The 288,358-nt window shown below is 40.0% G+C and overlaps 2 protein-coding genes, 2 long non-coding RNA genes and 1 pseudogene across 9 annotated transcripts; 1 reads left to right on the top strand and 4 right to left on the bottom strand.

The window, feature by feature from the left end:
- Positions 1–54,478: 54,478 nt before the first annotated feature.
- LOC140531710 (uncharacterized) lies at positions 54,479–57,683 on the bottom strand. Its single transcript, XR_011976407.1, has 2 exons — positions 57,618–57,683; positions 54,479–55,282 (listed from the first exon to the last, which is right to left on the bottom strand). It is a non-coding gene; the product is annotated as an uncharacterized lncRNA (long non-coding RNA).
- A 1,280-nt stretch (positions 57,684–58,963) lies between these two features.
- On the bottom strand, positions 58,964–59,851 carry LOC140532243 (protein RER1 pseudogene; annotated as a pseudogene).
- Positions 59,852–113,700: 53,849 nt separating this feature from the next.
- Positions 113,701–132,436, bottom strand: CLEC19A (C-type lectin domain containing 19A). The gene is made up of 4 exons (XM_072650494.1): positions 132,274–132,436; positions 121,535–121,628; positions 117,815–117,947; positions 113,701–114,932 (listed from the first exon to the last, which is right to left on the bottom strand). The coding sequence occupies exons 1-4, from the start codon at positions 132,426–132,428 to the stop codon at positions 114,853–114,855; spliced, it is 462 nt and encodes a 153-aa protein (XP_072506595.1). The 5' UTR covers positions 132,429–132,436; the 3' UTR covers positions 113,701–114,852.
- A 29,811-nt stretch (positions 132,437–162,247) lies between these two features.
- SYT17 (synaptotagmin 17) lies at positions 162,248–250,544 on the bottom strand. Of its 6 annotated transcripts, XM_072598020.1 has the most exons (9): positions 249,582–250,544; positions 246,205–246,222; positions 245,352–245,500; positions 241,045–241,193; positions 236,974–237,593; positions 207,714–207,834; positions 202,218–202,373; positions 198,930–199,005; positions 163,442–163,603 (listed from the first exon to the last, which is right to left on the bottom strand). In XM_072598020.1, exons 1-9 carry the CDS (start codon positions 249,594–249,596, stop codon positions 163,573–163,575), a joined length of 1,335 nt encoding a protein of 444 aa, XP_072454121.1. In that variant the 5' UTR covers positions 249,597–250,544; the 3' UTR covers positions 163,442–163,572. The 6 variants fall into 6 exon arrangements, with proteins under 6 accessions (XP_072454118.1, XP_072454122.1, XP_072454120.1 ...); XM_072598017.1 differs by lacking the exon at positions 198,930–199,005 and having other exon boundaries at positions 162,248–163,603; positions 249,582–250,534; XM_072598021.1 differs by lacking the exon at positions 198,930–199,005 and having other exon boundaries at positions 162,248–163,603; positions 246,205–246,227; positions 249,582–250,526.
- A 24,512-nt stretch (positions 250,545–275,056) lies between these two features.
- On the top strand, positions 275,057–285,209 carry LOC140531708 (uncharacterized). The gene is made up of 3 exons (XR_011976406.1): positions 275,057–275,310; positions 281,411–281,468; positions 283,263–285,209. It is a non-coding gene; the product is annotated as an uncharacterized lncRNA (long non-coding RNA).
- The last annotated feature ends 3,149 nt before the right edge of the window (positions 285,210–288,358 follow it).

Raw genomic sequence — 288,358 nt, 5'->3', positions numbered from 1 at the left:
ACATTCTGCTACCCCTCAAAGCTGGGAGGAGTTTTAATCCTGTGGAAACAGAATTTCTCCTTTTGTTTCCCATACAGCTAATCATAGTACAGCATGGCTTACTGTGTACACTCTTCTGGTACAGAAGAGACTGTGTTTCACCAAAGTGCTTGCTCAAGCACATATCTATGAAAAAATATCAAATAAATACACAGATCCATTAAAATATTTTAGTGGCAAGAGCATGAAAATTTAAGATTGAGAACTCATGGCTATCACTTAGCTGATCAATTCTTTTTGTGTCTGTGAAATAGTCCTCAGTTTCTCTCATCAGTTCCCAAGGCTTTTCAGATAAAGAGTACCCTGAGTATGCAGCTTCCTGTTCCCATTCCTCAGTTTCTGAGCCCAGGAAGTCCAAGTTGCATTTATATGGTACTTGATAATGTAATATTGGGCAAACCCAATGCTGAATATTCTATAGATACTGAAAAAGCCAGTGAAGTAAGATGCTTCTCTCACTTCACCTGTAGCTTACTAAGAAGTTAAAGCTTCAGAAAATTCAATCTGCTGCCAGAATCCAGCACTCAGCACTATTTCTCAAACCTAATTACTTCAAACTGTTAGCAGCGTTGGTAAGATCTTAATATTCTTCATTATACTGATGAGAACATTTTAAAAGAGATTCCTGCTATACCAAATTCACAGTAAGAACATTATAAATATCTATTGTCACTTCTAAATAAAATTTCAAGTATTTAATGTTCTTTTAGCAATTGAATCTATGAGAATTTAATCTATAACCCAAAAGAATCCTGATCTAAAAAGAATTTACCATTTTTACCAAGAATTCCTAATACAATGACTTATCAAATCAATGTGAGGTATTATCTTTATTCACATTACAGATTGGTAAACTGAGGTAACTTGTTTTAAAATCATATAATTGGTAAAGCTCAGATCCAAGCATTTTACTAACATTTTGCCTAAACACCAAATAAATCTGACTGATCATGACTGTTCCACTTTAAATGAAACCAGAATTAAGTCAATCACATTTGGATCTAAATTCCCAAATGGTATCATCACAAGAGGATTTCCCAAATGAAGGGCACCCTTAAGACCCACGTTTTGATTTAGATTCAGGACATATTTCCACCAAATCAAAACCAGATTTTAATAGCAGCATACAAAATCTCAAAATTTTCTATCAAGGATTTTAAGATTGAGAATGCGTGGTTATCACTTAGCTCCTTCTAAAGACATATGGTGATACTCCCAGATCTCTATAATTTTTCTCTATCTTTGAACTACTCAAAGAAGTTGATCAATTCTTTTTGTGTCTATGAAATAGTCCTCAGGCTCTCTCACCAGTCTCCAAGGCTTTTCAGATAAGGAGTATCCTAAGCATGCAGCTTCTTGTTCCCATCCCCCAGTTTCCAAGCCCAGGAAGTGCAAGTAGCACAACACAAAGAATAACCACATAAAGTTTTCCATCCCCTCAAAAGTCCATTAAGATGTTCTTGGTAATTGCAAAAATCTTTAGGCCATAACTTTTCAAGGCAGGAAGCCTTCAATGGCTGATACTTCTGTTGTACAATTTCTAAGCTCAAAGGCACCATCACTCAAATGTTACTTCTAAATTGATTTCTACCATCAGTTTAGTTTGTAAAACTACAAATTATCCAATTAGATTTTTAAAAATCAAATTCTATTTACATTTGGTTGGTTGTGATTCACACAAACTTTTCTATTTTTCCATGAATTTACACTTAAAACTGCTTGGTGGCCGAGAAGCCAGACAGTGCCTCAGATTCAAATTGAATGTAATCTATAAACCTTAATTTTGAGGTGCAATAAATCTGGATTCATAATTTCTAATATTTAAGATCAACTTCCAATTAAAGTTCTAGTAGAAGAAAAAGAATGATTTCAGCAGGTGAATATGAGAGTGGACAAAGTCCTTGGGATAAGAGAAAACCTGTGCAAATGTACAGAAAATGGATATTATAAGACAAAGAATGAGATGACAAAAAGTCTAGCAGTCTAATTTGGCTAGAACATAGCAGGAATAAAGACAATGAAACAGAAGACCATAAGGGCCAAGTTTTTGTGTTTTCTTCACTGTTGTCAACTAAATATGTTGCATGCTAATTATATATCTGTTATGAGTTGAAGCTCACTCACCTAATTCAGATAACCACCCAAGGGTGGCTGTTACTACTGCCAGCTTCTTATGGTAACTCTGTGTGTATCTATCATTCTAAACAGTAGTTCATCATCACCCACTAATGTGCTTCCCTTTAAAAATCAGTCATTAAATGGTCTAGTTAGTTGTTTGACAAAGGTATTTACTCAGATGTTATAGCAAGGACAGTAGTTACAAAGCACATCCCCCAACATCAAGGGTTACTTTCCTAAAATTATAACTAGAGTCTGGGGCCAGGGGGAATGGGGAAGAGTAGACACAGATTTAAAGTATAATAGTAGTGAGTCAGACATATAGGGGATACGTTCAGCCAAGACGATTCAAAACTCCCAGACTGTGGGACCTGGATGTCCTCTCTTTATCCAGAAAGTCATAATTAAGTTCTTCCTCACAGTGCAAAGTTTTCCAGTGGACCAGTGGCTCAATTAGGCTTTCTCCTTCTAAGGTGCAGTGTCTCGGCTGGACAGACCAATGGGCTTTTGGGTTGGGTCAAGCAGATTGTCCTAACTCATTTCCAGGCTCCACTGCTGCTGAACTGGACCAGGAATCTGCTAGATGGAGTTTGGTTGGTCATAATTATACTTCTACTTCTATTCAGCTGAGTGGGCTGCTCTGCCACCGAACAATGACTGATGGATGGACTAGGCAAGCTGTCCTACTGATGTCTTACCAGGCTGGGGTAGATAGGCTGCTGGGCTCTCCTCAGGATGACTGATCTTTTGGACTTGTTCTTCATTCTTAGTCTTTCTCCTATCTTCAGTCACTGGCTGGGATAGTGATATTGTATTCAGCTAGGTATGAGGCAGCTACATAGTAGCGCACATGGAGTCATGAAGACCTGAGTCCAAATCTAGTCAGACATTTATCAGTTATGTGACCTGGATAAAGGACATAACTTCTGTCTGCATCAGTTTCCTCAGCTATAAAATGGGAATAATAAATAATCCTTACCTTCTAAAATTACTGGGAGAATAAAATGAGACCACATTTATAAAACTCTTTGCAAACTTAACTGCGCTATATAAATGCTAGCTACTATCATTACTATGACCTTTTCAGCTAAATTGATACCAGGGTCTTTCAGCTAGGACAATTACCCTTAGCTGCAGATCAATAGACACTTCTTCCTTTTCACTCCCTCAGAGATCCAATATTGTGTTGTTTGTTGCCTCCAATCAGGAAAGAGGAAGAATGCCTCTCCTGTAGACAAATTCTTACTGTCCCCCAAGTCTCTTCCCACCTGTAAGCTGCTTCATGTTGCCTTAGAACAATTGGTTCTGGTTCAGTCATTTTTACCTCTCATATTTCATTGAGAATCTTAGGTAGATAAGTGACTAGGGACAAAAGTGTGAATGCAGTCTGGGTACTGAAGCCCATCATCTTTCTGACCTCTCCATATGTACCTAAGGTATTCAAGCCTCCCAATCTTTCTAGACTGGAGAATATTTATTTTGTATTTGGAGGCTTCCACCCCTTAACCTTTCAAAGTTTGTCTTTTAGCCTGTGCAGACCTTAAGCTAGTCTCACTGAGTCTTTCCTCCTTACAAATCAAGGAGGGCAGAGGAGGAAAATTAATCTGGAAATTGGGTAGTAAGGAAGAGAGTATTTCATAAACAAATTTGGATATCTGTAAAGGAATATAAGAATGATAAACTACTGACAAAGGATGGAATGCTGGTAGAATATGTTTGCCTAGTGTCTTAAAAATCTAAATAAAAGGGTTCCAAAAGAGGCAGGACAAGGGAGGGAGAAAACTGCCTATGTTTGTCCACAAAATAGATGCCATGGAGAGTAGATACAATGAAATGAAAAGAATAACAGGTGAGATACCTAAAAATATACAGGAGAAAAGAAAATCCAAGAAAAAAACTAGCAGAACCTATGACCTCAGTTTCTACATAAAAATGTTCAAAGTTTAGGTACTAAGCAAAAGGAATTAGATATTATATCCAAAGGAGGTGAATTTGCCCTCATGGACAGGGTCCTATGATCTAAAATCCCATAAGAAAAACCAGAACAAGATGGAACTCTCAAGAATGAAATTACTGAGGGTGAAAAATGGGAGATGTCTGAAGCAACTGCTATGATTATACAAAAAATTCACCCTAGCAGAGCTTGTGAAGATACTCTCTGCCTGCTTTAAGGGGATCTTGTAAAAGTTCTAGGGGGTTGGCTTCAGATTAACCCATGAAAGTTCCCTAACTACTGGCTGACTTAAAAGATGATTCAAGGGACCGGTTAAAAGAAGAGACAGTTTCTAGGTGATATCTCTTGGCTGTGACTCTTTATGACTACACTGAGGGATGGGAGAAGGACGGAGTCTTCCCTCTATTTTCTGATGACATGGTGATCCTGCCCGCTTGTGAGTAAGGCAGATGAAATTAACAAGCAAGCCTGCAGCCAGAGGCTCCTGGCTATTGTTGCTGATGGATATGATCAGGCAGGGACCTTGCAAGTCCCTAAAGGTCTAAAGAACTGGGGAAGGATAAATGTTGCCCTAATTTTCAAAAAAAGGGAGGAGAATATTATTTATATTATATTGATATGTATTTATATTCATACTGTATATATCTTTATATTGTCTTTCCTGTTAGAATGCAAGTTCCTTCATAGTATGGATTAATTCATCCTTTTATTTGTATCTTTAGTGCTTAGGATGGTGCCTGATATACAAGCAGTGCTTTAAAAATGTTTATTGATTGATGGATTGATTGACGTAGGCCAATGAACCTTCTGGAAAAATTGTAGAATGCAGCACTAAAAAGATGGCTAATAAATATCTGGGGGAAAAAACAGTGATTCTAAAAGTCAGCATGACATCATCAAGAATGTCTCACATAATTTCAGAAATCTCATGATGGAAAATGCTTTCCACATCCGGAGAAAGAACTGATGGGAGTCTGAATGCAGATTGAAGCATATGATCTTCACTTTTTCCCTTTTTTTCCTTTTTTTCTGTTTCTTCTTTCGTAACATCATTAATATGGAAATGTGTTTTACATGATTGCACATATATAACTTACATCAAATTGCTTACCATCTTAGGGAGGAGGGAAAGAGAGAGAAAATTTGAAATTCAGAATTTTATATTTAAAAAAGAATGTCATGTGATCTAATTTGTTTTGACAGAATTACTAAACTAGCAGATCAGAGGGCTGTTGGATGTGTACTTTACCTAGACTTTTGAGAAGTGTTTTAGAAATTATCTTATACCATCCTTGTGGAAAAGATGAAAAGATGGAAAGATATGGGTATTCAGAAGTAACAAACATTTGGCCAACACTTCTGAGTGTGACCAGAACTAAATTAAAATATAATTGGAAAATATTTAATAAAATAAATAAAATGCAATAAAACATAGATAACATTACATTTGAAAACTAAGTCAATATGTAGCAGGACTACTTATGTATGGATATTTGTATCTGAGTTTAACATTACTGGGCTAGATGATTATAAAGTTAAATGCATTCAGAACTGTTAGAATGACCAGATTTAAAAAGTAGCCATTAAGGCATCCATTTCAATATGACAAGAGGTCTCCAGTGGAGTGCCCAGGGGTCTTCACTCAGTCTTGTGCTATTTAGTATTTAATCAGTGGCTTGCATAAAGTCATAGATCATATGCTCTTCAGGTTTGCAGATGCCACAAACAGGGAGGGAGAGCTAATACCTTAAATGACAGAGGCAGCATTCAAATTTATCTTGACTGGTTAGTATTGGGATGAAAGCAATGGTATGCTGGTAAGTGTTTAACAAACAAATCTTCAAAAAACATGAAACAGATCTGAACAAAAAGATAGAGGGCTAAACGTTTCCTCTTATCTCTACAACCTATCAAACCCCTCCAAAATAGAAATTATGCACTAAAGTGAAGCATCTTTAGCTGTCTTCGTGGCCTAATGCAAGCATACTGACCCTGAGTTCACTTAGCACCATTCTTTCACTGCCCATGCTACTGACAGTGAGGCTGCACTAGCAGATGAAAGGCTATGATGCAAGTTTACAATAAAGCTATCCTCATATGCTGGTCTTTGCTCCAACCTTTTTCTAGTACCATGGAGACCCAGGCTCCAGGCTGCAGAAATTTGCCCTGGCTACAACCAAGATACAGCTAAGTGGCCACAGCCATTCTGGAACAAAAGCCTTCAGGAGGCCACAATCATGTAGCATCAGGAGAGCTGGTGCTGGGGAAAACAACCCTGTAACAGCAGTGCTAAACAACTCTGAACACTAAGCCTAAGGGAAAGAGCTCAGTATCTAACTGGGTCAGTTCTGACCACTCAAAAGTCACTTGAGGCAGAGACCTAGGCTAGGGAACTGTGAATTGCCCAGTGTGGGAGCAGGTTGAATTACTTTGAGATATAGCTCCAGGCAAACCACAGCCAGGGAGGAGAGATTTAGAAAATGAGCAAAAGGGGAAAATAAAGGGGAAAAAAGACTGAAATTACCAAAGAAGAAAGAAGAAAACTCAACATGAGCAGATAATCAAAAGAAAAAAACAACCAGTAATAATAGAAGGAAATAAGTCTTCCAGATCTAGTAAACCAGTTCAGGCATCTATGGATAAATACCGCAAAACAAAGGAAAATGATCCAACACTTGATAAGACAAAGGACCTTGTGGAATATGAGAACACAACCACGACACTGTTCCTAAATGGTTCAGAAGTACTTTGTTTAATCAGTATTAATAACATTTTCTCCATCACTCCTAGACAAATCAGCAAAACAATAAATCAAAACCTCATTTGTAGCATTTGACAATTTCTGAGGGGTAAACATTCACACTGAAAATGGAACAATTGAGACACTGTATGAGCCGGCTCCAGCACACCCCAGCTGAAAGCAATAAAATGGAATTCAATAAGCGTAGAGTAAAGCCTTATATTTGGATTCAAAATATCAACACCACAGCTTCTAGGTGGGGAGAGACATGATAAGAAAGCAATTTGTCTGAAAAATTTTTTTAGAGTTTGGAGCTACAAGCTCTCTATGAACCAGCAGTGCGATGAGGCAATCCAAAAAGCTAATACGATTTGAGGCTGTGTTCAATTTTAAGGTCATTGATAAGTTGGAGAATGTCCAGAAGAAGATAATGAAGATGGTGAAGGACCTTAATTCTGTATCATTTGAAGATCCGCAGAAGACACTGCAGCTTGGAGAAGAGACTTGGGGAACATGCTGTCTCCCAAATACTTAAAAGATTATCACATGGAAAAGAGATTTTATGGTTCAGTTATTTCCCACTCTTCTTGACCTCATTTGGGTTTGGTTTTTTTGGTAAAGATACTGTAGTGGTTTGTCATTCCCTTCTCCAGCTCATTTTACAGGTGAGGAAATTGAGGTGGCCAGGGATGACTTGTCCAGTGTCACATAGTGGTACTAATACAGTAAGATGGTAACTGTCTGAGGTCAGAGTTGAGTGCATGGAGTCTTCGGGACTCTAGACCTTGAATTTTGTCCACTGCACCACATAGATGCCCCTGAGAAAGGGATTAGGTTGGGCCCCAGGAGAAGATGCAAATTTAGGTCTGATGTCAAGAAAAATGTCCTAGGAAGCTGTTTAAAAGTGAAATGGGCTGCTTCACATAGTGGTTGGTTCCTTTACTGTGAACATCTTTAAGTGAAGACTATATGATCATTTTTCTGGTATGTTATGGTACGGATTCATTTTTGTATATCATTGTACTAAATGGTCACTGAGATCCTTTCCGTCCTAAAATCCATGACTCTTTGATAGGGCTGGAAAAGTAGAATAGGATTTTAGGACAGAAGTCAGATTGTATAAGGTCTTAAATGTTAGTCTGAGTTTGTATTTTATCCCATAGTCAATAAGAACCTAGTTTTTGAGTAGGGGAGTGACATGGTCAGATCTGTACTTTAGGAAGATTTTTTTAAAACAACTGTGGGATTGAAAAAATGGAGGCAGGGAGAGCAGTTAGGAGGTTATTACGATAGTCCACGTGACAGAAAATGATGCATGGTGTAGTGGAAGGAATGATGGATTTGGAGGTAGAAGAGTTCAGGTCAAATCATGAGTGTCGCCTCCCTTACAGACTTGGGCAAGTGACTTAAACCCCTCAAGTTAATTGGGCATTGCCCTCTGAACCATCTATGATAATTAAATCAGGTTAATTGAGCTACTTATACATGGCTCATAACAGCCATGGATAATTCAAAGAATAATTATTACTATAATAATGATAATAGCTAACATTTATATAGAATTTTACTTTGCAAATTACTTTTCACATATTATTTCATCTGATCTTCAGAACAAACACATGCAGTAGGTGCTGGCATTTTTAGCCAGCTGTGATTAGTTAGGTCCCTATTATGACCTTCCCGTGGAGTAGTGCCTGTGATCTCATCAACCTTATCAGTAAGCTTTCCAACAGGTCTCCAGTAAGTCTCCGAATGGCAGATTTCCCTGTTTTTCTGATGATACTCTTTTCTATTTTTGATTTGGATCTATTTTTAGCTCTAGCCTCGGAGTGACTCTCCTCTGGGCTCCAGTTGCCTAGCAGCCACCTCTTGACTTATGTGATTAGTTTAGCAGCAGGTGGTTATTAATATTCTCCTACTGACGTTACCTGGCATTTCCCAAGCAGCAACTGGTCAAAAATAGAACATTTTGCAGATGTGCACAGCAGACTCTCACTGGCAGCCTGCACATCTGGATTGAGTTTCAGATAGCCCATAGCATCTACTGAGATTTTCCCCTGAGTACTGGGGCAGTCATAATGAGTTTTGGGTGTTTTGCTTGGGTTTTTACTGTCTCTCCTTGGAGACAGACACATTTTTTGGGTTCTGATCATTTTTGTCCTGCCTCTGGGTCACTTTGAATTTAGCGAATTGGTATCAATGAACTCAATAAGTCTGACTGGTCCTCTAGGGAAACTGTAGAACTTTCACCAAGGAAGCATTACCCTGCAAATGTGGGAAACACTTTTTACTGGTTCCCTGAAAATGCATTTGGTTTCTTAGAGATTTTCTTCCTGACACATAAAAATATAGCACTTTAGACTCTAGCTGTCAGCTCATTGGAGTCTCAGAGTGGCATTATATTTATTAGAACTCTAGCAATGTTGCTATGAATAACAGGTCATCCAGCCAGTGGGGAGACGATGCTCTAAAACTGAGTCAAAAGCCTGAAACTAAAGCCACAAAAATCATTCTGGTCTCATTTCCAGGAGCCAGATATTTCTGTCGAGACATTATGAAGCATAATAATTTTCCCACATCACTCTGATTTTCAACTAGGAATGTTATAACATTGAGATACAAAGCACGTATATGTACATGCATGTCTGCTCTTGTGCCAAATACCCAAAGTGAGCTGGCTCACATCTGAGTCTTCCAGGGCCTGAGATAAGTACAAAGTGGCTAAGATAAGAGAGTCTCATTTATCTCTTCTGTACTATGGAGTGAATAAAAGCGAACTCTCCTGTTTTGGAGAGAGTGCATTTGGTGACTGCATTTTATTACCTAATCTTCATCATGGCCTTGGTGTTTAACAATGATGCCAAATCTTAGAGCTGGAAAGAAGCTCAGAGGTCATTAGATATCAGAGCAGAAAGGAAAGTAACCAGAACTAAGGATCTCCTTTGTTCTAGGTACTGTGTTAACTGCTTTACAAATATTTTATCCTCATAAGCTCATAGCCTACTAAAATCTCCAGATCTTTTCAGACAAATTGCTATCTTCATCATCTTTATCATCCTGGTATAGGAGAAAGAGCCCTGAGTTTGAATCCCAGTTTATTTTAATATCATTATAAATTATTTTAACTGTAGTATTACAACTTAATAATTACTTTTATTTATAAAGAGCTTTTGAATTTTCAAAGCACTTTCACATTTATTATCTCCTTTCATCTTCTCTACCCACAAATCATTGTGTTACCATAGGCAAGTTACTTTCCTTTTCTATGTCATGGTTTCCTCATCTGTGAAATGGGGGCATTCAAACCCTTACAAACTACAATCTCATTCTTTTTTGAATTCTAGTTGTTTTCTTAGGGGGGAATTTTAATCTGAATCCTCATGCTTTGGAGGGGGAATATTTGTATGGCAACCAGACACATCCCTTGCAAATCCTACCTAAATGCCTCTTTTTGACATGGTTGTGACACTGGGTTCTTGAGGGCTGTATGAAAGAAGCATGAGATCTGGTCATTTCTATCACGCTGGAAAAGCTTCAAGAATTCACCCACCAATAGACTGTATCTGCTTTCTGAGCATGAAGAGACTCATCCCTAGGAGGCTAGCCATTTAGAGATGTATTCTTTGATTATGGAAACTCATAAAACAATAAAACAAACAAATATGGTCTTCAGTCCTGTATGGCTTCTTTCTGCTTCTAAAGTGGTGATGGCAGAGTGGCAAAAAGGAGACAGAGGAAGCAAAGAATGACATCATCTTAAATTTGGAACTAGACCTCATCTAGTCTAGTCTCTTCATTTTACAGATGAGCAAATGAAGGCACAGAGAAATCAAGTTAATTTCCCAAGGTCTTACAAAGAGCAAATTGCTGAGTCAAGATTCTAATTTCACTTTAAAACTTTTGACTCCAAATCCAACATTATTGTACTAGACTCTTTCTCTACTCCATGCACCGAGAGACATGGTAGGGACCACATCTAAATCCTAGGGCCCCATTCTATTCGTACCTTTCTATATCTTTTGGTCCTTAGCAATCTTTGACTATCACTATGCTTCAACTTAACTGTTATTCTAAACATATGATTCTTGTTTAATGATTGAATATACATTCTACTAGAAGAAGTTCACCATATTAATCTTGCCATTCTCTCTACAAGGGAAACCTAGAAAACAAAAGGAAGTTCCAAGTTAAATGGAAGCAGGGCTCCCAGTCTTTCCTTGGAGAAGGAAATAACAGAGCTAGAGTTAGCTTTCTTCTGTTTCCAAAGGCAACAATAAATGTAATATTGTGGAGCAATGGGTCATCTCATATTAAAGTGCTGATGATGAGTATTTACAAAAAATGCTACCATGAAAACAGTTGCAGTTTCTGGACCAACATCTATTACAGAAGATGAAGGGGTAAAGAAATTCTAATGAAGAACTCAATAAACACCTCCAAATTAAATTAATATATGTTATATTGCCATATTATACATATAATTATATTATATATTATAATATATTACATATATTATACAATAATATATTATAATATATATTATATAATAACATATTCTAATATATATAATAAATAATTGATGACTTCAGTACTTAGAAGATGACAAGAAATATGTTGGAAAATGCGGTTTGAGAGTTAAGGAATAAAAAAAATCAAAGCCTTGAGGTTATCCAGAAGACCGGTGCCCACACATCATGAATATCTGAGAAAGGAATCTGAAGACACTTCACACAGCAAAGCACCAAATACCGTCACAAAAATTAAATGTATTCTGTTTTAACAAGGTTTTAACAGACTAGAAATGACTCATTATTGATGTGGGAGTCATTCTTGAATCATCTTTATGTGTAGTCAGACCATTAGCTTGTTAGAGCAAATATCAAAATGAATACAGAATTAGAAGAATAAAAATAAAAAGATATGGTATGTAATTAAAATAGCTCCAACTTGAAGCATTTAAAGTAATTATTTATACCACGGAATGGGATATGGATGATGGGAAGGACATCACAACTGATTATAATAAATGAACACATGCTTAACAGACCATGACAAGGAGGTCAAGAGTCTAAAACTAGTCAGTAAACACTTACGGTAAGAGCCAAGCAGAGAGATTTGGCAGCCAAGGACAGCCCCAGTTTAGAATATACAATTCTTTGTGAAACCTCATGGGAAAGGAAAGCAGAAAATTATGAGGGGCATGAATTTCTTAAGACAGTGAGATGGTGGAAGAAAATCTCACTTTAAAGAAGAATGGTTAGAGATTCAATCAAGCAGTCATCCTGAGGGCATTTAAGATGAAACTCTAAAATGACAAAGAAAAAATGGAAAGGATTTCAAAAGGTCATATGACAAACTCTTTTCAATATCAGTAATAGTGAAGAACTTGAACATTATAGTTCAGGATGAACTTCTAGAGAAAATGAAAAGGATACAAAAGAAAACAAAACTGGAAGCAGCAGCTGAACTAGCTAGATCAAATATGGAAAGAGGAGGTCTGTGCTGCAGGTGATATAATTTTTGAGGATGTTGAAGAATCAGTTCTCAAGGTATCTGAAAAAGGGGAAGATAAGGCAAAGAAAAATATCAGCTCTTCTTATAAAAAAAAGATGCCAAAAAAATCAATAATCACCAGCCTATATGGTTACTTTCCCATTGATATCATATTTTATGAAAATAATCTACATCTGCATAGAAGTATTATCATTGATGAGTCCATGAGAAGAAAACAGACTTTCATAAGTAATATTCCACAGTGGGCTAAATCTTCACTATCACGCAATTGATTAAAAGATGTAGCTACCTTAACACCCTCACAGTGTTCATTGTTTGATAACTACTAAAATTTTTTTGATTCAGTAGAACAAAATTCCTGCTTAAAGACATCCTTCAACGAGGCATCTCCTATGTATGTGTCAAAAGACTCTTCAGAATATATTACAGAGATAACCTTGTGTGATGATTCCTGTGATTATTAATATCAAATGAGGCATAAAGACATGCTACCAACACCACTGTTATGGAGGGATGTCCAGTACAGAATCTCAATTAAAGAGGGATTTCTTATAGCTGATGAGGTTCTCTAGATGCTCCTATTTATACATAACATAGTGCTAATTGTAAATACTGTTTTTAAGAACCATAACTACCCAAAAGAGTTTGGCTTAATTATTCACAAAGGAAAAAAGTGAGTGAAGAATATGAAGGAAAAAGGTTCATACCTTTTTTTTTAGAGTTGAATTAATTTTATTTAAATAAGGATAAGACTACTTAAAAAAGTCTTTACATATAAAAAATGTACATTACAATATTAAACATTTTTGTACTGAAGTACAAAACTTACATAAGGGTTTAGTAACAGAGCATATTTTTTTTAAAGAAAGAATATTTTGACCATTTTACAGCATCTAAAAATCCACAATAGTGAAGAAGAGAAGCAAATACTTATTTATGATAACCCATTGGTATTTTTACTTACTGTAAACTTTAAAAAAGATTATTGCTACTTCATGAACTTTCAGATCACTTTTAGGACTCTCTTCCACAGCTAAAGTCAAGGAAAATAAAATTCCAAGAAGTACATTGTAAAGAGCTTCAATAAATACATATAGACTGTGGCCATAGTAATAGTTGAGTCAACTTCTTCTAGTAACTTTCTAAATTTTAATAAGAGATTTTTAAATGGTACATTACTTTTTAGACAAGTGATGCTATTTAGTATATCTGTGTAATACTATCTGTAATTAACAGGAGCCTTGTGGCTCAAAAGTGAAAGACACACCCAGGGCTTAGAGAGAAAACAAGAGCAAGTAATCCCTCCTGCCCTCAACGTCATCAATAAGCCAAATGCCCAGGGGTGCCATTGGCAAGACTCAAGCGTAAGCAGTGGAGAAGAGGGGAAAATGGATAAAAATAAAGGAAACTCAAGAGAAAGGAAAAAGGAATAACAAAATTAAAGAAAAAGGTATATATGGTGGGAGAAGTGACACAATGGCAGTAAAATTTCATCAGGCCACATAGTGACACCAATACCACCTTGCCTATCCCTATGTAAAAAGTGTCTGGCTCTTGTGGATAGTAGAATTAAAAATTACAACTTAGACTTGAAAAATGTTAGTGAACAAATGAAGATCCAGAAAGAAATTCTTCTAAATTCAAACGAAGTTCTTCCAAAGCCCTTAAAACTATCATAAAAAGAGAGACTTAAATGAACCACCCAAAAATTTAGAACATTGAGCTTCCAACACTTTTACTCCCCAACACCTGTCCTTCAACATGCATTATTATGCGGAGAAAGATTTCTCTTGGATTAAGAGAAAATACATCTATAATTTGAGAAGATGCTCATATTCCACACTTATGTGGCATAGTGTTCTTCTATTGTGACTTTTCCACAGTTGTTTCAAACAGAAGAAAATAGCATGATAATGTGCTGCCATGTGTGCATTTACTCTGCAGTTAGCTTTTCTACCTTCTTTTCCATTCGGCCAATTTTACTTTTTAGGGATTTATTTTCTGCAGTTTTGTACCTACTTAACCATTTGGTCAATTGTACTTTTTAAGGAATTGTTTTCTTTGGAGAAATTTTGTTTTCCGTTTTGTCAATTGCATTTTTAAAAGAATTGTTCAATTTTTCTCCTACTTCTCTAATTTGACTTTTAAAATTCTTCTTGAGCTCTTCCAAGAATGCTTTTTGGACTTGAGACAAGTTCATACTCCAGTCTGGAGTTTCAGATGTGGGTATGGTGTCTATGCTGTCCTCTTCTAAATTCGTATTTTGATCTTCCCTGTCCCCATAGTAAAAATCTGTGATCTTTGCTTTTCTAATTTGCTTTTTGTACATTGTTATTGCTTTTTTTCCTGGCTTTTAAAGTGGACCTTTGCTTCTGGGGTATAGGGGGCTGTGTTCCATGCTTCTTGTGCTGGGGGCTGAAGCCTGAGGTATGAAATGTGGGGGAGGGGTGATCTGGCTTCTGGACATCTTCTCCCCTCCCCCCTCCCCTGCCCTGGCTGTGGTAGAGCATCAGCCTGTTCTCCTGGTGTCTGCTGATTTCCCTGGCAGTGTGAAGGTATGCCTGGGGTCTTAGTGTTGGTACTTGCTGACTCCACCATCCTGGGGCTCAGGATCTTATGCTGGTCTGCTGAGGTGCAGCTTGTTACTGGATTACTGGAATGCCTCCCATCATGTGCTGGTTCCCTTCAGCCACACCAAGAGGTTAATACCCCTACCCCCAAGCTAAAAGACTGCCATGCCCTGTTGGCTATCTCTATATATTTTTCCTGGGGCAATATTCTCTGGGTTTTTCAAGCTCAACAAGGGGAATTGAGAGCACTCACAGTTTGCTCCACCATCTTGGTTCCCAGAAGTTTAAGTAGGTGACTTTCAAATATTTGGTCTGTGGGCTGATAGCCCTAGGAGTAGCTGCTGCCACTGCTGTAGGCCTCTTGCAGGACTGTGCCCCTCTCTCACCCACTTGCTATAGACCCCCATCCTTTGCTGAGAGGTCTGGGAATAGTCACTGCCCCAGTGATTCAATAACCTCGGGTCTGCTCTGACTCTGTGCTCCTGTCCCAGCCTGGTGTAACAGATCCTTCCTGTTGATCTCCCAGGTTGTGTTGGGCTGGAAATCTGCCACTCTCTGTCTCTGTGGATTCTGCCACTCCAAAATACACTCACATCCCCCCTTAGAGATATCTGAAGGGATTTGTGGGAGAACTCAGGTGAGTTTCTGCTTTCACTCTGCCATCTTGGCACTGCCCCCCACCCCTGGGCATTTACTCTGAATGACCATAATATAAACTTCAATTTGAAACAATGGTTTTACACAGTTCAGTTGTTATTACCAACTTAACCTGTATGTCAAACACACAAATAAGAAATTAATTTCATTGAGTAATAAAATCAATTACAATGTTTCATTGACTAAACATTGTCAGTAGGATAATTTTCACTCAGCTGAGAAATGGAAATGAAAGCTAAGTGTGACTACAGAATACAAAATATAATCTATCATACTGCTACAAATTTACAATTGTGTAAGTACTCAAACATATACATTTATAACTGTAGATTTCCTCCAAGACCACATAAATCAACCCACATATACAAAAATCCTCAACTCCTAGGCATTATATATTTTACTATATACATGATAGAGGTTATACAGTCTGAGCTAAAGACATATGATGTTTCAAAAAAAGAAAATGGGTTAGAATTTTAAAAAGCATTATCCACAAAGCTAAATTACTGTTTTCAGCCTAGTCAAGAACTAAACTCAAGTAAGTAAGCTCAGCATCAAAAAGTAAAGGTACTACTCTATAAAATGTTGGAAAAATCCTACTCTAAGTTGAAAGTCAACCATATAAGTACTTTACATAAGCAATGTTTTAAGAAAAGTTAGATATAAAGCATATTAATGTAAAGTGAATCCTTCTTTACTACTGGCTTCTACTGCAAAATCAGAGCTGCATGCCCACTGAAGCAAATTATTCAATAAATTAAATTGTTTTGGTAATTAAAGAGTTAAGACAATGGCCATTCTCATGGTAAGTCATTAAAATATACCAATGGTGCTAGTTAAGAGTTCAATCAGGCAGTTCATATTTCCTTGGTAGCAAATTTCTAGCTCTGGAATCTTTTCATCTGCCCGTGCCAGACCATTTCTCCTTGTGTCTATTCGTACAACTACTAAATTCTCTTTCTTACCTAGGAGTACTGACAGTATCTCATAGGGTTGCCTATAGTAGCACACACTGTCAACAGCTACTACTATTTTAATAGGCTTTTATGTTAAATATGACTTGATCCTTTCTATATGTTCAAAATTTCTTTAACCTCAAATTCACTTGCAGTGAGTGATATCTATATTCTCAAATGCAAGATCATAATAGATCAAAGAGTGACATGTAGATTCCCACGTGTAGGTAAGTTTTAAATTAAGCATAATTATACACAATAAATTCATAAGTAAACCAGTCTGTCATTATTACTAGCTCCATCAATGAGAGTAGTGGTAGCTGCTTCTTTTTGTTACCTGTGGCTGGAGGAAACCATAAAAGCAGTAGTAGCTTACTGGCAAATTTTGATTATGTTTAAAAGCCATGTTATGAATTCACTTTACTTGGTGATCTCTTAAAATTAGTTCAGTAATACATTTGCTGATATATCTATATGACAATATTCTTCCACTGAACACATATTAATGGAGGAAACTCCCTAAACTGGCTATAACAAAGAATGTGAGATGAACAAAAATTTAGAAAATTGTCACATACTATGAAGTTGTTTGGTGAAAAATATTTCTGTGCTGAATTAGAAAGTTTATTATCAAACTTGCAAACAGCCATTTGGCCAAGGTGATTGATATGCCTATAGACACATCAGTTTTTTAATACACTGGTAGAATTCCATCTAACAACTAGTTACTAACAAAACCTATATGCAGTAATGGGCTATATTCAGTTACCTGTTTTCCAACTGGTATGTATATGCAGATAAACCAAATCAGCAAATTACAAGGCGTAGAGAGCAAAGAAGTATGATTGTTTTCAAAGAACCTACAACACAGATGAGGAGTGGAGGGATATAAATACACAAGAAGTTAAATAATAATGCAAGAAGTTATTGGGGGAGGGTGAATTAGAGACTATAATGAGGAGTTTCCAAGATCATGGGGCTGAGAGATGGAGATGCCCTGCCTGCTTCCTGCTGTTCTTACATGTCTGCTGAAGGACTTGGTCACTTTGGGACGATGAGGCAATCTTCTTATTGGTCATTTGGTCCTAGGATGACAGCAAGAGGTGTCTGTATTAAGAGATTTGGCCATTGGGCCAGGAAGAGGAACCTGTTCACTAGACTTAAAAGGGGAGATACCTTCCCCTCAACTCCTTTCCATCTGCTGAGCATGTAATGACTTTCTAAATTTCTTTCTTTCCCTCTTGCAATCTGGAGGAAATGTCAAACTGCTCATAAATGGAAACTGCAGCAGGTGGCAAGCCTGGGTGAGCTTGTGTGTAATTCTCAAAGCCCTAAATGCTTCTCCTTGTTGTATGTGTTGTAGTTGTGTTTGTCTTTGTTGTCAAAGAAGACCATGCCATCAGAGAAATGATGACATGACCTGCAGTTGACTTTGTTTTGTGTGTGTGATATGAGCATAGATATCCAAATGTTGAGTCTGAGATAGACATACCCAGTCTTGGTGCCAACCTTGTGAGTTGAGAAGCTTGGGAGCTCCTATTTTCTCACTTGGTGCCATTTGCCCTTCTGGAAGAATGCTTCTCGGAGAAGAGGATCATCCGGAAAAGGAGGAAATCCAACACTTGGCTTGACTTGCCGGTATGTATAGAATTTGAGCATTTGGACAGTAATAGAACTGAGGTGAAAGTGAAATGCCCAGTTAGCCATTCCACAAAACGCTTTGTGTTTGATGTTTTCAGGCAGCTTTCTGGGAGACTTTAACAAGAGTTATATTGCTGCTGCAGCTGCTTATTGAAGTTTTCCTCAATATATGCATGTCAGTCTCTTGTAGTAAGCATTTTTTTTCGTGCTGAGAAAATAAACAGCTATTGTATACCTGATTTATACAGCTCTACCTCACTAAATTCAATTCATGTGCAAGTCAAGACATCACCCCCTTGATTGTCATGGGTCATGAGTTCTCTTCAAGAATGAAAGATGAACAACAAAGAGAAGCAAACCTGATTTTCATTGTGTCTTTCCATTCTCCCCTATGGAGATGACCTAGATGTGAGACAAACCCAAGTGATTCTCTCTGGAGCTTCAGGGGGAGGCCTAAAGACACAGAGAATTCAAGGGGAAGAAAAGCCTGTCTCCTCTCTTTGGGAACAAGACTTCCCTCAGATTCAATACTATCCATGCAAACGATGATCCAGGGTTAGGACCTGTCTGGTGGAGGGACATGGCTAGTGCCTCAGCTTCCTTGGGCCCAGCAGTGGTTATTTGTATATGGTTACAAGGCAAATATACTCATTACTCAAACAGTAGCTCAGACAAGTACTTCTGAAACCATAGTACAGAGTTTCAAGGGAGGTTCTATGGTGCTGGAGATGGATTGGACATTGGGAGGGGAAATCACTGGGTTAAAGCTTAAGAATTTTTTAAAATAGATTTTGAACTTAAATACATGAAGACAGAAAAAACCTTTTCCATGTACACAGTACAACATAAAAAGAGGATTCACTATAAAACCATGAATTTACATTTCACAGTTTGCTTTTTAAAAAAAAACTATATAAGTACTACACATTCTTTCTAAAGCTATTTTGCTTTCTTTGGTTCCTTCAAAATTTTCATTAGATTTTTTCTTAAAGAAGTTAGACCAAGTCTGGTAGAAGCTGAATCAGTCCTTTCCAAGTCACTCTTTCTGGAGTGGAAAATTATGATTAATATGTTCCTAGAGCCAGAAAGGACCTTATGGTAACCCCTTCTCCCTACTTATACGGATACCACCCTGTATGATTGCAATAGCCTCTTAATTGCCATCGTGACCTCAAGTCTCTCTCTGCTCCAGTCTTTTGTTTGAACAGTTACTGACATGATATTTCTAAAGCACAAGTCTAACCATCTATCACTATCATCTATAACATTCTATCACTCAAGAAGTTCCAATGACTTCTTATGGCTTCTAGTATCAAACAAAAGGTCCTTGGTTTTTTAAATCCCTTCACAATCTGTCAGAAGCCTTCTTTCAAGGCTTTTTACATATTTTTCCCCTTCATGCATTTTACAATAGAGCCAAACTGGTTTTCTTGATATCCTTTACACATCTCCTTCATTTCCTGTCTTTCTGCCTTTGCATAGGCTGTTCCCTTGGGCATGAAATGCATTCCTTTTTCCCCTTTGCCTCCTGAAATCCCTAGCTTTCTCCAAAACTCAGTTCAAGGGCCATCTCCTAATGAGACCTTACCTGATCCCTTTAGCTGCTAAGGTTTCCCCCACCTTGAAAATCACTTTGTCCTTACTTTGCATCTACTTATATGAGTAAATATTGTTTCCTGAGATAGAGTAGAAGTGCTCTGAGGGCAAAAACTTATTTATTTTTGCCTTTGTCCCCCCAGTGCTTAGGAGTCATATTATAAATTCTAGTTGATTTATTGTTAGTTGATCTTCACAATACAGCCTTATGTGAAAACGAGAGGTAGAAAAATCTGTAGTGAATAGGGCACAGTTATTCTTTAAGACAGACTTCATCCCCCCAGCCCTGGCCCTGTCACGAAGGCTAGAGTATAGGTTTTATTATAGATATCTAGATGGCACAGTGGTTGAAGTACATGATCTAAATTCAAATCTAGCCTCAGACACTTACAAACTGTGTGACACTGGGCAAGTCACTTAACTTTGTCTCCCTCAGTTTTCCCCTCTGTCAAATGGTATAATAACACCACCTATCTCTCAGGACTGCTATAAAGATAAGGGGCAGCTAGGTGTAGCAGTGAATAGAGCGCCAGGTCTGGAGTCATTAAGGCTTGAGTTCAAATCCAGTTTCAGACACTTACTGGATGTGTGACCCTAGACAAACCTCAGTTTCCTCATCTGTAAAATAAGCTGGAGAAGGAAATGGTAAATCACTCCAATATCTTTGCCAAGAAAACCCCAAATGGAGTCACAAAGAGTGTGACTCAACTGAAATGGCTGAAGATGAAATGAGATAATAGATATATAAATATATGTAAAATACCTTGCATTCTTTAAAGCACTATGTACATATTAACCACTATTAGCATTTCTATTAATCAATCAATCAATATTTATTAGGTATCTACCATGTTTCAGTCACCATGCTAAGCACTGCAGATACAAATAGAGGCAAAAGATAGTCCTCACCCTCAAGAAGCTCACAGTAACAATGAAGGAGTTAACAAACATATACAAACAAGCTATGTACAGGATAAGTAGGGAAGACATTAGGAATAAGAGGGGTTGGGAAAAGGTTTCCTGTAGAAGATGGAATTTTAGTTGGGACCTGTGTGTGTTCGTCCTTCATTGCCGAAGAAGACCACACCACCAGAGAAATGATGGCATGACTTGCACATGACTTTGTTTTGAGTGAGGGAGGGCTGAGCAGGTCACCAGCCTTACTTCTCCTCCAGAGCCATCTATCCAGTGACCAGATATTCATCAGGATGACTGGAGATGAATCAGGAGGAGGCAACTGGGGTTAAGTGACTTGCCCAAGGTCACACAGCTAGTGAGTATCAAGTGTCTGAAGTAAGATTTGAACTCAGGTCCTCCTGACTCCTGCACTGGTGCTCTATCCACTGCACCACCTACCTGCCCCTAGTTGGGACTTACTTAATGGACGTCAGTAGGCAGAAAAGACAAGGAAGGACATTCTAGGCATGAGGATTGGTCAGAAAAAGTGTCTGCATACAAGAGCTGTAGTGTCTTGTTCATGGAACAGCTAGGAGACTGGTGTCACTGGATTGAAGATTGCATTTTGGGGAATAAGATGTAAGAAGACTGAGTGGAAAGATAGAAGGGGGATAGGTTATGAAGGGCTTTGAATGCCGTTTGAGCAGAGGATTTTGGCCTTGATCCTGAAGATGACAGGGAAACACTAGAGTTTCCTGAGTTGGAGTCAGGGGCAGTGACATGATCACTCCTATACTATAGAAAAATCACTTTAGTGAATTGAATGGAGGATGAATTGAGTGGAGAAACTTGAGGTAGATAGATCTACCAGCAGGCTATTTCAATCATTGAAGTTTGAGATGATAAGGTCTTGTCCAGGGTAGGTCCCATGTCAGAGGAGAGAAGGAGAAATATTTGGGAAATGCTTGAAAGGTGAAATTGCAGTCCTTGGTACCAGCTCGGATATGGGCAGGCAGGGGCAGGGAGGGGTGGTGGTGTTGAGAGATAGTGAGGAATCTAGGATGACTCCTAGGTTGTGAGCCTGAGGAACTGGGAGGCTGGGATTGCCTTCTTCTTATTTCTAGTTGTTCGTCTTTCATTCCTGAGGAGAACCAGTGATATCAGGAGGGTGATATAATAGGGAATAGCTAATGCAATATACTAACAGTGAAGGTAGAAGGAGGGGGGGGAGAGTTTAGGGGGAAAGACAATGAGTTCTATTTTGGTTAGTTTAAGATGTCTACTGGACATTTAGTTTGAGATGCCCGAGTGATGGAGACACAAGAGTAAAGGTCAGTAGAGAGGCGGATTTGAGAATCATCAGCATGGAGATGGCAATTAAACCCAATGGGAGATGATGAAATTATCAAGTGAAGTAGTATAGAGGGAGAAGAGAAGAGGACCCAGGACAGAACCCTCTGGCACACCTTTGGTTAGAGGGTGTGATCTGGATGAGGATTCAGTACAAGAGACTAAGAAGGTGTGGTCTGATAGGTAAGAGGAAAATTAGGAGAACATGGTGCTCTGAAAACCTAGGGGGAAGAGAGTATTAAAGAGGAGTGTTAGCAGCAGTCTCAAAGGCAGCAGAGAGGCAAAGGAGAATGAGGATTGAGAAAAGACCATTGGATTTGGCAATTAAAAGATCATTGGTAACTTTGGAGAGAGCAGTTTTAATAGGACAGTAAGAAGCCATTAGCATGGCTATTAGTAGTAGATTTGGGGGAAAATCTTTGCATCAAATAACTCTGATAAGGGCCTGATAAGATATAGAGGGAACTCACACACACACACACACACACACACACACACACACATACACACACACACATACACACACACAAGCTATTCCTCAATGCATAGTAGCATAGTTCCAAAAGAAGAACTATGAACTATTAACAATCATATGAAAGACTCCTCCAGATCATTGAGCAATGCAACCATTGTGTCTCACAATAAGAGAAATAAAAATCATGGAAATTCTAACATTTCACCTCAAATTGAAAAATTTGGCAAAGATGACAAAATATGAGAATAGTGTTGGAAATATTCCAGAAAGACAGATATACTCAGGGATATACGCTGGAGCCAGAGATTGAACCAATTGTTATCAGTTTGGAAATCTGTAAACACTAGAAAACAGAACTTGATTTATTTAAGAAAGTGATGGAGGAAATGTTGATAATTCAGATGAACTTCAAAGTGTGTCTTGTGTACTTTTTTCCTGGAGAACTTATTGTTATATATTTGCCAGCATACCCCTGGATAAACTTAGCTTGGACCAACCATTCTGGAAAGGAATTTGGAATTATGCTAAAAGAATGACTAAAATGTTTATCTATGCCCTTTGACCAACAGATCGCACTGCTAGATACATAGCCCCAGGAAGATCAGTTATAGAAAGGTCCCACAAAATGTTATAGGAGCACTTATTTTACTAGCAAAAAAGATATCTGTCTGTGTCTGGACCAAACCTGTGAATTCACTGGCAGAAATGAAAAGTCCTGAATGAGGAAACTCCCTCTGGCATGCTTTGTAGTTTGTAGACTTAGAATGATTCCTAGAATACTGTCAATGTAACACAGCCAGTATGTCAGAGGTGGGGCTTGAAACTAGGTCTTCCTGACTTCAAAACTGGGTCTTTATCAAGGACTCCACATTGCCTCTGAAGACAAAGTAGCTGCTCAGTGATTGGGGAAATGGATAAACGAGTTATGGTATGTCAATGTAATGGAATATCATTGTGCCAAAAGAAATGATAAATATTAGAAATTTAGGGAAACTTGGGGAAATTTGCTTGAATTAATGGAGAAAGAAGTAAGTAGGATCAGAACAGCATACATATATGTATGTGTATACATACATATGCACATAGAGAATACAATCATGTAAATTTTAAAAACAACAAAAGCAATTGAACACAGATTTATTGCAATGACTAATCTTGGCTCCGGAGAATAGATGGAGAAGCACATTTATCTTGGTAGAAAAGTGGAGGGTTAAGAGTGCTTAATTTTCAAATGCCTGTGAGACAATCTGTTGGTTAGTTTTGTTTTTCTTTGTTAGACTGGAGGATTAGGGCAGAGAGCTAGAGGGAATATTGGAAAATAATTGTGGTCTAATGACAAAAGGCATTAACATAACAACAACATCAACCAAAAGATGAAATTTCCATACATAATCCAGAATGAAATGAGAGAGAGAGAGAGAGAGAGAGAGAGAGAGAGAGAGAGAGAGAGAGAGAGAGAGAGAGAGAGAGGTCTGAAAGATCTGTGTGCAAATCCTGCCTTTGTCACATACTGTGTGATCCTGAGACAAGTCATTTTACTCCTCAGTTTCTCCATATGTAAATTAAGGACCTTACATGCCTTTGAAGAGCTCTTCCAGCTCTAAATCTGATTTTATGACAGCCTTTTGCCTCATTTACCTATACACATATCTCTCTCACTCTATCTTTTTGTGCCTTCTTTTTCACCTTAAGGTCATCCTGGAGGAAACTTACAGTGGGCTTTTCCAAGGAGTCCTTGCCCTTGGAGATGTTCCTGTAATTAGATGCTAAGTTATCCCTGGCTGGGCAATCAAAAATATGGAATGAAAGCTAAGTTCTTACATCTCTACATAACCAAGAGATGGCAGCACTTACCCATAGATGACTCCCACAGCCTATTTTCCTTCTGGCTCTAGCTGTAAAGGATCAAATGATTTAAACCGTTCTTTTTGGAGATCAACTGGAACATTCTCCTCCTTGGGTCATTGACTCAGGCATGGCAGATGAAGAAATCTTGGACAGAGCTAGATTTTTGAGATGGAGTTCCAAGTTCTAAGAAAATGGTGTTCTCTGACTTTTGGCTGGCCAACTAACCTTGCACTGAGGCCAAGTATGGCTTTCTGTATCTAGCTACTTCACCCTTATGTAAAGCAAGATGGCCCAAGTGAAGCCAAGGAAGGGTTCCTTGAGATAGAGCTATAAGACTAATAGGTACAGCTCTCTCATCATTTTTGAAAGATGTATGGAGTAAAAATTGTCCTGGATCAGTGGAAAGAGTCCTAGTCCTGGTTTTCAACTTACTAGCTATGTGACTAGGGCCATGTTATTCCCTTCTCCTAGGCTCCAGTCTGGTAAAATATAAAATGAGAAAAAAAAAAAATATAAAATGAGAGAGTTGGACTAGGTGATCTCTAAACAACTTTCAAGCTTTCACGTTCTATAAAATATAATGGTGACCAAAAGTTGATCTTGGTAGAGCAGGTGGTCATTTAGAAGATGATGTGATTTGAGGGACTCAGGGAAGGTTCCTCTTCCTAATTTCTTCATTATCAAAAATAATGTCTTGGCCATCAGACACTGAGTATGGAATCTCTGGGATTATCCCTTTGTGGTTTCGTCTCCCTATCCGCCTTCCCAATTTACTGGTCCCAGAAGTAGAATAGATATACTCCTTGGTCCCCACTACCACTTCTAGACTCTCCCTCTACCAGAATCACTCAGCAACCTCTCCTCCTTTGAAATTAAGGCAATTCAAATGTGTCATCCAATCCATATCCTAGGGACAATATTATCTAGTGATTGTCAGATCATTCTTCTATCTATCTTAGGGAATTCAGTGTCTGGATCACAGTCTTTCTTGTTCCCTATAGGGGATTTCAAAAACATGTTGGTATTTCCTCAATTATACTAATATCTCATTTCCTGTCAACTCAAATCTCATGACTTACCCTTTAACTCCACTTCAAATACACAGAAAGTTCGTTACACCCTTCATCTTTCCATCATTCATAAGTGTTCTATTTTTATGATCAAGAACCCTGAAATCCCTCTGTCCAACAATAATTTCATGTTATTCTATCTTTCCCTATTCCTCCCAAACCTATTCTTTGTCCTAAGTATGACAAATTCCCCTTACTTCCTATCTACTGGTTCCTTCCCTGATGTCTACAGACACATTTAAGTTTCTTTCATTCTTTAAAAAACAACAATCTTTTCATTGTATCCCATTACCCTTGTTAAATATTATCCTATATCTCTCTTACTTTTTTCAGCCTTACTCCTTGAAAAAGTTATCTATACTTGGTGTCTCTGATGGGGTTCAGATTTTGGGAGCCTCCTTGAGCTCCCCTTGCATCTTCCCACTTAATCTGACCTTTCTGACTCAAATCTAATCTTACATTTGTTCTGGCAGTCTCAGGAAGCTCATGGACTTCTTGTTATCGTTATGCCCAGGTCTCTGTTGCACTCCCCACCCTTGATCCTATTATCAGCCACTCCCATCAGAATTCTCTCTGGGCTTGATCTATCAAGACCACCCCTGGGGTGCCAGACACCTGCTTCAGGTCTAAGCCCTCCAGTGTCTGATATCTCCTGTTTGCCTCCAGTTGTTTCCAACTCTTGACCAGTCACTCCAGTCCAATTGAAGCCCTCCTTGGACTTCTCTTCAAGACCCTCCCTAAACCCCTCCTCCCATCACCCTAGACTATCAGACCACACCTAGATCCCTCCTACAGTCATTTCTGTATTTGAGTTCCACCTTGCTTCCATAAAGGTGCTCAGGTGGAATCCAGCACAGACTCTGTTTAGCTGAGATTCTATCTGGTCCGCTTTGTAATACAAGTGTTAGAAATGCTTAGGCTCCTTAAGAGCCAACCCAAGGTGGTGAATCTTTAACAAACTTTGTTTTCTTTGGCTTTAAGAAGGCTTGAGTCAAATTCATCTGAGCAGGACCTGGCCTGTTGGTATTTTGGGGTCCCCAGAACCTCTAAACCTCATCATCTCCATTTCTTCTCTTCTTTCTGTCTTCTTAATTTCCCTGCAATCTGCCTTTGGACTTCAGCATTCAGTTGAAACTGCTTTCTCCAAAGTTATCAGGATCTCTTAGTTGCTAGTTCCAATGAACTTTTTCTTAATTCTCATTCTTCTTGACCCCGTTGACCTGAATATTCTTCCCTGGGTTTTCATGATGTTGCTCTCTTATATCTCCTACTCTATTACTCTTTCTTAGTTTCTTTCACTATATCATGATCCATGTCATGCCCACTAACTGTAGTCATGCCTCAGGGACTTTATCAACTCCTCTGGGTTCAATTACTATCTTTATATAGATCTATCTGTCCACCTCTAGAGCCTCTCTTGAGCTCTAATCCTTCTTTACAACCTGCCAATTGCATATTTTGAAGCATGCAGGACAGGACAGGACAGGGTCAGAGGCCCTGTTTGGAAGTGTATGCCAGATTCTTTCCAATCTCTCTGCGATAGGAAATTGGGAAAGCTTCAGGTACCTTTTGGTGTTTTTTGTTGTTTTGTCATGTTTGTTTTCGAGGCTTACTCCCAGATTTCCATATCCCACACCTATAATGAATCACTTCTTTGCAATTCCTAAGAGTTCACCTTTGAGTTGTCTTTTACAAAATTGGGAAAATTTTAGTTTCTTTAAAGAATTTAAAAAGAAAAAGCTCATGTTCTTTTGCAACATTGTTTGGCCTCAGTATCGCCTAGAGGACCTTGAAGCATGGCTCCTCTTTGGGACTTTAAAAATGAATATTCTCTTGCAGTTAAAATTATGCTGCCACCAAAAAGGAAAATGGACAGAAGTTTCCTACATAATGGCCTTTGTGGAACTCTCTCAGAGCCCTGTTCTCAGGAAAGAGTATAAGATGCTTGTAGCTAAAACTGCCCCTCAAAGGAACAATGGGGGTCAACTGGACATTTTTGATAATCCCCTTCTTATGGCCCCCAAGGCTTCAGCTCCTTCTACTCCCCAGGCCCATCACAGGTCTCGCTGAGGTGCCTCCCTCTTCTGCCCCTCCCCCTGAGGCAACACCCATTCAGGCTTCAGGCCCCATCCCCATGGCAATCTCTGAGACATCTCTCCTTCTGACCCTTTCCCCTCCTCAAGTGCCAGCTGATCTTTCTACTTTCCAGCGGGATGTCGCGGCCTTACAACCTAGTCTAGTTCAGCCAGCATTCCCCAGTCTTTTCCTCACAAGAAGTGTGACTTCCTATCTCTCTTCCCAAGTCCCTTAAGTTCCCACCCATCTAGCACAGAGTGGATTTAAATACTAAATAGTAATTGTTTCTCTTTTACCCAGGAACTCTGAGGGTTTTCTCCTCCCAGTTTGATTTTTTTTTCATTAAAAGGGCCATCCCTTGAGCAGCTATTTTAAAAAGCCTATTCACTAAATGAGTGTATCTCACTCAAAGTGAGAATGTGATAAGACCTTATCCTGAAAGGGCCAGGGCCCACATTGCATCCTGGGCCATCTCCAATCATCCTGATGAATATCAGGCCACTAGATCCAGATGACGCAGGAGAAGAAAGTGAGATTGGTGACCTTGCACAGCCTTTCCTCACTCAAATCAAAGTCAACTGCAAGTCACACCATCATCTTGATGTCATGGTCCTCTTCGAGAAAGAAGGACAAACACAACAACAACAATTACAGTGCTAAGCACCAAACTCTTCCAAGTTTATAACTTCAGTATAATCTTCTACTCCTCATTCTCCCTCAGCCAACATAACCAATGAGTAGACAAATCTTGTCTTTTCTATCTCTAGAGTATCTCTTGCGTACATTTCCTCTCGGTTCATATAGACTCTGTTCTAGTTCAGGTTCTCACCATCTCTTTCTTGGACTATTGTGGTCATCTCCTATTTATTCTCTCAACCTCAAGCCTCCCCTGATCTAATTCGATCTTTCACACACTTGCCAAAGTGATTTTCCTAAATCACCTTTGTCACCTTTCTGCTTAATAAACTCTAAATACTAAAACTTTTGGAATCAAATAGAAACTCCTCTATTTGGCATTTAAATCTCTCCCTACTTTTCCAGTCTTCTTACACATCACTCCCTTTTGTGCACTCTTGTTATCTAGCCATACTGGCCTATTTGCTGTTCTACATCCCTTGCAATAGCTGTCCAGTGTACCTCCATCCCTAGTTTTCTCCAAGATTTAGCTCAACTGGGAAACTTCACTTAACTTAGCTCAACTGCTATGAGAAACCTTTCTTGATTACCACCACCTCTAGATTGCTAGTGTCCTCCCTCCCAAAATGATGTGCTTCATTATCTCTCCCAAGGGGATGTATGCTTCTTAAGAGGAAGGACTTTTCATTTTTATCTTTGTATTTCCAGTGTGAAGCACATTTCCCACCACATACATAGTAAGTGTGTAATAAAATTCTGTTTATTGTTTTATTGAATGTTTAGAACAATGTCTCCCAAAGACTCTAGTTAAAAATGTGTATTAGTTGGAAGCATATTAACTCATTATTTCTCTTCATATTAGCTAAGATTATGATCTTGAGGGATTAGGATACTACACAGGTAAGTTTATGTGGGAATAGGAAAAGATCTGGAATAGGGGATATGTCAGGTAGACTTGAACAAAATAAGGTAACATAAGAGCATTGGATTGGGGATAAGACAGAATTGAGACTTAAAGGAGAAAGATGAAGGCAAAGGAGAAATATGGCTAACAGCATTCAATTAAATTATAGTTCTATCAATTGAACACCTACTTATTTGCACAGCTCTAGGACAAGGGCTAGAGGCAGAGGGGAGGGAAACACAGCACTCCATCACAAAGAACATAGCCAAGCTGGACCAAGAGACCGAGGAACCTCACCATGACAGGGTTGCTTTAAAAGCGGGCAAAGTGATCCAACAGGGCCAACAGAACAGGGGACTAACTCAGAAGGATATGGCCACAAAAATCAATGAAAAGCCCCAAGTTATTACTGACTATGAGTGTGGATGGGCCATTCCTAATAACTAGGTCTTAGGTAAGATCAAAAGAACCACTGGTCTCAAGCTTCATGGGATGGACATTGGAAAGCTGCTTGAGATGGAACTAAAGGCGAAATGAACACAAAGCCTCAAAATCAGTTCTTTCAGACTGATCTCATCTGGCGGGTTCTTCTTCAGCACCAGAACCAATGTGTCTCTTCATATTGCCAAGTGAAACACAGGGGTATCAGATCTATTTCGGAGAGAAACCTTCCAAATCTATACCTGCTGTAACAAAAGCAAAAAATAAAACTTTGCAAATTAAATTATTCTTCTGACTTTTTCCCCTCTTCCTTTTCTGAAGATTGATGAGCCAGAACTAATAATCCTCTTAATTTTGTCAATTAATGTTTACTTCTCTAGAAGCAGTTATAATTTTTTGAGCCATTGAGGAATATGTTGAAATGGGATCAATTTAAATTAATGTGTTTTAAGGGGAGGGTTAGAGTGGAGGGGGTTATATCTGTTTTTCAAATATGTCACCAACTTAAGTGATCTCTGTTCTCCCTAGCCTGCATTTTCAAGAGAAACTAATAAAAGTTTGTTACCTTTAAAAATAAGAAGTTAGAGTCATCACTCAGAATTTTAGTCCCTGGGACAAAGGGCAAGAAATGGGCATTTAAATAGGCACAGTGGATAGAATACTGAGCCTGGAGTTAGGAAGACTCATCTTCCTGAGTTCAAATCTGGCCTCAGATACTTCCTAGCTGTGTGACCCTGGGCAAATCATTTAACCCTATTGACCTCAGTTTCCTCATCTGTAAAATGAGCTGGAAAAGGAAATGGCAAACCACTCCAGTATCTTTACTAAGAAAATCCCAAATGGGGTCACCAGGAGTCAGAGAGAACTGAAATAACTGAACAACAGTAACAGCAACAATTCATGATCTGAAAATAATTTATCAGAACTTTACTTGAGAAGGGGAATTGGTTATGTTAGCAGTTCAGAAATAAGTGATATTAGCATTAGATGCAGAACTGGTAGATTCCTCCTCTGACTACATAGATAGTGTGTGTCTGTGTATATATGTACATACGCATGCATTTATTCTCTTTTACTCCCTGTTCCTGACTTTCTATGAACTTCAGAGTCATGTCTCTACTGCTCTTTCATCCTGGAGCTTCCTTCCTCACCCTGGAAGATCCTATCATGTCAACAGCCTGATCACTCTAGGACATCCCTTCTCAACGCCCACTCCACCCTTTTCTACCATTGGTGAGCTCCTCCTGCAACTTCCATTTTGTGAAAGGGTCCAGGCTGGCCTGCCTTCATTCTCCTCCCGGGCCTGTTTCTTACCTCCTCTGGACTTCAAAATAACACCCCCAAGTCAGATATCTTCATTCTTACCACTTCCCCATAGCTTTTCATCCTCTTTTTGCATGCTGGTTTCCTTCATTAGAAGGTAAGGTCCTTGAGGACAGGGACTATCTTTCTTTTTGCTCTAAGTTATAACCACAATGCTATCTCTTCATTTCCCAACCAACTGCACTTCTTTGGACTTTCCCCATCAGGTGCTTGCACTTGCTACCTTCTCTACCCTCACCTCCACCCTTAATTCAATGTGTTGCCTTCCCCTATTAGATTGTAAGCCCCTTCTCATATTTATATCCCTAGTGCTTAGCATAGAGCCTGGCACATAGAGAATGATTAATAAATATTTATTGACTGATAACCACATAAGTAAGCACTTAATAAATCGTTGTCTCTTTCCTTACTATGTACTATGCTCAGTTGTATCAAGTGTACCTAATCTGCTGAGAGACTTCTGTTCCATCACTCCTGATTCCATGCCTTTTCACTGGCTGTCCCCCATACCTACAATTCTCTTCTTCCTCATCCCTCCTTCCTGGCTTTTGTGACTTCCTTCAAGTCCCAGATAGAACCCTACCTTCTACAGAAAGTCTTTCCTGATCCCTCTTATTTCTGGTCCCTTTCCTCTGTTGGTTATCTCCAATTTATCCTATCAATGTTTGGATACAATTGTTTTCATGTTGCCTCCCCCATTCCACTGTGAGCTTCTTGTGAGCAGGAACATTTTTTGCCTTTCTTTTTATCCCCAGGGCTTAGCACAGTGCCTGGTACATAGTTGGCAGTTAATAAATGCTTGTTGACTGACAGACTCTGTGACTCTAGACAAATGGATTAATCTCTCAGAGGTCTAAGAAATTTTCTAAGGCTATAAATTGCAGAGGAGGAATTGATGGCATTGGTAGGAGAAATTTCCTACTCAAGAAGTTCCTTATGCCAGCAAAATCACAGGTCTACTCCCTATCCACAGAGATCATCAGAGATGAGAGTATATCTTATCATGTAATCCAACCTCTCCTTTTATGGGAAAGGAAACCAGGTAGCAGAGAAAAGATGGAGCTTAGCCAAGGTTTCCAAGTTAGTTACTGTCAGATGTCAGATGTCAGAGACAAAGTGAAGTTCAAGGTCTGCTGACTCTAATATTGGGGGCTCTTTTTCACATTATGGTTCCCTTATGAAGAATTCCAAAAGCCTTGGAATCAAGATCAAGCCTTGGCATCAAGATGTCAAGTATGGCTGAAGACTGTAGCATCTACTCTTATCCGAAATAAATTTAGGCAGCTAGTGGTGCAGTGACTAGAAAACTGGTTCTAGAGTCAGGATGACCTGAGTTCCATTTTGGTCTCAGACATTTTCGAGCTATGTGATCCTGGACACACAGTAATTTAATTTAATTTAATCTGTTTGTCTCAGTTTCCTCAGCTGTAAAACAAGGATAATAATAGCACTTACTTTGCAGGGTGGTTGGGAGGATCAAATGTGATAATATTTGTAAAATGTGCTTAGTACAGTGCCTAACATATAGTAGGTACTACATAAATACTTATCCCCTTTCCTTTTCCCTTCCCCCCAAATAAGTAGGTTGTTAGTCATGGTTTTAAAATTCTTTTCTTATTTGAAGGATTGTAGCAACTTTTAGTGTGATAGTATTTGAACTGAACCATCTTATTCACTTTCAAACAGCTCTGCTGGCTTAGGAGGGGATTCCCAGTTACCTCCTTTAACCACATTTGGGAAGGAGAATCATTCATGTGTCAGTAAGTACTTAGAACTCTCATTTGAAAAGCAATTTCCTTAATGCAGGTGATTTAGTATCTAAAGCCAGCTGCCAATTAAGTAAACAGAATTCCAAAAACCTCATTAAAGGAAATGTTACCTCAGCATCTTGAAATAATCATAAATAATGTTCTGGTGGAGCCTTTGGTGATATCCGAATTAAAGGAGCCAGATGGTAGGTTCAGGTCCATCAGTCCTAGAGTCAGGGAAAAGTCACCAGGGGACATTGATGATAAGAGGCTGCTGGGATCATGAAGAAGCTAGGTAACACAGCAAAGGTCTACGGCAAAGATTTAGCCCAAATACTCAGAGGCAAGACTAGGAAGCTAGTTGAGGCAGTGACAGCAGAATTGGCATGAAGAAGACCCAAGTCTCATAACTTTATTAGCTGTGTGACCCTGGGTGACTCATTAGTCTCATTTTCCTCATCTGTAAAACAAGGGGTTTGGACTAGATGATCTCTAACTTTCCTTCTAGCTCTAAAATCTATGATTCTATGAATCCATGGGGCTAAAGTATGAGAGTTAAAGCAACAGGATTTCAGAGGTCTAGGGCAGGAATTGTTTTAACAAGGGTTTAAGAGCATCTCTTGCCTGTTACGATAGATTAATTCTGGTCTACCTGCTCAGTCCCTTCCTGAATAGCCCACTTCTTTAGATTTAGGGAATCTTTCTTGATATTAGATTAAGCACTCCTTATATCTATTCCAGTGCTCAAACACTTATTGGCTGCGTGAGCCTGGACAAGTCACTTTACCCTATCTGCCTCAGTTTCCTCATCCGTAAAAAGAGCTGAAGAAGGAAGTGGCAAAACCAGCATGTCTGACAAGAAGACCCTGAATTGGGGCATGGACTGAAATAATAGAAGTCAGAAGTTTTATATCTTCAGGACTTATGAGAAAGCCTCTAGGCTGTACAAAGGGTCTGTGGATTTAGAAAAATGCCCTAAATAAACATTCTTTTTTGGAATCAGGCTGGACAAAGGCTGCAGCTGGTTGGGTCCCATGATGCCAAACAAACTCCATTCAAGAGAGAATGGGAGAAATGTTGCAGCCAGGACATTCCTTTGCAGGCAGTTGCATGAAGTGGGGTGGGAGGAAAAAATCAGTAAGTGGCTCTTGGTGACTGGAATTAACTATTAGGTGTGTCTGAAACAGAATCAGGATGCTGACCAATACCTTAAGTCCAAAGATGCTTCTGAATTGTTAAGTCTAAGCTTCAGTAGACAATGGTTAGATAAGAATTTTGTTTATTGTTCTATAGGCAAATTCGAGGCTTTATCTTCTTCTAACAAATTAAGTCCTCACCTTCTCTGTAACTATAAGAAAATTGTCTTTTAGGGTTATATAGTCTTAGTTTTTTTAAAAAAACATTATGATTTATTTGTTTTTTAACATTTATTAAAATTTTTGAGTTCCAAATTCTTTTTCCTCCCATCCTCCCCCATTCATTGAGAAGGCAAAAAATGTGATATAAATTATACATGTGAAATCATGCAAAACATGTTTTCATATTGGTCATCTTGCAAAAAAAAAATCAAGAAAAATAAAGAGAAAATTATACTTCAATCTGCTCTCAGACTCCATCAATTCTTTCTATGGAGATGGATAGAATTTTTCAACATAAGTCCTTTGGAATTGTCTTGGGTCATTGTATTGATCAGAATAGCTAAGTCATGTATAGCTGATCATCATATGATATTGCTGCTACAGTGTACAACATTCTCCTGGTTTTGTTCACTTTACATCAATTCATATAAGTTTCCAAGGTTTTTCTGAAACCATCCTGCTCATTATTTCTTATAGCACAGTAGTATTCCATCACAATCATATACCACAACTTATTCAGCCATTCTCTAATTGATGGGCATCTCCTCAATTTCCATTTTTTTGCTACCACTAAAAGAACTGCTATAAATATTTTAGTACAAATAGATTCTTTTTCCTCATCTCTTTGGGATAATTACAGACATAGTAGTGGTATTTCTGAGTCAAACAGTTTTTTAGCTCTTTGGGCATAGTTCTAAATTGCTCTCCAGAATGGTTGGATGAGTCTACAACTCTACCAACAGTGCATTAGTGTCCCAATTTTTCCATATCCCTTCCAACATATATAATTTTCCTCTTCTGTTATATCAGCCAATTAGGTATGGGAAGGTACCTCAAAGTTGTTGCATTTCTCTAATCAATAGTTATTTTGAGCATTTTTCATGTGATTATAGATAGATTTGATTTCTTCTTTTGAAAACTGACTTCATATCCTTTGATCACTTATCAACTGGAGAATGATTCATATTCTTATGAAGTTGACTCAGTTCTCTAATATATTTGAGAAATGAACACTGTATGAGAGAAATCTGTTGTAAAATTCTGGCCCTCTCCCCAAATTTCATGTTTTATTTTAATCTTGTCTGCATTGGTTTTGTTTGTGCAAAACCATTTTAATTTAATGTAATCAAAATTATTCATTTAATTCTTGTGATTCTCTCTATCTCTTGTTGGTCCTAAATTCTTTTCTTATCTATAGAATTGACAGGCAGAATTTTCCATGCACCTTTAACTTATGATATCAACCTTTATGTCTAAATCATGTACCTATTTCAACTTATCTTGGTATATGGTATGAGATGCTGGTCTATACCTAGTTTCTGCCTGTTTTCTAGTTTCCCCGGTGATTTTTGTCAAATAGCCAATTCTTGTCCCCAAAGCATAGATCTTTGGGTTTATCAAACATTAGATCACTACAGTAATTTGCTACAATGTATTGTGTACCTAATTTATGCCACTGATCCACCACCCTATTTCTTAGCCATTACCAGATTGTTTTCATGATTACTGCTTCATAGTATAGTTTGAGATCTGGTATGACTAGACTACCTTCCTTTACATTTTTCATTGATTCCCTTGATACTGTTGATCTTTTGTTTTTCCAGATGAATTATGTTATTGTGCTTTCCAGTTTCATAAAATAATTTTTGGTAGTTTGATTGGTATGGCACTAAATAACTAAATTAATTTAGCTAGAATTATCATTTTTGTATTATCAGCTTAGCCTACTCATGCATAGATAATATTTCTTTAATTGTTTAGATCTTACTTTCAGGGCAGCTAGGTGGTGCAATGGATAGAGCACCAGTGTAGGAGTCAAGAGGACCTGAGTTCAAATCTCACCTCAGACACTTGACGTTCACTAGCTGTGTGACTCTCACTTAATCCCAATTGCCTCATCCTGGGTCATCTCCAGTCAACCAGATGAATATCTGGTCACTGGACTCAGATGGCTCTGGAGAAGAAGTGAGGCTGGTGACCTGCACAGCCTTCCCTCATTCAGAACAAAGTCAAGTGCAAGTTATGTCATCATTTCTCTGATGGCATGGTCTTCTTCAAAAATGAAGGATGTACACACAGATCTTACTTTATTTGTGTGAAAAGTACTTTGTAATTGTGTTCATATAGTTCCTGGGTTTGTCTTGCCAAGTAGACTCCCAAGTATTTTGTATTGTCTGAAATTATTTTAACTGGAATTTCTCTATCTCTTGCTGCTGGACTTTGTTGGTAATGTATAGAAGTACTGGTGAATTGGGTAGGTTTATTTCATATCCTGCAGCTTTGCTAAAGGAAAGTTCATAGTCTCATGAAGAAATTGCTTACCCAGGGTCACACAGACAGTATGTGTCAGAGGCAAGATTTGAACTCAGATCATCTTGGTTTTAAAGCCTTTCTATCTATGCTCTGTCTCCACTCTCTCAGGGCTGGACCTAATATAATTCTCCTCTGGGTTCCAGGGTACCCTAAGTAGTTTGTGGGATTTTTTTAAAATTTATATTAGCTTTCAACATTCACTTCGACAAGATTTTGAATTCCAAATTTTCTCATCTCTCCCCTTCCCCACCCCAAGATGGCATGCATTCTGATTACCCCTTCCCCCAATCTGCTCTCCCTTCTATCACACTCCCCTCTTATCCCTTTTTCCTCTATTTTCTTGTAGAGCAAGAGAGACTTCTATGCCCCATTGTCTGTATGTCTTATTTCTCAGTTGCATGTAAAAACACTTTTTTAAAAAACATTTGCTTTTAAAACTTTGAGTTCCACATTCTATCCCTTCATCCCTCCCTCCCCAACCACCTCCACTGAGAAGGCAAACAATTTGATATAGGTTATACATGTGTAGTCGTGCAAAACACTCCCATAACAGTCATGCTGTGAAAGATTATATTTCCCTCCATCCTATCCTGCCCTTCATTTCTTCTGTTCTCTCCTTTGACTCTGTCCCTCTTCATAAATGTTTGCTTCTGATTATCCCCTCCTCTAATCTGCTCTCCCTTCTACCATCCTCCCGATCCTCTTCCTCCTACTTTCCTATAGGGTAAGACAGATTTCCATACCCAGTTGAGTGTGTATGTTATTCCCTCCTTAAACCACATCCAATGAGAGTAAGACTCATTCATTCCCTCTCACTTTTCCCCTCTTCCCCTCCATTGGAAAAGCTTTTTCTTGCCTCTTTTATGTGAGATAATTTACCCCATTCTACCTCTCTATTTCTCTCTCTCCCAATATATTTTCCTCTCACCCTTTTATTTTATTTTTTACATATCATCCCTTCATATTCAACTCTCCCTGTGCTCTCTGTCTGTCTATCTGTCCCTATCTATCTATCCGTGTATCTATCTATCTATCTATCTATCTATCTATCTATCTATCTATCTATCTATCTATCCATCTATCTATGTATATAGGTGTGTGTATATTTTCTCCAACTACTCTAATACTGAGAAAGGTCTCATGAGTTACAATCATCATCTTTCCATGTAGCAATGTAAACAGTTCAACTTTAACAGGCCCCTTATGATTTCTCTTCCTGTTTACCTTTTCATGCTTCTGTGGAGTCTTGTATTTGAAAGTTAAATTTTCTATTTAGTTCTGGTCTTTCCATCAAGAATTCTTAAAAATCCTCTATTTCATTGAAAGTCCATTTTCCCCCCTGAAGGATTATACTCAGTTTTGCTGGGTAGGTGATTCTTGGTTTTAATCTTAACTCCTTTGACCTCTGGAATACCACATTCCAAGTCCTTCAATCTCTTAATGTAGAAGCTGTCAAATCTTATGTTATCCTGATTGTGCTTCCACAATACTTGAATTGTGTCTTTCTGGCTGCGAGCAATATTTTCTCCTTGACCTGGGAACTCCGGAATTTGGCTCCAATATTCCTAGGAGTTGTCCTTTGGGAATCTCTTTCAGGAGGCAATCAATGGGTTCTTTCAATTTCTATTTTACCCTCTGGTTTTAGAATATCAAGGTAGTTTTCCTTGATAATTTCTTGAATGATATGTAGGCTCTTTTCTTTTTTATTGCAGCTTTCAGGTAGTCCAATAATTTTAAAATTCTCTTTCCTGGATCTATTTTCCGGGTCCGTTGTTTTTCCAATGAGTTATTTCACATTGTCTTCTATTTTTTCATTCCTTTGGTTTTGTTTTATAATTTCTTGATTTCTCATAAAGTCATTAGCTTCCACTTGCCCCATTCTAATTTTTAAGGAATAATATTTTCTTCAGTTACCTTTTGGTCCTCCTTTTCCATTTGACCAGTTCTACTTTTTAAGGCATTCTTTTCCTCATTGGTTTTTTGGACTTCTTTTGCCATTTGGATTAGTCTGTTTTTTAAGGTATCATTTTCTTCAGTATTTTTTGGATCTCCTTTAGCAAGCTGTTGACTTGATTTTCATTATTTTCTTGCATCACTCTCATTTCTCTTCCTAATTTTTTTCTCTACTTCTCTTACTTGATTTTCAAAATCCTTTCTGAGCTCTTACATAGCCTGTTGCCAATTCATATTTTTCTTGAAGGCTTGGATGTAGGAGCTTTGACTTTGTTGTCTTCTGGTTGTATGTTTTGATCTTCCTTGTCACCAAAGTAAGATTCTATATTCTGTTTTTTTTCCCACTGTTTGCTCATTTTCCCAGTCAATTGCTCAACTTTTTAGCTCTTTGTCAAGGTGGGATTCTGCTTCCAATGGCGTAGAGTGGGGTGTATTGTCCCAATCTTCAGGGGTTTTGTGTAGTTGTTGTCAGAGATACTTCTAGGGACCTGTATATTTTCAGTTCTTCCAAATTTGTATGATGAAAAGAGAGGTGTTTACTACTCTCCTGGTTTGTGCTCTGGTCTGTGAGTGACCACAAGTACTTATTTCTGCCTTGGAACTATGAAGAGAATTTTCTCTCCACTGATGCCACAAGCTCCACCATGCCTGTGGTCCTTCTCATCCCAGGGCCACCTAGGACTGCAACCCAGATCAGAGCACAGGCAAAGTAAGAGAATCCTGCCTCAGTGCTAGCAAAGAGATACCTGCAATACATCTCTGATCAGTTGCTTATCCCCTCCCCATCTGTGGACTGAGAGCTCCAGAAGTAGCCACTGCCACTGTTGCCACCACTAGTGACTAACACTCTTGTTCTATTTACTTAACATTGGGTAGCTTTTATAAAGGGATATTACTTCTTCAGAAGTCCTCTCCAAGACTTTAGAGTTCAGCACTCTCACTTTTACAATTTTATTCTCTGGGAAATAGACTAAAAACTTAGCTAAATTCATACATATAGCATTGGTTCCACCAAGTTCATATCCAAAGGCAGCTTTGCTTCCAGAATGATCCCATCTACTACACTGGTGTCCAGAAGGTCACTTCCAAATTGTTTCTATGCTGACTACAAAAATCCAAACTGATGCAAGTAAGGTTGTAATTGTCCTTGTAAAGATATATAAAGAGATAGGTAACAGACAGATTATAGAGAGATGGATGGATAGAGAGGGAGGTGAATGGATGAATAGATAGACAGATAGATAGAACACTTATTAAGCACTTACTATGTGACAAGCATTTTGCTAGGCACTAAGGATACAAGAAAGGTGGTCCCTGCCCTCAAAGATTTTATATTCTAATATGGGGAAGACATAAAGAGGAATTTGAGTGGGGGAGATTTAAATGTGGTGACATGGTTCAGAAATTGTGGCCAGGATGTGAGTTGGAAACTTGGATCTAGATAAGGAGAAAGTTCACCCATCAGAACCCAAGGTGGATTCAGGGGCAAAATCTATCAATGGATTATTTTTTTTAGATCTGTCTTTATTTGTGAGAAAAGTATTTTGTATTTTATTTTTCCACAATTACAAATAAAAAAAACTATTTTTAACATTTTAACATTTGTTTTTTTTTTTAATTTTTAAATGTTGCAAATTCTCTGCCCCCATTGTAAAGGCAAGCAATTTGATATAGGTTATGCAAAATATATTTTCATATTACTCATGTTATGAAAGAAAACATAGATTAAAAAACAAAGAATAGCAAAGTAAAAAAATTGTTTCAATTTGCATTCAGACTCCATCAGTTTTCCTCCCCTGGGGATGGATAGTCCTTCAGAATTGTCTTGGATCACCGTATTGCTGAGAATAGCTACATTATTCACAGTTGATCATTGCACAATATTGCTGTTACTGTGTACAATATTCTCTTGGTTCTGTTCATTTCACTTTGCATCAGGTTCATGTAAGTTTCTCCAGGTTTTTATGAGAGCATCCTGCTAGTCATTTCTTATAACACAATAAGAGTCCATCACAATCATATACCACAAGTTGTTCATTTATTCCCCAATTGATGAGTATCCCCTCAATTTCCAATTCTTTGCCACCAGAAAAGAATTTATATAAATATTTTTGTACTTATAGATTCTTTTTCTTTTTTAAAATTATCTCTTTGAGGTACATTAGTAATATTTCTGGGTCAAAAGGTATGCATGGTTTTATAACTCAATGGGCATAGTTCCAAATTGCTCTCAGAATGATTGAAAACAATTCATAATTCCACCTGTGTCTTAGTTTTCCCATATCCTCTACAACATTTATCATTTTTCCTTTTCTATCATATTAATCAAGATGATAGGTGTCAGGTGGTACCTCAGAATTGTTTTAGTTTACATTTCTCCAATCAATAATGATTTAGAACATTTTATTACATAGCTAGAAGAGATGGTTTTGATTACCTCATTGGAAAGCTGCCTGTTCATATCTTTTGATGGTTTATCAAATGGGGAATGATTCTCATTTTATAAATTTGTCTCAACTTTCTATGTATTTGAGAAATGAAACCTTTATCAGCGACACTTGCTGCAAAATTTTTTCACAGTTATGATTGATAATTGTTTTCCCTCCATCCTATTTTCCCCCTGTTTATCCTACTCTCTCTTTCCTTTCACACTCTCTCCTCAAAACTGTTTTGCTTCTGACTATCACCTCCTCGAGTCTGCCCTCTTTTCTGTCAGTTCCCCTCCATTTTTCTATCTCCTTTCTCTCCTACTTTACTATAGAATAAGATAGATTTCTATACCCAACTAAGTGTGTATGCTATTCTATCTTGAGCCAATTCTAATGAAAGTAAGGTTCAAATGTTTCCCACCACCTCCCTCATCTTCCCCTCCATTATAAAAGCTGTTTCACACCTCTTCTATGTGAGATAATTTACCCCATTCTACTTCTTCCTTTCTCTTTCTCCCAGTGCATTCCTCTTTCTCATTTCTTAATTTTATTTTTTTAGATATCATTCCATCATATTCAACTTGCACCTGTGCCCTCTGTTCATGCATAATCCTTCTAAGTACCCTTATAATGAGAAAGGTCTTATAAGTTACAAATATCACCTTCCCATTACAAGAGTGTAAACAGTTTAACCTTACTTATGATTTCACTTCCCTCTTTGCCTTCCTATGCTTCTCTTTAGTTTTCTATTTGAAAGTCAAATTTTCTTTCAGCTCTGGTTTTTTTGTCAGGCATGCTTGAAAGTCCTCTATTTCATTGAATATCCATTATTTCCCCTGAAGGATTATACTCAGTTTTGCTGGAAAGGTAATTCTTGGTTGTAATTCTAGCTCCTTTGCCCTTTGAAATATAATATTTCAAGCTCCCAATCCTCTAATGCAATGATCCATTTAATCTCCTTCTGACCAGTTGTCTTACTCTTTGGATTTGTAGGCTTTGTGGGCTTGGTGAGCTGACAGCTCTAGAAGCAGCCACTGCTGCTGCTGATTCAGTTGATTCCAAGGCTTCCTCTGGATCTGCTGTGACCAGATCTTCTCTGGTTGGCCTGCACTGGACTGTGCTCCGTTCTCACCCAGGTGGGACAGAACTTTTAGGCTCACCTTGTAAGTTGTCTTGGGCTGGAAAATTTTTTCACCCTGTCCTTTTGTGGGTTCTGCACTCCAAAATTTGTGGTGTTATTTAAAGTTATTTCAAGGGGATTTGGAAGAGTTCAGGCAAGTTTCCACCTTTTCTGCATCATTTTGGCTCTTCCTCAATGGATTATCATTTAAAAAATAAAGCAAATTGCTCTTGAAAAACAACATCTATAGTTCCTATTCTTTTTTTTTACTACAAGTGATTGTGAAACATATATTTAAATTACACAAGTGGCCATATTTTTATCTAATGCTTATTGACTTGCATTATGTCCTAATATCTGTTGAATTCCTTCAATTGAGAATCAATATAATTTTCCCACATGATGTCATTTTCATTTTTAAAAATCTATCAATTATGTTGAAAAATTCTTTCTATGTGGCATTACTATAAGTAGTTTTTCTGAAGTAACAAATCATTCCTAACACTAATTTTGACAACATATTGAATTGAATTGTGGGTAATGTGAACTTTTGAACCTGAAATTAAATGAACCCTACCTTGCAGCTTATGCTGTTTGGAGCTCTGAGGATTTCTTCCTTCATTGATGATTTTCTTGTTTTAAAAAAATTGACAGAGTTTTTAAAAATATATTACTTCTGTCTCTTAATATACCCCTTTCTTCTTTCTTCTCAGAAAGTCACCCCATGTTCCAAATAAAAAAAAAGAAAAAGAGAAAAAGTTTAACAAAATGAAACAACATTAACTCAGTCTGATGTTACCATGATCCACATAATTTCTCAATTTTGCAAAGAAGGGAGGAAGGTACAGTCTCTCCTCTTTTCTCTGGAAATAAAATAAGGTCATTATAATTGTTTTGTTTTGTTTTCTTCCTTCCATTTACATTGTAATAACCATACATATTGCTTTCCTGGTTCAGCTTACCTCACAATATCAGGTCAGCTTATTTAAGTCTTCCTATACTTCTCTGAATTCTTCCTATTTATCATTTTTTTATGGTCCAGTAATATTGTTACATTTATTTTTCAAGTTATTCCCCAACTGAAAGGCATTGTTCTATTCACTATATTTTCATTCCCAGTGCCTAGTACAGTGGCTAGCACATAGTAGGCACTTAATAAATACTTGTTGATTGATTGAATGATTGATGGGTAAACATCTACTTTATTTCTCTTTGCTATTACAAAAAGAGTGACTATGAATATTTTGGTGCATATAGCACCTTTCTTTCTGTCTTTGACTTCCTTAGGGTATATGCCTTGTAAGAACTGTCATCTCTTTGTCAAAGGGTATAAGAAATTTATTAACTTTTTCATAATTAGTCTTTTTTTTGGAATAATCTGAAATTGTCTTCCAGAGTGGGTTGACCAATTCACAGCTTCACCAACAATATCTTAGTGCACCTATCTTCTAGTAGCTCTTCATCATTCTATATGTCAATCCAAAGGGAAAAGGAAGATATAATTGTGACTAGTAGTCTCTGCCCCTTTCTTCTTTTTTCATAAAACAAACAACAATGTAAGTTCCAACAGATAGTCTGACTATCAGACTTGGATCCCGAGATATCCAAGTGAGCCTTTGAACATCATTTCAAGTATTTTCCTGAAATATTCTTCAAAAGCAATTCACTAAATCTGATGATGGGGAAAGAAGGAATGATTTGAAGGCTAAATGGATCCCTTTGCCAATTAACTTCAAAAGCTGCTTTCATCACATCACCCCATCTCCTAGTACCACTTTTCCTTTGATTTTTTTTAAACTTTGGTTTAGAAGGCAGGAAAAACACTGGGTTCCTCCTTTCCCTCTGGCTTTGAATATTTCAGTGCTTAGTGACAAGTAGCAAATTTCTGGCTTTCTGGGAAGAAATGCACTGAGCTGTAGTGTGAAACAGGTGCAGTACAATGGGAAAATCTCTGACAACAACCAAGGAGGCTGTTAGAATACTGATCCATGTAGTGCCAAGTCATGGCTTTAGACAACTGAATATGAAGCATGTTTGTTTTCTCATGATGGGAGAGATAGACATAAGTGGTACTGAACAAGGCATATATTTATCAGACAGGGCAAGGTTATTGATTTGTTTTATTTAATTGTACTTACTTGTTGAGGTAGATAGGTGACATTGTGGATAGAGGGCCAGGCCTGGAGTCATAAAGACTCATCTTCTTCTTGAGCTCAAATTTGCTTTCAGACATTTTTTAGCTGTGTGACCCTGAGTAAGGCACTTAACATTGTTTGCCTCAATTTCTTCATCAGTAAAATGAGCTGGAGAAGGAAATGGCAAACTATTCCAGTACCTTTGCCAAGAAAACTCAAAATGGGTTCACAAAGAGTCAGATACAATGGAAACTACTAAGCAATAACCATATTTGTTATAGGAGAAGGTTCTATTGGGGAGGGAGGAGAAAGCAACAGCCAGGGCAGTAATTGCAAAAAAAAAAAAAAATTAATGGTAGCTATAAAACAGAAATGGCATCATCAATATTCAAACCCGGATCCTCATTTTTAAAAAATAATTTATTTTTAATTTTCAACATTCTCTTCCACAAGATTTTGAGCTCCAAATTTTCTCCCCATCTTTCCTCTCCACCCACTGCAAAAGATCATGCATTCTGATTACCCCTTCCCCCAATATGCTTTCCCCTTCTATCACACCTCTCCCTTCCTTCTTCCCTTTCCCCCTAATTCCTTGTAGGACAATTTTGATTTTTATACTCCATTGCCTGTGTGTCTTATTTCCCAGTTGCATGTAAGAACAATTTTTAACATTCATTTTTAAAACTTTGAGTGTCAGATCCTCATTTTTTTAGATCCAGTGCCCTGCTATTGCACCACATTCCTTTGTACATACTTCGGATACCTGAAACCAGGTTTTGTGCATGCCTAGATTACCTAGCATGGAGACATCCACATTGGAGAGGTCAGAGACCAGCTTCTGGAAGTAGACATATTGTACTCCCCTACTATGGGCACAAGAACAACCTCTTTCCATTATCTAAGTAGTTAGAGAGTTTGTGTCTCTAAAAAATGAAAAAAGACTACAAAAAGACTACCACTAAAAAAAGACTACAACAGTCTTCCCCTCTTTCTTGCATCATCCAAAGGGTAAAGTCTTGTTTGTTCAAAACTGAGTATCATGAACTGAGTAAAGGGAAAGACAGCTCTCTTATTCTCTCCTATATTCCCTCCTCTCCCCTTCTCTCTTTCCCTCTTCTCTTCTCCTACATTTCCTCCCTTCCCTTCCTCTCCCTTTCTCTCCTCCTATGTTTCCTCCCTTCCCTGCCCCTTTCCTCTCTTCCTGTCCCTCTCTCCTCCCTTCCTCCTTCTAGATGTCTTCCTGTTTTGAGAGCTAGGAACTCTTTGTGTTTTTGCCCCTTTGCCTTTCTGGTGCACCAGCCTTCATAGTTTTCCTTGGTCCTGATCTCTAATTGCAAAATGTCAAGGTGGCTGGAGAGAAGAGATGGAAGCCTGTTCAGGGAAACACTCCACAAATTTTCATGAATTGACATTACTGTTTTCTAACACTCCTCAGCCCTAGCATTTTTTCCTCTCAGCTACACGTTATACCAAGCAAGGAGCTGACAAAAATTTACTGAGCCTACTGTGTGATCAGCACTGTGCTAGGAACTGAGGAGTATACAAAGATAAATGAGATGTGGTTTTTCTCAAAGCTTATGAGTCTAATTGGAAATCACACACAGACACACACACACATAAATACACACACACGCACACACTGATGTGATGGAAATGTGATTGGATGATTTAAGTACTGTCTCTGACATTTACTGGCTATGTAATCTTGGGGAAATCACTTAATTTCTCTGAGCCTCAGTTTCATTATCTGTAAAAAGGGGATAATAATACTTATATTACCTAAATCATGGAATCGTTGTGAGGAAAGTGTTTTGCAATTTTAAAGTACTATAGGGACAAAACAACTAGGCAGTGCAGTGGATAGAGTTCTGGGCTTAAAAGCCAGGAAGTTGCCTCTTCCTGAATTCAAATCTGGACTCACTTACTAGCTGTGTGACACTGGGCAAGTCACTTTATCCTGTTTGTCTCCCTTTCCTTGTCTATAAAATGAGCTGGAGAAGGAAATGGCAAATCACTCCAGTGTCTTTGCCAAGAAAAGCCCAAATGGAGTCATGCAGAATCAGATATGATTGAACAATAACAGAGATGTTGCTGTTGTTATACAAGAAAAGATGCATAGGTTAAGTGCAAAATGAGTGGCATACACAGGTACCAAGAGCTATAGGATTTTATACATACATACCTACATACATACATACACACACATATACGTACACATATACATACACAATTTTTAACACTCATTTTTAAAACTTTGAGTGTCAGATCAGTGAGGAGGTGAGGCAGAAAGGAGTGCTTCAATTACTTGGAACAAACAGGATACAGGATATGAGAAACATGTGACCAGTCAGAAAAGTGATCAAATAAGACTATGCATTGAAGCCCCCCACCATGGACTTACCTGGGTGCTTTCACAAAGCATCCCCTTACCTGATATTCCAGAACAACTCTCCCATTCCCCCTTACCTATTCTCTGCTTTTCTGCATGAAAAAGACACCTCCAGATTTCCTGATATCCCTGATATCTCCTCCTCCCATTCTCTTATGCCCCTTTCCCTTTATTGTTTTTTTAATCAATTTATTTTTAGTTTTCAACATTCACTTCCACAAGATTTTGAGTTCCAAATTTTCTCCCCATCTTTCCCCTCCCCCACCCCAAGACTGTGTGCATTCTGATTACCCCTCTCTCAATCTGCCTCCCTTCTGTCAATCCCTTTCTCTTATCCTTTTCTCCTCTATTTTCTTGTAGGGCAAGATAGATTTCTACACACCATTGGCTGTATGTCTTATTTCTCAGTTGCATGTAAAAGCAATTTTTAATTCTTTTTTGAAGCTTTGAGTGTCACATTCTCTCCCTTCCTCCCTCCTCACCCGCAGTTATTGAGAAGGCAAGCAAGTCAATATAGGTTATAAATGAGTAGTCATGCAAGACACTTTTATAACAGTCATGTTGTGAAAGGCTAACTATATTTCCCTCCATCCTATTCCACCCCTCTCCCATTTATTCTATTCTCTCCTTTGACCCTGTCCCTTCTCATAAATGCTTGCTTCAGATTATTCCTTCCATTTGCCCTCCCTTCTAACGTTCGCCCCTTATGCCTTCCCCCCTACTCTGCTGTAGGATAAAATAGATTTCCATACCCAATTTTATTGTATGTATGTTATTATATGTATGTGTATGTTATTCCCTCCTTAAGCCAAATTCAATGCAAGTAAGGTTCACTTGTTGCCTCTCACCTCCCCCAGCTTCCCCTCCAATGTAAAAGCTTTTTTTTGCTTCTTTTATGTGAGATAATTTACTCCATTCTACCTCTCCCTTCTTCCTTCTCCCAGTACATTCCTCTCTCACACCTTAATTTAATTTTTAGATATTATCCCTTCATATCCAACTCAATCTGTGCCCTTTGTCTACACATACATATACACACACATACATATATATTTCTTCCAACTACAACTGAGGTGAGTCCTCACTTTCATTCTGCCATCTTGGCTCTTGTTTTAATCTGTCTTCTATTTTTTCATTCTTTTGGTTTTGTTTTGTAATTTCTTGGTTTCTCATAAAGTCATTAGCTTCCATTTGCTCCATTCTAATTTTAAAGGAATTATTTTCTTCAGTGAGCTTTTGGACCTCCTTTTCCATTTGACCAATTCAGTTTTTTAAGGCAGTCTTTCCTCATTGACTTTTTGGACTTTTTTTTGCCATTTGGGTTAGTCTATTTTTTAAAATATTCAGCATTTTTGGGGTCTCCTTTAGAAAACTGTTGACTCATTTTTCATGATTTTCTTGCATCACTCTCATTTCTCTTCCCAATTTTTTCTCTACTTCTCTTACATGATTTTCAAAATCCTTTTTGAACTTTTCCACAGCCTGTGACCAATTCCTATTTTTCTTGGATGCTTTGGATGTAAGAACTTTGACTTTGATATCTTCTTCTGGTTGCATATTTTGATCTTCCTTATCACCAAAGTAAGATTCTATTGAGATTTTTCTGATGTTTGTTCATTTTCCCAGTCTATTACTTAACATTTTAACTCTTTGTTAAGGTAGAGCTCTGCTTCCAGTGTGGAGGGTGAACTGTCTCAAACTTCAAGGGTTTTGCGTAGCTGTTTGCAGAGATATTTCCAGGGACCTGTAAATTTTCAGTTCTTTCAAGGTTGTGTGATCAAAAGAGAAGTGTTTATTTCTCTACTGGCCTGTGGTGTGGTCTGTGAGTGACCTCAAGCACTTTTTCTGCCTTATAACTGTGAGGAGGGCTCCCTCTCCCCTTCTGCCACAAGCTCCACCATGCTTGCACTCCTCTTCACCCCAAGACTACCACCCAGGACTGCAACCCAGATCCAAGGATGGGCAAAGCATTAGCATGACCAAAGAGATCCCTGCAATACAGTTCTGATCAATCGCTGGATTCCCCACAGAAGCAGCCACTGCTGCTGCTGTCATCATTGCCAGCCTGGTGCTGGGGCCAGGCCAAACCTTGCTCCTCTTTCACCCAGGTTGGACAGACTTTTCCTACTGACCTTCTAAGCTGTCTTTGTTTTGAGAAGCCTGGAAACTGCCACAGCTGCCAGTGATTCAGTTCCCTGAGGTCTGCTCCAGCCCAGTCTATGTAAGCACGGCACTCTTCTCTCAGACTGATGCAAAAGATGTTTCCTGTCGACCTTCCAGATTGTCCTGGGCTTGAAATTCTTTTCAGTCTGTCATTTTGTGGCTTCTCTTGCTCTAGAATTTGTTTAGAATCATTTTTCACAGGGATTTGGGAGAGAGCTCAGGGAAGTCCCTGCTTTTATTCTGTTGTCTTGCCTCTGCCCTCCTAACCCTTACTATCAAAATTGCATTTAAATCATACGTTTACCCTGGCCAATGACCTTTGCCTCCGACAAGATGCAGGGTCAGTTTCCTCCCTTAGGGGAGCAGAGTCTGCTGCCTATGCTCTGCATCCCACATGGAGTAGGAGTAGAGCTCTACCTCATGGGAGTAGGCTGCCTTCAGTGCATCATCTCAGCAAATGCCTTTCTTTAAGTTGGAGTCTATCTGAGTGAATATAAATTTTTTCAAGACACTAGAACCCACATGTCTATACTTCAGCATTTCAACTGGCATGCCAATATTCTTCGGGCATACCTTGAACTCATCATATGCATACATACATACACATACATACATACACTCATATACATATATACACATATACGCACAGGGGGAGAGAAAGAGAGAGAGAGAGATCTTATAGATAAGAAAATTGAGGCTCAGAGACCCTCTCTCAAGGCCACATGGCCAGTTAGGGGTAGTCAACATACAAATGCAGAAACATTTATTCTTCATCTATTATGTTCAAAATGCTATTCAAATCACTATAACAATTGCAGCAGCAGTAATGTTAGTGGAAACAAATCAACTCAAATACAGGAGAAGGCACTTGGTTCTAAAATGGTCAGTTGAGGTTTAGGAATTCCGGTATTCAGTGAGTATTCATAGGCTTTGGAAAGAACCTTAGAGACCAGACCAACTGTCTAATTATATAGATGAAGAGATGAGATTTCAAGGTTGTCAACCTTTTACAGAGTTTGTTTCAGGAAAGAGAAAAATGAATTAGGTTGTAGGTCCGTGGTTTAATTTCTCTCTTGCTGGTCACGTGCATTGTGTGGGAGTTACCGTCCAGAATTGGCTTAATTTGGGGGTTGGGTGCCTAGTTTATATACCTTTTCAGCAGTGGCTGATATCATTCCACCTCCTGACAGAGGAAATACCTCTTTTATCAGATCACTCCCCTCAACCAGACCAGACCACTTCCAACCTTGGGCTATGGAGGCAGATGAATCTGTCTCCACCCAAGCCTGAGCAGAACATGAAAGAGCTTCCATACCTTTGATAAAAATCAATTCAGACTTGAGTTGGGGTCTGAGTAGGATAAGGAGATTCAATGTAATGTCATTATCACTGATGTCCTTCTAAAGAAGAAACTGAACTTTGGAAGGGAGAGGGAACTGGAGGGAAGCTCTGAGGCTCTAAGATACTGATTATTAAGAAAAAAATCATTTCTCACAAGATTAAATGATTAGCCCAATGTGACACAGGTGGTAACTGGGCCAAGACTTGAACCTAGGTTCTCTTCATCCAAATTTAATACTCTTTTATATTATATTATGATTGCAAAGATCTTTATAAATGCTACAATTGAATCTTGTTTTACAAATAGGAAATAGACTCAGTGAAGGAAAGAAAATTACTTTATCCCAGGTCAACCTTCCAGGTAGTGGCCTAGACAGAATTAGGATCTATATTTCCTATTTCTCAGGTGTGAGAAATAACCTCTCATGCCCAAATAGACTGGTAAGTTAGACAGACTCAGGATGAGTGAAGTAATTGAAACTTTAATATGTCCTGCAGGGTGGCTGTGGGCCCAAGATGAGCTCCCACATATGTGAGAAATAATCATCTTACCAAAAAACTCCACATGGCTCTCAGTGAATTAAGGAAAGATTTTATTAATCATTCTCCTGCAGGAGATGGCAGGAGCACTGGTGACTCATAAAGAGACATACCCTTTCAGACAATTACAAAGCTTTTTATAACCCATCCTGATTTGAATGTCCCTCCTGTATCCTGTTGGTTGGGCATTTCAGGATTCAGAGCCTATCTGAAAATGCCTAAACCTCACCCCCATGTGAGTCTACACTCATGTTTACATCTTTCATTTTCTTTTTACTTTAGTAAAAGAATGACAAGTCAAATTCTTTTTTTTTAAGATTTAAATTTATTTATTTTTAATTTTCAACATTCATTTCCACAAGATTTTGAGTTCCAAATTTTCTCCCCATATTTCTCCTCACCCCACTCTGAGATGGCATACATTCTGATTACCCCTTCCCCCAGTTTGCCCTACCTTTTATCATCATACCCTCTTGTCCCCTTCTCCTTTACTTTCTTGAAGGGCAAGATAATTTCTATACCCCATTGCTTGTATATCTTATTTCCCAGTTGCATGTAAAAACAATTTTTTAGCATTTGTTTTTAAAATTTTGAGTTCCAAATTCTCTCCCTTCTTTTCTCCCCACCAACCCCCATTGAGAAGGCAAGCAATTCAATATAGGTTATATATGTGTAGTTATGCAAAATATCTCCATAACAGTGATGTTGTGGAAGACTAACTATATTTTCCTCCATCCAATCACGCCTCCCAATTATTTAATTTTCTCCTTTGACCCTGTCCCTTTTCTATAGTGTTTGCTTCTGAATACCCCTCCCTCAATCTGCCCTCCCTTCTGTCATCCTCACCTTTATCCCGTTTTCCCCTACTTTCCTGTAGGGTAAGATCCCCAATTGAGTGTGCATATTATTCCCTCCTTAAGCCAAATCTGATGAGAGTAAGATTCACTCATTCCTTTTGACCTCCACCTTCTTCCCCTCCATTGTGAAACCTGTTTCTTGCCTCTTTTATATGAGATAATTTACCCCCATTCTATCTCTCGCTTTCTCCTTCTCCCAATATATTCCTCTCTTATACCTTAATTTTATTTTTTAGATATCATCCCTTCAGATTCAACTCACCCTGTGCCATCTATCTATCTATCTATCTATCTATCTATCTATCTATCTATCTATCTATCTATCTATCTATCTATCCATCATTTCCTCCACCTATCCTAATACTGAGAAAGGTCTCATAAGTTACAAATACCATCTTTCCATGTAGAAATGTAAACAGTTCAACTTTAGTAAGTCCCTTATGATTTTTCTTTCCTATTTACCTTTTCATGCTTCTCTTGATTCTTGTATTTGAAAGTCAAATTTTTTATTCAGCTCTGGTCTTTTCATCAAGAATGCTTGAAAGTCTTATATTTCATAGAATGTCCATTTTTTCCCCTGAAGGATTGTACTCAGTTTTTCTGTGTAGGTGATTCTTGATTTTAATCCTAACTCCTTGACCTCAAGAATATCATATTCCAAACCCTTTGATACCTTAATGTGGAAGCTGCTAGATCTTGTGTTATCCTGATTGTATTTCTGCAATACTTGAATTGTTTCTTTCTGGCTGATTACAATATTTTCTCCTTGACCCAGGATCTCTGGAATTTGGCTACAATATTCCCTAGGAATTTTCCTTTTGGTATCTCTTTCAGGAGATGATAGGTAGATTCTTTCGGTATAGATTTTGCCCTCTGGTGCTAGAAAATCAGGGCAGTTTTCCTTGATAGTTTGCTGAAAGATTATATCTAGGTTTTTTTTTTTTATCATGGTTTTCATGTAGTCCAATAATTTTAAATTTATCAATTCTGGTTCTATTTTCTGGTCAGTTGTTTTTGAGTTTTTTCACATTGTCTCCTATTTTTTCACACTTTTGCTTCTGTTTTTATAATTTCTTGATTTCTCATAAAGTCATTTGCTCCATTTTGATTTTCAAGGAATTATTTTCTTCACTGAACTTTTGTACCTCCTTTTCCATTTGGCCAATTTTGCTTTTTAAGGAATTCCTTTCCTCATTGGTTTTTTGAACTTCTTTTACCATTTGGATTAGTCTATTTTTTAAGGTGCTATTTTCTTTAGTATTTTTTTGGGCTCTCCTTTAGCAAGCTGTTGACTCAGTTTTCATGATTTTCTTGCATCACTCTCATTCCTCTTCCCAATTTTTCCACTATGTGTCTTACTTGATTTTCAAAATCCTTTTTGAACTCCTCCATGGCCTACAACCAATTCATATTCCTCTTGGAGGCTTTTGACATAGGAGCTTTGACTCTGCTGTCCTCCTCTGGTTGTATGCCCTCATCTTCCTTGTCACCAAAGTAAGATTCTACAGTCTAGCTTCTTTTATGATTTGTACTCATCTTCCCAGGGAAACACTTGACTTTCTAACTCTTTGGCAAGTTAGGACTCTCCTTCCAGTGAAGGTGGGGTGGGTGTACTGTCCCAGGCTTCAGGGATTTTTCATCAGCTCCAGAAGCAGTGTCTGCTGCTGCTGCTGCCACTGCAGCCACCACCCCCACCACCTTGGGACTGGGACTGGACCTGGCCAGACAGAGGAATCTATTTTCACCCAGGTCCCACAGAGTTTTGCCACTGACCTTTTTGGCATTTGTGGGTTGAGAAGTCTAGAAACTGCCACAACTGCCAATGCTTCAGTCCCCTGAGGCCTACTTTGAACAGTCTGTGCCAGTGTGGCCCATACTTGATCATGCTCCACTCCCGGCCCTGTGTGAAAGACCCTTCCTGTCTACTTTTCAGGTTGTCTTGGGCTAGGAATTTGTTTCACTCTCTCATTTTGTGGGTTCTGTAGCTCTAGAATTTGTTTAGAGTAATTTTTAAAAGTATTTGGAGGGCTTTGGGGTAGAGCTCAGAGAAGTCCCTGCTTTTACTCCCCCATCTTGTCTCTTTCCCCCCATAAATACTTTTAAAGGAATTTTCTCAGTTGATAAGATGCTGTACCCAGGATGTTGAAGTTTCCTCCATCATTAACATAAGAAGAGTCCCAATATTCAAAATAGTGCTGTGGAATGTTCTCCTCTTGTCTTTGGTGTTGTGGATTTTATCCAAAGTACAAGGAAGGAGATGTTAGCCTTTAGATATGCTGATAAGCAGGTGCCCACATCCTGTTAAATATTAATCAACATTTCCAAGACTTTCCCCTCTAATCTACATGTTTTCAATTCATCCCTTACACAGTTTTCATGGAGGAGGTAAAACTTGAGCTTGGACTATCATTGGTGGCTCACAAAGAGCACAAAGGGCAGACTACCCATGCTGACAATGAGACAAACTTAGAGGAGGGAAGGAGCCCAGAATAATGCCACCTCCTGTTTTTATAGTGTGAGGGCATTCTGAAGTACTTCTGATGGGGTACAGGCCCTAGAAACCCCTTTGAACTATCCTTGAATCTTCTCACTTGATCTGGTGTTCCTCTGAGACCATAAGCTTTTCATTATCACTATGTCCAAATCTCTGTCACCTCTGGATTGCTTCTGGCTGCTTTCTACCCTTGATTCTATCAAAATCCTATTCTCTTGGTTCCAGGCATCTGATCTCTAGTCATCCCAGCTACCGGCCACTCCTATCAAGACCCTCTAGTCACTCTCTGCTAAACCTAAATCCCTCCCACAGTCTTTCTGTATATAAGATCCACCTTGCCTCCCTAAAAGTGCTCAGATTCAATCAGCCCTCATCACAAGGGCTCAGTTTCTATCTAGCCTGCTTAGTGTTACAAATGCTCAGATTCCTTAAGAGTCTATCCAATATGGTGAATCTTTAATAAGCTTTTTTGTTTTTCTTTGGTTTGAAAGAAGGCTTGGGTCAAATTCATTTGGGCAGGACCCTTGTGTCACTATTTTGGGGTCCCAGAACCCCTAAATCTCAGCACTTCCTCTTGGATTATCTCATGTTAATGCTCAAAAATATCTTGAGTGGTAGGACAAAAGAGCCTTCTTTAACCTCATTTGAAAGATGAGGAAATTGAGTTCAAGAGAATCAAATTGACTTGGCCACAGCTAACTGCTAACCAACCACCTAGCTAGGATTTAGAAGATTCTACTTTTAAAGGCAGTCTCTTTTGACTCCTTGTCAATCGCTCTTTGTTCTATATTATATTGCCTCTCCAAGACCTAAGGACAAAAGTCAGAGGGAAATCACTTGCTAACAGAGATTTATTAAATCACTGGGACTAAGAAAACTGAAAAGGCATAATGGTTTCTGTTGCCTTAGGGACAATGGGTGTACTTGGACATAGTTGCTTACTGAAGGAAGGGATAGGAACAAGGTCAATGTGAAAAAAGTTGCAAGCTTGTTTACCCTCTTTTGAAGATTTGGTTAAGTCTGAGTGGCAGTCAGGATCCTTACATGGTGGAGCTTTGAAAGGTTTCACTGAAGGTTTTCTGATTGGCCAGTAATTTATGGGGAAGAAGTGGGTTAGATTATCATACTTGCTTGAGAAAGACTTCCGTTGAGTTGGAGGGCTTTGGATGATTACAACCTTAGTTGCCTCAGGAACAAGAGAGAGTTTTGAAGGAGATTGGGTATTTGAGCACTCTGAAATGGGGACAAGGTCCAAATGGTAGGAGACTGGAATTTCACTAATATTTGACCTGGTTGTAGGCAGGTCAGGTGTATGGGCATTCTTCATGGAGTCATGAGTGCTCTTGGGCAAGAAAGGTCTTGATGGTGTAGCTTTGGAATGTGAATGTGTCAGGTAAGACTGGAATGTTTGAAAAGGAATTCTGCTAGTTTTGTGTTTTGTTCTATCTTGAGGTAAATGTTTCCAGAAAACATTCTTGGGGTTCATTGGCAACATTATCTTAGGATGCAGTTGCTGACTTGGAGGCACTGTTAACTAGAAGCTGTCTGTGAAAGTAAGGCAGAAGCTGTCCTCTGCTGGTTAAGGATGGTTTTACCCTCCACGGAGATTGGTGGTGACCTCTAATTCCATACTGGTCCTGTTTCAGAGGAACAATTCATGAGATTTTAGTTGAGATCATCAAAAATATTGCAAAACAAAAATGTTTTTGGCTAAAGGTTGTCTTTGTCTTCCTCTTTATCAGTCAGTCAGTCAAAAAGCATTTACTAAGTGCTTACTATATGCAAAGAACCTTACTGAGTACTGGAGATATAAAGAAAGGTAGGAAAATGGTCCCGTGCCCGGAAGTAATCCACATTTTAATGGGGGAGATCAGTCCTCTGAATTCAGTGCATTTAACCCACTCCTAGCCTAGTGATGGAACTGGGATGTGTGTGTGTGTATGTGTGTGTGTGATGTAAGAGGGTCAAATACCTGCCCCATGGCAAAGTTAAGAACATTTATTAAGCATTTTTTATTGTGTGTGCAGAGCAATGCATTAAGTGCTTGCTGAGGAGATATTATTAATGAAGATGAAAGATGCCTTCACGGAGCTCAAAATCTAATGGATTGCACAAACCAGAAAAGAGGATAGTAAGTAACTCCTTAAATGCTCTTTCTCAGACTTTACCCTCTGTGATCTGTGTGCATCATTTGACACTGTTGACCACACTGAACTTCTGTCTATCACTGCTTTTTATTAGTTCTCATTACACCTACCCTTCCCTTCTCTCTTTTCTTCATTGGTACATTGTCTTCCTACCTCCAAGAGAGAACTTTGTGAATTGGTCATGGGTTGGATTACCACATCCATGAGGATGATTCTCAAATCTAAAGATGTAACTCCTTTCTCCCTCTCCTTCCTTCCTCCCTCATTCCCTTCCTTCCTTCCCTCCTCCCTCCCTCCCTCCCTCCCTCCCTCCCTCCCTCCCTTCCTTCCTTCCTTCCTTCCTTCCTTCCTTCCTTCCTTCCTTCCTTCCTTCCTCCCTTCCTTCCTTCCTTCCTCCCTTCCTCCCTTCCTCCCTCCCTCCCTCCCTCCCTCCCTTCCTTCCTTCCTTCCTTCCTTCCTTCCTTCCTTCCTTCCTTCCTTCCTTCCTCCCTCCCTTCCTCCCTCCCTCCCTCCTTCCCTTCCTTCCATCTGGAAGGGACCTTACAGGTCATGTAGCCCAATACTTTCATTTTACAGATGGGGACAGTGAGGCTCAGAAGTGATGTGATTCCCCCAGGCCACACCTAATAAGTGTCTAAAACAGGATTTGAACCCATCTTTTTTCTCCATTTCAGCTGTCTCTCCACTGTACCAGGCTGTCTCTCATCTCCTTACAGCCTTTGTTTATTGCAAGATTACCTATCAGAAGATGTACCTATTTTGTTTGTGAAATCTCCTGCCATTCAGGAGACAGCTAGGTGGTGCAGTGGATAGAGTCCTGGCCTTAAAATCAGGAAGACTCATCTTCCTGACTTCAAATCCAGTCTCAGACGATTAACCAACTCTGGAGGAGAGAGTGAGGATGATGGCTTTACTTAAATCTGATTCATTCACAAGTCAATATATCACCCTCATGATGTCATTGGTCCTCTTCAAGAAGGAAGGAAGACCAACCATAGACATTTACTAGCTGTGTGACCCGGGGCAGGTCACTTAACCTTACTTACCTCAGTTTCCTCATCTGTAAAATGAGCTGGAGAAGGAAACAGCAAACCACTCCTGTGTTATTGCCAAGAAAACCCCAAATGGGGCCATGAAGAGTTGGACACAACTGAAACAACTGAAGAACAACAAGGCTAGGATGATATTTATAGTCTTGGTGCCTGAACAGAGAAGAAACAAGAGACAAGCTCTCTCCCAGCATTGCCCTGTAGGCTTTCTTCAGTCTCAGCCATAAGTTCCCTGTAAAAACATCACCTCAGGGAAGTTCATCTTCTGAGCTCACAACTCTGCTTTTATCCCTTTTCCCATGTAGTGGTAGCAGCTATTTCTTCTATCTCACTAGACATTTAGTTTCATGAACTCATCCTTCATTCATACTAAAGTGTTAGGGACTTAATATTTTACCTATATCAGAAGTATTTACGTTTTTTTAAATATGAAAAGGGCACTATTTAAGCTTTAAAGAATTCAGATCCAAGGGGTAAAATTCCAGGTACTTTTGGATCTTAGTGGGGAACAGACTTTGATGAAGGAGGGGCCTCCCTCCAGTCTCTTTAAAGACCACATTTAGGCACTGCATCTCCTGTGCCTTTGTATGGTCCTAGTCTGTTTAAGGCCAAGGAGATCTGACTTCCCATGTATGAACCGAAGTTCATACTAAGATGACCACAACTACCCCAGGGTCTCTGAGCAGGCCCAATAAGTAGAAATGAAATACTTCAAGGGATAGACATCATTCTTTTCCTCATTGTCCTTCATCGCTATCCCAATACAAGAGTATCACCTTATTCTGATTTCTGCTTAATTTGATTAGCCCATAAGCTAATTTGCCCAATATGGGGTGGTGATGGAGGAGCCTCCTCTTTCAGTGGAGAGCACCCACTGTGACATCAGTCAGAGGATATTCACACTCTCTCCTATTGGTCAAGGGGCCTTCAAGGTGTTATTGTGCTGAAATTGTCAAGTCACCATGTGTAGAGTCATTTTATAAAGTCATGTGACTGTTTGAACAGCTAAGTCAAACCTTTATCTGCTAGACTACCAAGCAGTCTCCTTCAGGAAGCAACATGATTATTTCAGAACTGTTTCTTTTCTTCAAAACATGTTTGGAGCTCCTCTTTGGGAATTATAGTCATAGTCAGTTTACGAGCACATGGTCTTGTTACTTGATAATTACATCTTGTTTTTGACCCCCAAACACATTCTCTAGCTTGATTACTCCCATCCTATTCACTGGATTTGGCTCAAAATTATTTTTGACCATTTTCAAAAATTATATCCACCCTCAAAAGATGAATATTTGCTACCATCCTCCAAGAAAATGTCCTATGGGTCAAATTATTTCACATCTCTGGGCTTCTCTACTTTCTGCTCAAAATTTTTGACTAAATGGCTTGGAAGGTATCTTCCAGTCTGAGCATTTATATTCTATTTGCCTGGGTCAAGTTAGACTGGGCTCTCTACTTTGGATAGGAAGAAAGGGAAAGAGAGGTTGGGAGCTTTGTAGCTTCCCAATGGTTGGAACGGCAGGAATGTGGTTGTGTTGGAGACGAACTCAGAAACAAGAGATTATGGGATGCAACACATCTTCCTGTCCTCCAATTAGCTGATCACATATGTGTTCTGTTAGGGTTACACCAGGGTCCCTCAAGAGGCTGGGGCCTCTGTTTTGGAGACTATTGTTTTGCACTATGTTTCCTCTCTATTCAGTGATCTCCAAACTTTGGATCACACATAGCATGTGTACCTCAAAAAACTTGTATTCATTTGTAAATCACATATATGTCCCACTAGATGTATTATATACTTTATAAAACATGAACAAAGTAACACACTAAAAGGATGGGACAAATATTTTTAATTGTCTTTATTAATGGGGAATACCTTTTTAAAAAAATGGAGGATGGGATGTTGTGTGGGAGACATGGCAAGAAAACCTTGACTGAACTAGAGTCTACGTGAAAGAGAATAAGGTTGCCCCTTGGGAGAGGGCAAAGACTATGGCAACCTCTGCAAAAAACTTTCCTAGTTCTTTTTTTTACCAACTATTATATATAAAAAAGCATTGTTACAATGGTTCGAAACAGTTTTTCTCAGATTATGAGGCAATAGGGTCAATTCAGATTCTAACTAGCAAATGTCTTTCTTCTCTTTGTACTTTCTTTTCCCATGTGTGAATGGCATATATTCATGTTTTATCTTATGCTTTATTTGCCCCTTCATGATGATACAGAAAAGCATGGTGAAGTATATCACAAGGATCAGCCAAAACACTGGGACATTGAAATTGTCAAAAAATATATAGATCGTAGTGATAGTATAGTGTAGTGATAGTATAGACCAGAGTGATAAGAATGCCCTTAATAGCAGAGTGCCAAAATTTAAATCTGGAAGCCTCTGAATGAAAGGACGAAATTCCTCATTTTGTTTTGTTGGTAAGGAAGGGCCTTTATCTGAGTCTTCCATGAAGGAGGGACCTACGTTTGGTGAAAAAAAAATCAAAGAAAAGATTGGGGTAGTAGATTCCCAAGGCATATCTCACCACGTACCAACCCTGTAATAGATCAACTCTAATCATGTAGATGAAACTTCGTCCCAAAGTTACAACCCATCACACAGTTGTATAAGAAGTCTAACAAGGACTGGTAAATCTGCCCAAGTCTTGTGAAAAATCTAAACACCATAGAAGGCTTCCCATGAACAGAATCTCATTTGGACCTTCTATGGCTCACTGAGCCAAGGTGGCCAGCCCATGACTCTCCTCAGTATCTCAGGGTCACAGAAGGAGGATGAGGATGAGGAGTATTCTCTGGTTATTCCTTAATATTCATACCTTATTTCTGATATTATCTCCATTTATCTTTCATATTATTTCAGTTGTACATTGTTTTTTGCTGGCTGTGTCCTCCATTAGACTGTGATTTCCTAGAGAACAAAGAATGTTTTGTTTCTTTTTCCCTTTCTTTGTATCCCCAGTACTCAATAACTACCTGTAGGAAGATGTTGTTGCTCAGTCATTTTCCAGTCATGTCCAACTCTTTGTGACCCCATCTGGGGTTTTCTTGACAAAGATATTGGAATGATTTGCCATTTCCTTCTCCAGCTCATTTTACAGATGAGGAAACTGAGGCAAACAGAGTTGGTGATTTGCCTATCAAATAAGTGTCTGAGGGCAGATTTGAGTTCAAGATGAGTCTTCATGGTTCCAGGCCTAGTATTGTATTAGATTTTGTCATTGTTTGGTCGTGTCTGACTCTTTATGACCTCCTGGGTTCTTGTCAGAGATACCAGAGTGATTTGCTATTTCCTTTCTCTAGTGAATTAAGACAAACAGGGGCTAATTGACTTGCCCAAGTCCTTGAACTTAGGTCTTCCTGACTCCAGGTCCATATTCTATCCTCTGTGCCCACCAAGCTGCACCTAGCTTGGCAAATAGTAGGTGCTTAATAAATGCTTGTTGACTTGTCAACTAAGTCAGGTTTCAGTAATGGTGTCTCAAGGCTTGGAACCCATCAGAAGGGAGGAGGAAGCATGTGCCCTCCCCCAGGTTGGCAGCTTGGGACAAAATCCTATTAGCACCAGTGTAGTTATGATTCTAGAAAGGATAGTAGAATTTGAGGGTGAGGACCTTTGTATAATTCCTACCTCTGCAATGGCGACACTGGATACATTATTTAACCTCTCTGAGATCCAATTTCCTCATTTGTAAAATAAAAAGGTTAGACTAGATGGTCTCTAAGGTATCCTTCAAGGCTCTGAAATTTTTGATGAGAGATTCTTCTATTGTTAGGTTTCTCCTATCTAAGTAAAGACCCTTGTGCCCTGCAGCTAGAAAGAGCTTGCCTTCTAGAAGTCACACAAAGTTAACTGCTAAATAGTGAGTGGCATAAATATTTTAGCATTTGGGGACTCACAATAACTTTGATTATTAACCTATCCTGCTGAGGAGTACATACTTTAGATCTGCAGATCAGAGACTGAGAAGCCCTTTGATGGTTTTTACTTTAGTGTGAGAAATAGCTAGATTAGCTGGGAAGCTTTAGCCAGAAGACACAGAGACAAACCATGCCTGGTTTTAAGGGGAAGATGCTTGGCAGCTCCAACTTAGAGACAATTTTGAGCAACATTCTGTGACTTGGTTACTTCTGTCACATTGTGATTGAGTGGAACCCTGGGGATTCCCATGGGAGTCACTGTATGTATTTCAAAAGGGGCAAAATCTGTTAGGGGTTGTGGGATGCCACATAGGCTAGTAGCACAGAAGACCATCTGACTGAGATTGTCATTGCACTGAGAGATCACAGTTCAAGGATGACTGAGCCCCACAAAGTCTGGCAGAAGATCAACCACAAATCGATGCTTGGAGATGACAGCTGTTATGAAAAGAAAGCATACCCAATCTATGTCACTGCCCTGGGGCACAGTTCCATTCACCTCATACTAGTTATGGCTTTCTTGGCAGCTAAACCATGATAGGTGGGAAAGAAACTCTTATTTTAAAATACTCCCAGCCTACTCGGTGCCCTGTGGTGCCTCTAAGAAGAATCTTTTTGTATTACTGTTTATCCTGTAGCTTTGCAAATGTAGTATAACAGTTCAGAGTATAATTCTCACATAGGGTGGGGAGAATTGGGGAGGAAGAAACAGAGGTGCCCCTCCCCAGAACAGCTCCCTTCTCCCTTTCTCCTTGCCTTCCTCTGTTGAAAGGTCTCTAAAGAACTCTTATACTTGTCATGATGTGTCTGCCACTGTCACTACTTCTCACTTTTTTGACGATATGGATAAATCATTCATTGCACTGACAAACATTTGTCGAGCAGTTACTGTGTATTAGGTACTGTGGGAAATATAGGCAGCTAAGCCAAGTATAGTGCCACTGAACTTGGATTCAGGAAGGTCTGAGTTCAAATCTGAGCTCATACTAGCTGTGTGATCCTGGGTAAGTCACTTAACCCATCTCTGTCTCAGTTTTTTCATCTGTTAAATGGGAATAATAATGACACCTACCTCCTAGGGTTGTGAAGATCAGATGATATAACCTAAGTGCCTAGAAAATCTTATAGTGCTATGGAAATGCTCACTATTATTATTATATGAAGAAATATAATAGAGGACCCCTTGTCTCAAGAAACTTAGCCTAGTTGAGGAGGTAAAACTAACAGTTGCGAGTAATGAGTTCACAAGTGTACACACACATTTTCACATAGTGTGAATATGTATACATACATATATGGGCACACATTATATACATATATAGATAATATATACACTGCATAATGTATACAGATGCATATAAACATGTCTATATACACATATGGGTATGTATACATGTATCTATGTAGCATCTTGTTTTATTTTTGAGAGTTTGAAATCAATAAATCAATGAAAATTCATTAGTGCTTAAGATGTATCAAGAACCTCACTAAGGACTGCAAAAATGACTCCTGCCTTCAGGAACATGCATCCCGATGGCTTCAGGGGACCAATGAGTCTAAAAACTGTATATCAAAGGATTTAGAAGAGTGAGACATAAATAAATGCTAATTACTCAAAAATTCTATATATATAAAATTTTTGATAGATAAAGGTAGGTAGGTAGATCAATAGAATGTTATTATCCCCATTTTAAGGATAAGAAAACCGAGACTGGCCTAAAGTTGTACAATGACAGAGCTTCCACTTGAACCCAGAACTTCAGGCTCCAAATTTAGCACTCTGCCTTGCATTGCTAATGATTTATTTTGTATTGATCATTACTCAGTAAAAGGATTGCTCTGAGAATTCCATAATTCTTGATTGTGGGCTGGATTGGCCAATGAGGGCTTCTTGGAAGAGGATGAGCTTCACTTTGAAAGACAGATAGGAATTGAAATAGCCCAGGCAGAGGAAGCCCAGAGCAGCTCGGGAGCCCTGTGGGAATGTTGAGGGTGAGGGTGAACTGAGGGCTGAGAAAAGGGGAGAATCATATCCTCATTCTTGGCATACTGGTGTTGGTATTAATTATTGCAATCTGTGGGGAGCCCTCCCTTTTTGGCCAGGAATAAACAAGACTGGGAGAGAAGAGGAGTCTCTGGGACATGTTATTTTTATTCTGAGTACGTTCTGTCGGGACCAGGGTAAAAATGGCCCTCCATCTGGCCCACCCCTCTGCCAAGAAGGAATGATTGATGCCTTTGTGGGGGAGGCTGGGACTGGGAACACAGTGGGGTGCCTCTAACAACAACTCAGTCCTTTCTCTTGGCTCTGAGCCTTCTGATGGAGGATCTAGGAGCGTTTTCTAGCTTAAGTACTGCATTTGAGTACAGAACTTTGTTCCTATGCATAAAAGTACCTCAGGAGTTATCTGCCAGCCAGGTGACACAAGGGCCTCTAGTTGGGTCAATGGATAGAGTGCCAGACCTGGAGTCAGGAAGACATGAGTTCAAATTCAGCCTCAGACACTCATTAGCTGTGTGACCCTGGATAAGTCACTTAAATCTGTCTCAGTTTCCTCATCTATAAAATGAGCTGGAGAAGAAAACGGCAAGCTACTCCAGTATCTTTGCCAAGAAATGGGGTCATGAAGAGTTGGATATGACTGAAATGAATGAACAACAACAACCCCTCCAAATTATGCACAGACACAGACACAGACACACACATACACACACACAATCAGTGGAGTGTCATTTTGTGTGAAATCTTCACATTGGTCAATTCTCAGAGTACAAATCTCATCTTGAACCCTTATCTTGGCCATGGATGCCTACAGCACCATTTTGCCCAGAGAAGTTAGTCAAGCAAGAAACCATGTGGTATAGTGGATGGACATCAAGAAAATGGGAGTTCAAGTCTTGTTCTTGCCTTAGAGTAATTGTATAACCCTAAACATATCTTTGTCTTTAACTTTTTGCATTTAATTTACGTTTATTGAAAACAGTATTGAACATCAACTAAAGCAGTTTAGTAAGCATTTACAATTAAATTAATGTAAATGAATAAGAAGGAATCATTTGCATAGCATCTACTCTGTGCCAGGCACTGTGCTAAGATCTTTACAAATATTCTCTCATTTGATTTTCACAACAACTCATAGAGGTAGTTACATTCTCCATTTTACAGTTGAGGAAACTGAAGCAGACAGAGTTAAATGACTTGCCCAGGATCATTACAGCTGCTAAGTGTCTGAGGTTAGATTTGAACCCACTTATATCCACTGAGTCATGTAGTTACCATCTCTGTATTCCCTAGCTAGAGGATGAGACCAGTCCTTGGACTGGCTTTCTAGAATGCATGGACCAAGAGGGAACTGTTTGGACGATACAGAGTCAAGGTGAAATATAAAATCACAGCAATTAAGTGACAGGAAGACTAACGAGCACGTTGTTACAACAGTCCAGATACTACTACTACTACTACTACCTACTACTACTACTATTGCTATTGCTGCTGCTACTACTACTACTACTACTGCTACTACTACTACTACTATAGCTACTGCTACTACTAATACTGCTACTGTGGCTGCTACTATTACTACTACTGCTACTACCAGCTAACATTTATATAATGCTTACCACGTGCCAGATTCTGTGGAAGTACTTTACAGTTACTATCTTATTTGATTGTCACTACAATCTTGGGATGTAGGTGCTATTGTGATGCCCATTTTATAGTTGAGGAAACTGAGTCAAACAGAGGTAGTAACTTGCTCAGAATCACACAGCTAGTAAGTGTCTGAGGCTAGATTTGAACTCAGATCTTCTTGACTGTAGGCCCAGTACTCTATCCATTTTGCCACTTAGTTGCCTCCTGCACCAGGGTTGTTAGAGTATCAGAGAAGGGAAGGGTGACATTTTCAAGAGATGTTGCACAGGATAAATCAACATGCCTTAGCAACTCATTGGATATTGAGGGTGAGGGAGAGAGAGTGAGAAATAGAGGAAGACACCTAGGTTTTGAGCCTGAGGGACCAGGAGGATAGTTGTGCCCCTGATGGTAATGGGCAATTTTGGAAGGCAGGTGGATTTGAGGGGAAAAACAATGAGTTTGGTTATAGACATGCTGAGTTTAAGATATTTATAGGACATCTAGTTTGAGATATCTCATAAACAGTTGGAGATGTAAGACAGGAGGTCAGAAAAGAGGTTAGGGCTAGATAAGGAGATTTGAGAATCAGCATAGAGGTGATAGGGGCAGCTAGGTGGTGCCATCGTGTACAGAGTGCTGGGCCTGATTTCAAATCTAGCCTCAGACACTTACTAGCTGTGTGACCTTGGACAAGTCACTTAACCTTCTTTGCCTCAGTTTTCTCATCTGGAAAATGAAATGGAGAAGGAAATAGCTCTAGTATCTTTGCTGAGAAAACCCCAGATGGGGTCACAAAGGGTTGGACAAGACTGAAACTACTGAATGACAACACAGACATGATAATTGAATCCATGGGAGCTGATGAGATCACCAAGAGAAAAAGTAGAAACAGTGAAGAGGAGCAAGCACTTTCTTGTCTCATCCAATCAGAAGCAGTTATAGAAGGTCCACCCATGATCCATTCTCTCAATGGTATATCCCTTGTACATCATCATGATTCTTTCTGAGGGAGCTCCTTAGTATCCTTCATGTGGAAAGATCTTGCTTGGCAGGTATCCCCCGCCCCTACACAAGCTATTATAGGTCACAGATCAAATGGACCTTAAACGTTATCTGGGCCAATGCTCTCATTGGAGGATGAGGAAAAAGCCCAGAAAATATGACTAACTTGCCCAAGTCCACACAGGTAGTAAGTAACAGGGCTGAGATTCAAACCCAGGTTCCCTGAACTTCAAATCCATTGAAGTCTATACCACATCACCTTTTAAGGTCTAAGCCTTTCCCAGGTTGCCAATTTTTCTATATCTGTGTAAACCTCTGGGAAATTGGGAAATGCATGACAGGAGTCAAAATTTAGTGGATCTGATTAGAACCTGTAGGATTTTGACTGGGATATTGACTATCCTGACCCCAGTAGGGAGGACAATGAGTCAAGGCATGTGGGTGTGACATTTAATCTTAGCTTTCCCTTAACTGTGGCTGAGGAGGCAGTAGGATGGTGTTTGAAGAAACAGACACTGCAGTGGGTGCTTTGAACCGAGGTGAACAAAAGGGTCCCGTTGATGAGTCTGGAGCTCTCCTCTGCTCTCCATTCTTCATTTTCAAAATCCCAAAGAGAGTATTTGTGAATAGAACAGACTGAAGTTTTGCTGTTGTTTCTCCTTGGGCTCAAAGAAAGAACATGAAAGGTTTAATTCATTTTCCCATTGCTTGTCACAGGCAGGCACCATCCACATGATTTTCTCTATTTCTTTAAGATTTTTCCTATGACTTTTGTCTCCTGTAAACTGTAAATGGGGCAGCTGGGTGGTGAAGGGATAAAGACTCAAATTCTCAGCTCAAATATTCGACCTCAGACATTTACTAGCTACATGACCCTGGACAAGTCACTAAACTCTCTTTGCCTCAGTCCCCTCATCTGTAAAATGAACTGGAGATCCTGCATCTTTGCCAAGAAAAACCCCAATGGGGTAACTTTTGCACAGTACCACAATCCCTCTTTCTTTTTAAGTTTGGGTAATGGCCTCTCCACATGGGTTGACTTCTGCTCAAGTCTCAGTCTGGGAGTGGGGAAAGATCATGTCAGAGCAGAGTTCATGGGACAGATTGAACCTTCCTCTTCACTGGGAAGGGAGAATTGTGGAGGAGTTCCAGCACAGAGACTATGAAGTGGAGAGGGCAGCATTGAGGACCTGCTGGTCTAATTAATCAGCTGGATAGGTTTGGAGGCAGGAGGCAATTTCAGAGCCAAGAGAAGACTGCTGAGAGGTGAGGGCCAAGGCCAGTAGTGAAATTCATGTTGAAGTTAGGGTAGGAGCATGAGTATAATTTGTCATACTCAGAAACTGCATAGATACACCCATATTTTTAGCCTCGATATCTATGGCTAATATCACTCTCCCAATTCTCTCAAGTCTTCATCAACTGGAGTCCCCTCTTGACAGTGTTGTCCTCATGGATTTTACAAGACAGTGAATTCAGTGGTTTTCTGGAGAATCATCTTATTCCATCTACTTCTGCTCTGTGATCTGCTTGACTTCTATTATATTTTGATGGCTCCATAATCAGAGGTGTTCTGGAGCCAGATCAGAATGATTCTCCAGAGCTGGTTGTGAAGTTTTTAGTGTGTTTATACTTTGGATATCAAGACCCGATTTATTGTTTTGTTGTCTAGACTTAAGAAAGTGGTGGAAAAAATGTTAATAATGCATATTAAACTTAAAAGTGTGGTGTGCATACATTTTTTTCCCTCTCAGAGCCAGTTGCTAAACATTTGGCAGCATACTACTTCCTATAAACCCAAGGGCCTCTGGGTGAGTGTGCCAAATAGGAATCTAATTCAAGAAATGATTATATCAACAATGGAAAAAACATAATTGAACCAAAGGCTACAAATAATGGAATGAAGGTATAATTATGTAATTACAGATCAAGAAGGCAATTATTTTTTCCAAAAGACAGGTCTTGTGTGAGAGAGAGCTGTTTTCCTTCACTAGATTATGCTAATGAGGAAGAGGTTCCCACTTTGACAGACACTTACCCCCACTCATTAAAAAGGAACACAAGAGTGTGTTTCAGTGACTGTTGAGTTTGCCAAGTTGAACAACTTAATAAGGTTCAAAGAAAAATGGAAACATTTCATAGATCAGTGAAGCAAATTCAAGAATTTAATTTAACAACCATTTATTGAGCAGCTACTGTGGGCCAGCCATTGTGCCAGATTTTGGTGATACAAAGACAAAAATAAATGGTCCCTGCCCTCAAGGGGTTTCCATTCTATTAAGGGGAAAATGCATGCACAGATAAGCAAAGGTAAAAATATGTAAAAAGTAAGTATGAGGCAATTTAGATGGAAAGGACATTAGTAAGGGAAGAGAAATCAGAAAAGACCCATGAGCTGATCCCTGAACGTAGATTCTAAGAGGCAAAGGTGAGGAGAAAAGAGCATTCATTCTAAGCATGGAAACAGCCTGTGGAAAGGTACAGATAGGAAATGGGAGGTTATGCAGAAGTAGGTCACTTTGGCTGGAACATAGGGTATATGTTTTTAGTCTATTTTTTCCCCTAAAGGCAATAGGGAACCATTGAAGTTTCTTGATCAGGGAATTGGCATGGTTAAACCTATGCTTTAGGAACATCACTGGTGTTACACACAGAGGAATGATTAGAGAGGAGAGATATTTGAGGCAGGGGACCAAGTGGGATGCTATTGCAATTTTCCAGTTAAGAGGTGATGAGGGTTTGGTTGAACCAGGATAATTGTGTGAATGGAAGAAAATGTTTTCTTTTTTCTTTTATTTATTTTCAGTGTTCTACAATCACTTCCATACAATCACTTCTATATAACTTAGATTTTTCCTCTCCTTCCCTCCACCTTCCCTCTCCTTCCCTGAAAAGGCATACAATTTTATATACGTTCTACACATACATTCCTATTAAATATATTTTGACCACAGTCATGTTGCAGAGAAGAATTAAAATGAATGGGAGAAATCATGAAACAAACCAAAATGTAATACAAAAGAAAATGATCTGTTACATTCTGTGATTGAATCACATTCTGTGATTCCCTTTCTCTGGATATGGAAGGCATTTTGCCTTAAAAGACCATTGGGAATTTTTTAAGTCCCTGCATTGCAATGAAGTTCTAAGTCTACCAGACTTAGATGTGGTTACTGCTGTGTACAAAGTTCTCCTGGTTCTGCTCCTTTCACTCAACATCAGCTCATATAAGTCTTTCCAGGCCTCTCTGAAGTCTTCCTGTTCATAATTTCTTATAGCACAATAGAATTCCATTACATTCATATACCATGATTCATTCAGCCATTCCCTAATTGATGGGTATCCCCTTGATTTCCAGTTTTTGGCCTCCACAAAGACTGCTGCTATAAATATTTTTGTACATGTGGGACCCTTTCCCATTTTTATGATCTGGAAGAGAATGTATTCAAAGGTTATTTATGTAGGAGAATTTTAAAAAGTTGTCAACTGATCTATGTATGAGATAAGGGAAATAAGAGTAGATGACTCTGAGGTTGGAAACTAGGCAGCTGGAAGGATTGGTTGGCCTTTGTGCTCAAAAAGGAGCAAGATAACATCACTGTGTCTGACTGTGGCTAATCAGACCAATATGTGCTCCAAAGGCTCTATCTGCAAGTTGGGCACACATAGTTCATAAGAATATTGGGAGTGAAGATGTCTCTAAAGTCCTACATCTCACGTTTATTTTGAGCTACTGCAATTCTGCTTCACTCATAGAACACAGCATCTTCTCTGATACAGGCGCGTCATGCTGCTTAGTCTTTTTCCAGGGTCTCCTATGTCAAGCAATTGATTCCAAAGTTCTTCAGAGAGACCTTGAGAGTGTCCTGGTACCACTTCTTCTGACTTCCATGGGGGCTTGCCTTTTGTAAGTTCTCCATAAAAATGGTGTCCTAGGCAAATGTACATTTGACATTCTTTTTTTAAAAAATAATTTATTCAATTTTAGTTTTCAACATTCATTTCCACAAGATTTTGAGTTCCAAATTTTCCCCCATCTCTCCTCTCCCCCCACTCCAAGACACTGTGCATTCTGATTACCCCTTCTCCCAATCTTCCCTCCCTTCTGTCACACCCCTCCCTTCCCTTATCCCCATCTTCTCTCTTTTTTTTTTTTGTAGGGCAAGATAGATTTCTATATCCCTTTGCCTGTATTTCTTATTTCCCAGTTGCATGCAAAAACAATTCTCAACATTCATTCCTAAAAGTTTGAGTTCCAACCTCTCTCCCTCCTTCCCTCCCTCCCTCCCTCCCATCCATCCCCACTGAGAAGGCAGGCAATTCAATATAGGTAATACATGTGTAGTTATGCAAAAGACTTGCATAATAGTCATGTTGTGAAAGACTAACTATATTTACCTCCATTCTATCCTGACTCCCATTTATTCTATTCTCTCTTTTGACCTTGTTCCTCCCCAAAAACACTTGCTTCTAATTACTCCCTCCTCCTATTTGCCCTCTCTTCTACCATCGCTCCCCACACTTATCCTCTTCTCCCCTACTTTCCTGTAGTGTAAGACAGATTCTCATACCAAAATGAGTATGCATGTTATTCCTTCCTTAAGCCAAATGTGATGAGAATAAGCTTCACATTTTCCCTCTCACCTCCAACCTTTTCTCCTCTATTGAAAAAGCTTTTTCTTGCCTCTTTTATGAGAGAGAATTTGCCTCATTCCATTTTTCTCTTTCTTCTCCCAATATATTCCTCTCTCACCCCTTAATTGTATTTTTTAGATATTATCCTTTCCTATTCAACTCACCTTATAACCTCTTTATATATATATATATATATATATATGTATGTATGCATGTATGTAGGTATGTAATCATATAATCTCTCCAACTACCCAAATACTGAGAAAAGTCTCAGAAGTTACAAATATTATCTTTCCATATAGGAATATGAACAGTTCAACTTTAGTAAGTATCTTATGATTTCTCTTTCCTGTTTACCTTTTCATGCTTCTTTTGATTCTTGTGTTTGAAAGTCAAATTTTCTATTCAGCTCTGGTCTTTTCATCAATAATGCTTGAAAGTTCCCTATTTCATTGAATGACCATTTTTTCCCCTGAAGTATTATACTCAGTTTTTCTGGGTAGGTGATTCTTGATTTTAATCCTAGTTCGTTTGATTTTTGGAATATCATATTCCAAGCCCACAAATCCCTTAATGTAGAAGCTGTAAGTCTTATATTATCCTGGTTGTATTTCCACAATACTCATAATATTCCTAGGAGTGTTTCTTTTCAGATCTCTTTCAGGAGGTGATCAGTGGATTCTTTCAATATTCATTTTGCCCTCTGGCTCTAGAATATCAGGGCAGTTTTCCTTGATAATTTCATGAAACATGATGTCTAAGCTCTTTTTTGATCATGGCTTTTCAGGTAGTCCCATAATTTTTAAATTGTCTCTCCTGGTTCTATTTTCCAGATCAGTTGTTTTTCCAATGAGATATTTCACATTGTCTTCTATTTTTTCATTCTTTTGGTTTTGTTTTGTAATTTCTTGGTTTCTCATAAAGTCATTAGCTTCCACCTGCTCCTTTCTAATTTTTAAGGAACTATTTTCTTCAGTGAGCTTTTGAAACTCCTTTTCCATTTGGCAAATTCTGCTTTTAAAGGCGTTCTTCTCCTCATTGGCTTTTTGGACTTCTTTTGTCATTTGGGTTAGTCTATTTTTCAAGGTGTTATTTTAGTCAGCATTTTTTTGGTCTCCTTTAGCATGCTGTTGACTCATGTTTCGTGATTTTCTTGCATTACTCTCACTTCTCTTCCCAACTGTTCCTTCACCTCTCTTACTTGATTTTCAAAATCCTTTTTGAGCTCTTCTCTGACTTGAGACCATTGCATACTTTTTTGGGGGTTTTGAATGTAGAAGCCTTGACTTTTATGTCTTCCTCTGATGGTTTGTTCTTCCTCATCCAAAAAGGATGGAAGAAAATACCTTTTCACCAAGAAGGTAACCTTCTGTAGTCTTATTTTTTTCCCCTTTTTTGGGCGTTTTCTCAGCCAGTTACTTGACTTTTGAGTCCTTTGTCAAATGGAGGGTATACTCTAGGGACCTGTGAGTCCTCAGTTCCTCCAAGGGGGCACGATCAAAGGAGAGGAGTTTATTCCTCTCCTGGCCTGTGCTCTGGTCTGGGAGCAACCACAAGCTTTTCTGCCCAGGATCTATGAGTAGGGTGCCCTCTCCACAGTCACCACTAGCTCCACCACACCAGCCAGCACTCCTCCTCACCCCAGGGCCGCCACTCAGAACTGAGACACAGATCAGCTGCTCAATTCCCCCAGGGTCGTTAGACACAGGGCTCCAAAAATTGACACTGCTGCCTCAGTGGCTACCACTACCCTGGGGCTGGGGCTAGGAGAGGACCCTGCTCCCTTCTTATCCAAGTGAAAAAGCTTTCCACTGACCTTTGAAGTTGTCTTTGGCATTTGTGGGTTGAGTAATCTGGGAACTGCAGCTGCTACCTGTCATTCTGCACCCTGCAACCTGCTCGAGTCCTATCTGAGCCATGCAGCATGGCCAAGGCTGGACCATGCTCCACTCCAGGCCTGGTGTGATAGATCTTTTCTGTTGGCCTTCCAGGTTGTCTTGGGCTGGTACTCTTTTTCACTTTGTTGTTTTGTAGCTTTTGCTGCCTTAGAATTTGTTCAGAGTCATTTTTTTACGGGTAATTTATGGGCTACAGGGGCAGAGCTAGAGAAGATCCATCCTTCTACTCTGTCATCTTGGCTCTGCCCCCTCAAATTGTCTACATTTGACATTCTAACAATGTCTGACATTCTAACAATGTGGCCAGCACATCAGAACTACCCGCTCTGTAGCAGAATTTGAATGTTTTGCAATTCAGCTCAAGAAAGGACCTCAATGTCCAGTACCTTGTCTTTCCAGATGCTCTTCAGATTCTTCCTAAGACAATTCAAATGGAAGTGATTCAGTTTTCTGGCATGGCACTGGTAACTGTCAAGGTTTCATAGACATATACCAATGATGTGAGCATAACAACTCTGAAGACCTTCAGTTTGGTAGACAGTCTAGTATTTCTTCAATCCCACACTTTTCTTCAGAACCTACCAAACACTGAAGTAGCTCTGGCAATGTATGCATCAATATTATCATATATGTGTTATATGTATATATCATATATATCATCATATATGTATCATTCTTTGAAAATTTACTGTCATGGTCAGTGAAGTTATCCAGAGCATTCAAAATTTTTCCATTTACTATAGCCAAAGGTTCCATGTATGGATGGTGTAGTGCTGGCTGGCAAAGAACCTCTGTTTTCTTTGTTGATTGTCAGGTCAAGATTAGCACAAGAGCAGAGAATCAATCCATACTCTTGCACCTTAACCTCAGAGGCTGCATTGCATGCACAATTCTCTATGAACAAAAGTCACACACCAGCTCTCCCTCCATGTTTGTGTTGGCCTTTTCAGGTTAAATAATTTACCACCACTGCAGTAGCTGACTTTGATACTGTTTTCATCCTTGTGGAAAGCATCTAACAACATCATTGAAAATATCTTGCTAAAAAGCATGAGAACAAGCACATAGACCTATTTCCCTCCATTATTCTGAATCTGTGAAAGCATGCCATCATGGAACTAGGAAGATAATAGTGCTTAAAAACAATTTGGTGATGCAGTGACTCGAATGCTATCCTGGAGTCAGAAAGACCTGAGTTCACAGTCTAATACATGCTAAGCCATCCGACCCTAGTCAAGTCACATAACCTCTATCTACCTTAATTTCCTCAACTGTAAAATGGGAACAATAATAGCAGCTTTCTCACAGGGTTATTGTGAGGATCAAATGAGAAAATATTTGTAAGGCACATAGTAGGCATTTAATAAATGTGTATTTCCTTCCTTCAGCAAAAATAGAGAAATTAGGGAGAGGAATGGGTTTTAGGGATAAGATATTAAGTCTGATTTGGGCATATTGAATTTGAGATTCCCATAGAATGTTCAGATATAGTTGTCCAGCAGACAATTAATTGTTAATGAGAGACTGGTGATCAGGAGAATGACTGAATTTTTTTAATCTAGACCTGTGAACCTATGGTTTCGCCAGCATAGAGAACTCTATCAATATTGACAACTGTTCCATAATTTATAGTCCTAGAGAGTTGTCTTAGACACTCAAAGTCCAAGTGATTTGCTTATGGTCACACATTTCCTGTGTATTAAAGATAGGAGTTGAACATAAGACTTTTGGTTCTAAGGATGGCTGTCTATCCACCATATGACCCTACCCATCTCACAGATGATCATTTGTTTTAGTTCCAAAGAGTGAGACAATAGTGAAGCTACTGATACATTCTCCATCCAGTAACAAGGCCTAGAACTGGTACATGAAGGACTAGTATATATTAGATTGTGTATTTCTCTGGGGCAGAGAGTAAGGTTTTCCCCCATTTCACTTAAATAGCTTTAGCACTTGAAAGCAAAATAATGAGGTTATGGATAGTTCAAGGATTGTGGGGTCATCAGAAGCCACAGACCATATGTAGCCAATTGAATATGGTGACAAGGGGAATAGGAAGGGAGAGCAGAGATGGTTCAAAGCAATCCATCTCCAATATGGGGGTGGGGTGAGAATGGAATCAAAGAGCATGCCCCACTGATGGAAGATCAGAGGCGCCATCTTTGTGTATGAGGAATGGCACACTGATGAGAGTGGGAATGTGCTTTGATGAGACATAACCCCATTTGTACCCTGCTGTGTACATTTTCTGCTTCTAATGTAATTGAGAACTTCAAAGCTATTTGTCTTCTCAGGGTATTACAGATCACTCTTATTCCTCAATGCCCACAAATATCTGCTTTTTGTTGCCAGTTCTCCCTCCACCTTCCCTCTTTCCCCTTGTTTGCCCCCCAAAAAGCCTCAGTCATCATTAGAATAGATTGCTGCTGTGGAGCAGCAGGGAAAGTATGCCCCATGCCAACATCATTCACTCTCATTAGTATTAATGGGCCCTAATAAAGACTAAGCATGGCAGTAGCGTGGTGGGGCCTGCTGCGATCAGCTGGTGCCTGCTGAGTGCAGGGTTTGTTATACAAGGTCTCTGGCTGTGGTTTACTGTTTGCAGGTTGATTAATAGTGGAGCTATGCAATTCTAACTTCTCTGGATAAGTTTGGGGGAGGTGTGTGCACCCATGTGTTTGTAGTTGTGTGTGTGTGTGTGTGTGTGTGTGTGTGTGTGTGTGTGTGTGTGTGTGAGAGAGAGAGAGAGAGAGAGAGAGAGAGAGAGAGAGAGAGAGAGAAGCAAAATGTCATAATTAAATGTCATAATTAACAGGACAAGTAGATTCCTTTCCTCAGTCTGGGTTCTACTTCAAATGAATTGAAATGAAGATTTCTAGTCTCATATGATCCAAGAATTTCTTATTATTGTTCAGTCATTTTTCAGTTTGGGTTTTTCTTGGCAAACATGCTGGAGTGCTTTGCCATTACCTTCTCCAACTCATTTCACAGGTGAGGAAATTGAGGCAAAGAGGGTTAAGTGACTTGGATGGGGTCACACAGCTAGCAAGTGTCTGAGCCTGGATTTGAACTCAGGAAGATGAGTCCTCCTGACTCCAGGTCCAGCATTCTATCCACTGCACTAGCTTACTGTCCTAGGTTTGATGGATTTCTAGACTAGATGCAATTATTAGGTCAACTTGGAATTGACTTAGTTAAGAAGTATATTAGAATTGAAAGAATCTCATAAAGAACATCAGTCCAACGCCCTCATTTTAGAGAGGAGGATCTGAGAAAGACAAAGATTATGCCATTAAAATAATTTAGTAACCAAGCAGAGTCAAGATTAGAACTCAGGTCTCCTGGTTCTTAATTCAGTGTTTGTCCTATTCCATGATGCTGTCTGAGGAATCACTACAATGGGGAAAGACCTTTAGTGTTTATAAAGTCTTTCTGTCTTTGGTCTAGAGAAAAAGTGAGTACCATGGAAAGAGATTTGGACTTCGATCAGAGGACCTAATTTCCAATCTTGTCTTTGATGCCTAATATCCATAGAACTCTGGGAAAGCTCTCTAGGCCTCAGTTTTCTCATCTGTTAAATGAGTTGACTGTTCTAGATCATGTCTGAGGGCTCCTCTAGCTCTAAATCTGTGATATTGTGATCCATCTTCATAGTCTGCTTCCAGTAGAGGCTTGTAGAGATAGATCATGGGAGGATATAGCCATTTTCCCTAAAGTCCTGTAGTAATAACATCGTGATTAATATATCATGTGTCACAGGAAAAATTCAACAGTGTCCTTGTAATAATAGTAAGGATTGGACCATTGTTGTGCTTGAGCTAACAGAAGGGGCTCCGTATTTGATCACTGTTTGACCCATTTATGTGCCACATACAAAGCTCTTACAGTTTAGTGAGCTTCCTTTAAGTGAGAAATGCAAGCTTCTCCTGCTCATAATCAGTTTAGCAAATGCTCATCTAATTCATGTATCCAAGGTTAACAAATTTTCTTAAACCCTTTCTCCTTGTGATGGATTGTTTGAGGGGAGAGGCTGGTCACCACCTGGGCCCCCCCCCAAGGTACTCCTTCCACTTAGTCCGATGTGATTCTGCCTAGGAACAATAATCAGAGATGCAGAGATCTGGGTCCTGGGGTTTGTTTCCTACTCTATGCTGTTCATGTTTGCCCACAAGACTGAAGGTCTGCATGTCTGTGAGTAATAGGCTGTGTGACTTGTATTTCTTTGAGTACTTGTATTTTCCCAATAATCACCGGAGTGAAGCAGGTCTGTGTGCTTGTTTCTATGCTTTTTAGCAAGGTATATTTCTTGTTTCTTCATCCACACTCTCCTCACAGAAATGTATTCTTATTTTTATGGTGACATTTTTATACTACATGTTCTCCCGACTTTAAAGGCTAGGTATATTCTGTATTCTCCAAGTAGATATTTATCACCAGCAATACAATACTGGAGAAGACTCAGGACATTTTGGGGCTGGAGTCATAGACTCAGCATTGAAGAGATTTTTTTTTAATAGTTGCCTAGCTTTAAGTAGGATTTCTAAAGAACTGCAGATGTATAGGTGACCACCTTGTAATTAAAGTTCTCCCCAGGAGAAGATTTTTAAGTTCACCCTGTCATTAATTCCACCATTGGATGGGAACAAGCATTTACTGAATGTCAACTTCTGTGCCAGGCATTGCTCTAAGCACTTAATAAATACTATCTCATAACAAAGTCATTAGGATCAAAAGAGATAAAGTAGGTGAGGTACTTTTTGGAACCTAAAAGCACTTTACCTTGGCATTATTCTGGACATCTTCCTTTCCCTCACCTCACATATCTAATCAGTTCCCAAATCTTGCCATTTCTACTTTCACAACATTTCTTGTATCTGACCCCTTCTTTCCCAACCACTCCCTCGGTTCCAGCCCTCATCATCTCTTGCCAAAACCCCCCAGAGTTGGTCTCCCTGCCTCAAATCTCTCCCCACTCCAGTCCATCCTGCACCCTTCTGCCAAAGTCATTTTCCTAATTGCTCTTGGTGATAGTGGTTCTTCATTCTCAAACACGACCGATGACATCATGACGGTGATGTCTTGGCTTGCTCATGAATTAGCTTCAAATGAGGAAAAGCTGCACAAAGTCCTCAGACTCACTCTCTCCTCCAGTCATCAAACTCCAGTGACAAGACATAAGTCAAGATGACTGGTGATGGCCTGGGATGCATTGGGTGACCTTGGCCTTTCTAAATTAAGGTCTTTCTCAGGCCTCAGTTTGTCTGCAGCAATGCCCTTTCAGTGACTCAATTTTCCTTAAACTAAGATCTGACCATGTAACTCCCCATCTGCATTTGAATAAAATGCAAGATTCTCAGTTTAATTTTTTAAAGCTCTAATAATAGCATCCACCTCACAGAGTTGCTGTGAAGATGAGCCAAGATAACATGCATAAGCGCTTTGCAAACCTTAAAGCACTTATGTAAATGCTAGCTATTACGATTATTATGGCTGTCGTTATTATTAAAACCTGGCCCCAACCTATCTTTCCAGTCATATTAGACATTATTATTCCTTCTTCCACATTCTACTGTCCAGCCAGCCTGGTCTCTTCTCTGTTTCTTACTAGCAATGCTCTGTCCTCTCTGCACCTTTGCATTGCTTGTCTCCTAAGCATAGACAGCTCTCCCTTCTTATAGCCCAAGTGCTATCTTCTGCATGAAATCTTTTCGGATCTCCCAGACTGCTAGTACCCTTTCCCTCCAAATACCTTGTATTTATCTCCTTTGCATATATTTGTATTTATTCACCTGATGCTATATGTGTACTTTTAAGATGCCTGTGTCGCCCGCTAGAATATAATCTCCTTGCTATTAAAGATTGTTTCATTCTTTGTACTTGCATCCCCAGTGCCTGGCACATAGTAGGTGATTGACCGATTGATAAATGTCAGCAATGATGGTAGTGACAGTAAGGACTTTGTATCCCATGCTGTGCTGGACACATGAAGGATGCAGCCCATTAACACTAGTAAATTCATAAGCAACCTGGAGTTTTACTAGTGGGTTTTGGAGTGGGAGAAGAAAAAAATCTCCTATGGCTTCTGGTTTCTTGCCAAGTAAAATCTATAGGAGAAGAAGACACTTTCTTTGAGAGTGGGCTGTCAGATAAGCTCGCTCAGTTCCCAGTTCTTTTTAAAAGACAGGTCAGATCCAGGGCTTACTGATACTGGTGTGGGAATGGGCCCTTAATAAGGGAACGTTAAGTTTGCAGCATTGATTGCCTCTCAGCAGTTCCTTTCCCAGGCCACAAATGCCCTAATCATCCCAGATGAAAGGAAATGTCACTGCCTCTGGGAAGGCAAATCAAAGCCCCCCCAAGGATTTCAATTCTACTTTCCTATGACAGCTCCTCTGACCTCCTGAGGGGAGGTAGGTTTCTGAGCAAAAGGCTCAGTGGCCTTCAGGAGCCTGGTGAGTTTTCAAGAGAGCCCATTGTTGTGTCAAATAGCATTTCACAGTGAAAGAACTGACAGGTCTAAGGATCATAATTGGAGAGAGTTTCTTGGCATTTCTAAGACCAGAGGTATGCTGGGGAAAGGGGGAAAGGGATTGTTTGTGAAAAGATCTGGGTCAGGAAAATATACCCAAGCAAATATTTGTCACTGAGCCTAGGCTTCGGGGTGGGGGGGGCGGGGAGAGAAGAAGCCATTTTATTAAATCTGGTGCCAATGCTGTCTTTTGGTCCCAACCTATGATGCTCAGTATGACCCCAGCATACAATGGATCTCATACCCAAGGGAAATCTTTCCTATTTTCCTTTTTCTGGTGGCAGATGGAAGGAAGGTGGCTTGTGGTCCTAAAGACTCTGCATGATTGTAATTAATTGTGGTGGGGTTCCTGGTCCTTTTAGAAGGTTGGTGCTCCCAGTGAGGTGGGTCACAACAGATGGAGTGCTGCGCTTGGAGTCAGGAATACTTTCGTCCAAATTCTGTCTCAGACACTCATTAGCTGTGTGACTCTAGGCAAGTCACTTAAACTTCATCAACCTCAGGTTTGTCATTTGTACAAATGAGGAGGGTTGAATTTCATGGTCTCTGAGTTCCCCAGATCTAAATCTCTTGACACTGGTGATTTGGATATGAGCTGTCTTCTTGGAACCTGCAGAGTCAGAAACCAGATGTGCAGCTGGATGATATTCTAGGCAAATTTTGAAGATGGCAGAATTGCCTTTGGCACCTTCCCACCTTCATTTACATACTTTATGTCCTGCCCCCTGGTACCCTCTGCTCTACAGTTACTTCCTGGCTCATTAGACCTACTTCTAGGTATTTGAGGACTTAAAGGAGGTTTTCATAAGAGTGAGATACAGCAATATGATTAAAGCCTCTTATAGTATTTGTTCAAGGAAAGTCTCCAGACCTAAAAATGAGAAACCTAAAGGCAGGTAGGAATAGGGGAGCAGGATCAAAGGAAGAGGAGCTCAGGGCAAAGGCTACATCTGATTCTCAGTCTTTAGAATGAACAAACAAATGGGCAAAAGCACTAAGTGCTTACTATGTGCTAAGCATTGGGCTAAGTGTTGGAGAAACAAAAAAAGGAAAAGATGATTCCTATTCTTGAGGAGCTCGTGCTACAATCGGGAAAGACAATACACACAAGAGAAATTCAGAAGTAGGGTGGATAGAAAGGTCCAGAGTTCTGTGTGGTTACAGGGCTGTTGGCAAAGTCCTCAGAGTTCTTAGCATTGGAGAGAGTCTGCAACACAGAAATGGCTAGTCGCTATTAGGAAAGGGAGGAGTAGACTGATGTGTTAGGGTGAAAAGGGAATTCTGGATTCCTTTTAGTAGGGGTGGGGATGGGGTAGGTGGTAGCCCATGTTGGGCCAGGAGGAGAAAAGGGAAGGAAGGCATTGGAAAAAAGGGTGGGGTAGACAGAGATTGACAGTGGGAGGATGGGGAGGATGGTCCTACTTGGCACTAGACCTGGCTGCAGCCAATCAGGCATTCTGACTGGGTCTAGGGCAGTATATGGTGGGAGGTGGGTAAAGAGAGTCTTCCTACTTGGTGTTAGTTCCATATAACACCCTCCTGGTACTCCTCTGGAGTCTAGAGTGAGCTAGATGAGAGCAAATCTCTTCATCTTTATGGTACCCATTTCCTCATCTACAAAATGAGAGACTTAGACCTATAAGGTCCCTTCAAACCCTAAACTGTACGACCTGAGGAAGCCAAATGAAGCCTTGGAGAAAGGAAAAAAACAAGAGAAGACAGAGCCTAGAGCCCTGTGCTGAATACCAAAAGACTCAGAGAGAATTGGGATATTGGAACATTTCTCTCCATTTCTTCTGGAGAGGCAGACATCCAGTTTGTGGAGTACTAGGAAATGTGAAGCTTCATCTGGCTCTTAGAGAAGTGACTGAAATGCAGAAGAGTAATTCAGGTGGTAGATTTGAAACCACTTGGAAGCCAAGAATGAGCTTAGAGAAGGTTGGCGGAGAATCACAGAGATGCAGACATCCACTCTGAACACAAGAAGGGACTGCTACAGATTATCGTGTTCATCTTTCGCTGCTGAAGAAGACCATGCCATCAGAGAAATGATGACATGACTTGCCCTTGACTTTGTTTTGACTGAGGAAGGACTGTGCAATTAGAGAATGAAGAATGGGTATAGGCATTGTCCATTTGCCATGCCTCCATGAACTCATCACAGAGCTGGAAGGATTATCTTGGAGGTCATTGAGTACAAACCCCTCATTTCATCAATCTGGAAACTAGTCATTGAAGAAGTAAAGTGATTTTCCAAGGTCAGCCTATCAGTCAATAAGCATTCACTAAGAGCTTACCTACAGGCAGAGTGATTATCAACAGTAATTGTTGCTGTTTCCCACCCAGCCTGATGTCTTTCTTTTTCTTGACCTCATTAAAGGCGCTGTGCCCTGGATACTTCTTAAACAAGCCCATTCAATGAATGGGCATTGCCTCACCCTAAGTGAGTGCCTGCAAAGACCTTGGCCTAAAGGACTCAAGGTCTCCCAGTGCATCCTGGGTCATCTCCAGTCATCTTGAGGAATATCAGGTCTCTGAATTCAGATGGCTCAGGAGGAGAAGTGAGGCTGGTGACCTGCACAGCCCTCCCTCACTCAAAACAAAGTCGAGTGCAAGTCATAACATCATTTCTCTGATGGCATGGTCTTCGGCAACGAAGGACAAAAACAACCTACAGGCAGCAACTGTGTTAGGAAATGTGAACACAAACACAAGTAACAAGTAAAACAGTGCCTATCCTCAAGGAGCTTATGTTCTAATGGGGTTGGAGAGAAAGGAAGGTCTCAGAGTTTGTTGAGTGGAGGACCTGGGATTTGAACTTGGATATCCTGATTCTAATCCAAAATGTTTCCCTTTACACCACAACCTCAACCAAGTTGTCTATTAGCACTTTCTCAGTGTGGCCAGTTGGGTTTGTTAATGCCTGTTTGTGTTTGTAATTTTTCCCACAGTACACAAGGGTTGAACTCTTATCAATACAGAAGGAAGATTTTTCCCTTTTTTCACTTTCCAGGACCAAATAAATTCATCTTTTAATGTCTCCAAGTGGAAACAGAGAATCAGCTTGGAAAGAAAAATGTGTTGTTCAAGTACAACTGTTCCTGCTTCAGAAAAGCAAAAGAGCAACTGGTTTGTAGTTCTTAGTTTAAAAGAAGAGGAAAGCAGAACTGGGAGAACATTATATAAAGTAACAACCACAGTGTGTAGGACTGTTTCTGATAGACTTAGTCCTTCATAGCAATGCAAGGACCTAAAACATTCCCAAAAATTTCTTGATGCAAAATGCATCCACATCCAGAGAAAGAACTATGGAACCAGAATGCACAATGAAGCAGACTATTTTCTCTTGTCTTATGTTTTGCTTTGTTTTGGTTTTTCTTGTGTATTCTCCCATTCTTTTTAATTCTGCTATGCAACATGACTAATGTGAAAATGTGTTTAATAAGAATGCATGTGTAGAACCCATATAAGATTGCATGCTTTCTCAGGGAGGGAGGCGAAAGGGAGGGGGAGAAAATTTAAAAATTATGGAAGTGATGGTTGCAAATTGAAAACTAATTAAATTCTAAAAAAAAGAGGAAAGAGAATATTATTTTAAAAACAATAACAAAATTTTACTGAAAGCTTTTGTTTTTTGTAGCAGCAGAATGTCTCCTTCTCCCTCCTTCTAGAGAGCCACCTCATATAACAAATATTTTTAAAGAAAAAAAAGAAAAAGAAAAGGAGGAGAAAAAAATAAACAATTGGTCAATACATAGGAAAAATTTGAAAATACATACAGTATGACATATTCTTGGTCTTCCTACCTGTGCAAAGGACTAGGGTGGAGATAGCTTCTCATATGTCTTCTTTGGGGAGATGCTTGTTCTTTGTAATTTTGCAGCATTCCCTTTGGATTGTCTTGGTTCTTGATTATTTCCACCTATGTAGCTGTAGTCAGTTTTGTAGCCTGTTGTACTGTTTCCTTGGCTTGTCTCACTTCAGTTCATATAGGTTTTTCTCCATGCTTCTGTTTTTATCACACACATCATTTCTTATGGTACAATAATATTCCATTACATTCATGCACCGCAATGTGTTTAGCGATTCCCTAATCTATGGGCATCTACTTTGTTTCCAATTTTTTGCCGTCACAAAAAGTGCTGCACTAAGTATTTTGGTGCATAAGGAGAGTTTCTTATAAATGGCCTCTCAAGAGGACATGTTAAGAGAAAAAACCCAGTATGAGCAAGACTGGAATGAGGGATAGCTAACCAGGGCTTTGCCCCAGATTTAGAAGGTTTTGACATCACTTTCCAACTATATGAAGGTAACAGGACCAGGAGACCAGAAAGACAAATGTATCCAAAAGCAATATATGTTCCAGCCAGAGGATCCACACATGGCAAGATCAAAAAGACACGCTGGGAGGAGAAACTCAGGAAATCAGATATTGATAACTATTTTGTGAAAGACTGATGTACCCACAGGGAGCATTCATGGAATAGGTTTAGAAGAATCATCCCATAGCTTGCTCTGAGTTGCCCTGTGTACTTCTGGGGAATCTTGTGCTCTCTTCTGAAAAATTTATTGATTTGGGATGACTTGCAGCACACCCCAAGTGATCCTTTGGCCTCCCAATTTCCTGAGGGATAAAGTGAGGGCAGGCTTTGTCAAAGCTACAGCTGATAGTGTTGATTGTTAAGCATAAGGAGAGGTCTTGCCCCTCTCTGTCAGTGAATAATCTTTTATCCTCTCTTTAAAGTGGTGGGATTGCCCTGCCTTGCTAAAGCACATGGCCCACCTAGGCAAACTTGAGCTCAACCCCTAGCTGCTTTTGGTTTGTTGTTGTGTGTTTGTCCTTTGTTTTCAAAGATGGCCATGACATCAGAGAAATGATGACACGATTTGCACTTGTTTGGTTTGTATTTCTTTTCTTGAAGAGATGACCAAATTGAATATCAATCTTGACCTGGGTGAGCTGAGATTTGCTTGACTTGCTTGTGGACTGGATTTACATGAAGCAGAGTTGCCCAAAATCACTTCACTCTTCCTGAGTCATCAAAATCCAGTATCAAGAAAAAATCAGGATAACTGGTGATGGCCCATGACACAATGGATGGCCTATGTGTCTTCAATGTCTGTGACTCTAGCTTGACTGAAACTTGAAGGGAGCCAAGAGGTGATGAGGAGAAAAGAGAGAGCTTCAGGCATGGGGCACAATACTCAGGACATGGAGACAGAGCGTCATGTGGAAGCAATAGCAAGAAGGCCAGTGTCACTGGATTGAAGTGGAGTGGGAGATGGATTGGAGTGTGGAGAGACTTGAGGCAGAGTGAGATCAACCAGCAGGCCATTGCAGTAGTTCAAGCAGGAGATGCTGAGGGTATACATCAGGGTGCTATGAGAGAAGGGGGTGAATAGGAGAGTTGTCACAAAGATAGAAACAATAGGCCTTAGCAACTGATTGGATATAGAGGTGACAGAGAGACACGGAGACAGAGACAGACAGAGGGAGAGAGAGATAGAGAGAGAGAGAGACAGAGACAGAGAGAGACAGGGAGAGAGAGAGACAGAGAGAGAGAGAGATGATTTGAGGATGGCATCTATCTTTTGAGCCTTGGTGACTGGGAGAATAGTGGTACACTTAGCAGTAATAAGGCTTAGGAAGAGGTAGGCAATAAATATCTGCCCCAGAAGGTGCTGTTATATATTTAACTGGAGGTAAAGGGAATGTATGCATAACACACTTCTAAGTTTGATTGTCATTTACATTTTTTCTATTGCTCTTAAGTGTAGGCAATCAATAAAAGTAAATCAGGACCTCATTTGTAGCATTTGCTGATTTTCAAGGTGTAAACGCTCACAAGGAAAATTTAACAAATTGCTCTGGAGAGCCAGTTTGAGCTCTCCAACACATTCCTGCAAAACATAATTCATACAGTGCGGTTAGTGTCTTTCTACTGCCCTTGGACATGAGCCCAAATCTAAACTATAAGTAAACCTTTCCTAGGAAAACCAGGGTTGGGGCATAACTGTCTAAAGAATGTGAGAAAAGGGAGCCTACGCCAATAATACAAGAAATAATTAAAGAAAATTGTCCTGAAGAACAAGAGGGAAGAGTAGAAATAGAAAAAAATCTACTGCTCATTACCCAATAGAGATCCTACAAGAAAAACTTATGGGAATATCAGAGTCAAAGCTCAAGGATCACAAGCAACAAGAAAAAACAATTTAAATATGGTAGTGCCACAACTGGAATCACGTAAGACCTAGCAGTGGGAAAAGAAAATGATCACAGGTCTTGGAATACTATGTATCAAAGAATGGAAGAAGTGGGGTTCCAGCCAAAAATATCATACCCAGCAAAGATAAGCACAATTCTGAATGAAAAAAAATGGATATTTGATGAATTGTCAGACTTTTTAGGATTTTGTTAAAAAAAAACCAAGCTTAATAAAAGATTTGACATACAATATCCAGGAGAAATATAAGGTACATACCAAAGACTAATTACAAGGGATTCAATAAGGACAAGCTGTTAAATTTTTATGTGTGTAAAATGTAAAACATATGTATAAGATCGTTATTAGTAATTAGGTAATTCATAAGAAAGACTGGAGTAGACCTGAGCATGATATGATTTTAAAAAGTAAAACCATTTAGGAACAGCTAAAAAGAGTAATTATATGATACAAACGATATGTGAGAGGAAGAACTGACATAGAGGAATTAGATGGGGAAGGATGACTGATAGTTTTGGAAACCATTGGGAATGGGTTCAAAAGGGAACAATACATACATATCTAGAAGAGTATGCAGGTCTTCTACATTCAGAAAGAAATAAAATGCTAAGGGGATAGAGAAGGGGAAGAGGATAAGAGTTCTTTAGAGAGGAGTGTGAGAGAATAGGTTAAAGGGAGTATAGAAGGGTATATAAAGGGAGCATAGATTAATGGGAATAGGAGGATAAGGGAGGGATCCTCGAAGTGGGGTAGGTTAAGTAATACGAGGACAAGTAGAAGGTAGAAGTAAAGTAGGGGAGTCAGGAGGGATAGGAAATAAGATATACGCACAAATATAAAATAAAGATCAGGAGTAGAATTTGTAAGGGAAAAAGGAACAGGGGTGGTAATCATGATCTCAGACAAAGTTAAGGTTAAAACAGATTTAATCAAAGGAGAAAAATAGGGAAACTACACTGTGTCAGCCATATTTATCAATGTTGTTTTGGACTATTTAAAGCAACTAGACAGTATGAGGTGGGAATATTGCTGTGGTATAGGAAATGAGTTGGTGGAATTGGAAAAATATGGAAAGACTTGGACTTATGAAGGTAGAGGCTATCCACCCTCAGAGAAACCGAGGATAATTAAGCATACTATGTTCTTGCATAGATGCTTATGAATGTACATGCCTATGTATGACTATGATTATTGATATCTATATATATGTATGTAGAGGTATGTATGTACAGGAGTATGTGTGTCTATGTGCATATGTATATCTTTGTGTGTATATGTCTATATGCTTGTATGTGTGTATATATGTGTGTACGTATATATCTATATCTATACATAAATGTAGCCACACTTCATGGTAGCCTTGAGGTAGGTGGAGGAAGGGGGGAAAAAAGAACAAAGTAAAAAGTGTACAGCAGAGAACAAAAGAAAACTTAAAAGGAAGCAAAGACAGACAGCTCTCAACACAGTGCATAGTATTTATTACATAGGCTTTCTTGAAATGGAAATTTATTGCTGTGTATTTTGAATCCTCTCATGTTCTGCTGTGCACATGGCAATGCTTTTTTTTCTTTGTATTATTTTAGTATTTAAGTTTGTTTCTGTTTTATTTGGGTTTAAAATTTTAAAATTTACAAATTAAAAGAGTATGATGAAGTTACAGGTGATGATGAGGTTACAGGTAAGGAAACTGAGGTACAGAACAGTGAAGTGGCTTCCCCAGGGACACACTACTAGCTAATAAGTATCAGAGGCAGGTCCAAATCTACTTTGTCAATAGTTGCCTGCTACCTTAGACATCATGAGGGGCAGCTAGGTGGTGCAGTGGATAGAGCACCAGTGCAGGAGTCAGGAGGACCTGAGGTCAAATCTCACCTCAGACACTTGACACTCACTAGCTGTGCAACCTTGGGCAAGTCACTTAACCCCATTTGCCTCATCCTGGGTCATCTCCAGTCATCCTGATGTATACCTGGTCACTGAATTCAGATGGCTCTGGAGGAGAAGTGAGGCTGGTGACTTGCACAGCCCTCCCTCACTCAGAACAAAGTCAAGTGCAAGTCATGTCATCATTTCTCTATGGCATGATCTTCTTTGGCAATGAAGGACAAACACACACACATAGACATCATGAACTAAATTTCAATCCAACCTCCTCATTTGATATGAGGAAACTGAGAACTGCAGAAAGATGAAACAATTTGTCCAAAGTCACACAATGAGTTAGAAAAAGCTGGTCAACGGCAGGGGCAGGGTGTAATCTAGTAAGAGCTCTATTAACCATGCATCTTAATATTTTTTAACTTGGTTTTTTTTTTCTAGGAAGAAATGCATATCAAGAAAAAAGATTTGTACTAGGGATGTGATCTCTAAACCAACTTCCAATGCTAGTGTTGGGGTCAGTACACTTTAACTCCAATCTCCTATATGTCTTGAGAGGCTATCTATCTAGAGATATATCTAACAAGTAAGGAAAAAAGTATGCTTCAACCTGAATTGAGAGTTTATCAGTTCTCCCTCTGGAAGTGGATAGCCTTTTTCATCGTGTGTCTTTTGGAATTGTCTTGGATCACTGCTTTGATTAGAGTAGCTAACTCTTTCATAATTAATCATCACAATAATATTGCTATTATTGTATACAGTGTTCTCCTGGTTCTGCTCATTTCACTTTGCATCAGTTCACACAAGTCTTTCTGAAACCACTGTCCCATCATTTCTTATAGTACAACAGTATTCCATCATAATCATATATCATAAGTTGTTTAGCCATTCCCCAACTGATGGGCATCCCCTCAATTTCCAATTCTTTGCCATCAAAAAAAATAGCTGATACAAATATTTTTGTACATAGTGGTCATTTTCCTTTATCTTTGCCCTCTTTGGGATAGTAGTGGTATTGTTGAATCAAAGGGAGATGTATAGGATCTTAATTCAGATTCACAGGATCTGTATAAATAAAATCTCTATGGTTTTAATTAAGATTAATTTTCATCTTAGATTGGGATGTGGGGAGGACCTATTAACTTGGATCTCTTAATATATTGCTAATTGCTTCCATTTAAGTGGTTTCTTTTGTAATTCTATATATTTTATTTTATGAATTTAAAAATATTATTGTGAAGTCTATTTGTTACACTGGACTGACAAAGGGGTGCAGGGCACAAAAAAATGTTAAGAACCCTCCTGTAGAATGTAGGAAGGTTGGCAGAGGGTGAAGTGGAATGGGAGAGACTTTTAGAGAATGGGGCATAGGATCTCATGGAAGAAAGTCAAACTTCTTCCAGGCCCTTTGTCTTTCTACTTTTTGCTCCTTGTTTCCTATCTACAAGTTACTTATCAGCCTACTCTCCAGTCCCATTTTCTCATCAAAGGGCTTACTATCATCCATCATCTTGTGTATTATCTTGGGAATCCTGAAACTGGGAGATAGGACTTCATTTCTCAGAGAAGGTACGTGGATGCTATTAGGGTAGAAATTACACCTTCCTACGGGTGTTGTTTTTTTTTTTTTTCCTATCAGGGCTTTGGTTACTGTTGTCATTTGCAAAAACACTTGTATTCAAAAAATTTTTAATTGCAGTGTGTGGGAACAGGGGGGCAGTGCTGCAGGGGTCTGGAGTGGGCTGAAATGAGCAGAGGAAGCTTAATGAGTTAATTAAACTGATGTTGGAATGAGGCTCAGTTTGAACCGACCAGAAGGCACCAAGTGACGTCAGACGATCAGACCCCCCGCACCAGAGAAAGCGGGGGAAACATTGAGTCCCTGATGGCTTTCTCAGCCTTTCTCCTCCCATCGTTTCAGCTTCCTACCCAGCTGTGAACCTGCCCTATTTTTGATTTATATTATCATTAATACAGGCCCAATGCTCCTGGGAAGATGCAGCTTTGAAAGGCAGATGTTACTGGTGGAGTCTGTACTGGGATGTAAATTGCGGGGACAGCTCTTGCCTTTGTCTGAGAAATTACAGACCTTCGTGGGAAAGATGAAGTTGGACAATGATTATGTTCACTGGGGCCAACCCTTGCTGCTGATCCCTACGCTTGTGTCATGGGCGAGGAGTGCTAATTAAACTGTTTCCTAGCTCCAATGGGTGGACATCTCCAAGGTTGGAGGGGGTGGAAAACATTAGAGGCTCTGATACTATCAGAATTTTCCCTAGCAACCTAGGATCCTGGGGATAGAAATTCTTTACATCTGATGGCTTCATGATTATCACTTATGAGACCTGAATTGTGGAAAAGATAGACATCAGCCTTTTGGTATTAGCCCTCTCTGGATGTGAGGAAAGTTGAATGTGGCATTATCACCAGTCCTGCCTAAGTCATCTTCTTTGTTGACACTCACCAAAGCCTGTTCACATCTACTACCTTCTCTGTGTTGTTGTTCTCTCCTTTTCCAGTCATGTCCAACTCTTCATGACCCCATTTGGGGTTTTCTTGTTAAAGATACTGGAGGGATTTGCCATTTCCTTCTCCAGCTCATTTTACAGATGAGGAGACTGAGGCAAACAAGGCTAAGTGCCTAGCTCAGGATCACACAGCTAGTAAGTGTATGAGGCTGGATTTGAACTCAGGAAGAGAAGTCTTCCTGACTCCAGACCTAGCATTCCATCCACTTTATCAACTAGCTATCCTTGGGAAGTAATGATGATGATGATGATGATAGCCAACATTCATATAACACTTAAAGGCTGCGAAGCACATCACAAATATATTTCATTTGATCTTCACCAACACCCTGAGAAGTGAATGCTCTTATTTTGCAGATGACAGAACTGAAGCAGACAGAGGATGACTTTCCTAGTGTCACCCAGCTAGTAAGTTTCTGTGGCTACATTTGAACTCAGGTCTTCCTTACCCGGACCCAACACTCTACACACTATGCCAATTAGCTGCCTAATAACTAATAAAGATATGTTTGTAATTAACTCATCATCATCTCTGCTTTCCCTTACCCTGTCCCATCCACCCATCCAACAAAATCCCTTCCTTCCTCTTTGTCTCTGTCAGTGATGTCCCATTATTTTGGTAGGTGGTTCTTTTCACCATCTTTACTCATATTCGAAGCTATACCTAGGGTTTTTTGCACCTGCAGCAAGTGGCAGGAAGTATGGCTTTAGTTGAAGAAGGACAGAGAGGGTGGGGCAGGAGACAGGGACCTCAATCAAGTCAAGTTAAGTCAACATTTATTAAGCACTTATTATGTTCCAAGTAGAGTGCCAAATGCTGAGGATGCAAAAAACAAAAACAAAAACAAAACAAAACAAAAAAACGGCAAATGAGACTTCCTTCAAGAAGCTCATTGATAGGGGAAGACAATATGTAAACCATAGATACATATAATGCACTGACCAGGTAGACAGGTAGAAGGTAATCTCAAAGAGGCACAAGCAGACGAAGTCATTGAGAAAATCCACCTTCAGATAGTGTGATTTGAGCTGTGAAGAAAGTCAAGGAAAGTATGAGCTGGAGATGAGGAGGGAGAACATTGTAGACATGGGGGACAGCCAACACAAAGGCATGGAGATGGCAGTATCATGGGTGAGGAAAAGTTTTCAAGTGTTCTTCTATCTTACACCCTAACATACACTCTTCAATCCAATGTCACTGACCTTCTGGCTGTTCCACAAACAATTCACTACATCTCTTAGTGTCAGTTGTTTTCTCTGGCTATTCCTTCACGCCTGAAAAAGTCAGATCTGTGCTTTAGAAGATCAGCCTCCTTCTTATCCTCTTTTTCTCCCTCCCTTCCTTCCCTCTTTTCCTTCCTTGACTTCTCCTTCCTCTATCCCTTCCATCCCCTCTCTCTCCCTTTCTCCTTTCTGATACAGTGGAAAGAGACTCACATTGTCCCTCAGCTACTGTGTGACCCTGAGCAAATTACTTCATCCCTATGAGTTTCGTCGTCTTAATCTGTAAAGTAAGGAGACTCATCAAGATAATCTCCAAGAGTCTACAATTTACTGAGCACTTACTGGGCATGCTTTATCATCCAATACTATGAAGAATGCTGAAAAAATATAACATAAGGCCTGCCCTCAAGAAGCTTATGGTCTTGATCAGGCATCTAGGTGATGAAGTGCATAGTGCATTAGAACTAGAATCAGGAAGACGAGTTCAAATCTAGCCTTAGATAGCCTCTGCTGTCCTTAGTTTCCTTGGGACTCTGGAGGAGAGAGGGAGACCTCACCTAAATCCAATTCATGGGCCTGTTAAAATATCACCCTTAAGATGTCATTGGTCCTTGGATGAACAACAGCAAGTTTCCTTGTCTGTGAAATGAGGGGACTGAAAGATTGAAGCATACCTTTTCTTATTTTTCTTAGCATTTTTTATCTGTGTTTTCTTTCATAATATATCTAACATGGACATATGTTTTGCATGACTGCACATGTATAACCTTTATCAAATGGCTTGTCTTCTCAATGGTGGTGGGAAGGGAGGGAAGGAGAGAATTTAGAACTCAAAAACAATTTTTAAATAAATATTAAAATTGTTTTGACATGTAATTGGGGAAAAATAAAATATTGATTTTTTTTTTAAAAGAAGAGATTTAAGAAGCAACTAAGTCCAACAAAAAAAAAGAGAAATAGTTGAATTACATGATCTTTGACTGCATGATCCTTTAACAGATTTAATTTCTGTCTTCTTCAGTTCCTCCAACTGTAAAATGGGAATAAGAGCAAGATCTACCTCCCAGGGTTGTAGTGGTGATCCAATGCGACAGTATTGGTAAATCATTTTGAAAACTTTGAAAGCACTACATAAATGCCAACTTTTATTATTGTTATTGTTATCATACACTATTATTATGTATGCCACTGTTATGTATTGTTATATATTATCATTATTGTTATGTATGTTATCATCACACACCATTGTTGTTGTTATATGTGCTGTTATTATATGTTGTTATCGTTATATGTGTCATTTTTCAATCGTTGTATATGTTATTGTTATTATGACATAATTATATATTATAATTATTGTTACATATACTATTATTACTGTTGTTATTAATGGATAAATTTAGACATTTACGACTTCTGGTTTTCCACACTGCTTTGGCCATGCTGCCCTTTATGAATTTTCCAGATGTGGGACCACAAATACAGGAGGAGAAGACCTTAATCTTAAAATTTAAATAGAGGCTAGAAGTGCTTGGCAGAAAGAAATGATGTCAGCAATGGAAGATATTACTAGCTCCCCATGGCCCTTTCTAAATTCTATTTAATAAAAATCACTTCCTTGAAGTGGCATTTTTTTTAATTATAATTTTCCCTGCTTGGTTTCTGAGAGAATGATCTTTGGGAGACAAAGCAATTTCATTAAGACATTGAATCTGAGTATGATATACTAGATGGCTGAAAAGGCCGGATGAGATGTTAGAAGTAACATTTAAGAACAAAGGGAGGTGGCGTGGGAGGGAAGAAGACTAATAAATATTCATGTCTGGACTTGGTTAATTTCTCCATTGAGAGATCGTAGCATCTTCTGCCTAATGGAGGTCTTTCTGAAGGTGACATAAACCTATGGATCAGAGCTCATTCCTGATCGTGTTCTGGCCTCTAGGGAAAAAAAATTGAAGATACATTCTTTTCTGACCTGAATCTCTTTATACAGAAATGTCAAATTCCTCCTTTTTCTTTTTCGTTAAAGGGACTGTCTTGGAAAATGAGCACCAAATTGACTAGAAGGGACCAGCTTCCTTCAAAGCTCAGCTCATATGATTCTCTTTTTGAAGAAATCTTTGTTGATCTCCCTAGTTGGTATAGTTCTCTCCCTTCTCCCCCAGATGATTCTGGGTTCAGACATGCTATCTGTGTGACCCTGGACAAATCACCTAATCTCTGTGTGTCTTGCTTGCCTCATCTGTAGGATGAGGAGATTGAACTTGATGGTCTCTGAGGTCCCTTTCAGCTCTAATTTTATATTCCTATAATCATGTCTATATTTATCTATTTATATGAATTATCTCTACACACTCCTCTTGTAGAATGTAAGATCCTTGAAAACAAGTATTGAGTTTGTCTGTTTTTTCCTTTTTTTCCTTGTATCCCTAGTATCTAGAACAGTCTCTTGCATGGAGTGGTGCTTAACCCCTTCATTTGACAGAGGAGGAAATGGAGGTCCAGGAAAATTTAGTGACTTGTCTTAAGTCACACATTTAGATCAGAGCAGAGTCTGGACTCTGCAGCTAGGCAGCAAAGTGTCTAGAGCAATAGGCCTTCAGTTGAGAAGTTGAGAAGACCTCAGTTCAAATCTGCCCTGTGATCCTGGGCAAGTTACTTAACCCTGCTGGCCTCAGTTTCCTCATCTCTAAAATGAGCTTGAGAAAGAAATGAAAACCTTTGCAGCATATTTGCCAAAATAACCCAAAATGGGATCACAAAGAGTCAGATACAACTGAGTTGAATCAATAGCAAAGAGCCTGGACTAGGTCACAAATCTCCTGATTCTAAATACAGAGCTCTTATCGATTAACTTTTTGGTGAAAAAAAAATCAAATCTATTGGTTGGTTGGTGGTTGTTGTTCTTCATTTTTGAAGAGGACCAAAATGACATCACCATGATAAAGTGAAGTTTCAGTGTGTCCGACTGTGACTGATCAGACCAATACAAGCTTGGAATGCTCTACCACAGGTTGGGCACAGATAGTCCATGTGAACATTTGGGATGGTTACTCCAAATTTGTGCATCCTGCTTTTACTTTGTGCTGTCTCAATTCTGCTTTGCTCAAAGAGCACAGCACTCTTTCTGATGTGGGCATGCCATGCAGTCCTGTGCCAGTGTCTCCCACGTTGCACAGTCAAATCCAAAGTTCTTGAGAGAGACCTTGAGAATGTCCTTGTATCGCTTCTTATGACCACCATTTGATCACCTGCCCCATGTGAGTTCTCCATAAAATAGTCTTTTTGGCAAGCACACATTTTGCTTTCGAGCAATGTGGCCAGCCCATTGGAGTTGCACTCTCCGAAGTACAGTGTGAATGCTTGGCAGTTCAGCTTCAGCAAGGACTTCAGTGTCTGGTACCTTATCCTGCCAGATGATCCCCAGAATCTTCCTAAGACAGTTCAAATGGAAGCAATTCAATTTCCTGGCATGGCACTGGTAGACTGTCCATGTTTCACAGGCATACAGCAATGAGGTCAGCACAACGGCTCTGTAGACCTTCAGTTTGGTAGTCAGTCTAAAACCTCTTCTCTCCCAAACTTTTCTTCAGAGCCTCCCAAACACTGAGCTAGTTCTGGCAACGCGTGCATCAACCTCATTGTTAATGTGTACATTCCTGGAAAGTATACTACCAGGGTAAGTGAACTTATCCACATCATTCATAACTTCTCCATTTGTTGTAACAGATGGTTCCATGTATGGATGGTGTGGTGATGGCTGATGGAGCACTTGTGCTTTCTTGATGTTAATTATTAGGCCAAAATTCGCACAAGAAGTGGAGAATTGATCCATTCTTTGTTACATCTCAGCTTCAGAGGCTATATTGAGTGCACAATCATCTGCAAACAGAAAATCATGCACCAACACTCCCTCCACTTTGGTCTTGGCTTGTAGCCTTTTCAGATTGAAGAACTTGCCATCAGTACAGTAGTTGACCTTGATGCTGTGTTCATCCTCATTGAAAGAATTTGACAACATGGCTGAAAACAACATGCTATAAAGCATGAGAGCAAGCACACAGCCCTATTTCACTACACTAATATAAAATTCCTTCATCAGTGGAAAATACAAGAAGTGCTATGAAAAGCTTGGCCTTTTCAGTCTAACTTCAATAAGATTCCAAAATATGGAGATATTTTCATTTTTTTATATTTCATATGAAACTTAGCTTAGGTAATTGCATCCCCATCCCTCTTCCTGAATGACCTTGAGGCACTCAATAAATATGAACTGAATAAATAAATAATTCTCAAGGCAGCACAAAGACCTTAGTATAGACAGTGAGTATGACATAGCCCTCCTCCAAGTGGAGGTAAGCTTAGGCTTCCTTAAGAGAGGCATAAAACTCAGCTAGTATGAGGTTGCTGTCCTTTGCCTTGGTCAGACCATATATAGAATATTGTGTTCTGTTCTGATGCTATATTATAAGAGGAATAATGACATACTAGAGAGGTATCATGGTGGAGTAGAAAAAGAATTGGCTTCATAAGTCAGGAAGAGTTGGATTTAGATCTTACTTCTGACACCTACTGGCTGTGTGGCTCTGGGAAAATCACTTGATCTCTCAGTGACCCAACTCTCTAAAATTATAAATTTGAGAGTTAATCATATATCTGCATTGGTAGAGAGAATTTCCTCATTTTCCCTTCTATTTTCCCAATAAAATCACAGTTCTGCAAAAAGAAAAATGACAAATTACAAGTCATCCACAAGTGGATAAGAAGACTAGAGGGGACTTGAGACCACAGTGTGCAAAGATCAGTGGTAGAAAGTAAGGATATTTAGAGTGGGGAAGAGAAAATTTAGGGGAGACATGAGGTCAGTCTTCGAGCATTGAAGGGTTATCATATGGAAGACATGAGGGCTAGCTACGTGGCTCAGTGGATAGAGTGCTAGACCTGGAGTCAGGAAAACTCATCTTCCTGAATTCAAATCTGACTTGATACTTAATAGCAGTGTGACCTTGGGCAAGGCATCTGCTTGCCTCAGTTTCCTCATCTGTAAAAATGAGCTGGAGAAGTGTATTGCTAATGTATTTTTGTATAATGGGAAGATCTTTCCCATTCATTGATAAGACTCATATGACCTGTGTGAGTCACATAAAAGCCTGAGTCACATAAGTCACAGGAGCTTGCTGAAGGGATGGAGCAAGAAGGATGGAGCAGAGCTGAGAGGAAGTTGGACACACAGCAGTTAGAGCTGAGGGAGAGAGAGGAAGCAGGCAGCAAGCTGTGAGTGTTCAGGTTTGGGGGTGGTGTTGCCTCCTGCATTGTTTCTGTGTATAGATTTCCTTGTTGCTCTGATGGATTTGGTTTGCTGGTGTTGGGATTTGGCTTTCTGGTGTTCAAATAAATGTTTTGGTTCTGTCTTCCATATGGAGAGTCTGTTATATTTGGTGATTCAGGATTGTACTGGTATATCCATAGCCACTGCAGGTGCTGTGAATATCGCATTGGTGTTACAAAAAGTTAATGGTAAATCACTCCAGAATTTTTTTTACAACAAAACCCCAAATGGGATCATGAAGAGTTGGGCATGACTAAAAAATAGTGAACAACAATAACAATGTGTAGAAAAAGAGTTAAATTTGTTTTATTTGGCCTCAGAGTTCAGAACTAGGAGACATAAGTAGAAAGACATTTCAGCTAAGTAGATTTAAACTTTATATAAGGGAGGAAAAACAACTTCGTAAGAACTGCCCCAAAATGGTTGATCTACCTCCTCACTGGAGATCTTTAGGAGAAGTCTGGATAATACATTATAGAGGCTATAGGGAAATACAGCCCAAGTACAGGTTGGACCAGAGTAGAGTCCAACTCTACCATTCTGAAATTGTGATTTTCTTTTTTTTCTTTGGAAAGTATTTCATTTTTTCCAATTGCATGTAAAGACAATTTTTAACATACATTTTAAATAAAATTTTGAGTTCCAAATTTTCTTCCTCTCTCCCTCCTCCCTAAAATAGTAAGCAATTTCATATAGGTTACATATGTTCAATCACATAAAATATATTTCTATATTAGTCACTTTGTGAAAGAAATAAGAGAACAAAAAAACCAATAAAAAAATGAACATAGTATCCTTTGATCTGCATTCAGACTTCATCACTTCTTCCTCTGGATGTGGACAGCATCATAAATCTTTTGCAATTGTCTTGAATTGTTGTATTGCTGAGAATGGCTAAGTCATTGATCATCCCACAATGTTGCTATTATTGTGTACAATGTTCTCTTGGTTCTGCTTGCTTCACTTTGTATCATTTCCTGTAAACCTTTCCAGGTTTTTCTGAAATCTGCCTGCTCATCATTTCTTCTAGCACAATAGTGTTATATTCATATAGTACAGCTTGTTCAGGCATTCCCCAATAATGAGGGCATCCCCTCAATTTCTAATTCTTTGCTACCTCAAAAAGAGTTGCAATAAATATTTTTATACATTGTATTTATGGTTTTCTAGTACATGTAAGGACAGAATGTGGGTTTTATTTGCCTAGAGCTGACAATATACAATACCCAAAATGGTGCAGTGAAAAGAAATCTGGATTTGGAGTCAGGAGATCTGAGTTAAAATCTTGACTCTGACACTTAGTACCTAAATGACTTTGGGCAACTGTTTCCATTTCTTTACCTGTAAAATGAGGGGAGTGAGCCTGGATGACCTCCTGAGGTCCCTTGCTGTTCTACAAGTTTGTGGTTCACCGGGGCTTAGACTTACAACGTAATTGTAATAATATGGTTCTACTCAGACCAGTGAGACAGAGATGCAAAGCTATAGAAGGTGGATTCACTGCCCTCAAGCTTCTAAACGGTAGCAGTGGTGCCCCCAATAGCTGAATACAGCTTGCTAATTGATCTCAAAATCTTACCCACTCAAACTTAGAGCTGGATGCTGCCATTGTGCCCCATTTTCTGAGAAATATAGAAAGCAGGAAAAATTTCCCAGCAACAGGCCCAGAGAGTGCATGCAGTGTTTGTCTTTTTTCTGTATCCAAGTGATCTGTGCTCAAAATGCAGCTCAGTTTCTCTACTAGAAGAAAAAAAAACCGTTTACTCTTTAGGCTCTCACCCTAACAACCAGAAGAAGGGTTTCCATTGAGAACATAGCTGAGAAAGAGCATCTGAAGAGGCAGAAGGGAATATCAACCTATCTCAAAAGCTTGGAGGGTAGAAAAACGTGAACCAGAAGAAGAAAGAGGAGAAGGGTCACTGAAGACTTAAACAGAAGAAGAGGATATTGGAAGCTCTGAAGAATTGGTGACTTCCTGCTCTGATGGCATTGCAAGCACTGGCACTGCCAGGGAGAGTCAGTTAACGAGCATTTGTTCTTTATTTTCTTTACTTTCTTATTTACTTTCTACAAATGACTAAGATGCAAAGAAGGGCAAAAATATAACCCTTGCCCACAAGGAGTTCCCATTAGAATGGGGGAAACACCGTGCAAATAACTATATATATTTTAGATCTATTCAGTGCAAATGGAAGGAAATTTTAAAAGTAAGGCACCAATAATAGGAAATGGGAAATTAATAAGAATATGAAAAGCTAATATTTATATAGTGCTTACCATGAGTCACTTATCATATGTACTTTTACAAATATTATCTCATTTAATCCTCACAACAACCCTGGGAAGTAAGCGATATTATTATCCTCATTTTACAGAAACGAAAACTGAAGCAAGCAGAGGTTAAGTGACTTGCCCAGGGTCAAACAGTTAGTATGTGCATGAGCCTAGGTTTGAACTCAGGCCTTCCTGACTCATCCCATCATTCTATCCATTGTGCCACCTTACCTGCTTTTTGTAAAAGGTGGGATATGAGTTCAGTCAATAGTCAGTAAATATTCATTAAATGCCTATTATGTGCCTCGAACTGTGTTAAGTGCTGGAGATACAAATATAAAAAAAGAGAAGAGAAAACAGAAGAAAAGAAGAGAAAGACAATCCTTGCTCTCAAGATTGTAAAATCAATGGCTGAGCTGAGGTCTCTCCTTAAATGGACTCTTAAAGGGAATCAGGAAAGCAGATGACAAAGATGAGAAGGGAAAGTGTTTCAGGCATGAGGGACCACCGCTACAAAGGCATGAAGATAGAGCATCTTATGTCAGGAGTAGCAAGGGTCCCTGAATCTTGAGGATGTGGAGGAGAGTATAGTACAAGAATGTTGGATAGGTAGGAAGGGGTTAAGTTGTGAGAGATTTTAAAAACCAAACAGAAGGTATCATTTTTTGGAGGTAATAAGGAGTCAGTGGAGTTTACTCAGTAAGGGGATGACATGTGTGGATCTACATTTTAGAAAGATCACTTTGGCCATTGAAGTGGAGAATGGATCCATGTGGAGAGAGACAAAGTGGGAAAACCAATGAGAAGGCATAGGTCAGCCATGAAATGATGAGGGCTTGTACCAAGGTGGTGACTGTGTGAGTGGAGAGAAGGGGATGTATACAAGAGAGGTCATAAAGGTAGGAACAACAGAACTCTGCGAGAGATTGGATGTGTGTGAGAGAAATGATTATTAATAATCAATTAGGATTGGGGAGATCCAGACTTTTTTCCCTCATTCTAAGGCCACTCCTTGTGAAGGACATGACTGATGGATGAGATCACCCAAATCTACCCTTCTCACCCCACCCAACTAGAAAAACCTCACAAAGAGAATCTAATCTAGGTGAATACTTACCCACTGTGTTCTCCTTAAGAAAGACTGGTGGATCCCTTTTGTCTAGATTGCCCAGGGTGTAGAGATAGTCTCTTTGTCCTAGAGTTACATCCCCCTGCTCCTCATTAGAATAAACCCACCTCTTTTTATAATATTCATTCTCTCATTAATTGTTAACCAATCAGAGTTGATCTCCCCCTATCAGGAACACCCATTATCCAAAGTCTTAGCAACTGCCATGATTCATCTTTGATTTTTGAGAGTACCACTGACCATATTTTGTTAATTATTCACTAACCATAATTAATCAAATGATTGTTAATTATGTGGAAATTATGTCTCTCATTCGTCACATGTAGAACGAGCACAAGCATGGAACTGAGGATAACATCCAAGTTTCAGGCTTGACTGAGAGGGTGGTAGTACTGGATACTATTAGTTGGACCATATGACCACCAGGTCCCTTCCAGTTTTAAATTTCTTTGATTGTCCTTGTCAATGATTACCACTTCCAGCACCCTATGAACTGTGACCTATGTTTAAAGAATTCCTTCCTCATTAGTGACCTGCACTGCCCACTGACCTGCACTTCAGCATGTCTTTGGGAAATCCTTCAGTTGAAAACTGTTTCAGAGTTTGGGTACCCATGATCATCCATTTTTTAAATTTAAAAGCAAATTTATTTTTCATTGTTTCAGATTATTGATTTATAAAGGCAATAGTAAATATTATTGTGCAAAATAAACAGTGGAAAGCAATTTATTAAGTGTTTCTAAGAACATTTGGCCTCATCACTCTCACCGCTTGAACTCGAGTCTTTGACATGTCCACCTGTAAGAGGTACTGCTTCTCCTCACAATGTCAATAACATTCTCAGTTCTTTCCCTCAAGGAGTTTCCAATTAAAGTATTTCCTTCCTCGGAGATGGTATAAGGACACTGGTGACATGCAGATGCTTCTGGAGTAACACAGACAGTGGGGCATTTTAAACAATCTAGTGCTGTAAGAAGGAGACAATTGAACTCTGGGCACGCTTGGGCCAGATGAGGACATCCTCTTCTTTGGCCTACCCTCAGTAGAATGGACTTTGAAGGAGATCATCCATCTTCTCTTGGCCTGCAGCCAGGAGAGCCATTGGATTAGATCATCGTCATTGCTTTGCTCTTCTGTTATTTATCCTTTGGGGAGAGAGATTTTAACCAATTTTGCTGTCTTCTGAGTGAGTGTCTGAGAGGCCTAAAGCACTCCTTTTCAGGCTGCCCTCTTGACCCACTAGATTTTTGCTACCATTCTACCACAGAAATCTCTGGAAATTTACTCCACTTAGTGTGCTGGAGCCAGCTCCTACAGGCTCTTGAGAGCTGGTTGTTAAACTTTCTTTGTAAGCATTTTTACATCAAATATCTCTAAAAACTACCAATGAAGTCTTGATGTATAGTTTTGTTGAATGTCTACTTAAGAAAGTGATAGGGAAAAATATTACTAATAGAGATCAAACTTAAAAGTGTATATATATATATACATATACATATAGGAGAGTTGATTGTTAAACATTTGCCAGCACACCCTCAACATCACTCCTGGACTTCACACCCTGGAAATACCTAATACCCCTGGAGTTTCTTTTTTCAATTGATTGTGTTCTCCCAGAAACTACATTTTAAAGAAGATGCTTAGGTCAGCCATGCTTTCATTCCTTTCCAGGTTGCACCCCTGACTGAAGCCTTTCTTTCTCATGACCTCACTGATGCATTCAGTTCTCTCCTTCTGCCTCCCCTTTCCTTGTCTCTCCATCTACTCACTCCTTTCACCTTCTTTTTATGTGTTGTCTTTCCCTATTAGAATATAAGCTTCTTGAGGGTAAGAACTGTCTCTTTTTTTTCTTTCTGCTTTGTAGCTGAATTTCCAGCAATTAGCACAGTGCCTGGGACATAGTAAGTGTTTAATAAATGCTTGTTGACTGGCTTGACTGGCAAAGGAGGTAGGGATACTTGCCTGACTGAGGATTGCCATAAAACCATACTAGTGCCTTGAAACACAGTCATGCCTCTTAGGTCAGAGTTTCAGCAATTTCAGCTCTCTGGAATATAGGAATGCAGGAAGGAAAAGGGACCTCTTAACCCCTGAAATAATCCCTATGCTAAAATCAAGCAGTTATTTCTCACACCCTCAATGACAAACTTATTGACTCTCATTTAAAAATGTCTTAATAGGTTTGGTTATCTGGTTTCCCAGGCAGTACAAGATTAGAAACAGCAAACTTGAAGATATCAGTGGTATGTGTGTTTGTAGGGAAACTGTTAGGGACCGCAGCAATGGCAGGAGACATGACTCCTGACAATGTGACAAATGAGAAGAGACAGAAAAACCAAAAATACATGTAAAATCTTATACCTGTGTATTACAATAATGCATGTTTATTATTGGGAAGAAAAAGTTATTTTATCAAGAAAAGATTAAATTATACCCAATTTCCTCTTTTTAAACAGGCAGGGAGGGATAGCTAATTGGCACAGTAGATAGGGCTCTAGCCCTGAAGTGAGGAAGATCTGAGTTCGGATTCAGCCTCGGATACTTTCTAGTTGTGTGATCCTGGACAAGTCACTTAGCCCTGGTTACTTCCAAAAAAAAAATAAAGAAGTAGAAAAACAGCTAATCTTTTTTTTTTTTTTTTGGAAAGATGTACATTCAACATTTGCACATGAAAGAGTGAAAATTAGTTCAGTTTCCCTAGATTCCTTCAAGTCTCAGTCACAGGAAGCTGGGGCTACAGGACACATCACCTACAGGAAAGCCTTTCCGCATCTCCTTTGATGCTTGTGCTTCCCCTCTGTTGATTGTTTGCTATGTATCCTGTGTAGCATGCTTGTACATAGTTGTTTGTGTGTTGTCACCCTCATTAAATTGTGAGTTCTTTGAGAGCAGAGACTGTCTTTTGCCTTTCTTTGCACTTACAGTGCTTTGTTGGTACAGTATCTAGCACATGTCGGTGCTATTCGATCATTTCAGTCACATCTGACTCTTCATGACCCCATGTGGGGTTTTCTTGGCAAATGTACTGGAGTGATTTGCCCTTTCCTTCTCCAATGTGTCCCCATTTTATGGATGAGGAACTGAGGCAAACATCATTAAGTGACTTGACTAGGGTCACATGGTTAGTAAGTCTGAACTTTCCTAACTGTATGACTCTGGGCAAGTTATTTAACTCTCTAAAGCCTCATTTTCCTCAACTGCAAAATTAAGGTGTTACATTAGAAGGCGTCTGTTGTCTCAGCTTCTTGTAGCTCTATATAAATTATAGACTTAATGAAGGGGGAGATATGCCTGCAGTCTCTGAAGGAGAAGCAGTTAACATCCTTTGGAGGCACTCTATCAGCTTCTTTGGTTGGAACAACGGATTTATGATGCTAGGGTAGCCAATTCAATCCCTAGATAAATGATGGTTTCACATAAGGAAAATGCTATTCCTGGTTAGAAGTTGAATCAAGATGCCTGGTCATCTTTCTTACCAAGGCATGCCTTTATTTGAAAGGAAATTGGGCAATGAAATATAGCTTGGTGCAAAATAATCTTCCTTAATTCCCTACACAGACTCCAGCTCCAGCTACCACTTAAAGCTCTGTTAGACAGTAAATATCCAATCCTCTAAGAGCTTATGGCAAAATCTGCAACCTCAGCATGGTGCTGGGAATCCCCTTCATGGTTCAAGGAGGATCAAGAGCTTCCTTAGCTTCAGAGAGTGCACCACGTGGAAGGATAAATGATTTCAAACGTTTGGAATGTTATTTTTGCGTTGGGATTGTCCAGAGAATTAATGATGATGAGTGGTCAATAGACTGTTAGTTGGAGGATAGAAGGGAAGAATTTTCAAAGCTAAAGTCACATATTCATTTCCCCCATGAGCTGGTTAACATCATATACAGAAAAATGCTGTTTCATGGCTTAATTATCATTAACTCTGGCCAGTTGTTTTGTTCCTCTGCCCCATTCACCCTCAGTCCTGGGTGATTCCTTTCATTCCTATTTGCAGATGGCAGGATAGGATGGGAGGAAACCATGAAACTGTACTGACTGGATCGTCTACAAATTCATGTTCTTTAACTTTAACTGGGCTCTCAGTACTGCCCGGAATCCTTCTATATTCATCGTCAGAGTGTTTTTCCCAATGTTGCTACTTAGAATAGATGGGGAAAATAAAACGTGTCCATCTGACAGTATATGTGTTCACAAATGGCTGAGGCTAATTGTTGACAGAGGCACAGGAAGAGAAGGAGAAAGACAAGCTGGGAGCAGGAGAGTGTTGGCAAAGAAAGAGGACTCTGAATATTTTTGCCTTTGTCTTACTCAGGGGATGGCACTGAAAGCATGGGGAGTATTTCAGACTAATCCTGGGTTTACCTGAGAAACCTATTACAGGGTGGCTGAATGTCAGAGTACCAGGTTGCACATTAAAAAAAGAGGATGACTCAACTGCCCCTTTGAATTGGCAGGAAGCAATGAACCAAGACAAGCCTGAGGACAGGGATAGCTTCTCCTTGCAACCTTCATATTTGGGGACTGTAACAGGAGGTTGACATGCATCAGTGGGAGTAATAATCCAACTCATTTAAGAACCTATATTTTGTTTTCTTCCTTTCAAGAAAAATTTCTTTGGCATCATGGAGTAGTGTATAGAGAGCTGTCTTCAAATCTAGAAAGACCTGGGTTCAGGCATAGCCTTGACACATGCTGGTTGTGTGGCCTACAAGTCACTTAAACTTTCTTTGCTCTGGGTAACTCTCCAAGACAATGTGTTAGAAAGAACTTGCTTACTTATGTTGATGGAGGGAATTTCCTCACCTCTGAGTTTCTTATATCAATGAAACCACAGATTCAATATCTATGCCTATCCTATCCTTAAAAGCAACTTATGACAGCAAATGGGGAGAAGGGGAAACTATACTCACTTTTCCTAGATTGTGTAGGATTTAGACCTTTAAAAGTCTATCCTCAAAGGACAAAGTAGTTATCCTATCCAAGCCCCTCCTTCTGGAGAGGCTGAGAGAAAGTGATTTTTCTGAATTCATATAAGTGGTAAATCACATTGGCAAGTTTTGACCTCAGAATTTTTAGCCCAGGGCCTTTGACTCAAAACTTCTCATTTTTTGTACTACACTAGATGTTTCCTTGACTATGCAAGAGATTGAAAAAATCCCCACAAATATAGGTTAGCTCTTTAATTAATGACTCAAGAAGTACTCATTCATCTTTTATTATCATATTTCCTACAATGATTATTTCAAGCCATAGAATGCTGAAGCTGGGTCCTATGAAGTCATGAGAACCAATTGTTAAATGTTGAGTGTGAGCATTTATACCTCAGAAATCAGAGAACACTACAAAGTTTTATTTATTGTTTTTTTCTTTGTCTACATTTAAGAAAATAATAGAGAAAATGCTAATGATGCAGATGAAACTTGGAAGTATGTCCCGTATACATTTTTTCTCTGGAGAGTTGGTTGTTAAACATTCACCAGCATAGCCCTGGTTTGATACCTTCTATTCTCTCCTCAAGTCTCCAGCTCCATTTCTTTCCCCTCATTCTCAGTTCAAGACTTTGCCTTATTGAGAATACTGAAGACCTTTGACCCAAACTTCCACTGTGCCCCATATGTATTTTCTGTCATTCGCTATCCACCCTTTCCTACTTTTCCTCCATTTTAAGGGAAGAAGTTCATGCTTAGCAGCTTCTCTTCAGCAAGGCTGTAACCCCATCCTGTGCCTTCTCATTTCCTTCCTGACTAATACAAAATCATTCTCTCTCTCTCTCCTAGTCAGGAGATGGAAAGTCATGTCCAGGAACGGTGAAGTAGTCCAGATAGCACACGTGAGTGATATTGCTCATAACGTGAAACAAGCCTGGAAAGGTAGATGGGAACCAGATTGTGTAGGGCTTTGAACACCAAACTAATGAATTTTTATTTTATCCTAGAAGTAATGGGGAGCACTGAACTCTTTGAAGGTGGTGAAAGAATTGCAAAGTATCCCAAAAGTCTTAATGCAGTTAAAAAAATTTAATATCTTAAAATTATACTGACTTTTCAGACACCCTATATTTAGTAAAAGATGTTATGATAATATTATAATATGCTTCTCTACTTCTTTTGATTGTTAGAATATAATATCCCATTGTGCTTATTCTCAAGAAAATGTATTTGTCTCTACAGAACAAAACACCGCACGACAGGCTCTTTCTCAACAAGATGTCTCCCATTCATATATTCACATTATTCAGGATTCTGTGGAAGAAGTCACAACAAAAATCACCCTGTCAACTGTTCATTGACCTTCTGATGATAAACATCAGACAAGGCATAAAACAGGGAGATGTGTGTTCGCTGAAGGATTCATCCCTGTGATATTATATTCTCTACATCTTTCAGGCAATTGTGAGATGCTCAAAATGTGGTCTGGTGTTGAATAGGATTTGTGAAAGCCTTCTTGTTCTTTTTTTATTAATACTGTCCTTGGGTGTTGCGTCCATTTATGACCCTCATCAAGATTTTGCATAGTGGAGAGAATAGTCATATAAGTGATGATAATAATTGTTTTTGTTCAATCATTTCAGTCTCCTCATGACCCCATTTGGGGTTTTCTTGGCAAAGACACTGGAGTGATTTGCCATTTCCTTCTCCAGCTCATTTTACAGATGAAAAAAGGGAGGCAAGCAGGGTTAAATGACTTACCCAGAGACATGAGGCTAACAGATCTCTGAGGCTGGATTTGAACTCAGGTCTTCCTGACTCCACAGCCTGTGCTGTATCTACTGCACCAAATAGCTGTCCCAATAATAATAATAGCTAGCATTTATATAGCACTTCCAGTTTTGCAAAGCACTTTACAAATATTATCTCATTTTATCCTTTCAACAACCCTAGGAAATAGATACTATTATTATCCCCATTTTACATATAAAAAACTGAGGCAAATTGCTATGACTTGCCTAGGGTCACACAGTTAGTAAGTGTCTGAATTAGGGCTTGAACTCAGGTCTTCCTGATTCCAAGTCTAACACCCTATCCATTGAGCCACTGAAAGGTAGCTGTTGATGTTTTCTCAGTCATCTTTTGTTGCTTTTTTTTTTTTGGTACCAGTAAGTTTTGAGACTTTTCCATGTCTTTGCTATCCTTCCTTCCTTTAGACAATTTGCAAGTTGGTCCTTCAATGCCTGTACAATGACATAATCTTAAATACACATCTCCTCTCCATAGACTTGATCCCAATTGGCTGTTTTTCCCATCTTTGTTCTCTTTAGATCTGCCTCTGTAAGCAACTGTGAGGGCAGGGTCCACGGGGGTTAACCATCCTACTAGCCTTATGGCAAAAACAGTTTCTTGTAATAATTTTTGCAAAAGCCTTCCATTTTCCTTCTGTTCATAATCTTTCTATTTTTATACTTGAATTGACTGGTTAGTAATATCCTATCAAGCTTTCTTTCAACTTCATTCTTTACCACTTGATTCTTCTTAAGATGATATTGCTTGTAATCATCCGCCACGTTTCTTTTTTTTCTATTCTAATTGAGTGATGTTTTTCAAAAGTCATCTCTCTCTGGCACAAGTCGAATGTTTGCTGACTGAGGTGTTAACACTTAATCCTCAGCTACTGATGGTGGTGCATTAGCTCTGATTATTTTCCAAGTGATTTTTTTGCAAATATTTATCATTAGTATTACAATACACAAAACGTTTCTTATAGATTTGGGACATAGGATAAAACCCACTCTGTTGACTCCCTTCTTTGCCTTTCTAAGGAATACCCTAGCCCATGTAGCTGCTTCTACAAAAGTTCTATCCTGATGTCTCATCATCACATAGATGGGACCCTTGAAAGTTCTTGAAGGCTAAATGCATCAAGAACAAGTCCAAGAAGGTTTTACCATGCTGAAACAGCTTCAAACATGGCCCTGGGAATAGAGGATCAGCTTAGTTAATCCCAGAGAGGCACATCACCAGCAAGTCAGCTACCTGGTGATATAATTTTTTGAATCATGGAAGGAAGGAAAAAAATTTATAAGAACTATGTGCTAAATACTTTGTAAATATTATTTCATTTGATCCTCACAATAACCCTGGGAGGTAGGTGCTATTATAATCCCTATTTTACAGTGGAGGAAACTGAGGCAAACAGAGATTAAGTGACTTATCCAGGTATGACACAACTAGTAAGTGTTTAAAGCTGGAATTGAACTCTAGTTTTACTGACTCCAGGTCCAGTACTATATCCTTTGTGCCTCTAGGCAACACATGAAACAAAGAAAAATTAAAAATGACTCTCAGTCCTGTGAGGCTTCTTTCTCTTTCTGCTTAGATAATGGTAGAATTAGAAAAAGGCAAATGGGATACCAATTTCCAAAATATAGAAGATAATGCAATTTGCAAACTCCAGGAGAATGGACAGAGGGTCAAGAATCACACAGTTTTTAGACCTTCTGTAAACTTGAATTTGCCTGTTAGTATTCTAAATGTGAGATCCTTGTCCAATGACAAATGAATAGGCATATTGCTGGAGGAACCGAAATCATATTAACCTTGACATTCTTTATGAGATATGTAAATATATTATTCATGAAAATGAATAATGATTCTGTTCCTTCTTTATCACAGAATGCCAGAGTTGGAAGGGACCTCAAGCTGTTCAGTTTAAGTCTCTTGATAAATGTACTCTACAATGTACCCAAGAAAGGATCATACAACATTTGGGAAAATACAGCCTCCAAGGGGGGGAACCTCCTACCTCCCAAGGCAGCACATTCTACCTTGATTAACTCTGATTGTTAGGAAGTCTTTTCTTTATGTAAGGTCTATATCTACATCTCTGCAGCTATCATACACCAACTTCTAATTCTCTATTCTCTGGGGCCAGTCAAACAAAGAAAATCTAATCCATTGTCCATCATGATAACTCTTCAGATACTTGAAGACAACCATCATCTCTCCCTCAAACCTTCTCTTCTCCGGGTCCAAAATTCTTAATTTTTTCAGCTGGGACTCATAAGTCATGAACTTAAGGCTGTTCACACCCATTAGTCTCATTCTTCTCCAGGCTGCCCTCTGGAATTTCTCTATTGTGCTCTTTCGTGTTCCTCCCTACCATCCACCAAAACACACAGGATAGTCAGTTTCCTTTTAGGAGTTTTCTTACCCCATTGGAATGTAAGCTCCTTGAGGTTAAGGACTGTCTTTCTTTTTGCTTGTCTATGTATTCCCAGTGCTTAGGACAGTGCCTGGCACATAGTGAGTGCTAATAAATACTTGTTGACTGACTGATCATTGTTGCTCTCCTCTGGAGGGTCTCCATCTTATCAACACCCTTTCTAAAATGTGGTATCCAAGAGGGAACATAATACTCCACATGAGATCTGTCTAGAGTAGAGTACAGAGGCACTTTCACCTCTCTAATTCTGGATACTAATCTTCCCTTAATGTAATCTACCTTTGCATTAGATTTCTTGACTACCTTCGGACTCATATTAAACCTGTAGACTCTATTAGACTGTGAGCTCCTTGGGAGCAGAGACCTTTCTTCTATTGTCAGTGTTTAGTACGGTGCCTGGAACATAGTAGGCACCTAATAAATGCTTGTTGGCTGATTGGCTGGCCCTAAAATTGTCAGATCTCTTTTATTCAAAAACTGTTGCATTACCATGCCTTCCCCATCTTTTACTTATGATTTTTAGAACCTGTACTTAAGGTTTTACATTTATCCCTGCCAAGTTTAGTATTTCTGGATATTTACCTAATATTCCAATTAATCTGTCAGGTTCTTTCTGAATCCTGACTTGGCAGTTGATTAGCTATTTTGCCATCTGCCCCCTGCTTTGTGTTATCTTCAGATTTGATGAGCATGACTTTCATACTTTTATCTAAGTCATTGATTAAGATGTTAAACAGCGCAGGGCCAAGCACTGACTTCTGGAGTGGGTCACTCCATTAGACGCTTCCTTCCAAGTTGACACTGAACCATTAATGACCGCTATTAGAGTCCAACCATTCAATCATTTCTGAATCTGCCTAATTGTCCTATTTTCTAGCCCACAACTCCTCATATTTTCCACAAGAATAACTTAATAAACAGCCAAATGCTTCACTAAAATCTGGCTAAACTAACATGTCTGACCTATATCAAATTGCTTGCCTTCTCAATGATGGGGTGGGGGTGGGGAGTGAGGATGCAAGAGGGAAAGAATTTGGAACTCAAAATTTTAAAAAATTAAATGTTATAACTTGTTTTTCATGTAATTTGGAGAAAATAAAATGTTATTTTTTATAAGTCTAGTTTAAATACATGTATTACATTCTCCTGATATACAAGGCTAATAATATTGTCAAAAATACCAGTAAGGTTAGTCTGGTGTGACCTGTTCTTGATGAAGTCATGTGAACTTTCATGATCATTTCCTTTTCTAGATAGATATATACTAATTATCCCTTTAACAATACAGTCTATTTAAGAGTACAGTCTAGAATTTTACTGTAAATTAAGTCAAGTTCAGCAGTCTGTAGTTTGCAGGATCTATTCTTATTTCTTCTTTGAAAACTGAGGAAACATTCACCCATCTCTAATCCTGTGGACAGCTCTTCTGTTCTCCATGATCTTTCAAATAACACTTAAGTTTAGCAATCCCATCATTCAGTTTGCAGTACCTAAGGATCTGAGCCAAGTGACCTGAACTCATGAAAGGTAATTAGTTCTACTTTGACACTCCTCCTACTCATGTTGGGTATCAACTCCCTGTGAGACATTTTTATTCTGTCCTTTACATTCCCAAGGTCATTATTTTTGACTGACAATAATAATGGAACAGTTTCTCTACATCATGTTATAACAATAACTGGTCCATCTTTGGGCCTTCTACTTTTCCTCAATTTTAGCTTTTAAAACTTTTTTTAGTTGTTTTTAGCTTTCCTGGCCAGACTCAGCTAATTCTTAACTTTTGTATTCATGACACTGTCCTTGCAGTACTAACTTGCTTTTTATTCATCCTCTGTTATATATATAAATTACTAAAACTTTTGAGTTTTTTTGTAGTGGAAGGGAGGGGTTTGTACTGAGCCATCCATACTCTGTTCTAAGTTCTTATCACCAACCAGGGATAATGATTGGGCAGATAATTGACAGTGCTCAGAGAAGGCTATGGTCATAGAACTCATCAAAGGTGATTAGTCCATTTGGGGACTGACCTCAAAATCTCATAAGCAGATTACAGTAACAGCTAAAACAACCAGCCACAGTGAGGAGGAAAAAGAAAAAAACAGCAGCAAAACATCTGTGAAACCTTCAATATGGAGATTTTGTCCTGGGACACATAGAATTTTTATATTTATGTGAGACCAATGGGAGAGCAAAAAGGTCATTGGATTTGGAATTAAGATATTTGAATTGACCTCCGGAAAAATCTCCAATTTACTAACTGCGTGATTTTGGGCAAATCAAGTTTCCTTGTCTATAAAAAATGGGTGCTCATGGGCTCATATCTCATAGGATCACAAAAGAAGCATCTTGGAATAGTAGACAAGCCAGCCTTAAAGACAGTAAGATCTGTGTTCAAATCATGTTGTTCAGTCCCTCAGATGTGTCTTACTCTTTGTGACCACATGGACTATAACGTGCCAAGCTCATGTTCATTGTTTTCATTACACTATCTCTCCATCTCATCTTCCGCCTCCCCTTTTCCTTTTGTGTTCCATCTTTCCTAACATCAGAGTCTTTTCCAATGAGTCCTGTCTTCTCATTATGTGACCAAAGTATTTAAGCTTCAACCTTGTCCTTTCAATGAATAGCAAGGCTGACCTCTGATATATACTGGTTCTGTGACCCTCCCAAATGACTATTCAGTAATACTAAAAGTTGCAGAGAAGGGGCCAACCTGCATTGGTTGAGGAAGTATTCATCTTGGAGTTCATTAATCCCATTCCAGTAGAGTCATATACTTAGAACTGAAAGGCCTAAGAGTCATAGGAAGTTAGGTTAGAGCCCATCAAGTCCAACTTCCTCATTTTGTAGCTGAGAATAGAGAAGTAAAGAAATGAAGAGATTTGCTTAAGGTCACACAGTGGGGAAGCAGGAATCATTGGTATCTGACATTTTCCCATCAAGGCCTGTATAGGTCCCTAGGGAGATAGTGATGACCATACTGGGAAGGAGTTTTGCTTGACTATTGATGGGCTCAGGAACAAGTTCTTGACATTTATTGTTGCTGTTGTGTTAAATAAAATCTATCTTATATTTGATGTTAAGTTAGCCTGAATGCTTGGAAGGGAGTTGAGGATCCCTTTCCTTTTGATGTGAAGACCTAGACAAAATGAAATTTTGATATTCTCAGGTGAAACCCTGATTGGAACACAAGCCAAAGGGTATTATTATAGAGGAAACCCCAAGACTGAACTTGATGTAAACACATGGTGCTAGGGCATGTATTAACACAAACAAGGTTATGAATAGATGGCATAAAGGAAGGGAACATGAAACAAATATTCAGGACCAGCAGTCTCATCATCAGCTTTCTTTTGTGTTTCTTCTATTTCTGGGGCCTCTGAGGAGGTGTCGAAATTCTTTTCCTGCCCCTTTGTCTTCTTCTTACCATGTGGAACATACATTGAGAGTTTGATATTTGCCTTCCAGACCACCCACTTTATTGACCCAGGCCTGGAAAAATGACCGAGCAGACCAGGCCCAGAACAGAAGGTATTTCTATTAGCTAAGGGAAAACTGAATGATATCCCTGATAGGTGAAAGGATCATCTCCATAGTTCTTGAGATACTAAGAAATCACCAAAGCAAACTGTAACACTCATATTTCTGAAGCTCTCTGGAGGCCCACCACCATGTTGTACTACTACGAATGACATTGTTGATAACGATAGTTGGAATTTATTTATAGCGCTTTAAGGTTTGCAAAGTGCATTACATGTATTTCATTTGATCCCTACCCCAATCCTGAGTTTTTGTTTACTTGTTTTCAGTTGTGTCCGACCCTTTATGGTTATACCCATATGGGGTTTTCTTGTCAAAGTATTGGAGTGGTTTGCCATTTCCCTCTTCAGCTCATTTTACAGATGAGGAAATGGAGGGAAACAAGATTAAATGACTTGCCCACAGTTACATAGCTAGTAAATGAGACCAGATTTGAACTTTGGAAGATGAATCTTCCTGATTGCAGGCTCAGCATTCTATCCACGGAGCCACCTAGATGCCCTACAATCCTGAGAGGTAGGTGCTCTTATTCTACTCATCGTATAGATGAGAAAACTGAGACTGACAGAGATTAAAGTGACCTGCCCATTACCACAAGAAGGAAATTCAGGAAGTCTATCCTTATATCTTTAGGTGATAGAGAGACTCACAGATTGCCTAGGGAGTCATTTGAAGGATGTCTTTGTGTTTGGCAAACCAAGCTGAATACCCAATATTTCTTGGGTTGTGGATCTGGAACTGTAAGAGCCATTAGAGATTGAATGTTTCTCAAGAATCTTAATTTTTCCTCCTCTGTTCCTTCAAACAGACCTCCGCTCATGCCTGGAATGTCCCTCCATATATCCTGTGTAACCATAGGAAAGTTACTTGGCCTTCCAAGACCTCGTTTTCCTCATCTGTAAAATGACTGTTTTTGGACTAGGTGGCCTTTGAGATCCCTTCCATCTGTAGAGCTATGATCCTTCAACAGACACACCAAAAACAAAAACAAAAACACATGCCTCTTGTATGCATAGTTTACTATTTATTTTTTTCCTGTTGAAATCCATCTTTTATTTCAACACCCAGTCCAAGTTCCAGTTTTTTAACCTGACTCCTCTGCTCCCACTAAGATGAAATCAATTTCTCCATTCTCATACTTCAACTAACCCCTTGTCTAGATCCTCCATTTGCCCTAAAAACATTATTCTGAGAGGGGGTCTCTGGGCTTCACCAGGCTGCCCAGGTGTGAATGAGATGAAAAAGGGGAAGAAAAACTGCATTTAGAATAATTTTCCTGATGGTCTGAAGGTCATTGATCACAGATTTAGAGCTATAAAAGAACCTTAGAAATCATCCAGTTCAGCTCCTTCATTTTACAGATGAGTACATTGAGGCCCAGAGAGGGGAAATCATGTTTGGTTTTAAGGTTAATTGAGAATATAATAGAATTTGAGAACTGAGAATTTACAATCATATATTTGAATAATCTGCTAATTGAGAATTTAACAGAAATCTGAACTGAATCCAACTATATCAATGCCAGTTTCCACAAATCCACATTGTATATAGTTGAATGGTTTCCAAATAAAACAAGAAAGTCACTTAACTTCAGTTTCCTCATTCATAAAATATAAGAATTAAACTCTATCTCTGAGCCCTCACTTACCTTGAAAATCTTGAATTCTGTGATTTGTCAGCAATTTCTAATCCATCACAATCACTAACATTTGTGTGTAGCACTTTATTCACTCTAGAGAACTTTTGCATTCATTATCTCATTTAACCTTTAATAATTCTATGAGAATGGAGAAGCAAATATTATTAATGATTTCTCTTTGACAGATGGACAAATGATGACTCACAATCATCTCAGATAGTACCGTAGGAGGTAACTGCTTTGCCTAATGCTTCCCTCTTCTCTCAGTCCTCCACAGCCCTCACCAAACTACCTAATAGCATTTCCATCGGGCTTGCTCCATCTTGCTGAATGACAACCGGAATCCCATCACTTACTGGACAAAGTAAATGGACCCATAAATCCAAGGGAGTGTGTGTTTATTTTATTTAGGGGGAGATCATTTAAGCAAGCATAGGCATTTTATGTGACTTCACAGAACGTTGAAAAGCAAACCCATCTAGCAGGACCACAAAGGATTTGCAGGGTACCAAGGGACAGGCACGAAAATAGAAGTCAAAAGCATGGGTCTGCCGTGTCACCTCGGGAGTGCTACTTTGTAACTCCCTCTTTAGTTCCTTCCTCTGTAAAATGAGACGTTGGGCTAGATGAGCCCAATGGCACGGTTCTGTTTCCAACTTTTTTGCATCTCTTTCCCCCCATTCCCAGCCTTTTCCCAGACACTTTCTCTCCAACCTTCTGCTATTTCGCTTTCTCACTCTCATGGGAAACAAAGCTATGTTTCCTACACCACATGTACAAATGAACCTCAGAATATTGAAATGTCAGCAGTAAACATAGCCTAGTTCACTTGAGAAATCACTGCTGCCTGACTCCACTTTCTGCCAGAAGGTGTTTCAGACTCTGGCAGCCTTACACCTTTTGGGCCATTGTTTTAATTGGACTAAAAGGTTAACGAGTCCTTCTTTTCAACTTTACAAACTCCAGATGGACACCTGGAGTTGTTTTTAGCTAAGGCTTTTCCTTCCTCACTCCTGCCTCACCCTTTAACTTTGGCCATTCTCTCTATTCGGCATTTGTCATCAGGAGCCACAACAGCTTAGGTGAAGAGTGATTTAGAGCAAGTCTTTGATGAGGAAAGAAAGAGCAAATCAGAGAATTTCAGCTCTAGAAGGTAACTTCCACATTATCTGGGCCGGCCTCTTCATTTTACAGAGGAAAAAACTGAGACCCATAGAAAGAAAATTACTTGAACCGGGTCTCACATGTGAGATTAGGCTCCCAGGCATGCGTGTGTGTGTGTGTTTGTGTGTATGTGTGTATGTGTGTGTGTGTGTGTGTGTGTGTGTGTGTTTATGTGCCATTCCCTGAGGTTAAGGTTTGTTTTTCAGTATTTTCTGTGGAACTTGTCTTCATTGTGATCTAACTTGGACAGAGTATCAGTGTTGCACCAGGCACTGCTACAGAAAGTAACTAGAGTTGGTCAATTAATTGTCCTCGATGGAATCTTGCACACAAATGGGAATTTCTGGCTGCAGGCATTATCATTCCATGATCTTAAGGCTGTGGAAGAGGGACAGAACAAAAGATCTGGGTTAAGGCTTGCCTTTTGGAATAAAAGCCCTCCCAACTGATGTGAGATGAGAATTGGCTTAGGTAGGACACATATCTAAACACACATTTCTCTTATGGATCCACTTTTGACTCTCCAAACTTTTCCATATATTTCCCAGCAGCCTTTTTACCCTGGAGATGCTTCTGCCTCTGCTCAGAACCTCCATTTGAGGAAGTACCCAGACACATGGTTTCTTTCCTGGCTCCACTCCTGACTTTCCAGATTTTTCCTGCTTACCCTTCTCCCCCTGTTAGAATGTAAGTCTCTTGAGGATAAAGACTGTCTTTTCTTTTTGCTTGTAATTGCATTCCCAATGCTTAATACAGTACCTAGCACATAGCATGTACTTAATACTTAAGAAATAAATAAATGTGCTCAGTGAGTGTGCTCTCCCTCTCCTTCTCTCTCTGCCTCCTTCCCTCCCTTTCTCTCTCTCTCTTTTTTTTTGTGTGTTTTTCTTTTTGTCACAGAGGTAATATATTCTATTTGTTAATAAGAATATCTTGTATATGCATAATGCCTTTTAATTTTCCAAAGTGCTTTTATATCTCTCTTGCTTGATTTTGACAACAACACTATCGTAGTGTTAGGATTCGCGCATTGAAGATCTGTAGCATCAAGTTAAAGTGGCTTGACCAAAGTCATAAAGCAGTTTAGTTTCTGAATTGGAACCAACCCAACCCTGTGCTCTTTCCTTTATATCCCTTTGCCTTCGGCCTGGCAAAGGTTCTCAGCCTATCCCTATTATTTTGGAACATAATATCAATTTTCCACTCATAGGTAGATGGAATGACTTTCACACATCCCCAAATGAGTGTTGTGTGTCCTCATACGAGTCACTTAATATCTTTGTGTCAGTGTTTTGGGGAGTCAGAGGAATCTTGCTCCTCTTTCCCATAATCCCCAACTATTACAAACACCAGTGTTGCTTCTTTCCTATGTGTATCAATCCAAACCCTACCCATCATTCAAAGTCCAACTGAAGACCTACCTTCTCCACAAAGCCTCTCCTGACTACCCGCTCCAAAACTCTACTTCCATTCAGCTATGCTCTTGCTGAATTCCATTTTGCACTTATAATCTATACATCTCTTAGTATTTTATTTTATACTATCTTGTCTGACTCATTCTTAATATATATCACTTTACCCTGTAGATAGTTTATAAACTCTGGATAGGGATCATAGAATATGTTTTAATTTTCCACAGTCTTTAAGTTCTTAATCATAGGTCCACAAGCACAGATGGATTTCAGCAGTCTGCAAATTTGGATGGGCAAAAAATTATACCTTTATTTTTGCTACCCTTTAAGTGAAAGTTAGTATTTCCATCAGTTATGAATATAGGCAACAACCTTCCTTCTGAGAAGGGGTCCATAGGCTTTACTAGACATCCAAAGGGAACCATGTCCCCCAAATGGCTAAGAACCTCTGCCCTAGAAGGTGTTTAGTAAATGCTGGACGAGTAATTAGGATAACCTGATCCTGCTGATGACTATAAAACTGTGAGCAATAAATTTGATGTAATCTTTTATTTGCATAGCATGTGTCCTGAAGAGGATTACCCAATTTTCTTGAACTTTCAGAGACTCTTGTTACTCATAGATTTTAATTTCTCTTGGCCAACACCCAAGTTTCTCTCCCTTGAATGTTCTTCCCTCCCTCCTTTCTCCCTCTTTTACCTCCTCTTGCAGTCTATCTCAAATCTTTTCACGGGTATTTGGTTCCCTTTCAGTTTTAGCAGCTACCATTATTATTTTTATACAGGTTTGTAGGTTGTTGACTCACATTTGGTCAGACCATCAACCTTTGCTCTAATTTAAAGAATCAGTTCTTTTTTCTTGTTGTTTCTCCATGTATAATTTATCTCTGTTGGTGATGATTTTCTTCCAGAAATTTCTTTAGGTCCCTAGAAATCCACAATGGGGAGTGGGAGGGAGGGCCATTGACCCAATGTATTTCTTCTTACTTTGATGTATCTAATGAGCATTTTCAACACCAGCGGAGGCACCTACCACCAAATAAGGAATGGATTAGAGTAAAGATTTTGTACCAAACCACTGTATCATCGGAGGAAGAAAATGGTGCTGATAGGATCCTGAGGACTCTGACTATAAGGATCATCTGACCTCTAACATAGGCACAACTGAGAGAATAGGGAAGGATCTGGAATGGGCTCTCAGGAATGCATCTTTTGCTGATCTTCTGGTTGGCATGCATTCATCTCTCCCAAACTCTTCTACATTCTCTGCTCCAAAAACTCCAGGGAGTGTACTCATAGCCCAGCCCAGCACACAACTAACATACAACTCAGGGACAACATATGGCGACATCCATCCAGGAATGGCAGAGGTCCCAAGTCACATTATTCTATCACCAACATATCTCACCTGGCTTACTCTGTGTTATTTCTTCCAAGGGACCATCCTTACAAACAATAGCTCAGACGTAGTGCTTCTTCCCATTTTTACCTACTGCCTGAAGGCTTCCCTAATTTTGGCAGACCTCAAGGTTAGTGGTAACAATTGCACTCTTCTGGTCTTGCAGCTCCACTCTTGGTTTCCTTAGAGTAGTAATCCATTTCAGAATTTGGAGAGTCAGGATTCTGATATCACCATGGTGGCATCTACCCAAAGTCCCTCTCTTGATTCTTCTTCAGGAAATATAGATATATTTTGGAAGAGAAAGTAACTATTCCTTCTAATCCCATTAATCTAATGCTGAGTCTCCTAATCCCACTTTAACATTTCATCTCCAGTCAGTGCTGCACCCAGGGCAGTCAATCTTCTCTTGCTCAATTATAATTCCATTCACCATTCAAAAATACCTACCACTATTATGTCGATACCAAATCTGTACACAGTCCTCTTCCTCGAGGGCAGAATGGATGCCATCATCTGGTTGGTTTCCATCCCAGTAGTTGTAGTCATAGGATGTGCCATCTGTCCATTCAAACTGACCTTCCTGTTGTATACCCCATCCAGAGGGAAGGGGGAAAAATGGGGTACAAGAAGATCAAGAATTTATGACACATGGCACAGATCTGAACATTGTTCAGATCTGTGCATATATTTTAGTATGTAGAGGTGAGAATTAGGCAAGGCTGGAGTCGTTATAGAATAGGGAGCTTCTCTTGTGAATGAGGGTTTTTTTTATTCTGGTGGCCCTCAGAGAGATCAAGGGTTGAAATGAAGCAAATTTCAGTTAAAAATTAGGAATATACAACAAAGAAGGAACTAAAAAGAAGGACCAAAATAAACAAAACATCAAATAAATATATGGCCAGGAAATAATATGGGCTGGTCATGTAGAAAACATGGAACAGCCAATGGACAGTTCATATACTCCACTGATATCCTGATAGTATCAACAAAAATTGAGGAAGTTACTCAGCAATTTGGTGGATTCACTGAAGTGGAGAACTTAAGAGTTTTAATCAGTATCTTTGATGCAAACACTTAAAGTTAGATAGCTAAGTGGCACAGTGAATTGAGTACTGGTCCTTGGGTGAGAAAGATCTTAATTGAGATCCTGCCTCCAAGGACACCAATTGTATAACCTTAGGCAAATCACTTGATCTATGTTTGTCTCAGTTTTCTCATCTTCCAGGATTGTTGTTAGGATCAAATGAGATAATATTTTTAAAGCACTTTGTAAATCTTAAAGTGCTAAATAAAGGCTAACTATTATTATTGTATTATTATTACAATGATGAGATCATAGATTCATTAAGTTGAAAGTAAGGAAGATATTTTCAAAGTCAGAGCTGTCTGAAAATGAAATAAGCTGCCTTGAGAAATCATGAATTCCTTGAAAATGAAGGTCTTTGAGCAGAAAGTGGATGAGAGTGTGTCAGGGATGCTACAGAGGAACTTCAAGTCTCTGGTAAGGATTGGACTTAATGATCTCTAAAGACTCTTCCAACTCTAAAGTTCTATGTTTCTATAGTTAGAAAAATGTTCTAGATCTATACAGTTCAATATAGTATAACCCCAGTCCCAAAGCCCATTGGCATGGAACTCTCTTCTCATTGATAGAGATAAATATCTTGTGCTTGCATGAGGAGTAGGGTGGATTTGGCAGAGTGCCCTCATGAAGGTGCACAGTATTGATCTCCACCAATGAGGATAGATTAGGGTTACAACAGTAAACCCTAGGTTAAGATTTTTGTTAAAATGCAAGATAATGGAGTAGAAGTAGGGAGTTCTAGAGCTCTGTCCCCAAGCCCAGTCAAATACCTGTAAAAAATGACTCTAAACAAATTCTGGAGCTGCAGAACCTACAGAAAGAGGGAATGAAGCAAATCTCCAGCCCAAGACAGCCTAGAAGGCCAACAGGAAGCATCTATCATGCCATGCTAGGAGCAGAGTGCCATCCAGCATGGACCACACCAGCAAAGATGGGACCCGAGTAGGCCTTGGAGGACTGAATATCTGGCACCTGTGGTGGTTTCCAGGCTTTACAACTCCCAAAACTCAAAGGACAAATTGGAAAGTCAGTGGAAAAAACCTGTTGGACCTGTGTGACAGAGTAGAATGGTCTGGTCTTAAGTCTGCCCAGGCAGGCAGAGGTGGTGGAGGAGCCCATGGCAGTTACAGCAGCAGCAGAGGCAGAGGGCATGACTGTTTCTGGAGCTCTAAGCCCACAGATTGTGGAGGGATTGAGCAGCTCACAGATGGGTGCCCCATCCCCACTGGAAGCAGAGAACTACCTTGACAAAGAGCACAAAAGTGAAGTAAATGGTTGGGGAAATGAGCAAAAACTGGAAAAAGAATCAGACTATAGAATCTTATTTTGGTGACAAGGAAGATCAAAATATACAAAACAGAAGAAGACAGCAAAGTCAGAGCTCCTACGTCCAAAGTCTCCAAGAAATATATGAATTGGTCTCAGGCCATAGAAAAGCTCAAAAAGGATTTTGAAAATCAAGTAAGAGAAGTAGAGCAAAAATTGGTAAGAAAAATGAGAGTGATGCAAGAAAATTATGAAAAACGAGTCAACTGCTTGCTAAAAGAGACTCAAAAAAATGCTGGTGAAAATAACACCTTAAAAAAATAAATGAACCCAAATGGCAAAAGAGATCCAAAAATTCAATGAGGAGAAGAATTCTTTAAAAAGCAGAATTGGACAGATGGAAAAGGAGGTTCAAAAGCTTACTAAAGAAAATAATTCCTTAAAGCTTAGAATGGAGCATATAGAAGCTAATGACTTTATGAAAAATCCAAAAGCTATAAAATAAAAACAAAGGAATGAAAAAAACATCACAGACAATGTGAAATATCTCATTGGAAAAACAGCTGACCTGGAAAATAGATCCAGGAGAGACAACTTAAAAATTATTGAACTACCTGAAAACCATGATCAAAAAAAGAACCTAGAACATCATCTTTCAATAAATCATCAAGGAAAACTGCCCTGATATTCTAGAACCAGAGGGTAAAATAGATATTGAAAGAATCCACCAATCACCTCCTGAAAGAGATCCCAAAAGGAAAACTCCTAAGAATATTGTAACCAAATTCCAGAGTTCCCAGGTCAAGGAGAAAATATTGCAAGCAGTCAAAAAGAAACAATTTGAGTATTGTGGAAACACAATCAGGGTAATCAAGATCTAGCAGCTTCTACATTAAGGTATTGAAGGGCTTGGAATATGATATTCCAGAGGTTGAATGAGCTAGAATTAAAACCAAGAATCACCTACCCAGAAAATCTGAGTATAATACTTAGGGGAAAAATGGTCATTCAATGAAATAGAAGACTTTCAAGCATTCTTAATGAAAAGACCAGAGCTGAATAGAAAATCTGACTTTCAAGCACAAGAATCAAGAGAAGTATGAAAAGGTAAACAGGAAGATAAATCATAAGGAACTTACTGAAGTTGAACTGTTTACATTCCTATGTGGAAAGATAATATTTGTAATTCTTGAGACTTTTCTCAGTATTAGGGTAGTTGTAAGGATTATGTACATATGGACAGAGGGCACAGGGTGAATTTAATATGAAGGGATGATATCTAAAAAAATAAAATTAAAGAGTGAGAGAGGAATTTATTGGAAGAAGGAGAAAGGAAGAAATAGAATGAAGTAAATTATCTCTCACATAAAAGGCTAGAAAAAGCTTTTTCAAATAGAGGAGAAGAAGTGGGAGTAAGAGGGAAAGAGTGAACCTTACTCTCATTGGATTTGGCTTAAGGAGGGAATAACATACACACTCAATTTGCTATGAAAATCTACCTTACACTACAGGAAAGTAGGGGATAAGGGGATAAGTGAGGTGTAGGGGATGATAGAAGGGAAGGCAAATGGAAGGCGGGAGTAATTAGAAGTAAATACTTTTGGGGAGGGACAGGGTCAAAAGAAAGAATAGGACAAATGGGGGGCAGGAGAGGATGGAGGGAAACATAGTTAGTCTTTCACATCAAAAAGAGATTTTTGTTAAAATGAAAGACAAAAGAACCATGCTCTTCCATACATTCAAATCATTCCATACATGCATTTATCAGACCTTAATTGAACGTGCAGTTTCAGTAGATGACCAGCTACTCTTCTCACCTGTCTCCGGTCATGAAGTCCCATCCAGATGTCTGTTGGTATCCCAGGCACGCAGCTGTTTACAAGGTCATGTACAAAAACATTCTCCTCCCAACTGTGAAGGAAAGGATAACATAGTCTCATGCCAACATTTTCCATTCAATTGATCAATTGACAAATATTTATGAAGCATTTACTATATGCCAGGCACTCTGCTTGTGGAGCTTATGGACACAAAGAAAAGGCAAAAAAACAGTCCTTGTCCTCCTTACATTCTAAGGGGAGAAACAATATATACGGAAGTTGATACATACAGTATAAATATAGAGTAGAGCAAAGGTAGCCCTAGAGGGGAAGGCACTAAAAGTTGGGGTGATGGGGAAAGAAATTTAGAAAGAGATAGCATTTGACTTAAATCTTAAAGGATGTTGGAGACTCAAGAGTGGAGGGAGAACATTCCAGACATGAGAGACACACCCACACAAAGACAAAGGCATAGAGATGAAGTGTTATGGCCCAGAACTGATTCTGCTGAGATGGAGCTTTTTACTTATCCTTAGGGATGAAGTGAGGGTTCAAAGGACCTGTATGCTTTTAGCTAAATGAATGGGATCTTCCTTCTTTGGTAGGGAGATGATCCTTCAGTTTCACTTCAGAGTTTTCCTAGTGCATTAGAATGCGTGTGTATGTATGTGTCTAGTGTGTGTGTATGTGTGTGTGTAGTGTGTGTATGTGTGTGGTGTTTGTGTAGTGTGCATGTATGTGGTATGTGTATGTGTGTGTAGTATGTGTATGTAATATACAGGTATAACATATAAATATATATATATTATTAAGGGGCAATGTTCTCTAGGTACTGAGTGTTATAGTTCTAGTATCCACTGTGACTGGTTCTAGTCTGAGAAGGCTTAAGCAGTAGTTGGGGAGAGGGGAAGAACAGGATGCTGCTGGAACCTTCATCCTGGGAGGGAACCCTTCAGAATCATCCACTTGAAAAAGTAGATGAGGAAGAAGAATGCACTGGGAGAAGTGGAAAGGGAAAGACAGAACAGGATAAATTATCTGATGTAAGAGGCCTGGAAGGGATTTTACAGTGGAGGGGAAAATGGGGGAAGCAGGGAGGAGAGCACTTATCAGAATGGGCTCAAAGAGGGAATAATATACACACTCAGCTGGGTGTCAAAATCTGTCTTACTATATAGGAAAGTAGGAAGAGATGAGAGAAGGGCTGGAGGTGGGGAGGAAGCTGATAGAAGGGAGGGTAGTTTGGGGGAGGTAAAAGTCAGAAGCTTGACAATGGACAGGCTAAAAGGAGAGAGAGAATAGGATAAATAGGATAAACAGGGAGAAAAATAGGATGGAGGGAAATACACAGTTGAAAATGACTCTGAAAAAATTACAATGAGTTTCTCTGATGAAGTCATTTCTCAAACATAGAAAACTGAGTGAAATTCATAGAAATAAGAGCCATTCCTCAATTGATAAATAGTCAAAAGATATGCACAGGCAGTTTTCAGGCAAAGCAATCAAGTCACATGAAAAAATGCTCTAAATAATTTTTGATGAGAGTAATGCAAATTAAGACAACTCTGAGCTACTGCCTCACACCTGTCAGATTGGCTAATATGACAGGAAAGGAAAATGACAAATGTTGGCAGGGATGTGGGAAAGTTAAAGCACTAACGTACTGTTGGTGAAGTTGTATACTGATTCAACTATTCTGGAGTGCAATTTGGAAGTATGCCCAAAAGATTTTAAAAACCATGCATTGATTAAGTAATACCACTACTAGGTTTATATCCCAAAGAGATTTAAAAGAAGGAAAAAGATCTATATGTACAAAAATATTTATAGCAGCTCTCTTAGTGGTGGCAAAGATTTGGAAATTGAAAGGATGTCTATCAGTTGGGAATGGCTGAACAAATTGTGTTATGTGATTATGATGGGATGCTATTATGCTTTAAGAAATGATGAGCAGGATGCTCTCAGAAAAACATGGAAAGACTTACATGAACTGATGCAAAGTGAAATGAGCAGAACCAGAACATTGTATATAATAACAGCAATATTGTATGATGATCAATTTTGAATGATGTAGCTATTCTTAGCAATATAATGATCCAATACAATTCTGCAGGATTTATGGTAAAAGATTCTGTCCATCTCCAGAGAAAGAACTGGTAAAGCCTGAATACTGATTAAAGATTTTAAAAAATTTGTGATCTGTTTTTCACAGAATGATTTACATGGAAATGTGTTTTGTATGGCTACACATGAATAACCTATGTCAAGTTGCTTGCTTTCTCAATGAGGGGAGGAGGAAGAAAATTTGGAATTCAAATTTTTGAAAAGAATGTTAAAATTGTTTTTACATGTAATTGGGGAATAATAGAATGTTAAAGAAGAAAAATGTAAGAAAAATAAAGACTCTGGAGGCAACTAGGGAATTCTGTGTGACGAGAATAAAATCCATTCACAGCAGAGAAATATTCATCCATTTGTTCCAATTCAGCACCAAGACTAAATGTAAAGTCTTATTTTTGGGCTAAAAAAATATTAAAATGCAGAGATGAGGGAGGTCTGGTTAATATGGACTTTGTTAGAGGGCAGTTAGGTGATGCAGTGAATTGAGCACTGGGTCTGGAATCAGGACAGATCTGAGTTCAAATTTGGCCTCAAGTTCTTACTAGCTATGTGACCTTGGGCAAGTAACAACCTCTGTCTGCCTCCATTTCCTCAACTGTAAAATGAAGCATCTGCCTCCAGGGTTGTTGAGAGGATGACATGAGACAACAGTTTTAAAGTACTTAATGCAGTGCCTGGCACTTAGCAGGCACAACAAAAATGGCAGTTATTATTGTTGTTATGATAAAAAGAGTTGGGTGTTTTGGTAGACTGCAAACTATATATATATATATATATATACATATATATATATATATGACAGTACTATATTGTGGCAAGAAAGGAAATGTCATCTTGGGTAGCCTTAAGAGAGGCATTGCTTCCAGGAACGGAAGGTGAGAGTCTTTTTGTACTCTGCTCTAGTCAGGCATCTGTAGTATTGTGTTCAGTGATGGGTGCCACAAGTTAGGAAGGACATTGACAAGCTGAAGAATGTCCAAAGGAGAGGATGAGAAGAGCCTTGCAATCATGCCAGAGAAGGATTGGTTGAAAGAACTGGAGAAGACTTAGAATAGGGTATGATAGCTATTTTCAAGTATTTAAAGGAATGTCATGGAAAAGAAGGAATTGAAACTTGTTCTCTTTGGCAGAACCAGAAGCAGCAAAGTGATATAGTGGATACAGCACCACGCTAAGAATCAGGAGGACTTGAGTTCAAATCCAGCCTCGAACATTGTGAGCTGTGTGAGCCTGAACAAGCTGCTTAAACCCTCCCTCAGTTTCCTAATTTGCAAAATGGGGATAATAATAGTACCCACCTCTTGGGTAAGTACTTCTTAGTGGTGTTGTGAGCTTGTGAGCATAAAATAAGATAATACAAAGTGCTATATAAATACTAGGTGTTCTTATTACTGGTAGTAGTACTATTACTATCATGTCTAATTATTAAGTAACAAAGAGGCAAATTTAGGCTTGATGTCAAGAAAAAACTTCCTATAGTTAGAGCGGTCTAAAAGCAGAAGAAGCAACTCCATTGGGTGGTGGATTTCTCCCTCATCAATAGTCTTCAAGAGGAGACTAGATGGTCCATTGCCAGCATTATAGTAGAGATCAGGTCTTTTCTAAAATTCTGTGATTCTATGATTCATCTGATGTGCCAAAGAAAAGAAATGTATTGCCTCCAGTAAACCTAGAATTGTATAAGGATTGTCTAAAGGAAAAAGCCATCAATTGGAGAGAAAATAGAATGACAACTAGGTAGGATAAAGAACCAGAAAAAAAAAAGACTAAGAAATCGGAGAGAACTAGGAAGGAACAGTATCACAGAAACCTAGAGAGGAGAGAACATCAAAGGATACTCGATACAGCAGAGTCAAATGTTGCAGAAATGTCAAAAAGCATGAGGTTTGAAAAAGGAGCATTAGATTTGGTGATCAACAGATCGCTGCTAACTCAGGAAAAAGCAGTTTCTTTTGAGAGATGAGGTTAGAAGCAAGATTGTAAAGTGTTCAGAACAGATTAAAGGAGAAGTGGAGGACACGACTGTAGATCCCTTTCTTGAAGGAATTTAGTTGAGAAATAGAGGGGAGATATAGGATGAATGCTAGAGATGGTAGGATCAATTGAAGGTTTTTGAAGGACAAAAGAGGTATAGATATGTTTGTCGGTAGCAGAGAAAGAGCCAACAGACAGAGAGAAATTGAAGATAGAATGGGGCTATCTAGGGCAGAAGATGGGATGAGATACGCTTAAGAGAGCATATGGACTTTGGTAATGGTCTTAGCACAGACAAAGGCCACATCTTAACTCAAGTTTGGGGTAAAGATTGTGGTGTGGGGAAATAGGAGAGAAGAGAGAATTCTGGGTGAATGGCCTCAATTTCTATGGTTAAGTTGGAGTGAGGTTCTTATCTGAGAGAGAGGGGACAGGAAGTTCCATGGGAGGCTTGAGGAGAGAAAAGAACATTTGGAACAGTCACTGTGGAGAGTACGATAGTGAACTGTTTATAGAAGAGTAGAATTATTGCCTTGCTACATTGAAAGTCTAAGTGATAACATATTTTGTAGTTATCCTTGTCAGCATGGTTTCATAATTCTCTCCAGCTTTATTAAAAATTCCAGGAATAGAATTGAAGGGAGAATGATGGAAGTAATCCATGAGTGGAGTTTGGTAAGGTGGGCATGGGATTCTGGAGGAGAAGACAGCATAGAGTTGAATTGATTCACTGTGGAATATGGATAGGGGAGGGAGGAGATGCCAAATGCTTAGGTCTAGGAAAGAACTAAGGGCCAGAAACATGAAATAGTCTGACTCAACCACTATGACTCATATTCAGGGAATATGAGAGAAAGTATATCCAATACTAGAAAGGGTATTAAAAAAAAAAGGAGTGATATCTGGAGGGAGCCAGTTCTTAGCAAATGACAGAAGATGGAAGAAGCAAGAGAAGAAGAGGCTTGAAATGAAAGGAAAACATTAAATTATGGAACAGGAACTCCCTGGGGCACAATAGAAGGGTTCGATAGATCTAGGCTGAGACTTTAGAAAGATTAGGATGAGGTGGATGGGAGTAAAGGAACAGACAATAGGGAATGAGAAGTGGAAGGGTGGAATGTTGTACATTAGTAGTAAATGGTTCAGAATCACAGGAATGGGGCAAGTATAAGGATTTAGTAATGGTAACCAACAATAACCATTGAGGAACAATCCATATCGAGCAATAATTACTTTAGAGAGAGTCAGTGAGAGACCCATGTGATCAGATTGCTTAAGATCCTCTCTCAGGGTTCAACCCCGTAGTGGTTGGTGATGTGTCCATGAAGGCTGAGAAACCTACCTCTCCAAAGGCAGGAACAGGAGAATGTAAAGTCAGGAGGCAGCCATAGCGGTGGGGGTGGAGTCAAGACTGGAGAAAACACGGAGGGCTGGGAGGGAAAGGTTTTCTCCCAAGGCAGCCAGTCAGCTTTGGAGAAGACTCCCTGATACTTGAATCTAATGCTGGAGGTCTTGGGAAGGATCAGTGGAAGCTAGAACATGGTAGCTGAAGGATAGATTCATGTTCTAGGGTAGTTCTTTGGGCCCAAGTTGGAGAAGGCTCTGGGGAGGGTCCAGGGAAAGTGACAAGATAGGTGGTAGAATCTTATCTGTATAATCAGAAAAAAGAAGTGAGCTAGTAATATATCAAGAGGAAGTGATAACAGATGGACAGAGCAAGTATTGTACTGGTTGCTACAATTATTTTTTTAAAAATAAGAAAGTGTTGTGTGGATCTTCTATAGAGCATTTAAAGAAAGACATGGGCAAGAGTCCACAGACTTGAGGAGAAGTGAGAAAGCTTTGATGGGAGCAAGATAGGAGTGCTCGATACTGATGGGATTAGAAGATCCATTGAGACCTTGAAAACTCTCTTTTAAAACCCTAGTTAATCTAACAAAAGTAATTCCTCTGTAGTAGTGGGGGTGTTATGCATGTGTGTGGCTATCCTCCCCCAACTTGCATACCCACCCAGGTGGTGCACACCTGTGCAAAGGACATTACCAGGGCTTAGGCATTTTAAGGGAATTAAAGAAGAAAAAATGGCTCACACCACCCCCTTATGCCATCTGCCTTTGAAGGAATTCTTGCAGCAGTAAACAGATTCTTCTGTGGAGAAATCCAACAGCACTTGTTTTGGAGCAAATGGACAGAATTAGAAGAAGACCAGCTCAAAGTAAGGTAGCTAATAGCTGAATAAATAAATAAATTCTTGTTTATTTGAACTGAATGCCTTTTTGCTTGCTAGGTTCTCATCTGGGCCTCTCTGTATATATACATATATAGTCTTTCAATGATCTCATCAGCTTCCTTGAGAGTAATTATCTCTATACAAAACACTCCCAGATATGTGTATATATATATGTAGGTAGGTAAGTAAGTGTGTGTGTGTGTGTGTATATATGTGTGTGTGTGTGTGTGTGTGTGTGTGTGTCTAGAGCAACAGTGATTGGAGACAGTCATGTGATTAAACTGAGATCTTTCCTCAAAGTCCAGCTTCCTGGTGGTTGATAACGTGTCCTATGGAGGATACAAAGCCAACCTCTCAACAGGCAGGAGGAAGAGGTGAGTGTGTGTGTGTGTGTGTGTGTGTGTGTGTGTGCAATATTCAGTTTATGTATATATGTGTGTGTGTAGTCTCTCTCCTCACCTCCAGTACATCACTAACTTTATGTGCTAAACAATTCTACCTAGATGATCCATAAGTAGGGATGTGAAAAAGCACTTTGAAAACCTCAGGGTGATAAATTCCAGTTATCATCATCATCATCATCATTTTTATTATAATAATTATTATTATTACCATCATCTTACAGTCAACAGGCCTCCAGTCCAGTCATGGCTGTATTCCCAGAGCCTTCTATCACAGTCCTGCTGAGGTCAAGCAATGTGTATGGAGCAACACAATGGCATGTTGACAAATGTTTAGCAACTGGGCTCTTCTGGGGGGGGAGGGTAAAAGTATACATACACACCTTTAAGTTTAATAGTATTAACACTTTCTTAAGTCTTCTTGTTGTTCAGTAGTAAGAGTCCTGTTCAACTCTTTGGGGCCACATTTTGGATTTTCTTGGCAAAGATACTGGAGTAGTTTGCCATTTCTCCAGCTCATTTTTTTTACAGATGAGGAAACTGAGGCAAACAGGGTTAAATGACATGCCCAGAATCACACAGGTAGTAAGTGTCTGAGACTGGGTTCTTAAGTTTAGAAGTCAACAAAATAGTAAATCTAGTCCTGATCTGTATCAATTGCTGATTTCTGAGATGTAAGCGTTTGATTAATTTTTTGTTGATTATCTAGACGTAAGTAAGTGAGGGAGAAAATGTCAATAATGCAGAATAAACTTTCAAATGTGTCATGTATATATTTTTTAAGAACACCAGTTGTTAAATATTTACCAGCGCACACCTAGATATAGCTCACTTATATATTTATGTTTGCACATGTCATCTTCCTCAATAAATTCTTTGAGGATAGGAAATGTTTCATTTTTGTCTGTTTATATCCTCGGTACCTAATACAGTGTTTGGCACATAATAAGCAAAATATTTATTGCTCAACAACACAACTAAACTCATTTCTTCTCCCAAATCCTTTCCCTGTTCCTCACTTCTTTATTACTGCCAAGGGCAACACCATCCTCCCAGTTCCCAAGGCTTGCAACTTTGTGACATCCTCGATGCCTATATTGAATCCATGGCCAAGTCTTGTCAACTCTACCTTCCTAACAGCTCTTGTATGCACTGCCTTCCCTCCTCTAACATTAATACCACCCTATCTCAGGCCCTCATCAGCTCACTTCTGGACTATTACAACTTTCCTCTTGAGTTGCCTATCTCAAGTCCTTCCCCCATCTATCCTTCACTCACCTGTCAGAGTGATTTTCCTAACACAGTTCTGACCAGGTTCCTCTCCTCACCCCACCCTCATCACCATTCATTAAACTCTAGTGGCTCCCTATTACCTCCAGGATCAAATGAAAAATCCTGTTTGACTTTTAAAGTCCTTTATAATCTGACTTCTTCCTACCTTTCTAGTCTTCTTACACCTTACTCTCCTCTGTATACCCTACAATCCAGTGACACTGACCTCCTTCCTACTTCTCACTCAAGACACTCCACTTCCTGACTTCATGAATTTTCACTGGCTATCCTCCAAAGCTGGAATGCTCTCCTTTCTCATCTCTGCTTCCTGGTTTCCTTCAAATTTTCAGCTAAAATTTCTTCTTCTGCAAGAAACCTTTCCTAGCCCCTTGATGTTACCTCTGAGACTACCTACAATTCGTCTTGTGTGCACACACAAACATATATACACACATATATGTGTGTGTATGCTGTATTTATGTAGTTATTGGCATACTATCTCCCCCATTAGAATGGGATCTTGTGGAGGGAAAGGACTGTCTTTTGCCTTTCTTTGTATTCCTAGAACTTAGCACGGTGCCTGGCACATAGTAGGTGCTATATAAATGTTTATTGACTTGACTTATTGATTGATCGATATTTTAAAATCAATATCAAGATAGCTTAGATAAACTATACTTGAACAGGTTTTTAGGTCTTTGAATATGGCCACTGCTGGCTGGCTCAGACTCTAAACTCCCATGGGGCAGGGTCCAGAGTTAACTGATTTGTACAATAACCAAAAGTGAAGGTAGATACTGAACAAATGCCATCAGAGGAGGAAGGAGAAAAGAAGTTCTTTCACTCCTGATGCTGGAAATAGAAGGCTAAAAGGACTCTCCCCAAAACAGCTACAATAATGGATTCTCTTTTCTCTTTGGCTGTGTCTCTATCTCTTGTCTCATCAATGCCATTGCAAACTCCTTCAGGGCAGGGAACATGTTATACTTCTCTAAATTTTGTTGTTTTGTTGTTCAGTCATTTTCTTCTGGGGTTTTCTTCACTAAGATACTGGAATGGTTTGCCATTTCTTTCTCCAGCTCATTTTACAGATGAGGAACCAAGGAAAACAGAGTAAAGTAATGAACCTAGGGTCACACTGCAAGTAAGTGCCTGAGGTTGGATTTGAACTCAGAAAGATGAGTTGGCACTCTATCCACCGTGTCATCTAGCTTCCCTACTTCTTTAAATGCACCATCATAAGTAACTAGCACAATGTCCTATATAAAATAGGCCTTTAATAAATATTTGATAATTGGGTGACATGGTATCCTGTTTGTATAGTCTCTGTCTCACAAAGCAAGGGGATACCGGGAAGGATGCTGTCTGGGTTAGAATAGCTGAGAAGTCATCCCAACTGAGTCTTGTATCTGTCTTTGTTACTGTTGTTGTTTATCCTTCATTCTCAAAGAGGACCAATCATATCACAAGGCTGATGTCTTGATTTGTGCATGAACTGGATTTAAGTGAGACAGAGCTACGCAAAGTAATCAGTCTTTTTTGCAGGTCACACATCAAATATGTTGATTATGTTCAGGTCATAATGCATGTGACAAAGGCAAGAAGCCATAACTTTAAGCTTATTAACTCATATTTTTATTCATAAATTTTATTTTGAACCCAGAACAGTCCATTGATAAGCATTTGTCAAGTGCCTGCTCCACACAAGGTAATGTGTATAAGTTTGTCCTTCGTTGCTGAAGACCATGCCATCATAGAAATGATGACATGACTTGCACTTGACTTTGCTTTGAGTGAGGGAGGGCTGTGCAGGTCACCAGCCTCACTTCTCCTCCAGAGCCATCTGACTCCAGTGACCAGATATTCCTCAGGATAACTGGAGATGACCCAGGATGAGGCAATTGGGGTTAAGTGACTTGCCCAAGGTCGCAGAACTAGTGAGTGTCAAGTGTCTGAGGTGAGATTTGAACTCAGGTCCTCCTGACTCCTGCACTGGTACTCTATCCACTGTACCACCTAGCTGCCCTACCAGGTAATGTACTAACTGCTGGTGATACAGAAAAAAAAAAAAACAAAAGGCAATCCCTGCTCTTGAGGAACTCATGATAATAATAATGATGGGGCTTTGAGCTCTCTTCTCTACACTTACGAAGACATTTTTCATCCAGACATGATAATTAACCCCTTTCAGATATCTCCGATGGCATATCAAAAGACCACCTTCTTCCTTAATGAAGCTCTTTGAGACCTACTTGGCAATCTTTGGAGAGAAGGATGATTTTTGTATCTCTTGCAGTGAGACCTTGACAGGAAGAATGCCAATTGATGAAAGGAAGCTTCAGTCAATAGTGCTTTCACAATAACAATAATCATTATTACTTGTATAATGCTTTAAGGTTTGCAAAATACCTTACATATGTCATCTCATTTGATCTTCACAACTAGTAAGTGAATATAAGGAGGTGCTATTATTACCCCCATTTTAAAGAGAAGTTCGAGGACTTTCCCAGTGTGATACGCCTAGCCAATCTGAACATTTGTCTTACGATGGCACGAATGATTTTAGCAAGAAATTACACTAGATAGGATCTATTTTCAATTGCAAAAGAGAAGTTCCACCTGGAAAACTTATCCCCTACTCATCGGTCCCAAACTCTCACCCAACCTTGTCCAAATACAAAAAGAGAATGTCATGGGCATGGAGGTAGCAAGAGGTAACAAATTCCTGCTAAGCTTACCTGTGAATGGAAGCCAATTTGGCTGACTTTGTCCCGATGGAGAACTCTGCACAGTAAAGGTCAGCCTCAGCCCAGGTCTTATTAAGAGGGAAGAATCTGTAGCAGTAACCTTCATACTCCATCCAGAACAGAGGACATGGATAGGATTGAATCATCTCTGGCAGGGCTGGAGAAAAAGAAGATCAGAAAGTGTTTGGAAATGCTTGGGCTGTTTCTTCTCCTTTGCATTAAAAAAAATTAAGATGTTAGCTATTGCTGAAGATAGTGTATGTGTATGTATACATATTATATATATTTACACAATAATAGCTAACATTTATATAGTGCCTACTATGTGCTAGGCACTGTGCTAAGTATTTCACAAGTGTTATCTCATTTGATTGTCACAACAGCCCTGGAAGGTAAGTGCTATTATAATCTCCACTTTACAGATGAGAAAACTGAGGTACATAGAGGTTAAGTGACTTACTTGCCCAAGGTCACATAGCTGGTGTTTGAAGCTGGATTTGAACTTAGGTCATTCTGACTGTATACTTTGTTACCAAATTACTTACTACTTTAGGATGTGATGAGAAAAGAGAACTGAACAAGGGAACTGAAGCTGAGGGAAGTAGCTTTTCCAAGAATACCTAGATAGTTAGTGGCAGAGCCACTATGAATCAGATCTCTTAATACTTAATCCTGTACTAGGTATGCCAATTCATAAAATGAATAAGTAAAATTTGTTGGTTCCATTGCTATGTATACATTTTAGTCCCTAGAAACCTCAAAAAACCAAATTGTCTTACTAGGTCAGTGCTTTCTAGTTTTCTAGCACAGCCTTGACTAGCCTACCCTACTGCTACTTCCTTTTCTACTATAGACATTTAGCAACTGTGGGGTCTTTGACAAAGTGAGAAAGAGAAACAAGATGTGATGGAGGAGAGAAAGGAGTTGAGAATGGTTTAAGTAAAACCTAGGGAGTGGTGACTTTGAATTAGCCCTAGCTAATTTTCCACATTAGGGATAGAATGCAAAAGAGTAGAAAACAGCAACAGAGGTCAGTACTTTTAGTAGAAAAAGGAAGTTCAAATTAAATGGAAAAGTCAATTAATAAAAAAAACTCTGACTAAGGGACATGGAAGAGTGGTTGACAGACACACATTTTTATAAGATTTTTAGTATATCCCTTCATCCACCAAATGCTCCTCAATAATGTCATCCAATATACTCTTTTACAAGGTACTGTATTAGTTTTATTTTGTTTGTTTCTTAAATTGAGAGAGGTAGTATGTTGTAGTAAAAATAATAATGGATTCAAAATCAGAGACCTAGCACTAATTAACTGTGTGACCTTGGACAAGTCCCTTGACTTCTCTGATTTTCAGTTCCTTTATCTAGAAAATGAAAAGTTTAGTTTTAATTTTTCCTAACCATTAGTCCAAGGACCATCATTAGTCTTTCATAAATTTTACTCATTTGTAAAATTTTTATTAGAAAGCATCCTTCTTTTAAAAACTACAACGACCTCTAACCTTAAAAATACTTATTCTTCTCCCTCTTTCTCCTCTTTCCTGGGTCCCAACTTTCGAAGGACCCTCTTCTCTGGTGTTTGGTCAACTCAAATTGCAGAGAGTGGAATGGTCCACAGTAAACAATTTATGTATTTATCAGTCCTCAGAATCGTCTGGGTTGGGAAAACATTAGATTAAATGACCTCTAACCTCTCAGCTTTACATAATATAATTCTAAAAAATCCATTATATTATTCTATGACTGTTCTCCACATAATTCTATTCAATAAATACTTTTGTTCTTGTTGTTCAATCATTTTAGTCATGCCCAACTCATTATAACCCCACTTGGGGCTTTCTTGGCAAAAATACTGGAGTGGTTTGTCATTTCCTTCTCTAGTTCATTTTTATAGGTAGGGAAACTGAGGCAAATAGGGTTAAGTGACTTGCTCAGGGTCACACAATTACTAAGTATCTGAGTCCATATTTGAATTCAGGAAGAGTCAGGAATTTCTAACTCCAGGCTGGCTATCTATCCACTGCACCACCTAGCTTCCCCAATAAATATTTTTAAACACCTAACATTTGAATACCTATTGTGTCCAATGTAAGGCAAAGTATTGTCATGGATAGACAATCATCTAGCCTTAGAATCGAAGAGACAGATTCAGTCTTTCCTCTGATACATACCAGTTCTGAGACCTGGGGCAAGTCACTTATTTTCTTACCTTGGACAGCTCTCTAAGATTACAAGTTACAGATGAATTGTTGAGTGATATCAAAAAAAAAAAAAAAAAAAAGGAGTTTTTGCCCTAGGAATTCCCAAATTAATGAAATCACAAATCCAGATAAAAGATACTGAAGGAGATACAAATATGAATGAGATGTAGCCACCTCATCTCAAAAAACTTACAAACTATGGTAGATATATTATTTTCAACTATCTGTGCAAGTAGGATTTTTTCATTAGCAGGGATGGACTGCACTATACCATTCACATTGTCTTTTAATATAACCTTGTGACTAATAATAAACTCTTATTTATGTAGCACTTCCACAGCACATAAAATACTTCCCTTGCAATAGCCCTATGAGGTAGGAAATGCAGATATCATCTCCTCCATTTTACAGATGAGAAAACTAAAGGCTTTGAGGTGGCTTATCCAAGTTTACTCAATGAGCAAATGGAAGAGCTAGGATTTGAATCAAGTCATCTTTTTCTATCTAGAGAGTTGTCTAACATTACTGCTAAGATTAGGTAAAGGGCCATGTGAGAATTGGGCTTCTGTCCTTGGTCTCATCATCATTGTTCCTTAACTTGTCACAAATTCTTATCTGTCATGGAACTCTTTCCATGATGGTCATATGATAATGCTAGGAACACCACTGGGGGTGTGCCAAGGCCCTCCCTGATGATATGAGCTTGTTTCTGGGACAGTATTCCTAAGATTCAAAGACAACTCTCCAAGGAAGCTTCTGAGCTTCTCATTTTCTACACCATTTAACACAATATTTACCTCCAACCAACACCCCTTAACAACTCTGGTTTATTGAATGACCAATAATAGCCCTTATCCCAAGTCTCTATGACCTAGCCCTTGATCATTGAATGGGTATTGCCTCAGACAAAGAGAGGCTTGGGAAAGACTTTAATTTAGAAAGCTCAAGGTCATCCACTGCATCCCAGGCTATCACCAGTCTTGACTGTTGTTTTACCACTGGATTTTGATGACCCTGGAGGAGAGAATGAAGCTGACAACTTCATGCAGCTCTGTCTCAGTTAAATCCAGTTAACCTGAAAGTCAAGATATCACCTTCTTGATGTCATTGGTCCTCTTCAAGAATGAAGGACAAACAACAACAATGATCATATTTTTATAGCCCGTTCAAATTGGCATGACACCTTCCTCACAACATCCTTGTGACATAGATAGTGCAAGGATGTTTATTCCCATTGTATACATGGAGAAACTGAGGCCCACAGAGGTTAAGTGACTTGCTAAGGGTCTCACAGTTACTAAATTGAGCCCAAATCTTCTGGAACCAAATCCAATAAACATTCCTCCTCCTACATCCCTAAAAAGAGCCTTCAATGAGAGAAGGGCTTCTGAGAAGGAGCCATCTTGTTCCTGTGGCTAATCAGGTTTCTTCTAAATTCTTACAGCCAGGAGAACATTTCAACAGTAAATATGAGTGCAAGAAACAAGATGATTGAGTGGTGACCTCCATATACCTTTATTGGAGCACCTTTGCCTACTTCCTTCCACTAATTTGATTTGCTTCATGGAGGAAGTGATGCCCATGTTGACCTACACTTAAATACAGCAGAAAACTAGGACCGTGACAGCTCAGTACTAATCCTTTCTCCTCCAGGGAAGTCAAGGCTCCTTAGTTGAGAGAGCACAGAGATGCAAGAATCTTTTCAATCTCTAGCAATGATAAATTAGTTCCAATTTGGCAATCATTTAACCTCCTCTTTATCTTTCTGGTTTTTTAAACTTTGATCCCAGGCTGATTTTAGCCTAGTGTATCCCTTTCATCCAATAGTTAATTCTATAAGGCTCACTATGAAAGAGATTCCAAGGAGTGGAGCCAAGATGGCAGAGTAGAAACAGGCACCAACTTGAGCTCTCCCCCCAAGCCCTTCAAAATACTTGTAATAAATGACTCTAAACAAATTCTAGAGCAGCAGAAGCCACAAAATGACAGAGTGAAGTAGATTTCCAGCCCAAGACAATCTGGAAGGCTGACAAAAGGTATACTGTACTAGGCTCAGAGCAAAGTGAAGCCAAGCATGGGCTTTGCCAGCAGAGATGGAACTGGAGCAGGCCTCAGGGTGCTAAATCACTGTCAGCAGCTATGATTTCCAGACTTCTCAACCCATAGACACCAAAGACAGCTTCAAAAGGTCAGCGAGAAAGCCCTCTCATCTGAATGAGAGGGGAGTATGATCCATCCCCAACCCCAGGATAGAGGCAGCCACTGCTGCAACAGTAGCTGCTTCTGGAGCTCTCAGTTTATAGATGGTAGAGGAGTCAAGCGGCTGATCTGGGTTACAGTCCTGGCTAGTGTTCATGGGGCAAGGAGAAGCAATGACATGGAGGAGCTGTGGGGAGGGAACCCTACTCAGAGTTCTAGGGAAGAAAAGAGTGCTTGTGGTTGCTCACAGACCAGAGTGCAGGCTGAAAGAGGAATAAACACCTCTCCTTTGATTATACCACTTTGGAGGAACTGAGAACTTACAGGTCCCTAGAGATATCTCTGAAAACAATTGCACAAAACCTCAGAAACTTGAAGTAGTGCACCCTCCATTTAACAAAGAGCTCAAAAGTCAAGTAATTGGCTGGGGAAATGTCCAAAAAGGGGAAAAAAGAAGACAATAGAAGGTCACTTTCTTGGTGAAAAAGTATTTTCTTACATCCTTTCAGATGAGGAATATCAAAGTATACAACTAGAGGAAGACAAGGTCAAGGCACCTACATCCAAAGCCTCCAAAAAAATATGAAATACTCTAAGGCCATGGAAGAGCTCAAAAAAGAATTTTGAAAATTAAGTAAGAGATGCAGAGGAAAATTGGCAATAGAAATGAGAGCAATGCAAGAAAAACATGAAAAACTAGTCAACAGCTTGCTAAGGGAGACCCAAAAAATGCTGAGGAAAATAACATCTTTAAAAATAGACTAACCCAAATGGCAAAAGAGGCCCAAAAAGCTAATGAGGAGAAGGATGCCTTAAAAAACAGAATTGGCCAAATAAATGGAAAAGGAGGTCCAAAATCTCACTGAAGAAAATAATACCATAAAAATTAGAATGGAACAAATAGAAGCTTATGACTGTATGAGACATCAAGAAATTATAAAACAAAATCAAAAGAATGAAAAAATAGAAGGCAATGCAAAATATCTCATTGGAAAAACAACTGACCTGGAAAATAGATTCACAAAAGATAATTTAAAAATTATTTGTCTACCTGAAGACCATGATAAAAAAAATACCTAGACATCATCTTCCAAGAAATTATCAAAGAAACCTGCCCTATTATTCTAGGACCAGGGGGTAAAATAGAAATAGAAATGATCACCTCCTGAAAGAGACCCCAAAAAGAAAACTCCTATGAATATTGCAGTCAAATTCCAGAGTTCCTAAGTCAGGGAGAAAATATTATAAGCAGCCAGAAAGAGACAATTCAAGTATTATGGAAATACTATCAGGATAAGACGGGATTTAACACTTCTACATCAAGAGATTGGAGGGCTTAGAATATGATATTCCAGAGGTCAAAGGAAGTAGGATTAAGACCAAGAAAAACCTACCAAGAAAAACTGAGTATAATACTTTAGAGGGAAAAATGGAATTTCAATGGAATAGAATACTTCCAAACATTCTTGTTGAAAAGACCAGAGTTGAATAGACAATTTGACTTTCAAATACAAGAATCAAGAGAAACAGGAAAAGGTAAACAGGAAAGAGAAGCTATAAGGGACTCAGTAAAGTTGAACTGTTAATATTCCTACTTGGAAAGATGATATTTGTAACTCATGAGACCTTTCTCAGTATTAGGGTGGTTAGAGGGAAAAAATATATGTATATGTGTATGTGTATATGTATGTATGTATATATTATATTGTATATATGTATATGTGTGTTGGTGTATATGTATATATGTGTATGTGTGTATGTATGTATGTATGTATGTACATAGACAAAGGTCACAGAGTGAGCTGAATATGAAGGGAGGATACCTAAAAAAATAAAATTAACTGATAAGAGGAATTTACTAAGAGAAAGAAAAACAGAGAGGTAGAACATAGCAAATCATCTCACATAAAAGATGCAAGAAAGAACTCTTACAATGGAGGGGGAAAGGTGGGGAGGTGAGGGGGAATAAGTGAGTCTTACTGTCATTGATTTGGCTTAAGGAGGGAATAACACATACTCAACTGGGTATGAAAATCTATTTTACCATGCAGGAAGGCAGGAGATAAGGGAATAGGAGAGGGAGGAAATAGAAGAGATGGCAAACTGGGGGAAGGGGTAATCAGAAGCAAACACTCTTGTGGAAGGGCAGGTCAAGGGAGAGAATGGAATATATGGATGGCAGGACAGTATGGAGGGAAATGTGGTTAGTCTTTCACAACATGACTGTAATGTAAGTGTTTTGCGTGGCTACACATGTATGACCTATAATGAATTGCTTGCTTTCTCAATGAGAGTGTATGGGGAAAAGGAAGGAAGAGAATATGAAGCTCAAAGCTTTAAAAATGAATGTTAAAAATTTTTTTTGCATGCAACTGGGAAATAAAATGTACAGCAATGGGGTATAGAAATCTGTCTATATAGATAGAGGGAAGGGGAAATAGAGGGGAGAGGGATGGGATAAGGGGGGTGATAGAAGGGAGGACAGATTGGGGGAAGGGGTGGATGGGGTACATACTGTCCTAGGGTGGGGGTGGGGAGGGATGGAAAGAAAATTTGGAATTCAAAATCTTGTGGAAGTAGATGTTAGAAACCGAAAATAAATAAATTATATTAAAATTTTAAAAAAAGGCAATTACACAATCTCTGACTATAACTCATCTATAATTCATCTGTTCCATTGACTACTGATATCAATATTCAAGACCCTCCACAGTCTTATTCCCAACCACCCTTCTAACCTAATTTTCTACCATTTACTCTTCATATACTCTATGTTTCTGCCAAACAGGACTACTCTCTAGTCCCAGTTCTTGTCCTGTCCTCTCCCACCTCCATGACTTTGTTCTTGCTGTCACCATGCTTAAATCTTTCTCCATCTGTTGGAAGTTCCTTTCTTTTTTCAATACCTAATTCATGTGCCAATTCCTCCATGGCCCCATTCCTCAAAGTGAAAATATCCCTTCCTTTCATGGATGGTCATAGAACTTTGTTTGGACTTTTCCTTTGAAATCATCTCATCCTCCCTGTATGTCACAGTGATTTGGGCACCTCTTTCCCCCCATTAGAGTAGAAGTTCCTAGAGACCAGAGTCTACATCCTAACATCCTATCTCTTTTTGTATCTTGTATACTGCCTTACCCATAGCAGATATTTTATAAATGTGTGTTCACTTGAATTTGTTGTTGATTTTCAGATAGATAGATGGGTGAATGGATAGATAGATAGATGGATGGACAGATGATAGATAGATAGATAGATAGATAGATAGATAGATAGAGAGAGAGAGAGAGAGAGAGAGAGAGAGATAGACAGATTGATTGATACTGGTTAAACACATGCTTTGGGTCAGGCACTGTACCAAGTGCTGGAGAGATAAATACAAGCAAGTAAGACTGTTCCCTGACCTCAAACTTAGATTCTAATTAAAGGAGACAAGGCAAAAAGGGGTCGTGGAAGGCAAGGTGGTGCAGCTGACTCAGCATCTTGTGGAGATGCCTGAAACAGGTTAGACTGCCTGGGTTCTTTCCCTCTCTCAAAATAAGGCAAAATCTCGTAGAGTCAAGGGACTCAAGGCCAAAGCCTGGGATTGATGTTGGCCTTTTACGTTTGTTTGTTTTGGGTGGGGAGGTTCAAGGAAGCAAAGGAAATACTCTCCCATGGGCTTTCCTGTTTTATTCCAAGTTCATTTCCTATGATTCTATCCTTTTATGGGAATAAACTTAAGGAAAGCATAGCATTCTTCCTGGAGACAGAAATATTCATTCTTTTGTTTTCTGATTCCAGTGTCAAAAGAAAAATATTCCCATTTTTTCCCAAGATTGTTGTCATTGTTGCTGTTCGTCTTTTGTTTTTAAAGAGGATGAATGACATCATGAGGGTGATGTCTTGACTTTCAGATCAATTGGATTTAAGTGAGGCAGAGCTGCTCAAAGTCATCAGCTTCATCTTTCCTCCAGACTCATTAAAATCCAGAGGCAAGACGAAGGTCAAGACCATTGTTGATGGCCTAGAAGGCAAGATTAATGTTTAGGGGACCATCATGGAAAGAGAAATGGATTTGGGCTAAATGATCTCTCAAATCCCTTCTAGTTTTTAACATCTGGGGAGTCAGAAGATGTAGGTACAAATCTAAACTCTACCACTTAGTAGTTCCGTGACCTTGGGCCAGCTGATTTCTCTCTTTAAGCCTGGGTCTCATGGATCACAGATTTAGAGCTGAAAAGGACCTTAGAGTCCAACCTCTTAATTTTATAGATGAGGAAACTAAAAGGACATGGAGGTTAAGTGACATGTCCATGGTCACCTAGGGAGTAGGTGAGGCAGAATTTGAATCCAGATCACCCTGACTCAAACTCTAAGGCACTATCCACTGTACCACCTTTGGGCCTCAGAAACCAAAAGTGAGAGGTGATGAGAACTTGCACTAAGGCAGTGGTTGTGTGAGTGGAAAGATATGAATATGAGAGATAGAGAAGTAGAAATAATATATTAGACAAGCAGATGTCCCAGATTCCCAGTTCCCATTCACAACGGTCTGAATCAGAAATCTCATAAGGCTGTCTCTCAATCTGGAAGGGACCTTGGGGGTGTGGGGTAGGCTGCTATCTAATCAACCCCCTCATCTTACAGACAAGGAAACTGAGGTCCAGAGCAATGAAATTATTTGCCAAATTATTTATCATGCAAATTAGAACCCAGGTTATTTGAATCTAATTCCTCTGGCTTCAAAGTTATCATGCTATCTGCTTAACTAGGATGACTGTGAGCCTTTCCATTAAGATTATGAGTTCCTTGAGAGCAAGGACTGTCTTTTATCTCTCTTTGTATCCCCCTCACTTAGCACAGTGCTTGGCACACAGTAGATGCTTAATAAATGTTTAGTGAATAACCTATACTAAATTGCTTGCCTTCTCAAGGAGGAGGAAGAAGAGGGAAGGAGGGATAAAATTTGAAACTCAGAAATTTTTAAAACAAATATTAAAAAATTTCTTTTACATGTAATTGGTATTTTTAAAAATAAAAATGCTTACTGATTGACAGACCTCTGAATTAAATGAGTATAACCACACTGACCTTGCTGAATGGCTCTGGCCAGAAGTTCTAAGCTGAGTTCTAAACCCTTGGTCACTCAGTAGTAGCAGTCAGGGGAAAAAATCTCTTTCATCTGGATAGGCACTCAAGAAGATTGCTAGCTTTAAGTGAAGTTGCCTTCTCCTAAATCCAGATTGTTGGGAGGATAGAATGAGCCAGCATTTGTAAATTGCTTTGAAAATCATAAAGCAATACTTAAATGTAAGCAATTGTTATGGTTAGTTTTCTGCCACATTTACAGACGGGGACCCAAACTGTATGGCCTTTAGCCAGATGTCATGCATTGAGTCACCCAAAGATTTCACCTGTTATGTTTGAATTCAATGTTTGGAACGGTCTGGTCTTGTTCAGGGCGGGGATGGAGAAAGGTAAGAGGAGTGTGTTGTTTTTGAATTTTTTAAAGAAAAAATTTGTCAGCTTCCCACTCAGTCTAGTTGCTTGCTACAGAAAGCCAAGTACTGCCTCAGGAACGGCCTGCTGCCTCCCACTGAGATCAGTCACAGGGATAAAAGAGAAAATAAGGTGGTAGGAGCAGATTTGATTCCCATAGTTATCTCTGCTCTGCTGGGGCTTCATTTGGAGTCAGCTCTGGAATGAATTTATAGCCGAGTCATAAGACCCTGGTCACTCAGCAGCATTGACAGGGAAAGAGTCTCTTTGTCTTCTGGGCAAGAGGATGGGGAGGTTGGAGGCTTACGAGTGGACCTGCCTTCCCCAGAATCTGAACCTGTCCCTTTATTTTCTTATGCATGGCATGGTGAGTAGACAGCCTGCCCTGAAACCAGGAACATTTGGATTCCAGTCTGGCTTCTGACACATGATGTCCCATGACCTGGGAATGTCACAACCTCTCAGTGGGCTAGGCAACTCTGAGACTATAAATCACAGAGAAGGTGTTGACCTGCACTGGTAGAGAGAGTTTCCTCATTCAGGAGTTCTCTATACCATTAAAATCACACATTCACTTCCTGTCCCCATCTCACACTCTCTGGAAGAAAGGAGGGGATGAGGGAGGGAGAGAAGGAAGGAAGGAAGGAAGGAAGGAAGGAAGGAAGGAAGGAAGGAAGGAAGGAAGGAAGGAAGGAAGGAAGGAAGGAAAGAAGAAAGGAAGGGAGAAGGGAAGAAAGGAGAGAGGGAAGAAAGAGGCAAACGAATTTATTGGGTTTGTTATGTGCCCTAGCACTGTGGTAAGCGCTTTATAAATATTATCTCACATGACCCTCCCACCAACCCTGTACGGTAGGTATTGTTATTTCCATTTTACAGTTTAGGAAACTGAGGCAAACTGAGGTGAAGTGACTTGCCTGAGACTGCCTGAGACTGAATTTAACCTCAGGTCTTCTAGACCTAGTGCCCGATCTACAGCATCACTTAGCAACTTTCAGGTCCTATCATCACCCCAGGAACACAAATCCTTCCACTCTGGGCATTCTAAGGACTGCCAGCACCCAACTGTGGACAAGAAGTAAAAACCAGGGCCAGTCTTCTCCCAGAGATAAAGAACAGTTAGTGGCTCCATCTCCCTCTGTTGCCCTAGAGATTCCTCAAAGACACTAGGATAAGATAGTGCTGGAATTTAGCTTTAAAGGAGTGCTCAAACAGCAGCCTGTGGCCCTTGTTTTGTTGGAATATTTTCCTCTAGGGAATCTACAAACAGGAATCTTTTGGGACTTCTGAGACTGGGCAGATCAGGGCTGCTGACAAACACATTATGCTCCTCCTTTCTGTTCTCCTCCATTCTCACAATAAATTCTCCAAATTCTTATTCATTCATTCATCCACCAAACATTTATTAAGCATCTACTGGATACTGTGCTAGGAGCTAGAGGAGATAAAGACGTTCCGTTCACTGGGATGAAATAAGAATGACAATAATAATAGGTAGCATTTCTGTAACACTTGGAAGACTTGCAAGGCATTTTTACAAACATTACTTTATTTGATCCTCACAACAACTCTAGGAGGTAGGTACCACATTTTACAGATAAGGAAACTGAGTTAGAGAGAGAGTAAGTGACTTGCCATGGGTCACAAAGCTAGTAAGTATCTGAGGTGTGATTTGAACTCAGGTCTTCCTGATCTTAAGTCCATGCTCTTTCCATTGCACCATCTGATTGTCTCAATGAAAAAATCCTATTTCTATCCTGACCACCTTCATCTTAAACTGCTTCCTCTTCCCTTATATTTAATGGCTTCCCAAACAATAAGCTTCACCCAGAGGGCAAAAGGTGATAGGATCCCAACTCTAAAGCTGAGAAGGACCTCCACAGCCATCTAATCCAACACTTCCATTTTAGATGAGAAAACTGAGCCCCCAAGGACATGAAACTAATAAATATCAAAGGGGGGATTTGGACCCAGGTCCTCTGACTCTAAAACTTTTCCATTGAACATCATGGTAGTTGTTCTATCACAGTAGGACAGTGGAAAGAGAACTGGAACTGGGATCAAAAGGTGGAGATTCACACATTCTGGCTCTACTCTAACTGGAGCTACTTATTAGTCATGTGACCTTTGGGTCCTCAGTTTCCTCCTAGTAAAATGGAAATGATAATAATATTGGCTTTGCCTACCTCACAGAACTGTTGTAAGGAATAAATGAGTAAAGTATGTAAAGTGCTTTGTAAATTTGGAGGGCAGATTTGTTGCTTTCCTACCTCAGTAGGTCAAGGATTTGCCATTGCCATGATGTAGATACATTCCCTCCACAAAGACAGATCACCTGTCTAGGAAAAGATGGTTTGTAAAAATTGCTGTGATTGAAAAATCCATCACCTTACAGTTAACCTGGTGATAAACGTCTTGGAACTTAGCCAGGCTGGTCCTCAGACAACAGATAGTTGTCTTCCTTACTTTAAACCTGCCTGTCTCCCTACAGCAGAAAGGTGGTGCAGTGACTCAGCATGAAGTCAGAAAGACATGAATTAAAATTAACTTCAGAAACTCAACTGTGTGACCCTGGAAAAGTTGCTCAACCTCTTTCCTCCACTCTAAGATGAGGATAACAGTACAGGGCTGTTATGAGCTGTGTGACCCTGGGCAAATCACTTTGCCTCCATTTACACAATTGTAAAAATGGGGATAATAACACCACCTACATCACTGAGTTATTGTGAAGACAGCTTAAGGAAATAAAATTTATAAAAGCACTTAGGATATAATAGACATTACATAAATGCTTATTCCCTTTCCTTTCCCAGCTTGGTATCACCTTGCCCTCTGCACTGTAGCCTTTGAGAACCCAGATTTGTCATCAACATTTAAAATAACATAAACATTGTCATAAACATTTAAAATTGGTGAGGTTCAATTTTTAATTTGATTTTAATGGCATTTGCCATAAATCCTCTTCATAAAAGTGAACAGCAAATCCAGTAAACACAACTACTACTATTATTACTAGACCTATAACTTCATTGGTGGAGTAACTCCCTCTGCTAATGTAGAAATTTAAAACCTGAGAGAGCTGTCTGAGGACACTGAGTTCAGTGACTTGACCATAGGGCCAACATGTATCAGAAGTAGGTCTTGAATCCACCACACTATGCCATACTGCCTCAATAAATCAGAGGAGATAATAAGTAATAAGTCATATTTGTGGATCACTTCAAGGTTTGCAAATTACTTCCCTCACAACACCCCAATAAGGAAGCTAATACCAGTTTTATCATCCTTATTTTGCAGGTAAGGACAATAATGCTCAATGACTTGCCAATAGTCGTCAGGAGGAAGATCGGAACCCAGATCTTTCCTGATGCCAAGTCTAGTATTTTTTCCATTAACTCACATTATCTCCTAATTTCAAGCTCCTTGTTGCTTCCAACTGTGAAATAAGAGTTAAACAAACCTATTATAGATCATCAGCAGTTAGCACTCTCTCTTCAGGAAGGCTGGCATCCCTCAGTCCTCAGGAACATCCGGCAATGTCCCTCAGTCCTCGAGGTCTCCCCATACTGCAATCACCCTCCAGTATCAAAACTAGCACTCCTCCTACAGTACCTGGGTTCAGATGACCCAGTCATTCATTCAGTTTACACCCCTGCAGCTAGCATCTGGAACATGTCACTGGGCTGTAGGGCTGGGCTGACCTGTGTCCAGAATAATCCCTATGAATGGAAGCTGTCACCGAGCTGAGCAAGCCCAGTCCTGATTCCAGCATTAACAACCACTGAAAAATAACAGCAGCGCTCTCTGAAACATGAGGAGTTCTGCTTGATCTAATTTGCATCCATCTGACCTTTGCAAAATGCCTTGAAAGGAAGAGCTGAGACTTATCGCCTCCACAGACCTCCCAGTCCACACTCACCTGGGCTGATTTTAATGTCTGTCTGCGGAAATGCTTGGATAGAGAGGAAAACCAGCGAGAAAGCTGTAGCCCACAGCTCCCACCTCACCATCTTCCCTGACCCTGGAGAAAGGAGTCAACAGAATGGAAGAGAAGCCAGTTCAGTAGCAGACCCTTCTTAGAGATCCCCTGCGCTGGGCCTCAGGCTGAGTGGCTGGCTGGACAGCAGTCCCTCTCCCTCCCCTGCCCTCCCTTTGCTGAAACTGCAACCTGTCTGAGTAACAAGTTGGAAAGGCAAGGGGAGGGGAGGAGAAGGGAGGGGAAAAGAAGGAAAGGAGAGGAGGGGAACGAAAGGGGGGTGGAGGGGTCCTTCCCTGTAATGCTACACATTAGAGATCAATTGAGACAGTGAAATACTTTGTTTTACCAACAGAAGTTGCCCCTATCCATTTTTCTCTGGAGTTGGGGTGTCACTGTATATAAATTTACATACATATAAAATGAAATCTTATTTTTACAAGTCATAAAATAGGATATAAATGTTAGCTGCTATTAATAATAATGATGAACGTTAATATGCAGGATATCCCAAAAATTTTTGTGCAGTTTTAAGTTTCAGTAGCTTAAAACTACACTAGGACTTTTAGAATACCCCGTACAAGCAGCGTATATTATAGTTGAAATGAATGCTGGACTGATGGTTAGAAATGCCAAGGTTCAAATTCTGCCCCAGGAACTGTGTGACCATAGGTAAGTCTCTGAGGTTCAGTTTCCCCATCTGTAAAATGGGGATTATAATAGCACTTATGCACAGAATTGTTGTGAGGAGCAGATCACAGCCTCTATATAAAGTGGCCACCAAACCTTGCTGCACTATATACATGCCAGCTATGGCTGTATAAGATAGATCTCAGCTCCTGCTGAATTGTCACTCTCCTGGGCCTCAGTTCCTTCATCTGAAAAGGGCAGGATTGGGCCAAATGATATCGGAAACGTCTGCTGGGATGTGTGTAAAATTCTATGAGATGATTGCTAGAGTATCCTTCAGCTCCAAAATTTATAATTCTAAATTGGTGGCTATATCCAAGAAAAGGAGAGGTCCAGGTTCTGTTTTAAGAGCTTTCTCTTTAAATCCTATGGGAGTATAATAGGCTTTAAAGTTATTTCCAAAGTAGAAGTAGTAGCATGCTATTGATTAGGCAGCATGGTGCAATGGAAAGAGTGTTGGATTTAGTGTCAAAGGACCTGAGTTCAAATCATGATTCTTATTAGTTACTAAGAGTGCCTAGAAATTAACCCTTCTCGGTTTCCTCATCTGTAAAATGGGAAGGAGAAACTTATTGACCTCTTAGGTTCTTTCCAGGTCTAAATCTATGTTTTCCGAGCAGAACTTGGGAGCTCTCAAAACTATTTATGAGATTTATCATTTAAATTATAAAATTTCAGAGCTGTAAGAAAGCTCTCTATACTGAGGATTCACAGAGCCCAGATTTTCCATTAACTAATGATATAACCTCAGACAGGGAAAAAGTAGCCTGCCTACCACTGTGTCTTCACTTTCTTCTGGATCATGAAGGAGTTGGATTTTATGGTATTTAAGGCCTTGTAAAGCTCTATAAGATTTATAATCTACGACTATAGACTGATCTGGCCTACCTAGGGGCAGTAAGATGGAGAAGTGGATAGAGCACTGGACCTAAAATCAGGAAGACGTAAGTTCATTTCTAGCCTCAGACACACATTAGCTGTGTGCAAGCCACTTAACCTCTGTCTGCCTTAGTTTCCCAACCTGTAAAATGGGAATCATAATAGCACCTACCTTCCAGGGTTGTTACAAGCAGTTAGATGGTTTAGTGGATAGAGTCCAGAGTCAAGAAGACCCTAGTTCAAATCCAGACTCAGACATTTACTAGCTATGTGACCCTGGGCAAGTCACTTAACATCTGTCTGCCTTAATGCACTGGAGAAGGAAATGGCAAACCACTCTAGTAGCTTTGACAAGAAAACCCCATGAATGGTATGGCCCATGGGGTCAAAAAGAGTTGGATGTGACTGAACAACTAAAACAGCAAATAACTTGGGGTTGTTGTGAAGATCAAATGAGATAATTTTTGTAAAGTGCTTAGCACAGTGTTTGGCACATAGTAGGTACTACATAAATGCTTATTCCCTTCCCCAATCTCTTCAGGTTTGAGGGAATTTACTCATAAAGGTTTTAGAGTTCAGATCTCCTGACTTATAGTTCAGCGATCTATACCCCCACTAAGTCTTCTGCTAGAATGACAGCAGGAATTGTTCCATTTTTAGCATTGCTACCTCCAGTAACTAGCAATGTGCCTGGATACAGAGTAGGTGCTCCATAAATACTTGTTGATTGATTCTGAAGGTTGAAATGCATTATGGGAGATTGCTCTGGGTCCAGTTTAGGCTTTTGGAAGATGATCTTTGCTTTTTACTTGGGTGGTGGAAAGGTTAGTATGAGGAAGTGGTTGATTCATGTAGGCTGTTTTCCCTTAATAGTGGAATGGGCATGGATGGTGTTGGGGAGCCTATGGGAATCAAGGGATTCTACTGCAACATCCTGACTTATAACAGATGGTTTTCAGGTATGTGTGATTCAAAAGATGAGGGAAACAAAAGAAGAAAAATTAGACCCAAAAATCTCTTTCCCCTATATCAGCTGTTTCTGCCATGCTAATGTAGCATAATGGAAAGAGCATTGAATTTGGAGTCAAAAGACCTGAGAATGAATCCCAGCTCTGGCCCCTTGTTACCTGGGTAAACTTTGAACAAACCACTTCACCTCATCCATAAAATGAGAGGGTTGAGGGCCTCATAGTTTTCTAAGGTTCTTACCAGTTCTAAATCTGCAGTTTTAGGATTCTTCCACACATCTTCCTCTTCCTGCCAAAAGGTCAAACCTAAGAATTTTCAAGGTCCCCCTAACAGCTACTCCTTTGCCTGGCATGCATGCTTGGTGAATCTGGCTCTAAACTACTAGCTATGTCTGTGAAACAAGTCCCCCTCCTTTATGGAGGTTCGACTTCCTCTTGCCCACACAGAGTGCTTTCTTTGCTCTATCCACTTTGTCACCTCGCTGCCTCCTGAAAATAGTACTCACTTCCTAGGGTTGTTGTGGGGATTTAATATCTAAAGTCCTTTGCTGACTTTAAAGTCTCTACAAGTATAAGCTATGTTCATTTTTTATCTGTCTTCCAAGTTGAATTTTGGATATTAGTTTTCTGTAAAATGTTCTTGTCCTCCACCCTTGACCAGTGGGAGCACATAGGTCAATATGGACCCATGTTAAAGTTAAAACATTCCCCCTTCCCACTCTTACAGCAATGTTCAAGTTTCAGACTCTAAAGAGCTACTTCCGAAGGTCTGGGAACCACTGGCGAAGGATCACTTCAGAGAAATTCTGGCAATCTCAATTGACACAGCATCATCGCTGATAAGGAGTGCTGGCAAGCTTTTCTCTAGGTCCCAGAGAGAGAGAGCAGAAGGCCAGGGATGCATAGTATGGGGTGGATGTTGCTGAAATTCCAGAGTTTCATGCAGGTTGGGGGTAGGTAGAAGTTCCTTGGATCAGTCAGGCCCCCTAACTTAGCAAAACTCATTGCTCTATAGAACTCCATGTCAGATATATACAGGCAGGAACTCTGAGGCCATAGATGAATTCAATGTTTCTTAAACTGAACTGAGGAAGATGGGGAGTAGAGGTGGGGATGAGGATGGAAAGAAGGCTCTTTGAATACTGAGGCAATGAGGAAGCCCGAGCTACTTCAAAAACCTCTCACCACGGTCCCTAACACTCTCCCCTTGCATTGAACTCTTACAACTCCTCACCTTAGTCATTCCACTACTCCCTAGACTCCAGGGTTTCCTCCCACTAGGAGCATTGCAAAGGTGCTTGGATTTTGCTAATTAAAAAGTAGGGGGACCATGAGGCTGGGAACCTTGGGCCAGAGTTTCCATGGAAACCAGTTTGCTTTCCCTGCACCTTGCCAGTATATCTCTCATCTTTGACAGGTTCTCTCCTTTATAGAATGCACTCTGTATTAGTATATGTGTAATTAGTCATTCTGATCTACCACAGAGAGACTCCAGAGATCCATCATGCAAAGGATGACAGATTTAGAACTAGAAGCAAACTTAAAGATCATCTAGTCCAAGCCCCTAATTTTACTGATGAGGAAACTGAGGCCTAGAGTCTTGCCCAAAGTCAAATGGGGAAGGGGAAGGATGGCTGAGACCCCTGAGGAAGAGCTTATACCTAAACTTAGCTGCCCTCCATCATCTCAGAATAGCAAGGAATGGGACAAATACAGCAAAGGACCAACCCCAAACACCCAGGAAGAGGAAGAACTCATCCTGAGGAAAACCTCTCAGAAAAAGCAGTGGAGATTGAAAAAAAGAGTAAAGGAGCAAAATGTGATTAGAAGGAATGGAAGAAGATGTAGGCCACCATCACCGAAAGGACTGGCATTGAGGGAGAGGCCATCGTGGCTCCCAGCACCTAGACCCCCCAGGCCAATAAGAAGAACTCACTTTGATGTAGTAGCAGAGGAAGAGTAGTGGATAGAGAGTTGGCCTCACACTCTGGAAGCCCTGGACTCAAATCCTGCCTCCCACAAATACCAATTATATGACCCTAGGTAAGTCCTTTAACTTCCCAATGCTCTAGGCAATTTTCTAATGCCATGAGCACAGAGAAATATACTGAGCTGCATAGGGAGAGGGAGTTTTCTTAGGAATTCCTTATATCAATGAAATCACAGATCCAGGCCCCATCCCTATTTATTTAGTGCTTTGAAGTTTACAAATTGCAGCAATTCATTTGATCTGCACAACCACTTTCTGATGTTGCTGTTCGGTTGTTTCAGTCATGTCTATCTTCATGACTCCATATGGGGTTTTCTTGGCAAAGATACTGGAATAGTTTGTCATTTCCTTTTCCAGCTCATTTTCCAGATAAGGAAACTGAGGCAAACAGGGTTAAGTGACTTGCTGAGGGTCACACAGCTAGTAAGTGTCTGAGGCCAAATTTGAACTCAGGTCTTCCTAACTCCAGGCCTGGCACTCTACTACACCATTTAGATTGATTGGTTGGTTGGTTGGTTGTTTCCTTCATCCTTGAAGAGGACCAAAATGACATCACCATGATAAAGTGAAGTTTCAGTGTGTTCAACTGCGGCTGATCAGACCAATATGAGCTCGGAATGCTCTACCACAGATTGGGCACAGATAGTCCATGTGAACATTTGGGGTGGTTACTCCAAATTTGCACATCATATGTTTCCTCTGTGCTGTCTCAATTCTGCCTTGCTCATAGAGCACAGCACCTTTTCTGATGTGGGCATGCCATCTGAGCAGTCCTATGCTAGTGTCTCCCATGTTGCACAGTCAAATCTAAAGTTCTTGAGAGAGACACCTTGAGAGTGTCCTTGTATCGCTTCTTGTAACCACCATGTGATCACCTATTCCATGTAAGTTCTCCATAAAATAGTCTTTTTGGCAAGCATACATCTTGCATTTGAACAACATGGCCAGCCCATCAGAATCGCGCTCTCTGAAGCATAGTTTGAGTGCTTGGCCATTCAGTTCGAGCAAGGACTTCAGTGTCTGCTACCTTATCCTGCCAGGTGATCCTAAGACTCTATTTATATATGTCATATTTAGAATGTGATATTATTATTGTGGCAGTACAGAACTGTGGAACAAAGTCATTCCTGAGGTTACCTGACCTCTCAAGGGGGGAGTTAAGGGTCTAGCTTCTAGGCTCTTTCCCCCACTCTCCAGTACACTCCTGCCTTAGAGCCTCAGGGAACAATTAAACACTTAGATTTGCTTCATATCTAAGGTGTCCCCAAAAGGAAGTAGAAAGGCATTCAATGTACACTATAGATCAGGAATAGGACAGCATAAAAGAAATGCCTAAAACAAAAAACTCAAAAACATTCAGTGATTAATTTAGACATGAACAGTAACGTATAACCACTCTTACATTGTGGTAGGAGGTTGATATGGAGAACATCAAGACATGAATATTTAGTGGGACTGCTGATGAAGCATCTCATCTTCTTGCCTCCCCCAATCCCCTCCCTCAGTTTAGCACGACCCAAATGCTCCCTCAAGGCAGATGCCTGCAAGTAAACTAGGCCAGGGATTGAACTTCTCTCAGTGGTCATATTCTTTTTGAAATGCTGTAGGAACTGTGGGGGGGTGGGGGACAGCCAGAAAAAAGCTAAGGAACCCAGAAACTGCTGAACTTCTGAAGTAGCCATTCCAGAAAAGTTCATCTATCAGGATCGCTGTTTGGGCGCCTATGCTCATGGCAAGAAGAGACGTATCCCTGGAGGCTGAGAGGAGACAGAGACAGAGAGAGACAGAGAGAGAAAGAGGAGGATGAAGAGGGACAGAGAGGACAGAGACATCCAGACAGATTTATATGTGATGTGTTATGGAACTAACACTGGTATTATGGAGGGAGGGGGGAAACCAAGGTTTGTTGAATCATCCCATGGCACTAAGTACTTCAGTGGTGAGTGAAAACATTGGAAGTGGCCCCAAAATCCACCCAATGGGATGTATGTGTATATATATGTATATATATATATATATATATATACATATATATAAATATGTGTATGTGTGTGTATGTGTATATGTGTATATATATATATATATATATATATATATATATATATATATATATATATATATATATATATATGAGTTGGGGGGGAGGGGAGATGCTCTCCTGCTTGCCTCCATACATTATCACCCTCATTTTACAGATGAGGAAGCTTGGGCTCCAAGTGCCTACTAAAGCTCTGAGGTTGGATGTGAATCCAGATTTTCCTGATTCCAAGTCTAGTACTATGAAGGTCCTCAGACCCAAGATCACTAAACTGAAGAGCCACTTAGGGGCCTATCCAATATACTGGCCCTAAAGTTATCAACTGTACAGTTGCCAAGACTTCCAAGCCCACCAACCCCAAGGTTGCCAGAATCACTGACCACACACCTACCAAACCTACCTTCCGGACAAAAGCCTTTGTTTGAACCTGAAACTAGTTTTTTTTCTTGCAAGGGCATTAACCTTCACTTTTTTTTGTACAAATAAAAGAAAAAAATGGTGGAGCATGGAGGAAAGGAAGGACTAAGTAGGACTCCCTCCTTCCTCCCTCCATAATGGAACTACTACAAATATTTTCCCAAATAGTTTAGATCAGTCAGAGAAATAGCGAAAAATAACATTGGAAATGAGAGCTCTCAAAGATGATTTTTTCAAGAAGGGCAAATAGGAAAACAGATCACTTAGAATGTGAGGTGATAGATCTCTCTGAAATATGGGTTCGCAGGCATGATTCAAATCGAGACCTTCTGACTTCATCTGGAGTGTTTGGTCACGCTGCCTCATGCTGCCTCTGCTGATCTGACTTCATCCTTGACAAGTTCTCCAAGAATCATCCCTGCTTCCTTGCCTCATTCCTCGCAGAAACCTGCCATCACCTCCAAGTTATCCTACTGGCTAAGCCCTCCTCCTGAATCGGAAGCTGGAAACATGAATTTAAAAACATAGAGATGGTGGGTGAAATAGGTACCACCTTCAGAGAAAAGAGCAGCCTCTGAGAGGCAGGGGAGGTGTTCTCCCCAAGTTAAAGGATGTGGCCAGCAGAGGGCAACAGCACTATCTCAGCTCAGGCCCCCTCCAAGCTACTCTGTCCTTGAACCCTCAAAAGGGGCAGGTTCATTTCTTCTCAAGTTAGTTTAGATCTGAGTATGTGCTTAAACAGCTTCCAGTGATCTCAGTTTCTTCATCTGTAAAATGAGGATAATAAATAAATCACCTACCTCCCAGGATTGTCATGAGAATCGATGAGATAATAATTGTTAAACACTAGCAGAGAACCTGGCACGTAGTAAGTGCCAATAGAAATATTAGCTATTATTCTTATTGTTATTACAAATCATCAGGCCCAGCCTCCTCAATTCAATGAGCATTTTTATTTTAATTTTTGATACCTTTTGGTTTTTTTTGTCACATCCTTTCCCTTCCCCTTTCCCCACCTAGCAAGCTTTCCCTTGTAATTAAAATCCAGAGACAGGCAGGGGGAAGTGCGGGGCGGGGGGGGGAAGAGAGAGATGAAAGAAAGAAGGAAGGAAAGAAGGAAGGAAGGAAGGAAGGAAGGAAGGAAGGAAGGAAGGAAGGAAGGAAGGAAGGAAGGAAGGAAGGGAGGGAGGGAGGGAGGGAGGGAGGAAAAGAAAGAAAGAAAGGACAAAAGAAAGGAAGGAAGAGAAAGAAAGAAGTCAACCTCACATGACATAAGTTCTCTCTCCATACCTCATATAAACTCCTGAATTATACAAAGGTAAAATGATTCTTTTCTTGATGTTATAGTAATCCTGCCACCATTTTTATTTTGTGGAGCAGCAGTGTGAAACAGATGGGGGTCACCCAAGGTCTTAAGGACTACTGCCTTTCTTGCTTCTAAAATCTTTTCAATCCATGATCCAGTCTTCCTGTATGTGTAGTTCAAACAATGTCTCATCATTTTCAAGTAAATGTGATTCCTAATTCAACAGAAAAAAGAAGCCAGCAGTTACCATCCTGAGGAGTGGAAAATTGAATTGGTTTCCATTGATTGCTCCTATAATTCCTTACTTGGGAGCCATGAAGCAAAACAGATAGCCTGGACTCTGTCTCAGGTCAAGGGGCAATAGTGGTTCACATTACTTTCAGAAATGGAGGCTGAGAATGTCGCTAAAGAACCAGTTTAAGACCTTAGGAATTTAGGCATAGACTCATAGAATTTTGCAACTGGAAAGGATTTTTAGTGATAATCGAGACACAGTCCTGGTGCTTCAGGACCTCTCTCCCAAATTCCCTGTTTTTCTCATGTTATTAAATCCTAATCTCACAGAAGGAATTTGAAGTTCCTTTGGCAAGAGATTCTTTTCTGAAGAAGCAGACCCAAGGGAACAGTAGGCATATATGACATAAATGAAAAAACAGTATTTAAAAATTAGAAATCAGATGAAATGCAAAGAACAATTTTGATTCCAAGGGACTGATGACAGAATATGTTTCCCTCTTCTCAGCAGAGTGATGGTAGACTATCAATGCAGAATGGTATTAACATCACTGAATTGTTATATTGGTTAACAATACTTTTTTTTTTTTTTGCATCACAGGAGATTTCTATGAGAAATTTATTGAAAAGTCATTGTGGTATAAAAACAATGACACAACAATAAAATATTTTTAAAGGTGCTACATATCATCCAGAGAGTCAACAGCCAGCACAATGAAACCACTGGGCCTTAATTTCCTTATCTGTAAAATTAATTCCAAGTTTCCTTCCTTAGGAATGAGGGGCAGCTTCATGCAGTGGATGGAGAGCCTTAGAATTAAAAACAAGTGGGCTAAAGTCCTACTTCCGATCTTTACTCCCTAAATGAGTCGCTTAACCAGTGTCCTAGGCAATTCCCTAAGACTATAAATTGGACAAAGGACAGCTATGTGGCACAGTGGATAGAGTGCCTGGCCTGGAGTCCGGAAGATTCATCTTCCTGAGCTCAAATCTGCCCTCAGACTCTTGTTAGCTGTGTGACCCTGGGCAAGTCACTTTAACCCTGTTTGCCTCCATTTCCTCATCTGTAAAATAAGCTGGAGAAGGAAATGGTAAGCCATTCCAATTTCTCTACCAAGAAAATCCCAAATGGGACACAAATATGCATATGTGTATGTGAAATCATTCTATGCATAGTTATATCATCATCTTTCATATGTCCTTTGTCGTTCATATCTATAATAGTCAAAATGGCTCATTCACTCAAAGTTCTTCTTAAAACAATATTGCTATTACTGTACACACTGTCCTCTTGGTCTGTTCACTTTGCTCTTTATCATTTCATGCAGGTCTATCCACATTTTTCTAAGTTCATATAGTTTATCATTTCTTGTAGCATAGTAGTATTCCATCACAGTCACATACCACAACTTGTTCGGTCATTCTCAGATGGAGAGGCATCCTGGAAATGTCCAGTTCTTTGCCACCACAAAGAGTTGCTGTAAATATTTTAGAACATATATGTTCCTTTCCTTTTTTCCTAGTCATTTTAGGAAACTGACCTAGTCTGTTGCTGTGTCAAATGCAGTTTAATAACCATTTAGGCACAATTCCAGATTGCTCCCCAAAATGGTTGGATCAGTTCAAAATTCCACCAACAATGAATTAGTGTCCCAATTTTTCCACATCCCCCTCCAACATGTGTTGACTATAGAATATTAAAGACGGAGTGATCTTAGGTGCCATCAAGCCAACCACTCACTTCCATGTCGGAATAACCTTTACCAATGTGGTAGGTGATCATTCATCTTATACTGGAATACTTTCATGGATGAAAACTCATTATCTCATGAATCAGTCCTTTCCATTGAGAATAATTATTAGAAAGTTTGTGTTTATAAGTGAGCCCCAAATCTGACTCTCAATAATTAACATGTTGATCCTAGTTTTGCCTTACAAAAACCTGAAGAGGACTACTGTGTCCACCCTTGGTCTTCCCTGGATTCAATATTTCCTGTTTCTTCAAGTCTTCTTCATATGATAGAATTTCAAGACCCTTCCCCATTCCAGTTATCTGACTCTGAACATAACCCAATTTCACCACATCCAGAGCTGTTCTGGAGTCACCTTGAACTTGTTCATGAGAGCTGATGATTAAATATTCAATGTGAGAATTTATACCTTGGATATAGGTGAACACTACCAGTCAGGGTATGATTATTATCCTGTTGGTTGTCTAGACTTAAGTGATGGAGAAGATGCTAATGATGCAGATCAAACTTAGAAGTGCATAATATGTTATGTATATACTATGTATATATAATATATATAATAATGTTTATATATATTTCCCCACAGAAAGCTGGTTGTTAAACATTTACCAGCACATCCTTGATCACATCTCTCTTAAAACATTGCACTAAGAATTAAACACACCTCGGGTGTGGTCCGATCATTTTAAAGTATAGTAAGTTGACTGTCTCCTTTGTCCTGAACATTGTATTTTATTTACAGATATTGTTGTATTTTATTAACATAGCCTAAGATCACATTTTTATTGGTATGGGAACTCACTTCACTGAGGCCAATCACAACCAACTTATAATGAACAGTCTTAGAAATTTGCTTACCCCCTCCCCTTCCCCAGCTAGATCATGGGTGGAAAGATTCTCCAGGTCACACTGCAAAGGAGAGAGTAGAGAAGGGTGATAACTGGAGGTAGAGAGACCTATTAAAAACAATTATAATAGTGAAAGTGATGAAAACCGAACTTGGGGAGTTTTGGAATGAAAGGGAAGGATGAATGTGAGTAAAACTGGAAAGGTAGGGGTGGTGTGACTTAGAAACTGATTGGATGAAAGGATGAGGTGCAGAGTGGGATCCAACCAAGATGACTGAAGCTTCAAACTTAGGTATCTGGGACAACAGTGGTACCATCAAAAGAAATTGGAAAGTTAGGGAGAGAAGCAGGTTTAGAGAATCACACTCAGGGTATACTGGGTTTGAAGAACTGATGGAATATCCAGGTAAAGCTATTTTGAAAAAATATATTTATTTTTAGTTTTCAAATTCACTTTTATAAGATTTTGAGTTCTAAATTTTCCCCCTCCCTCTACTCCCCCTTTCCCAAAATGACATGCAATCTGATATAGGCTATGCTTGTATAATCATATTAAACATATTTCCACATTAGTCATGTTGTGAAAAAGGAATAAAAACAAAAGGGAAAAGCCACAAGAAAGAAAAAAGAGAAAGAAAAAATATGCTTCCATCTGCATTCAGACTCCATAGTTCTTTCTCTGGATGTGGAAAGCATTTTCCACCATGAGTCTTTTGGAAATGTCTTGGATCATTACATTGCAGAGAAAAGCTAAGTCTATCAAAGTTGGTCATCACACAATGTTGCTGTTACTGTGTACAATGTTCTCCTCATTCTGTTCACTTCACTCAGCATTGGTAAAGCTATACGTAATTCAAAATGCAATTCTGGAGAAAGGACAGAATTGGACGTATATATTATGAGTGTGTGTGTATCTATGTATATGTGTGTGCATATACATACATACATATACATATGTGTGTATACACACACATATATACATATGTGGATCCCCTATGTAGAAGTGATAACCAAAACCATGGAATTAGATGAGATTTTCAAGGGAAGAAGTAGAAAGGGAAGAGAAGAGGACCAAGGACAGAGCAAAGACTTGGGCAATGTCCACCTTGAAGGAGGCAGAGAAGTAATTAGAGAGGTAGGAAGGGAGTGATGAAGCGTAGTGTCCTAGAAGCCAAGCAATGAAGGCATGTAAAAGAGGGAATTCTTAATAGTGTCAAATGCTACAGAAAGGTCAAGCAGAGTGAGGACTGAAAAAAATGCCATGGGATCTAGGAGTAAGGATTAGAGTGACCTTTGGGAGAGTGGTTTCAATATAGTGGTGAGATGGATAGATAGATGATGGTTTTACTGGGGTGTGGCCACTGCACATGCTACAACTTCTTGGAGCCACAAGTGAGAGTTTAGTGACAGGTGGCCACCAAAGGTGGATGAGTAGCCCTGAAAGGGGCTTAGCAAGCCCTCACACCAGAAGTGTTAGTCCTCTTTGAACACCCTATGCACCCCACAAGATTTATACGGAGTACATAGGAGATAATGTCACATGGGAGGCACTAGCAGTGGGGTAGAATAAAAAAGACTTCCTCCAGGAGATGGGATTTGAGCCAAGTCTTGAAGGAATCTAGGGAAGGTAGGAGACAGAGACAAGGGGAGAAAGCATTCCAGGCATGGGGAACAGTGACAGAAAAGTGTTGTGTGGGAGGAACAGCATGAAGAACACTTATTCAGTCACAGAGTACTTGGAGTACTCTTTACTGTGTATTCTCTTGTACTAAGTACAGTATAAGGAGACTTGAAAGATAGAAGAGGGCTAGTTATAAAAGACTTTGAACATTAAATGGTTTATATTTGATCCTGGAAGTAATATGGAATTACTGGAGCACATTGAATGTGGTATAAAACCGAAGGGACTGAAAGGACCTATATTTTAGGAAGATCATTTTGGCACCTTAATTAAGAATGAACTGGAGTGGAGAGAGTCTTGAAGTGGCTAACTAACCAGAGAGTTATTGTAATGGTCCAGGGGTGAGGTGATTAGGGCTTGTACCAGAGTGGTGGCCATGTCAGAGGAGAGAAAACATCTATGAATGATGTTTATGAAGACCAAAACAACACAACTTAGCAACAGACTGGATATATTAGGTGAAAGGCAAGTGAAGAGTCAAGGATGATACCCAGGTTGAAAGCCTAGGTGACAGGGACGATAATAGTGCCTTTGATAATAGAGAAAGTCTGGAAGAACATAAAGTTTAGGAAAAAGATAATGAGTTCTGTATTGGAAATACTAAGTTTAAGATGTCCATGGGACATCCAGTTCAAGATGTCTAAAAGGCAATCAGTACTGTAAGCTTAGAGGTCAGGGGAGAGGTTAGGGTTAGACAAACAGATTGAAGAATCATCTACATATCATTATTTCTCTTTTCATATTGAGGTTAAAAACAAACGAGGGTTTTTCTTTTCTCAGGTCTGTACTGGATATTTTTTAGTCCTGCCTTCCTAAAAAGGTGATCTTAAACCTCTGTGCTCTAAGCTAAGAAAGAGATGATAGAGCATGTTCTGCCTCTTGTGAGGAAGACACATAATGAGTCAAAGACCTTTCCAAATTCAGAAGGTGGAGAAACGTTCCATAATCAAATGCCCAAAAAAGTCAAGCCTCACAGTGACCATGAAACCAGTGGGGCACCATCCAGAGATATCACATAAGGGCATGAAGAAGCACGCCCAGAGACAACAGAATGACAATATTATCAAAAGATATCAGTGACCCTATAACACAAAGTTGCCTCTCCAAATTTTGCACTACAGCTATGGACTACATGTGTGTCCTTCCAAATTCTTCCTTCTGGCACGGGCAGGTCCATTCTTCCCTCTGATAGTAAGTGTATTTGTGGGAGAGGGTGACCCAAGTTATACGAGGAAAACGTTCTATTGCTATTTTTCTTTATTAAATGCCTTTTCTTTGAACTGTGTTCTCTAACTAGTTGGTTGGTTGTTGTCCTTCATTCTTAACGAGGATCAAAATGACATCATTATGTTGGGGTCAAAGTACAGTGTGTCCTATAAGATTTTAGTAAACATTCTTCTAGCAAATAGTCTGCTTTTTCCCTTGTTCCAACTTCAAGTTGTGTTCTTAATGGGAGAGGGCAAGTTTGCTGGGTGCTGGAAAGATCCAAGGGGGCAGTAGTAGCCTCCAGTGCAAGGGAGGGGGTTTGAATAAAAATAAAGGGACAATGAAAGCATGAGAAATTTGAAAAACCATTTGTACATGTTTCATCTGTTGTATAACAGCTAAAGTTACAGTGGTTACATTATTTTCCAAATAAACATACAAAATGCAAGTTTAAAAAAAGTACAGTGTTATCCAACTATGGCTGATCCAGCCACTACAAGCTCAGAAGCCCACAAGTTGGGTACAAATAGTCCATATGAATATTTGGCCTGGAATTTTCTCTAAATTTGTGCATCTCATATTTCTTTTGAGCTACTGCAATTCTGCTTTGCTCATATTATGGGGCAGTGGAACATTTCATGGCTGTTGGAACAAATTGTTTGCATCTGTCCCTTCCATCTTCACAGACTTGAGGTAGACTCCCTCCTCTCATCTATGGGTTTAAGACCCGTTGGGGTGTGGCTGCTGTGAATGTTACCGCTTCTAGGAGCCACAGGTAAAAGTTGAGTGCCAAGTAGACACCAAAGGTGGATGAGCAGCCCTGAAAAGGGATTGGCAAGCCCTCATCCCAGAGGTGCTAGTCCTCCTTGAACACCCCATATACCTCAAGGAGTGGCTTAACGATTAGAGCGCCTGACTTAGAGTTAAGAAGACTTGAGTTTGAATCCTGTCTCAGATACTTTCTATGTGACCCTGGGTAAGTCACTTATCCTCTCTCAGCCTCACTTTTCTTCATCATAAAATGGGGATAATGATAGCATCTATCTCAGAAAGTCACTGGAAGGATCAAATGAAATAACTCATACAGAGTGCTTTATGTTTATGGAGTGCCGTATAAATGCTTACAATCTACCAGGGTAGGGGGAAAGTGCATGCACAAATATCTGTGAAACAAGAGAGTGATATAGATGTAAAAGAGAGCCCCAGACAGAGTGGTGTGATAAACTTGAAAAAGCAGAGATTGCTTTTACCTTGGCATGGTAAGGGAAGTGGCACCTCAAAGGAAGGGATTTCAGCAGAGAGCAGGGCAAGGTAGAAGTCCATTTTAGCTTGGGAGATAGAATGAGAAAAGCTAAAGACATTCTCAAGGTCAGGGCAAAATAGAAAGTAAAGAGGGGTAGAGAGCATTCCATTTTGTTCCCGCATTGAATACATGAAGGGGAATAGTTATAACAAGGCAGAAAAGGTAAATTGGAGCCAGTGTGCGAGGGACTTTGAATACCAGCATCAGGCATTGATACAATATGCAATTGTTATTGTTTCCATGTCTGACTCTTTGTGACCCCATCTGGGGTTTTCTTGGCCAAGATACTACAGTAGTTTGTCATTTCCTGCTACAGCTCATTTTACATATGAGGAAATTGAGGCAAACAGGATTATTTGTCAGAGTTAATAAGTGTCTGAGGCCAGATTTGAACTCAGGGAGATGAGCCTTCTTGACTCCAGGCCCAAAACGCTATCCACTGTACCACCTAGCTGACCCACAATGTTCAGTAGATAATGGCAAACCACTGATGAAAGGTTTTTGAGTAAAGGAGTGGTAAGATGGGAGAAATTTGTTAGGAAAATTGATCAGGCAGTATTATGGAAGATAGACTGGAGAAGGGAGAGAACAAAAGTAGTTAGATTGGTGAGGAAATAATCTAAAGGTGAGGACCTGACCAAAAGTAGTTGCATTGAAAGAAAGGAACCTACCTTGATATTTCCTTTCAGGTTTCTTCTTATTTTTATACATTTTACAATAAAGGTACAATTTGCTGTATCCATGGATACTCCCACCACCACTTCCCCCTTAGCCCCAAAGAAAGCAACAACTTGGAGTGCATGGCACAAATAAATAGATCTTTAATTTCAATAAATATACACTCTCCATCATACCAGACAATATGTTCTGAAAAAATGTACAGAAACATTCAAAAGAGTAAACAGCTCTACTCTCTAACTAGGTTACCTTCTTAACTTAGGGGCTGTTGGGAAAGAATTACTTTGATTCACACACAAACACAAAAAGACCCACGAGAGTCTGTCAGGGAAAGAGACTGAGTCCAGTGGAGGTTTGAGAACATTTCAATCCACGACATCCGTCCTTGAAGACTCTAAACATTTCTTCATTAGTTTTCTCTGGATCACTTTATGAGTCCATTCCAAAGGATTATTTTGCTATATCATATTCCACATACTTTACATACAGATACATGAATATTAGATGGGTGGGTTTCTGACAAACAGGATGTAGTTGGGTGACAAACCATTCAGGAGGGGAGGCAAGAGATCTGGGTCCCACCATACCATCTTCCACACAAGAGGACTTAGGTGCACAAACATTCACACACATGTGCATTTAGACAAGAACATAAGCCTACATACCAAGAGTTCCAGGGTAATAAGCTAACACGAGGACAGAACTGTGAAGTCAGAAGTTATTTTACCACATTATATATATTGGATTTTTTTCCCCAAACAGTCTAATCTACTCATCACATTCACCAAGAGAACACATAGATACTTAAACCTCCGGGAAAGAGAATCAGGTGTGCACTCACTGTCAGCAGACAGTGACTATTTCAAAAGTTTCCCATTGGACAATAACCTCCCCACCCTCTGACCCAACACCAAGCAAACCAGTCAGGTAGAGGTTGGGCAACCTTCTTACTATTAATTCAAAAATGCCCTTGGCATTGCAAATGAAGCCATAGGGCAAAGTTTGGGGGGGTAGTAACATCAGAGGGTGTGTCCAGTAGGTCCCAGAGAAGAAACAATGGACACAGTTCACATCATCTGGAAATGGGACACAGGAATGTCTTTTGAGGCACCTTATCAAAGGCAGTCATTTTGATACCAGTAATTGTGTCCATTACTCTCAATTCCCCAGTGATTATGTATGCATGTGTATACTCATATGTATAATATGTGCATGTGTATATGTCAGCCTTTTTTTCCCTCTCAATTATTTTGGGGGGAAAACAAATGACCCAGGAATTCACGTCACCTCAAGAGAGGCAGGGGAGACTCGGTCACACTCAGCTCGGGACCGTAGGCTGTGCCACTGCTCCACTGCTGTCCGGTGGGTATTCAGCATCCGCCGCCAATGGTTGGATTCAGAGGAACCAGTAGAATACTGGCCAATGACAATCCTCCCAATGAAGTCATTGCTGCTCTTCATATTGTGGCCATACACTAGAGAGAAAGAATGGGGGGAAAGGAGAGATAAAAAGGTTGTAAGGAAGAGGAAGCCAGTCAAGGGCAAGGAGAAGACAGTGGTGGGAAGGAAGGTGAAAGTTTGGTAGGATAAGGATAAGACAAAAAAAAAGATTTTCAACAAGGGTATCAGTGAGAAGACTGTAAAATCTCTTAAAATAAGGAATTATCCTCTCCTTTCTAAATCAATTTTAAAATTTTTTTAGTTTACATGTACAATCATGTTAAACATATTTCCACATTAGTCATGTTGTGAAAGAAGAATTGGAACAAAAGGGAAAAACAATAAGAAAGGAAAAAAAGAGAAAACAGTATGCTTCAATTTGCATTCTGGATGTGGATAGCATTTTTCCATCATGAGTTCTTTGGAATTGTCTTAGATCATTGTTATCACTGAGAAGAGCTAAGTCTATGAGAGCTGGTCTCTGTACAATGTTGCTGTTACTGTATACAACATTCTCCCGGTTCTGCTCCCTTCCCTCAGCATCAGTTCATGTAAGTTCTTCCTAGGTTTTTCTGAAATCTGCCTGCTCATCATTTCTGATAGCACAATTATATTCCATTACAGTCACATACCACAACTTGTTCAGCCATTCCCCAATTGATGGGAATCCCCTCAATTTCCAGTTCTTTGCCACCACAAAAACAGCTATTATATTTTTGTTCATGTAAGTCCCTTTCTCCTTCTTTATGATCTCTTTGGGATTTAGTAGCGGTATTGCTAGATCAGAGTGTATGCACAGTTTGATTGCCCTTTGGGCATAGTTCCAAATTGCTCTCCAGAATGACTGGTTCCATTCACAACTCCACCTAACTCAATTTTTTAAATGACAATTTGATAACAATACTGTATTTTAAAAATAAAATCCAAGAGTTCTTAACTGGGGTCAGTGAATATATTTAAAAACATATTTTGATAACAATATCTTGATATAATTAGAAATTATAATCTCTTGCACCTTATTTTATACATTTAAAAACATGATTCTGAGAAGGGGTTCATAGGCTCTACCAGACGAAAAAAGTTAGCTACCCTTAATCTAATATATGTCATTGCTTTGTCTATAAAGGTTTCTGCTGTCCCACATTATTCCATCAGACTACAAACTTCTTGAAGTTAAGGGCTATTTAACTCATGCTGATGATGTGTGAGGTGCAGCAAGTTCCTAATAATTCATTTTTGACTATGAAGAATCACAAAATCATGGAATTTTAGAGCTGGAAGGAAACATCTTGGTGTAGGAGAATGAGTACTGATTCTATAGTCAAAGGAACATGGTTCAAAAGCAAGTTCTGCCACTTATGTGACCGTGGCCAAGTCTCTTACCCTCTTTGAGTCTCAGTTTCCTCATTTGTAATATTAGATAACTTTCAAGATCTCTTTCAGCTCTAAAGTTAAGAGCTTATAACTTCAGTGGTCATAGGGTTCAGCTCATTCCCACTGTAACATACCCAACAAGTACTCAGTCAACATGTGTTTAAAGACAAATTAAACCTCAGACTCTTGACACTTAGTAGCTGTGTGACCCTGGACCAGTCACTTAACCCTGATTGTCTCAAAAACAAACCAAAAAAACCAAACCAAAAGAAAGACTTCTGATGAGGTTAGCACACTGCCTCTCAAGGCAACCTCTCCACTTTGGCTCTAATTGTGAGAAAGTTTTTCATAGGACATAAAGGGACTTTTTGCAAGAGACTATGAAGTCCCACCTCCTCATGTTATAGATGGGAAACTGAGTCACAAAGTTGTGTTAAGTGATTTACCCAGGGTCATGTAGTTAGTAAAAGTCTGAAGCAAGACTTAAACTCAGGTCTTCCTGACTCCAAGTCCAGAACTCTTGTTGTTGTTCAGCGGCACCCAATTCTTTGTGACCCCATTTGGGTTTTTCTTAGCAAAGATACTAGAGCAGTTTGCCACCATCCAGATGAGGACAATGACTTGCCCAGGATCACACTGCTAGTAAGCATCTGAGGCCAGATTTGAACTCAGCAAGATGAGTCTTCCTGACTCCAGACCAGGTATTCTAGCCACTGTTCCACCTAGCTGCCCAGCACTCTATCAACTCTAAATTTGCTTCTTTGCCAATCTGCTTCTACCCACTGCTCCTGGCTCTGCCATCAGGCTCCAAACAGAACAAATTTAATCCCAGTGACAATGACAAGAATGATGGGGATAGCTAACATTTCTTTAACGCTTATTTTGCTTTACAATTATTATCTCATTTGATTCTCACAGTAACTCTGGGAGGGAGGTAGTATTATTAGCCCCATTTTACAGATGAGGAAACTGAGGCAAACAGGTTAAACAACTTGTCCAGGGTCACAAGGCTAGTGTGCCTGAGTGGTTGTCAGGCTGAATTTGAACTCAGGTCTTCCTGCCTACTGGTCTAGTGCTGCATCCACTGCACCACCTGACTGTCCATTGGGATAAGGATAAGGATTCTTCACATCTGTGCACCCATCATTCAATTAGCCAGTCAGTCAAGGAGCATTTCTTAAGCACAGATACAACAAAGAAGGGCAAAAGTAGACCCTGCTTTCAAGAGGATTCTATTACAATGAAGAAATAACATGTTAATAAATAGTATATTCAGGATATGCACAGAGTAGAAGGTAATTTTTAAGGGGAAGACTCATCACCTGATTAACGAACCAAACTGCACACAAGAACAGAAGCATCGTTCTGGCTGGACCACAGCTGAGCCTTCCATTGGGAGACACTACTTCCTTTAACTTATCAGGTGTGAGGATGGGGGCAGGGGTGGGGAGACAGAGAAGAAAGGACTATTAACACCTATTTAGTGGAAGTAGGGGGTTTCCTGTTAGGAGCTACTGCCATTTCTTTCCTTTGCAGGGAGGCCAGCATGAAACATTTTCTCTGGAAGACTTTCACTGTTAATATCCACACACATTTAGTTTTCATCTTGCAAGCCTAATGAGATCATTAGCTTGATTTATCCTTGGAGTCATGTTAGCCCATTCTCTCCCTGTGCCACGGCATTCCTCATGATCTGTTACTCTCATGGGCACCCAAACTGTCTGGGTTATTAATGAGGGGCCATAGAATGTGAGGTATCATGGATTTACCCAGCATGAGCCAGGAAAGTGCAGGATTGATCCCAGGAGGAATTCTGATGATCAAATAAGCCAGTCAAAATATGACAAAAAAAAAAAAACCTGAACTCAGATAGTAATGAAGCTCTGGCCTCCCCCATGAGAGCTACATCAAGTAGATGGAGAAATGGAGAAATGAAAATAACTAAAAACCAAAGCTACCACCCACTGCCATCCCCACCAAGAGGTTTATAAAATACTCAAAACAAAGAAACAAAAAATAAAGATCTGAAACTAATCCCACAAAAATCATTCACATGTTTTTTTCTGATATTTGCAGCTAGAGCTATGGGCTCTATGACCTAGGCTGCCCATCTCCTGGAGAACACAAGATCACAGGAGTCTAGACTTACAGCTAGAAGAAACCTCAGATGTCATCAAGTTCAGCCCCTTCCATTTATGAATGGAGAAACTGAGGCCTTGGCAGCAAAATGCTTTGCCCAAGGTCAAATACCTGGTGAGTGGCTTGAGATGACATTTGAAGCCAGGTCTTCCTGAGTCTAAGTCCAGGACACTACCCAGTACATTTCAATATGTTGTTGTAGGTCCTCAGAAAATATGAACGGGCTTTATTTTTTAAATAATCTACTGTACAAAAATCCAAACTTATACAATAGATTTGGGGGGAGGGGAGAATAAGGAGAAAGAAGAGATTTGGAGGATGGGGGAAGAGATATGATTTCGTTAGTATTAGGAATTCCCAGTGAGGAAATTCCCTCTACCAGTGCAGATGGGCACCAAGGCTATGTATTGGTAATAGGATTTTAAAATCAGGTCTTTCTGACTCTAGTGTGAGCTCTCCATCCACAGCCCTGGTCTACCTCTCAACAAGGGAGATATCAGTGTCTGTCCTTCATAGTTGAAGAGGACCAAAGTGACACCATGATGTTGGGATCAAGGTACAGTGTAACCAAATGTGGCTGATCAGATTAGTATGAGCTCAGATACCACAGGTTGGGCACAAATATTCCATTTGAACATCTGGGATGGAGATGTCTAAATTTGTGCATCTCATGTTTCTTTTAAACTACTGTAATTCTGCTGAGTGGTCACGTGCCAGCATTTCCCATGTCTCACAATTATTATTAAAGTTCTTCAGAGAGACCTTGAGAGTGAACTTGAATTGCTTCTCTTGACTGTGGTGTGATCACATCTGTGTACCTATCATTCAATTAGCCAGTCACTCAGTAAACATTTCTTAAGCACTTTCTCCAAGTTCTCCATAAAATGGCTTAAGAATGCATTGCTTTACTACAAGAGTTGTATAAACAGCCTCCCTACTGTATCTGTAAAAAATCAAGGGATCTAACTTGATGGCCTCTAAGGTCCTTCCTAGTTCTAAATCTATAATCCTCCAATAGAAAATTACTCCATTTACAAAAATTCTATTTTCACAGAGCTTTTTGCTGACAAATTTATCACATAAAGTGAGATAGCCTCAGAGGATTTTGCAGCTGTTGGGCAGTAATTCTGGAAAGCGGTTGTTTTGGAAACAATCTGGCAATACCAGTGGATTACAAGCAGAACACAAAGCAAGCTGTGAAATGCCAGCTAAAACCTCCTGCCATCTTGAACTGTGTTGATAGGCAAAGCTTTCAGGAATAGGGAAGTAATCCTGTCATTGTATTCTGCCTCCCTTAGACCTCCTCTTGAGTACTGTGTTCAATTCTGGAAATCACAGTTTTAAGAAGACATTGGTCATCTGGAATTATACTCAAAGAGTTACTAAATTGCCTATATGCTTTGATTCAGCACTACCACTCTTAGGTCTGTTTCCCAATAAGTTAAAGGAAAAAAGAAAAGAATCTATATTTCTCCAAAGTATTTATAGCAGCTCTCTTTGTGTTGGCAAAGAACTAGAAATTGCCAGGAGAAATTGGAGAACGGCTAAACAAATTGTGGTATATGATCGTGATGGAATCCTACTGTGCTATAACAAATGGTAAGCTCAATGATTTTAGAAAAACATGGAAAGGCTTGCATAAAATAATGAATAGTGAAATGAGCAGAACTAGGAGAATGTTGTCTATAGTAGCTACCATATTGTTTTAAGCACAACTGTGAGCGACTAAGTCATTTTTACTATTATAAATAACCAAATTCTCTACAAAGGACCTGTGAAGGAAGACTCTATCTGCATCCAGAGAAAGAACTGACAAATAGAAGCATGTATAGTATGGTGTTACATGTGTATGTATATGTGTGTGTGTGATGGTAATCGTCTCTACAGTGACAGGAAGGAAGGAAAAAAAGAAAGTCACAGGATAACTTTATTAGATATTTAAAGGAAAAGCAAGGTGTACATAATAGATGTACAGTTTCATGTGCAATTCTTTTTTTCTATTCTACTTTTGTTATAGAAATGCTTATTTTATTTCTTAAGTTCAGAATTTTTTTTAAAAAGTACATTGGCAAACTGAGGAGTATTATGAGTAGGTCAACTAGAATGATGAAGGGCCTTGAGTCCATGTTCTGTAAGGATAAAGTGAAGGGTGTGTGAATAGAAAAGACCTGGGTGGGGGAGACTTGAAAGATATCTTCAAGTATTTGAAAAGCTCTGATGTGAAGAAAAGATTGTCTATCTTATCGCAAAGGGCAGAACCAGTAACAATGGTGGGTAGGAGAGATAAATTTAGGCTAGAATGCCAAGAGAAACTTCCCAACAGCTTGAGTTGTCCAAACATGGAATGAGCTGCCTCAAAAGGCAAAGATTCCCTCTCCTTGGAGTTTTCATGCTGAGGCTAGACAACGATTCATCAGGCATGCTGTGGTGAGATTTCCTTCTGTATATGAATTGTATTAGACAGATGGCTAGGTAAGTCCAGTTCTAAAATTCTGTGATTCTGTAACATCAAAGTAATCCCTCCTTATCTTCCTCTTCATACCACTTTCCCACCACTGACCTTGAATACAAAATCAAATTCTGTACCCCATCTTAAACTCTTTGAGATTTTTCTCTTCTCCTTAACCAAACTTTCCAAGTTCCTCTGGCTTTCCAAAGCTCAAGGTAGCCTGGTAAAGTGGATAGAGGTTTGGAGTCAGGAAGATCAGAATTCAAATCCTGCCTCAGATATGTACTATCTGTGTTACCCTAGACATGTCACTTAACTGCTGCTTGCCTCAATTTCTTCAACTGTAAAATGGGAATAAGGGCAACTACTAGGTGGCACAGCGAATACAGTGCTGGGGATCTGGAGTCAGAAAGACTCATCCTGCAGAATTTAAATCCAGCCTCAGACACTTACTAGCTGTGTGATCCTGGGCAAATCACTTAACCTTGTTAGCCTCAGTTTCTTCAACTGGAAAATGAGCTGGAAAAGGAAATGACAAACTACCAGTATCTCAAATGGAGTCACAAAGAGTTAGACTTGACTGAAATGATTGAACAGCAACAAAAAATGAGGTCAATAATAGCATCTAACTCCCAGGTTGTTATGAGGATCATAGGAGATAATATTTGTAAAGTAAATTTAACACAGTGCCTGGCTATAGTAGATGCTATGTACATACATATAGTATATGCTATGTAAATGATGATGACCGTGCAGATCTGTCCCTAAAATAAGGCCAAGGGTTTTTATACCCTATAGGTCATGGAAATTGGGCTGCAAGAAAGGCAATTGATGGCTATCCTTCTCCCATCAGAAATTACAATTAAACAGCCTATGAAAGAGTGAGTGTTAGATGACTTACACACTCATTAATTGGGTTCCAACTAGGGGTCCGTCTGCTGGGCTATATCCAGGTGAATTACAGTTCATTGGTAGGCATGCAGGCAAATATGCACATACACACACATGCCTCTAATAACTTAAAATGTAAATTGTAATGAGCTGTAACTGACTAACAGGAGGAGTTTCCCATTCTAATGGCTTGCCTGGAAAAATCTTGCCATTAGCAGATCGTTAAATTGAAAGAGGCAGTAATAATGATTGGCCACTCTCAAATGTGTTATCTCATTTCATTTTTCAACAAATCTGTGAGCTGAGCAGTTTTGAAGCTCTTTTAAAAAGGGAAAGACACCGTACTTTGTACCACAACTTCTATCCTTTTGCTAGTCTGGACGATTTGCCATCATCTATACATACCCCATACCTTCCCATTTTGATACCTTTCCTCATGCTCTTTCCTGTGCCTTGTAATACCTTCCCTAACTCTGGCTGTTGAAAGTTTACCCATCTTTTAAAATTCAGCTCCAATGCTGCTTACTATAAGAAACATTTCCTGATTCCTTCAGGTATTCCTTTTTCCCATTCCTTGAGTCAGGGGAGGAGACAGATGTACCTGAGTATTGTGAGTTTTGGGGAAATATATTTTCCTCAGATAAAGCAACCTCTGAGAGCAAGGAAAACAGCTAGGTAGGAAGAGTTTTTCTTTACTTCCCTCCCAATTGGCAACAACAATATGATTCTACTACAGAGGAGTCTTCACCACGTTAGAGATCTCTTGTCAGTACAGTGAATTCTGATAAGACTAATCACTGAGAAATGCATTTCCCATGGGAACACACCTGACCTTTAGTAACATTTCTGATTCCAAGGATTACAAGCTTCCCAACATCCTTTTCTACTATGGCAAGCCACTGATTGACTGTACTCTAAACAAGCTTTAAAAACTGTAAAAACCCAGTCTCTACCCTAAGAAGTTGAAGCTGCTATCAGCCCAAGCAATCATCCTCCATGCACCAATTAAATTTCCTTTCCATTTGGCTTTTTGCTTTTTGACCCCACCCCCACCCCCCAGACTTACAGACCTCATGGTAGGTGAGATATTCCCCCCTCCATGGAAATTTTCACAACAAATATCACTCCTTTCTGATTCACTTATCATGTACTGACTGGTATTCTAGCTATTTGTGTAGATGCTCTGTCTCCCTATTAGACAATAAGGGAAGGCAGGAGCTTATCTAACCTTTATAGTTCACATAACATTTGGCACAATGCTCTGCAATGAACAGTCAGTACGTGTGTTTAAAGCCTCTACAAAATGCCAGGCACTGGAAATACAAAAATAAAAACTAAACAGTCCCTGTCTTCAAGGAGCTTATATACTATCAGGAGAGGCAATATATTCATACACAAGTGTATAAAGAATGCATAAAAAAAAGGTAATTTTGGGAGGGAGGGAATTAGAAAATGAGAGAGAATCAGGGAAGGTTTCCTGGAGAAGATGATGCTTGTATTGAACCTTGAAAAAAAAACAAGAAATTCTAAGAGATGGAGGCTAGGAGTGCGTGTATTCCAGGCACATGGGACAGCAGATACAGAAGCAGAGGTACATAGAAAAACAGCAAGAATAGTTCAGAAGGACCACATAGTTGTGGGAACGAGAGTAATGTATAATAATGTTGGAAAAATAAATTGGGGATAGGTCGTGAAGGGCCTTAAATGCCAACCAGAGTTTACATTTTCTCCTATAGGTAATAGGATGTAATAAATAACAGAAAGCTACTAAAGTCTATAGAGTCAGAGAATGAAATGGACATTGTATCCCATTCACACCAACTCAGCCTGGTCAACTCCCCTCAGCATTTTTATCCTTTTATCCAAAGCAAGAATAAGGAATGAGAAGGACTCGTGGAAACATATCCCCATGGACTTAGATGAATGTCACACTCTGCACAAGTGGCCTTTAGGATTCTGGGAAATCATTGACATTACTAAGTTTCTTTTTACATTTTTATTAAAAATGTAATTAAAATTAAAATTAAAAATGTAAGTAATTAAAAAAACTAATCTCTTCCTTTTTCATGAACACTTCATAGATATTCAATAATCATTCCTCATTAAATTGACATCATTATAGAAATTCAATTCAACTCAACTCAACAAGGAATTTATTAAGCACCTATCATCTACAGGATATAGAGTGTGGATGGGATACAATCTTCATTGTTAGAGGAAATATATACATTGATAAGACTGATAGTCTCCCGATGCTGGTGAAGTCTTCAGCAATTGTCACACAAACTATCAACAGCATTCAAGAAAAAAATAGTATTTGATTTTTGGTCTCTAACCAAGTTGTCACTTAAGAATCATCTCATGTATCTGTTTCTATGGTGCTCATCACCATGGCATTTCAGAGCTCAGACAAATATTCTTGGCAAAACAAATGCAAACACATGAAGAAAATGTTTCTCTGGATTCTTGGCCCTAGAAACCGACATTTGAAAGAATGGTGACAGATAACTTTTCTAATCACAGATTCTATATTCCATGAGCAAGAGTCATAAGAGAATTGAGGCTTTCACAGATTTATGTATGTTTTTTTTAAAGCCAGTTCTTGAATGTAGCAGCTGAATTGCTTTTGGTTGCTAATTGCCAGTTAAGGAAGTAAAATTAGAAGAGTTGGAATGTGGGTGCGATAAACATTCCGAATAAAACTAAGATCTTCGAAGACTTCAGCAGATTGTACTGGTTACACATATCTTATGTTTCATTCACTGTGTGATATTCTATACTCAGATATGGCTTTAAATGCCCACTCCCTAAGCCAGCTTCTTTTTTGAACTTTATCCAGCAGTGACAGTTAGCTTCAAAGATATAATATGGCACAGAAATTGGCCATAAACTACTTCTAAAATCTCTCTTCATTTGTGTTATATTGGGGTTAGTATCAGTCTTACTCTAGTTTAGACCTAATGCTACTTCAGAAATCAAATGAAAGAGAGAACCTGAATGCGTATACAGTTTGTGTCCCACTACTACCATGGATAGTTAATGACAACTTGCAGCAGAAATACACCCAAAAATGCCACTAGTTCTTCCAGACCCCACAAGAGATCAAAATGAAGAAGAAAAGTACTCATATGCACAAAATTATTTATAGCAATTCCTTTACTAGGCAAAGAACTGGAAGCTGAGGGGATGCCCATCAGTAATGGAATTGTTGAACAAATTATGGTACGTGAAGATGATGGAATACTATGGTACTACAAGAAATGATCAAAGGAATGGTTTCAGAAAAACCTGGGAAGACTTGTATGAACTGAAGCAAATTGAAAGGAGAACCAGAACAATGTGTATTATAACAGCAACATTGTAAGGATAACTTTGAATGACTTAGTAACTCTGATCAGAACAATGGTCAACCACAGCTCCAAGTTTTCATTATGAAAACTGCTGTTCACATCTAGATAGAGAGAGCTGATGGACTTAAGAGTGCAGGTTGAAGCCCATTTTCTTTACTCTTTTTTTTTGGACAGGATTAGTGCAGTTTTATTTGCATGGCTATACTATACTATACATGACTCTGTACATGACTGTACATTGTAGCAAGTTTTGTTTTTCTTGCCTTCTCAATGAATAGGAAAGTGGGAAGAGGGGGCAGAGAATTTGCAACTGAAAATAAAACAAAATTTTAAAAATACATGTCAAATTAGATGTGTTTGCAGATGGCCCAAGAAGTCAGTTAAGGGACTCTGAACCCCAAGTTCTTATGTAGAAGAGTGAAGATTCTTAATTCCTCAGTCCCGGAATCTTAGTCTTCGAGCCAGAGAAACTTGGGGAGCTGCCTCATGGGTAACTTCAAATTCAAGAGTTTCAGAACTGGAACTTCTAGAGAAAAAGAGGGTGTGTTTGCGTGTGTGTATGTGTATGTGTGTGTGTGTGTGTGTGTGTGTGTGTGTGTGTGTGTGTGTGTGTGTGTGTGTGAGGCAGAGAGAGAGAGACAGACAGACAGACAGACAGACAGACAGAGAGAGAGAGAGGCAGAGAAAGAGAGAGGAAGAGAGACAGAGAGAGAGAGGCAGAGAAAGAGAGAGACAGAGAGAGAAACAGAGAGAGAGACAGAGAGAGAGAGAGAATCTTGATTCATCCTGATTCATTGTTCATGGAGAGAGAAGTGGAGAAGTGAATTGTCCCCATAGTTCTTGAAGAGTGTCCTTCTTGGGACAATACAAATCCAGTAGGCACAGAGCTGGTTATTCAGCTGTCCTTAAAGGAAGTCTACTGTCCAGGAGGAGTCTGAACCACAAGGTGGCACTATGAGTCCTGGGGAGACTAGCTAGGACTGTGTAGGAAAGACAGTTAAAGGGTTATCCAGTAGCAACACCTAGTTCACCTTCCTTCCATAGAGGCTTCTATAGGAACTATTTGAGTACTTTCTCCATTTCTATTTCTGTACAGGAGCCTCCAGTAAAGTCTTTGCCCTCTTCTGAATTTTATACAGGATGAAATAAAGATGTTCAATACCTGACTGACAGGTATGAACTTGAGTGCTTGTATAAGAGCTAAGGAACCCTTAGCTTGTATCTACTATGGAATAAAATAAAAAAAGAAGCTATTTTCCTGGGGTAAACTTAGGTGGAAGCACTAAGCCAAAGAAAAGAGATAATAGACCTTTGGGAGTCAGTTCCCTTGGAACCCAGAGTCCATTGGTGATTCTAGATTACCTACCTCAGACCCAAAATTTCAGCAAATGATGTGGACTTTGGAGTCAGGACCTTCCCTAAGCAAAAGTCTGATCATGTCACTCCCCTTATCAAGAAACTTCAGTGGTTTTCTATTGCTTCTGGGATAAAATACAAACCACTCAGCTTGACGTCAAAAGGCCTTCACCATCTGGTTCCACTTTCCCTTCCAATCTTTTTGAATATTGTTTCTCTTCACACACTGCATTCCAGCCAGACTAACCTACTCACCATTCCCCAAATGCTCCATTTTATTTCTTACCTCCTTCTTCTGCCCTGGCTGCCTTGCTAGGGATACATTCCTCCTCTCCTCCTTCAAAGCTCAGCTCAGGTATAATCTCCTCTGGCAAATCTTGCTGCCATCTTCAGAGTGGGGTGCCACCATGCACTGGCAGCAGGAAGGCCCCTGGGATATATTTTCTTTGCTGACATTTTTCAGAATATAAAGTAATAGTAATACCACATCTTTCCCTAATACTGTTTTCAAGTGCTCTCCTGTTGTTGATTCCCTATAACTGCACTCACTATCCCATTCACCATAGAAGTTTTTCTAAACCTGTTCATCTCTGCTTATACCTCCTACTCATACCCTCACCTCCCTTCAGCATCTCAGCTGAGAATCTTGCCTCATCTTTCACTGAAAAATTTGAGGCCATTCACCGAGAGGTCAGTCTTCTCTCTTTCTCCTCATCTCATATCACTTAGATGCCTTTCCTTAGTATCTCTTCCTTCAAGTGGTGAAGACAGTGGATCTCCCAAGAAGAGGTGGACCTTCTTCACTCAGGGCTTAGCATAGCGCCTGGCACATAGTAGGTGTTTAATAAATATTTTTTGACTGGCTCTGACAAGGCAAACCTCTCTATATGCCCATGTGATCCATTCCATCCTATCCTGTTGTGCAGACAGACATCTTTATCATTCCTATTGTCTCACTAATGTTCAATCTCTCCCTCTCTGCTGGCTGTTTCCCTATTGCCTATAAACATATCTATCTCTCCCCATCCTCAAAAACCCTCACATGATCCATCCATCTCTTCCAGCTATCGTTCTATATCTCTCCTCCCTTTAGTGGCTGAACTCCTTGAGAAGAGCAACTCTAAGTGATGCCTCTACTTCCCTTCCTTTACCTCTCTGGAATATGTCTTCTGATCACATCATTCAACCAAAACTGCTCTCTCCAAAGTTGCCAAAGATCTCCTACTTGATGAATCAGTGGCCTTTTCTCAGTCCTCATCCTTCTTGACCTCTGCAGCCATTGATATCATAACTAACCCTCTTTTCTTTGATAATCTTCATGTTTCATGACATTGTTTCCTCCTGATTTTCTTCCTACCTGTCTGGCTGATCCTTTTCAGTCACCTTTTGCTGACAAGTCATCCATATAACATCTTCCAACCCTGGGTGTCCCCCAAGATCCGGTCCTAGGTTCCCTGATCTTCTTTTCTATACTATTTTGCTTGGTGATCTAATCAATTCCCATAGATTTAATTATCATTTCTATGCAGGTGATTTTCAGATGTGCTTGTGCAACCCTAGCCTCTCTCCTGAGAGAGGAGAGAGAGAGACTCTCCTGAGTCTCATATCACCGTCTGGCGGACATCTTAAACTGGATGTCTCAGATATTTCAAACCTGATATGTCTAAAACTGAATTTATCTTCCCCCTCAAACCTTTCCCTCTTTCTAATTTCTCCATTACCTTCAAGAGTATCTCCATCCTCCCGGTCACCCAGGTTCACTACCTAGGTGTCATCCTCAACTCCACATGTTCTCTCACCCCTCATATCCAATCTGTTGCCAAATCCTGCTGTTTCTACCTTCATAACATTTCTTGCATATGCCCCCTTCTGTCTTTTGACATAGCACTGAACTAACTCCAATTTCTCCCCATCCAAAAGCAGGTCTGACCACATCCCTCCTTCAAATTCAACAAACTCCAATGGCTCCCTATTACCTCCAGGATATAATATAAACTCCTCTGTTTGGATTTTAAAGACCTCCATAATTTGGTGCTTTCCTACCTTTCTAATCTTCATACATTTTGCTCCCCTCTCCATGTACTTTATGATCTGGTGACAATGGTCCTAGTGCTGTTCCTTGGTGTAAGTCACTTCCTCTCCAACTCTGAGCATTTTCACTGGTTGTCCCCCATCTACAGAATTCTGTCCCTCCTCATTTCTGCCTCCTGGCTTCCAGGGCTTCCTTCGAGTCTCAAGTAAAGTACCACTTTCTGCAAGAAGCCTTTTCCATCCCTCCTTAATTACAGTTCCCTCCCTCTGGGATGATTTTCAATTTATCCTGTTATCATTTGTCCTTCATTCTGGAGCAGACCAAGTGTCATCATGAGGGTGATATCTTTCTTGACTTGTGCATGAACTGCATTTAACTGAAGTGAGGCAGAGTTGCATAAAGTTGTCAGCCTCACTGAATCCTCCAGAGTCATTGAAGTCCAATGCAGGACAAAGGTCAAGATAATTGGCAATAGCCCTGAACTAAAACCTGATTGGAAGATGAAAAAGGCAAAATGCTTCCATGAGGTCGGAAAGCACTTGAAACTGTAATCCTTGCATGGCCCTGTATTAAAGCTGTCTACAAGGAGGCTCCATGTCTCCAGTCAAGACAAGGGAGCTCTAGAATATTCTCCCGCCCCATCCCCAGTCCCCTATAGTCTCCATAGAACCCAGAAAACTGAAGAACTTGACTTTGAGACACTGTTTGCTAGGTACTACAAAAAATGATAACTCATATTTAGATACTCTTTCATCCTTTTCAAAACATTTTCCCCATTAGATTGTCTCTCCAGTGCCTGACATATCATAGCGATGGGATACTTGGGTGCATGTGCTTGGGCCCCAATTCTAAAATCACATTTCTTTTTAAAAATCACATTTCTCCCTAACCTCAAAATACTATCCCAGGCAAATTCTTTCCAGCCCAATGACACAGTCTGCCCCAGCAACAACCGTTATCTCCCTTCTTGATACAGTAGCCAGATGCACCTATAGTACTTATTACTCTGAACCAGCTGTATACTAACTGAACTGGCTGTGCACTGGGTCATAACATTTACTACTCACTGACCAATCATATGTATCCTAGACTTAGACATAGGTATACTACCTTATATCTATCTTGACTAACAAGACATTGATGAGAGCAACCTAGTATTTCTGAGCCAGCCCTAACTGTTGGCTGACTTAGTAACATTCCAGGCCTAAAACTACACCTCCAGGTGTGGTTTGGACTATTTCCTGATGAACTCTAGATAAAATACCTGCGCAATAGATACCAAAAGTGCATGTTCCTTTAAAAACTGACCACTCCTTAACCATTCCCTAATCCCACCCCAAAACACCTAGTTAGCATATTTGGCACATGCTTTACTGTAGAATATCCTATATAAACTTTACCTATACCCCTCTAAGGTTGCAGGTTCCCTAAGAACTCTTGCCCACTGAAAAGCTCAATAAATCTTTACCTTGACCTTAACAATGCTTGAGTTCCTGAACTCTTCTCCAGGCAACCTGCCCCTGGTACCCTGGTCTTTGTACCCCTCCTTCCAGCCCTCATCAATTGGTGCTTAACAAATGTTTCTTGATTGATTGATTATTTAATTTCTATCGACTGACTGACTGACTGACTGACTGACTGACTTCTCATGTAAGAGGAAGATGTAAGAGATGTTGTTATCCTCCTTTGGCAGATAAGGAATCTAGTATGGAGAGTTGTAGTGAGTAAGCTGCCCAAGGTCACACAGCAAGACGAGACAACAGCAAAACGTGTTAGTCAACAAGCATTTATTAAGCACCTACTATATTCTAGGCACTATGCTAAGAACTGAGGATACAAAGAAAGACAAAAGACAGCACTTAACACAGTATACTGCATAAAAACACATAAGGCAGAGAATCTAAGCAGAACCATCCCACCTAAATAACTGACTTTCCTTTATGCAGGTCACATTTGCCAAGAAAAACAAAACAAGACAAACAAAAAGTCACAGAAAGAACTCTGAAAAGGCTCATTTTTAAAACCTCCTAAGAGTCTCACCTGCTGACTTTAAGGCCTTCTTAGCTTATTAAGCTGTGTACTCCAGATATTCTGAAAAGCAGATTCTGCTCAAAGAGCAACATATTTTTGTTTGAACAAGTCTTTATGGCAGAGCCATTTGGACAATCAGCAGGAAATGTCAGGATTTTTTTTCTATCCCATTTTAAAGACAAAGCAGCTGTCTCCTGCTCCTAAAGTACCCATACAAAAGCCAGGGCACAGGTGCTGAAATGCTAGGCATGATAAAACAAAGCCATTTTGGAGACGATGATGGCATCATGATGTGAATGTGGCTGCCCTCAGCAGGCTGAGAAAAACCAAATCTGAAAAGGGATTACAGGATGATAACAGGGCCATTTTATATCCCTATTATCATTTAAACTGTACTTGAGATGTACCTTGGCCACACTCACAGGTTGTTGAAATGCATTTACAATGTAAGGCAAAGTGTATTGTGATAATTTCCAAAGGACTGTATGAATCCTTTTGTTAAGCTGAGCAGCCACAGTGAGAAGAGCCAAGGAGACCTTGTTCATGCACCAGCTTTGACCATGACTCCAGGCTCAACCAACTGTTTCTAGGTATGAATTTGGCCAAGTCAGTTTCTCTGGGGCTCAAGTTTCCTCATCTGAGGGGATGGATTAATTGATCTCCAAGACCCTTTCTATTTATTAAGTCATTACAGCAATCATAGATAAATCTATATGAATGAAATCTTAATTAAATTTCTATCTTCCCTATCTTTTCTCTTGTGTATCCCTTTACTCTCCATTCACACAGCCACAATCCTAGCTCAGGTTGCATGGATTATTTAAAGACTCAAGTTTCATTCATACTAATATATCCCCTATTCAGCCATCAAAATTAATTTCCTAAAGCATGTCTTCCCATCCCATATCAATAAATCCCAGTGTCTAAAATCAAATATAAACTTCTCTCTTGGCATCTAGAGCTCCTTATGACCTGATCCCTTCTTACCTCCTTGGTCTTCTTTTCTCACTTTACTCCCCTCCTTCACACTTTCCTGTCTAGCTATACTGGAATTTGCTATTCCTCATATAAAACACGGCTCTGCTTGTTTCTGTGCTTTGTTCCTGACTGTCCTTCAAGCCTGGAAGGCCTCCCCATCTTTATCCCTCCCTCTCAGATTCTCTGGCTTCCTTTAAGACTCAGCTCAAATCACACCTTTTCTAAGGGGCCTTTCCCAGTAGCCTGCTGCTCCTGCCTTCCCTTCTCATACCTTCTATCTCCTCAGTGAAGCTATCTCTTCCACATCACAACCTTCCCCATAAGAAATTAAATAGAAATTTGGGGGGAGTTTTGCCAAAGCCACAAACGACATGCAAAGGCCAGCAGGTGACATAGAGGCAATGACCAATAATTAACCCAAATTTTACAATAAGGTATTGTAAACACCCCATAAAAGTAAATATTCAGACTTTTTCTCTGGTAATAAGTGAGGAATTTTACATGGATTTCCCAGATTAGGGGGAGTTTGGGGGCGGGGCATCATACCCCTAACCCCCACAATGTGGAAGGGATAACTGTATGTATCTTAGTCATTTAACTGTTGGCTCCCCTTTTAGAAGAAGAGCTCCTTGAGAGCAGGGAACGTTTCTGTTGTTTTCACACCCTCAGCACTTGGAGGAAGCACTTCCTCAGACATGGAGGAAGGGTAAAAGTGGGCAATACTGATACAATCTCCCACCTAGGAGAGATTGGGAAGAGTCATTCTGATGAACAGTGGAAGTACTTTGGGGAGATCAGGAACATGAAGAGACATCCTATAACTGGTCATGGTCTTCTAGTCATATATGAAGAGGAATCTTTTAGATTAGATGAATCGCCAGAACAAGAGACATTCGAAAGGCTAGTCACCCATAACTTTGGGCTGATATCTTCCTCTCTGGGAGCAGTCAGGTGACAGAAAAGAATCAATGTTTAAAGAGAGAGGCCCTTCCATCAGGAGCCACAGGAGGCCTGATCATGGGCCTCAGTTCTTTGTCTTTCTTGTTTTAGGTAAAGGAGAATGGCCATTGAGATCTGGGAGTGGAGCCCACGCCAGGCTTTGAAGCCAGACGCACTAAGGAATGAGCAGGAACCTACGGCATCCAGACTATCGCTGGCTAATATAGCAGGGATGCTGCACTGAGTCATGAACTTGGTGGAACCAATGCCTACTCTCCTCAGAAAATGAATGGTATAGAGGAGAGTGTGCCTCCCTGGTGCTGGGAGACAGGAAGAATGTTTATACTTCTGTTCTTGTTAAATCCTCCAAGTAAATACCTTTTTGCAAAAACTAATCAAGGCTAACTGATTAAATGAAACTGGGACACTAGTCACTGAGTAGGAACACACCAGAATGAGGTTAAGTTGATACTCCGACCCCTCAGGGTCGCCCTAGAACCCTGTGGGGATGATATATAGCTGGGCAAAAAAAAAAAAGCATTTAATAAGTGCATCTTGTGGACTAACTCCTAAATAAGCTATTGTTTTCTTTGTCAGAGCTTAGAAATGAAAAGGTTTCTGCTATAGTTAAAACTGTCCCCAAGTTATGAAGAATCTGGTCAGTTGTCTCAAGTCCCACACGTAGGAAGTAATATCTGAAGAAGAATCAGATAATAGTAATAGTGGACATTTATTTACATATTACCTTCACCCTGGGACCAAAGTGATTTTTCCTAAAACTTAGGTCTGTCATTCCCTTGCTCCACTAGGTACCATAGCTCCCTATTACCTCTAGAATCAAATAGGAGCTATTCTATTTGGCATTTTAAACTTTTCACAACTTGGTCCCAACCTCACTTGACAACTTTGTTATCTATTATCTATTATCCCCTTTATGAATTAAATGGCCCAGCCAAATGCTGTGCACCAAAGGACACTACAAATCTCCCATTTCCATGCCTCTGCACAAACTGTTCCTCCTGTATTGAACTTCTCCCTCATCTCCCTCAGGTATGTGTTCTAGTCAATAAGCCTTTATTTAGCAACTAACTACTCTCTGCCAAGCACTGGGGATACAAAGAAATGCAAAAAAAAAAAATCCCTGTTCTCAAGAAGCTCCCCACCTAATAATAAGGGGAAAATATATAAACAATCGTGGACAAACAAGGGGTAGCTAAGTGACACAGTAGAGAGAGTGCCTAGCATGGGGTCAGAAAGATTTACCGTACTGAGTTCAAATCAGGGCTCAGACACTTACTAGCTGTGTGATCCTGGGCGAGTCACTTAACCTCAGTTTCCTCATCTGTAAAATGGCACCAACTTCCCGGGGTTGTTGTGAGGATCAAATGAGATAACAATTACAGAGCACAAAACACAGTGCCTCGCACACAGTAAATACTATATAACTGTTAAGTATTATTGTATTATATATTATATACATTACATATCACATTTTATATACATAACTAAAATTATATTATATATTATTACAAAGTTTAGATTATCTAGTTTCCTTCAAACCTCAGCTCAAGTAGCACTTCTTATCCGAGGCCCTTCCTGATTCCTTCAGATGCTAAAGGTCTCTCCCTACTGGTAATTAATCATAATAGCTAATAATGATTGCTAGAATTTATACAGCACGTCAGGGTTTGTAAATCACTGTACTAATGTTTCATTACATCTCCACCACAAGCCTGGGAGGTTAAGTGCTGTTATTACCCTCACTTTATAGATAAGGTAACTGAGGCAGAGGTAAAGTAACTTCCAGGGTTATACAGCTAGTAAATATCTGAGGTCAATTCTTGACTCCAGGTTTGGTGTTCTATCTACTTTACCCAGCTAAAAATTATCTTGTATTTATGTTTGCATGCATACATACATACATACATATACACGTTGTGGTTGTTCAATTGTGTCTGACTCTTTGTGATCCCATTTGGGGTTTTCTTGGCAAAGACACTGGAATGGTTTGCCATTTCCTTCTCCAGTTCATTTTACAGATGAGGAAATTGAGGTAAACAGGGTTAAGTGACTTGCCCAGGGTCACACAGCTAGTTAAGTGTCTGAGGCCAGATATGAATTCATAAGTCTTTCTGACTCCAGGCTCAATAGTTTATCCATTGTGCCACCCAGCTGCCCATCATTTTATATGTGTGTGTACATATGTGTATGTACGTGTATATGTGTGTGTACATATATGCATGTATATGTGTATATGCGTGTGTATATATGAATGTTTTGTGTGTGTGCATGTGTTGTATATACATATACACACACATACATACACACACATTCTACAGATGAGGAAAAAAGACCAGAGTTAGGTTAAGTGGCCCAGGTGACAGAGCCATTGAACTCACCTCTTGAGACGCTAAAACCCCATTTCCATTACACTACAATAGATTCTCAGTAATTGAGCCAATTCAATCCACTTTTTTAAAAAACATATATTAAGGTCCTTCTCAGGACAAGTCATTCTCCTGAGTGGTTGTTGATCCTTCCTTTTTGAAGAAGACCAATGATGTCACAGGTGATGTCTTGACTTGATTTGCACATGAATTGGAGTTATGTGAGGCAGAGTTGAACAAAGTCCTTCTCAGCCTTACTCTCTCTCCCTGCATCATCAAAGTTCCTTGATAGGACAAAAATCAGATGACTGGCAATGACTTGGAATGCAGTGGATGACCTTGGGGTCTTTGATGTCTAACCAAGCTCTGAGTGCTCCACAAACACCTGCTTCAGTCTCCTTCATGGCCATTGAAATGAATTGTTCTTTTCCGCTCATTCTTATGGGAGATAGTCTTCACGTGCTGGGGGTAGACCTCCCCCTAAGTCACTGATGGGTTTGAAGCCTGCCATTTACCCTCAAACTAGTCTAGCCTGTCTGCTGAGATGGATTGTTGTATCAGGGTATAACATACTACAGGCTCTTGGAGACACAGGTAAGAGTTGGGTGAATCAGATAAACACCAAAGATATAAAGGCGCAGCAGCTCTCACTCCAGAAGTGCTAGTCTTCCTGAAACACCTCATACACAAATACATGCTCTCAATGAGTTTACATTCTACTGGGGGAAAAATAACAAATCAAACGCATATAGTATTTTAAGGTATTTTCCCAGGCTTACAGAGTACTAGATCTGCGATGCAATGATTTCTTCCGTAGAGGAGACTCTTGAGAGACAATTCTATCTACCAATGCAGATGATGCAATTCCTCTGCAATTTATATAGTCTCACTGAGTTGCTAGGGGGCACTGAAAAGTCAAGTGACTTGCCCAAGGTATCACAGTCAATAGGTGCCAGAGACTGGACTTAAACCCAGGTATTCCTGATTCCATGTCTCTATCACATGTGATCACACTGTCTCGCCACTGCAAGTAGACTAAGCTCCCTCTTTTTCAGATAAGGACACTGTAGATCGAAGAAGTCAGACCACACAATCACTAGCGTTCAATTCATTTTTTAGAAAAAAATCTAAGTCTTACACTCATAGTCAATTTACAAACCCCCTGACTTACGTTCTTGCCCCAAACCCAAGGAATTTCCCACCTTCCCCTCTCTCAATTTCAGGCTCCAAGTTATCTTTTTTGTAACGTTCTTTTCCTTCCAAAATGGTTAATACACATTTTAACCTCTATTCCCCTGGATGACATATTTTAGGATCAGACACATAGTATGACCTTTCGAGAGTCCAATTCCTCCAGAGGAGGCCCTCATTCTAGATTTCTAGAGGATCTTATCCCAATGAGATTTGACTAACATTTTAATTTTGCTATTATATGAGTCTGAATCAACCCATCCATATCAGTGCAGAGGATGTCAAAAGCAAAATGGAAGATTATGGGGTATCATGCCAATGTGCCCACAAAGCTCCTTAAAGGCACTGAATAAATGATTGTTGACTGACTGCTTGATATTCATTTCCCCTCTTCCCAAAATAGGTTTCCAGTAAAAACCCATCATTGAAACCTTCAGGTCTTAGTGTATGAGTAAAATGACCTGAGCTAAATAACTCCAGATTCTAATGAAAATGGCCAAAGTAATATCCCAGACCGAATTTCCAGGAATTGCCCAGGGTCATGTTAACAAATTCAGGTCATGAGGCAGTAAGATTCTGCATAGTAGAAAGAACACTAAGAAAGCTTAAATCCTGTTTCTCCTACTTACTCCCTTACATTATTTTGGTCAAGTGATTTAGCCTTCACAAGTGTCAATTTCTTCATCTGTAAAATGAGAAAGTTGAACTGAGATTCCTTTCAGCACTGGGTGATGCAGTGGGTAGAATGCTGGACTTGGAGTCAGAAAGATGTGAGTTCAAATCCAACTTCAGACACTTACTAGCTTGTAACCCTGGGCAAGTCCCTTAACCTCTCTCACCCTGTTTCCTCATTTTTTTTTTTTATTTTGTAATGTTTAACAATCACTGCCATACAATTGTGATTTTATCCCCCCCACCTACCCCCCACTCCCCCCCTCCCTCCCCACGACTGCATACAATTCTGTATAGATTCTACATATACTTTCCTATTGAGTATATTTTCACTATAGTCATGCTATGTAGTCAGACTAAGATAAATGAAAGAAATCGTATAACAAATCAGAACATGATACACAAACACATACACATACACAAACATGATCTGCTACAATATGTGAGTGACTTCCATATTTCTCTCTCTGAGTGTGGCAGGCATTTTGCCTTGAGATCCTCCATTGGGATTTTTTTTTTTTTTGGTAAGAAGTTCTTGTGTTATTACACAAATCTAAGTCTACCAGAAAAAACTCTCACACACTGTGGTTGTTGCTGTGCATAAAGTTCTCCTGGTTCTGCTCCTTTCACTCAGCATCAGGTCATATAAGTCCTGTTTCCTCATTTTTAAAATGAAGGCTGTAAGGATAAAAATAAGATCTTTGCAAAGTACTTTGTAAGCCTGAAAGTGCTAGCATAAGTGCTAATTACTATCATTATTATTTGGTGATCCCATAATAATAGCAAAGATAGAGAACAGATAAAATTATTCCATTCATGCAGCTCATATGCCATTGTTTTCAAACCAGGAAATAATATATTTCTTTGACTTTAACCAAAAGCTACATGCTATGCAAATTCACTATATTCCATCCTGGCTAAAAGAAGGGACCAGAGCCTGCTTAGGGTTTTTCTATAGACCTGAATTTATTGAGTTGGCACCAGCTAGGCACCAGTGTTTTAAGGACTGAGCCTTCTGAGACATGAATATCAGCTGCCCTGCTTGCGTAAAGTCAAGTCTGGCAGGGCAGCACTCAGAAAGGAAAAGAAGATGCTTTCAGGGGATTGTTTTGGTCCAAACTGATGACATCTCAGCTGTGCCTTTTATCTGGAACCAGCTGTACAACAAGAGGTGACATGGGCAGCTCCAGCCAAAGGTTGTTTCCGCTTTAGCCAGACTTAAAAGGCTGTGTCTTTGGGTTCTATTTTTTCCATTTAAATACTGGCTACAGGGCATGTGTTTAACAAATCCTTAACTTTCCATCTGTATCTCCCAAGGGAAACTTTCCCTTAACAACCTTTGGTTCAAATCCATTGAAATCATTAATGAGACATTCAGATGGAAGGAAAATCCCCAGGAGAAGCTCAGTCAGTTGGCTGGGGCTCACCCAAAGCTCAGTGAGACTCAGCACTGCCAATTTTAACCAGAAGCATCTGTTAAGATTGATGCTTCTCACCTCTTAAAGCTTCTGGTTGCCACACAGAGCCACTCTGAGAACAGGTTTGAGGATCCCTAGGGGCTAACGCCCTCCAATATTCTATCTGTGTTCTAGTCTTTTCTCCTGGGTAGCTTCCGTCTGCTTAAGCAACATGGTACAGTTTGGGGAGGGTGGGAGTGAGTGGAATTGAGTTTGAATCCAGATCTGTTACTAATGCCCCAGGTAACCTAAGACAAATCATTTAACCTCTCTGGGTTTCAGTTGTCTACCTGGAAAATGAAGGAGCTGGACTAGATCGTTCATGAGTTCCTGACTGAATGTAATACCTTCTGGCAAGATATTAGTTGCCCTAGTATCTGTGATAAAGGCCTCATTTCTAAAACAAATAGAGAACTGAGTCAAATGTACAAGAATACAAGTCATTCCCCAATTGATAAATGGTCAAAGGATATGAACAGGCAGTTTTCAGAGGAAGAAATTAAAGCTATCTATAGTCATATGAAAAAATGCTCTAAATCACTATTGATTAGAGAGATGCAAATCAAAACAACTCTGAGATACCACATCACATCTATCAGATTGGCTAACACAAACAGGAAGACGATAAATGTTGGAGAAGATGTTGTTGTGTTCGTCCTTCATTGCCAAAGAAGACCATGCCAACAGAGAAATGATGACATGACTTGCACTTGACTTTGTTTTGAGTGAGGGAAGGCTGTGCAGGTCACCAGCCTCACTTCTCCTCCAAAGCCATCTGGATCCAGTGATCAGATATTCATCAGGATGACTGGAGACGACCCAGGATGCAATGGCAGACCTTGGTCCCTTGAGGCCAAGCCCTATTCAGTACTCACTTAGGGTGAGGTAACTGCCATTCAGTGAATAGGCCTGTTTAAGAAGTAGAGAGGGGATGGCCCCTTTAATGAAGCAAAGACAAATAAATCAGGCTGGGAGGAAGATGTGGGAGAGTTGGAACACTAATTCATTGTTGGTGGAGCTGTGAGCTCATCCAAACATTCTGGAGAGCAATTTGGAACTATGGCCAAAGGGCTACAAAAATGTGCATACCCTTTGACCCAGCAATATCATTTCTAAGGTTGTTTCCCAAAGAGATCCTAAAAATGGGAAAAGGTCCCACATGTACAAAAATATTTATAGCAGCTCTCTTTGTGGTGGTCAAGAACTGGAAATCAAGGGGATGCCCCTCAATTGGGGAATGGCTGAACAAGATGTGGTATATGAATGTAATGAAATACTATTGTGCAATAAGAAATGATGAACAGAAAGACTTCAGAGAGGCCTGGAAGGACCTATATGAACTGATGCTGAGTGAAAGATGCAGAACCAGGAGAACTTTGTACACAGCAGCAACCACAGTGTGCGAGGAACTTTTTTGCTAGACTTAGACTTTCACAGCAATGCAAGGACCTAAAAAATTCCCAATGGACAAATGAGGCAAAATGCCTTTCACATTCAGAGAAAGAACTATGGAACTGAATTGCAGAATGAAGCAGACCATTTTCTTTTGTGTTGTGTTTTGTTTTGTTTTAATGGTTTCTCCCATTCATTTTAATTCTTCTATGGAACATGACTAAGGTGAAAATGTATTTAGTAAGAAATGTATGTATGGAACCTATATAAGATTGCATGCCCTCTCAAGGAGAGAAGGGTGAGGGAGGGGAAAAATCTAAGATATATGGAAGTGATTGTAGAAAACTGAAAACAAATTAATTAATTAATTTAAAAAAAAAAAAGATATTGGTTGCCACAAATTCCAGGGTCTTTGTGACCAGCAAACATCTTTCCAGGGGTTGTTAACACCTATATTGGTAGGTCATGGGATTTAGAGAGCAAAAGGGCCCTTAAAATTGGGTCTACTTCAGCATCGTTATTTTTACAAATGATGAAACAAAAAGGCAGAAACGACTGACCCAGGGTCACATAGGCATTAAGCAGCAGAGCCATTACTGGAGCCTAAGTCTTTTGCCTGCATATTTAGAACATGCTTTTTCAAGGGAACCACACTGCCACTCTCCCCACTGTACCCTGCTTCAGGTACCAACATTTTAGAAGGAAAATGTGGGAACCAAATGCACATAATTCCTCAGTAGTATTGTGAACCAACAAATCACATCCTTCCCTTGACTCCAACCTGCCAAAGGCTCTTATTCTTCTTACATTAGTACACTTGTAAAATCATTGAATTCCACTTCCTCTAAGAAGCTTTCACTGATCACCTGACCCAGAAGTTTCATGAGATTTCCATCTAGAAGAGACCTCAGAAATCAGTTCATTCAATCTCTTCATTCCATCAGTGAATAAGCGAAGGTCTAGAAAGGTGAATTAACTTCCCCCTCATCCCTGTCTTTTAGATTCTTCACCCTTCTCCCTTCTCCATAGCTATCTCCTCCCACATTCTCCTTCCTATCCAGCCAGCTGAACTCTTCTCTAGCTCCTAGCCTCCTCTAATCCCACCCTTCCCACTACAACCACTAGAACAAACAGTCAATCTTCCAAATCACCCTCTTTCCACCATCTGGAAGTCAACAAAGCCTGGCCATCTCCTGAAGACATCCTGTGCCAGCCTCCCTATTCAGTGCAGACTGCCCCTTCTCTAACACTATCCCTAACCCCACTCCCACCCTCCAACACCCAGTGCCAAGAGGAGTGCATATACTTCTTCCCTAATAAATGTTGGCTGCCTGATTACAAGTTCAAGATCATAAAGGTAGAATAGTTTGGGATGAGATAAATTGTAAAGTGTGAACATCTCTCCAGCCCCTCCCTCTGTTCATAATCTGGTACCCTTCAGGGAAGTAAAAGGATAAAAAGACTGGGAGGGTGTTTTCACTACCCTCAACCTAAGATATAGCCACAATGGCCTCCTTACTGTTCCTCCCCCATGATCCACTGCATCCCAGGTCAACCCTATTTATCCTGACTTTTGTCTTGCCATTAGACTAAATACAGTTGGTGTCAAGTAGAGCAGCTCCAGATAATTTGGCCCCAAATGACCCCAAAGGACAGGGGGCCCAAGATACCACCGAGAGTATAAACTAGAGGTTCTTCTGTAGGGGATGCTGATGGAGGAAAGCACAAGACTCAAGTACAGAGGTGGGGAAAGGGGAAACAGATTTACCCCAACCCAACTGGATATTGAGAACTGAAACCTGACTGGAAGATGAGAAGGGGCTTCTTGAGCAAGCTTCCACGAAGTCAGAAAGCAGTTGAAACTGTAGTGCCAGGGAGTAACCTTTATATGACCCTGTGCTAAAGCTGGCTACAAGGAAGCTCCATGTCTCCAGTCAAGACAAGGGAGCTCTAGAATATTCTCCTGTCCCATCCCCAGTCTCCTATGGTCTTGACAGATCTCTAAAGAAAGACTGAGGAGCTAAACTTAGAGACACTTTGCTAGGCACTACAAAAAATGATAACTCATATTTAGAGACTCTTTCATCATTTTCAAAACATTTTCCCCATTAAATTATGAGTTCCTGGAGAGGATAGCCTTTCCTTTTTTATATCTCCAGTGCCTAATAAATGTTTTTGATTGATTGATTAAAATTTATTGACGGTGGAGCAATTAGAGCTTGGCAAGACATTGAAGACACCAAGGTCACCTGTTGCATCTCAAGTCACTAGACTTCAATGACTGGAGACTTTGTGCAACTCTGCCTCACTTAAATCCTATTCATGAGCAAGTCATCACCCCTTGACATCATGGGTTCCCTTCCAAAATGAAGGACAAACAACAACAATGCAACACTATCTTTCAACTTGGTGCCTTTTCAATGGCACATTCTAGGAATGGCTTTTCTCCTTATCTCCTCTTCCTGATTTCCCTGATTTCAAGACAGCTTAACTTTCCTGGTTCTTTCTACTGCTAGTATCTCTCACCTAAGATTACCTTCCACTATCTATATCTTGTACATATAGAGTTATTCGTATGTAAACTCTTTACGAACAGGGACCGTGTTTTCACCTTTCTTTGTATCTTTAGCACTTAACATAATGCCTGGCACATATTATACTTGCTTATTGACACTAACACCTCAAACTCAACATGTCCCAAACTTAATTTATCATTTCCACCCCAGTAATTGCTTTATTTTGCTGATGTACCACTAACATCTCAGTCATTCAACTTTCAACCCTCAGATTCTTATTCCCTGTTCCTCACCCCACCCCTATTCCGGGTGTCGCCAAGTATCCAGTCTTCCATGATATTTCTTACATCCATCTCTTCCTTTCTAATTGGCTGCAATCATTATAGTTCACACCTTCATCTCTTCTCCCCCAAGCTGTTGTAATAGTCCATGAATCAGTCTTCTGTCAGCCATCTATTTACCCTTTCCAAACATTTCACCCTCCACAGCACTGCCTAAGAAAACATCCTAATATATTTACTGCTATTATGATGCCATTTCTTTACTCAAAACCACCAGGGGCTCCCTGTTCCTACTGCCATTCAAGTTCTCCACAATCTGGCTCCAAGCCTGCCATTCCAATGTTATTTCATGGTACTCGGTTCAGCCAAACTGATCTCCTCATTCTCTGGCTCCAGTCTCTCCAAAATACAGAGCTTTGCTCATGCTCTTTTCCCTATTTGTAATGGGCTGTACATGCATACACAAATGTACACACAGATAATACACATACCTCTACATCTACCTCCATCTAGTAAATTCCCTCCCTTATTTCCAAGTTCCAACTCGGGTACATTTTCTTCCCAAAGCTTTCTCTAAGCTCTATACTCCACATGAAATTGACTTATTTGTCCTCAAATCTCTCACAGCACTTTGCTGACTCCTATGTATTTATCATTCAATCTCCATTATATCTTATTTATATACACATCTTTTTCCCATTAGACTCCAGGAGAGCAGGATTGGTAACCCATCTTTCTTCATATCCCTAGAGCATAGTACATAAAAAATGTTTGTCTCATTGAAATACATTGAGAGGGGGCGGAGCCAAGATGGAGGAGTAGAAAGACACACACACACATAGCTCCGAACCCACAACCCATAGAACATCTGTATAAAGTAACTCACGGCGAATTCTGGAGCAGTGAGGCCACAGAACAGTGGAGCGAAGGAGATTTCTGTTCCAGAGGGACCTGCAAACCTGGAGCCCAGCCCAGCCCTGCCGCGACCACGGCACCGAGAGGAACAGATCCGAGCAGGCTTCAGGGACGGGATCTCCAGCGGCCGCGCAGGTCCCTCCACCCACAGGTGATGGGGGTCAGTGAGAGGGTCTCTTTGGCAGGTCGAGAGGGGAGTGGGGTGCCCCCATAACTCAGGCCCCCTCGGGAGGCAGAAGCTGAGGCAGCGGCAGACCAGGGCTCCCCAAGCAGGCAGGAGCCTGGATCCATTGTTGAAGGCCTGTGCATAAACCCCCTGAGGGAACTGAGCCTGAGAGGCGGCCCTGCCCCAACCTCAGCACCTGAACTTAATCTCACACTGAATAGCAGCCCTGCCCCCGCCAAAAGCCCTAAGGCTGGAAGCAGCATTTGAATCTCAGACCCCAAGCACTGGCTGGGAGGATCAGGAGGCGAGGTGGGTGTGAGGAGAATATTCAGAGGTCAAGTCACTGGCTGGGAAAATGCCCAGAAAAGGGAAAAGAAATAAGACTATAGAAGGTTACTTTCTTGGTGAACAGGCATTTCCTCCCTTCCTTTCTGATGAGGAAGAACAATGCTTACCATCAGGCAAAGACACAGAAGTCAAGGCTTCTGTGTCCCAGCCCACCCAATGGGCTCAGGCCATGGAAGAGCTGAAAAAGAATTTTGAAAATCAAGTTAGAGAGGTGGAGGAAAAGCTGGGAAGAGAAATGAGAGACATGAAGTCAAAGCATGAACAGCAGGTCAGCACCCTGCTAAAGGAGACCCAAAAAAATGCTGAAGAAAATAACACCTTGAAAAATAGGCTAACTCAATTGGCAAAAGAGGTTCAAAAAGCCAATGAGGAGAAGAATGCTTTCAAAAGCAGAATTAGCCAAATGGAAAAGGAGATTCAAAAGCTCACTGAAGAAAATAGTTCTTTCAAAATTAGAATGAAACAGATGGAGGCCAATGACTTTATGAGAAACCAAGAAATCACAAAACAAGACCAAAAGAATGAAAAAATGGAAGATAATGTGAAATATCTCATTGGAAAAACAACTGACCTGGAAAATAGATCCAGGAGAGACAATTTAAAAATTATGGGACTACCTGAAAGCCATGATCAAAAAAAGAGCCTAGACATCATCTTTCATGAAATTATCAAGGAAAACTGCCCTGAGATTCTAGAATCAGAGGGCAAAATAAGCATTCAAGGAATCCACCGATCACTGCCTGAAAGAGATCCAAAAAGAGAAACTCGTAGGAACACTGTGGCCAAATTCCAGAGTTCCCAGGTCAAGGAGAAAATATTGCAAGCAGCTAGAAAGAAACAATTCAAGTATTGTGGAAATACAATCAGGATAACACAAGATCTAGCAGCTTCTACATTAAGGGATCGAAGGGCATGGAATAGGATATTCCAGAAGTCAAAGGAACTAGGACTAAAACCAAGAATCACCTACCCAGCAAAACTGAGTATAATACTTCAGGGGAAAAATTGGTCTTTCAATGAAATAGAGGATTTTCAAGCATTCTTGATGAAAAGACCAGAACTGAAAAGAAAATTTGACTTTCAAACACAAGAATGAAGAGAAGCATGAAAAGGTAAACAGCAAAGAGAAGTCATAAGGGACTCACTAAAGTTGAACTGTTAACATTCCTACATTGAAGACAGTATTTGTAACTCTTGAAACGTTTCAGTATCTGGGTACTGGGTGGGATTACACACACACACATGCACACACGCACACACACATAGAGACAGAGTGCACAGAGTGAATTGAAGAGGATGGGATCATATCTTAAAAAAATGAAATCAAGCAGTGAGAGAGAAATATATTGGGAGGAGAAAGGGAGAATTGAATGGGGCAAATTATCTGTCATAAAAGAGGCGAGCAAAAGACTTATTAGTGAAGGGATAAAGAGGGGAGGTGAGAGAAAAACATGAAGTTTACTCTCATCACATTCCACTAAAGGAAAGAATAAAATGCACACTCATTTTGGTATGAAAACCTATCTTACAATACAGGAAAGTGGGGGATAAGGGGATAAGCAGGGTGGGGGGGATGATGGAAGGGAGGGCATGGGGAGGACGGAGCAATTTGAGGTCGACACTCATGGGGAGGGATAGGATCAAAAGAGAGTAGAAGTAATGGGGGACAGGATAGGATGGAGGGAAATATAGTTAATCTTATACAACACAACTATTATGGAAGTCATTTGCAAAACTACACAGATTTGGCCTATATTGAATTGCTTGCCTTCCAAAGGGAAGGGGTGGGGAGGGAGGGAGGTAAAGAAGTTGGAACTCAAAGTGTTAGGATCAACTGTCAAGTAATGTTCTTGCCACTAGGAAATAAGAAATACAGGTAAAGGGGTATAGAAAGCTATCTGGCCCTACAGGGCAAAAGAGAAGACGGAGACAAGGGCAGAGAGGGATGATGGAAGAGAGAGCAGATTGGTCATAGGGGCAATTAGAATGCTTGGTGTTGGGGGGGAGGGGATAAAAGGGGAGAAAATTTGTAACCCAAAATTTTGTTAAAATGAATGTTAAAAGTTAAATAAATAAAAAATAATAATAATAATAATTAAAAAAAAAAAGAAATACATTGAGAAAGGTAAAGGAATGGGAAAGCCAAAGTATAATAATGTCCTGGTGAAGCTTGGGTACAGAGAAGGACAGGCTGTGGCTGAGGTTGCTCCTTCATACATAGAAACTCCACTCACAGCTTCAAAAAGTTCTCTAGTATAAGAAATTAGAAGACAAGAAAAAATAATCATCTTTTTACCCAATGGATTTTATCCCTCTGCAATATACTAGGGTCGGATAGCATTCTTTCTTTTTTTAATCTTGAATCCTAGAAATCCTTTATGACCTCACCTTTTAAAAAAGAGAGAGATTAAAGTCAGCTCCATGACCTCACTCAGTCTCTGTGGCTCCCACCTACTTGACCCTTGTTGCCTTCCTCCCAAGTCACAACTTTTGTTGATGCTGACTTCCGGCCCTCCATATTTCACTCAACCTTTGTCCCTCCCTCCTCTTCTCCTTGCTCTGAAACTCTATACAATACTTCCCTCTCATTTCATAGTTGTTGTTAGTCACCCCATTTACTCCCTGCTTCTTCTCCCTTCCCTCCCTAACTCAATACTTATACCTTCCTCTCTCCATGAACTACTTCTCCCCTTTGTCTCCCTTTCAGGTCACAGATGATGCTGCAACCCACCCATTCTCATCTTCCATGCTCCTGTTCAACCCCTGTGCCTCCCTCTTAGGTCATAGTTATACAGCTATTACTGCTGTTTACCTGGTATACCTTTTGTCCCTTCCTGTCCCACTTCAGCCCTTGTGTCTCCCCTTCAAGACTTGTGCCTCCACCTAAGGCCACGTAGATGCTACTGCTGCCCACCTATTCTCTTCTTTGTGCCCCCACTAAGTCTTCCCACTCCTCCCCAGGCCACCAATGGTAATTTTGCTCACCTACTCTCTTATTCCATGCTCATGTTTTCCCCTGATCTCTTCTTCCATATTCGAAGGCTGCAGCAGGCTGCAGCTACTGTGCCCATCTGGAGCATCTTCTCTCCCTTCCTGCCCCACCTCAACCTGTGTGTCTCCCTTCTAGACCATGACAGCTGCTGCTGCTACTACCCTCCTCCTCACTTCCCCCCCTCCTTCCCTCACTGTGGTTACCTTGCTTCTTTCTTTCTTTCTTTTTTTTTTTTTTTGTAGCTTGTCTCACCAGAAAATCTAATTAACCAATTTAGTTCTGCTGCTGCAGAAGGCCAAGTAATAATGGAAAACAGAACAAGTGGCCTTCCTTGCTCCCACTACAGATGGCTGAGAGACCTCTGAATACCCCAGTAAGACTGAGAAGCCTATGAGGTACAGAGGGACAGATGCAGTATTCTAGTTGTAGTGCAAAGTAATGGTGCCTTATTGACTATTTCTTTGTCTCCTTTGCCTGATGATCATACATATCCCAGCCCCTAACTGTGGTTGTACCCCCAATCTGTTAAAGGCCCTCCCTAGCTTCTCTCTCTGCATTTTCTCACTTGGAGATCTTGAAAGCTCCCATGAGTTTGATTATCATCTCTATACAGATGGTTCCCAGAGCTACATATTTCTGAGCTCCAATAATGCTTCACCAATTGGCTATAGGTTATTTCAAATCAAATACCCAGAGGCATCTCACACTAAATCTAAATCAAAGCTCATTATCTTTTCCCACTTTCGAATTTCTTGCAATGGTTCCACCATCTTTCTATTCACCCAGCTTTGCAATCTCAGTGTCATACTTGACTTCTCACCCTATATATCCAATCAATTGTCAAATTTCATGTCATTTCTACCCCTACAATTTCTATTGCACCCATCTTCTTCTCTCTACTTACATAGTTATCACCTTTGTTCAAGTAGGTCTTCATCAACTCTCACTTGTATTAGCAAAAAAGTCATCTTTACTAGTGAAGTGAGAAGAACCAAGAGAACATTGTACACAACAGCATTATTGTAATGATGATCAGCTATAAAAGATGCAATCATTCTACTCACTACAATGAGCCAAGACAATTCCAAAGGACTTATAATGAAAAATGCTATCCACCTCCAGAGAAAGAACTGATGAAGCCTGAGTACAGACTGAAGCATAACTTTTGCACGTTTTCTTGTTTTATTTATTTGTTTGCAACATGGCTAATATGAAAATATGCTTTGCATGATTTCACAAGTATAATTGATATCACATTACTTGTCTTTCCAATAGATAGGGGAAGGGTAGACAAGAGAGACAGAAGTCAGAACTCAAAATTTTTTTAAAATTAAAAATATTATTTTTAAAAGTTAAGAAAAAGCCCTATACTGTGGCTCAAGTCTCTCCCGTCTCCAATCCATCCTCCACATAGTTGCCTCCCCTAGCTTCTCTTTCTGCATTCTCTCACTTGAAGATGTTGAAAGTTCCCATGGGTTTAATTATCATCTCTATACAGATGGTTCCCAGAGCTATATATTTCTGAGCTCCAATACTGCTTCACCAATTGGTGAAGTACACATCTGACCATGTCTTTCTCCTGCTCAATTACTTTAGTAATTGAGTGCCCAATTAGCTTTAAGATCAAAATACTGTTTGGCATTTAAAGCCCTTCATAACCTGGTTCCAACCTATCTTTCCTGCCTTATGTATACTTCCCTTATGCAAAAAAGGCAATATCTACTAGGGTTCTAGTGAGGAAGGTTGAGCCTGCTTCTCCTAAGGTCCTACCTCATGTTAGCTAGTATATGAGGTTTGAACTTTAAAAGGTACTAAACCTACCCTCAAGACAAAGTTTCCAGGACATTAAGGCTTGAATTACTGGCATAGTTTTCTGGTGGTCTAAGGAAAAAAGCCAGTACAGTCAGGAGATAGTCCCTTGGCATCTTCTTGCCACCATGGTGAATGTTGAGTCAAGGAAGTTTTGACCAACTGATTCAATGTTGTAGCCTTTGCTGAATTTCCTTTCCATGTTGTGATTAAGTAAATTTCTTTTTGTTAGTTATAAGATGGCCTGTGAATGTCTCATGTCATTCTAATCCCAAAATTGAATCACCACCAGAGCAGCCTGAATTGGGCCTGACCTTTATAAAACTCTTTGCAGACTGGCCAACCTAGTTTTCTCCTGTCCTTCACTTCAACATTCTATATGCAGTAGCAGCATCTTTACCCAGGCTGATCCCCATGCATGGAGTGCACAAGCTTTTCACCACTGCCTCTTAAAATCCCCTAGTTTCCCTTCTAGCTCAGCTCAAGCATCACCTTCTACATGAAGCCTTTCCTGAGTCCCCCACCCCCAGCTGCTAGTGACTTCTTTCCCACATTAATGCTCCCACCTTCTACTCCATCCAATTATCTTGTATTTATTTGTTAAAATTATTTACAAAAATGTTCTTTCTCTAATTGAATAATAGAACATAGACTCCTTGAATACAGATGGGTAATTTTTGTCTTTGTACACATGACCAAGGACTGTGTCTGGCACTTAAAGGCACTCAGATGTTTATCCACAGATTATTTACATATATTATCTCATTTGGGTGGTACAGGCATTATTTTGAACATCAGGAAACTGAGGCCCAGATAGACTAAGGGAAGGGGCAATATTCCAGTCTGGAAATCAAGCCTTGTGCTCAGAATGGGTTCAGACATTGAAGCAATTCCATTGTGTGATCAACATTTATTGCTAGGCATTTCCTCTGGATGATTTTGTCTCTAATCAACTCAAATTTCATTCTTTTTACCTACTTAAAAGTAATAATGCAGAAGCCTCAATGCCTGCCTTCAATTTCTTTTGATAGAATAAAACTTCACTGAATTTCCCTCATGGCTTCTGGACTAAAAATTTGATATTTTAGGTGTTGAACTTTTTTTCCCTCCCTACCCTCTTTTGACCTAGCTACAGAAATTACCTGACTGAAAATTACAGGAAAAGGAATCTTCTTCACATATAAAAGAAAATGTTCAGGAAGCCAGGAATACTAGCCAGAGTTTAATTACAGTCTTTTACCAAGGAATCACTGTGCAAAAATTTAAATTGCTGCTCAACCTCACTTTTGTGATGAAATGTTTGGAAACAAGATAATGGGTTGGATTTCAGCATTTCAGATGGGAGTTGCTTCTGTTATTTAAAAAAGAAAAGCCTGAAAAAATCTGTGAGTTTGAGTCCAGTAGTATGGAGGTTTGCCCAGATACCCACCAATTCACTCAATTTTTCTGAGACTATACCCCATACCTATAATATCGTGGCTTTGTCCCAGGGGTCTGACAAGCTTGTCTATCACTCATCATACGATGATGACTCCTCAAAGGTTTCTTGTACTAAAAAAAGTTCATATCACTTAGTGTATGACACTGGATGGAACGAGGGGAAGGTGTGGCCAGAGAAAGGCAACACAGTTAAGGTGATGTCACTGTTAGATAGGTCACCAGCAATTGAGCCGGGCCCAGCCAGAGAGGAACTCACCAGTAGCACAACCAAGAAATAGGATTGGCTTGGAAGCTCCAAAGGAGTTCGTAATCTTTTGGTCTGTCCTGGAGCTCTTTGGCAGCAATTAGACCCAGGAATGTTTTTGAATGCAAAAATAAAACACATGAGATTACAAATGAAATCAGTTATGCTAAAATACAGTTATTGAAATAGTTTTTAAAATCCGTTCATGGATTCCAAGTTAAGAAACCCTGCTCTAGGAGCATCCCTATTTTAACTAATTTTTCTGATTATCTAGGTACTCTGTTAGAAACTAAACTAGTAGCCCAATTGTTTCTCAGCTGCTGAAGGAATACAAGTGGAATCAGTTCCATGATTTATAATGGGTTCACAGGATTCCGAGCCAGAAAGTGTATTAGAAATCATCTAGCCTAATCCTTTCATTTTACACTTTACTGAGACTCAGAGGCATTAAATATTTCCCCTCCAAGTACTTATAATTTGCACATAGCCCTTTGCTTATACTTACAAGTCTACTTTTCCATGTATTTAGTCCCCATGACTTTTCAGTGTTTTGTCCTGTCACTCTCATACCCTTTTTAGGTTCATTCACATAATTGCTTTTGTCTGAAAGTTTTCCTATATCAAGAGACCTCTTCTTCTTAACTTGATCTATATGGCACAGGGTCCGCAGCGACAGCAGCTTTTAAGAAACGTTTTTGGCTGACTGGTTCATTGATTAGCTAAAGACATTTTGGGTGGTAGGCACAGAGGCCAGCCAGTATATAAAATAGGGCCTGACGTTTATACAATGCTTTACAGTTCTCAAAGCTTTTAGTATACATGCTATTATTTCAGTTTTACAAGAATTTTGTGACATCAGAAGGTCCTGCAGATATCATCATTATTCCCATTTTACAAGTGTGGAAACTTAGTCTGAGAGAGGTCTGGGTGACTGACTAACCTATGGTCACACAGTTAGTAAGAGAGACAGAATATAAATGCACGTCTTCCTAAAGTCCAGCACTCTGTCCACTATTCCATAAGCATCTTAGTGATGAAGCTGTGCTAACAAAACTAAAAGATTTACTCGCTTTCCAGGTCCCTTCCATTCGCTGATGGAGGAGCATCAGCCTAAGAGCCAGAATCCTTACGGGCTTGAAGCACAGCTCCATCTGTATTCACATCATTTGGGATTGTTCTGAGCCTCCAGTGAGGAAATGTGTAGGAAGGGCTCTGCAAACTTAAAACGTTGTATCAAGCCAGGGTGACGATAATAAATTTTCTGTATTTGCCCCCCCCCCAGGGGTCTCAATCAATGAACTAGTCATCTGAAAGCTTTATGATTTTATCCGACTCATAGACTGGGAAAGGGCCAAACAAACTGTAGGAATGAATGTAAAGGACTCTTGCTAGTCCATAAGAGATGATGGATTTGAAGAATTAATTCAGAAAGCACAGGAAGACTTACATGTACTGACACAGTATGGAGTAAATAGAACCAGGTAAACAGTACATACAATCTGCAACAACAACAAAGCCAAAACACTGTCATTATAATGATGAAACAAACCCAAAAAACCCCAAAAGTTGAATGATGTATAATTATAAATCTTGTCCCCGAAAAAGAGATGGAAAAAAAAACCACTTTCCTTCCTTCATTAGAGAAGTAGGGGACTGTGGGCATAGAAAACTGCAAATACAGTCAAATGCAGTTGATGAGTTGGTTAGTTTTGTTGAATTGTTTTCTTTTTTTAAAATTTCCTTTGCTTTTCATATTTTTTGACAAGAGATGACTCAACGAGTAGAATATATTTGGAAATGGAGTTGGTTAGTTTTGTTGAACTGCTCTTTTTTTAAATTTCTTTTTCTCTTCATATTTTGTTACAAGAGATGACTCGGTGGGTAGGACGTATTTGGAAATGGAGGTGATGCAAAAATAAACAGTATCAATACAAATTTTTTAAAATTAAGATCTCATTTAGGCAGACCCTGGGCTTGCAGCTGTTAATCAGTTGATTAATAGATCAAGTTAATCTGAAGAGGTCCCTGTTGGCCTAAGAGTGCTTTCAGATTTATTTTTCTAAAAACTGGCACAGATGAATATGTAAAGGTCATGCAAGGAAACAAGACAAATGCTGAATAGCTACCAGAATTAAATACTTGATAAATGGACTTGTAAGTACCAAAAAAAGTATCTATTATAAACACTACTGCTGAAGCATCATCTTCAACAAGTTCATTTAAAGCATAAATAGATTTTAAAAGAAGCTTATTGGGACAAATAAAAGGTGGCTAGGCCTGGTCTCTTGGCTTAGTTCCTTTTCAAGCTTGGCCCTGCTTAGAAGGAGGGAAATCAGCATTTATTAAGTGCTTAGTTCACAGCCAGGCACTGTGCTAAGCACCTTACAAACATTAGCTCATTTGGTCTCTATAACAATCCTGGGAGAGAGGTGCTACTACTATTATCCCATTTTACAGGAAATTGAAGCAAACAGAGGCCAAGTGACTTGCCCAGGTTTTTCAGAGCTAATAGGTAATCTGAGGCTAGATTTGAACTCAAGTCTTCTGACTCCAGGCCCAGCACTCTTCCACTGCATCACCTAGCTGCCTCTACTTGAACATCATGGCTTCAATATAGGCATAAGATATTATGTAGGAGCACTGGAGTCTGAGAAACCATCCCTGGCATTTTAGAAGGGTGGCCTGAGGCTGAGGGCATGCCCCTATTCCCACAGGTAAATAGTAACAAGAGCAGTATATTCATATGGCCTACATTTTGCTGGTTACACACACTGTCCTCTTGATTCTCACAATAATCCAGGAGGTAAATCCATTTTACAGGTGAGAATACTGAAGCTCTCAGCAGTTAAATGACTTCTCCAAGGTCACACAGACAAGCTATGGTGGAAGAGCCAAAATATCATGGTTTGCTGGAAAGGGTACAGAAGCAGGAAATCACAGGACCCAAGTTCTAATCATGCCATGCCTCTGTCCTTATGTGCCGAGCCCCATCACACATGGTACAGTGGAAAAAGCACTGGCTCTGAACTCAGAGGCACTGAGTTCAAATACTATGTCAGATGTTCACTATTTCTGCGACCTCAGGTAATTCACTAAACCTTCCTGGGCTTCAGTTTTCCACATCTGTAAAATGGGTGGGTTGGGCTAGACAGTTCCTGAGGCATCTTCTAGCTCAGAAGCTATAGTCTTGTGATCTCCACGCTAGAAGCTGGCTCCCACTGAAGACACTGTCCCTGAGCAAGGGCAAAAGTGAAAAAGGTGACCTAGGACTCAATCAGGGTCTGAGATAAAGACACCTACCTGTAAATACTAGGCTGGCATTTTCAAGTTCTTCCTGTGGGACCTTGAAACTGAAAGACTCATTGTAGAAGGGGTCGATCGTCCCCCTCATAAAGGACGTCTTCTTGGTCTTCACAAGTTTGAGTCCATGTACCAGCTGGATCTTCACAAAGGGGTCTGCAGAGAGAGGCACAAAGAAGATATAGAAGGTCAGAGCCACAGGGACCCTTGGGGGCCCAACCCTCTCATTTTACAGAGGAGAAAAGGAGAGGTGGAGTGAACTGCCCAAGTCAACATAGTGGTGTTTAATAATAGGTGCTTAATAAATACTCCTTGTCCCTCCCTTCCTCACCTTCTTCACAAAATTAATTTGCAGTTCAGTCACATCCAACTTTTCATGATGCCATGTGGGGTTTTCTTGGTAAAGATACTGGAGTGGTTTGCCATTTCTTTCTCCAGTTCGTTTTTACATATGACAAAACTGAGGTAAACAGGGTTGTGATTTGCCCTGGGTCACACACCTGCTAAGTTTCTGAGGCCAGATTAGAACTCATGAGGATGAACCTTCCTGATTCTAAGCCCAGTGCTCTGTCCACTACACCATCTAACAGCCCAGGTTAATAGCAGGAGCTTAATCAATTCTCCTCCTACGTCCTCTCCCTATCCTCTTCCTAAGGTTGTGCAGTCGGCTAATAGAAATACAAGACTAGAACTGGGTCTCAGGACTTCCAGTTCAGGCTCTTTTGCCAATGGCATAAGCTGGACCTTGAGAGGGGGAGAGGAATGGGATTTGGATGGGTAGAGATAGAAAGGAAACATCTTGAAGATAGATTGTGAGTGTAGGAGGAGGCAAGGCAACTCTGGGAGATATTCAGTTGAAATACAACATATATAGGGAGTAGGGTTAGGGGACTAGAGCTGTAATCTGGTAGGAGGAATTCCCAAATGAGAAAATGCTTTGTCTGAAACTGATAGTCTTGGAGAGTTTACCTGTTGCACTGAACAGTTAAATGATTTGGCCAAGATCATGTGACCAGTCTGTTAATCTAGCTCTCCATCCACCACTCTTTCTCTCTCTCTAGTAATGAGCAGCAGGATGAAATAAGGCTAGAAAGGTGAAGCTAGACTAGGCAGGATTTTTAAATGCCAGGCTAAGAAGTTTGCATTTTATCCTTGAGGCAATAGGGGGCCCCTGAAAGTTTTTGAGTAAGGGAATTACATAGTCAGACCCCTGCTATAGGGAGGTTATACACAGCTATTGGGTAGCTGTGTAGAAGATGGATTGAACAGAGGAAAGGGAAGAGACTAACATCATAAAAACCTAACCTATTCTAATTATCCTGGTGACAGGTAAAAAGGGGCCAGATCAGAATGGTGATAGGGTGAAGAGACATGAAAAGACTGATTGATATAAGATGTATCATGGAGGGAGAATTGACAAGAGTGATAATTGATTGGATTGGGAAAAGGAAGTAAAGAAGAGAGAGAATTCCAAGATAACTGAGTTTTTGAAGGATTAGGTTAACTGGGATGATAGCGGTGCCATCGACAGAGATAGGGAGAGTAGAAGGAAGAATTGGTTGGTTGGTTGGTGGTTGTTCTTCATTCTCGAATAGGACCAAAATGACATCCCTATGATAAAGTCAAGTTTCAACGTGTCTGACTGTGGCTGAGCAGATCACTACGAGCTCAGAATGCTCTACAGAGATTGGACACAGATAGTCTGTGTGAACGTTTGGGGTGGATACTACACCCAGGGAGCTGCCGAATCACACTGCTGCTTCCAGCGAGAAACAGGACTTTGAGATAGGGATAATAGTAAAATGGTAGGCATGATGTCTTTTGATTCATGCATAATTGGATTTAAGTGAGGCAAATTTGCATGAAGTCATCAGCCTCACTCTCTCCTCCAGAGTCATCACAGTCCACTGGCAGGACACAGCCTAGATGACTGGCGATGGCTCAGGATGCAGTGGATAACCTTGGCATCTTCAGTGTCTAACCAAGCTCTAAGTGCTCCACACTGCTTGCTTCATGAAATCAGCTGATTTCATGACCATTGGAACAAATTGTTCTCATCCGCCCATTCCACCAGGGGAAGTCTTTACATGCGTGGGGTAGACACTGCCCTAACTCACCAATGGGTTTGGGATCCTTGGTTACCCTGGACCTAGTTCAACCCATCTGCTGAAATGTTTACCAAGGTGTGCCTGCTGCACATGCTGCAGCTTCTTGGAGCCACAGGTGAGAGTTGGGTGGAACAGGTGAACACCAAAGGTGGAAAGTAGCCCTGAAAAGGGCTTGGCAGCCATCACGCCAGAAGTCCTAGTCCTGCCTAAACACACCCCAGAAGGAAGAGTAAGATTTGGAGGGAAGAATAGTTCTGATCAAGCCCATTATCTCATTTGACCCTTATACCACTCTGTGAGGTAGGTAGAGCAGGTATTACCCTTATTTTGCAGAAAAGAAAACCTACCTCCACTGAAGTGAAATGACTTGTCACAAGAAGCCAGAACTAGAATCTCCAGACAGTACTTTTTATGAATCAGAATGATATAATGCTTAGTATGATGGATTTAAAGCCAGGAAGATATGAGTTCAAATCCTACTTCAGATATTTGCTAGCCATGTTACTGTGGATTTCCTCATCTGGAAAATGAATGTATTGGATTCATGTAACTTTAAGATTCCATCCAATTCCAAATCCATTTGCCTATGTAACCTATGATTCAAGTTCAAATCCTGCCTGACGCACTTATTAGATGTTACCCAGAATAAGAAGGCAACTTAGTAGTGCAGTGGATAACCCTAACCCTAATCTTTAACTGGGCTTAGAATCAGAAAGATTCATTCTCTTGAGTTCAAATCTGACCTTAGACACTTAGTAGCTATGTGACCCTAGACAAGTCACTCATCTGGAAAATGAGCTGGGGAAGGAAATGGCAAAGCACTTCAGTATCTTTGCCAAGAAAACTCCAAATGGGGTCACAAAGAGTCAGACATGACTGAAACAACAACGACCCAGGGCAAGATATTTAAATGCTCTGAGTCTGAGAAGGGAATAATAATATCTAATCCAATAGGGTTGTATTATGAGATTAGAACTGGAAGAAAGCTTAAGAGATCACTGAGTTCAGTCATACACACCCATTCTACAGATGAAGAAACTGAGGCAGAGAGAGGTACAGGAATGTGATTAATTAAATTAATATTTAATATTATTTCCACTACATTACATTAGGGGAAGAGAAAAGAAGGGGGGAAAAGCATTTATATAGCACCTACTGTGTACCAGGCACTGTGCTAAACAGTTTATAACTTCATTTGATCTTCACAACAACCCTGGAAGATAGGCACTATCATGATATCAATTTGACAACTGAGGAAACTGAGGCAGACAGAAGTGACTTGCCCAGAGTCACACAACTAGTAAGTATCTGAAACTGAATATGAACTCAGGTCTTCCTAACTAAAGACCCAGCACTCTATCCACTATCCTATGTTGGAGTCAGTATTAAAGGCAAAGATGAGTTTGGGCATCACCACTTTTGCCTGAAAAGCCATACCCTCAGTGCTTTGCAAGGGATAGATATGTCAATTACACCATTTCTGCTCTCATGGAAAAAGCCATTTCCTGAGGAAATAAAAGTAGATTAACTATCCATTCAAACCATAAAGTTTGCGCTAAAATATAATTTTAATTAAAATTTTAATTTATTAATCATAATTAATTTATTTATTAATTTAATTGAAATATTATTTTTAACTTTAAATATTACAAAATAAAAATAGTAAAAAGGGACTTATTTTGCTAACCAAAGAAGGGAAAAATTAATCGTCAAGTTTTGGAGACTGAACTGAGATGTCCTTAAGTTATTTGGCATAGCAGAAAGAGCTGTGGATTTAAGGGTAGATGGAGTGGGTTTAGACTGAAGTGGCACTAATTCTTATTCTCAGAGATGCGCCATGGGAAAAATAATGGATCTGGAGTCAGTGAACCTGGATCTGAATCCCAGTTCCATTATCTGCCACCTCGGTGACTTCAGACAAGTTATTTAACCCTCTGGATCTCAGTTTCCTCATCTAAAAAGAGAAGAGATTAACCAAGATGACCTTCAAAGTCTCTTGCAACTCTAAACCTACAATTCTACACATAGCCTTTCTGAGCCTCAGTTTACAAAACTATAAAATGGAGACAAAACTCATATGCTGTACCTAAGGGATTGTTGGGAAGGATCACAGAATTAAAGGAAATAGTTTAAGAATGTGAAATGGCCACTAGGTGGTGCAGTGGAGAGAGTGCCAGCCCTGATGTCAGTAAGACTTGTTTGTTATTCCCAAATTCAAATTTGGCTTCAGACATTTCCTGGCTGTGTGACCCTGGGCAAATCACTTATCCCTGTTTGTATCAGTTCCTCATCTGGAAAATGAGCTGGAGAAGGAAATGACAAATCACTCCAGAATCTTTGCCCAAAAACCCCCAAACAGGGTCATGAAGAGATACCACTGAAAACAACTAAACAACAAAACTATATAAATGTACATTATCGTCATCATTATTAATGACAATATCTGCAAACTGTAAAGTTCCATATAACTCCCAATGATGGTGATGATGAGGATGACGATCATTGGAATTCAAGATGTGTATTCCTTACTGTTCACACTTCCTGGGTTTTGCTGTCATTATTCTTAAATTGTAAGAGTAGCATTTTGAGACATCAATCTATACACATTTATTAAGTGCCCACTGTATGCCAGGCACTGTGTTGTGTTTGTCCTTTGTTTTCAAAGAGGACCATGACATTGGAGAAATGATGACATGACTTGCACTTGACTTTATTTTGAGTGAGGGAGGGCTGTGCAGGTCACCAACCTCACTTCCCCTCCTGGGCCATCTGGATCCAGTGATCAGATATTCATCAGGATGACTGGAGATGACCCAGGATGCAATGGCAGACCTTGACCTCTTTGACCTTGGGCCTATTCAGGTGCTCATTTAGGGTGAAATAAGACCCATGCGGTGAATAGGCATCTTTTTAAAGTAGTCATATTGGAGCCCACTCCCTCTCCTTAAGACATCAAACTACATAAAGTTTACAGTGATCATAATCCACCCTCTTGGCTCCAAAGACCATTTAACTGACAATAACTGGATAATGAGTTTCCCTAAGGATTTCAGGCAGAAACTTGGTGGCAATGGTCCACAAAACCACCCTAATAAGTGTGTCTAACAGACCACCAGCCCAGCATTCCCACCCCGCCCATCCCTCTCAAGCAGGTAGGATCCCAGGAAACAGACACCAATCCAGGGAGAGTGCCAGGTGTGAGATCATTGGAACCATCTCAACCCCATTCAATTGGTAGTTTATGTGGTCCAGTCCAACATTGTTCATGAGAATGGATTCATAAATACAAAATTCCTTTAGAAATTAAATCTACATATAGAAATGTTTTATATGGTTGCTCCCTTCACCTGAAGAAACCTCTGCCCTTTGTCAACAGACTCATCTTTACCTGAGCCTTGACTCATATCTGTCTGAAGAAGTTGCTTGGCCCTTATCACGTCAACATTCAATCTTCCAGCACTTGGGAGATAATTCAATGACAACAGCAGCTCTCCCAGCTCCACTTCATTCTATGGAGAAAGAAGATGATAAGGAGTTAAAATGGTAGTCATGGTGCTTCCAGAAAGTGAGAAACTCAGCAATCTTAGACACAAATTTTAGAACCAAAAAAAAAAAAAAATCCTCCAAATTATAACATTACTACATTTATCCTAGAAGAAGAGAAATCGTAATCATGTCTTATATTGTTAGGATGGATCACTTTTATTTAGAATTGGTAGGGACCTTAGGTCATCTAGTTCAGCCTACTCATTTTGCAGATGAAGATTCAAGGGGTCATTTGTCCTATGGTCACACAGCTAGTAAAAGACAGAGCTGGGATTCAAACTCTGTTTTCAAACTTCAAAAAAACAAAATCTTTCTATTGTACTTTCCATTCTCTTTCTCATTAGATCCTCCTACCAGATCTAAAAGGCATCAGAAAATCACAGAATTTTGGACACCAATGGCCAGTTAGTCTAAAACACAAAAAGAAATCTCCTTGACTAATATGATAGAAAAACATAATAAATGTTGGAGAGGATGTAGGAAAATTGAGTCACTAATGCACTGTTGGTAGAGTTGTGAACTAATCCAACCTTTCTGGAAAACAAATTGGAACTATACTCAAAAGGCTGTAAGATCATGCATACCCCTTGATCCAGCATTACCACTACTAGGTCAGTATTCCAAAAAGATCATAAAAAAGGGAAAAGGACCCACATGTACAAAAATATTTATAGCAGCTCTTTTTGTAGGGGCAAAGAATTAGAAACTGAGGGAATGTTCATCAGTTGGGGAATGGCTGAACAAGTTGTGGCATATGATTGTAATGGAATATTACTGTAAGAGATGATGAGCAGGCAGATTTTAGAAAAACCTAGAAAGATTTATATGAACTGATGCAAAGTGAAGTGATCAGAACTAGGAGAAATTCTACACAGTAGCAGCAATGTCGTACAACGATCAACTGTGAGTGGCTTAGCCATTCTCATCAATACAATGATCCAAGACAATTCCAAAGGTTGCATGATGAAAAATGCTATCAACCTCTAGAGAACAAATGGAATGTAGACCAAAGCATACTATTTTTCACTTTCTATATTTTTCTTATGTTTTTTTTCCTTTGGGTCTCTGTCTTCCTTCACAACATGATTAATATGGTAATATGCTTTGCATGATTGAACACGTACAACCTATACTAAATTGCTTACTGTCTCAGGGAAGGGGGAGGTGAGGGAGAAAGTCTGGAGCTCAAGATTTTTTATAATTAATGTTTAAAATTGTCTTTGCATGTAACTGGGGAAAAATTTTGAAAATTACAAAAAGAAATTCCCACTGTAAGGTACCAGACAAGCAATCTATTCAACCTCTGCTTAAAGACCTCCACGGAGAGGCAAACCTCTTACTTTCTGAACCCATTCCACTTTTAATTTTCTATCTGCTGAGGAGTTTTTCGTGATCCCAGGCATACCTTTGCCTCTTTACAATTTCTACTCGTTGCTACTAGTTCTGTCTTCCAAGGCCAAACAGAACAAATCTAATCTCAAATATTCCAAGTTGGCTATCATGTCCTCCCTCAACAATGACTGTCACATACCCAAATTCTACCTGGTGCTTCCATATCCATTCTTTTATTTGACATATCAGTCCTGTGAAGGAGATAGGTAGGGACAGTTGGCTCTCCCCCTTTTTAGACAAGAAAATTAAGACCTTCATACCTTAAGTGATTTACCAAACCAAATAGGAAAAATTTAAAGGATCAAGTTACACAGATACAGCTTCTCCCTGAAGTGCATGTAATGGCAAACTTCCTTGATGGCATACCAAAATAGAACTTGGTCTTGGTTTCCCTGCCTCTAGTTTCCAATTCATGCCAAAATGATATATTTCTAACCTATCTGACCACGTCATTTTCTTGTTTAAGAAACTTTGATGACTCTCTATTGTCCACCTAGAATAGCATACAAAGTTATCTGTTTGGCATTTAAAACCCTTTATTTCCTAGCTCTAGATTCCCTTTCCAATGTTATGACACATTACTTACCTTCCCACACTCTTCAAGATCCCCAACTGGCCTCATTGCTGTCCCTGGTAAGATACATTTCATCCTCTGCCTCCATGTTTTTGCATAGGCTGTGTCCCATGCCTGGAATACATTTGCTCTTTACCTGCCATCTTGGAATGCTTAGCTTCTTTCAAGGTTCAGCACTAATACCACCTGCTACAGAAGGCTTCTCCCGCAAATCCCCCTCCTCAAGCTATTAGTGCTTCCCCTCCCCAAATTACTTTGTATGTATTTTGTTATGGACTTCTTTTCATGAATGTTATTTCCCCTAGAATGTGAACTCTTTGAGGTCAGGAACTCTTGGTTTTCCTCTTTTGTTTTGGTGGAGACCTAAGTGGTTCAGTGAAGCAAGCACCAGGTATAAATCAGGTTCAAATCCTGCCCAAGACACTTACTAGCTGCTTGACCCTAGGCAAGTCACTTAACCTCTATCTGCCTCAATTTCTTCAACTGTGAAATGGAGATAACAATAGTAACCTGCTTCCCGGGGCTGTTGCAAGGTCCTAATAAGATAATATTTGTAAAGTGCTTAGCACTGTCCCTGGCACATAGCAGGCACTTAAATTGTTGTTCCCTCCCATCCCTAATACAAACATACTAGGCACCTAATATAAATAAATGCAAAGGTATTTCTTCATAAAGGAAAAAGTAAATCATAAACCAGTTTTCCAAACTGTTTCCAACACTCCCTCAGCAGAAGCAGTGACCTCAGAGGCTTAAAATACATAAATAAATGGATCATGCCCAAGAGACCACCAAGTCCCCCCTTTGATTCTAATAGCAAAAAAGGAGGAATGGTTTCCTTTTTCACTCAACAGATAATAACATCCTGTGTCTGGAAAGGCCATCAGTGGGTTCACAGTCCGAGCACAATGTAGCATAGACGAAAGCTTTCTTAAGGGGAGACAGCTGTGCTTTTAAATCAGTAGGCTTTTTCCAAAGTCCTTAGCTTCTCAAAGTTCTTTTCCACCCCCCACCCTTTGCTCCTCCAACCCATGCACCCCCAGTCTTGGAAGCTTTAAATGCCACTGGTGGCATGAAGATTAGGAGAATTCCAAGGCTTAATTCTCTCAACTTAGCTTCCTCAAGATCTCTTGGACAATCAGAAGATGCTACTTTTTCCAGAAACTGTCCCTGAAAAATAGCTCATTTCTAGGACAGAAGTGCCACTGAATTCTTCTGGAGCCTCAAGGAGGCATTGGATGTGCTTGTAAGCCACAGAAAATTTTGTCCCTCAAGGGCTCATAAATCAGACAGATAGCCTAGTGGGCTTCTTTTTTAAAAATTTAACCAGATTTCATCTTGAGATGCAATTTGTGGGGAGAGGGGGAGAGGGAAGCAGGAATGAAGGCAAAGGGGGAAAATGTCTAATTCAATCAATGTGGTTGATTTAACATTCAAGAAATTGAATTATATAAATCTAGCATTATTTGGGGACTATTTCTTTCAGAAATGGGGCCAACTGAAGGACAATTTAGTCTAGTAAGAAATTAGCCCACATTTCCATATAACTGCACTGGGACATAGGAGGGGGAAAAAGAATAAAAAGGACCCAGTACATCTTAGAAAAATTATAACTGTACATAAAATTACAGCTTTTCAATCCAGAGGCAGGCACATGCTGTCTCATCATTCTCCACATCTGCTTTCATACCCCAGGATTCCTATCTATGAAACAGCCTGTAGAGAAGAGTTTGAAAGGGGATTTAGGACAAAGGATTTCTTGATCATAAGGAAGGGATTACCAACTCTACCTAACCCCAGCTATAAAATCCAGTCACCAATACTGTCTTTTCAAAGTGGGTGATGCCCTATAAGATTTAGCCCCAAATAATCACTTGTTATGACTAAATCTTCATTAGGTAAAGACAAAATCAACAGCCTCCCATCTACCCCAGTAGTCTTCTGAAGTAAGATGGTCAATACAAGTAGAAAAGCAAATATCTACTAAAACCACATAACCAACAATAATCCTACCTACTTCTTATGGGGTATTGTGAGAATGGCATTATCTCCCTGATCTCTGATCATCTCTAGACTTATTACGTTGCCAACCACATCTGAAATCATGCTAGGAAGAACTTCCACAATTTGGCCTTTCTTCTGATTGGTCACTGCCACCGCAGACTACTGTGTCAGAAATCCCCAGCCTGTCCTCTTCACTTCATTCCCTACTCATTGGACATCTGCTTCACTGTCTCATCAATTACCTTGCCACCACTGATACACCTTTTCATCATTCTTCCCCCAATTCTGGAACTGTGGACTATGATCAAATCAACTCTATCACTGTTCATGAATGGAGTATATCAATCTACTAGCCTGTGGTCTTAATCATCATCCTGGTAAACTTCTAACTAAGTGTCCCCTCCCTGGCCACCACTCTCCTGTGTTGTCTCCCCCATTGGATTCTAAGCTCCTTTGTACACAGGGACTGCCTTTACTTTTGTATTTGTATCCCCAGGACTTAGTACAACGTTTGGCACGTAATAAATGCTTAATAAACACTTTTTCGTTCATTCTTGTTAATGTGATCTCATGTTGGTATACTATAATGTTGTCTCGTTTTTTGTACTTTTGCGATTGAGGAAAGGAAATAGCAAGTGTGACTTCAGGATAATTTGCTCAGTCTACTTTGGGGAGTGAAAGGATTGTAAGGAGTTTCCAAAGGCTCTGAGATAATAAAGGCCCCCTTTATTATACCCAAGAAAACAAGTTATGGATCTCTGATGTTCAGGAACACAACTCTCAAGTATCACTTTTAAAAGGTAACCATTTGTCATCCTCATTACCCTTTTCAAGCAAGCTTAATTTTGCCTTTCTCAGACACAGAAACAAAGAAAACCCACTCACATCCTATTTTCTGTGGACTCTGCTATTCATTATTCTTGACTCTATCATGTGGCATTTGTTGGTTTCCCAGTGAAGCATCTCATTGGCATGTCCTAACTTTCTTGCCCAGGCATCATGGTGATTCATAAGACATTTGTCTGGTTTGGGGGCTATAGTCTGTGGTTGCCGGACAGGACAGAAATATATCTAGGAGAAGGAAACCAGGGCTTCGCTCCACGATGCCATATTTAGAGTATTCTTTCAACATTGTAAGTCCTTCAAGACTAATGAAATAACACAGCATAGTACCCAGTTAGCAAGAATAATTAGTTCAGATAGGCAGTTAGAAAGAGAAGGCTGGGATAAGCTCCATCCCTGTGGCTTCACCATATCAAGTAAAGGCATGGCATGTCCACACTTACATGGAAGGCAGGGTGGGGAAGAGTGGCAGTATTTGTCCTCAATGCTAAAAACTCCCAATTATGGCTCTAGAACAAGTGGAGCTAGATGATCCACATGAAGAAAGCAAACCCATGACTTTGGTTTCCTTAATGCTGTACTCTAACCAAAACAGAGAGAGATTTCAGAGCTTGTAGGGCTCTGAACCTCGGGGTCCAAGAACCCATAAAGGATATATGAATTGATTTCAGAGAATCCATGAAGGCAGAGAGGAAAAATTTTATACACACACACACACACACACACACACACATACTTTTTTCCACCAACATCTAACTAAAATTTAGCATTTCCTTCAGTTACTTTAAAACATTCTTCTAAGATGGGATCAATAGATTTCTCTAGACTGCCAAAGGGAGTCTGTGTCATAACACAAATGCTTCTCAATGACACAGGTACATGACCTAAATACTGTATCAATCACCAGAAACTCAACTCAGTCTCCTCTTCCCACCTCACATTGGATACCAAAACCTAAGTAAGGCCATGATGCTGGAAGAGGCTAGCACAGTTCTAAACATCTAGTAACCCCTAGACCTCCAGACTACATAAATGAAAAAATCATCATGGTACATTCAATCAGAGAATAAGCAAGCATTTGGAAAGGAAAGCCTTTTTGGACTTCCTCTCCAAAGTTTACAATTTATCTGCCTCAGTGGAATAGACCAGGTTCCTTCTTACATTTTTCTTCCCAATCCCTGGACAGAATACATATGTCTTCTCAAGAAGTGGCTTCAGAAATCCAGGTAAGAGCTGCTGGTTATCCTTGGAAGGTCTGAAATTCAGCTCTGTGAATTATCCCTTTCTCCATTTTGATTTAGTAAGGCAGGAGTAGATTGCACATGGAAACACATAGATCTTTGCAAAGAGATTTCATAGAATCTCTAGGGCTTCTAAGAGCTTGTTTGGCCTATTAAAATCCTTTATCCTATTTTCCCTTTCCCCCAAGTCTCCATTTACAAAGTCTGGAATGTGGCTCTGTATCTAACTTTAGCCTCAGTGGTTTTGACAATAGATTTCTGAAAGCACAAGAATGTTGTTTCTAAAAGGAATGGAGTATGGATGGAGGGCAAGAGAATCAAAAGGAAAAGATCTTGACAGAGCTCAAGCAAAACTGGGCTGAAATCTGGGGCTGACCCTTTCAGCTCAATGAATCTCTCAGGGAACTTTTCAGGTGCCATTAGGAACTAAATGTGGCCCACAAAAAAGAAAGAACAGTTAGAGATACTTGTAACAGGAATTACAGTAATTATGCTGCCATGGAAAGACTTATATTAACTGATACAAAATATGGCAAGAAGAATGAGAAAAGTAGAAAAATGGAAGCAAAATATGACAACTTTGTAGCACTTTGTGTCATAAAATTATAATCACCAAGCTGGGCCCAATAGAAGAAATATGAGAATATCTTTCTCCACTTTTTTGTAGAGGAGGAGGATCACAGATGTGGAATACAGTATACAAAAGACTTTACTTTTGTGGATTGCTTTTCTTTCTTAGTGTTTTTTAATTTCTTTATTAAAAGGGATAGTTCATTTGGAGGGGCAGGAATACAGTGGGAAATGCAGGTTTTGTAAAAAAAAAAGAGAGAGAGAAAGAGAGAGAGATTAATAAAAATTTACTTTTAAAAAAAGATATTAGGCTTTTCCATCGCTAATTAATTCACTCAATGAGGTCCTCTCAGATCACTGAATTATAAGAAGTAGCAAGGAAATATCCACTCTGCACCATCAACAAAAACCTCTTCTTACCAAGTGGTCTAAGAGAAGGTTCAGGGGTAGCATGTAAACACAGAACTCAACCCAACTTACAGAGCCACCAATGGCACTGTCCTATACATAAACTCTTTTCACGAGGCAGGTAGAGATGAAGCCAGGTGACCTAATGCAGTCTTCCAAATATCATCCTTGTGACAGCGTTTGGGGAGGAGAGTAACGTACATCACAGACCTCACTGGTGCTAGAGTGAAAGGAAAATGCTCTGTTCTTAAAAACCAGAGGGTTGATCTGAGCTGTCATGATTAAAAGTCCCTAGCATTGGGAGATATTTAATCATTAGATACTGCTCTAAACATCAGATGTTCCATTCAACCATCCAAAAGCAAAATGGTCCTTATATTCCCCAGAGATGACAGCATCCATAAAATTATACTCCTCACCATTTCAGCAAGTAAGAACAAAGGTTTAGAGCTAAAATGGATCTCAGAGGCCACATGGGCTCAATTTTACAGGTGAGCAAACTGAGGTCCAGAGATGGCAAATGGCTTGATGGCACAACGGAAAGATTGTTGGACTTAGAGTCGGCAAAACCAGAATTTAAACCCTACCTCAGAAATTTACTAGTTGTGTGACTCTGGTCAAGTCATTTAATCATTCAGCCTCAATTTCTTTATCTGTAAAATGGGAGTAAAGTAGCACCTATCTCAGGAAGATCAAGTAAGACAACACTTTTAAGCACTATACAAATACCATGTATTAGTGCTGCAGCTGCTGTTGTCACCCAGCGTCGGATTTGTACCCAAGTTCTCTCACTCCAGATCAACATATTTGCAACCTTAATGATGGGGTACTTGGGTATCTGTGCTTGGACCCCAATTTTAATATCACATTTCTCTCTAAAAATCACATTTCTCCCTAGCCTCAAAACACTGTCTCAGGCAGTTTCTCCCAGCCCAAGGATAGCCTGCCCTAGATCTCTTTTCCTGATATAGTAGCCAACTGTATCTATAGAATTTATTAGTTTGAACCAGCTGTGTACTGGCTGAACTGACTGTATACTCGATCATCACAACATTTACTACTCACTGACCAGTCATATACATCCCAGGCTTAGACACACATATACTCCCTTACGTTTATTTTGTCCAACAAGACATTGACAGAAGCACTCTGGGTATTCCTCAGTCAGCCCTAACCATTAGTTGACTTAGTGATCAACTCTCCATGTAGCCCCTCCTTGGGCTATTTCCTGATGAACTCTGGGTAAAATATCTGTACAGTAGATGCTAACACTGCATGTTCCTTTAAGAAGTAACCACTCCTTAATTCCTCCCTGAATCACAGCATGATTGGCACATGTCTTACTATAGACTATCCTGTATAAACTTTAATTGTACCCCTCTAAGGCTGCAGGTTCCCTAAGAACTCTTGCCCACTGAAAAGTGTAATAAATCTTTATCACCTTGACCTCAAAAACACTTGAGTCCATGAATTCTTTTCCAGACAGCCCACATAGGGAACTCCAGTCTTGGGGTTCCTGTACCCTTCCTGACCCTCATCGATACCACACTAACTCCTATCACTTGCTCTAAGAAACAGGCAGGTAGTTTTTTGCCAACTTAATTGGCTGAAGAACAATAGTGTTACTTATATTCTTTTCTTGGCCTGGAATGCATTTCACTCAAGGTCTAGACACTGACAATGATGAAAGACTTAGCATAATGGCCAACCATGATGTCAGAGGATTGATAATGAATAAGTACCGTTTCAGGGTGCACGATGGAGACGTGCATTTTTGGACACAGCCAATATGGGAATTTGTTTTGATTGGCTATGCAAATTTTTATGAGGTTTCTCTTTTTCTTTCCAGTGGGGTTGAGTGAGGAGATAAAATCAATTTTTGTTCATTAAAAAAAAAAATTTGAAAAAGCCTTCAAATTGCACCTCAAAAGCAACTTCCCCCCTAAGACGTTTACACACCATGAATTCCAAAGGCAGCATTGAAGTGACCCTCCTAAATACTTCCACCTTCACCCCCAATATTAGCACAATGTAAGCACCAGCTTTGATTTAAAGAGGAGCCCAACTTTGAACTGCATACTACCCTTTCTCCTCTTGTTTCCTTTCAGCATAGTTAAGTTCTAACTGATTGAAAAGGTACATTTAAAAAACCATTTGGTATCAAAAAAACTATAGGAAAAGGCATTGGTCCAGCACTCCTTCAGAAGTTACTTAATTGTGTAGTGCTAACACTGGTTTCTCTGCCTTCCCTCTGGATTCGGGGTCTTTTCCATCTATGCTTAATGCAGCCAGGAGAGAGCTACTTTGAATATGCTCTTTTACAATCTGTAAAGGCTTTGCTATGCCTGCTGGGATGACTCTTACAGGGAAGATGGGAGGAAAGAAAGGGATTCTTGAGGCTGTGTAAACCTAAACCCCAGAGCTGTATTTTCCCTTTTTTTGTCTGAGTCTGTGCTCATGGCTTGATGGCTATCCAGATTAAATCAATCTACTCCTAATCCTCTTGAGAATCTGGAAAAAAGTGAGGCACAGCTGCCATCCTAAGTTGATTTTTCAGTGTGTTTCACTCCTTAGGCACCTGTTAATGGCAAATTACTTATGGATATGTCTGCCTTAATAACAAGAAAAACACACATATAAAACCTGGCCCTTGATAATATACAAAATTTGCCAGTCATGGCAAATTCAGGTCCAACAACTAAGAGAACTAGGGGGTAGGAGAAAGTATTTAGAAAAAATATTACCATTCCTTCCTTGTAGAAACAGTAGCAACCATGACATACTGGGACTACCCAAAGTCCCCCTGGTAGGCTAATAATAGAACAAAACTAGCATGTATATGTTTTAAGGTTTGCAAAGTGCTTTATAAATCTTATTTTATCCTCACGACAACCTTGGAGTAAGTGCTATTATTATCACAGTTTTGCAGATGAGAAGTGAGGCAGTCAGAGATCAAGTGACTTGCCCAGGGTTACACAACAGGAATTGCTTGGGGAAGAATTTGAAATCAGGTCCTCCTGACTCCAGGTTCAGCACTCTAGCCACTGTGACACCGATATACTTTAAGGAGGCCAAACACAAGTGCCATAAGGTTCTATATACACCAAAATATTCATAGCAATACAAAATTGGAAACAAAGTAGATGCCCATCAACTGGAGCATAGCTAAGCAAATTGTGGTATGTGGACAAAATGGAATGTTACTGTGCCATAAGAAGCTAAAAATACAAAGGATTTTGTATATATCTGGCATATGAACTGATACAGAGTGAAGTAAACACAAGAAAACACATACACAATGTCCACAGTGGTCTAAATAGAAAGAAACTAATGTGTAATTAGGATAAATTAATTTGGCTTCAAAGAAAGGTGGAGAAAATGTCCCTCTCCCTTCTTTACAGAAATGGGGAGCTATCGGGTATGGAATACTGCATATGCTGTCAGATACAGGGGGTCATTCTGATGGGGTGCTTGGGTACTTATGTTTAGACCCCAATTCTAAAATCACATTTCTCTCTAAAAATCACATTTCTCCCTGACTCAAAACACTATCTCAGACAGTTTCTCCCCAGCCCAAGGACACGGTCTGTCCTAGCAAAATTGTTATCTCTCTTCCTGCTACAGTAGCCAGTTGTACCTATAAGAACTTATTGTTGTATCTATAAGAACCTGTACCTAATAGAACTTATTAGTTTGAACCAGCTGTGTACTGGCTGAACTGGCTGTGTACTGAGTCATAATGACATTTACTACTCACTGACCAATCATATGTATCCTAGACTTAGACGTATGTATATTCCCTTACATTTATCTTGTCTGATAAGATATTGATGAGAGCAACCTGGTATTCCTTAGTCAGTCTTGACCATTAGTTGACTTAATGACATTTCAGGCCTAAAACCATACCTCTATGTAACCCCTCCCCCTTGGGCTATTTCCTGATGAACTCTAGGTAAAATACCTGTGCAGTAGATACCACTTTAAGAACTAACCACTCCCTAATCCCATCCTGAATCACCTAGTTAGCGTATTTGGCACATGTTTTACTATAGAATATGCTACACTTTACCTGTATCCCACTCAAATTGCAGGTTCCCTACGAACTCTTGCCCACTGAAAAGTGTAATCAGTCTTTACCACCTTGACTTCAAGAATGCTTGAGTCCATGAATTCTTTTCCAGATGGCCCACACAGGCAACTTCATTCTTGGAGTTCCTGTACCTCCATCTCTCCAGCCCTCAACAATAACATTAACAAGCAACTATTAAGCACCTACTATGTGCCAGGTACTTGGTGTTCTGGCTGGTTTTTCTAAATTTCTTTTTCTCCCTCTTTTTTTTTAATCTCTGTTCAAAAGAGATGGCTTGCTGAGTAGGAGAAGATAATAAAAGAAGATGATGTGAAAACAAAAGGTAAGAATAAAAAGGATAATTTTTTTCAATGGAACAGGAAAATACTCACTGCCAGGAAGTTTAAGGAAATCTTCTGAGCTGGCTGATCATGTTTTAGCCATCACAGCGTCTCTGTCTTTTAGGCTACCAGTTGAAATATGCTGCTTTGTTCTCTCTGCCTAGTCAAATTCTACCTACTCTTCCACATTCAGCTTAAAACCTCCCCCTCCATGATTACTTTCCTAGCCACTCCAATCAGATGGGATCTTGCCCCTTCTTTGAAACTGATAGAATATTTCTTATCAATACCATTAGCTCCTGGTGATGTTTCTTATACTGTTGCATTGAAGTGTTGTTGTTTAATTGTTTCCAGCAGAATCCAACTCTCCCAAACCCTTTTGAGGTTTTCTTGGAAAAATACTAGAGTGGTTTGCCATTTTCTTCTCCAGCTCATTTTCCAGATGGGGAAACTGAGGAGTTAAGTGACTTGCCCAGGGTCACACAGTATGTGTCTGAATTCTGTTTGCCTTAGTTTCCTCATCTGAACAATTAGCTAGAGAAAGAAGGGGCAACCCATTCCATTATCTTTGCCAAGAAAACCCCTAAGGGGTCACCAGACATTAGTGAAACAACTGAACAGTAATAGTGCAGTGTCGTGGACAAAAGGTTGACCTTAAGAGTTAGGAACGCCAAAGCTGATTCAAGTCTTGCCTCTTACACAAACTGGGGGTGGTGTCATGGTAAAGTCACTTAATCTCTGAGTGCCCTAGATGAATATCTAAGACTGCAAATTATAAAAGAGTTGCTATTTGGCATCAGTGAAGGGAGTTTCCATATCAGGAGTTTATAACAATGAAAAAATCACAGGTAGAGACCCCTATTCTTCCCTTCTCCCCACTCCATACTCAAAAAGTTTGTCATGGCAAAGTCTCTGGCACAGGCTGACAAAAGATTGGAAAGACTCATTCAAACTAACCTTGGAGAGTCCACTGGTCTCCACCATCCCATGTGAATCAAGAGGTCTTCTCTCTCAGTTCTCTTTCAACTTGCCCTCCATAGCTGGGATAGGAGGCAGTGCTACTGGTCTCCTGCCCTGAGGAGCACTGTGACTGTCTTCTCTATAGCTCCTTTTACTGTCTATATTCCCTCTCCATCCTCCCCCACACTCCACATTTCAGGCTGATGTGGGTGGTACCATAGATAGAGTACCACGCCTGGAGTCAAAAAGACCTGAGTTCAAATGTGACCTCAGAAACTTCCTAGCTATGTGACCCTGGGTAAGTCACTTAACCACTTCTTGCCTAAGTTTCCTCAGTTGTAAAATAAGGATAATAATAGCACTTACCTCACAGGATTGTTATGATCAAATGAGATTAATAGTTATAAAATACTTAGCACAGTGCCTGCCTGGCACATGGTAGGCGCTTAATAAATGTTTGTTAACTTGCTTGCCTTCCTTCTAGACACACAATTTCATGGAAATTGAAATTCAAGGAATTTCAATTCGATCTATCCTTGAGGCCCGGGGCCTCATTTGAAATACAGCCCATATGTACAAATTTATTTATAGCAGCTCTTTTTGTAGTAGCAAAGAATTGGAAACTAAGGGAATACACATCAATTGGGGGATGCCTGAACAAGTTATGGAATATGAATGTATGATGAAAGGGATGGTTTCCGTGAAATTGGGGAAGACCTGTATAAACTGAGGAAAAGTAAAATTGGCAGAACTAGAAGAAGAATTTATACTATAATAACACTGTGAAGAAAAAACAATTGTAAAAGCCTTATCAACCACAATTCCAGAGGCAGGATGATGAAGCATACTAGACACGTTCTAACAGAGAAGTGATGAACTTGGGATACAGCAGGAGACATATACTTTTTGGACATGGCCACTGCAGGAATTTGACTATGTATATTTGCTGTAACAAATTTGATTTCCTTTCCTTTTTCTTTTTAATGGTGGTGGGGAATGGGAAGGAAAGATAATCAGTTTTTGTTCATTGAAAAAAACTGACAATTTTTTTAAAAAAGAAATGTAGTCCTTTCTCTAAAATGAGTCCAGTTACAAATGTTCATTGACTAAGAATCACTTTCTTTGTGCCCTGTCTGCTGTGAGAAGCTTACTTTTTAGGGGGGAAGAGAGGGGAACACTGCCATGTTTCTCAGTGTGTGGCTCAAGGACCTTGTGAGAGAAACAGACTATCTGTATTGGGCACCATCACTCAAAGGCTTAAGTTTGCTTAGCCACTGTGTTGTCAAGGACAATTGGGTTTACAGTGCCATTTCAACTCACCCCAGGAAAGCAATTTCCTTGTTTGATTAGAGGCCTAACTGACAGAGTCCTAGTCATCCTGATGGTGTGAATGCCGCAGGGGCCTTTGAAAAGTGCTGAATTATACTATCTGCCACTCTGACTACTAACCTCTGATCTGTCTTTGATCCAGCAGCCTCCCTGATAACCATAGGAGCTACATGAAAGAAAAAAAAACCTCTTCACTATCACCTGGAAGGAGCAGAAACCTAGAATCACCCCACATCTGGTCCAAGGCAAATCATGGTGTCAGCAGTTTTGGTGACTGGCTAGGATTTGAATTTCAAGATCTGCTTTTTGACCTGCTTCTCCCTTCCACATACACAGTGCCTCTTTTGTCCAATTTAATTCTTAAGATGGCCTACAAAGGCCAAAATACAACTCAGACACGAGCGTGCAAATTAGGTCAACTGACTGTCATGGACCATCCAGCACTGAAGTATATAACTAAGAAATGAGCCCAAGCAAAAGCCAGGGCTCTTTTTTGATCCTAACACAATAAGAAACCTCTTCTTTGCTGTGATGAACTGTGATATAGGCAAAAAAGCAGTAGATTTGAATTAGAATTTTCTCATATTGAAGCCAGGATCTACTATTTACCAGCCGTGTGACTTTGGTCAAGTCACTTACCTCCTCTGAGTCTCAGTATCCTCATGTGTAAAATGAGAGGACTAAATGATTTCTTCCAATTCTAAATTTTATGATCTTATACTATTGAGATGGGAGTGAGAGACACCTCGCCTCCACCTCTTAGAACCCTTCATTTCTTTCAAATCTCAGCTCAAGCACCATCTTTGTACATGAAGCATTTCTTAATCCCCCAGCTGCTACTGCTCCCCCATCAAAGACTATATATATTTTTGGAGGCAACTGAGGTTAAGTGACTTGCATAGGGTCACACAGCTAGTAAGTCTCTGAAGCTAGATTTGAATTCTGGTCTTTCTGATTTCAAGATCTGTTCTATTCACTGTGCTACTGAACTGCCCTTGTATTTATTTTAGAAATAGAAATTTTCCTCTTAAGGATTGCTTTTACAAATTCCAAAATTTGGGGTACATTTTTATTTTGTATATATCTACATATATCTTCTCTGGAAGAATGTAAGCTTCTTGAGGAAAAGGACTTCTTTTTTTCTTTGTTATCCTGAGTGCCTAAACAGATGGATAAAGCAACAGACAAGTGTTTGTGGATTGATTGATTGATTGATTGATAGGGGTTGAAAGGTGAGAGGGAAAGATGGAAGAGTCTGTAGATGCTTTGGACAGATCATGTGAAGGTCTTCTCTGCCGGCATCTCTCCAGCCAGATTTCCAGTAGGAGCTTTTTCCCGCCAGTCTGGCATCCTATCCTATTCTCACCTCCCAGTTTTTGAACAAGGATGCCAAACTTACCATCTCCTTCTCCTTCAAACACCACCACCTACTGATCCTGGCTTAGTATAATTTACCAAACTTCACCTAATAGAAGCCACTCCACAGCAAAGTTGAGTCATTTTGGTTATGTCCTACTCTTTTGGAGTCGTTTGTTTGTTTTTAGCAAAGATACTGGAGTGGTCTGCCATTTCCTTATTCAGCTCATTTTTCAGATGAGGAAACTGAGGCAAACAGGGTCACATAGCCAGGGTCACATAGCCAGTAAGTGTCTGAGGCCGGATTTGAACTCAGGAAAATGAGTCTTTCAGATTCCAAGCATAGGGCTCTATCCACTGAGCCACCCAGCTGACCTCCACAATAAGGAAATGGGTCAGTAAAGAAATGGGTCCTTCTCCCTGATGGCCCTTGTCAGTGCTGCTACAATAACCCATGTCTAAGTGGAACATCATAAGCTCATAGACTTACAGCTGGAAGGGAACACAGAGGCCCAATCTACTTATTTTACAGGTGATAAAACTAAGGACCAGAGAGTTTAGATGATTTATCCAAGATCCCACAAGTAAGTAGCAGAGCCAAAAATTTTAATGCCACTATACCTAATCAGCAAGCATTCATTAAGCACCTACAGTATGCCAGGAGCTGTGTTAAGTAATGGGATTGTTACAAACACAAAAGTGAAACCATCTCTGCCCAACCTAGTCAGATGTACACAAACAGATATATGCAAATAAATACAAAATGAGTGTGTGTTCGTCCTTCGTTGCCAAAGAAGACCACGCCATAGAGAAATGATGACATGACTTGCACTTGACTTTGTTTTGAGTGAGGGAGGGCTATGCAGGTCACCAGCCTCACTCCTCTTCCAGAGCCATCTGAATCCAGTGACCACATATTCATCAGGATGACTAGAGATGACCCAGGATGAGGCAGTTGGGGTTAAGTGACTTACCCAAGGTCACACAGCTAGTGAGTGTCAAGTGTCTGAGGTGAGATTTGAACTCAGATCTTCCTGACTCCTGCACTAGTGCTCTATCTACTGCACCACCTAGCTGCCAAATACAAGATAATTTGGGGAGAAAGACAATAGCAGTTGGGGGAGGGGAGTAAGAAAAGGGAGTCAGGAAAAAGATTCATGTAGTAGGTAGAACCTGAGTCGGCTCTTGAAAGAAAATAGAGATTCCATGAGGCAGAGGTTAAAAAAAAAGTACATTCCAGACATGGGCTGACAGCCAGGGGAAAGGAGAGGAGCCAAGGGTGAAGTGATATGTATGAGGGATTCATTACTAATGAATTATTATTATATATTAAGTATATTATATTCTAGTGTCATACACTAATTCTATATTTACCTGACATCTCACACAATTATGGATGAGTGTTGTATGTAATATAGACCATAATTATATTTGTATGCTATATAGCTATATATTCATATCCTATATGCAATATAATTATATGTGTGTATCCTATATGGTATATAATTACATATGTATATCCTATATAATCCAATCCTATATTAGTATCATATATAATAAATATGTAATATAATTCCATGTTCATATCTTATGTGATGTAATTTCATATCAACATAATGTATAATCTATTAGTAGCCTATATAATATATAATATAATTATTAGAAATCTATAAAATACAATTATCTATTCATATAATATATAATATAATTGATAGTATTCTATTTAATATATATTACAATTATCCTATGGGTATCCTGTGAAATGTAATTATCTACTTATATGACATATATTAGCATCCTATACATTATATAATAATCTATTAGTATCCTATATAAAATAATTATCTATTAGTATCATGAAGTATATATTATATCTTTATGCATAATTATACATTAGTGGAGGGCTTTAAATACCAACCAAAGGCACTTCCATTTGATCCTAGAGGTAGGAAAGAGCAGCACCTTAGGTGAAGCACTCCAGCAGCCTCCTGGGGAATGAGGTGAAGCAGGAGACACCAAAGACAGGAAGCCTAGCATGGAAGAGATTCAATAATCTTTTGACCCAAACTGCCCTAACTTCCTTGGCTTGGTTTTCTGATAATTAAAATGTAGGCACTTGGCTCTTTCTTAGATACGAGTCCTCTTGAGCTGAGAGCCCTCCTGGAGCTGAAAGTCAGAATTCCTTGAATTCCTTTGTTTGTCCAGCACGGTGATACAGTTCATGGGCACCAGAGCCACTAGGAAGCCGAGTGCCTAGTTTTGCTTGAAGGCTAAGAAATCACAAGCTTGGTCCCTGAAAAAACAAAACAAGGCCTCTCCCACCAAGGGCTGCTTTCCAAAGCCCTTTTTCTTTTCACCCAGCCTCCTGGTGTGGTACTGTTACTGAGATACATTTGCATCTGGTTACTGATATGATTAACCACCAAAGGCAAGAATTACAAAACCCCCTCCTGGGCAGGAGGTGATTCTGAAAAAGTCAAGGTACGGAGGCTGTTTGAGTGAACGCAGAAAAGCCTGCCATGGAAGGCAGCTCCAGGCCAAGGGAAAGAATGGTTTTCATCAAAAGACTGACATTTACCTTGTCTAGAGCCTTGCCTGTTGAGCACTTCACAAGTTGGGGGCAGTGATAGAAGACCAAACGCTGTTATTCATTTTTATTTACTAGGTCACAATATTTAGGCCTTGCTTGGAGCACAGCATTGTCTGGTGGCTCGAAGAGCTCAGACAGACTCGGAGCCAGGGACACTTTTGCCATGGTTTCAGCAGGTGGCCTTAGGCAGCTCTAACCTACAGCTTCCTTTGGCAAACAAATCTCTTCTGTCCTAACTGTCCAGAGACCCTGTGTTTATAGACCTAAAGGAATCCTGAGAACAATGCCCTGTAGGGCCCAGAGGGTTTTCTTTCTGGGCCTCACTCCTTCCATCCATGCCTGAGCTCCAGCAGCTGACTATTTGAACAGGTTTGCCATAACTGTCCTTGAGTTTGTAGTGGTACATGTTTTCCTGCATCTCTGTTTCCATTTAAATTTGATGGCTGTTGTTGTCACTCAGTTGCGTTTGACTCTTCATGACTCTATTTGGGGTTTTCTTGGTAAAGATACTGGACTCATTTGCCATTTCCTTCTCCAGCTCATTTTACTGATGAGGAAACTAAGGCAAACATGGTTACGTGACTTGCTCAGGGTCATGCAGCTAATAAGTGTCTAAGGCCAAATTGGAACTCAGGACTCCCTGACTCCAGGCTCCACTGCACCACCTAGCTATCCTTAAATTTGCTTACTGTATAGTTTCAAATGAAAATGGGTCTCTGAAATGAAGAGATAGGGCATTATGATTATCTAACTCTGCCACTTACTGTCTGTGTGACTTTGACCAAGTCATCCTCCTTTCTCTGGACCCAAATTTCTTCATATGTAAAATGAGGGGATTAGACTAGAAGCAGTAGGAGTTTTTTGAGGCAATCAGGGTTAAGTGACTTGCCCAGGGTCACTCAGCTAGTCTGAGGCCAGACTTGAACTCAGGTCCTCCATACTCTAGGATTGGTGCTTTACCCCTACTATACTACCTAGCTGCCCCAGAAGAAGGGATTCTTAACCTTTTGTCTAGTGAAGTCTAGGGAACCCTCTTCTCAAAAGAATGTTTTTTAAATCCATAAAATGAAATGTAAAGGGTTACAAAGAAAACCAAATATGCTGAAATGTAGGTACCAAAATATACATTTATACTAATTCATGGACACCAAGTTCAACATCCCTGGACTTGATGATTCCTTCTAGTTTTATATTCTGTAACAGCAGCATTTTCTCATTTAATCCTTCTAAGATTCACTTCAGGGACAGAAGAAAGGCAGGCAGTCAGCTTTATTTTAATTAATTAACCATGTCACAAAGGTTGATGCTAACTCTAACATGAGAGCATTTTTAAGATCAAAATTCCCAGACTGGGTAACAAGAGATTGCCCACAATCTTGTAAGCTTCATCAAAACATTTTTATGAAAAGTCCCCAAAGGAAGAACTCTGGGATTGTAACCCATACCATACCTGAAAGCAACCACCCTGTGTCTGCCTTCCTCTGTAAGGAAAGCCTAGGGCCTAAAAGAACCACTCTATTGCCACAATCATAGTATTGGAATCCCTGGGTGAGTGGTGGTGGTGGTTGTGAACTGGAAGGAACTTTAGAGATCACTGAGTCCAACACCCTCACTTTTCCAATGTGGAAACTGAAGCTCATCAACTTAAGTACTGCTCTTAAGGCTGTTAAGTACTATTCTCCATTTTTAGGTCATAGACAGAGAGCTACAAAAGACCTTAGAGATTACTGAGTCCTACCCCCTTATTTTCCAGATGAAGAAACTGAGACCCAGAGAAGTCAAAGAACTTGCCCAGGGTCGCATACCTGTGACACCCAGGTGTTGAAGGTAGGATGTGAACTTGGATCTTCCTCGCTCCAAGTTCTGCTCTCCATACTTAATGCCACAGGTGTTCAGACTCACAACCAACTACTGTTCTTGCAGCTACACCAGAGATTCCCAACAGGTGTGCTGTGTGCCTCAGCTATTACAAAGGGTCGACAACTTCCCCATGTGCACTAAACATTGTCATTTTGATCTTTTTTTTAAGAACCACAAAATATGCAGTATGACTCAGGATAACGAATGAGTAAATATTCAATCTGAGTCTTATTGCTTTTTATATGCTATATGAAATTTTATTTAAATAATTTTAGAAATAAGCATATTTTTATGTAATGTATATAAATATAAATGTTTTATTATTGTGGTTGATTCAGACATTAATTTCATTTTTGTAAGACATTCTCAGGGTGAAAAGTCTAAGTACCAAGTAGAATGGTAAATCATCTGAATCTCAGAACAGTGATGTCAAATTCAAATAGAGATGGATCCCCTCAGGTGCTTATTGACTTAGGACATGACAAATTAACAGCATCATTGTATTGAGGGGCATGTAGGTGCTTAATGGATAAGGACTAGGCCTAGAGTCAGGAAGATCCATCTCCCTGAGTTCAAATCCAGTCTCAGAAACTTACTAACTGTGTGACCCTGGGCAAGTCACTTAACCTTTTTCCTCCATTTCCTCATGTGTAAAATGAGCTGGAGAAGGAAATGGCAAACCACTCCAATAACTTTGCCAGGAAAACACCAAACGGGGTCACAAAGAGTCAGACACAACCAAAATAAATGAACGGCAACAATTTGCTTAATAAATGTTTTGAAGTTTTATGTTATTTGGTTCATTCATTGAAAGTCTGTTACCTCTCAAAGGGGCAACTTTGATGGAGGCAACCCTTCTTTGGTTGTATAAATTCTAAGGTATTTGGTTTGGGCTGTTTTTTTTTAATTCTCATTATTTTGTAATGATACCACATTGGTCCAGCTATTTCCCAAACACAGACAGCTATGAATATCACCCTGAACTCATCTTCCTCCAACCTGCTCGATGCCATTCAGTATTCAAACCTTGGCAATAAAAGGTTTGGCTTCATATAGAGTAAATCTCAGCTTAACACCATCTTATGAAACATAAATATCTACCAGACCTATGTGCAAATATCACTTTTTAACAAAACACATTTCCTTCTGTTTGTACAAAACCCAACACTTCTCCCAATAATCTCCTAAAATCAAGCATGCTGAGAATAACTTGGCTGTGTAATACAATGCTGCTTTGCTCCTCTGGCTTCTCCCCAAGACAGAGTAACCTGGTTTCCATGTTGGTCACACAAGTTGTATCTTTCAGACTTTATAGATATCACAGTCTTTCTTATAGAGGGTCTTAGCCCAGAGTCTATGTATTTGTTGTGGTTATTTTTTAATATGTAATATTTTGAATTTCAATGTAATCCATTTCCTTTGTAATCCTATGTATTTTGGCTAAGCACTTTACAATAGCTATTTCATTTGACCATGTAAAAATATGATTATGAGAAATGGGCAGACTTCCAAATGGGTCCGTGATACAAAAAAGGTTAAAACTCCCTGTACTCAGGAGAGGGTTCCATGTTTGAGGACCAAGCCTCGATGTCAATGCCCACCCTCAGAGGTTATACATTTACATAGCATTGTACCTGCATGGTGCTTTAAAACAAAATATTTTTAAAGTGTGCTGTTGCTACTATAAAGTAGACAATAATATTACTGACATTTTACCCGGGCCCCAAAGGTTGAAGGACTTGCTCAAGGTCACACAGCAAGTCCATGCAAGAGTACCCAGCAGTCTTATAACTCAATGGCCTTTCCTTCCAATTACAGATTTTATCTTTAGACATCAAGTCACTACCCTACCTGTTAGGCAGTTTCTAGGTATTATCATTCATGGCCAATTTCCTCCCAACTCTTTAGGAAAAAAAAACTCACTACCTACATCCAAGACAGTATTAGTTTTCAGCAATAAATGATGCTGAGCTATTACAAGGCATGGATTTATTTCCATCCCTAATTATCAGAGCCCAGTTCACCTTGATCTACCGTAACGAGCAGGGTATCTCTCAGTGGTTTACTTGACTCAATGTTTCTTTCAAACCACATTTATATATAATGTGTTAAACCAGATCTGAAATCCATCCTGAAATTCAGGGGATCATAAAATATGATTTGCTGTTGAGTTATTTCAGTCAGTGTCTGAATCCTCATAACCCCATTTTGGATTTTCTTGGCAAAGATGCTGGGATGGTTTGCCATTTCATTTTCTAGCTCATTTTAAAGATGAGAAACTGAGGCAAACGGGTTAAGTGACTTGCCCAGGGTCACCCAGCTAGTAAGTGTCTGAGGCTGGTTGGAACTCAGGTTCTCCTGACTCCAGGGCTGGAGCTCTAGCCACTGCATCACCTAGCTACCCTATAAAGTATGATAGAATCACCAAACTGGAAATGAACACTCAGCTCACCTCAGACTTCCAAACAGCTCTACCCAAAGATGTAAGGTTGAAAGAGTAGATGGGCAAGCAGGATACTATGATGAGAGCCGCAGTATGAATCTACGCTACACCTTTAAAATGTCCCTTTGATTATCCTTCCCATGACTTTTCCATGGCAGAAAATGCAGAACAACTCTAAAATCACCCTCTAAGACTATACCCCACTCAATACCCCCCCCACAGTAGTTAAAAGTGAATCATTCCATATCTTATGCACACAACATGACACAACCAGTTGAGCTCATTTTTTTAACTCATTACACTGATTGGTTCGTTAATGAAATTATTGGCTTACAGGACCACAAATTCAGAACTGGAAGGGACTATAAGGACCATTTCAGCTAGTCCCCTTCATTTCTGTTTTTTGTTCACTTGTTGCAGTCACATCTGACTCTTTGTGACCCTATTTGGGATTTTCTTGTCTAAGATATTGGAGTGATTTGCCATTTCCTTCTCCAGCTCATTTTACAAATAAGGAAACTGAGTCAAATGAGATTAAGTGACTTGCCCAGGGTCATATATATGATAAGTGCCTGAGGCCAGATTTTAACTCAGGAAGATGAGTCGTCCTGACTCTAGGCCTGACACTCTATCCACTGCATCACCTAACTGCCCTTTATTTTACAGAGGAGGAAACTGAGGCCCAGAGGGATTAAGTCACTTGTCCAAAGTCACAAAGTAATAAGTGGCATAACTGAGATCTGAACTCAGGTCCTCTGGTTCCAAAGTCATCGACTCTCCTACTTTGCCAAACCAAAGTAAGCCAGCGGATCCTTTTGTATAAGCTGTGTAGTTTCAGTGATGAGTTTATTTACATTCTCTGCCAAAGGCATTCCTGGGAGGGTCCTTATTCAGAACAAATATGTCCTCTACTAAATGCCACTTTGAAATCAGATTATCTGGAAGAGAAAAATCGCAAAAAAACTGTCATTGTGGCCTCAGGTACTCTTCCAGAATCTCTCTATTAAAGCCCTCTGGAAAACACTTTGGCGAAGGGGGAGGAAAATGACAGACAGAAAATATTTGCTTCTAATCAGAATTTAAAGAGTCAGCCCCTGAGGGATGTGAAATAACAATCACCGATCTAGCGACCCAAGGCCACAAGTTAGCAGGAGCCATGTGTGACCCAGAATGAAAACCGGTTGAGGTGTTCGCGAGATCTAACCTGTTGGCATCTACCAATGTGGAGATTTGTTTTTATTTGAAAAATTCACCAAGGCACCAGACTTCTCATAACTAACAGTCTCAAGCTCGACATACAAATGGCAATCTAACCTTCTGGCGAATGCAGTCACCAAAATGCCACCCGTATCATCAATATCAAGAATTTTAGAAGAAAAAAAATCAACCTCAGCACTTTCATTCAACTCATAAAATGTCACATGGAATTTATTGCTCAGATTTTCTTCCAGAAGACATGAAGTCTGGAATTATGAGAGATGTTCTTTACCTCTTGCCTTTGGAATGAACACTTGTTATTTCTCCTAAGTGTAACTACTACTGCCTGATCAACATGCAAATAGTGAAAAAGAAGCTTTGATTCAGCTCCAAAGAGAAAACTCTACCAGGAAAATAATTAACAGAATTGTAACTGGCCAAACTTCCCTACTGGCTGTTATGCCCTCTCACCTCGGAATATCTGCTAAAAACCCCTCCTGACTTCAGGAGTTGCTAATCTCCTCCACGAAACTCTCAACTAAGCATGATACCACAGGACATGGGAAAAAGACTTGCTATTCCGGGGGTTCTTAACCTTTTCTGGATCATGAACCTCTTGGGTCATCTGATGACACCTATGAAACCCCCTTCTCAGAAAAAGAATTTTAAATGCAAAGTCCCTAGCTTTAAATAAGCACTTACCTAGTTAGGCACTGTGCTAAATGCTGAGATTACAAAGAAAGGTACAGGACAGACTCTGCCCTCCAGGAGCTCCATCTCAAACAATATACAAACAAGATAAAACAGGATAAATTGGGAGTCTTCTCAGAGAGAAGGCACTAAGAATAAAGAGGACTGGGAAAGACTTCTTGAAGAAAGTGGGATTTTAATTGAGACTTGAAAGCCACGAAAGCCAGGAACTGAAGATGAGGAAGGAAAGAGTTTCAGGCATGGAAGATATGGGAAACTGTCATGTATAATAAACAGCAAGGAGACCAATGGCACTGGATTGAAAGGTATGTTTAGGAGAGTAAAGTAAGACTGGAAAGGTATGTATAGGTGTGTGTGTGTGTGTGTGTGTGTGTGTGCGCGCACCTGCGCACGCACATGGCAGAGAGAGAGAGAGAGAGAGAGAGAGAGAGAGAGAGAGAGAGAGAGAGAGAGAGAGGAAAGCAATTATACTGAAATATAGCTATCAAAATATTTTTTTAATCAAGTCACACCCTTTGACCCAGAAATACCACTTCTAGGTCTTTATCCCAAAGAGATCATAAAAATGGCAAAAGGACCCACATGTACAAAAATATTTATAGCAGCTCTCTTTGTGGTGGCGAAGAACTGGAAATTCAGGGAATGCCTATCAGTTGAGGAATGGCTGAACAAGTTGTGAATGAATGTAATGGAACACTATTGTGCTATAAGAAATGATGAACAGGAAGACTTCAGAGAGGCCTGGAAGGACTTATATGAACTGAGACTGAGTGAAAGGAGCAGAACCAGGAAAACATTGCACACAGTAATGTTCAATGATTGACTTCGATAGACTTATCTCTTGTCAGCAACGTAAGGAACTAAAACAATTCCAGAGATCTCATGACAGAAAGTATCATCCACATCCAGAGAAAAAGCTAAGGAGTCTGAATGCAGATCGAAGCAGACTAGTTTTTTTATTTTGTTTTGGGTTGTTTTTTTTTAATTGTTCTTTCTTTTTCATGGTTCCTCCCATTCATTCTAATTCTTCTGTACAACATGACTATTGTGAGAATATATTTAATAGGAATGTATATGTAGAACCTTGCATACTGTCTTGGGAAGGTGGGGGGAAGGGAGGGGAGAAAATTTAGAACTTATGGTAGTGAATCTTGAAAACGAAAAATAAATAAATAATTTTTTAAAAATCTAGTCAGAGTCCCAAGGTTAAGAACTCCTGAATTCTAACCCTTCCTTCTCATTTTATAAAGGAGAAGTGATTCACCCAAGTTCTTCTAAGCATTAAACAGAAGAGTCAGAATTTGGACTTGGCTAGCGCATCAGCATCAGCATCAGCATCATCATTAATATTTGTATAGTGCTTACTACGTGCTAGGCGCTGTGCTAACTGCTTTATAATTATGACATCATTTGGTCCTTGAAACAACCCTGAGAGGTCGGTTCTATTATTATCCCCATTCCACAAATGAGATAACTAAGGCAGAAAGAATGACTTGCCCATGGACATACAGCTAGTAAGGGCTGGAGGCTGAATTTGCATGTTCTATGCACCAGGCCACCTAACTGCTATATTACATCAATCAGTCAGTTGGCATTTACTAAGTGCCTATTACATGCCAGGTATTGTTTTAAGTACCAGAAATATAAAGAAAGGCAAAAAAAAAACAGTCCCTGCTCTCAAGGAGCTCACCATCTCCCTACATTGCAAGTCCAAGCTCTGCTACTAGCATTATGCTCAGTATGCTGTAGGTGTATAATTACTGTTGCCTAATAAAGCACAACCAAACTCTTCTTTCCTCCCAGAAGCCTACCCAGAATGAACAGCATCTTGTCCTAAGATTTGTATGATGGGCTCTGGCACATCTCCACTCTTTCACTTACGCTTGTGTCAATACAAGTTCTACATGAAGCCCAGGGTTCTAATTGACACTAGATGCTTGCTCCTTAGAAGGAAAGCTATGGCCAATCTGGACAACATACTAAAAAGGGGAGACATTACCTTGTCAACAAAGGTCTGCAAAGTCAAAGATACTGCTTTTCCTGTAGCAATGTACAGCTGTGAGGGCTGGACCAGAAGGAAAGCTGAGCACTATGGAACTGACACTTTCCAATGGTCATTCTGGAGAAGACTTTTGGGAGTCCTTTGACCAGCAAGGAGATCATATCAGTCCATATTTAAATTAATTCAGACTACTCATTGGAAGGACAAATACTGAAGCTGAAGCTTAAATCCTTTGGCCACATAATAAGAGGACAAGACTCATTGGAAAAGACCCTAATGTTGGGAAAGACTGAAGGCAAAAGGAGAATGGGACGGCAGAAAACGAGATAGGGAGTGTCATGGAAGGAATGAACATGAACTTGGACAGACTTCGGGAAACAGTGGACGATAGAAGGGCCTGGTGTGCTATAGCCCATGAGTCACAAAGAGTCAAACATGACTGAATGAATGAACAAGAACAACAGAACTGAATGACAAGACTTAATATAACCTTCCTTTTTCACTACCTGCTCCTTGCTAGCAGGTCTCTGGTTGATATGAGAGCTGTCAAACCAGAGGAGGAAGGAAGAAGGCATTGCAGAGAAGATAAAATTTCTTGGAGTAAATAAACTCTAGCCTTTAGCTAGAAATGAAAAATGACAAACATGTGCTGGGCTACCAACAAATTCTAAAAATGATCAGGAACAGCAGAGGGTTAGATGGATAGACAGTGTCATGGAAGTAACGAACATGAGCTTGGACAGATTTTGAGAGATAGTAGAGAAGAGAAGGGCCTGGAATGCCATGGTCCATGGGGTCACAAAGAATTGGACACAACAGAACAATAACAATGAAATTGTGTAATGGGTCTTGTGTAAAGGGTCTGCCAACAGCCAGCAGAAAATCTGCCTCATTACTTTACGGACATACCTCATATTTAGACAAACAGGACTGTTCATTTGCCTACCTCTATTATTTATAATCAATTAAATACCCACAAGTTTTTAATCCTGGGCTAGTTTTCCTTTCCTACTCAAAATGAATCCAGTCAGTCATCCTACAAGACAGTCAACAAGCACCGATTAAGAGTCTGTTATCACTTATGACTAATATGGAAATGTTTTGCTTGACTTCACATGTATAATCAATATCATATTGCTTGCCTTCTTAATGGGTGAGGGAGCGGTGGAGAGGGAAAGAGAATTTAGAACTCAAAATTTTCAAAAATGACTTAAAAATTTTTACATACAATTGGGAAATGTTTAATGAAATAAATGAAAATATATTTTAAAAACCTATGGAAAAAAGTGTCTACTATTCCTAACCTCTCTTCCATCGTCCACCCTCCCCAGTTAGATGGGATGGATCTACATGATGTATTTAAACATTAAGGTTATCCTTAACCAAGGGTTTGTGAACTTGATTGTTTTTTTAAAAAATGTATATTTTGATAACTTTATTTCAATATAATTGGTTCCCTTTTTGAAACTGTGTATTTGATTTTATGCACTTAAAAACATTATTTAGGGAAGGGGTACTAAGCCTTCAGCAGACTGGCAAAGGAATCTATGCCTTAAACCCAGTATTGGGAAGGTAAGAATTTTAGAGAAAAAAGAAAGCCAGTTATAATCACCAATGTTATAGATCATTCATGTTATTCCTCTTTCTAAGATTATCTTCCATTTATTCCAATAGATTGTAACTCTTTCTTTTCACTTCTATCTGTATTCTCAGCCTTAGCATGGTGTGTGGTACTTAGGTGCTAAATTAATGTGTACTGACTGATAGGACTGATTGACTCTAAGTGTTTTGCATGTACCTAATTATTTCTCTGTTGTCAAACCTTTAGAATATAAGCTCCTTGAAGGTAGGGGTTGTTTTCCTGTCTTTCTTTATATGACGAGTGAGTGTATATTAAATGCTTATTGGCTTAATTGATTAGTCCCTTCTGCAATGCAAATAATAAAGCATAGTCTACTCCTGGTCTCTTGGATTTCTCTTTTTAGATCTGTAAACTTCTTGATGGCAAACGTCAGGCTTTTGTCCCTACTCTGGCAGTCCAGTAGAGTATGGAACATTCAATCAATAGATAATGACTAACAGTGACTGATGTCATCAATGAGGAAACAACTACGGGTGTGTTCCATCCATTGATGAGCGTGCTTGTGTGTGAGAGATCCAATCCATTGCTGTGGTTCAATCATGTCATGTCAATCAGTCATGTCTGAAGTGGTTTGCTATTTCCTTCTTCAGCTCATTTAACATGTGAGGAAACTGTGGCAAACAGAGTTAAGTGACTTGCCCAGGGTCATACTTGCCCTGATTCCAAGCCCAGTGCTCTAATCATGTACCACCTAGCTCCCCGATTCCACACTGGATCATGGTAGATAAAAATTTATGTGTGGAAGGAACCTCCAGAACTTTAATCCAGGCAGGTAGGTGGCACAGCAGATACAGACTGGACCTGTAATCAGGAAGACTTGAGTTCAAATATTGTCTCAGATACTTTCTATCTGTGTGACCCTGAGCAAGTTACTTAACTGTTCTCTCAGCCTTGGTTTCCTTATCTGCACAATGGGAATAATAACAGCACCTAACTCCCAAGGCTGCCATAAGGATCAAGTGAGATGACATATGTGAAGCACTTTGAAAACCTTAAAGTGCGATATAAATGCTAGCTATTATTATTAATCTCCCTCTGCCCCTCAACAGCACCCACCATCAAATCTCCACCCATGACTAACCGCATTTCTACACACTGTTTATAGAGCTGGTAATTTGGCAGATCTTCCTGTAAGAGTGTGAAAAGCCATGTCTAGTTGTGAGCCATCATAGAAGGTGGGAGATGGCAGGTTGCTGGCCTCATTCACCCTCGCTGTTAGATAATTATGCCACAGCTAGCTATGTTCCCAAGACAAGAACCTACAGTCAGCTTGCCTCAATAACCCTAATAATAATCACCCAGGGGAAAGACCCCCGTCAATGTGAATACTCCTTAAGCAGTCAGACATCTTTCAGGGAGTCAGGGTATCAATTTCCCCAGGCAACAAAGACTGGATCATCTTTTATTCTTTCCACATTCTCCAAAGCTGCTCTTTTTTTAAAGACAAAAGTAAATGCCATTTTTTTAAACCCAGTATTATCTCTATTCCTCTTTATAGGTCATCAAGCAGACTTCCCTTATAAATCAAGAATCTTTTCCCCAGCTAGCAAAAGTCACAGACATGCTTCCTTACCTGAGAACTGGGAACCAGAGCCTTCCACCAGTGCCCCCCCTTCACTAGATCCACTTCACTTAAAGGCACGGAAACTTTCCCAATGACACAGTGACGTGAGAATTTATCAAAATCCACAACAGTTAAAAGCAAAGTTCTTCTTTGGGCTTCTAGAAATGGGATCTCAAAGGTGTAGCGCTCCTCAAACACTGGGTTCTGGGTCTTGCGTTTGACACCTGTTTGCTTGGAATTCTTCTGGTCTGGCAAGAGGCAGATCTTCACATAGGGGTTTGAATGAGCCATGTCTTGTCGAGAGCCATCGTAGGAGATGGGAGGTGGTAGGTCCCTGGCCTCAATCACCCTCACTGTTAGGTAGTTATGCAGCAGATCATATTGGGTGCTGAAATGCAGCATACCCCGCTGGTACTTGGATAAGATCTCATCATCAGTTAGTGAGTCCATATCATCACTGTTAGAGTCAAGGGAGTACAGTCTGGGCTCGAACTTTCTAAAATAGTCATCAGGGGTGTAGGTCCTTCTTAGCACAGATGGTTGGATGATTTCTTTCTTGGCTCCAATAATCCCAAACTCAATGGGTTTAATATCGATTAGCGGTGAGCTGGGCCGTCTGGACTCAAGACCTAAACAGTAGTCACACAGAACATGGATAACATCACTCTGTAAATGACAGAAGGTTCTTTTGTATCTACTTTATTTCACAGATTCACCAATAAACATTTAAGTGCCTACTATGCATCAGGCAATGTGCTAAGGAGGCTGCATAGTATATAGTATATTTAGTAATAAGAATAGTAGGTTAAGATTCTAAAGATACAAGTTCTAATTCTGACTCTCACTAGGTGGCACAGTGGATAGAGTAGTGGCCTTCGAATCAGGAAGAATCCTCTTTATGAGTTCAAATCTAACCTCAGACATTTACTCGCTGTGCGATCCTAGACAAGTCACTTAACCCTTAACCATTTTCCTCATTTGTTAAATGAGCTAGAGAAGGAAATGGAAAACCACTCCAGTATCTTTGTCAAGAATATCCCAAATGGGGTCACCAAGAGTCAGACATGACTGAAAAGCGACTGAACAACAAGGACTTTGGGTTGTCATTTCAGCTATCTCTACCATATTATTTAATTTCCTTATTTGTAAAGTGAAGATGTTAGCAGCATGGTATGGAAATGCTGGACTTGTAGTCAGGGAACAAAGCTTCAAAGTGTGGCTCTGCCATATACTGCCTGTTCAACACTGGGTCAAGTAATGTTGGACCTCTTTGGGCCTCTCTTTAATCATCTCTAAAATGAAAGAGTTGAACTCTGAGGTCTCTTCCACTCAAGATCTATGATCCCAAGATCCTCTGATCTACAAAATGCGGAGAGGTCAAAGTTGAGGACCTCTGGCCACAATCACCTGCAAAACTTCCTAGTGCTGGCTTTAACTAAATTAAAATGGAATTGGGAAATGTTTAACAAAATAAATCAAAATATAATACAACACAGATAAGGTGAATTTGAGGTCTTCTAAGTGAGTAAGTAGGGGTTTATTTCTATTAGGTGGTCTCAAATTTGATGTGCAGCTAAGTGGTTCAGTGGATAGAGCACTGAGCCTCAGACACTTACTAGCTTGTGACCCTGAACAAGTCACTTAACCCTGTTTGCCTCAGTTTCCTCTTCTGTAAAATGAGTTGAAGAAGGAAATGGCAAACCATTCCAGTATCTCCACCAACTGAGAAAAACTGAACAACTACCCCCCCAAAAAAACCTCTCTTTTAGCTCTCTGAATGTAAGTGTTCAAAACCAGCTTTAGGTCATATTGTACAATAGGCAAGGTTTGACATACCACTAAATATTGGAACTCTAAGAGACTTCTAAGGGATTTCCCTTAATTCTGGTACCTCCCCCCTATGATTATTTCCCATTTGTCCTGTATATATCTTGCTGGTACAAAGTGGTTTGTATGCAATTCCCTCTCCAACTTTAAACTGTGTGCTCCTTAAGAACAGGGCCTGTTCTTTGTCTTCCTTTATATCCCCAAATTTAGCACAGTGCTTGGCCAGCCATATTAGGTATTTAATAAATGTTTGTTGACTTGATCTTAGAGATCATTTAGTCATAACCGTTTGTTTTACAGTTGAAGAAAATAAATTCTAGAAAGAATAGGTTCCTTTTGACTTTCTTTTCTTTTTTCTCCAACAAAACCTACTGTCAGGAAATTATCTGAAAACCTTTTTCACATCAAAGTATGAATAACTATTAAGTCAGTATACCACTTCTCCCAAAAGGTGATGTTTTTTGCCTTACCCCCAGTGGAATAAATGGGCTTTTTCGTTCAGTCATTTTTCAGTCATGTCTGATCCTTCCTGATCCCATTTGAGGTTTTCTTGGCAAAAATACTAGAGTGGTTTGCCATTTTCTTCTCCAGCTCATTTTAAAGATGAGGAAACTGAGACAAACAGGGTTAAGTGACTGGCCCAGGGCCATCAGCTAGTAAGTGTCTGAGGATTGATTTGAACTCAGGAAGAAGAGTCTTCTTGACTCCAAACACCTTAGTCTATACACAGAGCCACCTAGTTGACCCTTACTCTGCTAAAAGAACTGAAGTCTCAGGGTAGTGTAGGAGAAGAGGGAGGTAGGGGAGGGCTCTGGTCCCCCACCACCTGCTTCCATTGTCTACTGCGTCCCCATTCTATACCTTCTAGATAACTATGAAAATCATGAGAGAGAGCTAGGTATAGTGGGAGGGTCACAGTGTTCAAATTAAAACTCCCAATTTCAACACAAAATAACAACGTGACCAAGGGACACTCAGATAATTATTCTGAGTCTCAGTTTCTTCATCTGAAAATGGAATTAATAGCTACTGCATTCAACTGCCTCATGAGGTTGTTGGGAAAAACCATTTGGTAAACCTTCAAGTGCTATATAAACAAAATCTGCCTTTATTACAACTGATAATAATAGTAATCAAGTGTGTCAATCTAATTAAACAACTGATTAGTTCAATGAGGCAGAGGAAAAAGTCAAATCCACTAGATTTATAGTTGCACAGGGTCATGTATCAACACAATCCCCCACTTTTTTTCACACAAAACAGCTTAGACTAGAAAAAAGTGAGGGAGGGAACAGAAAGAGGGAAGGAAGGAAGGGGAGAAGAAAATGGAAAGGGAAGGAGGGAGGAAAGAAAGAAGAAAAAGGAGGGGAAAGAGGGGGAAAAGGGAGGGAGAAAAGAAAGGAAGGAAGGAGAAAAGGAGGAAGGGAGAGAAAAGGAAGGAAATAATAGAGAAAGGGAGGAGGGAGAAAAGAAGGAAAAAAGTGAGGAGGAAGAGAGGAACAGAGGAAAAAAGAAAGGAAAGAAGAAAGGAGGGAGGAAAGGGGGGAAAGAGAGAGGGAAGAGCAGAGAAAGGAAGAAAGGGAGGAAGGGAGGGAAGGAGGAAGTGAGGGAGGGAGGAAGAGAGGAGGAAGGAAGGAAGGAAGGAAAGAAGGAAGGAAAGAAAAAATACTTACTATTGCCTATTTATTAAGCACCTACTATGTGCCAGGTACTATGCTAAGAGCTTTACAAATATTCTCTTATTTGGACCTCACAACAACCCTAGAAGATAGGTATTAATTTTATCCCCATTTTACAGACAGACAGAGGTTAGGCTACTTGCCCAGGGTCACACAGCTCTGGTCTTTTGGACTCCAGGTGCCATGCTCTAGCCCTTGCACCTGCCTCAGCCAAAAAAATCACACAGCTAGTCAAGGTCATTAACTAAAACCAATCAACTCCCTAGACATAGCTTTAGTCCCACAAATAAACAAACAAAAATCTACTCTACTTGCATCAGCTATGGTTTCCCATAATCAAGGCCACCACGAGTGAGCTGTCAATTCTCTGTCCTATCTTTCCCTCCAGCAGCTCTGCCTCTTTTTTCTTTCTTTGGGAACACTGATGTTCCTGAGAGAACTTGCTCTGTCTATTCTCCTGGCAATGCATGTGATGGGATTTTAAATGAATTTACTTTGGATTTGCATACAAGCTACCAGGATAGCGGTTTCTTGAGCTATAACTTGCACAAAAGGTGACTGTCTAGAAGCTTACTTGAAATCCTCCGGGTAAGGCTATATGCAGACTTAGATGTATCTGAAGATGACCGTCTCTGATCTGGGGAGTCATCCTGTGGGGTTGGAGGGGCTTCACTGGCAGTGTGGTCTGAGTCCCCATTCTTTTCTTCATTCCGGTTGCTCATTCTAGTGAAGAGGAAAAGACTTTAGGAGTAGCCCATGAATGATAACCTGGAAGTGTGCTTTGCTGTAAAGAGAAAAATATGAATTGCTCCCTTCTCTTTAGAATTCTAAGCTCAGAAGAGGGACACAGAGGATTGGAAGCATACTGTGTTTACTTCTCCTTAAACCCCACAAGGGAAGGGAAGGAAAGCCAGAGATGGAGAAATATGCCATATGGCCACCTGCAGATAACTCTTCCCTTCCACCCACCTACCCTCAGTTTTTCTGGATCTTCCTTGGCCCTTGGAGGTTTGCACAAAAGTAAACACAATATGGATACTACCTGAAGGTACTACCTTTCCCCTACACTGGGAATGGTATAGGATTTGTAGTCCAGAGACCTAGGTTAAAATCTTGACTCTGATATATATTAGGTAGGCGAACGAGGCAGGTCAATTCATCGCTTTAAATCTCAGTTTCCCCATTTACAGAATGGAGGTAATACTCATGCTGGCTTTATCACAAGGTTGTGAGAAAAGTACTATGGATAAATGTTAGCGAGTATTTCATCCAGTAGCCATTAGATTATACCCATCTTTACCTAGAACTCTGAATTTCTAACCTATAAGATCCTATCCTTTCATGAAAGACTAGATTTCTCTATCCTTAGTTTTAACTGTAATATGCTGATATATGTATATGTTGTACCTCCCCAGAAGAATGTAAGTTCTTTGAGGATAGAGACTGTTGGGCTTTTTTATTCCCAGTGCCTAGCATAGTCCTGAGAGTAGGTGCTTAATATATGATTGCTGAACTAAAAAAAAAAAAAAAAAAAGGCTTAATAAATGCTTGTTGAATTACTAAATGAATTTCATGAAGCTTTCACTAATTCCCCCAATTAATCACCCAAGATGTAATCTCAGACTCCTCTGAACTACCTCAGCCCTTAAAATAATTTGCGTTGTATTATAATCATCTGAGTTCTTGTCTTATTCCTCCTGTTAGACTATGAGCTCCTTAAAGGCAGGGACTATGTCTTCTCATAAACCATAAAGCTAGAGGGGACCTTAAAGGTTCTCAAGTCCAACCCCCTGTATTTTACAGATGAGGAACTGAGGTCAGAGAGATAAAGTGGCTGGCTCGTGGTCACACTGTTTGTAAGGATCAGAACCCAGGTCTTCTTCATTCCAAGCCAGCCCCATTCATCCCTCTATTCCCCCGGAATGCCTAACATGGGGCCTTGCCCATCAGATGTCATTTGTTGAATTTGAAACATAAATAAATGAAGCAACAGTTTTTCCTAAGGTGGGAGAGTTTTCACCATATGTCTTCAGCATGTGCCACAGGCCATATGCTAAGTTCACATACATGTGTCACACACATACACATACACATGCATACACACACACACACAGAGGTGTCCTGCCCCATAGAGACCTTGTACCCACTGCTGTCATCACAGCCCTTCTTCATTGCTGGAGGACAGGCTTGAGAAACAACACAGCCAGTCCTGCACACTTGACATTTCCAGTCCCTGCTTGTTTAAATACATACAGCTGCCTACTCAGTAAATAAATCTGGAGATGCACAAACTATAACATCATTTTAAAAACAGTTCATACCTTTCCAGGAGCAGGATTTCAAAAATCATCACACATGTAGTTGGTCCCAAAAATGTGTTAAGTGTTGACCACTGCTCAGGGAGACCAAGACCTCTTTTATCCTACCCAAGTGCATTCCTGTCTCTTACCATGGCTAAACTGTAGGTTATTCACCAATTGTTTGTTAAAGAGACAACGACAGAATTTCTCTGGCCGGTGGGAAAGGTCTGGACTAAAATCAAAAAGCATTTATTAAGCTCTGGAGGTAAAAAAAAAAAAATAAAGTCAAAAACAGTTCCTGACTTCAAGGAGCTTACATTTTAATGGATGTGGGGAAAGCAGATAACATATAAATAACTCAATACATATGAAATAGATAGTAGCTGGGGTTCTCCTCCAAAAGAATGGATTGGAGCTATCTTGAACCCATTTATAAAGGGTTTAGTACTGTGTCTGGCACATAGTAGGTGCTTAATAAATGCTTTGCCGGGGGACAGTCTGGACGTGGAGAGCACAAAGAGTCTCATCTGCATAAAAAAGCTCAGCAGAAATATATGTCTTTACCCTGTGTCTTGCCCTGGCCTCAGCTCAACTCCCCTAGAGTCTCGGGGATATACGCCACAAGACTGGGTCTTTGAAGCACTCAACGTTTGGTATTTTGTCAGATTTTTCATTTTTCAACAGAGATGCTATGTGCCCACACACTCAGCCTCTATCTGTGGCCAGATATCTTTATGCTTTTACCTCAAAAAAGATTAAGTTTGGCTATCCACAAAAGGGATGGGAAAGGAGGAAAGGCCTCTGAATAAGGTAGGGGGCTTCCAGTTTGGGAAGTTCTAGTTCTGGACATATCAAATTCTAATCTCAACTGCCCACAGATGCAATACTTTTAATGCTGCCCTTGGAACCGATGGATGTTTAAAGAATCTATCGTGGGCTACAGAGACGCAGCATATCCCAGAAGATAAAGAACCAGCCTCAGAACCAGGAAGACAAGGCAGGGCTCAAGTCCCATTTGACATGTACTGCCCTGGGCAAGTCATCATTCTAAGCAGATCTTTAAGACTTTCAAGTTACAGAGAAGGGGGCAACCCCCATTGGTAAAGGGAGTTTCTTTACCAGAGTTCCCAAATGCTAATTTGAGCCACATTTCCAGTTCCTACCCTACATTGGGCTACAAGCCTCCAAAAAATCAAGCCAGGAGGGGTATAATAATTGCACTATCTACCTCAGGGACTTATTAGAAAACACTTTATAAACCAAAAAACCTTATATAAATGTGAGTTGTATAATTGATTGCTTTTAAAAGAGAGAACAACAGTAAGAATAGGTGACATTTACATATCACTTTTTTGTTGTCGTTTACAAAACATATCATATGCATTGTCTTAGTGGATCCTCAAAATGACCCAGCTAGGTAGGTGGTGCTGTTATTACCTCCTTTTTACAGATGAGAAAATCAAGGCTCAGAGTGGTTAAGAGATGTGTCCAGAGTCACCTAGCTAAGAGATTTAAACCCAGTTTTTCCTGATTTCAAGACTGGCAATCTGTCCTATACCATGATGGCTTTCAAGTGCATGATTAAGGGATTCCTACCCCCACCTCTCCTCCCAGATCTGAAGGTTGGCAGAGTCAAACAGAGCCTCTACGAACCCTGCAGCTTTGCTAGCTGCCCACCCTAGCCCTCTGACCACATTCCTAGTCTAGTCATGGAGAGGTGGATAGACACGTGGATCAGAAAATTCAAAACCACTTTCCAAAAATATCTGAGTGGCTGACAGATGGGGAGATATGTTGTATGCAGGCGCAGGAGGAGAACGAATTGGAAATAAAATGAAAGACGCTGAAGAGACCATAAACAGCGTTGGAGGGTAGGTTTCAGGCTGGAAGTGCTTGTCTCTGTCACCCTATTTCTGATGCAGTTAGAGCTTGGGTTGAAGAAAATGTGAGCATCCCAGGGGCTGCCTGTAGTGCTGACCTGTGTAAGTACTATTAGGACTATAAACTCATTACACATCGTGATTGTTTGTTGAGCAAAATTTCCTGTATTTTGAACATTAAAACCTCCTTAGAGGTCCATGCCTCTCAGGGTCTAAAATGAGCTGAGGATCACAGGCTTAGAGCTAGAAAGAACCTTAGAAGTCAGGTAGGCCAACTCCCACCCAAATTTACAGATGAGGAAACTGAGGCACTGAGAATTTCAATGCCTAAGATAACACAGGTAGTAAGACAGGATCTATCTAAACTCACATGCAAAGCCAATGCTGTTTACGCTCAGTCTCACTGACATGTCAGTCACCAGGAAGGGTAGAATACAAGCTAACATTAACATCATGACAAGGATTTTCATTAGCCTCTTAAACTCCAATTATTTCTCCTTTCAAGGGCCTCTGACCCTTTCAGACAAGAGGGAACATATCCCAGGGGCTATTTCCAATCATTGCTAAAAATCTCTCTTACACACACACACACACACACACACACACACACACACACACACACACACACACACACACTGACTCTCACACACACTGAGCACTGTACCATGTGAATCAGAGAAAGCCAGGGCAACTCCACTTACAACCAGGGTGGAGTCTGGGCAGGGAAAGGTCCCAAGATTTCAACTTCATCTTCACTCGACTGACAGCAGCTACATTCGTAACACTTTTGACAGCAGTGGCGACAGGTCCATCTACACAGCAGCAGATCAGAGATTCTAGAAAGAAAGCCCTGAGGACATGTGGGAAAGGGATGGGGGAAGGGGGAAGGAGATAAGAAAAAAATCCCACTAATATTAACACCAGTCAATCACTGATGTCGATCACTGATGAGAAATAATGACATTCAGGAGGTCTGTCCCTGCTGCCAAACACTTAGAACAAAATGTTTTCCACTTCTATTTACCAACTGCAGGCAGTATGACAGCAAACAGAATCTTACTGAAGCCACTGAGAGAGAGAGAGAGAGAGAGAGAGAGAGAGAGAGAGAGAGAGAGAGAGAAAGAGAGAGAGAGAGAGAGAGAACATTGCAGGTATTTTCTTTTGTAGTTTATTTGATTGCCTTCTTTGATGTGTGGGTGGTTTACACAACATTGTGGGAAACAGACAATATGTTCCTGAAGCTAAATGTATATTATTTTTTTTTAAAAAGCAGAAAAAAAAAACAACAACCGATTCCTGTGGCTTGACAGTGAATAAGAAAAAGAGTATTAAATGGCAGAGGTTGGGGAAGAACCCCTTCATGGAAACTATTTACTCTGGATGGGGTCCTCTCCCTCAAGCTATCTTTTACAGGAACATCTCTAATTGCGTAGTTATCAATGTCTGACTGTTTAATACTCTCTCTCCACCTAGTACACTAGATAAGACTCCCAAATGAAAGACAACCCCTTCTTGATTAGAAACCAGACAGAATGAATCATCCAATTAACTCACCTCATTTAATGGCTCCAACTGTCCTTTTAGGTATCCATTATGAAGCAAGGGATGGGGGTGGGGGTGGGAGAAGACAACGAAAGAGACAAGACCAGTTTAGCAATGCTCAGACAACTCAAAAATCCCCACATCTTTCTACTTACCATCTCGGGGGACAGAATGGAACTTCCTAACAAGGGGTTGCTATATCCAGGGCTGCTGCTCCCCTCATGACAAACCACATCTAATAAATAAATGGGAAACTTTAGCCTTTCAATTGGATTTGCACCGTATGGTGTATGAATCAGAGCGGGTGGATAGATAGTTGAGCTATCCAATGCAGCCACACTTTGGGGAAAATAGCAAACCTTCCTATACAGAAATATCCAAGAAGCCAACCAAAATGTATCATTAGCTCACGTAGCAGGCAAACATATCCCGGAGGCCATTTGGTACCCCCATCCTCCCAGAGGCCTAGCCTTCCAACTTTGGCTTCTGAGGTAGAGATGGTAGGAAGTTTAATATTTCTGATACTCTCGAAAAATAAATAGCCCCAAAGGAAACCAGCTTCTGTGGAGCTCAAACTCATGCTATATTTTCCCCTCCTCTCCACCCTCCTCTGCCTCAGAGATACCCAAAGCAATACCCTTTAGCCTCTTCCTCCCCTACCCTGTTGACTCTCTAACCATGCCCATTAGACAAGGGAGGAAATAAGCAGCAGCCTGGGAATGCTCAAAGGGGTCAAGTTTGGCAGGAAAGGGAAGAATGAATAAGATCTGTAACAAGCCTGGCTTCCAAAGTCAGTCCAGCCTGGCTCCTATGCTGGACATTGAGTTTATCAGACCTGTTAGGAGGAAGACCAAACTACATCTGAAAATGGATGGTGGCATATAAAGGGGTCTAGCATCAAGATATGTGCATTCAAATCCTGTCTCTGAAACCTACTGCTTGTGTGACCTTTCTTCAGGCCTCAGTTTCATTATCCACAAAATGAAACAGCTAGATGACCTCAAAAATTCCTTCTAAAATTAGATTTATTATCATAAATAGAAATAGGACTGAGTAAGTTGAACAGACATCACTATGGTTAAGAGATGGGCAGCAGGGATAGATTTCTTGAATATCATTATTTCTCATTAATGACTGATGCCAGCGATTGACTGATACCTACATGGGGAGGGGAGCTCTGCCTCTCTACCTAAGAAATAGGGGTGAGGATGGGGAATATGTAGAAGGGCGTACTTTCTAAATACTTCGTGAGGTTGTTGTGAGGATCAAATGAGATAATGTATGTGAAAGCACTTTGAAAAACCTAAGGCACTATACAAAAAGTAAGCTACTATGTCCTATCCTTATTTTCAGCCATCTGAGAAAAATGTCCCTATCGATGCTATAATCTTCAGGGAAATAATGAGACAAAAAGACACCTGTAAACCTATGGGGAATACACATCTGTGAACTGAAGTTTCGTTTCCTAAATTCCTCACAATGAAACACCTTCTCCTGACTATGTATCCTAGGTACGAAATGGACGTTCTGGTATTAGGGAAAGCAAAGATGATGAATGAAATGTATGAGGAGAGGTTCCAACAAAACTTCAAATATATTTGCAAAGGGTGTCTCTAAGAAGAACCTACAGTTCACATCTATGTGTGGTCAAAGAAAGAAGATTCAAAGTCAGAAAATGTTTCCTGAGGAGTGGTCTGGAAGCTATGGAAAAGAAAGGGGATAAAGAATGTGCTGAGGGGAAACTCGACTTTTTAAAGGAAAAGCAGCAGCCTGGGGCCCTCCAAAGACTAGGTGCTTAATGAATATTTGTTGTTGTTAATGACGATAATGGAGATGAGGAGATTAAGCTGAAAAGGGACTTGAGACATTGTACATGTGAAGAAGCCTAGGCTGGGGGAGAAAGAATAAAAGCTGACCACAGATAGGAAATATGTGAAATAAGGTCAAATGTCAAAGATAATACCTCAGTAAGAAAAATCTAAGGTTGAACCCCAATGGGTTCGTGGCTAGGGAGAGAAGGACCGGTCACAAAAAACAGATGGATGTGGAGATTTTATGAGATTTTATCTAAATGCCAGATTTAGAGATAATGTAGAAAAAAGAGAGAGAACTGGACTATGAATCAGAAAAACTGTGAAGAGTCTCAGCTCTAAGAAACTGACTCTATGACCTTGGGAAAGTCGTTCACCCTCTTTGGGTCTCAGTTTCCTCCACTGTAGTTCTCCACTGTTACATTCTATAGTTCTCTGCATTCGTGAGAATGCCAGAAAGCTTTAGGCATCCTCATGACCTTGGGGCTTACCTGAAGCCCTCTGGGGGATAAAGGCCCCTGAACCAATCATGGGTCCTTTAAAAGGCCTGATTTGAACTGATCTCAGTCAAAGGCCGTCTTCCAGGTCTCCTAACCCTCTTACCTCATGAAATCTTTTTTAACACTTCTCTGATAGATCTCACCTTCATTACTACCACACAATTCACTGTCCTTCCTCCCCACCCTACCTTTCAAGTCCAACCATCAAATCATTTTCGTCCCTCCAGCCCTGCTTCTTTAGCAGTCAAGCCTAGGGGGAAAGGAGATGTCCTTGTCCCTCTCGCCAAACAGCTGCACGTCCCCGCTTCAGCGGCTAATTAGCCGGAGCCGTAACCACGGTAACTGCAGCTGGCCGCTTGCCCCGGGCCGTTCTCCTTAGAGCCCCACCCCTTTCTCCCTCTTTGCCCCCACCCCCGGGCTCCCATTGCGGCCTCGGGGAAAGGTTACCCCTTCCCCACTGCTCCACAGCTGGAGCTCGGAACTCGCAGCTGCTCCCACTGCTGGAGGCTAAAGACAAGGCAAGGCAGATACCCGAGTGGGTCCTCTGTGGGTGCCAGGAGCTTTCCTGCCCCGCCCATATCGCACCACGCCCCACCCCAGGCCAGTCTCACCCAGACTGGGCAAACCCACAGTCTTCTTGCGGTAACCAGGGCCTCTCACCCTGAGCTATCCTTCTCACCCCGACATTATCCCGCATCCCCCCTCTCCGTCCAGTGCGGCGCTCCCACTGCCCTTCCACGTCGGCTTCGCCCCAGCCTCAGTAGCCTCTGCTGGTCTCCACCAAACGCTCCCGGGCAGCTCGAGAGCCCGCGCAAACAGGTTGCCTCTTTGAAACCTTTTATCCCCAAACTGCCAGTATCTCCCCTCTCTCCCTCCTCCCCCGTTCTTTTGGCAAGTTTCTTGCGCGCGGGGCTGAGCGCCAGCCCCAGGGCAACACGAGGAGCCGGCGGGGCGCAGCTGGCAGACTCAGGGCTAGCCGTCCTGGTCCTCACCCAGTCGGCCCCAAGCTGCCAATGCCATCCCCGCCCGGCCCCGGCCCCGGCCCGGCCCGGACACGTCCCTCCTGCCACGGCCCTACCTGTATATACGCCATTTTCACTCGCTCTCACTCCAGCCCGGGCATGGCGCTGCTACATCCACTTTGCCCTCCGCCACAAGGGAGGTGAAGAAAGGAAAAGCAGGGGGGGAGGAAAAAAAACCAACCCAATGGCCCCAGACGTGACTTGCTTGGCTGATCAGTGGCGCCCATGCCCTCCGCTCGGCTGGCCGCCCCGTCTCTTCCTCTTCATGGTCCTGCCCCCGGGCTCTCGGACCTGGGTGGGTGCCCTAGAGGCGGAGAGAGAGCCCAGAGGAGGGGGCCGCCTGACCCGCGCCCCAGCAGCGCCCTACTCCCTCCTCTCTCTCCCCCGCCCCCCCGGGCGCTTCTGCCTTCTTCCTCTCCCTGCGTTCTGGTCTCGGCCGCCAGCGGCGCCAGGAGCATCAGGCGCCTTCTGGCCTCTGACCGGCTCCCTCCCGGGGGCTCCCAGCCAGCCACGCAGAGGGCCCCGAGCTTGGGCCCCCCTGATAACTAAGACCAGGGCAGCCCCGGGGTCACCGGGCACCCAAGCTCAAGGCTCCACAACGGGTGCCATCTGAAGACAGAAGGAGCAGAACTTTGGGGTGGGGATAGGGAAAGAGGACGGAGAAGGGAATATTCCGGGCGGGGGCGAGCGGGGGAGGGTTAGTGATGCCCAGGGTGTCCTAGGAGCCTGCACCTGTCGCGGAGCCTAACAGAAACCCGGCCTCGTCGGTGCTGCCTAGGAATTGTCTAAGTGACATTTAGGGGCTGTGGCCCCAAAGTGATGAATTCGCTCAGTTCCCCTCTCCCCGACCTTGAGGAATAAAAACTTTCGTCTCCTCTGCATTCATCTGAAACCTCTTAGAGTCTGGAGGACCCAGGAGGGGTGACAGAAGGACTGCGAGGCGCTAAAGTGCCAGATGGCACGGAGAGGTCACCGAGAGGAAAGCTTCAGAGCAGGAGTGATGGGAGGGACCAAAAGTCGCAAGGGAAAAGGAAAGGCTGTGGGCCCCGCCAGGGCCCCAAAGTGACTGGCGCTCCCCAAGTCCAAAAGAGTTGGTGTTCCCAGGGCGCAACAGGTTGGGTGCAAAGAGGTCCAACAGCGCCACCCAACGGGCGCAACGCTACACGGCTTCAGAAAGGAGCGGCCAGCCTTTAGCCTGAGCCGCCGCAGGGAGAGTGATAAGAAGTTACAAAGTAACCCCGGGCCCATTGTGCCTCGGAGGAGCCCTAGGCAGCGTGGGAAAAGATGGAGAGGGAGGGTAGATCTTTGAAAGGTGGGTCAAGGTGAGGCAATATAGAAGCTGGCCACAGCAAAAATGGGGGCAAAAGTGCGAGGATGCCCACTGTGCCACTTCCTACCCACCCCCATTAAATGTATGTGTGTACGTAGGTGTGTGTGTCCCAGCCAGAGGTCAATGTCTGAAATTTCATCTTTAGCAATTTAGTTTGTTGCTTTATTTTGGATTCCAGATTGGTCTCACCCAATATCTCTTTTAAACTGCGCCTAGTGCAAAGCCACTAATATCTTAAATTAGTTTTCCCAAACTAATTTCTTCACAAACCACTTTGGTGCTTGAAATATATTGATGAAACCCCAAATGCTATTCTAGAGGTGTGATTGGGCATAGAGAAAATTGAGTCTGTTTTTATTCTCCAAACTACTGCACATAATGCTTATTTTTATATATACATTATTTCACAGTTTAGAGGGGGAAATTTCATTAGTATTGAAGTTTTCTCACATAAACATTATTAGCGTCCTGTGGAACAACTAGGATTCTATGAAAGACGATTTGGGAAATGCTACCATTATTAAGAAAATTGGTTTAGCATCTCGGGCTAGAAGAGCCTGGGGGGAGGGGGCAGGGAGTCGAAGAATCCCTGGCGCTTGCTCATGAGAATGTTAGAAAGGTGAGACAAATGCCCAATTCACAGTTTTGCTTGGGGCTTATTCTCTATGTACTTGGGGTGAGGAGATAGGAATATGACTGCACCCTGGAGTTCTTGATAACAGATAGAAGTGAGGTTAATTCTAAACAGAATTGTGAAATAAATTGTTTATCTTTGGGATTGCCCAGTCTCCTGTCTCTCCCCTGGAACATCCCCATCAGGCCATGTAGCATTCTCCTCTTTTGATCTCCTGTGAGAGCATCTCTCTAGGCAGAGCATGCCATATTCACAGACTCTAGAAGATAAGAGGAAACTTTCTCCACTCCAGCCTGCTCCACCTTCATAGTGCCTGTGTGTCTCCCTTGGGATGATTCAGTTCCCTGGTCAACTCCGTGATTGCTGGGTCTCAGCCTGAACCCAACATATAATCACAAAAGCCAACCATTATGCACACTCTTCACTTCCAGTTAGTTCTCTGTCCTGCTCCACCTCCATACTGGCTGCCTACCTCTTCCTCATTCCCCTCCATTTGGATACTTTCCTCTCATTTTCCCTTTTCAGCTCTTCTTTATGTTTTGTCTTCCTCTTTTAGAATGTAGGCTTCTTAAGAATAGGGACCACCTCCCACATGTACAAAAATATTTATAGCAGCTCTTTTTGTGTTAGCCAAGAACTGGAAGTCAAAAGAATGCCCATCAATTGGGGAATGGCTGAACAAGTTGTGGTACATGAATGTAATGGAACACTATTGCGCTATAAGAAATGACAGAAAATCAGACTTCAGAAAAATCTGGACCTGTATGAACTGATACTGAGTGAAATGAGTAGAACCAGGAGAACATTATACATGGTAACAGCCACAGTGTGCAAGGACTGTTTCTGAAAAGACTAAGCCCTTCACAGCAATGTAAGGACCTAAAACATCCCCAAAGGATTCTTGAGGCAAAATGCCATCCACATCCAGAGAAAGAACTATGGAACTGGATTGCAGAATGAAGCAGATTCTTTTCTCTTGTGTTAAGTTTTGTTTTGCTTTTTCTCATAGTTTCTCTCATTTGTTTTAATTCTTCTATGTAACATATTTAATGTGAAAATATGTTTAATAAGAATGTATGTGTAGAACCCTTATAATATTACATGCCATCTTGAGGAGGGAGGGGAGAGGGAAGAGGAGAAAATTTAAGACTTATGGAAGTGATTGTTAAAAACTGAAAACAAATTAATGAATTAAATTTTTAAAAACAGAATAGGGACCATTGAAAAGGACCTATGTATTATAAAATATTTATGACAGCTCTTTTTGTGATAGCAAAGAATTGGAAATTGAGGGGAATATGTATCAATTGGGGAGGGGCTTAAAAAGTTATGACATATGAATGTAATGGAATACATCAAGATAGTATTAGGAGATACTGTTTTCCAGAGCTAAGGCCTACTAAGCAAACTGTGTTCTGAGCTTGGCATAACAACAATCCTTTGTGCTCACCTTCTGGAATTTATGGTCCCTGAGCTTGAGCAAGTACCAACAGGTCCATACATGAAGCCCTGCTACGAACAGACTTTTTGTCACTAGACAACCTTGCCTCACCGTTGCTGTTGTACTTCACTATTGTTCTACCTTACCAGTGTTGCTACGCTACACTGTTTGATTCTTTATCTAACCAGAAGTATATAAATCAAGATTCAGTCCCACTGCCTTGGATCCCTACCACCACTAAGGGTGAGGCCCTAGCACACATGTCCTTGCTTGGAGACCATTCCAATCACTTTGAAATTAAACTTCTGTTTTATTCCTGACTCTCTTGTCTCTAGCCTGCTCTGTTTGGCTCCAGCCATCCATAGATTAGAGGCCAGTTTAGTCGGGTTCACATTAATTGATGTCAGAAGTGGAACTGGACATGGAACTTGACCATTGAACTTTCTGGTATCAGCAAGAATGAACTAGACACCACAGAGGATTTATTTCTTCAGTGACCAAGCTCCCTCACCCCACCCCCGCCCCATCCCAAGCCCCAGTCTGGTGAGTCCTGTACCCTTCTCCTTGCTCCAATAACCGGAGCTCCCATTCTTAGTCCAGCTCACCAATTTTTGTGAGGAAAACTCCAGGGCCCCTCCAGTGACCTCATTCATCTCAGATCACTCTGGTAAGGATACCCTTTCTTAAACTGTAACTGCATGCATCTGTTTTTTTTTAACTGCACTCCTTGGAAATGTACACCTCTGCCCAAGCAGTTAAAATTAGAATTTTAATTACATACTTTGTTAAAACTGTTTGTGTCTATTTGCATCTGTCTTGTCGTTTTGTCTGTATTTGTCTTTGTAAAATGTCTGTGTCATGTTCGTGTTGTGAACTAGATTTTGTTAATCTTGAAAGAAGCCAGAAAAGCTTCTAAGGGCTGTAGACAAAGAGTTTAGATCACTGGGAAAGATTAATGAACTTTTATACTTGAAGCAATTGTTCCAGTAAGGAGAACTAACTCCCACTTTAGACTTTCTGCAGGAGATTAGGTTATAAGAAAAAAAATCTGCAGGACACTTTTTTCTGTCATTTCAGCCTTACTTATGCTGGAGTTAGAGAAATAAAGTCAGATAATCCGAGTTTGTAGAACTGCTAAAACAACTTGGTAGATTAAGAAGTTTGGAGAGTAATCATTTTAAGATTGCAGAGGAGAACTCTTGGGATTTGGGATGATTCCAGGAATTCACTCCCTTCTGAAATATCTTAGTAAGTTTTGGGGTACAAAATAAGGATTAGATTTTATTAATGGCAAGGTTAATAGCTGCATTGTTTGGAAGCACTCCCAAAATGAAGAAAGAAAAAAATAGGTAAGCAGTTTGCACTTTATATCAACCTCTTGTTAAGTCTTCTTTGACCATCCTTGTGACTCCCTCAGGTCTCTCCCTCTTATTCTGTTAACCCCTCCCATCTCAGATCAGATTCCCAAATAAAGGTGTTTTAAAAAATGCTGAGAATGTAGGGGAACTTGAATTACATTCTGGCTGCAGAAATTTATTAACTGTGTAATCTTAGACAAGTTATCTTATCTCTGCTTGCCCCAGTTTCCTGATCTGTAAAGAGAAAAATCATAATAATCTCCCAGGGTTGTTGTGAGATCAAATAATATAATGATCGTAAAGTATTTAACACTGATTGACATATGCTAAGTATGACATTGTTTCTTTAATTGAATATAATTGTTACATACCTGATAACTCCAAAGTTGTTTTAAAATGTCAAAGATAATAAGATTAATGATTTTTATATGTGATAATTTGGAATTGCAATTTATGGCACTTGAAGTTTTGTTTCATGTTTTAAATACATGATATTGTTTGTGTTATCATTGTATTTCTAAATTCTGTTATATTGTGAAATTTGAGAGACCATTGTAACAGAAATGCTGCCAGACAAAACAACTTTCTAATTTGGAAGCTGTTTTCCGTGAATTGAACTTTTAGAAGGATGTGATAAAAATTGATATTTGAAAACTTAAATATTTAATGAGGTATATTTTATTATAAAATAGATAATAATGTTTGCTATAATACCAAATTTCATTTGAAAATCTTGGCTATCATGAAAGTGTATATGGTAAAGATGTAGCTTCAACATATTAATGATGAGCTAACCACAATGTATATGATTACGTCTGAAGCCCCAGTATATGGTAGATTTAATTTATAAGTAAAGTTTAGTGAAACTTTGCTATTTAAGGTAAAAATTCTTGGGACTGTAATTTGCTGTTGTTTTGAGTTTTGATTACAAGTATAGTTGTCTGAATTGTCATGAAGCCAATAGTAGAAAATGACATGTGCCACAGTCTGGAAACTGCTTAAGGTGGATGTCTGTGCCTGCGAAAAGACTGGGGGATGACTTTGGCATGGCCCAAAGTAGGATCTTTTCTAAAAAGGAAATACCCCCACCTGGTTAATCCTGAGCCTTGCTTTTGATACCCTGTGACAACATGATTGGCTGTCAGATATGACTTATGCCTGGAATCAAACAGAGTTAAGGGAGCTTTCCCCTCTGTTATGATAAATAACACTGTTATAACTATGTCCCTCTTTTTCCTTTTGTAGCAAATTTCTATAATGAGGAAGTTTTGTACGTACAATACTAAATCCATTAAATAATAGCTTGATACTGGAACATCTCTGAGTTACTATACTAGGATGCAAGCATGAACATCTTGCAATTTTAACCTGTATATGTGGTCAAATTGTAATAAAGGAATGACATCCTCCTAAGTGGGAAATAATTAGACAAAGTAATAAGAAAAAGATGCAATGTAAACGTTTTCTAAATAAATGGAATAGTCATTTTAAGAAAGCAACTGTATTATATGATTGACTTCCAAATTCATCTGTCATGGAAATTCAGACTTTGGGCTTTTGTCGTAATAAGTCCTCAATTACATATAAATTGTATTGATAATGGTAAACAAAGTGAAATTATTTTCCCATTTTAAAGTGTCTAATAATTTTAAGAGAAAGAAGAACTCATTTTACGGTTGGGACCTCATGAATTTTTAAAAGGTTCTGATATCAGGTATAGGATTTAAGTAATCATAAGAATAACAAATGGTATGTAAACTGAAATTCTTTAATGTTTCAAGACTGAAGAAACAAATTTAAGTGATTATATTCAATTATACTAGTTGGAATTACTTAGGAACCTCTAGATTTCAAACCAGAGAAGCAGAATCCCTGTAGAACTGTCCTGAGAATAAAGCATAATGTCCAAGAAAAGATATCTAGAGACCAGATGATTAAACATCTGGAACTCAGAATGTGCAGGTTAAGTGGACATGGAGAATAGGTTACTAGGATACAAGGACACTTAATGTTAATTAGTATTAGTGATAACTATTACATTGCTTTGCATAGTTTATCTTTAAGTTTTCTTGGTTACCTTAGTGTCACGTAAATCTCCCTTTCTCAAAACTAGTCCATTATGAGCCCTTTGAGTAGTTTGATCTGTAATTGTGCAATTATGGGTATTGAGAGAAAACTTTATTGCACTCTTTGAACCTAGCCCTGCATAGCTGGGAAACTGGACCATCTCTATGTGCTGTTTAGAGATCCTTAACTAAGGACCTATGTTATACCGACCAGAAGCTCAGATCCAAAGATTAATACAAGACTTTTATCACAATTTTCAACCCATATGTCTTTTAAGGGCCACTATCAGGTCCTTCTTACTATTCCCACAGCTGTCAAATTTGTAGGTGTGTACTCCTGAATCACACGAAGAAAGCCCTTGTTCCTGAGTAGACAATAGAACCCTCTGGAGACCTCAAGATTCATCTAGTATGGACCCAGAAGCTGCCAACACCCAGAGGAAACAGCTATCCCAAGATTCTGGACAAGAGCTGAGTATCCTGTCCTAGTTTTTCTTCTTCTTCCCTCTACATTCTTGCCCCCTCCCTTTTCTTCTTACGAACAAGCAATGGCTAAACAAGACCTATTCAACTCAACATCTGGTCCTGGCCCAACTGGTCTCTTGTGGCTTCTTGGCTTATACCTGTCCAGAAAGGTAGCAGCCCTTTCAGACCCCCCTCCCTTTAGTCAAAAGAGGGAAATGACAAGATACTCTTAGGAGATATCCTGTTTTCCAGAGCTAAGGCTCAGTAATCAAGTTGTGTCCTGAGCTTGACACAACAACAATCCTTTCCACTTACCTTCTGGAACTGATGATCCTTCAACTTGAGCAATTACCAACAGGTCCAGACAGATGCCCTGCTCTGAACAGACTTGTTTGTCACTAGACAACCTTGCTTCACTGTTGCTGTTGTACCTCACCACTGTTGCTACACTGCACTGTTTGACTCTGTATCTAGCCAGAAGTATATAAATCAAGGTTTGGTCCCTCTGCCTTGATTCCCCCACACACACTAGAGATGGGGCCCCAGCATATGTGTCCTTGCTCAGAGGCTATTCCTGTCACTTTGAAATTAATCTTCTGTTTGATTCCTGGCTCTCTTGTCTCTAGCCTGTCCTGTTTGGTTCCAGTCATCCACAGGTTAGAAGCCGGTTCATTCCAGTTGACAAATACTATTGTGCTACAAAAATGATGAGTAGGTAGATTTCAGAAAAACCTGGAAAGGCTTATATGAACTAATGCAAAATGAAGTGAGCAGGACCAGGAGAACATTGTATACAGGAGCAGCAACAGTGTGGTGATAAAGTATGAATGACTTAGCTCTTCCCAGCAATACAATGATCCAAGGCAATTCCAAAGGACACATGATGGAAAATGCTATCCAAATCCAGAGAAAGAACTATGGAATCTGCATGTAGATCAAAGCTTACTATTTTTCACTTTCTTTCTTTTTTCATGGTTCTTTTTTAGGCCTGTTTCTTCTTTCACAATGTGACTAATATGGAAATACATTTTACATGATTGCATATACATAATCTATATTAAATTGCTAAACTTAGGAAGAGGGAGGTGAAGGAGGAACAGAGATAATTTGGAACTCAAAATTTTAAAAATATGAATGTTAAGAATTGCCTTTACTCTTAATTGGGAAAAAAATACAATTTTAAAATAAATAAACTACATGATTTTTTAAAAAAGTAGGGACCATCTTGTTTTCTTCTTTTTGTATCCTCAGCACTTGGCATAGTAAGTATCCCCAGCCTGACGCATAGTAAACACTTAATATTTTCCCTATCCATCCCCCTTTTTCTCTATCCCTCTACCTACATCTCTGTCTATCCATTAATCTCTCTGTCTATCCATCTAGCTCTATCAGTCTCTCTGCTTAACTGTCTATCCATCCATCCAATTATCTGTCTGTCCATCTCTTATCTACCCATCCATCCAACTATCTATCCATCCATCCATCTATCCATCTATCTCTATCCATTGCTCTCTCTACCCATCTCTCTATCTCTATCTATGCATCTAGCTCTGTCTATCCATCAGTCTCTCTACTTATCTCTCTCTATCTATCCAACTGTCTCTACATACTGATTGTTCTCTTTCTCTCTATCTAGTCATCCAACCAACTGTATATTGATTCATCTGTCTATTCATCGATCTATCCATCCATTCAACTCTTCTCTCTCTCTGTCTCTCTCTTTCTCTCTCCCTCTCTCCCTCTCTCCATCTCTCCCTCTTTCTTTCTTTCTCTCTCTCTCCCTCCCTCCACCCCATCTTTTCCAAATTGAACAGAAACACTCTCTGCAGTATCTCCAACAAGTAGCTACCCAGCTTTGGAGACTGAGCAAGGAGGAATCCACAATTTCCTAACCCAGCCTATTCTACCTTTGGACAGCTCTAATTGTTAGGAAGTATTTTTCCTTCTTTCAAATCTAAATCTGCCTGATCACAACTACCACCCATCACTCCTAGCTTTACCCTCTGAGGCCAAGCAGAACTAACCAAATCTCTCTTCCTAACCTGGGCACTGTGAAGCAGGTCATTCCGAAAGTGGAATATTCTGACCCCACTTCAGCCAAGCCCCTTTGTTTTCCTATCCACCATGAAGAGCCCTGACTGTGAGCCCTCACCAACAAGACTGGTTTGTGTTTCTAAAAGACAACTAATCTCCCCATCCTCCAGAGGTCTATAAAGTCAAGTCCTACTTGACCTTGCTACATAATTAAGGCAGAAGGAGAGATAGGTACATTTCCTTAAAGTGGGTCAGCTACATCCCCATGTCACTAGCAAAATGTCCCTAGGATGAGAATCCAGAGGTTCAGTCCTTCTCAATGCCTGGAAAAGCATCAATAATGCCACTATGTGCTTAGTACTAAGAGTTTCTTAGGGAATTTAAAATTTGTGAAGACTGAGGATACAATGAACTCAATATTCCCCTCACCAGTGATCACAAGTGGACTCCAGCTTTGGTATCAAGCTAGAAAGGCTTCTGAAGAGAAAAAAAAAACAATCTGAAAGGAGCCTACTATTAATGCTGAGTTGGTCCTGAGGGTCACAGAGAATTAGTAAAGGCTGATAATAGATATTTAGGCAGGTTCGTGGCACAATAAATGCAGACAGGATCTGGAGTTAGGAAGGTCTGAGTTCAAGTCCAGCCTCAAACACTTGCTAGCTGTGTAATCCTGGGCAAGTCATTTAACTTTTGTCCATCTCAGTTTCTTCATCTGCAAAAAGGGGATAATAATAGCGCCTACCTCCCAGGGTTTTTGTGAAGATCAAATGAGATAATAATTGCAAAGTGTTTAGCACAAAGCCTGGCACACAGTAAGTGCTACAGAAATATTAGCTATATTTGCTACTGAAGTTACCAAATATAACTCATATTGCTAACCATCATAGAGAACCTATGAAGTAGCTGAGAAACCAGAACAGAGCCAAAAGGCCCTCCACGGGGGATATCCACAGAAACTCCTCTAACAATATGTTGACAATGAGGTGTCAAACAGATGACTGATTTGGACTGATATGCTTACAAAAACAGAGGGATTCATGCTTGTGATATGGGTCAAAATCTATAGAAAGCTCGGTTTCTTAATCGATAAAGACTTTGCAAGAAAATGATAGAAACTATACAATATATCCCTGAAGTTTGTAAAAATTTAGCACTTACTAAACCCCTAGAAAGATGATCAAGTGGTCAGAACTGCACACAAGAATAAATACTAACTCTTCATAAACTAACATCAGTCTAGCAACACAAACCTCAAAATATCCTTGAGAATTCAGAATTCAACTAAGTGACCCAGAGTTCTAGACTTGGACTCAGAATACCAGAGTTTAAATCCCACCTTAGACATTTACGAGTTTTGTGAGACTAAGCAAGTCACTTGACTTCTCTTAGTCTCAGTTTTCTCACCTGTAAAATGGGAATAATAATAGCACCTACTTCACAGAGTTGTTGTAAGGATCAAATGAGATAGTATATATAAAAGCACTTTGCAAGCTTTAGAGCATTACGTAAATATAAGCTATTATAATTATTAACAAATAAACCACTGTAATTAGAATATTCTCACATATGAAATTGCTACCTATAATCTCCCGGACAAAGCACTGAACCACAAAAATTAAAACGCATTTTAATAAATATTTTCATACCTAACATGCATAACCTTTAGACTATGTGGAATGAAAAACTCTCAACATATAGAGACCGAGGAGAAGAAATTAAAACCACTTGGCAATAGGAAGAAGTATATGTCATCCCTGTCAATCTGTCAACAAGTCAGTTAATAAGTATTTACTATTTACTCTGTGCCAGAGACTGTGTTAAGCACTAGGGATACAGAGAAAGGATTGTCCTGAGGATGCTGTCAGCAAGCCTACAGAGGTCATGCCTGCATCCCAATATTTTCATTCAGTTACAAAACTCAGTGTTTTATCTACCTATGGAGTAGTTTGCCTAACACTAGCATGAATGGATAGCAGGATAGCAACTTGATCCAGGACTGTTTCTATCTGAGTTCCAACAAACATAAATCCAAGAAGAGAAATGATAATAATAACAACTGATAGTTTCTATAGGGAGACAGCAATGTTTTTCAATGGCTGGAATGCATCACCAAATTAGAGGGTTTATACATAATTAAGGTAGGAGTGTGGGCCTGGTTTTCAATGAAAATGACCTCACCTTTTTCCCTTACTTTCTGTTCTGATCAAATTATTTGCATTCCAAGGCAGGGAAGATCTTGGGAATTCCAAACCCTAAGTCAGATGACTGACTTTTTTTCAGTTGTCTGGGATGAAGAACAATGAATTCATCCCCAGACATGGGTGTTACATGAAAATATTTAACCTTGACCTGGCAATATCCCTAGCTTTTGTTAGAAGTCTACAGTAGTTCAAAACCTCTTTGATGACATAGCTTTCGTTTTGCTCTTATTAGGGAGAGGCTTTCTAGTCACTAACTAGAAAGTCACCAGAAGACTGTAGCTGAAGGGGCTACCAAACACACCTGAAAAGATGAAACCCTGAAGCCTGTAGGAGGAAACAATGATGTCCAGCATCAACCACAAGTTCTAGCAAAGAAACCAGCCCATTAAAGAGCAAAGAAATTCAGATTAAGAAAGACAGAGAAAACTAAAGATGGGATGCCCAGAACGGAGCAGCAGTGGCATTCTATAACAACTAATTATTAGCCCCAAAGGAAGCATCACTCAGCATGGAACAGGTCCAGAAAGAGTAGGTTAATGAGATTGCCAGAAGATGTTGGTGGCTCTGTATCTTCAGAGAAGTGAATTGTCCTTCCACTCATATATCCCAACCACACACATTCCTTCCATGTATTCCCTACATGTAAGGTCTTCATCATGCATGCATTATCTCCATATTTCTACCCTCCTTATAGATGGTGTATGTATTTGTGAAGGAACATGACACAGATTTATGAGGTGATTTTCCATTGCTATTTTTCTTACTATGCTATTTCGTTAAATTTCTTTGAACTAGTTGTATCCTTTCAATGCCTAGTAAAAGTAAACAAAATGGTAGGAGGTCATAAGCTATAGTTTTGAGTGGGTACAGATTCACAACGCAGTCTCAACTTGTAGAGCCTTTCTGCTTCTTTAAGCAATAAGAAATAGCTTAGGTGCTTCATTTACAAAGCACTTTATATAGATTTTCTCATCTGAGCAGTACTACAGTCATTCTTATCCCCTTTTTAGAGATGACATTTTACCTGGATGCAAAGACATTAGCTTACTTGCCCATGGTCACATGTAAGTATTAAAGTCAAAAATGGAACCTAAGTCTTCTGAACTCCAAGTCTTGGTGTTGCCTTCCTTGGGCCATAGTCTTCAAAGAATGTAAGTTGAAGTCACCCAAGAAGCAATAAGTGAAAGACATATAGTGGGCATCAGTAGCTTCTAGCAATATTACCAAAGAAAAATGGTAAGGAGAACAAGTATTAAGGACATTATCAGAAAAGTGTACACTCAGAAAGGGAAGTGAACTGATAATACAGGGACAGTAAAGAATAACCAATTGATAAATGATCCACGCACATTGTAAAGAGATTAGAGGAAGTCCCTACAACATTGACTGGATCCTCTTTTGGAGGATTTGTGAGAGGGCGTGGACAAGAGTCACATCAGATAAGATGATGGAGATGGTTACTGACCTCTACAGTTGGATAGAGTACCACAAATCAATTCTATTAAAGTAAGAAGTTTCTAAAGCCACTAAAGGTCATGGTGACTCATTCCCCTCCCCTGGTACCAACCAAAGATTTACCTCTGACCCTACCCCCTTGAAAGTCCACTACAGAACATTCTTAAGACATAACCAACCTGTAATCTTAGGACTAAAGCCCAAATGAGGACAGCAGAGAGACATAATAGTAGCTTTCTCTTTGAGTATATTAGTTATATAGCTAAAAATGGTCATGCAAACTACAGTCCTTAAATTACTCATTTTAATTAACAAAAAATTTGAATATCAAATGCAATTTCTGACATCCATAGGGTCAGTCCGGCTCCTTGCTGGGTGTGCTATTTTAGCATTAAACAGTCTGACAACACTTGTCTTCTAAGTCAATTCGATTATATCACTTCCCCAGCATGCAATACACATCCAGTTTTAAATGACCCTTTAACCCTAGGTAGCATCACAGAAAACACAGGAAGACAGTGGCTCTAGACTAATTACATAAGGCTTTTTGAAATAGAAAAAACCACTCCCTATTAAGAACAGTACTAATAGATGATAATATTGGACAATATATCCCAAGGCTTCTTAGCTTCACATTATTACTGGGTTATATTTCTGACAATTCAGACTCCTTGTGATTTCCCAAACAGCATTTCATCTGCCTTTGCATAGTCTATCTCTTGTGCCTAGAATGTACTCTTAGAATTCTTTTCTCCGCTCATGTACAACCTCTTACAGGGAGCCACTCCTGATTCCCTTAAAGCTCTCTCCATCAAATAATTGTATATTTACTTATATATGTATATATATATATATATACACATATATATATGTGTATATATATATATATATATATATATACATACATATTATACCCCTTTTCCAATAGAACGTAAGCTTCTTGAAGGAAGGGACTGCTTTTCATTTATCTGTCTTCAGAGTCTACCTAGCATATAGTTAGAACCTAATGAAAGTTTGTCAAATGGGAGTAGATTTCTACCTACATTTTAAGATAGGGACTAAATGCACACCTTCTTTTGCCTGCTAGCCAAAATTAAAAATACTCAGCAGATGCCAGAGGGGCTGAGATTGGACACAAGGTTATTATCATCACTGGTAAAATGACTTTATTAAATACCTTATTTCATGCAAGATTATGCCAAGGTGCTATACTAAGAGACTTTTATAGGTCCAGGCTCTACGCCCTAAATACTTACACCACTCTATCAAGGTAGAAGCAATGAGTATCAATAGCAAAGATTACCCTAGATTGGATTATGGAATTTCTTGTCCCAGAGAGCTTTAATACATAGTATTCCTTAGGCTAGAAGGATTGGGAATGGGAAAGCAGGAAAAGGGTCTCCTGGAGGCAGGAGGACAGACAATATGACCTCAAGGGGTCCCTGGCAACTAAAAGATGCCAATCTTAATAAGGAGCTTGACTCACCCCTGGAGTATTGTCTTGTGCAGGTCCTTGAGTCCCAGAGATCTCTCCACCTCTCATATCTGAGTGATGACACCACTATTTTGAGTCTCAAAGAGATATAAGGAAATCTGTTGGTCCAACCTGTGAAACCTGTGCAATCTCCCTTAGCCAACTGTTTCCTTCCTGGACTCCAGGGCTTAAGAATTTACAAAAGAAAGTGAGTGCCCTTAACTAAGGCTGATAACTATGCTTAACTAAGTCTTCTCCAGCCAGTGAATCAGTGCAGGGAAGCAGAAAAGAGTAACTAATTATTTAGTCTAGAGAAGGAAAAGCTGAGGGTGACTTAATAACAGTCTTCAAGGATATGAAGGGTGATTATGAGGAGGCTGGTGACCAGCTGTTTTCTGTCTTCACTGAGATTAGAAAAAAAGAGAATGGGAGTCAGTTGCAGAAAGAAGGGTCTAAGGAAACATGAAGGGGAATCTCTCCTACTGTTAAATGTCATAGGATCAGAGAATTTGGGGGTGAAGGGGGCCTTAAAGATCAGTTAGTCCAACTCCCACACTCTACTGATTAGGAACCTGAGGCTCTGAGGAATTTATACAACTAGTAAAAGTGTCAGGGCTGTGAGCTTCAACCCAGGTCAACCAATCTCAAATTCAGTATTGTTTCTATTGTGCTACATTTAGAGAGCAATGCAGATCTGAAAAAAGTGACCAAGATGGAGCTCATTCCAATCCAGAGATCTCTAAGATGAGGAAAGATAATTATTGATAATTTGGGGTCTTCTAATCCATCTTCTCTGGAAGGAAGGGGAAGTCTTAACACTCTAGAACAGTGATCTCCAAAATGAGTACTGTGACCTAGCTCCAAGGGTTGCCTGGTCAGCCACTCAGAGGGTGGGAAGATGGTTTGTATCCCATCCTCCCTGTGAGAGCCAACCATAGGGCTTGTTGCTAACACACCCTCCCAAAATTCTCCCTTTCTGTTCCCTCCCTCTGTAAGTTCCCAAACTTTTCCCTTTCAGAGCAGAGCTAAACAGTTGCAATCTAACCATTTTCCAGACACCCACAGTAACATTGCCCTAGTACTTTTGGGAAAATAGGCACACCGCTAAACCATCAAACCTGCTCCCCATCTCTAACAGTGCTGGGGCTTCCACAGGCTCTCGTCAGAGGGCAGATTTTGCCCTCTGGGTAAATGACCAGTAAGTAATAGAGCTCTCTCCCTTTCATAGATGAGTCATCATTCACGTAAGTTGTTTTATTACTTTATCCTTACCTCCCCCCCTCACCAAAACCCAACCCCTTCATCTATGGTGACCCTATGCCATCCTATCCCACTCCTCACGTACAACCAGTTGCCGAATCCAGTTATTTCTACCTCAACATCTCTCATCTTTATTCCCTTCTCCACTCAGATTGCCACCACACTAATTCAACCCCCTTTAGCCTCTCCTCTGAACTCTTACAATAAACTCCTGAATGGTCTCACTGCCTCAAGTCTTGCCCTTTTCAAATCCATACTCCACGCAGTTTCCAAAGTGAGTTTCCTGAAGCACAGGTCTGACCAAATCACTACCCTACTCACTAAACTCTCCTAGCTCCCAGTGACTAGAAAACCAATATTATTTGTCTTTGTCTTTTCCTTTTGAAATTCCTACTTTTTTATATGTTCTATAATATACATATGATTAGTACTTTTGTACATATGTACTCCAAAAATCTACTCAAATGAATCTATGGTCATCATAAATGTGGATATTTCTTCTAATAATGCAGAACACAATTTATCCATGACTGCCCATCTTCTGAGACAATTATCAATTTTCTCCCAAAAGTTTACTATAGGGAGCTCACCCAAGGACTTGTAAACAATTTACAAATAAGCAAATATATACAGATTAGAAGTGTATGCTCAAAACATTTTCACTGATAGGGGTGTGTGATTATACAAGTTTGGAGATAGCTATAGAGAACACTTTATATCCCATGATTGTGCAGGTGCTGTCTTCTTTCCCAAGTATTGTTTCTGAAGTGTAGAAACGGAATCTTTAGAGTCATAGATTCAGGTAAAAGCCAAGTTCACCCCCTTCTGGGATCAGTTCTCATCAGGGGCTGTCACCATTAGCAATTTAATGAGCTCATGAGGGTTCCTTCTTTTAATTTTAAAAACATTTTTCAAAACTTTTAAACTTTTAAAAACTTAAAAAAAAACTTTTTTAACTCACAAACTAATATACTGTTGGAGATCCCTTTCCCAATGTCCCCCAGTTTCCTAGAAACACAAAAATATACCTCCCTGTATCGATTTAGAATGGGTGGACCCCAAGAGAGACACACAAATTCACACATGAGGGAAGAATGGAGGAGGATCCTAGGATAGTGCAGACCTAGAACTCACTGGTTCACACAATTTTGCTCAAGCTTACTGCCTACAAACCATATAGTCTCTCAGCAAAGCTGCTGATTTCAGAGCAGCCAGAATTAGATTGCAAAAATCAGAGGGGTCCCTAACCCTGGCTCTTCTCAATTCGAGTAGCTATTTTTAATGTTACTTTGAGATGATGACAACACATTGGAGCTACATAGCTGCTGCTGCTCAATCAGTCCTATCTGCCACCACCTGCCAGGACCCCATCCAAGAAGCATGGTGGAAGTAATCAAGAGCTATTGCTGACTATGGCTTTTCTGGGAAATCCAGGGGGAAGACTTGCCCTGAATGGTCTCAATCAATCAACTGATCAATATCTGCTATTGCCATTATTTTAGCTCTAGACAGTAAAACTCCATGAAGACAGGAAATATGTCTTATCTGAATTTTGCCTCTCCTCCCATACCACCACAGTACTCTGCACAGAGAAGGTACTTAATCTATTTACTATATTGAGAGCACCAGTGTTCTAACTCAAATATTTGACATAACAAGAAGAAATTGACATGACCAGACACAAACTTTTCCAGCATCTCCTTGACTCTAATTAGAGTCAATTCAATTATCCAGATTAGTGATGAGAACCATAGCTGATCCAAAGCAGAAAATAATTTTAAAATTATGATCATGGAATCATAGAAGTTAGACCTTGAAGAGATGTTAGAGATCATCTGCTCCAACCCTTCTCATTTCACAGATGAGGAAACTGAGGCCCAGGGATGTTAAGCAACTTGCCTAAGGTCACACAGGTAGAAAGTAACTGAATCAGAATTCACAACCTAGGCTGTCAGACTCCAAATCCATTGCTCTGTTCACTATGTAATTTCTATTTGACTTTGAAATAAATATTTGCATATTTCATTATCTATATATTTATTCCATGAGATTTACCTTGGTCATTTTGTTTGCCACAAACCAATATTAAAATTAATTTGGAGCAGCTCACTATACACCATGGAAGGTAGGGAATAGGCAGTTAAGAAATGTATTAGGAGATGAAAGTTTGAGGGGGGTGGAACAAGTATTTATTATCTACTATCTGCCAGGCACTGTGCTAAGTGCTTACAAATATTACTTCACTTGATTCTTACTATAATCTTGTGAAATAGGTGCTATTATTTGCATTTTACAGTTGAGGAAACTGAGGCAGAGGTTAAGTGACTTACCCAGGGCTACACAGGTGGGAAGTGCCTGGGGTTGGATTTGAAATCAGGTTTTCCTGACTATAGGCCATATGTTTTCTACGCTGTACTACTTAAACAGTCCACAATGTGGATAATTCTTGCAAGGATAATCAAGCATTTACTGTGTGTCCATATTATATGTGACATAAATATCAAGAAATAATCCCATTCCCACAGTGCTTCACTATGCCTGGATTGAAGAACAGTTTCAACAAAAGGTCGGACAAAAGATGAATGAGTACAGTCCATCTGTCTTGTCAGCAGAGGTTTTTATGGTTATTTCACTGTCATCAAAAAGCACCACAGAATAACTACCTACAGTGGGGGTGAGACAGGAGGTAAGGGAGGGGAGAGAGCAGAACCAGTGTACAGAAAAACATTATCCCTACCCATGATGTTTTCGATTGTCTTATCACAAATCTCCCATTGTTATTCCTAGTTTATTAACACAGGCATTTTTACTGGTTGTTCCCCATGACTGGAATGGTCTCTCTCCTCATCCCCACCTTCTGGTTTCCCTGACTTTCTTCCAATCCCAGCTAAAATCCTACTTCCCACAGGAAGCCTTTGCTTCCTTAATTTTAGTACCCTCTGCTTCCTTGCTAATCTTCAGTTTATCCTGAATATAAATTGTTTGTACATAGTTATCTACATGTTCTCTCCCCCATTAGATTCTATGCTCCTGGAGGATAGGGACTGTCTTTTGGATTTTTTTTTAGAATAGTGTCTGGCACATAGTAGACACTTAGTAAATGTTTCTTGACTGACAGTGACTGAAGAGAGGAAGACAGAATCCTGAACTTGAAGCCAGGAAGACCTAAGTTCAAATCTTTCCTCTAACAATACTTAAAATAACAGCTAGGATTTATAGAGTGTTTTAAGACTTGCCAAGCACATTACATATATGACTTCATTTGATCCTCACCACAAACTGTGAAATTGACACTATTATTATCCCCACTTAAAGCTGAGCAAACTAAGATTAAGTGATTTGTCCAGGGTCACACAGCTAAGTGTGTGAGACTAGACTCGAACTCAGGTCTTCCTGATTCCAGATCCAGCACTCTCCTTTGCACTACTTACGAGTGTTGTGACCATATTCACTTGATTTCTCAGAACCTCAGTTTCCTCATCCCTAAAACAGGTTTAAGAAACCTACTTCCGAAAATTGTGGAGAGACTTAAATAAGCTAATGTGTTAAAGTGCTTTGCAAACCTTCAAATGCTAGCTACCTGTCAGCTATATTATTATTGTTAATATCAACACTACCTAGAAACATTATATTCCTGCTCCCATGGAATGTGCAGTAATATAATTTTAGAACTACAGAAATACGAACATAAATGACACCATTCCTAAAATACACAACTGCTCCATCCTATGTCTTGCCCATCCCTCCTTTAAAAATAAATGGTTACATTGAAGGTGGCAAGAGAAAAATAGGGAGGCAACTGTCTGGATTTTTGGTAAAGTGAAAAAAAAAATTATCTTCTGAGTTATGCTAAAGTGGTAGAGTCAGCCAGATAATGAATTTTATGTTCTCTGACCCGCACGTCTTGCTCACTGCAACCATGGTAAATTCCTTGTAAACTCAGCCTATAGGTTACACTTCAAAGAAATCTCTTAAACATTACAGAAAAATAGGCCCATTTGGAAACTTTTATTGGTCATTATTTTGTTTTAACATGTCTCAAACTCAACCATAATCTGAAATTAAGGCTCCAACTTTCCTTCTCAATCTTTTTCCACATTATTTGCCTTCACATACTCTATGTACCAGCTTAACTGATCTGTTAATTCTGTCTTAAATTTGACATCCTGTCTCCTAACATTCACATACGCCTGTAGATCCCCATCACCTCCATGATCTTATCTCTTTTAGAATTCTTCTTTTCTTGAAAGGCTCAGATCAGGTGTCATCTCCTCTATGAAATCTTCCCTTATCCCCTCAAATTTTTCTAGAGCACGTGGTCTAGATCTCTTTTGCCCCCTAATAGCTAAGCATTTATATATCATTTAGAGGTTTGCAAAGTGCTTTACAAATATCACTTCATTTTATTTTTACAACATCCACTGCCACCCCTACCCCCAGAAGTAAGTGCTAATATTAGTCCCATTTTGTAAATGAGGAAATTGAGGCAGATTTAAGTGACTTACATAGAATCACACAGCTATTATTGAGGCTGGTTTGGAACTTGAGTCTCTCCCTTCTCATCTCTATCTAATGTCTTCCCTGGCTTCCTTTAAGTCCCAAATAAATTCCCATATTCTACAGGAAGTCTTTTCCAACCCATCTTAATTGTGAGTTCCTTGAAGCTGCAACTGTCTCTTGCCTCTTTTTTATCCCTAGGGTTTAGCACAGTGCCTGGTACATAGAAGGCACTTAATAAATGGTTTTTTTTTCACTGATTGATTAACTCCAGGTCCATTGCTCTATCCACAACACATAGCTTCCTATTATCAGTATAAGTTCTTAGGTAGAGAACTAACCTCCACTCCAGTGGACCTGTGATGAAGGATAGTATCCACCGTCTGGCAGAGGGATGATGGCATACCTGTAGAATGAGACACAGGTTTTTGGACTTGGCCAATCTGGGCATTTGTTGTTCTATGCTTGTTATTGAAAAATTGGTAAATATATACTTATTGCAAGCTTCTTGGGTGCAGGAACTAAGTATCATTTTAAAAATGTACTCTATATACAATGACTTGCATACTTTGAACATTAAATAAAAGTCTGTTGAATCAAGGTTTAATTAGGTACCCTTGGCTGATGATCAAGATTTTGTTACAATCAGTCAAACTAGACTATAGAATAAAATAAACATCTAATGGTCAAGTAAAAACAGAGATAGTCAATAATTATTAATTTGTTATTTGTGAAGCACCTACTATTTGCCAAGCCCCCCTGATGCAAAGGAAAAAAGAGTCCCTCCTCCCAAGGAGCTCATAATCAAATGGGGGAAAAAGCAACTATGGACAAACAAGCTATTATACAGGATAAATGGAAGATAATCAGCAGAGGGGAGGCAATGGCATTAAGGGGAATAAAAGCAGAGATGAAGGATCATAGATGTAAAGTTGATGAGGTTGCTAACTCAGCCTTCTCATTTTATAGAGAAAGAAGTGAAGGACTAGAAAGCTTAAATGATTTGCCCAAGAAGTCACAAATGCTAAGTAGCCCACATCACCTTTGAACCCAGGGATCACTCTAAAAGGGCTCTTTTCACTGCTTTGCTCAGTGAAACACCCAAGAGACATAGTGGGGTGCTCAGCATTTGGGGTACAGAGAATTTGATGGTTCTCTTTCAGCTCTTAAATTCTCATTTTACATATATGGAAACTAGGGTCCACAGTGGTTTAGGGGACTTACTTATTCAAGCTCATTCAGGCAGTTAATGGCAAAGCCAGGGCTAGAAACTAGATACTGTGACTCCCAATTCACTATTTTGTCTGGTGCACCATGCTACTGTTTTCTTAACAGAGTTCCCTGATATTTCTCAGGTTCTCTTTCAAATCATCAGTCCCTGACTTTGGTCAGTCTGTCCTGGGATTAAATGAGAGGAACTGTCACCACCATGTCATACTCCCCTCAGCCATACTGGTTTGGCAGTTTTGAGAAGTTTACAGAGATCAAAGACCTCAACAAACTTGCTTTGCCTGCAAAGTGCATAAACAAAAGGGATTATCCAGAGGACTTTGCGATTCCTTCTTCTCTGACCCTGAAAAACTTGATTCTGCAGATAAGTGTTAGCTGAACCCCAATAAGCTGGCCCTTCTGTTAGATGAAGCCAGGGCTGAACACATGTATAAGTGGCATTTTCCCATTTAATCAAGTTGTAGGCTTCAATTGTTTTCCCTAGCTAAGCATCTGTCAACTGAAAAGCTTTTTCTAATGGGCAAGGCTGCCAGGGAGGCTATGAGGTCAGGGGCTCACATGTTTTTTAGAACTCCCCACTTTAGCTTTTATGGCCTCCATAACCCTGCTCACAGTAAATGAGCATGCAAGCTTTTTCTATGTTATTATGCACTAAATGAGGCCTTCATCTTTGAAAACACATCTTTCAAGTCATTAAACTAACATCTGAGTCATGTATGCCTATGTCCCTCAGATGGAGGGTGTGTGTTTGAAAGACAGTAAATGTCGCTGAAGATACTAGAATGTAACAGCATTTTTTTAAGTCATCGGGATTCCATTATGTAAATTCCTTAGGAACAATGTTTAAAACCTTGAAGTTCAGTAACTCCACCCACTGAGGAATTGCTTAAGGTGTTGACATTTCCTGTAGCCTGTTACTGTATTACTGTTTTACATGTATGAATTTGTATTTGCAGTTTTTCCAAGGTTCTGGAAGAAATCTGATCCAAGGGGTTCTAATTCTGTAGAAACATCTCCAAGCTCCCCAAGAGGAAACCACCTATGGCATTGTGATCTGACTGGCAATAGTGGATCACAGTCATTCCTCTACTCATTCGTACCATTTGTATTTTTTTCTTTTCTTTTCCCTTTCTCCCTCTCTACTTCCCCCATTCACTTTCATTCGCTCTACTTTTTCCTCTTCTCCAGTCTATGCCTAAGTCTATCAGTAATTGACTTGATCATCTGGTGACTTCAGAGTTGATAAAGTTCCTGACCCCAGACTATCTAGAAAAGACTTCTGATGAAGAGTCCCTTGATGGAATTAGAGGGCAGCTAGTCATTGGCTAACCAAGGATCATCCCCAAATGGCCCTTTAAAAAATAAGATATAATCTCTAAAGACTCAGTTATGTATCAATATCATAGGGATGATAAACTGTGAAAGATTTAGCTACTTTGATCAAAACTGATTCAAGACAATCCCAAAGGACTCACGATGAAAAAATGCTATTTACCTCCAGAGAGAGAACTAATGAATTCTGAATGCATATCAAAGCATACTTTTTTACTTTATTTTTTTTGGAATTTTTTTTGTCTGTGTTTCCTTTCGTGATGTGGCTAATATGGAAATATGTTTTGCATGACTTCACATGGATAATCAATATTAAATTTCTTGCCTTCTCAAGGAGAGGGATGGGGCATGTTACTGGGGAATAAAGAAGCTGAATAGTTACATCCAGACAACACTTTATGTAGTGATGCATGCAGTTACAGAAACAAACCAGGACTAAGGCTCAAGGTAGCCAAGGACCCAGAATCTTGGTTTCTACACAGTTCATATACAGTTTGGAGGGAGTAAAAAAATAGAATTATAGGATTTGAGACACCTAGTTTCTTATTGGTGGAGGGAATCAGGAGAAACTGAAGTGAGAGGGAGAGGGGGAGTCAGGGGAGTTTTGGAAGAGGGGTTAGTTTGTGACTTATCCAAAATCAGATGACTTACAGTGTACACTTACATAGGTGACTTACAAGAAGCCAAAACTAAGCTTCAGCAAAAAGATAGAGAAAGGCAAAATGTAGTCACTAATGTTCTTTTTAATGTAACAGGTGGTAGGAAAGGAGAGAAATTTGGAACTCAAATTTATTTAAATGAATGCTTTAAAAATCACATGTAATTGGGAAATATTTAATAAAATTTTTAAAAATACTTTTAGAAGAATCAGTTATGAGTTATAAGCATTGAGAAGTGTACCATTTGGCAGCAGAGAATAGAGCCAGCTCTAGAAGAACACAGCTCTTAAGAGAGAATCAGTCTTTGCCTTGGGGTGATAAGGGAGAAGGGAAGGGTCTTTCTCTTCTTCCCTAAACTGGCCATGAAGTCTTACAACAGTGTTATCCAGCAGGAAATACCACACCCAACAGGGAACATCAGTCAAGGCAGGAGATAGCCATGAGGAGCATAAGTGATTGAATAGAGAAAAGAGCCACCCCTTACACTGAGAATTGAACTCTGGAGAAGGCTGAACTCTAGCAAACCCAAAGGAGTGGCAAGAAGTATGAGCATATCACAAGAAGGCAAAGGAAATCAGAACCCCAAAGTGCCTGATGAGAATTGCCTGGGCCAGCTATGTACATTGCCTATATGTGCACCTTTCTACTAATATCCTCTATGTCAGCCAGCTAGTCAACAAGCATTTAATATGCCTGCTTTACTATATGCTAGACACTGTGCAAAAAGTAAACAAGTAAAAAGAAAGTCCCTACCCTCAAGGAGTTTACATTCTCATATAAGAAAATACATAAAAGGAGCTCAAAAAGGGGAAAAAGGGGGAAAGGGAGAGAGTTCTAGATGGGGACATGACGGGGAAGATAGACTGCAGTTTGATGAGAATATGTATATGTGTTTCCAGTCTTCTCACTGACGCTATGTGTAGCTGTGAGAAAGTATACCCTAAGTTTATGGGTAGAATGATTGGTTACTATTGATCTTAGAATGCCTTCTTTAATAAATGTTTTTGCTTAAATCTAATTGTATCTTTTTTGTTGTTCTTGTTCAGTCATGTCCAACTTTTTGTGACCCTATTTGGGGTTTTCTTGGCAAAGATACTCGAATGGTTTGTCATTTCCTTCTCCAGTGCATTTTACAGATGAGGAAACTGAGGCAAACAGGGATAAGTGACTTGCCCAGGGTCATATAGCTACTAAGTGTCTGAGGTCAAATTTGAAGTTATGAAGATGAGTTTTCCTTATTCCAAGTCCAGTGCTCTAGCCACTGTACCACCTAGCTTCCCTAAATGTGTCTATTGGCATGCTGTTAAAGACAAGGGGACTAATAGAAGTTCATGAGCTATAGTTTTAGGAATGTTGACTCCAGGAATCTGAAGTAGCTGTCCTCTACCGGACAAAATCATTGAGTGAAATTTGTAAAGATAGTCAAGAGGGGACACTACCAGAGTATATAAAAATAAATCCAAATTTATATCAAGAGTAGAAAAGAAAAAGTAATAAAAAGCAATTTCCAAAACAGACAGAGTGCTAATAGAGAGGAGTGGGGGGAGAGCCAAGGGGGGAGAGGAGAGATCAGAAAAGGTCTTATACAGGAAGTAGTACTAGAATTGTGCTTTGAAGGAAGCTAGGAATTCCCACACTCATAGATAAAGATTGAGTACAATCCAGAATTGTGGACTAATGGCACAGATGGAATGTTGTGCAAGAGGGAATTGCTAAAAGGACAGTTTGACTAGAAGTTCAGTCATGCTTCTGACTTGACCCTCAGTCCCATGGCTCCCAAGAATCTAACATTCTGGCCCTCTGCTCCAAGGAGAGTCCAAAGATCCCTTTCTATCCAGATTTTGAAATTCAGCACTTAGCAACCAACACACTACAGAAGCTCAGAGGTCAGAATTGGGCCAACACTTTGAAAGTCTGCCAACCCTGGATCTATCATGAGTTATAATTACAAATCTACAATCTGTTGATAAGATAAGCTCAGTTCTTACCAGTGAAATAGACAAATCTCACTGGACAATATGACATCATTTTCAACATCCTGTACCAGGACTTTCTAAATGTCTCCTGGGAGGAAAAGAGATTCGTGCAAGATGTTAATAATGCACAGGACATGCCCTAGAAGAGAAAAGTATAGGGAAATGCCATCTGCCTTCCCCCCTCCAAAAAAAATAGATTTTTTAAAAGAGGGGTTAAAGGAAGCCTTCCTGTAGACCGTGAGATTTTAGTTGGGACTTAAAGGAAACAAGGGAGATGAGTTGTTAGAGTGAGGAAGGAGAGACTTCCAAGCATGGAGGACAGCCAAAGAGAATGCCTGGAGCCAAAAGATGGAGAATCTTGTTCATGGAACAGGTAGGAGACCAGTGTCACTGACTGGGAGAGTATGTGTAAAGAGTAAAATGTAAGAAGACTGGAAAAGCCATAGGTGGGAGGGGTTATGAAGGGCTTTGGATGCCAAACAGAGCATTTTGAATTTGTTACTGAAGGCAATAGAGAGCCTCTGGTAGTTAATGTCTTGGCTAAACCAGTACAGATTTTTTTCAGAATCAATGGGGATATTTTATTTTCAGTGGGACTAATTCATCTATAGTCATATGTCCAGGTAGTTGAGGCAGTGTCAACTCTGGATAAAGATGCCTGATGTGAATAATGTGAATTTTGAGATTACAGAACACTTCAGGCAAAGGTCCATTTGTTTTTCTCCAAGAAAACCACGTGTTCAATTTGTACCTGTAAAAAAGAGTAAAACTCACCCAAGAAAATATGTAAATCCACTGAAAATGAGGGAGGAGAACCTACAAAAACAGTGAATGATTCTTAGGTGTGAAACAAACATATATGTGTGTAAATGTTTTATCTACATGTATACACTCATGTGTACACATACTTATAAACTCATACACTTTAAGTGATGAGATTTTATTACCATGATGTACGACTGAGTTCATCTCAGTTATTTACAACTTATATGTGCTTAAAACATGCGTTCTTTGGGCATGTTTCACACAGCCAGAAAGAACAACTAGAAAATCTATTAATGTATCTGACATTCACTGCTAAAGTTTATCTTTTTTGAAGATATGTTCTTGATTACAGTGATTTGTAACCTCTCAAAAGTTGCCTTTCCTTTATGAATGCAGATCTAAGAACCTGTGATAGCAGGCCTCCCTGTGTATGTTGGGGTACTTACTGTTATAAGCACCTAAATGGTGCTCCTTAATTATAGGGGTTTTGTTGGACATGCCTGCTGATGATAGGGAAGACTGAATCTGGAGACCCTAACTGTGAACTTTAAACTCCTGGTTTTGACTTGTCTGTAGGCCCTAAAGGGTTGAGTCTGGAAGTAGTTGCCAGTGTGTTGTTTGCTTAATGTATTTGGGTTACCTTTCCCCAATTTTTTTTCTATTGCTACATAGAATTATATACAGTTTTGTTATGTGATTGACTCCTTTGAAAAGCAGGAGTGAAGAGAAGAGAGTAGGTTTTTTGGTAATTAAGGTTAAGCCAAAAATCTAATTTAATGAATCACACATTAAATCAACCTCCCCAAAAACGGAGATAGAGGTAGGCAGTTCCTGAGAGTCATAGAAAGTTTGATGTTATCTCAGCGTGGTCTTTGGTATTGAATGGCCTACATAATTATAGGGTGATTTTTTTTGTCCAAATCTGGCAGGGGGCTCAGAAGCTATATGAGAGAGAATCTTTTTGATTATTATATTTTATAAACTTCCAAAGCAGGATAAAGAAAACATGAATTTGGGGTTTCCTTTTAGGCAAATTGCAAATTGAAATAGTTTGGCTATCTAGCAGGGGCTTGGCTGGCTATGGTACTGTTCCCCATTGTTTTCTTCTTTTCTTTTTTTACAGACACCTTATGGTAGGGGGTGGAACTGAGGGGTACAAATACACAGGTGAAGAAAAATAGTCCTGACCCTCAAAGAGCTTCCATTCTAATGGAGAAAGACAACACACACAAAAAAGGAGTTTAAAAGTGGGGAATGTGGAAGGATACACACATGAGGGAATGGTGTCAAAGTCTGAAAAGTCAAAACCTGAGCAAAAAAAGGGAATAAGGACTGGCTGGCCTGGGGCCCTCCCCAAAATAAAAGTGAGGCAGGAATGTTTCAGGATGAAGACGCCTCAGGTGCAAAGGGAATTTCCAGACTGAGGTAGTAGCTGAGGCGTGCTGGCAAAATCCTGCCCGTGAGCCCTCTCTTCTTAGATAAACAACCGACCATCATATATGCCATACAACAAATGATCATCCCTTACCATTCATTCCATATGTGTTTATTAAGTGTCAGGGCCTGTTAAAGTGCTGGGTCCTCAGGGAACCTACATTATACTAGAGGAAATAGACAGACAGACAGACAGACAGACAGACAGACAGACAGACAGATAGATAGATAGATAGATAGATAGATAGATAGATAGATAGATAGATAGATAGATAGATAGATAGATAGATAGACAGACAGACAGGTGGGTAGGTAGGTAGGTAGGTAGGTAAAAGATAAATGCAAAATAATGGGAAAGAAGGTGCTGGCACTAGAAAGTGGAAGGATCAGGAGAAACCTCAAGCAAGAGAGGACAAAAGTCATTCTTAGAAGGAAATGAGGGAATCTGAGAGGCAAAGGTAAGGAGGAAGAACATTCCAGGCCTGGGAGATGGCCTTTGCAAAGGAGACAGGAGTTCATTCATTCAATAAAAAGGCACCACGCTAAACGTTAGGGAAACAAGAAGAGAAAAAAGATAGTCTCTGTCCTCAAGGAGTTTACTGTCTGATGAAGGAAACAACATGCGAACAAATATATACAAAACAAGCTATACACAAGGTAAATAGGGGATAATTAAAAGGAAAGCACTGGGATTAAGAAGGGTTGGGGGGCAGCTAGGTGGCAGTGAATAGAGTACCAGCCTCGGAGTCCCGAGGGTCTGAGTTCAAATTTGACCTCAGACATTAGACGCTTACTAACTGTGTGACCTTGGGCAAGTCATTTAACCCCAAATGCCCTGCCTTCTCCCCTCCAAAATAAATAAATAAATAAATTTTTAAAAAGATAGGTTAAGGGAAGGCTTCCTGTAGACAGTGAGATTTTAGCTGGATCTTAAAGGAAGTGAGGTGGATGAGTTGTTAGAACAAGGAAGAAGAGCCTTCTAAGCATGAAGGACAGCCAAAGAGAATACCTGGAGCCAAAAGATGAAGAGTTTTGTTCGTGGAACAGCTAGGAAACAAATGTCACTTACTGAAAGCGTATATGTAAAGAGTAAAGTGTAAGAAGACTGGAAAGCCCATCAGGGGGATGGGTTATAAAGGGCTTTGCATGCCAAACAGAGCATTTTGTATTTGTTACTGAAGGCAATAGGGAGCCCCTGGAGTTTATTTGGGGGTCAGGGGAGGGGAATGATCCAACCTGTTTTAGGAAAATCACTTCTGTGGCTGAATGGAGAATAGATTAGAGCAGAAGGAGACTAGAGGCAAGCAGACCCAGCAGCAGGCTTTTGGAATATTTCAGGCATGAGGTGATGAGGGGCATAACTAGAGTGGTGGCCGTATCAGAGGAGACAAGGAGATATTCTAGAGATGTGGCAGAGGTGAAATTGACTAGCTTTGGCAACAGACTGGATGAGAGGTACTGAGAAGTCCAGGAACACTGCTAAGTTTTGAGCCTGAGGGACTAGGAGGATGGTGTTGTCTGCCATAGTAATGTGTGTTCATCCTTCGCTGCTGAAGAAGAGCAGGCTATCAAAGAAATAATGATGACTTGCTTTTGTTTTGAGTGAGGGAGGGCTGTGCAGGTCACCAGCCTCACTTCTCCTCCAGAGCCATCTAAATTCAGTGACCAGATATTCATCAGAATGACTGGAGATGACCTAGGTTGAGGCAATTGGGGTTAAGTGACTTGCCCAAGGTCACACAGCTAGTGAGAGTCAAGGTTCTGAGGTGAGATTTGAACTCAGGTCCTCCTGACTCCTGCACTGGTGCACTAGTGCTCCATTCATTGCACCACCTAACTGCCCCTTTGCTATAGTAGTAAGCAAGGTAGGAAGAAGGAAAAGATTAGATGAAAAGATAATGAATTCTATTTTTAATATATTCAGTTTAAAATGTCTACTGGACATCTACTTTGAGATGTCTGAAAGGAAATAAGAGATTGGAAGTCAGCAGAGAGATTGGGACAGGAAAGGTAAATATGAGAATCATCAGCATAGAGATGGCAATTAAATTCATGGAAACTGATGAGATCACCTAGTGATGTAGTATTGAGGGAGAAAAGAACCCAGGACAGAAAGCTGAACAACACCTACAGTAAGAGGTTGTGATTTGGAAGCAGATTCAGGAAAAAGACAGAGAATGATTGGTCAAATAGGGAGGAGGAGAACCAAGAGCGTGATGACCTAAAAACCTACAGAACAGAGAGAATCAAGGAGAAAAGAGTGATCAAGAGTGTCGAAGACTTCAGAGAGGTCAAAAAGAATGAGGACTAAGAAAAGGCCATTGACACTTTGGAGTAACTTTGGAGAGAACAGATTTGGTAGAATGATACAATCAGAAGCCAGCTTGTAAAGGGTTAAGAGCAAAGTGATAGGAAAGAAAGTAGAAACACCTGTGGTTTTTCAAGGAGTTTAGTTACCAAGGGTAGAAGGGATAGAAGGATCAAGTGATGATTTTTTTCAGGATCAAGGAGATATGAGCATGTTTGTCGGCAGTAGGAAATGAGCCAATAGAGAGTAGTAGAGAGGAAGAGACTAAAAATAACTAAAAGAGCAGGAATGACAGAGGGGTCAATCTGTTGGAGGAGATGAGATGGAATAGGTCACTTGAACAAGTGGAGGGGTTAGCCTTGGTAAGGATTAAGCCCACTTTATCATGTGATACAGGAGTGAAGGAGAAGAACGTGGCAGAAGGCACCTGTGTGGTAGGAGATGAGTAAGAAAAGAGAAGAGGGAAAAATATGAGGCAAGGTTCTCAGCTACGAATGGGGGGCATGGGGAGCCATGGAAGGTTTGAGGAGAGATGAAAAGGTTTGGAAGAGTCACTGTGGAGAGTGGGATAGTGGGTTGATAAGGGAGTTATAGTAGGGTTACCTAGTAGCAGTGAAGGCCCAATTGAAATTATGTCACATCAATTTGTCATGGATCCATTCAAAATGGTTGTATATGATTTTCTCCACCTTTGTTCAGCTACAGGTGTGGAGGCATAAATACAATGAATGGTGGGAGTGAACCAAAGCAGAGAATAGTATTTATGATGAAGGGAAAACAGGCCAATTTGGCTGGAGCACGGAGTTTGTGAAGGGAAGTAATGTGCAGCAATCAATCAATCAATAAACATTTATTAAGAGCTTATTATGTGCCAAGCAATATGCTAAGGGCTGGAAGTACCAAAAGAGGGAAACATAGTCCCTGACCTCAAGGAGTTTATAATCAAATGGAGGAGAAAACATCCAAACAAATGTATACAAAGCAAGCTATATATAGGATAAACTGAAAAGAATTGACAGAGGGGAGGCACTGGAATGAAGAGAGGTAGGGGAATGCTTCCAGTAAAAGAAGGGATTTTAGTTAGGACTTACAGGAAGCTAGGGAGATCAGTAGGTGGAGAAGAGGAAAAAGAGCCTTAAAAGGTTTTGAAGGACTTTAAAAGCCAAAGAGGAGTACTTGCATTGGTGACCCTGATTCTTTGGTTTGATGACTGGGTTTTTCCTGCCATAGATCCTTGGTCCATGTTAGCCCTAATATACACATCATACACAGAGATTACTGACATCTGCATGTGCATGTACACACACACACACACACACACACACACACACACATACACACACACTCTTTTTTTCTCAAGAGAATATGAACAGGTGGTCTCCTGAAAGACCTTTTCCACAATGAAAATACAACCTGTAAATATTTCATAGCCCTTCCCAGTATGCCTCACGGTGTTGTTTTTTTTATTGTCCCTCTTGTGGTTAATTACAGGTGCTGAAAGGCAGAACCAGAAATGGTAACCGATCATGACTACTGGCTGGCTTATAAAAACCCTCATTGATCTGGAACTGTCATATGCCTACGTAATGACATCAAAATGTTTCCTCCTCTTTGCCTAGTTGGCATTCCTCATCAGAATAAAAAATTGTAGCACTCTACTCCTCAAATGACAAGATTTATAGACCTCTTGCATGCCTATGAATTTACATGATTTCCCCCCCATATTCCTATGTTTCCCAAAGGAATAATAGGCCCGTCTTATTACATTGCCCCAACCAGCAGCTTAGCTCTGAGGACAGCCTGCTGTATTTTGTTTTTCTAATAGGCATTTTCTCCTAAGAATCTAATAAAAGCCTTCTGGAGCATACAGAGCGGGGAGGGGAGAGGAGTCTGACTGAGAATGCGCTGCTTTTCAAAAGCAGAGGTGGCTAGAGGATGATTAATCATTCATTCGTTCGTTCAACAGGCATTGATTGAACACAGTTTGTGCGTAGAATTGAACTAGTCACTGCCTAGGAGTGAAGGTAGGTAGCTATAAAAGAAATAGAAGAAATTGTTTCTGCCTCAGAAAAACTTAGAATCATATCATGGGTGTACTTTTATTAAAGAAAATCTATTATATAAAAATCTGAACTATAGAATGAATAAATTAGGAGGTGATCATTTGCTATGTGAAGGAGAACTCACTTTACAAAACGATTTGGCAGAGAATTCCTTTAAGTAATATGATCCGCAAATGCATTTATAATGAAAATTGATGAACAAAAACTCTACTTACACATACATTTTTTTCAGTAAAATATCAAATGTGTTAAGTGGATACTGCTTGACCTATTGATAGGCATTATTATTATATCATATGCCTATATTGTTGTTGTTCAGTTGTTTTCACTCATGTCCAACTCTTCTTGATCCCTCTTTTTGGGTTTTTCTTGGCAAAGATACTGGAGTGGTTTGCTATTTCCCTCTTCAACTCATTTTATAGTTGAGGAAACTGAGGCAAACAGGGTCATGTGACTTGCCCTGGGTCACACAGTCAGTCTTCTTGACTCCAGGGCTGGTACTCTATCTACTGCACCACCTGGCTTCCCATTATTTGCCTATACTGGGCATATTATTATCCCCATTTTATAGCTGAAGAAACTGGGGCAAGATCACATAGTTAGGAAGTGTCTGAGGTCACTTTTGAACTCAGAAACCTTCTGGCCCAACACTCCATCCAATGTACCATCAAGGTTTTCTCTTAAGTCCTCTCCGGTATCAAGAGAATATATTAATCAATTTTATCTGTAGTTTTCAAAGTTGCCTCCAGGCCTCAGGTTCCTTCTCCCCTCAAATAATGGGGCACTCACCTGACCTTATGAGACAGGAGAGGAATTAAAGTAGAGTTAAGCTCTTTCCACCCTACCACCTGCAGTGGTTAACACCTTAAGCTTTATCAATCATTCATCTCCTAATGTGAAAGAATATTATCAGGATTTTTCCAGGGAGCAGGTTTTTATCAGGAAGAGAGAAAAGGCATACTGACAGTAGATTTGGGGGGAATATAAGATGATAGAAAGAAGGAACCTATGAAAAGATATGAATAGGTAGTTTTCAGAAGAGTGAACAAATTGTTAATAATCACTTGGAAAAATGCTCAATCTTAGTAGTAATCTATAAAAGTGAAATAAAAACAGTTTTGAGTAAACATGTCATGCCCATCAAATTAGCCAAAAAAATGAAATGTAATGCTGGTGGGATTGTAGAGAAACCTTGTATACACACAGTTTTATTCTGGGTAGAATAACACACTTGTAAAAATCATTTAAAAGAGCAATCTGGTTATACACTGTAAAAATCCCCCAAAAGAAATCATGCCCTTTGACCCAATAATTTCATTGCTAAGAATATAAAAGTTTTATCAAAAACAAACAAGAAAGAGCTATCCATTCAAAGGTATTCATAGCAGCAACATATGTGTAATGAGAGAACTGGATGATGGGGTCCAGGCCTTAGAGCGTGTGCAGATTTGCCCTTCCTGGTGAATCATACAAAGCGTGTGCAGATATTCCCCATATTCCCTGACTAGTTCCAATCCAACATGTGAAACTTTGGAAAGCTCTGTTTCTAACTATGTGTGACTAAGGGGCTGCTACTGTGTGATGTTCAAAGGTCTTCTAATTGGCTGCTGGTCACTCAGTCAGCAAGTGGGGCAAGGACTGCTGTGAGCCCTAGGGTGAGGGGAAGGGCAGCTGCCTCATCTTCCACTCAGATGCCATGTGTTTGTGAACATATGGGACCTCTTACCATTTTTGTTTATTCTGTACTGACCTTAGGTGAATGAATTTTCCAAAAGGTGAGTATCCTGGTGACCGGATGAATTCAGAAGAGCCAAAGTCCTATCAGAAGAATCCAGCAGCGTCCTGAAGCATTAGCAATGGCTGCTGAAGTGGTAGTGGCCAAACACAGAGTAAAGAGTTGCAGATGGCTGTGGGAAGTCAACCACAGATAGTGGAAGTTTCAGGGACTGTGACCCCAGATGAGAGAGAAACATGCCAGAAAATCACCATTCCTTGGGGCCTAGCAGAGAGCTACACCTAACAGGAACTTCATGAAGCCTCCATCAAGAGAGGAAATGGCTTCCAGGGCCAGGAGTTGGGAAGTGCCCCTTAGCCACATACATTCTCTATGTGAGAGTAGACTCAAATTTGAGTCTACAGTCCTCAGAGATCTTATGTGTAGATGGGGAAAGTGTGTTTCTGGTTTGGAGAGAATCTTTTTTACTGTGTGTGTGTTGTATGTGTATTTATCCTTCGTTGCCAAAGAAGACCATGCCATCAGAGAAATAATGACATGACTTGCATTTGACTTTGTTTTGAGTGAGAGAGGGCTGTGCAGGTCACCAGCCTCACTTCTCCTCCAAAGCCATCTGAATCCAGTGACCAGATATTCATCAGGATGACTGGAGATGATGTAGGATGAGGCAGTTGGGGTTCAGTGACTTGCCCAAGATCACACAGCTAATGAATGTCTAGTGTCTGAGGTGAGATTTGAACTCAGGTCCTCCTGACTCCTGCACTGGTGCTCTGTCCTGTGCACCACCTAGCTGCCCCGTATCTTTTTTACTAGACTTCAGTAAAATCTCTTTTAGAAAAGCTAATGGATCCTAACTGATTCTAAATTATCATAGAGAGCAGAGTGGTGGGGCTTAGCAACTTCAGGGTTAGAAGGCACAATCCCTCAGCATTACGCCTACAACTCTAAGGGGAGTAGCAGCCATCATGTAGGGACCAGGCCCACCAATGCAAGCAAGAGTTGGGAGAAAGTAGACCAGATGCTACATATGTAATTTTTTTTAAAAGAAAGCAACTTAAATGTCCAACATAAGGGAAAGGTAAAATACAGCAAGCAGCTAGGTGGCACACTGGATAGGGTACCAGACCTGAGTTCAAGTGTGACCTCAAACACTTACTAGCTATGTGACCCTGGGCAAGTCACTTAACCTCTATCTGCCTCAGTTTCCTCATCTGTAAAATGAAGATAATGCTAACACCTACCTCCCAGGGCTGTTGTGAGCATCAAATGAGATGACATTTGTAAAGCATTTAGCCCAGTGCTATATAAATGTTAGTTATTACTAATGTTAATATGAGGTATTAAAATGTCATTAAGACTGATAAGTATAAGAAATTCAAAGAAACTCAGAAGGATCTTTATTGTGCTTCACAGATATTGTGTTTTTTACAAATTGAAGGTTTGGGGTAACCCAACCTCAAGCAAGTCTATCAGCACCATTTTTCTAACAGCATGAGCTCACATCTCTGTGTCACATTTTTGGTAATTCTCACAATATTTCAAACTTTTAAATTATTATTATGTATGTTATGGTTCTCTGTAATCTCTGATTATTGATGTTGCTATATAATTGTATTGGGGTACCATGTACCACACCCATATAAGATGATGAACGTGATCAGTAAATATTGTGTGTGTTTTGACTGTTCCTGTGTGTCTCCCTCTCCTCAGGTCTCCCTATTCCCTGAGACACAATAATATTGAAATTAGGCCAGTTAATAACCCTACAATGGCCTGTAAGTGTTCAAGTGAAAGGAAGAGGCAATTGATGTAGCAAGCTTCACTGTCTTATTTTAAGAAATTGTCACAGCCCAACCTTGAGCAGTTATCACCGAGTCAACAGCCATCAACATCAAGGCAAGACCCTCCACCAGCAAAAAATAATTACAACTTGCTGAAGGCTCAGATGATGGTTAGCATTTTTAGCAATAAAGCATTTTTAAATTAAGGTATGGACATTTTTTAGACATAATACTATTGCATACTGATAGTTCTGATAAACAGAACTTTTATAGGTACTAGGAAACCAAAACATCCATGTGACTCATTCTGTTACATTATTTGCTTTATTTCGGTGGCCTAAAACCAAACCCACAATATCTTTGAGGTATGCCAGTATGTTAAGTCTGAGCCCTACTTTCCCCAAGGAAACCTTGTATATGCAAAAGGCTATCACCCTAGATGGGGAAAGGGTGTTATTTTATAACAACTGCTCTTGCCTTTTTTTTTTTTTTCAGTAAATCCCTTTTACACAGGCTAATGGGATTTCAAACGGTTGATTGATAATGGGGAACATACTGGTAGGAGCTTAGGAGCCACAGTGTTAGAAGCTGCAACCTCTCAGAATTATGTGAAGGAGAAGGTTGGAAGGTGCGTATCCAGAGCAGAATGCTACACAAGAAGTGGGTTCTGCTCTTCTTTCAACTAAGGGTCCTGGACCTAGATGGCAAAGCTCTCTATCAGCATCAGGAAAGGCAAGCAATCCAGCCAAGCACCAACAAGATCCTGAGGGAGAAACAGAAGATAGCTTGTAACCAAACAGGTCAAACATTGGCCCCCTTGAACTGCTGCTTCCTCGGTTCCCAATAAAGGCAACCTAGAACCCTTGTGACCAAGAACCTTGGGAAAAGTTATTCATCACCAAGTTCACCAGCTCTGCTTACCAACCTCCCTACCTTTTCCCCTCAGCCATTGTTTAGGAGAGTCTCAGTCAGACTCCTTTCCTCTCCCCACTCTGTTTAAGAGAGTAACACCTACAGAGAACCTTCCCAGTGAATGACTCCTCTATGGGTGCTATAGCCCCATAGCTCCTTAGCTGCTCACTTGGCTACTAGAGACCCAGAAAAGAAAGTCTTTGGCACCTCCAAATGGCTGTGTGAGAAAACAGATGTCAGTTTTATCAACAGAAATAACATTAATGATGCATCATTAAGATCTGCCTTGCCTCTGTACCCTAAAGACTCCTGAGCCTTTTCATCTATCTTGCAGTCAACCCTTCCTATATGTGTCTCTCCCTTTAGAACATGAGCTTCTTGAGAGTGAGGACTTCTTTTTCTACTTGTGAACCCCACCCCACTCCCACCCCCAGCGCTGCCAGGTGCTAAGCACAGTACCTAGCAAATAGCAAGGATTTAATGATACTTTTTAATCATTCACATCTAACAACACACCCCAATGCTGAGTCTATGCGACTGAGGAATTTGCTCTCTCTTTGAATCTTGGCTACAAAAGAGGGAGCAAACTCTTTATTTTTCTTCTTGATTTCTCTGGATTTTTATACCCTAACCCCACCAATAGTTTCAAAGAGAATCATTTAAAGATTAGATGTGACTCATGTTCAGTCATCTCAAAAAGAGGAGTAGAAAAATACTCAGTATACAATGTGAATGAGATATGGGACAGCTATTTATTTCCTCTACACAAAATAATGCTTTCAACACAAAAGGCTAACACATTGCACATTGACAAAGACTTTAAAATGAAACTGTAACTTGTAACTTTTATTATACCCAAGCGGTTTATATTTAAAATATTAAAACAGGAAACAGTAGAATTGCAAAATAGGCATATCACCTTCACTGAGCCACTGAAGCATCTGAACCACTCCCTCAGAGTTCATGCTGTGGTGATTAAAAACTTTCAAGAGATATAGTTCTGGGTAATTTATTCATTTCATTAATAAGGCCAGCACATTTATTAATAAAACAATAGTCATTTGACTTCTCTCTTAGATCAAAGATAATCGTGGTGGCTGGTTCACAGTTTATATGCCCTTTGAAGAGTTCCCCAGGGTGGGAATCAATCCTGATTGGTTAACAATTAATGAGAGAAGAATATTACATAGAGGAGTTGAGACTGACACCATGGTACCCATCGACAGAGAAACTATCCCTTTATCAGCAATGTCTTTCAAGAGACCAAACTTTTTAAAAATCAAGACTTAAGAAAGAGGAAGAAATTCTAGGTCTCCCCAAATCATTGGTTATTAAAGTAATCATTTCTTACAATATCTACTGGCAAGCAGTTCTATAAACTTCAGTAATCTCAGGAGGGAATGCCTCCCAAAATACAACTACCATCAACTGAAGGCCCCAGAAACTCCCCAAATGGGGCCATGATGGAGGACAGCAGGAGTCCAGAGGAGAGCAGGCTGTTAGGAAATGATTATGCCTGATACACAATCATGCATCAGGTCAACCAGCAATTTTTAAATTGATATTGTTAGTGCTGACTAATCATTTAGTTAGTTGTTTGTCAATAGTTTTGCTGTAATCCAGGATTCTGACAGCCCTGAAATGCAAGGGAAAAGGGTCCACGTCTGCCTCAAAAGAATTCAATCACTCAAGTTTTCTTTCAGTCCAAGACAAGGTTTATTAAAACATTAGCTGGAGAGGGCAAGATTCCTAGTGAGTCTGTGCTATTTGTGACATCAGTGTAAGTGTGCCAGATTTTAAGAATCTGAGCAAATTAATGAGGACAAGATGGACACTTTTATATAGAAAGACTGTGGGAAGATCTGAAAGGACAGTTAAAAGGATTATTGACTGGGATGGGCAATGCCTCAGAAGAATATCAGGGACTGAACCTTATGGGAAAATACAAGGGTTTTTCCTTTTTGGGGTCCAGATCCAAAAGATACGGTCTGTTTCTTTCAGGGATTCAGATCCTATCCCCATCATTTTCCCCTCAAGCAAGTGGAACCCAAAATCTTTTGGGGTAAGGAGCGAAGGTCTCAGCATCTGAAACTGCTTCCTGTTGGCAAAGGGGCATAGAGATGTCCCCTGCCTCGAGGGAGTTCCAGCATGGGCTGCATCCAGGGAACAATGGGAACATAGACTGTCACCCACAGTCTGGAAGACATAAATCTGACAAACAAATATAGGGAGAAGTAAAAGTGCAAGAGACACATCAGAATCGTTTACATTTGATACACAGGGTTCTTGTTACTCTCTCAATAGTTTCCAATACGATTCCAGTTTCTTTAGAAAGATCTGATGTTGTTGGGAAGCAACAACACTCTTTCACGTAGAAGTTTTCCACCGTTGGTCACAGACTGACTTTTATTCCAATTATAACA

The sequence above is a fragment of the Notamacropus eugenii genome, chromosome 3, assembly GCF_028372415.1.
Source record: "Notamacropus eugenii isolate mMacEug1 chromosome 3, mMacEug1.pri_v2, whole genome shotgun sequence".
NCBI classification, from domain to species: domain Eukaryota; kingdom Metazoa; phylum Chordata; class Mammalia; order Diprotodontia; family Macropodidae; genus Notamacropus; species Notamacropus eugenii.
The sequence above is the reverse complement of the archived record's forward strand: the minus strand, read 5'-3'. Positions and strand labels throughout refer to the sequence as shown.

What these genes read in the sequence shown, in the direction of transcription:
- CLEC19A (XM_072650494.1), bottom strand. Translation starts at nt 132,428, where the DNA reads ATGATTCAATCCTATCCATGTCCTCTGTTCTGGATGGAGTATGAAGGT. An exon ending in AAATTGGCTTCCATTCACAG is followed by an intron (nt 121,629 to 132,273) that starts GTAAGCTTAGCA and finishes TTTCCTTCACAG; the next exon opens with TTGGGAGGAGAATGTTTTTG. An exon ending in GACTTCATGACCGGAGACAG is followed by an intron (nt 117,948 to 121,534) that starts GTGAGAAGAGTA and finishes GGTATACAACAG; the next exon opens with GAAGGTCAGTTTGAATGGAC.
- SYT17 (XM_072598017.1), bottom strand. An exon ending in GCCCAGACTCCACCCTGGTT is followed by an intron (nt 241,194 to 245,351) that starts GTAAGTGGAGTT and finishes CCTCTTCACTAG; the next exon opens with AATGAGCAACCGGAATGAAG. An exon ending in CCTTACCCGGAGGATTTCAA is followed by an intron (nt 237,594 to 241,044) that starts GTAAGCTTCTAG and finishes ACTACTGTTTAG; the next exon opens with GTCTTGAGTCCAGACGGCCC.